This window comes from Aquarana catesbeiana, linkage group LG04 (genome assembly GCF_042186555.1).
Source record: "Aquarana catesbeiana isolate 2022-GZ linkage group LG04, ASM4218655v1, whole genome shotgun sequence".
Taxonomy (NCBI): Eukaryota; Metazoa; Chordata; class Amphibia; order Anura; family Ranidae; genus Aquarana; species Aquarana catesbeiana.
Genome location: NC_133327.1, coordinates 33,558,031 through 33,777,426, shown reverse-complemented (window position 1 = coordinate 33,777,426; position 219,396 = coordinate 33,558,031). Strand labels below are relative to the sequence as shown.

At 44.9% G+C, this 219,396-nt stretch overlaps 1 protein-coding gene and 1 long non-coding RNA gene across 3 annotated transcripts; one reads left to right on the top strand and one right to left on the bottom strand.

Moving 5' to 3' along the window:
- The first annotated feature begins 25,251 nt into the window (after nucleotides 1–25,251).
- On the top strand, nucleotides 25,252–47,644 carry LOC141139142 (uncharacterized). Its single transcript, XR_012243723.1, has 4 exons — nucleotides 25,252–25,381; nucleotides 38,082–38,211; nucleotides 42,517–42,703; nucleotides 47,235–47,644. It is a non-coding gene; the product is annotated as an uncharacterized lncRNA (long non-coding RNA).
- On the bottom strand, nucleotides 44,632–173,699 carry KIF3C (kinesin family member 3C). Of its 2 annotated transcripts, none has more exons than XM_073624980.1 (8): nucleotides 171,716–173,699; nucleotides 67,305–67,412; nucleotides 65,271–65,393; nucleotides 62,727–62,845; nucleotides 62,521–62,637; nucleotides 61,722–61,833; nucleotides 51,015–51,190; nucleotides 44,632–48,772 (listed from the first exon to the last, which is right to left on the bottom strand). In XM_073624980.1, exons 1-8 carry the CDS (start codon nucleotides 173,126–173,128, stop codon nucleotides 48,679–48,681), a joined length of 2,262 nt encoding a protein of 753 aa, XP_073481081.1. In that variant the 5' UTR covers nucleotides 173,129–173,699; the 3' UTR covers nucleotides 44,632–48,678. The 2 variants fall into 2 exon arrangements, with proteins under 2 accessions (XP_073481081.1, XP_073481082.1); XM_073624981.1 differs by having other exon boundaries at nucleotides 67,305–67,406; nucleotides 171,716–173,694.
- Nucleotides 173,700–219,396: the final 45,697 nt, after the last annotated feature.

Below are 219,396 nucleotides of genomic sequence, written 5' to 3'. Positions count from 1 at the left end.
CTTTTCTGGCACTTTTTGTATTTTTTGCTACTAAATGACTTAGAAACCACAAACATATTATATATATATATATATATATATATATATATATATATATATACAGTGATATATTTAAAAAAATATATATAATGCTATATAAAAAAAATTATATAATGTTATATATAAATAAATAAATTCATTTATATATATATATATATATATATATATATATATATATATATATATATATATATATATTTAGCAGAGACCCTAGAGAATAAAATAGCGATCTTTGCAAATTTTTTTATGTCACACGGTATTTGTGCAGTGATTTTGCAAACGCAATTTAAAAAAAAAAAATCCACTTTAATGAATAAAAAAACAAAACACAATTGGCACCCAATTTTTTTTGTATACTATGAAAGATGATGTTACGCTGAGTACGTAGATACCTAACATGTCACACTTTAACCACTTGCCTACCAGGCCAGTTCTGACACTTCTCTCCTACATGTAAAAATCATCATTTTTTTTGCTAGAAAATTACACAGAACCCCCAAACATTATATATATTGTTTTAGCAGAGACCCTAGAGAATAAAATGGCGGTCGTTGCAACTTTTTTTAATCTCGCACGATATTTGCGCAGCAATTTTTCAAATGCGTTTTTTTTTGGGAGGGGGGGGGGTGAAGAAACAGTTTCATGCATTAAAATAAAAAACAAAACGGTAAAATTAACCCAATTTTTTGGCATAATGTGAAAGATGATGTTACGCCGAGTAAATAGATACCTAACATGTCACCCTTCAAAATTGCACACGCTCATGGAATGGCGTCAAACTTCGGTAATTAAAAATCCCCATAGGCGACGCTTGAAATTTTTTTACAGTTTACATGTTTTGAGTTACAGAGGAGGTCTAGGGCTAGAATTATTGCGCTCGCTCTAACGTTCCCAACGACACCTCACATGTGTGGTTTGAACACCGTTTACATATGTGGGCACGACTTACGTATGCGTTCACTTCTGCGAAAGAGCACGCGGGGACAGGGGCGCTTTAAATTTATTTATTTTTTATTATTAATTTTACTTTTTTTTTTTAGTTTGATGCTTTCTTTTTACATATTTTTTTTTTTTTTTTTTTGCTGACTTTTATTCCTATTACAAGGAATGTAATAGGAATATGGCATGATCGGTCCTCTTTACAGTGAGATCTAAGGTCAATAGGACCCCACATCTCACCTCTAGGCTGGGAAGCCTGAAATTAAAAAAAAAAAAAAACATCTCGGCTTCCCAGCCAAGACATTCTTTCAAATGTAGAGGCCTGGCGTGACGTCATAACATCGCGCCCGCCCTCCAAACGATCATAGAGATTTCAGGGACCATCATCTGGCCCGCCGAAAATCTCTATGGTCATCATCCGGCACCGGTCGGTTCCTTCGGTTCATCGATCGCAATTGCTATGATTGTTCTTATGGTGAAGGGAATCGCCAGCTGTAAAAGAAGATATCTGATTGATGCCTGTAACTTCAGGCATCATTCAGATATCACCGCTCAAAGTCCACGACGTCATGTGATGTTGGGAGGGTGGGAAGCGGTTAACCACTTAAAGTCCGCCCCACGTACATGTACTGCGGCAGGGCGGCCCTTAAGCGCATAATCATGTACCTGTACGTACCATGGTTGTTGTCGGCTCTGGGCCGCGCGCCGCGCTCACACTGTGCTTGGACACAGCGGGAACCAATCAGAAGGTACAAAGGACACCGGCCACCCGCGATCGTTTAGAGGTGAGACAGAACGGTGGTCCGCCTATGTAAACAAGGCAGACCGCCGTTCGGTGAGGGAGGAAAGTGGAGATCTTGTGTTTCTGCTAAGCAGAAACACAGATCTCTGTTTTCCTCCAGTGTCAGCATTCCTCCCCACACAGGTAAAAAAGCACTCCCTAGGGACGCACTTAACCCTATGATCGCCCCTGATGTCAACCCCTTCCCTACCAGTGTCATTAGTACAGTGACAGTGCTTTTTTTTTTAGCACTGATCACTGTATTGGTGTCACTGGTCCCCTAAAATGTCACTTAGTGTGAGATTTGTCCGCCACAATGTCGCAGTCCCACTATAAGTCACTGATCGCCGCCATTACTAGTAAAAACATTACAAAAAATAAAAAGTTCATAAAAATATCCCATAGTTTGTAGACGCTATAACTTTTGCGCAAACCAATTAATGTACGCTTATTGGAATTTTTTTTCTACCAAAAATATGTAGAAGAATACATATTGGCTTAAATTGATGAAGAAATTTATTTTTTTTGCATTTTTATTGGGAATGTTTTATAGCAGAAAGTAAAAAAAATATATATATTTCTTTTCAAAATTGTCGGTCTTTTTTGTTTATAGCGCAAAAAATAAAAACCGCAGAGGTGATCAAATACACCAAAAGAAAGCTCTATTTGTGGGGAAAAAAGGACACACATTTTGTTTGGGTACAGCGTCGCACAACCGCGCAATTGTCAGTCAAATAACGCAGTGCCGTATTGCAAAAAATGGCCTGGTCAGGAAGGGGGTAAAACCTTCCAGAGCTGAAGTGGTTAAAAATGAAAACATAATATATACCCATTTTTTTGTAAAATGTAAAAAGATGATATTACACCAAGTAAATGGATACCCAACATGTCACCCTTTAAAATTACGCACCCTCGTGGAATTGTGACAAACTATAATACTTAAAAATCTCCTTAGGCGATGCTTTAAAATTTTTACAGGTTACCAGTTTAGCGTTACAGATGTAGCGCTAGAATTATTGCTCTCGCTCTAACATTCACGACGAATTATGTACAGTATGCGCTTGATTCTGCGTGTGAGCACGGAGGGATGGAGGTGCTTTTTTTTTTTTTTTTTTTTACCTTTTTTTTATTTTTTACACTATCCCTTTTAATTCATTTTTTTTTATCACTTTTATTCCTATTACAAGGAATGTAAACATCCTAATAGAAATAAGTATAGTGATAGAAATAAGGATGACAGGTCCTCTTTATCCTTTATGGAGAGATCTCTCGTCTTAATCTTTAAAAGCAAACGATCAAAATAAAAAAAAATGTAATCTTTTTGCTAAAAAAAAAAAAAATACTACCACCCTGGACCAGAAGTGATGTAATGATGTCGCTACGGTCCTCCAAGGCCATAGGGGTGATCAAAGAGGATCTAGCCTTTGATCGCGTGTGGGAGCAGTCGGTCACATCGTCTGATCATTTCTCCGGCAAACTGGCAGACACGGTAAGCCCGAGAGACAGTGGCGGGGGGGAGGGTGTCTCCTCCCGCCGCTTCTGAAAGCGATCCAGCAGCTCATTAGCTGCTGGACCGTATTCACGAAAAAGGCAGCCACTGGCTGTAAAAAAACAATACTGGGGGTTATGGGAGATATCTTCAGCCATAACCGGGGGCGTTGCTAGGTCTACAAAAGATCTGGGGCTAGAGCCCATAGCAGCGAAGTAAAGAAAGTCATACGCTTGGGTGGGCATACACTTACATCAGGGTCACCAGAGAGCCCCCCCTTACATCAAGGTCCCAAGAGAGATGCCTCCACTTACATCAGGGTCCCCAGAGAGTCTCCCCTTACATTAGAGTTCCCAGAGAGCCTCAGGCTTGCATCAGGGTCCCCAGAGAGCCCCCCTTACATCAGGGTCCCCAGAGAGCCCCCCTTACATCAGAGAGCCTCAGCCTTGCATCAGGGTCCCCAGAGAGCCCCCCTTACATCAGAGTCCCCAGAGAGCCTCCGCCTTGCATCAGGGTCCCCAGAGAGCCCCCCTTACATCAGAGTCCCCAGAGAGCCTTCGCCTTGCATCAGGGTCCCCAGAGAGCCTCCCCTTACATCAGGGTCCCCAGAGAGCCCCCCCACTTACTTCAGGGCCCCTAGAAAGCCGCTCCTTACATCAGGGTCACCAGAGAGAGGGCGGGCAGTGAGAGATGGTGTAATCTCTCTGCTCTCTCGTCTGCCTGGCTCTCCCGTGCTGCCTGTCCAGTCTCCGGCTCTCCAGTGCTGCCCACCGCACTACTGCTGAGAGGCCACGGCACGGTAGTGGGCCGGGGCCCTGTGGTTGGAGACCCCTGGGACTCGGGGCTATGGGCCCCAGATTCGGGGCTATAGCCCCAAAAGCCACCCCCTAGCGACGCCACTGGCCATAACCCCGGTAAACGACTTCAAAGCCGCAACGTATATATATATGTATTGCAGTCTTGATGTGTATAAGAATGAATGAGTGAGCCCTGGACCAACATGTCCTCAGTAAAAGTGGAACTAAAGGCAAATGTTTTTCTTCATTTTGGATTGAAGTACGGGTTATAACATACCCTATATAAAGTTGTTTTTTTTTCTTTGCCATTTTTATCCCCATTGGGGAGATTTCCCTTCACTTCCCGTCCCAAAGCCAAATCAGGAAGTGAAAAGAAATTTATCCAAAGTGAGGGAATCACCGAACTAGTGTCCAATATTGAAAGATTTCCTCTCTATTCCTGTCCTGGTGACAACATGAAATTTGTGTTTTTTCCTTCACTTTCACTTAGTCACCAGGACAAATAAAGAGAGGATTCAAAAAAACCTGACAGAGGTTCTGATCCCCCTCCACTCCATCCATAAGGCAGGGAAAGTTATCCATGGCAGAAGTAAACGATCAGCAGCTGGGCATAGAGCCAGTTCACACCAGAATACAGTTTGGAAACGGTGTGTTTCCTGCACCGCAGGTAAACGCGATGCCCTTGCGGTCTGCATGCCGACACCAATGTATTGTTAACGGCACCCAAAATGCAGATTGCTAATGCAGTGCTAACGCAGTGCGTTTACAGGCATCAAATCGCATGTTACCATAGTACAATGCTATTTGGTGTGGTGTGTTTTTTAAAAGTAGTGCGAGCATTACTTTTCCTGCACCAACCCAGTGAAAATACGCCCTTAACCACTTGCCTACGGGGCACTTTTACCCTCTGCTTGCCCAGACCAATTTTCAGCTTTCAGCGCTTTCGCACTTTGAATGATAATTGTGCAGGAATGCAACACTGTACCCATATGACATTTTTTTATCATTTTTCTCACACAGCTAGAGCTTTCTTTTGGTGGTATTTATTTATTATTTATTTAATCACCACTGGGTTTTTATTCTTTGCTAAACAAACAAACAAAAAAAAACGTTTTTCATAGTTTCTGTTATAAAATTTTGCAAGCAGGTCATTCTTCTCCTTCACTGATGGGCAATGATAGGCGGCACTGATGAGGCTGTACTGATAGGCTGCACTGATATGCAGCACTTATGAGCTGCACTGATATGCAACACTGATGGGCATTGATAGGCTGCATCGATGGGCACTGATGAGGCGGCACTGAAAAGCGGAACTGATAGGCGATACTGATGGGGACTAATAGGCGGCACTGATGGGCACTGATGAGGTGGCACTGATAGGCGAAACTGGTGGGCACTGTTGGGGCTGCACTGATAATCAGGACACTATTAGTTCTCTGATTATCAGTGTAAAACAAAAATGATCTGGCGCTGGTAGGGAACCAATTCAAGCATTAAGATAAAAGTCCAAACATGTAAAATATTGTCCTTTATTATGGCTTCTTATTGGATGGCCAGACAAGTCCACAGCTTCAGGGTTAGCCATGTATAGGGGAGTGAAAGCTGCCTCCAGTACATGCACAGAACAGGCGCCTACGTCCTCATGTATTATCTTTACCATCTTATGTACAGGACACCATCGATCTGCTGAGGACCTTGAATGGCATTTATGTGCCTATCAATGCATGGTTGGTTGCGGTTGATGTGGAGGCCCTCTACAACTCCATCCCCCAAGATCAGGTGTTTGGGGTTGTGGAGGGGTTAATTTCCCAAAGGAACACATTGGCAGAGCCATATAATCAGTTTGTCTTTGATCTGCTTAACTTTCTCCTGACCCATAATCTGTTTATTTTTCAAAGCTCCCACTACCTCCAGGAACAAGGAGTCGCTATGGGGACAAAATGTGCCCCCTCATATGCGAACCTCTACCTCTGGGGGGTTGGGAGCAAAGCATCTTCTTTGATGAGTCAATACAGGTCTATATTGATAAAATCTTAATATGGAAAAGATATATAGATGATATCTTTATGGTGTGGACTGGCACTAGGGAGAATTAGACGTATTTCTAGGGCATCTGGAACATAACGATTATATTCTTAAGTTCACTTTGAATTGCCATCAGCAGGTCATTGACTTCCTTGATGTTAGTATTTTCATCAATGGAGATCAAAGCCTGGGCTCTACACTGTTAAGAAAAGAATCATCTGGCAATACCCTTCTCCATGCAACTAGTTCACATCCCATTCCACTAGTACATAGTATTCCTTATAGTCAGTATTTACGGGTCAGGAGGAACTGTACCGGACAAGAGAACTTTGAGAGGGAAGCTAAAGCTCTCCAAGTATGCCTTTCTGATAGAGGCTATAGTAAGTCCTGCCTCAAGAAGGCGTATCATCGTGTCAAATCACTAAACAGGGATGGATTCATTCATGCTAAAAACAAAAAATCTCAATCTACTACCAGTACTAGATTGGTTACCAACTATTTGGGACAACATTCTAAGATTCAATACATTATGCACAGATATTGGCATCTACTCCCTGCTGATGTGATGGTCTCAAAATATATCAATCTATATCCCGAAATTACATTTCGCAGGTCCCGATCTTTAAAAGATCAGCTAGTATATAGCCACCATGTAAGTAAAACCCCTTGGAAAAGTGGCAAATTGGGCACTGCTCCTTGTGGTAGATGCAACTACTGTACATTTGTTAACTTTCTTCGCCAACTGTCAGACAATTGGCATTATCTATATAATGCAATGTGATTGTGGCGCCTACTATGTAGGAAAGACAAGAGACCCTTCTTCCATTGGATCAGGGACCATGTGTCTCTGATGGAAACCCCTATCAGTAGACACATTGGATTACATCATGGATTCAATCTGTCTAAAGTCAATTTTTTGATCATATTCCCCCACATTATAGAGGTGGAGATATAGATAAAAAGCTATTACAAAGTGAGGCCAGATGAATTCATCAGTTGTCAGTTACAAAATATCCAAGCCTAAATGAAGCTATTAGCTTTAAGCCAGTTTTATAATGATTTATTCTTTCAAAAATCTTCCTCTTTCTCTGATACCTCTTCTGGCTTTTTTTTGTGCCGTTCCTCTTTAGGTATCATTGCTAGTCATGATATTTTTAGCAATATGTATTATTTGTGTTTCTAATCAGTATGGCTTGGTCTCTCACTGATGGTTATTTATGTGTGAGTCATATTTGTTATCATATTGGTGTGCTTTCTTGCCATCTATCCTTTTTGCAGTATTTGAGGGTATTTGAGGGAGCATTCTGTCCGCTTATCTGGGGATCGTACGTTGTTTCACGTTTTGCCCTTCCCGCACTTGGTGGGTACCATTGACCACCTTTTGCCCTGGCCCCCTCCTTTCCTCCCTTGTCCTCTTGGCAGGAAGGAATTTGACCATCTTTCTCTCCTTTCCCTGTCCTTCATCCATCTTTGGGCGGTCATGGTTTTCCCTTGTTTCCTGGGTGCCCACATTAGTTGGTACCTTGCCCTAGGGTTGGTGGAGGTTGTGTTAACTTTTTCCCCAATCTTTCGTTTGCTGGACCGGGGCTGACCAGTGCATTGTCCCCCTAACCTATCCACTAGGTCAGGATTTGTCCTTAGTTGTGGATGCCTGTCTTTGTTTACAGAGTTTCCAAGATGGTGGCTTGGGACTCGGCGCGCACGCATCTGATGTCACGGCCCTGTGACGCTTGCACATGCGCAGTGGTCCTGTTGGCGACCACGATCTCCCGGAGACATCAGACGCTGGCGGATCGGGGTGAGGCAATTTAAACAGGCCTGTTGGTGGAATCACCACAGCACCTGTTTGGAGCAGGGGGACGCTGTCAATGCATCCTTGTGGGCCTGCTGGTAAGTGATCTTTAAAGTGTAAGTAAACCCCCCTTTTGTTTTCAGCCAAGGAAGCTTCTTTGCCTCTGTTTAATCTACAACTTCCATGATGCTGCACATGTAATCAGTTATAACACCAGTCATTGGATGGTTGGACAGTTTGGTTGAGAGCACAACCAATGGGAGTGTTACATTGCCGGCACATGCCGGAAATTAAACTGTGTTATGGATGGGTTTACGTCCGCTTTAAAGTGGAGTTCCACCCACTTTTACAACTCTTCAGCATCCCTCACTAAACTGTGCACTGTAAACGAATTGGATATTTTTTTATTTTTTTTCTCAGCACCTACTGTATATCTGCTGTATTCATTTTTCACTTCCTCCTCCCTGGCTGTGGCTCATCGCATCATTTCCTGTTTGCAATGCCTTCTGGGAAGGGGCGGCAACATCCTCTGACACTGCCGTTGCTATGGAAACCTGACCTGAAACCTATTACACTGCTTGTGCTGCACTGAGCATGTGTGAGATCTGCAAGGATGAGATCCAGGAAGAAATACAGTCTGGCTTCAGATGCCCACACTTAAGATGGCCACGGCCTGCTGTAAATTTATAAAATAACAAACTACTGCTATAAACTAACAAAACAGACCTTAGTTTACAGACTAACTTTACTAGAATACATTAAGCTTGTGTATTATAGGGATATTTTTATTTAAAAAGTATAATTTCAGCCGGAACACCACTTTAAGTCTCCCTATATATATGGAGAGTTACTCACTAGCCATCTATCTACTTAGGTTTTTTTAAATGTAGTTTGGAGTTTCTCCCATTACATCTATATTATATATACACCTTGTTCTTTAGATGGGGTTTTTTTCCGCTTGTGAGCCTGAACTAATCTTGGGCTGCATTGCTTGGAGTTGTATGTCCCTTCCTTACCTGGAAGCTTGATGCTGGGAACATATTTCTTCATTCTATATCTACGTGATAATGCTACAACCCCCGTTTGGGCATTTACCCGGATATTGTCTTAAAGTAACCCAAGGCCCTTTTCCCTTAACTTTCTCTCTCCCCCCTCCCGTTTCCCTGCTCTATCTGTTGTCATCCATTCTGGGTTTTTCCTGCAACCCTTTGGGAGTGATTGACTCTCGTTGCTGCATTGTTATATTTTTTTCTGGTGCTCAACCTCTGATCTCCATTTCTGAATTTGATGCTCCCTTCTCTGCTCTCATTACTTGAACAACAGGATTCCTATAAATTTGTTTATCATACACATGATAGGAGAGTTTATTGTAACTGCACACATCCCTCTGTGAGACCTACAAGTCATAGACTATTGAGCAGGGTGTTATAGGCCCTGTTGATTGTTTTACTGTTTAAATACTTTGTTGTCATGCATACTTGTCTATTACTATCTGTAATAAATTGCTGTATTTGTTGATATCTCCTTTTTTGTATTTCTTTGTAGCCAACATATGCCTTACAGCTCCTGAAGAAGCAATATAGCGAAACATGTAGCGCAAACAGGCATCTATATAGCTTTATAGCTTCATATGTATTATATTGTTCTCTATTGTGTTGTGACAATTTTATATGTGTTTTTTTCTATCCTTGAGAGTCAACATTGTTTACTCTTTTTAATATTGGAATGAATAAAATATTGAAATTTTTAGTTAAAAAATGTTATGTGTATATTTGTGGCATCATTAAAATCCCCCTTTCCAGTTCTTCTTTATAAACTCTTCATGGACAACATGTTTACTGCTGCCTAATGTACCCACTTTCAGATGCCACTGTAACCAGATAATCTATGATACTTACGTAACCTGTCAGTGGTATTAAAGTTAAAGGGGTTGTAAACCTTCGTGTTTTTTCACCTTAATGCATCCTATGCATTAAGGTGAAAAAACACCTGGCAGTGACCGGCCCCCTAGCCCCCCTGTTTTACTTACCTGAGCCCTGGAACTTGACCCGACGGGGATGTGCTGTCTCTCTGCTAGAGGGTTCTCGGCTCTTGATTGGATAGATTTATAGCAGCGCAGCTATTGGCTCCCGCTGCTGTCAATCAAATACAATGACATGTCATACATTCGGCGGACTGGACTCGGGAGCGCGCCCGCAAGGTAACCCCGTCAGGAGAGCGCTTCTCCTAGGGGGTTAACTAATGTGGGGGAGAGCCGCGAAAGCCACCGGGGGACCCCAAAAGATGGTGTTCAGGGCCACTCCGTGCAAAACGAGCTGCACAGTGGAGGTAAGTGTGATATGTTTGTTATTTAGAAAAAAAAAATGAATCCTTACAATCACTTTAAGGCTACTCAGTGAAGAGCAGACAACCGTTTCAAAAACATTTTTTCATGTTTTTATTTCTGTCTGTGACATTATTTCACATACTGTCCCTGTGATACCCAGCAGGAAAGCACAGACAGCAATAAAAAAACATCAGCAAACCCACACAAAGAGCTTCTAGAATGATCCATCAATGAACAAGAAGTCATGCAGGCCATCAAGCTGCTGAACAATAGACCCGAGCCTGATGGCCTCCAAATGTTGTATCACAAAAAATCTGCTGAACTTCTCATCCTTCTCTTAGTCAAATTATTTATTTGTCTACTGAAACATCAAACCTTCTGACAGGAAACCCTCACTGCCATAATCACTAGGATGCCCAAGCCTAAGGCAGATAATACAGCCTGGTCCATTTACTGCCTGATATCATCAGGTGGCATATATCAAACACCTTGATGAAATTAAACATCAGAGGTCCTTCAATCACATCAGAGTTTCCCTTCACGTCAGAGGCCCCCCCATCACATTAGAAGTCCTCCCATTACGTCAGAGGCCCTCCTCCATGTCAGAGTGCCCCCTTCACATCAGAGCATTTCCCTTCACATCATGGTCTCTTCTTCAATTCAGAGGCCCCCATCATATCAGAGGACTCTCGTCACATCAGAGGCCCTCATTCATGTCAGATTCCCCCTTCACATCCGAGACCACCCCATCACACCAGAGGTCCTCCCATTACGTCAGAGGCCCTCCCACATTTGAGAGAGTGCCCCTTTCACATCAGACCACGCCCTTAACATCAGGGTCTCTTCTTCAATTCAGAGGCCCCATCACATCAGAGGTTTCTCATCACATCAGAGGCCCTTATTCATGTCAGAGTCCCCCCTTCACATCAGAGGTCCTCCCATTACGTTAGAGGCCATCCTTAATGTCAGAGTTCCCCCTTCGTATCATGGTCTCTTCTTCAAGTCAGAAACCCCCATCACATCAGAGGCCCTCTTCATGTCAGAAGCCCTCATCATATCAGAGTACCCACGTGACAGGGTCCACCTATCACATTACCTGGATTACCTGGATGTTGGTGTCTCTGCCCCACTCTTGTCCTTTTGCTAGAACACTGTCCCTCCTGCTGAGGCCAAACCCTCCACCATATTGTGCCCTCTCCATGCCGGAGGCCTCCATACAACATTCCCGGCCATTGACCTTCATATTCCAAGGATGGCATGTCCAAAAAAAATAAGTAGAATTGCTGCCCTGTACTGATGAAATTCAGGGAATGGCATAATGGCCACATCACATTGACATACATTCCAGAGTCACTTGCCATTACATAATCAATCACATTTAGTGGATGGTCTGCAGTAGTCACATGTGAAAGCATATGCAGCACTTTAAGCAGCCATCTCCTCTTGACAGTCTCTCCTTCCACTTGGGGTCATTAGTATTCACAGGACTGTGATCTCTATAGACACCTCCTCCATAGGTACACCCCTCTCGGGACCCTCCAGGGGAATAGCCTCACTCAGGGAACTCTTGGCCTGGCCTAAAGGGCCTTTTGCAATCTGCCCTAGCCCCCACCTCCATAAGGGTCAAAAAAACCTACATGCAGCTCTCCTGGGTGCAGGTCTACTCTTCCCTAGCCTCCAGCCCTGTACAGGGCCTCCACATGCTGGTTACATCTGTGCTGGTATCGGGTGCTTGGCTCCCATGTTCCAAGTGTGCTAGGGCTCTTTCCGTTCTGACTTATAACTGGGCACTGAGCCACCCATAACATCACTACAGGAGGGATCTAACTAAAAGGGGCCTAGCACCTCATGACACCATCTGCTGTAACCAGACACTATTCTGCCATAGAGCCACCTAGTGGCAAACTAGCTAGCTGCACCGGCCTACATGCTAGCACAAGTGACTGAAATACACTGACATTAGAGGAATAGATCTCGCAGTCCACCAACATAAACTTAGCTTATTTATGGTCAATGTCCTACTATATATAATGACACCGCACATCTCTACAACCAATCTACCCCATACTTTAGATCTTTTTGAACAAATCTCAGGCCTAGAATTGAACAGTGCTAAATCCAAAGCCCTAAAAGCTGAACTCCAGGTATGATCTTAGTAGCATATTTACATTGGATCAGCTTGGACCAATGTAAGTATGTATATCTCATACCTGAGGGAGCACTGTGGAAGCTGGAAATCATTGTAGTAGTTGGTGCTGAATTTGAATTTATTCTTCTCCTCAGTCTTCACGTGTGAATCGGGGGGCTTCAGTAACCAAAACTGCAGTGTTTATTCTCATGACACAACACAGGAAGCACCTCCATGGTTAACAGAGGACGAATTAAAATTAGACTTGAGAAACTTAACATTAATAAATCACCGGGACCAGATGGCTTGCATCCGAGGGTACTTAGGGAACTCAGTCAAGTGATTGCCAGACTGTTGTTCCTAATTTTTACAGATAGTCTACTGACTGGAATGGTACCATCTGATTGGAGAAAAGCCAATGTAGCACCAATATTTAAAAAGGGCCCAAAATACATCCCTGGGAATTACAGACCAGTTAGTCTAACATCAATAGTATGTAAACTCTTGGAGGGGATGATAAGGGACTATATACAAGATTTTAGTAATAAGAACGGTATCATTAGCAGTAATCAGCATGGATTCATGAAGAATCGTTCATGCCAAACCAATCTATTAACCTTCTATGAGGAGGTGAGTTGCCATCTAGATAAAGGAAGGCCCGTAGACGTGGTGTATCTGGATTTTGCAAAAGCATTTGACACAGTTCCCCATAAACGTTTACTGTACAAGATAAGGTCCGTTGGCATGGACCATAGGGCGAGTACATGGATTGAAAACTGGCTACAAGGGCGAGTTCAGAGGGTGGTGATAAATGGGGAGTACTCAGAATGGTCAGGGGTGGGTAGTGGGGTCCCCCAGGGTTCTGTGCTGGGACCAATCCTATTTAATTTGTTCATAAACGATCTGGAGGATGGGGTAAACAGTTCAATCTCTGTATTTGCAGATGATACTAAGCTAAGCAGGGCAATAACTTCTCCGCAGGATGTGGAAACCTTGCAAAAAGACCTGAACAAATTAATGGGGTGGGCAACTACATGGCAAATGAGGTTCAATGTAGAAAAATGTAAAATAATGCATTTGGGTGGCAAAAATATGAATGCAATCTATACACTGGGGGGAGAACCTCTGGGGGAATCTAGGATGGAAAAGGACCTGGGGGTCCTAGTAGATGATAGGCTCAGCAATGGCATGCAATGCCAAGCTGCTGCTAACAAAGCAAACAGAATATTGGCATGCATTAAAAGGGGGATCAACTCCAGAGATAAAAACGATAATTCTCCCGCTCTACAAGACTCTGGTCCGGCCGCACCTGGAGTATGCGGTCCAGTTCTGGGCACCAGTCCTCAGGAAGGATGTACTGGAAATGGAGCGGGTACAAAGAAGGGCAGCAAAGCTAATAAAGGGTCTGGAGGATCTTAGTTATGAGGAAAGGTTGCGAGCACTGAACTTATTCTCTCTGGAGAAGAGACGCTTGAGAGGGGATATGATTTCAATTTACAAATACCGTACTGGTGACCCCACAATAGGGATAAAACATTTTCGCAGAAGAGAGTTTAACAAGACTCGTGGCCACTCATTAAAATTAGAAGAAAAGAGGTTTAACCTTAAACTACGTAGAGGGTTCTTTACTGTAAGAGTGGCAAGGATGTGGAATTCCCTTCCACAGGCGGTGGTCTCAGCGGGGAGCATTGATATCTTCAAGAAACTATTAGATAAGCACCTGAATGACCACAACATACAGGGATATACAATGTAATACTGACACATAATCACACACATAGGTTGGACTTGATGGACTTGTGTTTTTTTCAACCTCACCTACTATGTAACTATGTAACTAAGTAATCTCCACAATCTTCCAGGTCCTGTGCCCTGCATACTGACCACAGGGTGTGCTCACTGGGCACTGCCACCATTCACAGAATGCCTCATATTTTTTTCCATTTCCATTCTGATTGGATGAGGTGGAGATTGTGATGTCACCACCGCCTCTCCTCTCAATCTGATCCAGTGGCTTCAATACTTTCTGAGTCTCAGACCTGGAACCAGTGACCCTAAAGCTTTGGTGTCAGAGGATTGGCATGACAGGCAGCTAGCATTTCCAAGAGGTGGGCAGTAGTTTTATTCAAGGAAAAGCCTGTACTGCAAAATATACACTCACCGGACACTTTATTAGGTACACCTTGCTAGTACCAGGGTGGACCCCCTTTTGCCTTCAGAACTGCCTTAATTCTTCGGGACATAGATTCAACAAGGTGCTTCCTCAGAGATTTTTGGTCTATATGGACATGAAAGCATCACATAGTTGCTGCAGATTTGTCGGCTGCACATCCTTCATGCAAATCTCTTGTTCCACTACATCCCAAAGGTGCTCTATTGAGATCTGATGACTGTGGAGGCCATTGGAGTACAGTGACCTCATTGTCATGTTCAAGAAACCAGTGGTGAAATGATTGGAGCTTTATTACATGGTGCATTATCCTGCTGGAAGTCGCCATCAGAAGATGGGTACACTGTGGTTATAAAGGGATGGACATGGTCAACAACAATACTAGGCCGTGGGGTTTAACCACGTAAGGACCAAGCTTCTTTCTGAGATTTGGTGTTTACAAGTTAAAAAACCTTTTTTTTTTTTGCTAGAAAATTACTTAGAAAAAAAATATATAATGTTTGGGGGTTCTAACACCCTAAAGAATAAAATGGCAGTCGTTGCAATACTTTCTACCACACCGTATTTGCGCAGCGGTCTTACAAGTGCACTTTTTTTGGAACAAATACACTTTTTTGAATTAAAAAATAAAGACAACAGTAAAGTTAGCCCAATTTTTTTTATATTGTGAAAGATAATGTTACGCCGACTAAATTGATACCCAACATGTCGCACTTCAAAATTGCGCCCGCTCGTGGAATGGCGATAAACTTTTACCCTTAAAAATCTCCATAGGTGACATTTAAAAAATTCTACAGGTTGCATGTTTTGAGCTACAGAGGAGGGCTAGAATTATTGCTCTCGCTCTAATAATCGTGGCGATACCTCACATGTGTGGTTTGAACACCGTTTTCATATGCGGGCTCTACTCACGTAAGTGTTCGCTTCTGCACGCGAGCACGGTGGGACGGGCCGCGTTTAAAATTTTTTAGTTTTTTTCTTATTTATTTTACCTTTTATTTTTTATTTTTAAACTTTTATTTTTTTTTTTAAATTGTGTCACTTTTATTCCTATTACAAGGAATGTAAACATCCCTGGTAATAGAAAAAAAGCATGACAGGACCTCTTAAATGTGAGATCTGGGGTCAGAAAGACCTCACATATCATATTTACACTAAAATGCAATAAAAAAAAAAAATGTAATAAAAAAATGCCTTTAATAGCTATGGGCAGAAGTGACGTTTTGACGTCGCTTCCGCCCTGCGATGATATGGAGACGGGTGGGAGCCATCTTCCCCTCACTCGTCTCCACACCTAACAAGAGAGCAGACCTGATTGCAGCAGAGGGCACCGAAGCACAACGGGAAGAGGGGGGGGCCCTCTCCCGCCGCCGAAAAAAGTGATCTCGAGGCGAATCTGCCACAGAGACCACTTTTATCTGAAAGCGGACCGCCCGCTGAAGAAGAGGATACCGGGGTTATGGCAGCTAGCTGCTACCATAACAACGATAATGCTCTGCAAAATACCGATGTATAGCGATGGCAGGCGGTCCGTAAGTGGTTAAATGAAGCTCAGTTAGGCCCCATTCACACCTGAGCATTTTGTAGCTTGAAGCCTGAAGCTACAAAACGCTGGAGGGGAAAAATTCAATTATTCTCTATGGAGATGGTTCACATCTCCACTACAAAACGCCTGAAGCTAGAAGCTACAAAACGCCTGAAGCTCAAACAAGTTCTGGAACCTTTTTTTTAGGCAGATTTGGGCATTTTTCTGCTTTTTATATTGGTGACCTTTTGCCCTGCACAAAATCGCGGTTATTTGAATTACTGAGTGGTTATTTGAGTTACTGTTGCCTTTCTATCATCTCAAACCAGTCTGCCCATTCTCCTCTGACCTCAACTGCCACTCACTGGACATTTTCTCTTTTTCGGACCATTGTCTGTAAACCTGAGAGATGGTTGTGCATGAAAATCCCAGTAGATCAGCAGTTTTTTGAAATACTCAGACCAGCCCGTCTGGCACCAACAAAGATGCCACGTTCAAAGTCACTTAAATCCCCTTTCTTCCCCAGTCTGATGCTCAGTTTGAATTTCAGCAAGTCGTCTTCACCACTTCTGGATGCCTAAATGCATAGAGTTGCTGCCATGTGATTGGCTGATTAGCAACTTGTGTTACTAAGCAATTGAACAGGTGTACCTAATAAAGTGTCCGGTCAGTGTATAGGCTTCCATTGCTAAATGTTTTTTTGAAATACAGTGGAACCTTGGTTTACGGGTATGAACGTTTTGAAAGACGAGCAACTTTTTTTTTTTTTAAATTCTGACTCGGTTTGCGAGTGTTGTCTCACAAAATGAGCAGAATTCAAGCCGATGGAGTGTGCAGTACCACATTTGGCCAGAGGTGCGGGGGGCGCCGGGGACACTCAGAAAGGTTCGGAGCCGTTTGGAAATACTCAAAATCACTCGGAAACACTAGGAAATACTCAGTTCCCGAGTGTTTCCGAGCCTTTCCGAGTTCAGCTGAGCTGTCCCCAAGTATTTCCGAGGCTCTCCGGCGCCCCCCCACCTCTGGTCGCATGCGGTATTGCATGTAATAGAAGTTAATGAGGAACGAATTATCTTTGTTTCCATTGACGTCTATGGGGAAACTCGCTTTGATATGCAAGTGCTTTGGATTACAAGCATTCTCCTGGAACGGATTATGCTCATAATCTAAGGTTTCACTGTACTAGTTCTATGGCTATTATGCTGGTCCAACAATTTCAAAGTTCTTAGAATTCAATATTCATATTAGGATTTATCCCTTACTTCACTGTCTGTGTGCTTCTTCCTGGTCACCGACAAAAAGTAGACTAAAGATGGCCAGGCAGCTGTCTTTTATTAGGAGAAAGTCAGCACAATGGCAGCCCCACATATTTCAACATTTTCTTATAGTGAAATGTTTACCTGCAATGCCCAGCTCTGTCCAGGAGGTGGCGGTGTAACATTAGCACTGCAATCCACTCTGAAGGACTCCCATTTGTTCAGCTGTCACTGAGGACAAAATATTTATGTTCCTTTGTGTCTGTGACCTTTAAATAAGAACTTGGAGACGCAGAGTACCGTTGATATTAAATTACCAAGTATTTGATTTTTTTTCCTTCGTATTTTATTTACAGAGCTGATGGTATGCCTTCTTGCAGGAGTTCAGTGTAGAGGTAACAATGACACAGGCAAACGTTATTTATTATTATTATTATTATTATTTCAGGTACTTATATAGCGCTGTCAATTTACGCAGCACTTTACATATATATTACACATTTACATCACTCCCTACCCTCAAGGAGCTTACAATCTAAGGTCCCTAACTCACATTCATACATACTAGGGACAATTTAGACAGTTACTTATAATATTGATGAATTCAACGCCCACAGTTCATCTTGATTTCATGGCGTTTGTTTTTGCACTATATGTATTCTCAGTATCTGTGATGGTTCCCATTTCTCCAGGTCATGGTATATCTAGCAGTAGTTAGTCACATTCATCTGGACTTGTTCTGTAATAATGTTGAAGATGTTTCCTTGCTGCTTTGTAACCACTTCTTCATTCCTAATGAGTGATAGGAAGATACTTCCAAAATTATATTCAAAACCTTAAAAGAGATGTATGTTTTTTTTTTTCTTTTCTTTTCAAGACTCATACTTACCTAGGTGGATGCAGCATTGGTCCGATGCTGCATCTGTCCCCCGGGGCCTCTAACATTGAGAACTGAGCGATCAAACACTGCAGATTGCTCAGTTCTCACAGCTTCACGAGCAGAGAGCTGGTGACTACCAGCTCTCTGCTCTGCCCCCCCACACTCACTGGAGCGCTGAGCTGTGGAGGGAGCGAGAGTGGCCGACTCAGGCTCTGTGATGTCAGGCGACAGCAGGCTTCAGCCTGCTGTCTGTTGAAATCGGGTCACAGGAGTGCAGAACGAACTGCACTCCTGTGATGCACAGGAGAAGTACAGCTAAACGAGCTTTGGCTGTACTTCTCCTTTTATCCAACCATCATAGAATGCGTCAAGGAAGATGCTGATTGTCTAAGAACAAGATGGAGGATGTGAAGGTTCTGGAGACACCCTCTTCTAGTTACATAATCCTATCATACAGAACAGAGGAGTTAACTTGGAGGAGAAAGGATGATAGCAGAACACCCCAAAGTAATATGGACTCTTGGGTTAAGAACCTTTCAAACACAGAGCTTACTCAGCCAAAGAAGGAAATCTAAGGCTCACCACACATGTTACAATCTGACCATACAGTCTTTGTTCAATCAAAACTTTAGATTTACCAAATCTTTGTAAAATGAGCTCCTTCCAGTGGTGTCGCTAGGGGTGGCTTCTGGGGCTAAAGCCCCTAATCTGGGGCCCATAGCTCCTAGTCTCTCACCAGGTGCAGCGGTGCTGTCGGGGCCGGACTGGCCTACCGGGATACTGGGAATTTTCCCGGTAGGCCGCCTGCCCTCAGTGCCCTGGCTCGGAGTTTGCCCCTGAGTAAAAATAAAGGCCAGCCAGCACCGGCGGCAGCTGCATTTTCCAATGGGATTCCTTCTCTTTGATCTGGCTGGCGTGGCGCCGCCCACTGAACTTTTGCCTGCAGGCTGCGGAGTGATATGCAGCAGCAGGAGAACAGGAGAACACCCGTGGTGCTGGATTTGTCCTTGCGTCTGGCCGGCATGGCACGCCACCCACTAGTCTGGTGCCTGGCCTGCAGAGTCACTCTATTCCTGAGAGAAGCAGGAGAACAGAAGAATGGCCGTGGCTGTGGCAGAAGAATTAATGTGCTACTGGAATATGGATATATTCACTCATTCATTCTCTCCCCCTCCCTCTCTCTCTCTCTCTCTCTCTCTCTCTCTCTCTCCCTCTCCCTCTCCCCCTCCCCCTCCCCCTCCCCCTCCTTCATAATCTAACCAATCCATTTGTATCAAATCAGGCAGGTCCTTGCACTACAGAAAGAAGAATGTACAAATGGATTGTGACATATGTGGAGAGCTTTAGCCAAAGGACTGAATTCGCTGTGGCACCCCATGTCCTTGTGGTGGATATCATCTCAGCTACAAAATCTTCCATCCATAACCACCACATATCAGTAGAAAGGGGTATACGACTCTGTCTAAGGGTCTCGGTGGTCCGGTCCAATGTCAAAGCACATCCAACTTGACCCTGCTAAAGAGGATGCTCTTACATCAAGGGATCCAAGCTTTACCACCCTGCCAGCGGAAACAGGGTGATGCACCGTGGTCATGAATATATACAATTACCATTCTTATGAGGCCACTCGTCTCAGTGCTGCCAACACTTTTGAGTCCCTAAAGTGGGACCCCACTAGCTCAGGGGAACCTTCTTTATGTATCTTATGCAGCGTACACAGGGTCAGACTTTCTATCGGACTGGTCCGACGGACCGAGTCCGGCGGACAATCCGATCGTGTGTGGGCTTCATCGGACCTTCAGCGGGCTTTTCCAGTCGAAAATCTGACGGACTTTAGATTTGGAACATGCTTTAAATCTTTACATCATAACTCCGCCGAAACCAAGGAATCCGCTCGTCTGTATGCTAGTCCGACGGACAAAAACCAACGCTAGGGCAGCTATTGGCTACTGGCTATAAACTTCCTTATTCTAGTCCGGTGTACGTCATCGTCGGACTTTGGTGTGATCGTGTGTAGGCAAGTCCGTTCGTTAAAAAGTCAGTCGGAAGTCCGTCAAAAGTCAGTTGAAAGTCTATCGGACCAGTCCGGTCAAAAAGTCTGCCCAAGTGTACGCGGCTTTAGATAACCTCATGCTTAGAGTTTAGGTTGAGACTCACAACGTAGGTTGTTGATGTGAACTGTACTAAAACTGCAGCTGCACCACAATGAATGCATAGATGAGAACTAGGGCATTTAAAATAATAGTATAGAATTTTGCATGCGCTCTTTGGGTGTAGTTTAAACAGAGAAACATTGCTCACCGATGTATAGTATATAGCCTAATATTTGTGGACTCCTGACCATCACACCTACTGTATATAACCAAAGGTATATACCATACCTCCCAAATTTTTTAGATGGGAACAAGGGACACCTATTAGCAAAAGTATGTACGCATAAGACACACCCCATGACATGCCCCCTTAAAGGAGAATTATACAAAAAAAAAGATTAGTAAAAACTCACAAGTACTTTTTTTAACCACTACTATTTCTTTATATTGGCTTTTTACATTTACAAATGCAGCAATTTAGAAATTGGATGAAAAGTTTATTACTGGGAAACACTATTTGAAAGATAAAAATTGCATTTTGTATCCAACTATATAGATCAGACCAAAATGAGGGACAATGAGGAGGAAAGAGGGACAGAGGAACTTTGTTCCAAATCAGGCACAGTCCTTCGAAATCAGGGACAGTTGGGAGCTATGATATAGACACCCAACCAAAGGGTTCATGCTACAGCATACAAGGACATTTTAGATAACTGAGTACAGTTTGGAGAACGGCCATTTCTGTTCCAGGATGTGCACAAAGTCAGCTCCATAAAGACATGGTTTGATGAGTTTGGGGTGGAAGAACTCGAGTGTCCTGCATAGAACCCTGACCTCAACCTTACTGAACACCTTTGCGATGAACTAGAACACTGATTGTGAGCCACCTCTTCTTATCCAACATCAGTATCTGACCTCACAGATAATCTTTTGGCTGAGAGGGGAATATATTCCCCCAGACACATTCCAAAATCTTGTTGAATGCCTCCTCAGATAAGTAGAGGCAGCAATAGGCACAAAGGTGGGAGGGGGGGGTGGGGTGGTGGTGAACAAATCCATGTTAATGCCCATGGTTTATGAATGGGATGTCCAACAGTCTCATAAAGGTGGGATGGTCAGCTCGCCACAACTTTTGGCTATAAAGTAGATTTAAAAAAAAAACAAACAACAACAACATGGACATTCAGAGTTTAAGGCCCCTTTCACATCAGCGGACCTGTCTGTTTTTCAGGCAGACTTGATCTAACCACCCATTGTTCTCTATGGGGCGGCGGATGTCCCGCAGGCATCCGACTTGGGCTGCTAAAAACACACGGATGGGGATACGCTCGCCATCTGTCTGGCAGATTGGATGACAATCGGATGGAAATGGACATGCAGTCCATTTCCATCCAACCACCCCATAGAGAGCAGTGGGCTGTTTCCGTGTCCGCTCTTCATAACAGCGTGGACACAGACCTGTCATCCACATGCTTAGCGGGGATCAGCGGAGAGATCCCCCCACTGAGCAGGAGGGTCCATTTGGATGGATTTCACCCTGTGTGAAAGGAGCCTTAAGGACTGACTATGAGAGTAGAAGATAACCTACTGATGAAATCATAGCACCTGGAAAATTTGGGTGCTGTTTGTGTGTTGAAATACTCTAAATTGGATTTCAATTTGTACAGTATCTTGTTATGTGAAGGTTTGTTTTGACTTTAATTATCTTTAACGTATTTCAAGGATGTGAGCCACCCTTTGAAGTTCCCACATTTCATGTATCATTTATATAGTTGTGGAGTTATATTGAAAAGAACTGAATCTTTTTTCTGGGTTGGAATTGTGGTTTGTCGAGTGCTGTTTGATTGGGGGTGGTTACAATGTTTCATTCATCTATTCTGATGACATGTTTCCTTTTATGTGTATATTTAAATTGACCTGTGTTCATGTTCGTTTACCTTGAACTTGAAGGGTGGGGATGCTCAAAACTGTCTTTATCTATGATTTTATGTACATTCAGAATTTAGCAGAATAAATACTGATTTTGCAATAAAAAAAAGTAGTGCAATGTTTTGTAGCATTTATATTAATGTAGAACTAAAGGTAATTTAAAAAAAAAAATTTGAATAGAGCAAGGGAGTGTTATAACCCCTGTCAGAGTTTTTTTGCCATCTGTATCCCCACTGTGTCTTCACTTCCTGTCCTATAGCCAAACAGGAAGTGAGAGGAAATCCCTGCAAATTAAGGGAATTCCTTGGGCACCCCCCAGATCACCAGAACTGATGTCCCCATTTCCCCTCTATTACATCTCTGGGAACAACCCAAAATTTTGGATTTTCTTTTACGTTCACTTTCAATGACATGCACTGGTTACCCCCATACTTAAAAAACCCTCACTAGACCCCACCTGTTTGAATAATCTAAGCCCCATCTCCCTGCTCCTGTTTGCCTCCATACTCATCGAAATGCCTCGTCCATGACCGAATGAGTCGCTACCTCACTGACAACAACCTTCTCGACCCCCTGCAGTCCAGTGTTCGCCCACAACATTCCACTGAAACTGCCCTACTAAAACTCACCAATGACCTACTAACTACTAAAACCAATGGCCATTAGTCCATACTCATACTCTTGGACCTCTCTGCTGCCTTTGACACAGTTGACCACCTGCTCCTCCTCAGCAAACTCCACTCCCTTGGCCTCTGTGATTCTGCTTTATCCTGGTTCTCCTCATACCTATCTCAGCGCACTTTTAGTGTAACTTACAACTCCATCTCCTCCACTCCTCTTTCTCTTTCTGTTGGGGTACTCCAAGGCTCTGTCCTTGGGCCCCTCCTATTCTCTCTCTATACCTCTTCCTTTGGCCAACTGATAACATCCCATGGCTTCCAATACCACCCCTATGCCGACGACAACCAGATCTACATCTCCACTCCTCAACTCACCCCCTCGATCACCTCACGGATCACAAACTTACTGAATGACATATCGGTATGGATGTCACACCACTTTCCCAAACTCAATCTTTCCAAAACTGAACTTGTTATATTTCCTCCTTTCCGCCCCCCCCCCCCCCCATGACTTTACTAATAAGATCAAAAGCACAACCATTGGTCCCTCCACTCATGCCAGGGTGCTGGGTGTAATCCTTGACTCTGACCTCTCCTTCAGCCCCCACATCCAATCACTGGCTAAATCCTGCCACCTTAACCTCCGCAACATCTCCAGAATTCGCCCCTTCCTGACTAAAAACACCACAAAGCAACTTATTCACTGCTTGGCTATTTCCCGCCTCGACTACTGCAACTCTCTTCTCACTGGCGTACCCTTACACAGGCTATCCCCCCTTCAGTCTTATTATGAATGCTGCTGCGAGACTAATACACCTTACTAACTGATCTGCGACTGCTGCTCCTTTCTGCCAATCCCTTCACTGGCTTCCCCTACCCCACAGTTTAAAATTCAAAATACTAACCACCACATACAAGGCCATCAACAACATCACCCCCAGCTACATCACCAACCTCATCTGCAGATATTGCCCAAATCGTCCCCTCCGCTCCTCCCAGGACCTCCTGCTCTCTAACTCCCTTGTTACCCCCTCCCATGCTCACCTCCAGGACTTCTCCAGAGCCTCTCCCATCCTCTGGAAATCCCTGTCCCCATATGTTTGATCAGCCCCTACCCTGTCCACCTTTAGGAGATCCCTGAAAATCCATTTATTGACGGAAGCTTATCCCACACCCACCTAAGAACTGTACCCAAGCCGCCCCCATGAAATCATCCCCCACAGCTATTACCTTTTGTACTACCACCACCCCCTCCCTTTAGAATGTAAGCTCTACCAGCAGGGCCCTCCTGTCCCTTCTGTATTGAACTGTATCATGATTTTGCTGTCCCCCCTCTACATTGTAAAGCGATGCGTAAACTGTTGGCGCTATATAAATTGTGTATTATAATAATAATAGTGGTAAATAGGAAAAATAGAGTGGGTGAATCTCCTTAAGGGGGGGGGGGGGGCAAACAGCAATAAAAACTTACAAGTGTTCTAATCCCTCTGCACTCTATCCAAAGCTAAAAAGACTTTTTGCCTTTAGTTATGCTTTAAAAGAGAAGTATGGCCAACACTTTTTTGGCCACACTTCTCTTCTGGGTCTCAGTAGTGCACTTAACTTTGCTCTCCTGTGACTCAGAATCAGTCAACAGGAGGCTAAAGCACGTTGTTGGCTGATGTTCCCCAGCCACTCCAGGCTCTGAAAGAATCCCAACCACTGGGTGAGACTTCCTGTCTCCAACATGGGAGCTATCCCCAAACTGAGAGCCCTGAGATATCCTCAGGCTTGAGTATGTACTCACACTGGCTGCAGGCATTCGGTAAGATCCAGACACAGGATTGAAGGTTCCTTCCCACCCAAGACCCTTTGGAACCTTCAAGCTCCAGAACCCAATCCAGGTTTACAGGTACCAGAGAACAATAAGAACACAGCTTTCTGTGCTCAGAAACAAGCCTTAATGCAAACCCTTTGTCATTTTCCCCTACATTTTTAGTGTCAGTGTCTTGCACTCTCACAATATATGTTGGAGATCAAGGCTCACTCATATTCTGGAAAAAAACTATACATGGATATTGTTAAGCACTGATTGACAGGATTGTGGTTGGTGTATATGTGTCACCCTACATTTCGCACATAGACATGAGGTGCTCCAGGGTTGATGACTGATGTCGGTAAAACAATCTTTTTTGTTTTCTCAATCGAATAAATCCTGTCTGGGTTCTGGAGGCCGGAGGCTTTGTGTCACATACCTAAAGGGAGACTGAAATGACGAGGTCGGCCTCTCTTGTATCTCCAGCCCATGTCCCGCAGAGAGTGAAACAGAAAGAGCCGAAGGACAGGAGGCACATGAGTGCCTGCAGATGGCAACCCGGAAACCTGTAGCAGGAAGTCACAGCTGATTGCAGGACTGTAGTTGTAGAGCAGGAAGCCGCAACTGGTTGCTGAACTGTGACTGCAGAGCAGGAAGTCGCAGCTGGTCGCTGAACTGTAGTTGAAGACACTCGGGTAGTTGTGCTGAGCCGAGCAGGGCACCAGAGCAAGGTCACAGGAATAGCCGGGTTCATCAACAGGCGAGCAGCAGGGTACCGGAATATCAGGCAGATACAGGTCAGATGGGAAGCCGGGTTCATCAACAGGCGAGCAGCAGGGTACCGGAACATCAGGCAGATACAGGTCAGATGGGAAGCCGGGTTCATCAACAGGCGGGCAGCAGGGTACCGGAACATCAGGCAGAGACAGGTCAGATGGGAAGCCAAGTTCGTCAACAGGCGGGCAGCAGGTTACCGGAACATCAGGCAGAGACAGGTCAGATGGGAGGCCGGGTTCGTCAACAGGCGGGTAGCAGGGTACCAGAACATCAGGCAGAGACAGGTCAGATGGGAGGCCGGGTTCGTCAACAGGCGGGCAGCAGGGTACCGGAACATCAGGCAGAGACAGGTCAGATGGGAGGCCGGGTTCGTCAACAGGCGGGCAGCAGGGTACCGGAACATCAGGCAGAGACAGGTCAGATGGGAGGCCGGGTTCGTCAACAGGCGGGTAGCAGGGTACCAGAACATCAGGCAGAGACAGGTCAGATGGGAGGCCGGGTTCGTCAACAGGCGGGCAGCAGGGTACCGGAACATCAGGCAGAGACAGGTCAGATGGGAGGCCGGGTTCGTCAACAGGCGGGCAGCAGGGTACCAGAACATCAGGCAGAGACAGGTCAGATGGGAAGCTGGGTTCGTCAACAGACGGGCAGCAGGGTACCAGAACATCGGGCAGAGACAGGTCAGATGGGAAGCCGGGTTCGTCAACAGACGGGCAGCAGAGTACCAGAACATCGGGCAGAGACGGGTCAGATGGGAAGCCGGGATCAGGAACCAGAGATCAGATATAGCAGAGTTCAGAGCAAGGTCAACAGGAGCCAAGGTCAGCAACGGAAATCACACAGACAAACGCAGGTTTCAGGATAACAGGAACACACCTGAAGACCAGTCAGCACAGATCAGTTGCTGGGGCCCCCTTTAAGTAGGCCATCTGGTACCAACTGGCGCTAGGTGCGCGCTCTTGGGTGTGTACGCCTTGCGACGCGCATGCGCAAAAGCGCGCACAGTCATTTGTAGTCGCCCGTACGTGCACCAGGCAATTTCCACTGGTTTGCCTACACTCTGTAAAGCTTTGGATGGGATAAAGCTTCTTTTCCTAGGTCCACATCTTATCTGATTGCCATACCTCATTATTAGTCTCAGCTGTCCACAGGCCTTTATATACTGTATGAGCTGACTGATGCTCAGGGTTCTCTAATGCCGCGTACACACAGTCAGACTTTTCGGCTACAAAAGTCCGACAGCTCGTCCGACAGACTTTCGATGGACATTTGGCGGACTTTTGGCGGACTTGCGGCAGACTTTCTAATGAACGGACTTGCCTACATACGATCACACAAAAGTCCGACGGATTCGTACGTGATGACATACACCGGACTAAAATAAGGAAGTTGATAACCAGTAGCCAATAGCTGCCCTAGCGTTGTTTTTTGTCTGTCGGACTAGCATACAGACGAGCGGATTTCTGGGTCCGGCGTAGTTACGACGTAAAGATTTGAAGCATGTTTCAAATCTAAAGTCCGTCAGATTTGCGACTGGAAAAGTCCGCTGAAGGTCCAGTGAAGCCCACACACGATCGGATTGTCTGCCGGCTTTAGTCCGTCGGCGTCCGTCGGACTTTTGTAGACGAAAAGTCCGACCGTGTGTACGCGGCATTACTCCTGCTGCTGGGTGAAAAGGCTGACTTCTGACAGAACACTAAAAAGGTAAAAGTGCTGCCTGTTTGTTTTGGGGAACCCATTAGTGGACACCCTGCTAGTTAGACCTGAGTTTAGTTAGTTGCTCAGATAAGAAAATGTTTACATTTGTTTTATTAAGGCTATGGACTTGCTAGGCAAATCCTTCCTACATTGAAACTTTGTTTGTTCGCTGCTCTGCTGAACAAAATGCAGGACAAACCTCCTTGGACTATTTCTGGGTGTCCTCGTCTCATGCATGGTTTACCGCTGCTAATACTAGTTGAGCCTGTCCCTTTTACAATACATATATACATTACCAAAAGTATTGGGACACCTACCTTCACAAGAACATGAACTTTAATAGCATCTCAGTCTCAGTCCGTAGGGTTCAATATGGATTTGGCCCACCCTTTGGAGCTATAACAGCTTCAACTTATCTGGGAAGGTTGTCCACAAGGTTTAGGAATGTGTCTATGGGAATGTTTGACCATTCTTCCAGAAGCGCATTTGTGAGGTCAGGCACTGATGTTGGACGAGAATTCTTGGCTTGCAGTCTCCGCTCTAATTCATCCCAAAGGTGTTCTATCAAGTTGAGGTCAGGACTCTGTGCAGGCCAGTTAAGTTCCTCCACCCAAACTCGCTCATCCGTGTCTTTATGGACCTTGCTTTGTACACTGGTCCAAATCATTTGATTGAGGGGGGGGCTATGGTTTGGGGTTGTTTTTCAGGGGTTGGGTTTGGTCCCTTAGTTCCAGTAAAGGGAACTCTTAAGGCGCCAGCATACCAAGACATTTTGGACAATTTCATGCTCCCAACTTTGGGGGAACAGTTTGGGGATGGACCCTTCCTGTTCCAACATGACTGCGCACCAGTGCACAAACATGGTCCATAAAGACATGGTTGAGCGAGTTTGGGGTGGAGGAACTTGACTGGCCTGCACCTCAACCCGATAGAACACCTTTGGAATGAATTAGAGCGGAGCCTTCCCAGAAGAGTTGAAGCTATTAAAGCTGCAATGGGTGGGCCAATTCAGTATTGAACACTACGGACTAAGACTGGGATGCCAATAAAGTTCACGTGCGTGTAAAGGCAGGTGTTACAATACTTTTGGTAATATAGTGTGTGTGTGTGTATATGTATGTATTTGTGTGTGCGTATATATATATATATTAAAAAAAAAATCTTGTTGTGGGGCAGCACAGTGGCTTACCGGCTAGCACTTCTGCCTTGCAGCATTGGGGTCCTTGGTTTGAATGCTGTCCACGCCTCTATCTGCACAGAGTTTGCATAATTGCCCTGTGCCTCTGTGGGTTTCCTTCGGGTACTTTGGTTTGCCCCCACACTCCAGAGACATGCTGGTAGATTAACTGACCCTTGTATGTGTGTGCTCTCAAGGACTATAAGCTCCTTGGGGGCAGGGACTGATGTGAATGTACAGTATGTACAGATTCCCTAATTGCACTCTCTATTTTGGATGTGATCTTCCAAGCAATACAAAGGCTTATAAATTCCCAACGCTTTCCAACACCAGGGCATGGCTGACATGTACAGCCAGCTATACAAGTAAATGGCTGTACACGGCTGTAGTCACGTAAACAACGCATGTGCGTACAATGTATTTTCTGAATGTGAAACCTTTGTGGTTTACACAACTACAGACACATACAGTCATTTACGTGTATAGCAGGCTGCACATGTCAGCTGCAGCTTCCTGGGATGGGAAAGCAACAGGAATTATATGCGAAGCATAAATGACTATGACTAAGCCCCGGAAATGGGGTGAAATGCGTCAGTAGGCTTGGCTAGGGAGGAGCCAAGGATAAGGCCATTTTCCACCTTTATTATGGGAGTGTGGTGTCCCAACATTAAATCAAAGCATAGAAAATAGGTGCAAACATCTGTATGCATGAGGTTTAGGACCTCGTTCAGACACGAAGCAGCCCTTGCTGACCTGAAAAGTGATCCCCGGTGGATTGCTTTTCACAGGCAGCTTCTGCAATATGTTGCCTCCTCACTTGTTTACATGTGCGGTGCTCTCTGAGGAGCAATCTTCGTTTGCATCCTGACCGATTCAAGGGAAGAGGACCACTCTGCATTCACCCCGCAACTGCATGCCTTGCATGTGACTGAGGTGCCCTAGTGTGGGGGTTTGGGTGTCAAAGCAGGTGATACTATTCTCCCCTCACCTGCTTTGACCCCCTGATCCGTGCACCAGGGCGCCACAAACGTGTGTAATGCACGCAGTTGCGAGGTGCATGCAGAGTGGCCCTCTTTACTTGAATCGGTCACGTTCAGAGGGAGCTGCGGCTGCCTCAAGCTTGGGGGGGGATATAATTATTGTTGCAGCCGTGAATTAAAGCATCATGGCCGTGGCATGTGTACACTCCCAGCTGCTGCCTCTGCAGCTACAGTAAAGGGGGTAGCGATTGGGGATTGTAAAAGTATGCCTCAACTGTGGGGTTTTACCACCCCCCAAAACCACATGTACACTAGCCTCTGACATCCGAACCACTGCACTGCAATCACGTACATTGCATGCAGATGCAGGGTGGTTGCGGCGCAGCAGGGCGGTTGCGGTGCAGCAGGGAGGTTGCTTCATAGCAGGGCGGTTGCGGTGCAGCAGGGAGGTTGCTTCACAGCAGGGTGGTTGTGGCACAGCAGGGAGGTTGCTTCACAGCCAGGTGGTTGCGGCGCAGCAGGGCGGTTGCTTCACAGCAGTGCGATTGCCGCGCAGCAGGGCGGTTGCTTCACAGCCAGGCGGTTGCGGCGCAGCAGGGCGGTTGCTTCACAGCAGGACGGTTGCGGCGCAGCAGGGCGGTTGCTTCAAAGGAGTGCGGCTGTGGCACAGCAGGGTGGTTGCTTCACAGCAGGGTGGTTGCGGTGCAGCAGGGCAGTTGCTTCACAGCAGGGCAGTTGCGGCGCAGTAGGGAGGTTGCTTCACAGCAGGGCGGTTGCGGCGAAGCAGGGCAGTTGCGGTGCAGCAGGGGGGTTGCGGCGCAGCAGGGGGGTTGCGGCGCAGCAGGGCGGTTGCTTCACAGCAGGGCGGTTGTGGCGCAGCAGGGAGGTTGCTTCACAGTCAGGTGGTTGCAGCGCAGCAGGGCGGTTGCTTCACAGCAGTGCGATTGCGGCGCAGCAGGGCGGTTGCTTCACAGCCAGGCGGTTGCGGCGCAGCAGGGTGGTTGCTTCACAGCAGGGCAGTTGCGGCGCAGCAGGGCAGTTGCTTCACAGCAGTGCAGCTGCGGCACAGCAGGGCGGTTGCTTCACAGCAGGGTGGTTGCGGTGCAGCAGGGCAGTTGCTTCACAGCAGGGCGGTTGCTCTTGAAAGGCTTATGTTCAGCAACAATACTACCTGCAGAATGCGACACGGGGGATTCACTTTTGCTGAACTATTGTGGCCACGGCATAAAAACAGCCCTGAGTACCTGCATGTCCTTAGGGCGTAGGTGGGTTTTTACCTCCACTGGGCCGCCTGCCTTTAATGTGTGTTTTTTTTATCCTCTTTAAACCTGAAAGTTTCATTTTTTTTGCGATTTCTAAATTTACAAAAAAAATATTACTATCAAAAGACATCTTTTGCGTAATCCCCTTGAGGAAAACAATGAAATTGGAGTGCAGGGGCCCTTTAATCTCACCTAGAAGGAAAGATGAGAATAACACGGAATCGCCAAGCAGCAAATCCCCCGTGTATCGCATCGAAGGATGCAGAACGCCCTCAGTTACTGTTGCCATGGAGACCGCATCCCTGGAAAGACACTTGTTGTATTGGCTGCTATGCCTTTAGGAGGGTGGAGGCGGAGGAGTTTAATCATGATTGACGAGCGGCTCATTACCCAGAATCCATTGAGGGGGGGTTAATGAAGAACTAGATTGTCAGACAAAAGATCTTTCCTTTTTCTTTTTAATTCCTGGTGAAATTTTGTATCTTTTTAATCTGACTCCTACCCTGACCTTCCCGGCTGCTTTGTAGGTCAGGACGGGATTATCTCAGATTCCAGCAATCTCCGCTGCCAAGTTCTTCAATAATTTAGATGGCGGTACAGGATGGGATGATTGGAGATTCGCCAGATCTCAGGATGGATCTGATCCGGGAGCGTACATGGAGACGTTCGACCTCTCGACGTTCACTCCAAACTTGACCCGTACCGCCGCCTCGCAATCTGCTTTTTTCAAACTCACACGTAGCTGCGACTCGAGCCAAAGAGTTTGTACAATCTGTTGGAGGAGGAGAAGGGGGAATGCGTCCCAAATATGCAAAATAGCCCATTGCAATCTGTGCCTGACAATACCACACATGTACAGATGTCCCCGGGGACCAGGAAAATACTGAGCTTAGGGGAACATTCAAAAAAAAATTGCAATAATGAGCAATTTTTGTTTTACAGTTATTTTACAGATGTGTATAGCGGGAGGAAAAGGTGCAAAGGAAAGATATTGTTCGCTGAAATCTTGTTTCAGGTACAGCATGTGGTCAGCCAAGACATTGAGACAGATCAACAGAGATTGGCGGTTGTTGAGGAATGTGAATTGTCACATAACCTCTTATTTTGGCACATCAAATGTCTAATGTCAAATTAACTATTCGTCTACCAAGCTACCTTTATAAACGGCATGGTAGAGAAATGGTTAAGTCAAGCTCCATAGGCATGTGCACAGGGTGTGCCGGGAGTGCCAGGGCACACCCTAATCACCCCATGCGCATTAGCATTATTGCTCTGTGCGGTGCCAGGAAATGGTTAAGTCAAGCTCCATAGGCGTGTGCACAGGGTGTTCCGGGAGTGCCAGGGCACACCCTAATCACCCCATGCGCATTAGCATTATTGCTCTGTGCGGTGCCAGGAAGACCTCCGTCCTACCGGCTCTGTCACTGTGCCAGTAGGTAGATCAATGTGCCAGGGTCACATACTGTATATGTAGACACACACACATGTGTGTTTGAGCCTTAGGGTTCACACCCTAATGCAATAGGCTGTGCACACCTATGTCAAGCTCACAATTGCTGCTGCAGCCGTGAGCTTGTAATGGTTTTAACCAGTTCCCACCCGGCCTACAGCAAAATGGCCGCTGGGTGGGACTTATCCGGGTGGACATCATATGACTTTCTCCCAGATCAAACCCTGGAGTTGTGGAGTGGAGTGATCTGTCACCGGGTGTGTCCATTAGACACAGCCAATGACTGCTCAGTGTACCAGCCCGCTGTGACCAATCACGTGACAATTGTAAACAATGGATGGCTTCCTTTCATGCCATCCATTGTATACAATTGTGTTGCTAGCTGTGATTGGTCACAGTGATCACATCGTACAGACAGTGATTAGTCACAGTGATCACATCGTACAGACAGTGATTAGTCACAGCGATCACATCGTACAGACAGTGATTAGTCACAGCGATCACATCGTACAGACAGTGATTAGTCACAGCGATCACATCGTACAGACAGTGATTAGTCACAGCGATCACATCGTACAGACAGTGATTAGTCACAGCGATCACATCGTACAGACAGTGATTAGTCACAGCGATCACATCGTACAGACAGGGCCAATCACAGCCCATCTGCATAGCTCCCAACTGTCCCTCATTTCGAGGGACTGTCCCTGATTTGAAACAAAGTCCCTCTGCCCCTCTTTCCTCCTCATTTATCCCTCATTTTGGTCTGACCTTTACACACTTGCCAGCCACTTTAATAGGTACACCTTGCTAGTAGCGGGTTGGACCCCCTTTTTGCCTTCATTGTGGCATTGTGGCATAGTTACAACAAGGTGTTGGAAACATTCCTCAGAGATTTTGGTCCATATTGACATGATAGCATCACGCAGTTTCTGCAGATTTGCCAGCTGCACATCCATGATGCAATTCTCCCGTTCCACCACATCCCAAAGGAGCTCTATTGGATGAGATCTGGTGACTGTGGAGGCCATTGGAGTACAGTGACCTCATTGTCATGTTCAGGAAACCAGAAGTGAGATGATTTGAGCTTTGTGACATGGTACATGATCCTGCTGGAAGGAGCCATCGGTATAAAGGAATAGTAGTGGTAAACAAAGAAGCATTCGGGTGCTTAACTAATAATATTTTTTGTATAATTCTCCTTTAAGGGGGCGTGGCGGGGGGTGTCCTATGCCTACTTACTTTTGCTAATAGGTGTCCCTCGTTTCCATCTCAAAAAGTTGGGAGGTATGCATCTGTACCATGTGATTAGGTGTGGCCAGGGGCGTTGCTAGGTCTACAAAAAATCTGGGGCTAGGGCCCATAGTATCATAGTAGTCATAGTCATAGTCATAGGCTTGGGCGGGCATACACATGTATATATACGTGTGTGTGTATATATCCCCAGAGAGCCCCCCACTTACATCAGGGTCCCCAGAGAGCCCCCCCTTACATCCGGGTCCCCAGAGAGACCCCCCCTTACATCAGGGTCCCCAGAGAGCCTCCTCCTTACATCAGAGTCTCCAGAGAGCCTCCCCCTTGCATCAGGGTCCCCAGAGAGCCCCCCACTTACATCAGGGTTTCCAGAGGGTCCCCAGAGTGCCTCTCCCTTAAAATCAGGGTCCCCAGAGAGCCCCCCACTTACATCAGGGTCCCCAGAGAGCCTCCCCTCCCCTTGGGGACCCCTGCAGAGGCTCGGGGCTATGGGCCCCAGATTCGGGGCTATAGCCCCAAAAGCCACCCCCTAGCAACGCCACTGGTTGTGGCCAATCACAGCCAATTACATCAAAACATACTGAATGAATCACTTTCATTCAGTAAAAATGGTTGCTTATACCAGTGAAAGTCACATATAAACAATGGTATAAACAATCATAATGTATTAAAAAAAAAATCCTGATCACTTCCCCGGAGTAGTGTTGGTATGGTCACAGTGTGTTAAAAACAAATCTTAAAAAAAAAAAAAAGAAAAAAAATGTAAAAAAAGATATTATTATTATTTTTCTTTTTTTTTTTTTTACATACTATCAACCAGTCAGTGGCCCTGATCACCGCCATATGATAAAGCTGTACTGCACTGGTGACAATATGTAAAAAAGAAAGTGAACATTTTTTTTTTTTCTTATTTCTGTAGTTTCCAAAACAACTCTCTGTGCCTCTTCCTAAATACCTTGGACTGTCTACTTTCAAAATAGGGTAATTTGGGGGTATTTACTGTCCTGGTGTTTTTCCCGTCAGTACATTGGGATTGATGAATTTTCAGATTTACAGTATAGATACCATAGTTTGTGGACTCTATAACTTTCCTACAGACTAAATAATATACACTGATTTGGGTTCTTTTCAACCAAACAAATGTATTAAAATTCATTTTGGCCTAAATTTCTGAAGAATGATTATTTATTCGCAAAATAACTCTCTGGTGTAAAGGGGGACTCTGCTGTAGGGGGGTTTCTGCTCACCAAACATCTCACTTACATCAGAGTTCCCAGCTTTCCCTCTTAAATTAGGGCTCCCGAAGCCCCCCTTCCATCAGAGTCCACAGGGCACCCCTTACATCTGACTCTCCCTTACCTTAGTACACTCACTCGCTTGGAGGCAGGAGAGAGAAGGGAGGGAGTGGGGAGACGTCAGTCACAGACATTGGATGGTGAGCTCACTCACCCGAGGATAGAGGCTCAGGCATTGACACCTTTCATCCACGATGTATCAGCCAGTTGCTGAGCTTCAAGCTTCCAGCCCACACATCCCTTTCCTGAGGCACAGAACGCCGGGGATCAGAGTGTGGGTGGGCAGACAGAGGGATAGGGGCGGGAGGAGGAGGAGCAGATCAAGCTCTCTCTCCTGTCCGTGTAGGGGGCCCATGTGCACACCTATGCACTCAGCGGTTGCGGTACTTGGTTACTTGGGGAACCACAATTCATTCTGAATATGGTGTCCAGGTTTCAGGTGGTCTGAAACTCGGACACAGGATTCAAAACCAAGACTGTCTGGGTGAATTCCGGACGGGTGGCAAACCTACATCAGCCACACTTGCACTTGGTTTCTGGGCCCCAGCCAGGGCCGTCTTTAAGGTAGGGCAAAAGGGGCAGCTGCCCTGGGCCCTGTCATTGTTGTGGGGCCCAAAGCAGCTGCCTCATACTTGCCAAGTATCCCAGTTTAAATTCCCTTGTCCCGTGCTGTGTCCTGATATCTCTGTGTGAAGTGCTGCTACTAATGCTGCCCAGCTCTGCCCTATTGTTCTGTGCAGATGACCCACCTACAGACCCTGTGCTTACATGTACATAACCGGCATTCATATGTAAATAGCTGCATCCAGCAGCATAGATGTGTACATAAAGGCGGCATTCATATGTATATCATGCCCCCTGCAGTGAGGAGATGATGTGCTGTAACCTCTAGCAACCAATCAGTGAGCACTATTACTGTACAGTAATCTCTAACAACCAGTCATGCAGAAATCATGTGCTGTAACATCTAGCAACTAATCAGTGAGTCGTAATGTGTGCTGTAACCTCTAGCAACCAGTCAGTAAGTGGTAATGATACACTGTAACCTCTGGCAACCAATCGCAATCGCTGCCTGATCTGATACAGTAAATTGATTTTAAGTCTAGCTGCTATTTATTGTATGTCTCAGAGCAGGTGGAGAGTGAAATTGCATGGGGGGGGGCCCAAGAAAACATTTGCCCAGGGCCCAATCAATATTAAAGATGGCCCTGGCTCCAGGGAGCCCGGGGCCGTGGTAAACAGCATCCATGGTGAAAGCAGGAGGAACTCGGAGAGGCATCTGTTCCCCGATCCCCCTAAGACTAATGACCCCGGAAGCGACGTGTATTACATCACTTCCGGGGTCACATCTTTCATTCTTCAGTCCAGGATGCAGCTGTTCCAGCTTGATGTGCCTAAATAGCTGCATTGGAGGGCAGGGGACATTCGTTCATTTGTGACCGAAGTGGCAAGAAAATTTGAAGGAGCAGGACAGAAACTTTTTCTTGAACGAACACATTTTTAACAGTGTATGTGATTTTAATTTCGGAAAGTCTATAAGTTCCAAAATTGAATGGAAAAAAGAAACTTTCTAATGACATTTGTCAAGACATCGAATGTACTGAGAATTTTTGTACGAATGTTCATTTGAAAATCTTCTAGCGTGTAGCCGGCTTTAGCGTGATGTCTGGGGGACATGTGACCTCTCACCATGGAGATGCGCGGTAGAGAAATCCTAATTTCCTGGCTCCTAGCAATGAATCAGCACGGCATTAGCACAGCGCAGCACTTATTTGTATTTGGCACACCAATGGTCTTTGTCCTATAAAAAGAAGACATTGTTCCTTGCTGATCTGGATGGCTTTTAGTGGATCTCAGATTCTGGGGATGGAAAGAAGCCGTCTTGGAGTGCGGAATAGTTACAGCTATAAATACAAATATCTGAACATTGGTGGCCGGCAAAGAGAGCAATCCAGACACTTAGCTGAACAAGAGATAGGACGGCTACACTACAGATATCAGTGGTGGGAGAGCGTGGGGGAGCCGTGATAGAAAGTCACTGACCGCATTTGTTGGCTGCCGTTTGACAGTGATGTCATTCTGTCAGATTGTCTTTTTAAAGTGGACCTATACCAGATATGTTTTTTTTATGTATGCTAAGTAATGTGTAAGAGGTCTATTCATTCCACTAACACCAACAATGGGGCACTATTCCTCCCACTGATCCCAATGCAATTCCTTCCAACGACACCAATGATGGGGCACTATTCCTCCTGCGGACACCAATGATGAGGCACTATTCTTCCTACTGATACCAATGATGGGGCACTATTCCTCCCACTGACACCAATAATGGGGCACTATGCCTCCTACCGCCATCAGTGATGAGGCGCTATTCCCCCCACCAACACCAATGATGTGGAAAGATGTGCCGCTATTCCTCCCACCGAAACCAATGATGGGGCACTATTCCTCCAACTGACACAAATGATGGGACATTATTCCTCCCACCGACACCAACGACGGGGCACAATTCCTCCCACCGACACCGACGGGGCACAATTCCTCCCACCGACACAAACGACGGGGCACAATTCCTCCCACCGACACAAACGACGGGGCACAATTCCTCCCACCGACACCAATGACGGGGCACAATTCCTCCCACCGACACCAATGACGGGGCACAATTCCTCCCACCGACACCAATGACGGGGCACAATTCCTCCCACCGACACCAATGACGGGGCACAATTCCTCCCACCGATACCGACGGGGCACAATTCCTCCCACCGACACAAACGACGGGGCACAATTCCTCCCACCGACACCAACAACGGGGCACAATTCCTCCCACCGACACCAATAACGGGCACTATTCCTCCCGCTGACACCAATGATGGGGCACTATTCTTCCTACTGACAGCAACAATGGGGCACTATTTCTCCCACTGACACCAAAAATGGGGTACTATTCCTCCCACTGACACCAATGATGGGACCCTATTCCCTCCACCGACACCAATGATGTGGAATGATGTGGCACTATTCCTCCCGCCGACACCAATGATGGGGCACTATTGCTCATACTGACACCTATGATAGGGCATTATTCCTTTCACTGGCACCAACGATGGGGCGCAATTCCTCCCACCGACACCAATGATGGGGTGCTATTCCTCCCACTGACATCAATGATGGGGCACTATTCCTTTCACTGATACCAATAATGGGGCACTATTCCTTCCACTGACACCAATGATGGGGTGCTATTCCTCCCACTGATACCAAATATGGGGCACTATTCCTCCCACTGATACCAATGATGGGGCGCATATCCTCTCACCGACACCAATGATGAGGCACTATTCCTCCCATGGACACCAATGATGGGGCACTATTCCTCCCACGGACACCAATGATAAGGCACTATTCCTCCTATTGACACTATCCACTATCAGCCATAACGCCAGTATTTTCTTTTTTCAGCCAATGGCTGACTTTCTCATGACAGCAGTCCGAACGGCTCATTAGCTGCTGGATCGCTTTCAGAAGCGACAGGAGGGGACGCATCCTCTCCTCCCACCGCTCGCTGCTAATTCTCAGGCTTACTGTTTTTTACCAGCGCTCCAGAGAAACAATCCGATGGTGCAGCCGGCTGGTCACAGAGGCAGACAGAGACCAGATCACCTCTAATCGCCTCTACGGCCTTGGAGGGTCGGAGCGACATCATGACATCACTTCCAGTCTAGTAAGTAAGTAAACAATGGATTTTTAAATTTATTTTTAAAGCAAAAGATCAATTTTCGTTTTCTCAATCTTTTGCTTTTAAGCCTTAGGCATACTGGACACTATAAAAACACCAGTAGCGTTATCTGTAGAAAGCTGTAGAATTCGTTTTTCAGCTTTTTTTGTGTTTTTTTTTTAGCTGCTTTTTTTTTAGCAAAACTATACTCTCACAGAGGCTTATGGCTCAAAAACGCTGATAAATGCAGAATAGCCGCGTTTTTTCAGCGGTTTTCAGCATTGTTAAGCTTTTATGAGAGTTGGAGCGGTTTTACAGCTGAAAAACTCCACTTAACTGCTTTTTTTCCAGGCAGAAAACGCCCCTGCCAAAAAATGCTAATAACAGCCTATGTGTGCATGGACACATAGGATAACATGCTGGGGAGTTTACTGGCTGTAGAAAAAAACACCTGAAGCCAAACACAGCAGCTGTAAAAATGTCCAGTGTGCATGAGGCCTTAATGTAAAGAAGAGATTTGAGGTCTTTTTGACCCCAGACCTCTCCATAAAAAGGACCTGTTATCCTCAATTCTAATACAAGGGATGTTTACATTCCTTGTAATCAGAATAAAAGTGATCAATAAAAATAAAAAAAATAAAGGGACAGTGTAAAAATAAATAAGAAAAAAAACTTTTAAGCCCCCCTTCCCTCTGAGCTCGCGCACAGAAGTGAACACATACATAAGTCGCGCCCGCATATGTAAACGGTGTTCACACCACACATGTGAGGTATCGCCATGAACGTTAGAGCGAGAGCAATAATTCTAGCACTAGACCTCCTCTGTAACTCTAAACAGGTAACCTGTAAATAGCATTGCCTATGGAAATTTTTAAGTACCGTATTTTGTCGTCATTCCACGAGTGTGCACAATTTTAAAATTGTGACAGGTTAGGTATCTATTTATTTGGCGTAACATCATCTTTCATATTTTACAAAAAAATTGGGATATATATATTGTGTTTTGGTTTTTTTAATTCATTATAGTGTATTTTTTCCCCAAAAAAATGTGTTTGAAAAACCTCTGCGCAAATACCGTGTGACATAAAAAATTGCAACACTTGCCATTTTATTCCCTAGGGGTTCTGCTAAAAAAATATATATATAATATAATGTTTGGGGGTTAGCCAGCTAGATCCTGAGGAAATTCTTTACTGGTGTGTGCATGAGGCCTTTTACTGACCTTCATTTTTAAAAGACTGTTTTAAAAAACGTTCTTAGATAAATTATTTTATGAGACCGTGTTGACGCATAAGGCAAGCTTCCACTGGCACACGTACAAACCAGTCCTTTATTAGCCCCATTCAGTGATCCTTGAAAAGGGGTCACTGTTGGAGTTCCCAAAAGACATAAAACACCAGTAGTTGTGCCGTTTCGGTTCCCCTGGAGTGCCATCAACACAACACCCAATTGGCTTTGAATCAGTGGCATGATTTGCCATGTGGCGGGCTGATGATGCCATGGGCGGCACAGTGGTGTAGTGGTTAGCACTTTCACCTAAGCAGTAAGAAGGGTTCCTGGTTTGAATCCCAACCACGACACTACCTGCCTGGAGTTTGCATGTTCTCCCTGTGACTGTGTGGGTTTCCTCCGGGTACTCCGGTTTCCTCCCACACTCCAAAGACATGCTGGTAGGTTAATTGGATCCTGTCTAAATTGTCCCTAGTATGTATGAATGTGAGTTAGGGACCTTAGATTGTAAGCTCCTTGAGGGTAGGGACTGATGTGAATGTACATGTAAAGCGCTGCGTAAATTGACGGTGCTATATAAGTAAATAAAATAAATAAATTAAGCTTGATAACAACCAATGCATGATGCTGATCCAGTGCAGGTGGCATTAAGGGCCATCCCCAGCATTCAGGAGAGGACAGAAGCCCATCTCTATCAGATCTGCTCCATCTAATCAAAGTGCTTTGATGAGAAGAGGGGGGCTCTGATGTGATGAGGGTACTCTGATGTTATAGTAGGCTCTTGTGTATATGGAGACCTCTGAGGTGAAAGGGGATATCTGACATGGAGAGGGGACTCTCTGTTTTGAAGAGGTGGCACTGATGTAATGAGGAGACCTCTGATGTGAAGGGGGGGGTGCTTCTTATGTGATAGGAAGACTTTGTTGTGATGGGCACTTCTGATGTTACAGGAGATCCTTTGATATGAAAGGGGGCTTCTGATGTGATGAGGAGACTGAAGTGATGGGGAGACTCTAATGTGATAGGGGTGCTTCTTATGTGATAGGAAGACTTTGTTGTGATGGGGACTTCTGATGTTATAGGAGATCCTTTGATATGAAAGGGGGCTTCTGATGTGATGAGGAGACTGAAGAGATGGGGAGACTCTAATGTGATAGGGGTGCTTCTTATGTGATAGGAAGACTTTGTTTTGATGGGGACTTCTGATGTTATAGGAGATCCTTTGATATGAAAGGGGGCTTCTGATGTGATGAGGAGACTGATGTGATGGGGAGACTCTAATGTGATAGGGGTACCTCTGATGTGATGGGGGACCTCTGATGTGATGGGGGGATCTCTGATGTAATAGGTGATCTCTGATATGATAGGGGGGTCAGCTGATGTGATTTGGAAGACCTTGATGTGATGGGAGGACCTCTGATGTGTTGGGATCCTCTGATGTGATGGAAGAACCTCTCATATGAAAGGGGGCTTCTGATGTGATGATGAGACTGTGATGTGATGGGGGGACCTCTGATGTGATGGGGGGACCTCTGATGTGATGGGGGGACCTCTGATGTGATGGGAGGACCTCTGATGTGATGGGGGAACCTCTGATGTAATGGTGGGACCTCTGATGTGATGGGGACCTCTAATGTTATGGAAGAACCTCTGATATGAAGGGGGGCTTCTGATGTGATGGAAGAACCTCTGATATGAAAGGGGGCTTCTGATGTGATAGGGGAAACTCTGATGTGATATGGAAACCTCTGATGTGATGGGAGGACATCTGATGTGATGGGGGAACCTCTGATGTGATGGTGGGACCTCTGATGTGATGGGGGGATCTCTTATGTGATAGGGGGACCTCTGATAGGATGAGGGATGTCCAATGTGATGGGGGCTCTCTGATGTGATAGGGGAACCTCTGATGTGATGGGACCACTTTTATGTTATGGGAGAACCTTTGATATGAAGGGGGGCTTCTGATGTGATGGAAGAACCTCTCATATGAAAAGGGGCTTTTGATGTGATGACGAGACTGTGATGTAATGGGGGGACCTCTGATGTGATGGGGAAACTCTGATGTAATGGGGAGACTCTGATGTGATGGGAGGACTTCTGATGTGATGGGAGGACTTCTGATGTGATAGATGGATCTCTGATGTAATGGGGGGATCTTTGAGTGATAGATGGATCTCTGATGTAATGGGGGGATCTTTGAGGTGATGGGCAGATCTCTAATGTGATGGGTGGATCTTTAATGTGATGGAGGATCTGATATGATGGGGGAACTCTGATGTGATAGGAAGACCTCTGATGTGATAGGAAGACCTCTGATATGATAGGAAGACCTCTGATGTGATAGGAAGACTTCTGATGTGATGGGAAGACCTCTGATGTGATGGGAGTACCTCTGGTGTGATGGGAGGACCTCTGATGTGATAGGAGGACATAAGTAACTTTTATTTATGTTGTTTTACATTTTAATGTGGGATTTCTTGAGATTTTGCAAACTTTTAAAGGAAGCTGCAACTGAAAAAAAGTAGAAAAACACTGAGACTTAGACCATCACCATCATCACCCATATTTGAAATCTCATCTTTGGGTAGTCTAGCTGTATATACAAAAAGCTTTAGAGGTTTCACAATGCACATACGTCTTGCTGTTGTGTTTGTTATGTGAAGGAGCAGAGACATTCTCATGAGAAAAATCACACACAGCACCAGGAGTGAGGACAATCATCTTCTATTAATAGGATAGAAATAAGACCGTTCTGTATTTAGTGGAATGCTTGCTTTAATAACAGCTCTTTATAACCTCCATCACACAGTCACTAAGCATTATATACAGATTTACCCAACATGAAAAGACTTGTCTCATTCAGACACATATACAGAAAAGTGCCCAGACAATGACAGGAGTGAAGAGTTTGAACGTTGCATCGAACCACTTTGTATTCATTAAACCTCATTGCCAGCTCATTTTGGCCATTTCAGGCTCAGATAAGATACGGAAAGTATACTGCATAGGGAGTACTGTATATTGTGCATAGAAAATGTTTTTGTTTTTTCCCATGATGCTTAATATATTTACTTATGTCCAGATCCAAGATCTAGAACTCCAAGAAAACCTTTGAGCAAGTTACTGAACTGCTGTTTTGTAGAAGAATGAATTTTGCTAAGTTGGTTTGTGAAGATAAGAAGAAAGAGAGAGGTCTTACCACAATGGTTATCATCCCTGCTACAAGTCTGTCCCACAGCTCCAACTAAAAGGAACATGCTCCATCTCAGGTCACTAAATAGACTTTACACAATCACTATTGTTATTCCAGATATCTCCATGCGGTTAAATGGGTTGTAAGGGTAAAATCTAAATACACTCTTAGGAAGGTCAACGTTGGAATTTACATATTGCAGCCTGATTTTTGCTGTGATCACACAGCTCTCCACACTTGTCAATCACTGGCCTCATATCCTGCTAGCCTTGCTGCCGCAGTGATATGGAGCAAACACAAGAACAAATGGGGCTCTGGATTCGGTTTTTCTAAGGGTCACTAAAATAGTCACTGAGCTCACTGGCTCCGGTTCGGCAGCACTCCACAAGACGAGACCACCTCCGGAGAAAGGGAAAGGACCAGGAGTTGAGAATCCACACACATACCATCCAATTTCACCAAACAAACGTCTAAGAGTCTAAGGTAATTTGTTGATAAAATTGATTCATGGCAGAATAGAACCAATGCGTTTTGGGTGTCAAAAACACTCCGCCTTCATCAGGGCTTAAGAATTCTGACTGTGCTTAACCACTTCACACCCGGCTAATGTACATATATGGCCGGGCGGGTGCTCTCTAGTTCCGGGAGGATGTCCAAAGACGTTCTGCAGCTCATGCACCTCGTGCACGCCCTCCTGTGACCGCTGTGTCTGGGGATACTCCATATTCCCATCGCACATGTTCCTGAAGAGTGCTCTAGAGTTTTGGGTGCTGTAGCAACCACCAGCTGGAGACTGGATCAGAAAGCCTCAATGAAGATATTTGCCAGCACACCACAGATCACCAAGTTGAGTCGAAGTGTTTTTTTATTGAAGCATGATCACATCACAATAAAGACAGTGCAACCTTTCAGAGCCACGCAGGACCCCTTCGTCAGGTATGTGATGCGATCATGCTTCAATAAAAACCGCTTGGACTCAACTTGATGATCCGTGGTGTGCTGGCAAATATCTTAATTGTCACTGTGTCTGGTGGACACAGCGTGTCACGGTGCTCGATACCAGGCTACTGAGCTTGGCACAGGTACCATCTGATCGCTGTGACCAATCACATGATAACAAGTAAACACAATTGTCATGAATGGCTTTCATTCATGTCACTTACCATTGTGATCTCTGTGAACAGTCACAGTGAACACATGGTACAGGGCCACTCACAGCAGCCCTGTACCACATGATAGCTGCAGTCAATCACAGCAATCACAATAGTAAATTTGTGACAGTTAAAGATTGATTTTTACAGTGATCATCACTTTACAAGCAATCACAATGTAAAAAAAAATCCAGATCACCTTTTCAGAGTAGTACAGTGTCACTATTGTGCTGACAGTATGTAAAAAATTTTTTAAAAAATTGTAAAAAAAAAAAAAATGATATATACAGTATATATATATATACCAGTCAGTGTCCCTAATCACTGCCACCCCCTCAGTGTACTCAAGTAAGCAGATACTAACTAAAACTGTGATTTACTGCTTGGAAAGTTTAGGGAGGGCAGTGTTGGTAAATGCAGCAAAATTCTTAAGCCCTGATAAAGACATAGGGGGTTATTTACTAAAAGCAAATCCACTTTGCACTACAAGTGCAAACTACAAGTGCAAAGTGCACTTGAAATTGCACTGAAAGTGCACTTGGAAGTGCAGTTGCTGTAGATCCGAGGGGGACATGCAAGGAAAATAAAAAACAGCATTTTAGCTTGCACGTGATTGGATGATAAAATCAGCAGAGCTTCCCCTCATTTCAGATCTACCCCTCAGATTTACAAGCGACTGAACTTCCGAGTGCACTTTCAGTGCAATTTCAAGTGCACTTTGCACTTGTAGTTTGCACTTGTAGTGCAAAGTGGATTTGCCTTTAGTAAATAACCCCCTATGCCTTTATCAGGGCTTAAGAATTCTGCTGCATTTACCAACACTACCCTCCTTAAACTTTCCTTCCTCCTTTAAAATTTGCCTTTCGTAAATACCCCCCATAGTGTGTTTGGCTCCCAAAAACGCATTGGCTCTATTCTGCTATCGGTTTGATCAATTAATTACCTTGGACATGTGTTTGGTGTTCTCATTGCAATTATTTAGGGAGAGAGAAGGGGAAGCTACAGAAAAGCTGTTCTAGGATTTTTTTTTGATTTGCGTTTATCTCTTCTTTAGTGCACTTTAGCAAAATGCATTAAAAAATCCATTAGTGAAACCCATTAAATCTTTCTGTTTCTGCCAGGGCTCCTGTTTGCTTCCTGTTCACTCCTGGCATTACACTGACACTGACAGTCTCAGATAGGATCACAAATTAAAATGATATTCCCCCTATAATGATAGTTTTAATGAAAGACTGTGCTTTGCCCATGAAGGCAAATTCCCCACTCTACCCCAGCAACACAAACTTTTCAGTTGCGCTGTTCATCCACCAGGAGCAAATATAACATCCGATATAAATATGTGTTGTAGTGACAGGCCCAGTGCTGTCACATGGGTTTGGGTAGTCTTCAGATCAGTGTAATCTTGGACTAAAGCAGCACAGAGCCCTTGCTTACAGCAGCTTAACAGAGTGGTGGGGGTGCAAAGAAATGGGTAGGGGGGCATTAAAGCGATTCTGTTATGTTTGTTATGTTTAAAAATCCAGGTGAATGGCCCTGCAATAGAAGTTCTTTTAATAATTACCTCTTGATTGGTCAGTGTCTCCTACCTTCTCTCTGTCCCAGTGCCACAGCCTCTGTAAAACTCTTTGGCATTCAATACTTCCGGGATTCTTGTCCTTGTGCCGTGGTTCCATCCCCTAACTTAGCCATTCTCAACCAGGGTTACCTGGAAACTCAGAGTTCCTCCAGAGGTTGCTAAGGGTTCCTTGAGATGTGGAAGATTGACCTTTCATTTGATGGTGCCTGCAAAGATGCAAGACCATTGCCACTTGGCAAAACCAGTAGAATGACTCAAATTATTATTTTAGTTGTGACACTTTGACCACCACTGCAGGAGTTACATTCTTTCATTTGGCAACTTATGTAAGTGGCATTTTTGCCTTTGGCCAGCAATGCATTGTTTTTGGCAAGGGTTCCCCAAGACCTTAAAATAATTGTTGGCGTTCCTCTGGGGTAAAAAGGTTGAGAAAGGCCGCTCTGACTCCTATGTCACTACAGCCTAAGCAGTGACATAGGGAAAGATGGATGGGGCCACGGTGCATGGGGCGGACACAGGCATCTGACATTTCAAAAAGTGTCTAATACCAAAGTCTTTATAAACCAAAAATAAATATCAAACCACTGCTAAATGGACTATCACAGAGAATCCAACATAAACACCAAATTTTCTTTATCAATAATATAATATATCAAAGAAATAAATGGCTCCACGCCATGCCTAATCCTGAGAGTTGAATAAGCACAGAATTCTTGTAGGAAATGTGTCAACCATCTGTACTTGTCATTGTCCTGTGTGTGTCACTTTTGGGATAGTGCAATAAACAAACTCAGGACTAGGCATGGTGTGCAGTCATTTCTTTCTTTGATATCAGCTCCATGGAAGCGACCTGGGGCTAGCACCCATGTCTGGAGCCAAATCAGCCTAATCATCTCACCTGGAGTAGCGTCTCTCTTGTCTCCTTGCCAATAATGTAATATAATTTGGTAATTTAGTGTTTATATTAGATTTTCTGTAGTAGTTCATTTAGCGGTGACTTTACACTTTTTGTTTTTAGTTAATATAGTTTTCAGTCAGTTAAGACAGCATGTAGGCAGGTGCAGTCTGTGTTCCCCACTGTAGGTGGCGCTCAACCGAAGCGGCAATGCAGAAGGGGAAGGTCGTTTTTTGCGGTCACAGGGAGACGGCTGTTCAATTTGACACTAGCACTCCATGTGACATTAGCAGCCATCTTGGGTCAGGTAGTGTCTATTTAAGACTCTGGCTCCCGGGTTTGATGCGCTTTATGCGAGTGTAAGGACAGGTTCCTCCCCGTCTGACAGGGACAATGCTTAGAGGTAGAGAAAGGTTACAGAGGAGTAGGGACAGTGCAGGGACTATGTATACCTTGCTTCAGGAAGCCTCCCCTTTGGGTGTGGACCAGCCAGGCCGCATTCTGCTCATCACTGCAGAAGCTATTGGCATCTCTCAAGCCTACAGACCACTCTTACAGTTTGTATGTGGCTCTGGACAGACATATCTACCCACCGAGCCTAGTTTACCTTTCTACAATATACTGCTCTTGCCTATCTTGGATTCCATATGTTTACTGCATGCCACACCACATTGTACCTTGCTCACAACCGGAGTATTAAATAATAAAAAAAAGTGGGAGGTTTGTAGGCCCTTCCAGATATTCTTGACTGTGCCAAAGAGTTTTACGGAGGCTCTAGCTCTGGGATGGAGGGACGTTAGGAGACACAGGCAGCTGGGGACGTGGTTATAAAAGCTCTATCATTGTAGGACCTTTCATTTGGATTTTTGCTCTGCATGGGCAAAGCACAGGTATGCTTCAGGTATTGACATAAGGAGTATCTACGCTAGTTTGTAGCGTTTTTTTTTTTTTGTATGCTTTTAATGGTTATTTGTATGTACATTAGGATTGGAAACAGAGATGGACAGCTGGCTTCTCCAACAATTGTACAACTACAAGCATCAACCTTGGAAGGCTCAACGCAGTACTGCCTGTAATTCTCACAACAGCTAGCCAGCCACAAGTTGGCCAAGTCAGCAAGGTTTGTGACTGCATAGAACGACTCAACATTATTGCACAACATGTTATTTCCATTTCCATGAGCCCACAAAATACAATTTGTGGTGTGTCTGTAGCACGCTGATGATTTGGGAAGAGAGATCCATACATCCCCACAACTTTCTGCTTTTGTATAGTGGTTATGCCAGAAAATTTACATAAAAAGAAACTTCACTTTCAAGTAGTAAAAGAAAATAAAAGTTGTTTTCAGCTTTAAATGTGCATACAGCTCTTATATTCCATGCCATATTGAAGACCAATCTATAGATTTAATGTTGTATGCCACGTGGATGTTGGCGTTCTCTGTCCCTTCATAAAAAGTGCATCCTCTGCCTATTTGCTGAGATCTGGTATATCCAAGTCCTTAGTAGTTAAATATCCCGTATGATCCTTCATTTTTGTTAAAGTTATTCTTCACTTTTCAACCAATGAGAGATGATTACCTCTCAAAAGTCTCTATCCTGCCTCACTTTCCACCCTTCCAGTTGTGTCTGGACCACATCAGAAGAAGCAAGCCAAAACACCCATCTAACAACAGATTCAGGTACCACCTTTAGATCTCATTAGTGATTCATGTCAAAGGATTGATGGCATCCAACTTTCCATGAACAGTCTACTAACATTACTCTCCCATGTAACACAGATATTATCTTGTGACCTTGTTGTACTCCCTTTTTTAGAAGTGGTGTATGATGAAGCTGGGAAGCCTTTGGGTTAAGGCACTGGCGTTTGAAGCATAAGCTTTGAAGTCTTAGAAATTCAAGCCAGGATTAAATTGTGCCTCATATGCTGAAATACAGTGTTGAAGAAGTGAGCAGAACCCCCCCCCCCCAGTCCTCGTGGGATATATAGACATCGCTGAGCTTCTAAAAAAAACTTGGCTGCTGGATTTACGAAGACAGCACATGCTGAACCTTCTGCCAGCTGGAGCAATAGACAGAAAACACCTAGATCACTTTCAGGTAAGTAGCCAATTCTCAGCTTCCAAACAGATTTGTCTAGAAACAAACTTTTAGGTCCACCAGGATCTACTTCCCAAGCACCTGTAGTGAGCCAAGAGGTGCTGAAGATCGACAGCATGGACTTTCCACAGGAGTAATAAATAAATAAATATGTAAATTCCATAAATACAAAGTCTTGACTTCTTTTACGGCTGAGGTCTCATCTCCAGGCAGATCGAAGCTGAGCAACGATAGTGGTGGGAACCCCGCTATCTGCTCCTCATCAGTTGGAAGCAAAGCCTGGCTTTAGGGGTTAATGTGCATGGGTAGATAGATCTAGGGTGGTTAGTGTCACTCATGGGTAGGGGAAAGCTGACGCCTTTGGCTGCTTGAAGACAAAGAGATGTGAGTGGTTGAAGATGGAAGAGCCTTGGGCTGCTGACACCTGGGAACACAAAAACATGGTTGTTATCAGTGGTAGCATCAGAATACCATGCCTTAAGATATCTGTGACCTTTTTTTTTTTTAGCTTAAAAAGCACAACTTTACTGAAAAAATCCAGTACATGGTGATGGATGTTGTAGAAATTTTCACTCCCTAGGATGTCCTGTCCTCTTCCTGCAGCTCAACTTTTGGCGCTGCAGGGGTTAACAGCTTTGGGTCCTCTATGAAGCTGCTGTAAAAAAATTCCCAATGAGGAACTGCCCCTTCCTCCTCCATTGATATATATTCTTTCATTGTTTTCACTGCCTGTAACATGATATCTGTATGGGGCAGAGTCTAAGGAGTCACCCGATTCTCTCCCCCATTCACAGATCCTGTTTCAGGTAGTGAAATCAATGAGAGAACTTTTCTCAATGGGGAGGAGGAAGGAGGGGGTGGGTCCTCGCTGGGAACAATATCACAGCAGCCCCGAAGATAATAATCCCAGCAGCACCATACATTCAGAGGCAGGAAGAGGACGGGGCATCCCTGCAGTGAAGACTTTTACAGGATCCATCTAGTGCAATGATTTTAGACATTGTTCATTACAGGTAAGTTAACTCATTAAAGAAATAGAGATTTTTTTAAAAACTTTTTTAGGGCTAAACTTCAATTTTAAGTCAATGAGTGTAAATGGTACATGCATTAGGCTCTGGTGTAAAGTAGCCAAGTTTAATGCTCAAATGAACCTTCAGTTAAAGTCAGGTGAATACATTCCAGGTGCATCAAAATGAATGCCAGAGCCTGGGTAGAAAAGCCAGCATGCTGCAGACAAGGACCTTTATGGGCCGTACACAAAATAGGATTTTCCGACAACAAATGTTGGATGTGAGGCTCCATAGAACATTTGTTGTCGGAATTTCTGCCAACAAATGTTTAAGAGCAGGTTCTCAAATTTTCCGACAACAAGACTTGTTGTCGTAAATCCTGATCGTGTGTACACAATTCCGACCCACAAAAGTCCACGCATACTTGGAATTGGGTGGCACAGTGGTGTAGTGGGTAACACTCTCGCCTAGCAGTAAGAAGGGTCACTGGTTCAAATCCCGACCACGACACTACCTGCCTGGAGTTTGCATGTTCTCCCTGTGCCTGCGTGGTTTTCCTCCGGGTACTCCGGTTTCCTCCCACACTCCAAAGACATGCTGGTAGGTTAATTGGATCCTGTCTAAATTGTCCCTAGTATGTATGAATGTGAGTTAGGGACCTTAGATTGTAAGCTCCTTGAGGGTAGGGACTGATGTGAATGTACAATGTATATGTAAAGCGCTGCATAAATTGACAGCGCTATATAAGTACCTGAAATAAATAAATCAAGCAGAAGAGCCGCACTGGCTATTGAACTTCATTTTTCTCGGCTCGTCGTACGTCTTGTACGTCACCGCGTTCTTGCCGATCTGAATTTCCGACAAGATTTGTGTGACCGTGTGTATGCAAGACAAGTTTGAGCCAACATCCTTCGGAATAAAAATCCACGGTTTTGTTGTTGGAAAATCCTATCATGTGTACATAGCTTTAATCTCTCTGTAGAAGCAGTGGTCTCTTTGCCGAGGTCCCCAGCTGAGTCATATCTATAGTTCTGCAATCGTCAAATCCCTTGTTGATTGAAAAGCTTAGTGGTCTCAAAACTTCACCAAATTAACGTTTAATTGTGGGTGCATATATATTTTGGTTTGTAAAAAGACGAGCCTCAAGTGGTTTTCATGATATAAATTATAAGATGAAACAATCAGCGCTACAAGTGAAAAATATTGTGATGTTTAAATAAGGTAACCTAATAATAAACGTGCACAGCTGCTAAACATTCCAAGTGGTGCACCACACTAATTTCAAAATAGATAGTAAATAAATAAATGTAGCACTATGTGTAAAAATATATATAAATATAAAGTGCAAATCTCTAAAATAAATAAATCCTACATATAAGTGAATAGTCCATAAAATGAAAAAATGAAGAGTCCATAAAATCACTGTGGTGGAATTGTGTGGATACACTGATCACAAGAACAGTTTTTCATGTTTCATTTCTTCATTTTTTTTCATTTCATGGACTATTCATTTATATGTAGGATTTATTTATTTTAGAGATTTGCACTTTATATTTATATATATTTTTACACATAGCGCTAGTTATTTATTTACTATCGCTGAAAATAACACTTTACTAGAGAAGGGGCATATGAGAGAGCCAAATGATTGCTTACCATGACCTGGATTTTCGAACACGTGCAGCGGCCGGGCGCTCCAGAAGGCTGTCCAGACGAGTCAGTCTCTCGAGGTGCAGAGCTCGGGGGTCCTGCTCAGCCCGCTCCTTAGTGAAGTCCATTTCAAACACAGTCGGAGGTGTCAGGTCCAGCTCCAAGAACATGATATTTTCCGCCTTGGAATAGAACCATAAAAATGGTTACAAGAACGTAAAAAAGCACGCTTAAAGTGTAACTCCAATTTTGTGAAGAAATAAAATATTCTCTTCTGGGTGATCTATGTCAATTGCAGGGATTGGAACAAACTTTGTTGCAGAGTCCTACCTGTAATTCTGAAAAAATAGCTGTTTGTCAGTCTGTGAGAATGTGCTCAGTGAATCTGTATGGGAGTAGTTTTGTAATTATCAATCAGCTGCTGTATCTGCAGGGCTCTAATGATAAAAGTGACAGGGTCTGCATCCCTTTAGACATGATTTCCATTTGGGAGTATCTTACCAAAAATGCCAATTTTGTTGCAGGGGATGCCAAAAATCTGACTTGTATCTCAGAGTAGACTTCTGGGACAATCAGTGAGTCAATCACACAAGCAGGAAATGACATACCTGGGGAGCGTTCTGTATACCATCTCTGTACAGAACAACTCCAGGTAGCCATATTGCATTACATTTTACAGAAAATTACAGAGCTACAGATTGAAAAGGAAAGCTAATATTTGTTAACATTCAATCACAATATGACTTGTGTTGCAATTTGTATACGCTATATTATTCTTTTTTATTTGCTAATTTTTTACCCCACGCAAGTGGAGTTAATCTTTAAGGGCTCATGCAAAGTGGGCATTTAGCTCCGGTACGCCTCATACTGGGGCTAAATGTGAAAGGCCTTTTTTTTTATCTAGAAGGTATGATTTGGGCAACATATTGCCCTAAACATTGGTATCACTTGGTCCACCGTCCAGCTGCAGCAGCTTGCAGCCTCTCATAGAGTTTTTTAGGCTGCTGGCTGGATGGTGCATCTCTGCCTTCCACCCGTACCTAAACACCAAAGCGTCATGCATAGGGTTTCCACCTGTCCGGGACTCAGCTGGACAGTTCGGGTTTTGAATCATGTGTCCGGGTTTCAGACCACCTGAAACCCGGACACATTATTCAGACCGGACTCTGGCTTCCCAGCAGGGTTGCTGTCTGCAGTTGTCTAAGCCAAGAGTGTAATGTGTTCTCAGTGTTCCCCCTTAAATGAGGGTTCCCAGAGCACCCCTTAGGTCAGAGTCCCCAGAGTTCTCCCTTACATCAGTCTGCAGAGTCCCCCCCTTACGATGTAAAGAAACTCAGCAAGTTCAGATGTAAAAGGGGAACTCTGTGGACTCTGATGTAAGAGGGGACTCTTGTGATTAACTTCATATGATTATAAATGTTAATTAATCAGAAAATATATGGACTGCATAGTATATGCTGTAAAAAAAAAAAAAAATTGCTGTGCGCCACTAAAGTATCCGGGTTTGACTTGAAGAAAAGGTGGCAACCCTAGTCATACATCAGGACTGAATGTCCAGTGTGCTTGGGGCCTAAAATGTATCTAAACCCAAAATCTATTTTAGTATGTGCATCATGCCTTACTGTATATAGTTTTCTTAAGGAGGAACCCCCCCCCATACCTATATTTCACCACCCCCTCCATGACATGGCTCAGTGCCATAGAGTACCCCACAGACTCCTGAGACCTGTCACATGTCCCAGGAGGCTGTGGGCACTGTACACATCATTATCACCTACGCGAGGAATGGAGGAGTATGGGGAAGGGGTGCCCCCCTGTCCAAAAAAAATCTAATTCTGTTAAGGGGGGGGGGGGCAAGGGGTGACTGATATAAATGTAGCACTTCCCCCCCAGGAGCCGCTGGTGAATGAAATATCTCCCACCCTGCACAGCCAGACACACAGAATTTTCCATATCACGCTGGAGTCAAGAATCAGTCCTTGCAGTTTTGTTTTTGTATTTTATTAGGGGAACTGAAGTTGAATAGGGTTGAGGGTATTATGAGATGCCCACTTGATCAAATAGCAGAACTCTTCAGGGACACAAACTATATACAGTGCCCTGAAATGCCGCGGACACACGATCGGACTTCTCGTCAGAAAAAGATATGACGGCTTTTCCGACGGGATTCCGCTCAAGTTTGCCTTGCATACACACAGTCACGTAAAAGTTTGCTGAAATTACGACCGCCAAGAACGCGGTGACATACAACACTACGACGAGCCGAGAAAATGAAGTTCAGTGCATGAGTCGAATTGTTTCCGAGCATGCGTAGGAATTTTGCACGTCGGAATTGCCACAGACGATCGCATTTTCGGATAGGAACTTTTCCCGAGCGAAAAATTGAGAGCATGCTCTCAATCTTTTGGTGGCTGGAATTCCGCCAGCAAAAGATTGATGGAGCATACACACGTTTTTTTTTTTCCCGACGAAAAACTCTCATCGGTCTTTTGCGGGCCGAAATTCTGATCGCGGCAAAACAGGATTCATACCCCTTGAAATTTTCCACATTTTGCCATATTACAACCAAAAACGTAAATGTGTTTTATTCGGATTTTATGTGATAGACCAACACAAAGTGGCACATAATTGTGAAGTGGATAGAAAATGATAAATGGTTTTCAACATTTATTACAAATAAATATGTGAAAAGTGTGGGGTGCATTTGTATTCAGCCCCCCTGAGTCAATACTTTGTAGAACCTCCTTTCTCTGCAATTACAGCTGCAAGTCTTTTTGGGGATGTCTTTACCAGTTTTGCACATCTAGAGAGTGACATTTTTGCCCATTCTTCTTTGTAAAATAGCTCAAGTTCTGTCAGATTGGATGGAGAGCGTCTGTGAACAGCAATTTTTAAGTCTTGCCACAGATTCTCAATTGGATTTAGGTCTGGACTTTGACTGGGTCATTCTAACACATGAATATGCTTTGATCTAAACCATTCCATTGTAGCTCTGGCTGTATGTTTAGGGTCGTTGTCCTGCTGGAAGGTGAACCTCCTCCACAGTCTCAAGTCTTTTGCAGATTCTAATGCCCTGTACACATGATAGGATTTCCCGACAACAAAATCGTGGAATTTTTCCGAAGGATGTTGGCTCAACCTTGTCTTGCATACACACGGTCACACAAATGTTGTCGGAAAATCCAACAACAAATGTTCTATGGAGCATACACACGGTCGGACTTTCCGACAACAAGCTAACATCCAACATTTGTTGTCGGAAAATCCGACCGTGTGTACAGGGCATTGAAGGTATTCTCCTAAGAATGCCCTGTATTTGGCTCCATCCATCTTTCCATCAACTCTGACCAGCTTCCCTGTCCTTGCTGAAGAAAAGCATCCCCACAACATGATGTTGCCACCACCACGTTTCACGGTGGGGACAGTATGTTCAGGGTGATGTGCAGTGTTAGTTTTCCACCACACATAGCGTTTTGCTTTTAGGCCAAAAAGTTCAATTTTGGTCTCATCTGACCAGAGCACCTTCTTCCACGTGTTTGCTGTGTCCCCCACATAGCTTCTCGCAAACTGCCAATGGGACTTCTTATGGCTTTCTTTCAACAATGGCTTTATTCTTGCACCTTCCATAAAGGCCAAATTTGTGGAGAGCACAACTAATAGTTGTCCTGTGGACAGATTCTCCCACCTGAGCTGTGGATCTCTGCAACTCCTCCAGAGTTACCATGGGCCTCTTGGCTGCTTCTCTGATTAATGATCTCCTTGACCGGCCTGTCAGTTTAGGTGGACGGCCATGTCTTGGTGGGTTCACAGTTGTGCCATACTCTTTTCATTTTCAGATGATGGATTGAACAGTGCTCAATGAGATGTTTATAGCTTGGGATATTTTTTTTAACCTAACTCTGCTTTAAATGGCTCCACAACTTTGTCCCTGATCTGTCTGATGTGTTTCTTGGCCTTCATGATGTTGTCTGTTCACTAAAGTTCTCTAACAAACATCTGAGGGCTTCACAGAACAGCTGTATTTATACTGAGATTAAATTACACACAAGAGGACTCTATTTACTAATTAGGTGACTTCTGAAGGCAATTGGTTCCACTAGATTTTAGTTAGGGGGCTGAATACAAATGCACGCCACACTTTCCACATATTTATTTGCAAAAAAAATTGAAAATCATTTATCACTTTCCTTTCACTTCACAATTATGTGCCACTTTGTGTTTGTCTATCACATAAAATCCCAGTAAAATACAGGGGTATGAATACTTTTAAGGCACTGTACAGACTGCATATACACTTACCCTCTACCTCCAGCACAATCTTGCTTGCATAACAACTCCCAGGACCAGCTGGCACTGTATGGTTAATCCAACAAAGGCTCAGTTAGATCTGTAGCAAATGCCCTTTGCAGGCAGGAACTGCGAGCCCCTTTGGAAGTGTAGCAAAAAGTACCTACTCCTGTGGCTATTGATCCCAGCACCACCTCCTCAGGCCCTGCCAGCCTACCTGGCTGCAGCTGCCCTTTTCATTTGCCATGCTGGCTAAACCTCGACAGTCCCCCCAGACTGACTCTGCTTCCATCCCAGACTGCTTGCACCCAGTCCCTTCAGGCATGACTCTCAGTCCTCTGGCTGTAACACTCACCAGCCCTCTTGGCTGTCTTCCTCACTGGAGATTTTCCTGGCAATGTTCTCCTGCTGTCCTCAACTTCTGCTCTGCTGCCTCCTGATACGGACACTTCTGTGTGTCGTGAAGAAGGTCCCTTCCGTACCCGAACCCAGGGGGTCACCTGCCCAGACTAGAGGGTCACCGACAGGCTAACACTCAATCTCCAGCTTCCACCCGCACTCCCCTCCCCCAGCTGGGATGACCCAGAGTATTTGAGGGGGCCTGCCCATTGCCAACCCCTCTGTTGGGGATTGGTCAGGGCCCTCAGAATACTCCAGGCAGCTCCTCCTCACCTCCACTCTAGGGTTGCCACTTTTTCTTCAAGCCAAACCCGCACACTTTAGCAGCGCACAGCAATTTATTGATTTTTTTTAAGTATAGGTTATAGAATCATAACAGACCTGGGACACTTTTGGGTGCTCCAAAGAGAATAGTAATGTGGCGTGCGTAGTGCCCCCTCACCCTCCTGTCAAGCCCTGTTCGAGCCACATTCCTGTCTGGATATTGTGTCTGGGTTTCAGGGGGACTGAAACTGGACACATGATTCAAAACCCGAACTGTCCGGGTGGTGGCAACCCTTCTCCACTCCCATCCTTCTAGAATCTACCGGTTTCTAGAAGTGGGGGGGGGGTCTCAGAGATGCTGCCTGTGAGTCATACCAGCCTCCCTGAGTCTCTTAAACATCTTTAGGATCATGTCCCAAGTCTCTGACCATCTCCTGTACCATGGCCGCAGCCTCTGACATCTTGACATCTCCTGTACTATGCCTGCAGCCTCTGACCATCTCCCAGGCATGTACTGGCCATTGGGACTACAGGGAGTTTCCCGGTGGGCTGATGGCTCTGTGGGCCGGTTTCAGTGGCAGCCTGTCAAAGTAATGGCTTTCTTGGTTCGCCCTTAACTTCACGCAGTGATGTGAGAAAGATGAGAAAAATACAGATGAGAATAAGTGAAATAATAAAAGAGGTTAGTGAGGACTCCTTAAGTTATGCCTCTTATGTTTTTTTGCACAATTGCGTATAGTTTATATACTGTTTTTGTGCTTGTTTGCACAACTAAAGTGGGCTGGTCTGGATGAATTCCAGGGCCAAATTTTTATCCCAGTCCAGCCCTGCCATCTCCTGTACTATGCCCACAGCCTCTAACCATCTCTTGTACCATGTCCGCAACCTCTGACCTTCTCTTGTCTTTTATCATGTCTACAGTCTCTGAGGGAGTCTGGAGAGGAGTCAAGAATGGGAGCACCGCCGGGATGGGGATCATGGGAGAAGTCAGACATGTGTGGACTGTGGAGAGGAGACTATAGGAAAACCAGAGCCACCAAGCTGGAGCCAACTGACTGATCCCTGCAAGGTGCACCTGAGAGGAGGTCAGTGACAGCACCGCCAGGCCAGTCTGAGGGGGGGGGGGTCACTGATGTAAGGGGGGAGTGAATACAGTAATGTAAGGGGGCACTGATATAAAGGTTTCCCCCCTATATCATTAACCCACGCCCCCCCCCTTACCTTAGTGTATTCTTTCTGCGGAAGGTGGTCTCTGGTCACCAGAGTCCCCCCCCCACATTACCCAGAGTCCCAGGTGTCCCCCTTGATGATTGCTCCACTTTTACTACTTTTAACTGCAATTTACTGTTTTATATTTATATCTATTGCTTTCATATCTTATCTATATATAATACGCTCTTCAGATGTGCTTTAAAATGCATGGTTTTCCCTTTTCATGAACAAGAAAATAATGACGTTATGATGGTTATGATGTTGGGCTGGTATAATAATGCTATGGGGCTGGTATGAAATTATTTCCAGGGCTGGATTTTATTCCCAGTCCGGCCCTGGTTGTCAGCCAGCCATGTGTGCTCCATCAGTTGGCCCTTTGGATGCGGAAAGGCAGCCAAACAGAAGGAGTACACGTGGCTGGCTGACAACACTTCTAATAGTCAGCCTGAATCAGGTAGTCCTGTTAATGGCACTGGTTAGAAACTTTTCAACACATACACAAATAAACTAACTTGCTTGGGGAAATTGTATATGGTGAGACATGATGCCAAACATACAGAAAAATAGATTTTGTGCTTACATACACTTAAAAAAAAATCTAGAATTTGCAATTTAGGTTGTCATTGCTAGGCAACAAAAAGCAAAATGTGCCCATAACCTCTTCTAGTGAAAATTCCTCCTCTACGCCCCCGCCAGGCTCCTGAAGCAGGGTACATTCAAAGCTCAGACTGAATTCTTTCTGCATTGCAGGCACCTTAATGAACTATTCAGAAGTGTTTATATAGCATTATGAGATGCAGGGTAAGGGGGTGTATCAGTTCTTTCCTGGGCAAAAGTTGATATTTTAATAATAAGGGTACATTGGTTTCAGGGGTGCTAGGTGTGCAAAGGAGACAATTTCAGAAGCCAATGGCATGCCAACACCTCAAAGGGCATTTGTTGCCATTTTATTAAGCTGAACCATCTAGATCAGGGATATGCAATTAGCGGACCTCCAGCTGTTGCAGAACTACAAGTCCCATGAGGCATAGCAAGACTCTGACAGCCACAAGCATGACACCCAGAGGCAGAGGCATGATGGGACTTGTAGTTTTGCAACAGCTGGAGGTCCGCTAATTTCATATCCCTGATCTAGATCATGCACATTATTCTACATATTCTAAACAAGCAGTAAAATCACTTTTAAATAAACCATTCCTGACCTCTATATCTGTAAGCATCGTGAAGAATTTAAATTTTCAAAGTCCACAACAAGCATAGCTATGGAAATCTTCCCACTTTCCCTATTTCTATCTGCCAGAATCCTGGCCCTCTGTCCCACCAATGATGTGTCGTAGGGCAATGTCTCGGGATTACAACATCAACCCTAGTTGAGTTACTTCACATGCACAGTAACTCAAAATGGAATTATTTGCAGGGTTCGGAGGGTGCGAGTGGTTGGTCCCTCCATATTTAATGGCAGGGCTTGGGTGCAGTCAACCTGTAAAGTGTAAATGATAGTTGCCTCTGTATAATTAGAGACGGGACCAACCCATACAGTGGCTGTGATCTGTGTGCAGGGCCGGCCCTACCATGGGTCCCGCTGGGTCCATTGGACCCAGGTGGCACTTTGAGAGGGGTGACAAATTGACACTCACAGTGATTTATTTATAGCAGACTTCTTTGTCATCTGCAGACTGCAGGCCTCAAAATTTCCACTCGCCTGCTCACATTTGGCGAGTGGAAATAGGCTGAGTGCGAGCATGGAGCCTGCACCAGATCAGGTGTACAGCTTTCCCCCACCTGGCCCAGCAGACGTGGCAGGTCTGTTCCTTCCATAAAATTGCAGCACTCCCCCTCCCCTATCTTACACAAGTTGGGAAGCACGGCAGGTCCAGACAAAGAGCGGGACTTTTCAAGTTAAGAAGCAGGTGATTGCTGGGACTGCCCAGCTGTCTAGTAACCAATCAATCACCTGTCTTTCACATGAAAAGTCCTGCCCTCTGTCCGGACCTGCCATGCTTCTGTCTTGTGTAAATAAGGTAGGGTAGGGGGAATGCTGTGATCTTATGGAAGGGGCAATCTGTAATATCAATGGAGAACTGTGATGGGGGGTCTGTGATGAGGGGAATCTGTGATGGGGGGATCTGTGATAGGGGGGTAGGGGGGATCTGTGAACGGGGGCTCTGTGATGAAGAGGAGTCTGTGATGGGGGGTGGATCTATGAAGGAGAGGAGTCTGTGATGGGGGGGATCTGTGATAAGGGGAGTCTGTGATGGGGGGGATCTGTGATAAGGGGAGTCTGTGATGAGGGGGGATCTGTGATAGGATGGTCTGTGATGAGGGGAGTCTGTGATATGGAGTTTGTGATTTGGAATTAAACATAATGGTATGTCATATCATTCTGTATATAGACAAGGTGCTGTTGCATGTAAATCTGACTTCCTGATACATTTAATTTTAGTTGTAATTATCATGATATACAGGGCTTTTTTCTCAGACAATAGGTGCAGGAACTCCCCCTTTTTGAGTCACCCCTTTTCTCCGTCCCTACCCACCTCCGAGCACCGTCCCTTGGTTCCATCCCCTACCCACCTCCCAGTACTGCCCCTTTTAGACAATACAGAACCAAGTATCATTTTGTGTTGCTAAGTAATTTGTATGGAATTTGGTAATGATATCAAGAAAAGCAGTAAAATGGATCCCCTGCAGCCAACAACAATAGATCCCCCTAACAGCAATGGAGCAACCCACAACAAAATTCCCCCCCAGCATCAATATACTCCTGGCAGCATCAACAGATCTCCGCAAAGCCAGCATTAATAGACTCACCGGCAGCCATCAACAATAGACCCCTCCCCCCAACAGTAGATGTCTTTCAGCAACAACTGACCCCCCAGCAACCTAAGACCCACCCCCAGCAGCAATAGGTCCCCCACCAGCAACAATAGACCTCCTTAGCAAAAATAGACCCTCCCTGCAAAAATATATGCCCTCCAGCTAGAATAGATCCCCCAGCAGTGAGCATCAATACCCTGCAGCACACCCCAGCACCCCTTACCATTACAGAAAGTCAGTCCAGGAGGTGCCGGAACTGCATTCCCCTGTGTTCCCGCTGAAAAAAAGCCCTGATGATATAAAATAATGGCTGTGGGGGCCTTTTGGTGGGCAGCATTTCATTCTTGAACCCAGGTAGTGCAATGTCTTGGGGCCAGCCCTGCCTGGGCGTTCCCAATCAAGCAGTGGGCGTACAAAAGACGACAAAAAGGAAGGAGGGTGTACCAGCCTAGTACATTGCCAATGGAACCATTTATTAAAATGTAAAACTCAGACAATTATACTCACAAAACCAAAGGATTGTAAGGCACATAACTTGAACCTAAAGGCAACTCAATTTGTAGTTCTAGAAAGGCACAAATGACACCCAATGCAGAGCAGACACTGATAAGTTTAGATATTAATCCCTCTTCCTCAGAGCTACCTGTCTGCCATTAACTACATGATTATATAGTGCTAGTGGTCTGGACTCAGATAACCCCACCCTCAAGCACAAGAGGAGGGAGGTGAGTATAATTTTCGGTGTTTTACATTTTAATAAATTGTACCGTTGGTAATGCACTAGGCCGATGGCCCTCCTTCCTTTTTGTTGTCCAGTGTTTGGTATCTCCATGTCCAATGAGAGTACAGAGCTTGGAGGCTACCTGGTGACCTGTGGAAAAGCCAAATTTACGAGTTGTGTTCCCCAGCTGCTTACCACTGTGATTTGTTGCACTTGTGAGCAGAGAAGTTATCTTAGTATATTCAGTAAAGCAGACCATGGGCAGGGTTAACAGAGCCCCAAGAACAGGGACCATAATATTGGTGAGTATGTAGCAGTTGTTAGACATGACTGAAACTCAACTCTAGAGTCCTTGTTGTGATCTTTAAAGATCTTTTAGAATAGTGTAATTTCATATTAAAAGTATGCAGAAAGATCAGGACCAATATGCAAATAATTAATTGTCCATAGTCTGCGCAAAGGCTTTGTTCCACTGCAGGTCACTTTTCAAAGACTGTTAACAAACACTAAAAGAGAAGGTCTGCCTCGATTATAGTTCATGCATTTTATGGCACCAACACCTAAAGTTCTAAGCATCCCAATTCCCTTTAATATTGGGCAACCAGGTTTTATTCTGGTCACTGTATAGTCTACCCCCTCTCAATTGCCTATTAACCCCTTCAGACACTGTAGCCAATACAGAGGTGGGAAGAACAGGAAGGAGTGGACTAAATAGCTTCTGCAAAGAAACCCGTTTCCATCTTGTAATACAGCTCCCAGTTTTTAAGGAGTACAAGGCTCACTACAGAACTAACCATACGTACATTAGGCAGTGTCTTTAATATCGCTGAGGCTAATTTGTTTTAGGTGTCAGGTTTGTTATAGGTGTCACTCCCATTTTGTGTCCCAAAAACAAGAAGATTGAGATGGTTGGGGTGTATGATGGACTAGATCACAAAATAAAAGTTTAATTCATTCAGCTGATTAAAACCCTTAGGTGCCCCTGGAATTTAATATTAATATTAATTACTCACCCGGTACCTTGGGTGGTAGCCCATCACCATGGCAACCCTGGCATACTGACTTATAGGCCTCTTGTAACCAACAGCCGAGGACGGGCGCCTCTTCATTGTACTGCCACCGGCGCTAGATCAAAGGCAAAATGATAACATGATTTAATTATAGAGAGTAGATTGGGACACATTCATAGCAATGCAATTTGCTGTGCATTTTGTCGCTCAGCAAACCTTGCTGAAAATGAAGCATGTAACTCCCAACGGCATGGTTCACAAATGCTTCTGCACAACAGTGTATTTAAAAATGATATTTTTTTTCTTTTCTATGCATTGCCTGTCATTAAAAATACAATGGTTTTGCAAATTAAACTGGGGGCTGGCCTGGATAAACTGTCTGCTGGGATAAGCAATACTTCTCTCCTCTGAAGATTAGGGCTTTGTGTCCTGCCTCCTCATTCTTTGGCTGGAGGTTCCCTTTGAGTGCAGGAAACTAAGAGCGTCCATGCATATGTTCAAAAGTCTAGACTTGACCCTAGAAGATGGGGTGCTCCAAATCTGCAAGATTCAACACTTCATAGTAGTGTGAAAGACTAGCCTACCCCCATCTTCCTCTTGTTATTGACCCATCCCTGTTGTTGAAGTGCAAAAAATGTAACCCAACTGTGCTGTCACCTTCCTTGGTCCATGGATTGCAAGACTGAACAGAATAATGGATATTTTGTATTTCAACTGTGTATTTAGCTTTTTGGCTAACACAGTCCACATTAAAAGCCTACTTTTCCAAAACCATTTCTGGAGAAAGCTGTGATTGACTCACTTTCCAGGTGGTACAAGCGGCTGGAACTTCCACTGGTCCTCCTCAGCATCGTAGTACAGGCGGTTCATGATCTTATTCTTCTCTTCCGGAGGAATAAAGTTTTCGATGATCAAATACCTGCATGAAACATAATAAGAGGAACCAAACATTCAATCTGGTGTTCTCAGGACCTTTTCTCAGAACAAGAAATATGGTCTGACACTCACTTGTATTTCAGCTCTCGGGTCTGCTCATTTTGTGCTTGCTCGAGATCTTGTCTCACCCGTACGTATTCATCATGTTGGTCTTGGATCTCTCCCTTCACTGCCTGCAGTTTGGCATAAAGCTGAAAGCAGAATAAGAGCCTTAAAGTGATTCTGTCACTATTTTTAAAGCCTGAAAAGCAAGTCCTCTGCAAAGAAAGCAATTCATACTTTCCTGTCACATTGCCCACTCCACCAAACTCCTCTGGGTTGAAGAATGAGGCTTGGTCAGAGATCTTCAGCATCCAGCACACTTCTAGGTGTGTCAGTTGCTTGGTCAGCCACTGCGCATTGTTATTTCTTCCAGTGGACTGTACGTCACTACAGGGTCCTGTTGTAACGTAGAGGCTTGTAGGCAGGTGGAGTCTGTATTCTCCACTGCAGGTGGCGCTTGACTGCAGCCTCAATGCAGATGGAGGAGGAAATCAAGAGGAACCTGGTTCCTCTATGATTTGCTTGGTCACATGGAGGCAGCTATTCGATTGGATGCTGGCACCCCATGTGACTCTGCTGGCCATCTTGGGTCAGGCAGAGTCTAATAAGGACTCCAGCTCTCGGGCTTGGCACTCTTTTTGCTAGTGGTTAGAGCAAGGAAAGGATCTCTGTCTGACAGGGAAAGTACTAAGAAATAGGGAAAGGTTCCAAAGGAATAGAGACAGTGCAGGACCTACGTCTACCTCTCAGGAACACTCTCTTTTGGGTGTGGACCGGCCAGGCCGCATTCCGCTCCTCATGGCAGCTGCTGTTGGCATCTTCCTAACTGCATATTACTGGTCCACCGCTGTCTCTGTTGTAAGTGGCTCTAGTCAGGTGTGCTCCTGTTTGGACCTGTTGTTTTGCAGAACTTTTCTACAATATATTGTTATTGCCAAACGTGGGCCCAGTGTGTTTACTGTCTGCTGCATAGCACTGCACCTACTCACAGGCTGGTGGAAGAAACCACATAGCGCAGAGGAGGAAGCCATAATCCAACACACTCGAAAATGTGCAGAATGGTAAAGGTCTTTGCGCAAGCTTCATCCTTCAACCCAGAAGAGTTTGGTGGCATGGCTGGTGGGACAGGTACTGTAAGTATTATTTGCTTTCTTTGCAGAGAGTATCAGGCACACTCCTGGGAGTGTTGACAGATGATTCCCCACTCTGCACTCTATGATTTCATCTGTCAGCCCCTACATCACTACAGGAACCTGTAGGGACATATGGACCACCAGAAGGAACCACAATGCGCAGCAGCTGATCCGCCATCTGACATAACTAGAAGCGTGCGGGATGCTGAAGATCTCTGACCAAGCTTCATTTTTGCAACCCAGAGGAGATTCCTAGTGTGGGTTTTAGGACATGTAAATATTATCTGCCTGCTTTGTAGGAAGGCTAGCTTTTCAGGTTTTAAAAATGCAATAGTGCCACTTAAAAGGATAAAATGTACTTTCATTTTATAAACGGCATGCCCCTACAATAGTCACTCAATAAATTGCTATAATTTATGTAAAAACTTGTAGATTTTTAAAGGGATTGATCAGCTTTTTAGCTGTACCATGTTGATGTAGTCAAGGCTCATGCATTAGTAAGAATAGATGACCAAACTCTGCTTGAAAAGAAGAAGGTACTGAATATATATCAGGCAAGCCATTTTTTTTAATTGCTATTCTGATTCAGACCTCATTACCCTGTTTGCTCACACCTTTTACCTGTTGCTGCAGCACCAAATTAGGTAAAGGCTATGCTGATGCACACACACAATACGGTCAACAGAACCCTTTCATGGCCAGAGGGCATTGGTGCCTGGATGCCCACATCAATTTCAATTGTGAGTATGCAAAAACAAGGGGCCTGCAAGATTTGTTTACAACATTTGATAGCGGATATGGTGAACATAACATTGACTGGTTCTTGATCATTGGTAGAGACTGGGAGCTACATATGTGAAGAGAGGTGCACTCCAATCTATAAAATAGAACACATATTTACGTTTTCTGATCATGGGACATCATGTTCAGGAACGTTAATCTACAGATTGCGGTCTTTAACCAGTTAAATAACACTTACTCTTTCAAAATGTGGTTAGCATTCTGCCTAGTAGCACTAAAGCCATTGGTTTGAATCCCAACCACGGCACTTCCTGCCTGGAGTTTGCATGTTCTGCCTGCACCTGTGTGGGTTTCCTCCCACACTCCGAAGACATGTTGGTAAATTAATTGGCTCCTGTCTAAATTGGCTCTAGCATGTGTATGAATGTGAGTTAGGGACCCTTAGATTGTAAACTCCTGGAGGGCAGGGACTGATGTGAATGTACAATATATAAGATGTTGTGTAAATTGACAGCGCTATATAAGTACCAATAATAAATAAAATATATAAGTACCTGTAATAAAGTGGGGACACTTTTTGGATCTTGAAGGTTAGTTTTGCATTAAAGATAAGTATGTGTCGACAAAATAGGACATTTATTGTTGTAATGAACAGCGGTGTGCTGTATACGATAATCCAGGAAGAAAGTATGGTCCCCACCTTTTTCAGCTTCTTGGTCTTCATTTCAACCTCTTGTTGCAGAGATGTATACGTTCCTCTTAGTTCCACCGTTTCCTCATCGCGCAGCATCATCTGTTGCAGAATCTCGCGCTCTCGCCTTTTCTGTAAACAAGAATGTGTATAGTGATTTTCTGAGTATATTTTTCTCAGCAGGTGCATTTCTAGGCATTTTTTTTATGTACCGTTCATCTCAATGGACGTTGCGCCAAAGCTGTAGCATGCAACTACAAGCAAGTTCTCCAAAGCCCTTCCCACTTTCCCCAGACCACGCCAATTAAAAAATGCTCAGATGACAGCAGATGCTCTTATTCTGGCAATTCAGCAAGATTAGATAAAAATGGTTTGTCTATGGGGCACCTGTGGATACCACTTGCTGAGTCTCACCTGATTAATCGGTGATCAGAGGGGCCAGAAAACCTTGTCTGATCACTGCTGTGTTCTTGTGATAATCCGGTAACCATGTTTCACCGCATGTGACCATATATATATATATATATATATATATATATATATGGAAGTGCTAGCCAGAAAAAAATCTTGAGTCTTTGTCTATTGAGAACTTTATACCATTGCTTTCTGAGAGCTCTGGTAACATTTTATACCACTATGTAGGCTGAGGTCAGTCGAATAAATAGTGCCCCAACTCTTGATGTCAGTGGCAAAAATTATGCATCATAATTGGTGTCCGTGGGAGGAATAGTGCCCCATCATTGGTGTCAGTTGGAGGAATAGTGTCCCATCACTGGTGTTAGTGGGAGGAATAGTGTCCCATCATTGGTGTCAGTTGGAGGAATAGTGTCCTATCATTGGTGTTAGTGGGAGGAATAGTGTCCCATCATTGGTGTCAGTGGGAGGAATAGTGCCCCATCATTGGTGTCAGTTGGAGGAATAGTGTCCCATCATTGGTGTCAGTTGGAGGAATTGTGCCTCATCACTGGTGTTAGTGGGAGGAATAGTGCCCCATCATTAGTGTCAGTGGGAGAAATTGTGCCCCATCATTGGTGTCAGCAGGAGGAATAGTGTCCCAACATTGGTGTCAGTGGGAGAAATAGTTTCCCAACATTGGGGTCAGTGGGAGAAATAGTGACCCACTGTTGGTGTCAGTGGCAGGAATTATGCCCCATTTGTTGGCAGAATAGTGACCCAAGTGCCAAATAAAGGCAAGCAAAGGACCACCTCCGCGAATCCCCCCCTCCCGGCCACAGTTTGGAGACCACTTCTCTAAACAGAAGATGTACTTCTATAGAAGGCATCAATAAAGCTCCTTTAGGAGCCCCAAAGCCCAAGGAACATACTGATAGCTTGGCCCATTCTCTTCCCATTTCCTGTACCTCACTAATGATCAGTGAGAATGTCCCTCTTATAAGTGGACCAAAAGTGAGACACGGAAAGATCAGGTCCAAGCACAAATTCAAGAACTGAAGCTGCCTTGTGCACATTGGAGCCCCTGGGCTTCAGGGCATAAAGGAAGTTCTTTGAAACATCTTGCCATTAGTGTAGGCACCTTTAGGTACTTGATATACATGTGTGCCTATATTTTAAACTTGCACATAGATTCAATTTAAACCTAGATAATGTCTTAGATTTGGTGATGACACCTCCTTGCTAGATTTCTAAGGTCTACACAACCATTTTAAGGAGTTTCGATTCTCTCTGATAATATTTTTATATTAAGGGAAAGGTAACAGGAGAAATGAAGGCATCCCAATGTGGGCAAGGGTATCCAAAAGGAACCATGGCAAGGAGATGTCACTAATGGACATAACAAGTGACATGAGAAGCAAATGGGTTCTTAAGTCCAATCAACTCTGGCTGAAACTCAAATGTTACTTCTGGATAAACCAACTCTTTACACTACCAGCTATAACAGCAATGATTCTGTATAAAACTGCAAGAGTGGAGTTTAAAAACCCACCCTTCTTCAGGGTAAAGCAATCACAGAATCATGTAATGAGAATCAGGGGTCAGGATTCCATGCACAATGTATAAGAGGGGAACCTGCTTTTCACCTACCTGCTCAGCGATCTCCTGGCGCTTTATCTCCAGCATCTTCTGTTGCTCATTGGTGTGGTCAATGATGTTCTTCCCTCCAACCAAAAGCTTGCTCTCCATCGCCTGTGTCTCAACAAGAAGTACAGAAGAGTCAGCTGTCTTCATGATAACACAGCTACCTATACTAGGAAGTGCTAAAGATTTACAGATACAATTTTAGGCAAGACACCAGCAATAAAAACACTGCAAGTATGCATTTATATCCACTTGACCTCCGGAAGATTTACCCCCCTTCATGAACAGGCCATTTTTTGCTATACAGCACTGCGCTACTTTAACTGACAATTGCGCCTTCATGCAACGCTATACATAAATGAAATTTGTGTCAATTTTTTCCCACAAATAGTTTTCTTTTGGTGGTATTTGATCACCACTGGATTTTTTATTTTTTGTGCTATAAAACAAAAAAAAAACCTGTCAATTTAAAAAAAATTAAAAAACATTTTCTTTACTGCTACAAAACATATTCAGTACAAAATCTGATGGTCCACAAGATCCGTACACCCACACTTGAAGTCCCACCACTGCGCCAGGAACACACTAAATTAAAGAAGCTGCCACTTTAAATTGAAACAAAATGTATAAAACATTTACTATGTAGATTAAAGTAAATAGTAGCGTTAATAAGTAAAATCATAAAGACACCCAGTGAACAGTGTAATGCCCTGTACACACGGTCGGACATTGATCGGACATTCCGACAACAAAATCCTAGGATTTTTTCCGACGGATGTTGGCTCAAACTTGTCTTGCATACACACGGTCACACAAAAGTTGTCGGAAAATCCGATCGTTCTAAACGCGGTCACGTAAAACACGTATGTCGGGATTATAAACGGGGCAGTGGCCAATAGCTTTCATCTCTTTATTTATTCTGAGTATGCGTGGCACTTTGTCCGTCGGATTTGTGTACACACGATCGGAATTTCCGACAACGGATTTTGTTGTCGGAAAATTTTATATCCTGCTCTCAAACTTTGTGTGTCGGAAAATCCGATGGAAAATGTGTGATGGAGCCCACACACGGTCGGAATTTCCGACAACAAGGTCCTATCACACATTTTCCATCGGAAAATCCGACCGTGTGTACGGGGCATTAGAAATTGCCAAAATGATAATACATAAAGTATACTATTGTGAACATAGTCGGTAACTAAACAGTCCATGAATAAAACATGATGTCTTAAGTGATAAACATGTAAACTTGAAAATCTTCCACCACACCGCGTGCACTTGGTGATTCCACTTCCCTCTAGATATGCACTCACCAGATGAAAGTGCCTTGCATTCTCATGCTCAGCAAATAAGCATCAACCCTCACAGGGTTAAATCATCCAGCGATATCCAATCATGAAACCAGATGACATAGACTCTCCACATATAATAAAACAAAGTGCAGTAACATTATGATAAATATATTATATTAAAAAAGCTTCAAACAATGCGCTCACATGAACCAGGTAAGTAAGATCAATCCCAAGAGGAAGTCGTGACAACGAAATGCGTCAGAACGTGGCTTGCTATGTTTCATGCTACACGGGAAGTGACGCTCCGAGGTTTACGATCACAGTCCACACATGCGGGGTCTGCTGTGACCATACCACGCCAGTTCTTGCTGTTGCAGTGAATTTACACATGCTTTTACTTACCTGGTTCATGTGAGTGCAATGTTTGAAGCTTCTTTAATATAATAAATTTAACATAATGTTACTGCACTATCGAAGCACTTTGTTTTATTATATGTGGAGAGTCTATGGCGTCTGGTTTCATGATTGGATATCGCTGGATGATTTAACCCTGTGAGGGTTGATGCTTATTTGCCGAGCATGAGAATGCAAGGCACTTTCATCTGGTGAGTGCATATCTAGAGGGGAGTGGAATCACCAAGTGAACGCAGTGTGGTGGAAGGTTTTCAAGATTGCATGTTTATCAATTAAGACATCGTGTCTGATTCATGGACTGTTTAGTTAAGGACTACAATAGTCCGTAACTAAATGTATTATCAGTTTGGCAATTACTGAAACTTGCCACTGGGTGTTTTTCTGATTTTAATTATTAGGCCTCTTTCACACGGACGATCCGTATGTCCGTTTTTCATCCTTCCGTTTTCGGATGAAAAACGGACATACATTCATCCCTATGGAGCGTCGGATGTCAGCGGTGACATGTCCGCTGACATCCGACCCCGCTCCGATCCGAAAAGTGTAACGGAGGAAAAACCTACTTTTCCATCCGTTATCGGATCGGGTGACGACGGACACTACGGTCCGTCATCACCCGATCCCCCATAGGGGAGAGCGGCGCTCTGACAGGTCCGCCGCTGCACAGCGTGCAGCGATGCACCTGTCATCTTCCTGCTCAGCGGGGATCGGCGGAGCGATCCCCGCTGAGCCAGCGGATGTTCACGGGGTGGATCATCACTGATCCGCCCCGTGTGAAAGAGGCCTAAGTGCTACTATTTATTTTTTTTCACATAGTAAATGCTTTGTATAAAACATATTCAATAAAAAAAATTAAAAAAATCTAATTTCTTCATAAATCTAGGCCAATGTGTATTCTGCTACATATTTTTGGTAAAAGAAATACCAATAAGCGTATATTGATTTTTTTTTTTTTTTGCAACCGCGATATAGCACCTACAAACTATCGTATACACTGGAATTTCTTTATTTATTTTTATACTAGTAATGGCGGCGATCAGCGACTTATAGCGGGACTGTGATGTTGCGGCGGGCAATCTGACACTTTTGACACTGTGTGGAAACCAGTGACACTAATACAGTGATCAGGGCTAAAAATATGCACTGTCACTGTACTAATGACACTGGCTGGGAAGAGGTTAAACATCTTGGGTGATAAAAAGGTTAACCAGTGTTTATGTGTACACAGTGTGGTGCTTTTACTAAGGGACGTGCTGCATTTTATTCCCTGCTTAGCGGGGAAACAAAATCCAGCACATGTGATGTGAAAAAACAAGTTGCGCTGACCCTAAAAAAGTGAATGGATAAAAAGCTGCTAGCACACAAACAAACCAAGTTTCATAAAGTGTAAACAAAATAAGTGCAGCGCTAGAGAGTAGATAGATCAAATATAAGATGAGTGAAAAAAAAAAAACCTTATATAGTCAAATATTAATCAATATATAACCACTATTAGGTGTGAGTGAAAGTCCAGAAACCATTAAAAAGAAATAGAAAATGTCCAATAGCACTGTATTGAGCTTCACGGACTGCAATCAGGAACTGAAGTCAGTACATAGAGGGAGTCTTCTCAGACAGTTAGGGTGTAAGAACCCATGATGTTAACTGGAGACTGGAAAGCACATCAATCATGGACAGCACGGCAAAACATCTGGAGTAAAATACTCTTACCGGAACACGTGGGACGTACCAGCCATATAGCTGTGCGTCTATCTGGGCTTGTGGAGGTGACCTCCCGTGCACACTCTCCAAGGGTGACCTCCCATGCACTCTCTCCAAGGGTCCACCCCTCGATCGTGATCCTCAGTCGGCCGGATTGTCTTCAGGGTCCCGATAACCGTTAGCCAAACGGTAGATGGTGGAAGTGGATGGCCCCCTCACACGTTCTCTGGTTCCAGATGGGTTCGAAGGGACCAGTTAAAATAAAACCATGGAGAAAAAAGAAAAAACAAAGGGGCTCCACATGGCGCAGGTCAAAAAATAAGGGATTTATTGGATAAAAACCTTACAGAATAAAAGTGATCACAAAATAAAATAAAATAAGAGGCAATGTGGAAAGCTGAACGCCCTACGCGTTTCGACTAAAAAGCCTTCAACTGGGGCATAGAACAGCCTCTCCACACTGCCCAAATATATATAGACTATACACAGCATTGTAAAATCATTGGGTCCGCCCCCATCATGGCGGGACCGGAAATGCAGGGTTGAATGGTGTGGATGTCACAAAACTGAGTATTAGTGTAATTGGTGAAATAATAATCCCATATGAGCACACACACTGCATTGGGTTATGTATATAAACCCATATTTAGGGTGAAAACAGGGTAGAAATGTGTGTAAAAGATCAAAGACATCGAGACACCGTGTCGGCTTGCGTTCCAAGCCTCACTATGGCTAGAGGGACCTGCGTTCCAGAAGTCACTGGTGTGTGACCGGAAAGGGAAACGGTCAGCGCATTCGGCACCGCTGACGTTTCTCTCAGTCATCGATAGGGGCGTGTAATCCCAGAAGGGAGTGAGGGGGAGATGCACGCCAGCGGCCAATAGGCCGCCGACACCTCATCAGCTTCCTCCTAAGGGGCGTGCACTCCACAAATACAGGAGGGCAGACGGCCGCTCAGCAGCCAGTCACGTCGGCAATCCCGGACAGGGAGGCCAATCACTGGCGAACTCAGTAGATAGACCACTCCCACTCCTGTCAGTGAGATACTGGTCTATAGAACGCCGTGCGCACGATGTAGGTTATGCTGGACAACACTACACGGAGAGCGCTGTCATAGCAGCGCTATATACCGCATAGGGGTCACCCAGATAAAGTGCCCCCTTTATCTGGGTGACCCCAAAAAAGGAGGGGGGGGGGGAAGGGGGGGCCCTGAAATCCTAGAATGAGTGGATAAGATATCAGATAAATCTGGTGACAATAAACCAGGGAGACCTCAACCCCAGGTAGAGACTACTAAGGGAGAGGCTGACCCACAGAAAATGGGAGACACTATGATCCCCATCTAAAGGAAGGAAGCATATAGAACAGTGAACAGAAAAATAGTAATGAGACAATGAACAATAAAAAATGTAAAATATGTAAACCCAAATAACACTCATAACTAAAAAAATGGGAAATGGACAGTAACCAATCCAAGAGCCGAAGCATAGTAAGCAGGGACAGAAAAACTGTGTAAGGGTGTGTCACAGCTACAGAACTCAGGTGTCACTCACGCACGGTTAATGAAACTGTTGATGTCCCATTCAACATTCATACCATATGGGGTATGGCACCCGAGCTCATAGATCCAGTACGTTTCGAGACGCGACACACCCCTAACCCGAGACTCACCCCTCCAGTGAGGGACAAATTTGTCAATAATGATAAAGGAAGTGCCTGTAGGGTCCCTATTGTGACTTTCCAAATAGTGGCGGGGAACGCTATGCTTAATGCAGCCCTTCTTAATTTTAGCGATATGTTCGTTAACTCTGATCGTGAAGGTCCTAGTGGTGCGTCCGACATACTGTTTACCACATGGACATGTAATAAGGTAAACAATATGTCGGGTGGCACATGTGGTAAAATGTCTGATAGTATACTCTCTAGAGGTTACCATAGAATGGAAAGTTGTTGTTTTGCGTCTCCCACTTATATTATGTAGACACACATTGCACTTTCTACACGGGAAAAAACCTTTACAGTCTTGGAAAAAGGAAATGGAACGGGGGGGATCAATAACATTGGGGGCAATCTTCCCTTGAACTGAACACGCACCACGAAAAATTATACCAGCCCGTTCGGGTAGGACGGGACCTAGAATACGGTCATTCTTCAGAACCCTCCAGTGTCTATCTATAATCCTTTTGACTTCTCTATGTTGGGTAGAGAAAGCAGTGAAAAATGACCATTTATGAGGGTTGTCACCCTGTGTTTTAGGACGGTCTATCAAAAGTGAATTTCTATCCACATCCCCGACTTCCTTAATGATGTTATCAAGGTCAGATGGTCTGTATCCCTTTTCCAGAAATCTTTTTTTGAGAGTTTGGCACTGTGACCGAAAGTCCTCAGTGTTGCTACAATTACGTCGCAACCTGAGGAACTGTCCTTTAGGGACAGATTTCAGCCACTGCTGATGGTGGCAACTGTCCACCGGGATATACCCGTTGCGGTCTGTGGGCTTAAAAAACGTTTTAAGTACCAATTGTCTGTTCACCACAGACACTTCCAGATCAAGGAAATGTATAGTCTCAGGGCTGGCCTCAAAACACAAAGAGATGTTTCTATCATTGGTGTTGAGATAGTCCATATACTCTTCAAGTGACCTAAGGTCACCCTTCCATAGGAGGAGGATGTCGTCTATATACCTAGCCCACAGAACCAACTGTGGTGGTCTGCCGGCATAGACGACATCCTCCTCCCACAGGGCCATGAAAAGGTTGGCCAGACTCGGGGCGTATTTGGCCCCCATGGCAACACCCTTGGTCTGAGAGTAATAGGTTCCCTGAAACCAAAAATAGTTATGTTCCGTAGCGAACTTAAGGAGTTCCATAACATAATTTCTGTGGATCAGGGGAAGGTCAGAGTCCCTAGAAAGGAACAAATTTACAGCCGCCAGTCCCTGGTCCAATGGGATGGACGTATACAGTGCGGAAACATCCGCAGTGGCTAAAAGAAGGCCATCCTGGTATTCAACCTGTTCTAGAAGGTTAATCGCAGCCCTAGTGTCCTTTAAATAGGAAGGCATCTGTTTGACCAGGGGCTGAAGATAGAAATCAATATACCTCCCGATTCGTGAAGTAACCGAATCTATCCCACTTACGATGGGGCGACCGGGAGGATTGGTGGGATTCTTATGCACTTTCGGGAGGTAATAAATGACCGGTATCCGGGGTGCTGCTGGTACCAAGAAATCTCTCTCTTTTTGGTTAAGTATGTTGAGTGAGAAACCCTCATCTAAAAGGGCCGTGAGTGCCCGTTTATAGTCCTTCGTAGGGTCCTTAGGGAGGATGTTATAAGTAGTACGGTCATCTAATAAGCGTTTCATTTCGGCAATATAGTCGGCCTTATCCAAGACCACTATACCACCGCCCTTATCCGCCGGGCGGATAACTAGATTGTTCCTATCGCAGAGAGAATTAATACCTGCCTTAATGGCTGGATCTTGATATATGTGTTTGGCAGGGATTTTTTCCAAATCGTGTAACACCAGTTCTTTAAAGACATTGACAGAATGAGACGTGTTATTTGGGGGGTTGAAAAGTGATGGGTTAGAGAGACCCGAGTGTCTAATATCACTTGGTCCCCTAATCCTAGAATTGTTAACAGGTTGGGACAAAAAATGTCTTTGTATATTCAACTTGCGGACGTATTTATGTACATCCACGAACATGGAGAATTTATTTAGTTTTTTGGGGGGAACAAATTTCAGTCCCTTATCCAAGATATATTTTTCATGATCAGAAAGACTGACCTTACTCAAATTATATATACCGGCACCTAGTGTAGCCTTTTTCTCTTTCCTCCATTGTAATCGCCAACCTCCTCTACATCCTCTCTTGGTCTTGGGCTTCGAGGGGGGTGGTTGTACCCTGGTTTGTGAAAACCCGGAGTATGGGAAGGGCCAGGATGGTTGGGATGATAAGCCACTCTGTTGTAGTCACCATTCCCATTGTCATTGTAATAAGTGTAATCATGATGTGTATCTCGAGGTTGTTCATCTCGGAGAGCGGAAAAACGGTTACTCACGTGGACAGGGGTACCATAGCCATAACCATCCATAGGATGGTCAGTTCTGGTATTGTATTTTGGATCGTATTGACCTTGATGGGAGCCCCTGCCCCTGCCCCTGATTGATGTGCTTTCCAGTCTCCAGTTAACATCATGGGTTCTTACACCCTAACTGTCTGAGAAGACTCCCTCTATGTACTGACTTCAGTTCCTGATTGCAGTCCGTGAAGCTCAATACAGTGCTATTGGACATTTTCTATTTCTTTTTAATGGTTTCTGGACTTTCACTCACACCTAATAGTGGTTATATATTGATTAATATTTGACTATATAAGGTTTTTTTTTTTCACTCATCTTATATTTGATCTATCTACTCTCTAGCGCTGCACTTATTTTGTTTACACTTTATGAAACTTGGTTTGTTTGTGTGCTAGCAGCTTTTTATCCATTCACTTTTTTAGGGTCAGCGCAACTTGTTTTTTCACATCACATTTTACCTTTGACCACTTAGCGGTTGCAGCGATCCACATTTTTTCATACTACTTCATTATGGATGTGTTTGAATATAGGACCAACAGGTCTATTAACACAGAGGGTGTTTTTGTACTCAATAACACTGATACTGAAATGGGTGGACTGTTTTTAAGGCTTAAAAATTTAATGACCACTGAACTCCATTTACAGTGGGATACTGCTTTCCTAGAGCAGTATATTAAAGAAAAAATGGTCCCGAGAGGTCTACGGTGGGATGTATCTCCACAACAGGGAGATTCCGATTTAGATCCGTGGTTCCGTTACTTTAATGAAGCTGGTATCAAGCTGATCGGCTTCTTGGTGGAGAGGAAGCGTAGTAGACTGGCTGCATTGGATTTGGAAATTAGAGATCTTAAGGATAAGCTCCTCCCATCCAATGGATTGCCCGAATACACCTCCCACTCCACCAACCTTAGAAATTTCTTAGAGAAGGAGGAGAAGGACCAACGGAACAAAAAACAAAAAAAGTACAACCGGGATGTTTCTGACTATAAAAACGGTTTGGTTTTTGGATGGCAGAAAAAGATAGCGCAGGGAGCTGACCCTGGGTCTACTAGCATCCCCGCTGACAATGTCGAACCAACTACTTACCATCCAGATAGAAGGTTAACCTATGATCCACCCCATAGGCCTAATAGATCAACCGAACCAAGGCCCAACCTCCCTACCCTCAGACCTGTACCACAGGTGTATCAGCCCCCCGGTGATTCGAATCATGGGAGATACCCCTCCGGTCCCGGGGGTTATACTTCAGTGCCGTACCGCGGTAGGCACCCCTCGGGTCGGAGAGGTAAACAATTCAATGGTAGAGGTGGGGCCAACGGAGGACACAGGGGCAGGGGCTCCCATCAAGGTCAATACGATCCAAAATACAATACCAGAACTGACCATCCTATGGATGGTTATGGCTATGGTACCCCTGTCCACGTGAGTAACCGTTTTTCCGCTCTCCGAGATGAACAACCTCGAGATACACATCATGATTACACTTATTACAATGACAATGGGAATGGTGACTACAACAGAGTGGCTTATCATCCCAACCATCCTGGCCCTTCCCATACTCCGGGTTTTCACAAACCAGGGTACAACCACCCCCCTCGAAGCCCAAGACCAAGAGAGGATGTAGAGGAGGTTGGCGATTACAATGGAGGAAAGAGAAAAAGGCTACACTAGGTGCCGGTATATATAATTTGAGTAAGGTCAGTCTTTCTGATCATGAAAAATATATCTTGGATAAGGGACTGAAATTTGTTCCCCCCAAAAAACTAAATAAATTCTCCATGTTCGTGGATGTACATAAATACGTCCGCAAGTTGAATATACAAAGACATTTTTTGTCCCAACCTGTTAACAATTCTAGGATTAGGGGACCAAGTGATATTAGACACTCGGGTCTCTCTAACCCATCACTTTTCAACCCCCCAAATAACACGTCTCATTCTGTCAATGTCTTTAAAGAACTGGTGTTACACGATTTGGAAAAAATCCCTGCCAAACACATATATCAAGATCCAGCCATTAAGGCAGGTATTAATTCTCTCTGCGATAGGAACAATCTAGTTATCCGCCCGGCGGATAAGGGCGGTGGTATAGTGGTCTTGGATAAGGCCGACTATATTGCCGAAATGAAACGCTTATTAGATGACCGTACTACTTATAACATCCTCCCTAAGGACCCTACGAAGGACTATAAACGGGCACTCACGGCCCTTTTAGATGAGGGTTTCTCACTCAACATACTTAACCAAAAAGAGAGAGATTTCTTGGTACCAGCAGCACCCCGGATACCGGTCATTTATTACCTCCCGAAAGTGCATAAGAATCCCACCAATCCTCCCGGTCGCCCCATCGTAAGTGGGATAGATTCGGTTACTTCACGAATCGGGAGGTATATCGATTTCTATCTTCAGCCCCTGGTCAAACAGATGCCTTCCTATTTAAAGGACACTAGGGCTGCGATTAACCTTCTAGAACAGGTTGAATACCAGGATGGCCTTCTTTTAGCCACTGCGGATGTTTCCGCACTGTATACGTCCATCCCATTGGACCAGGGACTGGCGGCTGTAAATTTGTTCCTTTCTAGGGACTCTGACCTTCCCCTGATCCACAGAAATTATGTTATGGAACTCCTTAAGTTCGCTACGGAACATAACTATTTTTGGTTTCAGGGAACCTATTACTCTCAGACCAAGGGTGTTGCCATGGGGGCCAAATACGCCCCGAGTCTGGCCAACCTTTTCATGGCCCTGTGGGAGGAGGATGTCGTCTATGCCGGCAGACCACCACAGTTGGTTCTGTGGGCTAGGTATATAGACGACATCCTCCTCCTATGGAAGGGTGACCTTAGGTCACTTGAAGAGTATATGGACTATCTCAACACCAATGATAGAAACATCTCTTTGTGTTTTGAGGCCAGCCCTGAGACTATACATTTCCTTGATCTGGAAGTGTCTGTGGTGAACAGACAATTGGTACTTAAAACGTTTTTTAAGCCCACAGACCGCAACGGGTATATCCCGGTGGACAGTTGCCACCATCAGCAGTGGCTGAAATCTGTCCCTAAAGGACAGTTCCTCAGGTTGCGACGTAATTGTAGCAACACTGAGGACTTTCGGTCACAGTGCCAAACTCTCAAAAAAAGATTTCTGGAAAAGGGATACAGACCATCTGACCTTGATAACATCATTAAGGAAGTCGGGGATGTGGATAGAAATTCACTTTTGATAGACCGTCCTAAAACACAGGGTGACAACCCTCATAAATGGTCATTTTTCACTGCTTTCTCTACCCAACATAGAGAAGTCAAAAGGATTATAGATAGACACTGGAGGGTTCTGAAGAATGACCGTATTCTAGGTCCCGTCCTACCCGAACGGGCTGGTATAATTTTTCGTGGTGCGTGTTCAGTTCAAGGGAAGATTGCCCCCAATGTTATTGATCCCCCCCGTTCCATTTCCTTTTTCCAAGACTGTAAAGGTTTTTTCCCGTGTAGAAAGTGCAATGTGTGTCTACATAATATAAGTGGGAGACGCAAAACAACAACTTTCCATTCTATGGTAACCTCTAGAGAGTATACTATCAGACATTTTACCACATGTGCCACCCGACATATTGTTTACCTTATTACATGTCCATGTGGTAAACAGTATGTCGGACGCACCACTAGGACCTTCACGATCAGAGTTAACGAACATATCGCTAAAATTAAGAAGGGCTGCATTAAGCATAGCGTTCCCCGCCACTATTTGGAAAGTCACAATAGGGACCCTACAGGCACTTCCTTTATCATTATTGACAAATTTGTCCCTCACTGGAGGGGTGAGTCTCGGGTTAGGGGTGTGTCGCGTCTCGAAACGTACTGGATCTATGAGCTCGGGTGCCATACCCCATATGGTATGAATGTTGAATGGGACATCAACAGTTTCATTAACCGTGCGTGAGTGACACCTGAGTTCTGTAGCTGTGACACACCCTTACACAGTTTTTCTGTCCCTGCTTACTATGCTTCGGCTCTTGGATTGGTTACTGTCCATTTCCCATTTTTTTAGTTATGAGTGTTATTTGGGTTTACATATTTTACATTTTTTATTGTTCATTGTCTCATTACTATTTTTCTGTTCACTGTTCTATATGCTTCCTTCCTTTAGATGGGGATCATAGTGTCTCCCATTTTCTGTGGGTCAGCCTCTCCCTTAGTAGTCTCTACCTGGGGTTGAGGTCTCCCTGGTTTATTGTCACCAGATTTATCTGATATCTTATCCACTCATTCTAGGATTTCAGGGCCCCCCCTTCCCCCCCCCCCTCCTTTTTTGGGGTCACCCAGATAAAGGGGGCACTTTCAGGTCCAGGGGCTTGTATCTGCAGTACCATGTTTGAGTTGTAGGGATAAGAGTTGCCCAGATGCACTGCAGATTGGGTCTAATTTCCCCCCCCTCCCTACTCCTTCTTATCTGTCTATTATACCGTGTCCACCCTGTGAAATATCACTCATTGTATGTTTTCACAGGTGGGATATTCCATTACCAATACGGCGGCATCACTATGCGGTATATAGCGCTGCTATGACAGCGCTCTCCGTTTAGTGTTGTCCAGCATAACCTACATCGTGCGCACGGCGTTCTATAGACCAGTATCTCACTGACAGGAGTGGGAGTGGTCTATCTACTGAGTTCGCCAGTGATTGGCCTCCCTGTCCGGGATTGCCGACGTGACTGGCTGCTGAGCGGCCGTCTGCCCTCCTGTATTTGTGGAGTGCACGCCCCTTAGGAGGAAGCTGATGAGGTGTCGGCGGCCTATTGGCCGCTGGCGTGCATCTCCCCCTCACTCCCTTCTGGGATTACACGCCCCTATCGATGACTGAGAGAAACGTCAGCGGTGCCGAATGCGCTGACCGTTTCCCTTTCCGGTCACACACCAGTGACTTCTGGAACGCAGGTCCCTCTAGCCATAGTGAGGCTTGGAACGCAAGCCGACACGGTGTCTCGATGTCTTTGATCTTTTACACACATTTCTACCCTGTTTTCACCCTAAATATGGGTTTATATACATAACCCAATGCAGTGTGTGTGCTCATATGGGATTATTACTTCACCAATTACACTAATACTCAGTTTTGTGACATCCACACCATTCAACCCTGCATTTCCGGTCCCGCCATGATGGGGGCGGACCCAATGATTTTACAATGCTGTGTATAGTCTATATATATTTGGGCAGTGTGGAGAGGCTGTTCTATGCCCCAGTTGAAGGCTTTTTAGTCGAAACGCGTAGGGCGTTCAGCTTTCCACATTGCCTCTTATTTTATTTTATTTTGTGATCACTTTTATTCTGTAAGGTTTTTATCCAATAAATCCCTTATTTTTTGACCTGCGCCATGTGGAGCCCCTTTGTTTTTTCTTTTTTCTCCATGGTTTTATTTTAACTGGTCCCTTCGAACCCATCTGGAACCAGAGAACGTGTGAGGGGGCCATCCACTTCCACCATCTACCGTTTGGCTAACGGTTATCGGGACCCTGAAGACAATCCGGCCGACTGAGGATCACGATCGAGGGGTGGACCCTTGGAGAGAGTGCATGGGAGGTCACCCTTGGAGAGTGTGCACGGGAGGTCACCTCCACAAGCCCAGATAGACGCACAGCTATATGGCTGGTACGTCCCACGTGTTCCGGTAAGAGTATTTTACTCCAGATGTTTTGCCGTGCTGTCCATGATTGATGTGCTTTCCAGTCTCCAGTTAACATCATGGGTTCTTACACCCTAACTGTCTGAGAAGACTCCCTCTATGTACTGACTTCAGTTCCTGATTGCAGTCCGTGAAGCTCAATACAGTGCTATTGGACATTTTCTATTTCTTTTTAATGGTTTCTGGACTTTCACTCACACCTAATAGTGGTTATATATTGATTAATATTTGACTATATAAGGTTTTTTTTTTCACTCATCTTATATTTGATCTATCTACTCTCTAGCGCTGCACTTATTTTGTTTACACATAAAATCCAGCACATCCCTGCTAACAAGACAGAGCTCTGCATTGTTTACATATGCAAAGCTCCGTCCTGTGCCTCTCCTCGCTGATCAGCGGGTACCAGCGGACATCTATTGGCCGGCACCTGCTGATCAGCTTCTGCTGTGACTAATCACAGTAGAAGCAGTGCACGTGCGCCCCCTATGTGGGAGGCGAGAAATATATATATATATATATATATATATATATATATATATATGTGTATGTGTGTGTGTGTGATTTTGCACAGAACGGCCACCCTGTAGCACTGAATTTAGTATAGGATGGTCGACAAGTGGTTAAATTTATATATATTTATTTTTCAGTGATTTACCTTAATTTTTTTAAGTTGGTGATAGGGTTCTTTAAGCTAGCCAGAGACAATCCACGAGTTCAAAATTTTGCAAAGAATTATTTTTTTCCTTATGAGATTCCAGCCATTCCACAGTGAAGAATATGCAGAGATGGCTGACTGCCACATAATTTAATCATAAATTACACAGCTTCCATTAAACTGTCAAATCAACAAACTGCAGTAACATCTCACTTAAAGGGTAACTCCAGTTTTGTGGGAAAAAAAATAGCAAATTAAAAAAAATAATATAGTGTGTACAATTGCCACACAAGTCTTATTGTAATTGAATGTTATTAAAAATTATTTTTCCTTTTCAATCTGCAGCTCTTTCTATATATGCAAAGCAACATGGCTACATAGAGTTGTTCTGTACACAGAATGTGTACTGACCACTCCCCAGAAACATCATTTCCTGCTTGTGTTATTGGCTCACCGATTTTCCCAGAAGTCTGCCTGAGATAAAAGTCAGATTTTTAGGCATCCCCTGCAACAAAAATGTCATTTTTGGTGGGATATTTCCAATAGGAACACGTCTAAAGGGATGCAGGCCCAGCAGATTATCTCATTAGTGCCCTGCAGCTGCACACCTGACAGTTAATTATGAAACCACTCCCATTAGACCCACTCAGCCCAGAGACACAGACAAACACAGAGGGATTTCTTCAGAATAACAAAAGGTAGGAATCAGGAACAAAGTTTGTTATAATCTTTACAATATACATAGATCACCCAGGGGGGAATGTTTTTTTCTCAACAAAAGTGGAGTTACGCTTTAAGTATATATAAGAGTTAACATCATCTTTTATGATGCAGTACAGTATTATCGTTGTGAAGCTGGGATCAAGAACACAGAGACATGACCTCAAACGAGCAAGAGGAAGGTTCAAGAATAATCTTTTTTTACTGAAAAAGTAGTTGATGCTTGGACCAGACTTCCAGCAGAGGTAGTGAGTCAACAGTGATTGAATTTAAACATGTTTGGAATAAATATGGGTCAGGCTGGACCAGTTTTACCAGTGCTCTGAAAGGTTGAACAGAACAGAAGTTTTATTCTAGAACATTTCAGAACTTTCATCAAACAGATTGATGAATATATTATCTCCTTGAAGTTGTACTGCTTGGATGACTGTAGTACTGGTTCTAATCAAAGCAGACCACAGAGCCCAGCGATAAATGTATTGGGAGCCAGGTTAGCAATAATTCACATTGCATCTTTCTGTCTCCTGGGTTATCTCAACCCAGGGGAAATCTCACAATCTTCTCCTCTTTATGCCTGCAAGAATAACAGGGTCTGCATGCAACGTGGACCCTGCTGTGTCTTACCATTCATAATTTATGACCTCATAATGGAGAAAGCAAGCTGTAAGAGGGTTCATGTGTGTCCAGAGCACGCTAGCTCAGCTGACGCTGCAGGAATATGTAGCCCTGTCTGCCGGGGTGTTGGCAAAAAGCAGAATAAAAACGTAAAACTGAATTGTTTCAAAACAACCCCAAGAATCTGAAGTATCTGGTGCCAAAAAACAATCACAAGCTTCCCTTAAATTGTATGCCAAGCCAAATCTTTTTTATTTTCGTTTTGGATTTAGCATGAGGAACAATTATAACTCCTGTCTGGGTTTCACTGCATTCCAGGCTAAACGTTTTTGATAACGTTTATATATGTGCAATGCATGGCAACCCCATTGACCGGGCCAACATGTCAATATCCACAATGTATAGCCAGCGGTGCCTGTACCACTGATTACACACTATTGATGGTATGGCTCACTAACTGCTAAAACCAATTACTCAATATAGTTAGTCAGGTTGAAAAAAGACACAAGTCCATCTAGTTCAACCATAAAAAAAAAATAAAAATAAAAAATATCATACAATCCCATATACCCAATCCTATACCCACTCCGTACTCCTACTACTAAATCTTTCTGCTACCTTTGACACAGTTGACCTTCTCAAAAAACTCCACTCCCTTGGCCTCCAAGACTCTACCAACTCTACCTCCTTGGCTCTTTCCTTAGGAGTCCCCCAAGACTCTGGCCTTGGACCCCTTCTCGTCTCTATCCACACCTCTTTCCTTGGTCAGTTGATAAGCTGACATGGCTGCCAATATCATCTCCAAGCTGGAAACATCCGAATCCATCTCTGTACTCCTCAGTTCACCCGTTCAGTCCCCTCTTGCATCACTAATACACTAATTGACATGCTGTAAGATGTAGGAAGAGATTGCCCGGCCACCGCATACCTTGCCCGGCCTGAGTGGTTAGCAGGTAAAAGCAGCCTCAACTCGACCCCAACATGTTTCGCCCCGCGTAGGGCTTGGCTTGGATGAAACAAACTAAGGCTGCTTTTACTTGCTAACCACTCGGGCCGGGCAAGGTGTGCAGCAGCCGGGCTATCTCTTCCTACTTCCTCAACTTTGGGTCTGGATGAACCTTTTCTGAGCCTGCACCCTCACAAGTCAGCGGTATCCAATTCATCGGGCCTTGTTAGCCTTGTGAGCGGGAGCCACTAAGCATTTATCATGGGTCACACCAATTTACATATCAGTATGTAAGATGTCACACCACTTCCTCAAACTCAATATTTCCCATACTGAGCTCATAATATTTCCTCCCCTAACTTTTCCAGGCAAGATCAATAGCACAATAGCACAACTATCTTTCCCTCCCCTTATGCCAGGGTAGTAAGAGTAATCCCAGACTCTGATCTCTCCTTTCAGCCCCACATCCAATCACTGTCCAAATCTTGCTGCCTTAACCTTTGTAACATCTCCAAAATATGTCTCTTCTTAAAGTGTCACTAAACCTACATCATAAAAAACGATCAATAAATGGTGTATTACATGCTGTTCATACTCCCTCAGTCACTGTGGGATTTATTTTCTGTAGTCTGCAAAAAATCAGATTGATCCTGCTGCTTTCTATCACCCCCTTCTGTCCATTTCCCCAATTCAGCTAGAGATTTTGCAGCTGTGGTGGCAATTCTGCACATGCTCAGTTTTCATTGAGTTTCTATGTTGCGCATTTCCTCCCTATCACATCTGACCAGCCCATGTGGCAATAGAGTCACACATGTGGGTGTATACACAGTGGTAAATTCCAGCCGACTCCCTCCCACCTCCTCCTTAAACCCCACTAACCAGCTAAACCCAATAGGGGTGGGATATTGCATGAAGATTGATGGAGGCTTCACCTCCCGCATATTCTAAGACACAGGCTGGAGGGGAGTGACACAGCTTGTGACTGGCAGAAATCCTCCCACGCCATGTTATTGCCAAAAAATAATAAAGATTTTATTTAAAATATATATTTGTATGACAACTTAAAACAGTTTATCAGTGTTCACCACCCCTCCCTGCCAATCCCACTAATGACTTACAATAGCCCAAAAAGATTCAAAATACTAATACCAATCAAACAATGCCATCTACAACTCTGCTCCAAGCTACATCACCAACCTCATCTCTTAGTATCACCCAAAGCATCCTCTTCACTCCTCCCAAGACCTCCTTCTCTTTAGCTTCCTCATCACCTCCTCCAATGCTCATCTCCGGGACATCTCCAGAGCCTCTCCCATCCTCTGGAACTTCCTACCTCAACCTATAAGAATATCTCCTTGTAGCACCCTTTTAGTTAAGCAACTACTGTTGAGGCAAGTTTTGTTTCTTGCTCCCCTTTAGCAGAGGTGCAGTGTTCAATTACTTTTGGCTGTTCTGGGTTCTGCTGGTTGCAGGCTCTGCTGCATGACCCCTGGATTCTGGAAGGTTCCAGATTTTAGTGGGTGGAGGGGGCAGAAACATTCTGCATATTTATGCAGCCTCAGCCAATCCTTGGCAGAAAGAATGGCCAGTAGGGGGCTGAGGTGTGTATAAATATGCTGGGTCCCGGAACAGCAGGCTCCTGGTCCTGGATCGACTTCAGTACAACCAGTCTGCCAACGCATGGATCAAAATTGGGCCGGTTGCTGCTGCACCGGTTGAATTTCGGTCTATCTATGGCCACCTTCAAACCCTAAATTTGATATAACTCTTAAAGCAAACCCACACGCAATAAAAACTTTGGCACCAACATACAAATCATCCTCTGAGCTTCTGAAGTGGAACACGACTTGTACTTTTCATTCTCACGCAATGCTGAAAATCCTGTGCAGATGGTTTTTGTTTCGGTGAAATTGTCGGACAAGGAAGAAGAGAGGAGAACAGAGGGTTGAGGGTTGAGTGTGATGTCACAGAAGGGTAAGAGGGGAAGCACTCAGGCAGTAATAAAGTAATCCTGACACCACAATGAAGGAGATGAGGAAAGCTCTGGGGAGGTAAATTCATCTCAACTCCATTTTCTTGGTTTATAGTGCTGATATATTACACAGAACACACAGAACCAATGACATGAGAACCAGAAGAACTACATTACATTTTGCTGCTACAGCAATCACACACATTATGGATGACTAGGTTAGATGATGTCACTCCTGTGCACGTGCATGGAAATCACGATCGCGGCACGGTGCTCTGAATTGATGGCACACTCAGTGTGTCTCAATGCAGAGCGCGTTGTGCGTGCGCCAGGGGCATCACCGGCTGCTGCAACTGTCAATATCCGCCAAATGCCGTAAGTTTAGGAGATACAGTATTCACTGTACCTACAGGTAAGCCTTATAGTAAACTTACCATTGGGTACAAGTTAAAAAGTGTAGATTACTACTGCCTTCATGTTACCCCAATGCACCTTGCCAACCAATGTGTTTTGTAGCTCACCCCAGTGTATGGTAACAAACTACTATGTACTATGGTGAGATGCCTTACAAAAAAAAAAATCTTCATGCAGCCCACATGTTAACCGCTTCCGGACCACCTACCGTATATATCTTGAGGCAGGGCGGCCCGACTGCGTGAAATCACGTACCTGCACGAGGGCTGGGGAGTGCTTTCTAACTGTGGAGGGGGAATGCTGTGACTGGAGGAAAACAGAGATCTGTGTTTCTGCTTAGCAGAAACACAAGATCTCCATTTTTCTCCCTCACAGAACGGCGGTCTGCCTTGTTTACATAGGCAGACCGCCGTTCTGCCTCCCTGTGAATGATCGTGGCCACTGGCGACCCGTTCCCGCTGTGATTGGACACACTGGGAGCCAATCAGTGGGTCTGGCGGTCGCGATGGCCGCCAGCCACCCGCAATTGTTCACAGAACAGGCAGAATGGCAGTCTGCATATGTACACAAGGCAGACCACCGTTCTGTGAGGGAGGAAAATGGAGATCTTGTGTTTCTGCTGAGCAGAAACACAGGTCTCTGTTTTCCTCCAGTCACAGCATTCCCCCCACAGTTATAAGCACAATAAACAAGTGGCTGAAGAGCTGGTGTAGTAAGGAGGGGTTTGGGTTCCTGGAGGACTGGGCCGACTTCTCAGTCGGTAACCGGTACTATAGAAGGGACGGACTGCACCTAAATGAGGAGGGTGCAGATCTGCTGGGAATGAAGATGGCCAAAAAGTTAGAGGGGTTTTTAAACTAGGCGATGGGGAGGAGGGTCCAGAGACAGTGATAGCCAGCGCGGAAGATATTCCAGAGGGTAGTATTGGGGGCATTAGTGGTAGGTTAACCAAAGCACAAAAACACAAGGTGAGTATAGTAGCAAGTCCAAGTTGCAATCTTGAAACACCCAATACGAGGACAATATGCGACCGGTCTAAACTATGTGGCATGTTCACCAATGCCAGGAGCCTGGCGGACAAGATGGGTGAACTAGAGATACTGTTGTACAAGGAGGATTTGGATTTTGTGGGAATTTCAGAGACCTGGTTCAACAGCTCTCATGATTGGCTGGCAAACATTCAAGGGTATACCCTATACCGCAAGGATAGAGAGGGTAAAAAAGGGGGAGGGGTATGCCTATATATCAAGAATAATGTACAAGTGAATGTGAGAGATGACATCACTGAGGGGGCTAGGGAGGAAGTGGAGACGGATCTCCTATCACAAATTGGATTAGCAGCAAGGATGGGAAGTGTTATCATAATGGGGGATTTTAATTATCCAGACATAGACTGGGCGGAGGGAACCGCGCATTCATTTAAGGCTCGCCAGTTCCTTAGTGTCTTGCAGGACAATTTTATGGGTCAGATGGTAGACGCACCAACTAGAAATAAAACATTACTAGATCTACTGATTACCAACAATACAGACCTGATAACAGATGTGGAAATACGGGGCAATTTAGGTAACAGCGATCACAGGTCAATTAGTTTCAGTATAAATCACACAAATAGGAGACATGAAGGGAACACAAAGACACTGAATTTCAAAAGAGCCAACTTCCCTAAACTACAAACCTTGCTAAAAGGCATAAATTGGGATAAAATATTAGGAACAAAGAATACGGAGGAGAGATGGGTTTGCTTTAAGAGCATATTAAATAAGGGCATTAGCCAATGTATTCCATTGGGTAATAAATTTAAAAGAGCGAACAAACATCCTGGATGGCTTAACTCCAATGTAAAAATGCATATAAAAGCAAAGGAGAAGGCCTTCAAAAAATACAAGGTTGAGGGATCATCCACAGCATTCAGAATTTATAAAGAATGCAATAAGAAATGTAAGGGTGCAATTAGGATGGCTAAGATAGAACATGAAAGACACATAGCGGAGGAGAGCAAAAAAAATCCCAAGAAATTCTTTAAGTATGTAAACAGTAAAAAAGGGAGGACAGACCATATTGGCCCCATAAAGAATGAGGAAGGACATCTGGTTACAAAGGATGGGGAGATGGCAAAGGTATTGAATTTATTCTTCTCCTCAGTCTTCACGAGTGAATCGGGGGGCTTCAGTAACCAAAACTGCAGTGTTTATCCTCATGACACAACACAGGAAGCACCTACATGGTTAACAGAGGACGGAATTAAAATTAGACTTGAGAAACTTAACATTAATAAATCACCGGGACCAGATGGCTTGCATCCGAGGGTACTTAGGGAACTCAGTCAGGTGATTGCCAGACCGTTGTTCCTAATTTTTACAGACAGTCTATTGACTGAAATGGTACCAGCTGATTGGAGAAAAGCCAATGTAGCACCAATATTTAAAAAGGGCCCAAAAAACATCCCTGGGAATTACAGACCAGTTAGCCTAACATCAATAGTATGTAAACTCTTGGAGGGGATGATAAGGGACTATATACAAGATTTTAATAATAAGAATGATATCATTAGCAGTAATCAGCATGGATTCATGAAGAATCGTTCTTGCCAAACCAATCTATTAACCTTCTATGAGGAGGTGAGTTGCCATCTAGATAAAGGAAGGCCCGTAGACGTGGTGTATCTGGATTTTGCAAAAGCATTTGACACAGTTCCCCATAAACGTTTACTGTACAAAATAAGGTGCGTTGGCATGGACCATAGGGTGAGTACATGGATTGAAAACTGGCTACAAGGGCGTGTTCAGAGGGTGGTGATAAATGGGGAGTACTCAGAATGGTCAGGGGTGGGTAGTGGGGTTCCCCAGGGTTCTGTGCTGGGACCAATCCTATTTAATTTGTTCATAAATGACCTGGAGGATGGAAAAAACAGTTCAATCTCTGTATTTGCAGACGATACTAGGCTAAGCAGGGCAATAACTTCTCCTCAGGATGTGGAAATCTTGCAAAAAGACCTGAACAAATTAATGGGGTGGGCGACTACATGGCAAATGAGGTTCAATGTAGAAAAATGTAAAATAATGCATTTGGGTGGCAAAAATATGAATGCAATCTATACACTGGGGGGAGAACCTCTGGGGGAATCTAGGATGGAAAAGGACCTTGGGGTCCTAGTAGATGATAGGCTCAGCAATGGCATGCAATGCCAAGCTGCTGCTAATAAAGCAAACAGAATATTGGCATGCATTAAAAGGGGGATCAACTGCAGGGATAAAACGATAATTCTCCCGCTCTACAAGACTCTGGTCCGCCCGCACCTGGAGTATGCTGTCCAGTTCTGGGCACCAGTCCTCAGGAGGGACGTACTGGAAATGGAGCGAGTACAAAGAAGGGCAACAAAGCTAATAAAGGGTCTGGAGGATCTTAGTTATGAGTAGGGATGAGCCGAACACCCCCCTGTTTAGTTCGCACCAGAACATGCGAACAGGAAAAAAGTTCGTTCGAACACACGAACACCGTTAAAGTCTATGGGACACGAACATGAATAATCAAAAGTGCTAATTTTAAAGGCTAATATGCAAGTTATTCTCATAAAAAGTGTTTGGGGACCTGGGTCCTGCCCCAGGGGACATGGATCAATGCAAAAAAAAGTTTTAAAAACGGCCGTTTTTTCAGGAGCAGTGATTTTAATAATGCTTAAAGTCAAACAATAAAAGTGTAATATCCCTTTAAATTTCGTACCTGGGGGATGTCTATAGTATGCCTGTAAAGGGGCGCATGTTTCCTGTGTTTAGAACAGTCTGACAGCAAAATGACATTTTGAAGGAAAAAACTCATTTAAAACTACCCGTGGCTATTGCATTGCCGACAATACACATAGAAGTTCATTGATAAAAACGGCATGGGAATTCCCCAAAGGGGAACCCCGAACCAAAATTAAAAAAAAAAAAATGACGTGGGAGTCCCCCTAAATTCCATACCAGGCCCTTCAGGTCTGGTATGGATATTAAGGGGAACCCCGGCCAAAATTAAAAAAAAAAAATGACGTGGGGTTCCCCCTAAATTCCATACCAGACCCTTCAGGTCTGGTATGGATTTTAAGGGGAACCCCGCGCCAAAAAAAAAAACGGCGTGGGGTCCCCCCAAAAATCCATACCAGACCCTTATCCGAGCACGCAACCTGGCAGGCCGCAGGAAAAGAGGGGGGGACGAGAGTGCGGCCCCCCCCCCTCCTGAACCGTACCAGGCCACATGCCCTCAACATTGGGAGGGTGCTTTGGGGTAGCCCCCCAAAACACCTTGTCCCCATGTTGATGAGGACAAGGGCCTCATCCCCACAACCCTGGCCGGTGGTTGTGAGGGTCTGCGGGCGGGGGGCTTATCGGAATCTGGAAGCCCCCTTTAACAAGGGGACCCCCAGATCCCGGCCCCCCCCTGTGTGAAATGGTAAGGGGGTACAAAAGTACCCCTACCATTTCACTAAAAAACTGTCAAAAATGTTAAAAATGACAAGAGACAGTTTTTGACAATTCCTTTATTTAAATACTTCTTCTTTCTTCTATCTTCCTTCATCTTCTGGTTCTTCTGGTTCTTCTGGCTCTTCTGGTCCTTCCTCCGGCGTTCTCGTCCAGCATCTCCTCCGCGGCGTCTTCTATCTTCTTCTCCTCGGGCCGCTCCGCACCCATGGCATGGGGGGAGGCTCCCGCTCTTCTCTTCTTTTTCATCTTCTTCTCTTCTTCTTTTCTTCTCTTCTTCATTTTCTTCTCCGGGCCGCTCCTCACACATGCTAGCATGGCGGGAGGCTCCCGCTGTGTGACGGCGTCTCCTCGTCTGACAGTTCTTAAATAATGGGGGGCGGGGCCACCCGGTGACCCCGCCCCCCTCTGACGCACGGGACATGACGGGACTTCCCTGTGGCATTCCCCGTGACGTCACAGGGAAGTCCCGTCAAGTCACCTGAATGACTGCAATATACAGGGATATGTAATGTAATACTGACACATAATCACACACATAGGTTGGACTTGATGGACTTGTGTCTTTTTTCAACCTCACCTACTATGTAACTATGTAACCCTTTGATCGCCCCTGATGTTAACCCCTTCCCTGCCAGTGTCATTTATACCATGACAGTGCATTTTTTTTTAGAACTGATCACTGTATTGGTGTCACTAGTCCACAAAAAGTGCCACTTAGTGTCAGATCTGTCCGCTGCAATGTCGCAGTCCCACTAAAAATCGCTGATCGCCGCTATTACTAATAAAAACAATAAAGAAAAATAGAAAGTCCATAAACCTATCCCATAGTTTGTAGACACTATAACTTTTGCGCAAACCAATCAATATACACTTATTGGGATTTTTTTTTACCAAAAATATGTAGCAGAATACATATTAACCAAAATTGATGAAGAAATTCGATTTTTTATTTTTTTTTATTGGATATGTTTTATAGCAGAAAGTAAAAAATATTGTTTTTTTTTTTTTTCAAAAGTGTCTGGTTTTTTTTTTTGTTTATAGCGCAAAAAATAAAACCAGCAGAGGTGATCAAATACCACTAAGAAAGCTCTATTTGTGGGAAAAAAAGGACATCAATTTTATTTGGGTACAGCGGCGCACGACCGCTCAATTGTCAGTTAAAGTAACGCAGTGCCGTATCGCAAAAAATGGCCTGGTCAGGAAGGGGGTAAAACCTTCCGGGGCTGAAGTGGTTAAAGTACGGCATAACATTTTTCGTTCATAGTGTGAACCCAAAAACAGTGGCAGACGATCAGAGGGAGAACATGCACTCTCAATGCATAAAGAGTCTCCGGTAAAGTTCAAACTCAAGTCCCAAAGCTTCAATACAAGAGTGCTAACCACCTGACAAACAGACTGTTAAAGGTCAGTGCTTTCAAAAATAAGCTACACTATATGGCTAAAAGTTTATGTAGCCTCCTTGCCCTAAACAGGGGCTACTATGTCAATTTAGTCTTTTGGCTGGGCTGTAGTTAGCGCACACAAATTGTATTGTTTTTCACCTGGTTTTTCCCTAAGCTTAAGTTGGCTTGTGATTCTCACTGTCGCCAGTAGATATCACTGGTCATAGTATGAGATTTCACAGACAAAACTAAGTTATGAATATTTATATTTTCTTCATCCAAACCCGTAGGAGGTTTGTGCCCCTGGTGCATGCTGGGGGAGGATATATATATATATATATATATATATATATATATATATATATATATATATATATATATATATATATATATATATATATATTTGGGACAGGCCATGTTCTCTTGCTTTCCCTTGGCCGAGGCCTAGGAAGGTGCAGTTGGATGGATTTGGGGCCCAACATGTGTTGAAGTGGTCCTGAAGATGTCCTGCCTGTTCTGGAGGAAGCTGTGCCAAGGAGGAGACTAGGGTTGCCACCTTTTCTTCAAGTCAAACCCGAACACTTTAGAGGCGCACAGATTTTTTTTCTTATAGTATAAACTATATATATATATATTTTGCAGTTAACCACTTGCCACCCACCATATAGCAAAATGACGGCGGCAAAGCGGTTGTGATATCCTGACCGGACGTCATATGACGTGCCCAGGATAACATAGCCGGCGCGCGCCCGCAGGGGGCATGCAGCGCGGCGATCGGAGGAGCGGTGTGTCATTCTGACACACCGCACCTCCGATCGTGATATGAAGCCTCTGACAGAGGCTTCTTACCACGTGATTAGCTTTGACCAATCACAGCTGATCATCACGTGAACCACGAAGTATCGGTAAATAGCTTTCCTCGGTTCACGCTGACAGGGAGAGACAAACGGCGGCTCTCCCTGTCGGGGGGGGGGGGGGGGTCTGTGCTAAATATCAGCACAGCCCCCATCAAAAGGTGCCCATCAGCTGCCAATCAGTGCCCAACACCTGTCAGCCTGTCCCCATAATAAAATGCCTGTCAGTGCCCATAACGGTGCCAATCAGTGCACACAACAGTGTCAATCAGTTCCCAAAAAAGTGCCAGTCAGTGCCCCATCAGTAGTGCCTGTCAGTGCCCCATCGAAGTGCCAATCAGTGCCACTGAGTAATGCCTGTCAGTAGCTCCTCATCAGTGCTGCCTATGCAGTGTCACCTATCAGTGCCCATCAATGCCACCTATCAGTGCCCATCAGTGCCACCTATCAGTGCCCATCAGTGCCACCTATCAGTGCCCATCAGTGCCACCTATCAGTGCCCATCAGGTTTTTTTTCGTTTGTTTTTTCGTTTATAGAGCAAAAATGTAAAAAACGCAGAGGTGATCAAATACCACCAAAAGAAAGCTCTATTTGTGAGAAGAAAATTATAAAAATTTAGTTTGGGTACAGTGTTGCATGACCGCGCAATTGTCATTCAAAGTGCGACAGCGCTGAAAGCTAAAAATTGTCCTGGGCAGGAAGGGGGGGGGGGGGTGCCTGCTATGGAAGTGGTTAAATAACATTTCTAACCATATGAAGTTAATCACAAGAGTCTCCTTTTACATTAGAGTCCACAGAGTTCCCCTTTTACATCTGAATCCGCAGAGTTCCCCTTTTACATCTGAGTCTAGAGTTCCCCTTTTACATCTGAACCCGCAGAGTTCCCCTTTTACATCAGAATCCACAGAGTTCCCCTTTTATATATGAATCCACAGAGTTCCCCTTTTACATCTAAATCCGCAGAGTTCCCCTTTTACATCTGAATCTACAGAGTTCCCCTTTTACATCTGAACCCGCAGAGTTCCCCTTTTACATTGGAATCCACAGAGTTCCCCTTTTACATCTGAACCCGCAGAGTTCCCCTTTTACATTGGAATCCACAGAGTTCCCCTTTTACATTGGAATCCACAGAGTTCCCCTTTTACATCTGAATCCACAGAGTTCCCCTTTTACATCTGAATCCGCAGAGTACCCCTTTTACATCGGAATCCACAGAGTTCCCCTTTTACATATGAATCCACAGAGTTCCCCTTTTACATCTGAATCCACAGAGTTCCCCTTTTACATATGAATCCACAGAGTTCCCCTTTTACATCTGAATCCGCAGAGTACCCCTTTTACATCTGAATCTGCAGAGTTCCCCTTTTACATCTGAACCCGCAGAGTTCCCCTTTTACATTGGAATCCACAGAGTTCCCCTTTTACATTGGAATCCACAGAGTTCCCCTTTTACATATGAATCCACAGAGTTCCCCTTTTACATATGAATCCACAGAGTTCCCCTTTTACATCTGAATCCGCAGAGTACCCCTTTTACATCGGAATCCACAGAGTTCCCCTTTTACATTGGAATCCACAGAGTTCCCCTTTTACATATGAATCCACAGAGTTCCCCTTTTACATCTGAATCCGCAGAGTACCCCTTTTACATCGGAATCCACAAAGTTCCCCTTTTACATATGAATCCACAGAGTTCCCCTTTTACATCTGAATCCACAGAGTTCCCCTTTTACATATGAATCCACAGAGTTCCCCTTTTACATCTGAATCCGCAGAGTACCCCTTTTACATCTGAATCTACAGAGTTCCCCTTTTACATCTGAATCCGCAGAGTACCCCTTTTACATCTGAATCTACAGAGTTCCCCTTTTACATCTGAATCTACAGAGTTCCCCTTTTACATCTGAACCCGCAGAGTTCCCCTTTTACATTGGAATCCACAGAGTTCCCCTTTTACATTGGAATCCACAGAGTTCCCCTTTTACATATGAATCCACAGAGTTCCCCTTTTACATCTGAATCCGCAGAGTACCCCTTTTACATCGGAATCCACAGAGTTCCCTTACACTGTAAGGCGGGACTCTGCAGACTCTGATGTAAGGGAGAACTCTGGCGACTCTAACATAAGGGATGCTCTGGGATCCCTTTAAGGGGGAACACTGAGAGCTCTGATGTAAGGGGGAACACTGTGGCCTCTGGTGTAAAGGGGAACTGTGATATAAGGGGTACTCTGAGAACCCTGTATTACCTTAGTGTACTCACTCAGAGGCAGGAGAGAGAAGGGGGGAGACTTCAGTCACAGACAGGGATGGATGGTGAGCTCACTCACCCCTTGGCAGTCAGCATCTCTCATCCAGATGTCTCTGAGGCTGCTGGACTTCAAATTTCCGGCCCCCCACTTTCCTTTTCTGAGGCACAGTGCCGGGGATTGGAGTGTGGGCAGACACAGAGGGGTAGGGGCGGGAGGAAGAGGAGCAGATCGAGCCCTCTCTCCTCTCCCATCTGTATGTGGGGGAATGTTAGTGCTGGTTTTGGGCATTGTGAAAGAGAGTGTAACAGACACTCTCAACTGGAGCCAGCAACACTGCTGGAAGGTCACAGTCCAGTCTGAATAATGTGTCCGGGTTTCAGGCAGTTTGAAACCCGGACACATGATATGAATTCCACACAGGTGGCAACATTAGAGGAGACCCAGGGGAGGCCCCTTGCCGGAGAGAGCCAGGAAGAAGGCTGGTCTCTCAGAAGGGCCTGGTGACTCGCTTAGAGGATGCACTGAAATTTGGAAACATGCTTACAGTGTCGCCAGATCCACTTAAAGGTTCTGACACTGTGAAACAGGACACTGATCTGGATCTAAAGCGTCTGTAAGTGATCTGCTATGGTATCTGGGACCCCTAACCCTCACCTCCTTATCCATTCTACAATAGAACTTTAACCACTTGGTGACCGCCCGCTGTCGGCTGTTTGATGAGGAATATCGTTGTTATGGCAGCAGATTTGCCATAACCAGTTGCCAAAACCTTGGTATCCTCTTGTTTAGTGGGCAGTCGGCTTTCAGATAAAAGTGTTCTCTGCGGTGGATTCACCGCGAGATCACTTTTATCGGTGGCGGAAGAGAGGCGCCCCCCCTCCCGCCGCGATCCAGTGGTCTCTGCCGACTACTGGACCCGGCGGAGACGGCCACGTCGCTCCCCCTGTTTGGCTGGCTGCCGAGTGAGGGGAAGATGGCCCCCACTCTGCTCCATAGCATTGACTCGAGGAAGCGACGACAAACGTCTTAAGAGAGACATTTATTTATTTATTTTTTTCAAATGACATTTTTTTTTTATTGCATTTTAGTGTAAATATGAGATCGGATGTTTACATTCCTCGTAATAGGAATAAAATTGACCCAATTTTTTTTTTTTTAGGACAGTGTCAAAATAAAAAATAAAAAGTAAAATAAATAAGAAAAAAAAAATTATTAAAGCACCCTGTCCCGCCGAGCTCGCATGCAGAAGCGAATGCATACGTGAGTAGCGTCCGCATATGAAAATGGTGTTCAAACCACACATGTGAGGTATCGCCGTGATCGTTAGAGCGAGAGCAATAATTCTAGCCCTAGACCTCCTCTGTAGCTCAAAACTAGTAACCTTTAGAAATTTTTTAATCGTCGCCTATTGAGAATTTTAAGGTTAAAAGTTTGTCATTGTGACAGGAGTCACTTTGGGTGGGGGGGGTTTGTGGAACTCAGCTTACCTTGGAGAGCTCTGGAGACTCCATTTCCAGCTCCCCTGGCCCCTCTTATGTGTAAATCATCCTGCATCCATTAGGGGCACAGGGTGACTGAGAACCCCACTATGATCTGTGCTATTTAGACACACTGTACAGCCACACTGGAATGTTGTATATATGTATATATTGTGTGTTGTCTCATGCTGTTGTGGACTCTTTGCTGTGATCGTTTGGGGTGGGGTTGTATTCCAATGTTCTATTGTGTCTGTCTGCCATGGATATTATGGGATGTGTATGTAGATTAACTGTGAGATTGGTGGGGGCGAATTCCTCCAACAGCTCTCCCTGCTGATAAGGCTGTTTGAATACACCTGACCTGTGTGTCTATTGTGATTGGACAGTTTACCCCCCCGAATCCAAGGGTGAGGGGAGTGTCTCTGAGTTGTATATCTGTGGTAACATGTGCTTGAATAAAGGAGTTTGATGTTTTTCACCCTACACTGTGTTAAGGCTGGTGACTGGGTGAGCTAAGGGGTCTTGGATACTGCTGGTTCTGGACAGAGGAAGCAGTAAATAGACCTATTGAGGACAAGGGTTTGTCACAGTCGCCATTCCATGAGCGGGTGCAATTTTGAAGCGTGACATGTTGGGTATCAATTTATTCAGCGGTGCGCTTGTAAGACTGCTGCGCAAATACTGTACAGTGTGACAGAAAGTATTGCAACGACTGCCATTTTATTCTCTAGGGTGTTAGAAAAAATATATATGTAATGTTTGGGGGTTCTAAGTCATTTTCTAGCAAAAAAAAACAAACTGATTTTAACTTGTAAACACAGAGTCTGAAAAATAGGCCCGGTCCTTAAGTGGTTAAAATGACAAAAGTGACTGGCGCCCAATATCCTTTCTCAGTCCCCCCATTTTAACCATGCACTCAGCCCTGGGGTGAAATGCTAGCCCGCCCTTGGGGATGCTGTCCTGCCTTTGGGGTGCTATATTAATGGACACTTAGCCATCACACCCACACGATATGGCAACAGGTATGTGTACACCAGTGAAGGGTACTGGATCATGCTACACCATACAAAGACATTTTAGACAAATGTATGGTTCCCACCTCGTGGTAACATTTTGGAGAAGATCTTTTTTCTGTTCCAGCATGACTGTACACTTGTGTACAGAGCCAGCTCCATAAAGACATGGTCTGATGTGGAGGAACTCAAGTGTCCTGACTAGGGTTGCCACCTCATCCCTTTACAACCGAACACATATGAATTACACAGGTTCTCTGGCTGATTAAGGTGGTAATTAAACTCACTTGGTGCATTATCTGCATTAAATTAGCCTCAGAACTTGTGTAATTCATGTGTGTTCGGGTTTAAAGGGATGAGGTGGCAACCCTAGTCTTGACCTCAACCCTACTGAACATCTTTGGGTTGAATGACTTGTGGAATTGGGATGAAATGCTTTTTATCGTATTTGCATTTCCCTACGGATCGAAAGTTGTTCAGATTGCAAATTACCAAATGTATGGCCAATGACAGCACATCATAGGAAACACAAAGGGGGGAACTTATCATTTCTATATTCACCGAAGTAAGTCCATAATTCATTATTTAGTCATACACTTGGTGGTGGGGGGCGCAGGATCTTATCAGGACGTTCTTTCTCAAACAGATAATGGATGCGCTGTCTGTGTCTCCAGCACTCCAACCATCCCAGGCCCAGCGGAACAGATAGGATGAACTGTCTGGCACCATGCCAGAGACTAATGGACTTGCCGCTGACAATGACAAAGGTCAACAGCGTCACATTCACTTGATCCATACCGGGGTCATTACAGCATCATTTATTCTGTCTGTTTTATATATTCTCAGTCATTTGTAACGCTATATTTCTGCGATTAGTCAGTCGCTACATTAAACACATGCTGTTACTAATAAAAATATAATAAATACAATGATAAGATGTATACATAGAGGTCACGTTACCATTTGTTTTTTTAAATTTATGTTGAAAAAAAAAAATTGACATGCTGGTCTATTTGCCATAAAGATCTCATCTTGTGATAGCACACAGTGTCGGCTTGGCTCCCAACCCATTGTTCTTGGAACATAATCTTATTCCATGGCTGGTTACGGCACGAATAAGACCAACCTATCCCCCGATCATCCTGGATCTCAGTGAATGGTCCCACTCTGAGGTGTCATTGACTTGGATAGTAAGAAATTGGGGGGGATGCACAGCAAAAGCCAGAGGAAAACAGCAGAGACAATGGGTGCAAAATTTCTTGGAGGATTTTTTTATGATGTAGGTCACCAGATATTTTCTTAACCCTCTCCAATTGCTCTGACATGCAGAATGTGATAACAAATGTACACAATCAATCTGTACACAAATACCATCTTAGATTTAGACAGGAACCAATTAACCTTCCAGCATGTCTTCGGAATGGAGAAGGAAACTCCACAAAGAGAGGGGTCATGGAGGAACATAAAAGCAAGATGAAGAAAGAAGAGTAGGAGGGCATATAAGGAAAGCCAAAGGAAGATGGAGAGGCCATAGGGATGAATTGGAAAATCCAGAAGACAGAAGAGGCAAGGAGAGTATATTAAAAAGACAAAAGAGGCATTAGGGTGTATAAGAAACAACAGATTGGTCTTGGGGAAATACTGATTGTGCAGCTCACTGACATCCTTTCCATTTACAGTCTCCTGGATGGGCTCTGGTTCTTCTGCGCACCTTCTTCTTTCAACTTTCTATTCACTTTTATCAAAAGTTTGTCCACTGTTGGTATGAATAATAGTGCAACAAAAGAAACACTTTCATTTCAGCAGCATACTCTGCTCCTCCTATCAGCAGTGACTTAGCAGCTCAGCTACCCCAAGTCCCCCCTCCCAGAAGTGATTTGGCTGCCTACCAGCCTTTTTACCTGTGTAGCACCCTCCTAGAATTGGTTGCTAAATAGGTTCAGGTAAATGTTGTATTTTTTGGCTCCTCTGTACACGTTGGAGCAGTGTGTGATTATTTTCGGCTGTTCTGAGTTTTACTGGTTGCAGGCTCAACTACCTCTCTCTGCCTTTTAGTAGAGTCTAGAATGTAGTAGGTTGAAAGAGGAATATTTAATATTCCTTAATATTTATGCAGTCTTAACCTATTCCTGGGGGAGGGGGTGCCCAGTAGGTGGCTGAGGGGGGCATAAGCAGTTTGGATGGCTAAAGTTGCAGCTCATCAAGGTCCCAGATCAGTGAAAACTGGGGGGGAGGGGGCTGTAGTCTGTAGGGGCTCGTTAAGGTACAAACAGTTGGAGCCAAATCAAGGGGGTACACTGAGGATCTGGCCTGGAGATGCATAGGAGAAGTGTCTGGCCAATATTGGACGGCGCTATCTGAGTATCTGGGGACATTGTGAGTTGAGGCCTGGGAGTAGGATCCTAGTGGCTGGCTGCTGTTTTAACCCCTTGAGTTCCTGCTTCAGTTTTGCTGAATGGGGGCAGCCCTTGCTTGGAGTCCCAGGATTGCTTGTGTTTTTAGTCTCTGCCAAGGAGGAGATTACCCTGAAGAGAGTAGACAGGACATAGGGTGTCCTCTGGTTACTTTGTGCACTAAATTCAGAGTGTCCCAAAGCTTCCCTACACCCCAACCAAGTTTAACCAGCATTAACCACTTCATACCCGTGCTTATAGCTGAAAGACGGCTACAGCATGGCTCTCTCATTCTGGGAAGGCATCCATAGATGTCCCCCCAGAACCACGTCCCTGGTGTGCCACCTGGGGCACGCATCCGATTGGCTCTGTGATTGTGGTAATCACAGTGGCCTTTTACCATGTGAACAGCTATGTCCAATCACAGCTGATCACATGTAAACAAGCTTGCCGGCTATCAGCATTCCTTTCCTCACGTGCTGTCACAGTGTGAGGAGAGGGGAGACAGTAACTAGCAAATGTGACAGGGGACATTTACACAGATAATCAGGGCACTGATCATCAGTGCAGCCCCATCGATGCTAATCAGTGCCCATCAGTGCTGCTTATTAGTGCCCATCAGTGCCGCCTATCAGTGCCCATCAGTGCCGCCTATCAGTGCCTCCTCATGAGTGCTTCTTCATCAGTGCCTATCAGTGTCCATCAGAGCCGCCTATCAGTGCCCATCAGTGCCGCCTATCAGTGCCCATCAGTGCCGCCTATCAGAGCTCATTAGTGATGCATATCAGTGCCTCCTCATCAGTGCCCATCCATGTCGCCTCATCAGTGCAGCCTATCAGTGCTCATTAGTGCCACTGATCAGTGTCCATCAGTGCCGCCTATCAGTGCCCATCAGTACAGCCTATCAGTTCCCATCAGTGCTGCCTATCAGTGTCTATTAGTGCAGCCTATCAGTGCCCATTAGTGCCACCAATCAGTGTCCATCAGTGCCGCCTATCAGTGCCCATTAGTGCTGCCTATTAGTGCCCATCAGTGCCATATATCAGTGCCTCCTCATAAGTGCCTCCTCATCAGCGCCTATTAGTGCTGTCAATCAGTCTATCTATCTATCTATCTATCTATCTATCTATCTATCTATCTATCTATCTATCTATCTATCTATCTATCTATCTATCTATCTATCTATCTATCTATCTATCTATATGTATCTATATATATAGATATATAGATCTATATATATATATAGATAGATATATATAAATATATATATCTATCTATATATATAGATATATATCTATATATCTATATATATATATATACAAATATATATATAGATATATATCTATATATATAGATATATATAGATATATATATAGATATATATAGATATAGATATATATCTATATATATAGATATATATATCTATATATATGTATATTAATATATACATAGATATATATACATACAGTATTTCACAAAAGTGAGTACACCCCTCACATTTTTCTAAATGTTTTATTCTATCTTTTCATGTGACAACACTGAAGAAATGACACTTTTCTACAATGTAAAGTAGTGAGTGTACAGCTTGTATAACAGTGTAAATTTGCTGTCCCCTCAAAATAACTCAACACACAGCCATTGATGTCTAAACCGCCGGCAACAAAAGTGAGTACACCCCTAAGTGAAAATGTCCAAATTGGGCCCGAAGTGTCAATATTTTGTGTGCCCATCGGTGCTGCCTATCAGTGCCCATCAGTGCCGCCTATCAGTTCCCATCAGTGCCTCCTCATTAGTACCCAGCAGTGCCCCCTATCAGTGCCCATTAGTGCTGCCGATCAGTGCAGCCTATCAGTGCACATTAGTGATGCATATCAGTGCAGCCTCATCAGTGCCTCCTCATCAATGCCCATCGGTGTCGCCTCATCAGTGCCCATCAGTGCTGCCTATCAGTGCAACACATCAGTGAAGGAGAAAAATGACTTATTTGCAAAATTTTATAACAGAAACTAATATTTTTGAGTTATTTTATTTCAGGTACTTATATAGTGCCGTCAACTTACGCAGCGCTTTATATATACATTGTACATACACATCAGTCCCTACCCTCAAGGAGCTTAGGTCCCTAACTCACTTTCATACATACACATAGTACCGGTAGGGCCAATTTAGACAGGATCCAATTAACCTACCAGCATGTCTTTGCAGAGTGGGAGGAAACCGGAATACCCGGAGGAAACCCACACAGGCACAGGGAGAACATGCAAACTCCAAGAAAAACTTTTTTTTCCCCAAAATGTTTGGTCTATTTTTTTTGCTTGTTTAGCAAAAGATAAAAAACCCAGTGGTGATTATCTGTGTGAAAAAACAAAAAATGATAAAAATGTCATATGGGTACAGTGTTGGATGACCGCACAATTGTCATTCAAAATGCGACAACGCTGAAAGCTGAAAATTGGCCTGGCAGGAAGGGGGTAAAAGTGTCCTGCAGGCAAGTGGTGAAAGCATAAAAAGATAAGCCTTGCCTGGTGACTGAGTGGTGAGCGTGTCCAAGGGTTGTGTGCCTGTCCGCCTGTACACCCGAGAAGAGATCCTGGGTCTAAACAGCAGGACCTGTCAGGGGGTCTGTGCTACGCCTGTAATGGGTGTACTCACATTGGCACTTTTAAAGCCTCATTTTGGGAAAGAACTGTTATTTTTTTACCATTTTATTGTGAACTAAAATTTCAGTAGAGAGGGGCCTGTACAACTGTGCAAGACTGGAGGGAAAGTCGGAGTTCAGATTTAAATTCCGGCAGAGCTGCGTTACTCTCTCCACCTAAATATTTAGACATCACCCCATTTATACTGCGAAGTGAAAAGGTTTGTTTTAGAAGTATATGAAAAGTTTGGAGCCCTCGGAGGATTGGTCTGAGCTGTTCCCGTTCATACATTCCAGACTGTTCCTGCTCAGTGTCTTCCACCAATCCCAAAATCACCGCTGATCCCCTCCGCCTGTGTTACCGGGCCAGGAGAGAACCACAGAGCCACTTATCACGCCGCAGAGGTCTGGAATGATGAGGCTGGGGAGGACGGTGCTGAGACAGCTACACACAGACACAATGAGATCCTTCTTATTAAAGGGTCAGACCACTCATTGTTCCATCTGGTGGGTGGGGATCACCGGACTTTTATAGGGTTTGGGGAGTCCAGGGCTTAGTTCCTAATCTCACACCTCCAAATAATAAATGAAAAATTCCCCTTGCAATGGCCAAGGCAGGTGTGCAGACTCAGGAACTCATATCTCACCAATACTGTCCCCGAGAGATAAGAGGAAGGGCTCTTGCCAAATTTTGGTGGAGGTAAAGTAAAGCAGATGTAAACCCTTTACTAAATAAGAGTTATCCGAAGCATGGAGTATCATAAACAATTGCCATTTTATTATTTTTTTAAATTTTTGTTTTCTTCTTTCTTTTATGTATTTCTGTGTTGCTGATCTCTTGCGGCCTCTTTGCAGCTACTTCCTATCTACATGCACTCCATTGATGGTTGCATTGCATTTATCAGGGCAGGTTTCCTTGTGACGACAACATGCCTGTGTAATGAGAGTTGAAACAGCCACTTGTAGCCCCCAATTAGAAGCCTGTGTGACAGGGTGACAATGCAAATGTACCTTTGGGAGACAGAAGAAGAGTATAGTCACCCATGAACAAGGACCTTCAAGGCAAGATCACTCGGTATTATTTTAACCAGCTCAGGACCGCCCTATAGCAGATGCTACAGGGTGGCCGCTCTGTGCAGAATCACGTCTATCTATCTACCTATCTATCTATCTAGATATATGTATCTATATATATATATAGATCTATATATATATAGATCTATATACCGTATTTATCGGCGTATAACACGCGCCGGCGTATAACACGCACCCCAATTTAGGAGGGAATTTTAAGGAAAAAAAACTTTTAGGAGGGAAGTTGAAGGGAAAAAAACTTACATTTAAATGCCCATCAATGCAGCCTTCTCAGTGCAGCCTTGCCCCAGTGCAGCCATGTCAGTGCAGCCTTGTCAGTGCAGCCTTCCCCAGTGCAGCCTTGTCAGTGCAGCCTTGTCAGTGCAGCCATGTCAGTGCAGCCTTCCCCAGTGCAGACTTCCCCAGTGCAGCCATGTCAGTGCAGACTTCCCCAGTGCGGCCATGTCAGTGCAGACTTCCCCAGTGCAGCCTTGTCAGTGCAGTCTTCCCCAGTGCAGCTTTGTCAGTGCAGTCTTCCCCAGTGCAGCTTTGTCAGTGCAGTCTTCCCCAGTGCAGCCTTGCCCCATTGCAGCCGTCGATCCCCTGTCCCTGCCATATTGGGCTTCAAAATCGCCGACCGCGATTTGAAAATGGCGCCGCCGGCGCCGAAATACACAGAGCCGGTCCTCGGCTCTTTCCGGTGGCTCTCGTTCATTTTCGGCTCCACTCGTAGTCCCGAGCGGAGCTATCCGAACCTAGCCGAGTAGGTTCGGATAGCTCCGCTCGGGACTACGAGTGGAGCCGAAAATGAACGAGAGCCACCGGAAAGAGCCGAGGACCGGCTCTGTGTATTTCGGCGCCGGCGGCGCCATTTTCAAATCGCGGTCGGCGATTTTGAAGTTTTGACACCACGGGATCGCAGGGGTTCGGCGTATAACACGCACCTGCGACTTTCCCCTGATTTTAAGGGGAAAAAAGTGCGTGTTATACGCCGATAAATACGGTATATATATCTATATATATATAGATATATATAAATATATATCTATATATATATATATATAGATATATATCTATATATCTATATATATATACAAATATATATATAGATATATATCTATATCTATATATATAGATATATATCTATATATATATATATCTATATATATGTATATTAATATATACATAGATATATATACATACAGTATTTCACAAAAGTGAGTACACCCCTCACATTTTTCTAAATGTTTTATTCTATCTTTTCATGTGACAACACTGAAGAAATGACACTTTGCTACAATGTAAAGTAGTGAGTGTACCGCTTGTATAACAGTGTAAATTTGCTGTCCCCTCAAAATAACTCAACACACAGCCATTAATGTCATAACCGCCGGCAACAAAAGTGAGTACACCCCTAAGTGAAAATGTCCAAATTGGGCCCGAAGTGTCAATATTTTGTGTGGCCACCATTATTTTCCAGCACTGCCTTAACCCTCTTGGGCATGGAGGTCACCAGAGCTTCACAGGTTAACACTGGAGTCCTCTTCCATTCCTCCATGATGATATCACAGAGCTGGTGGATGTTAAAGACCTTGTGCTCCTCCACCTTCCGTTTGAGGATGCCCCACAGATGCTCAATAGGGTTTAGATCTGGAGACATGCTTGGCCAGTCCATCACCTTTACCCTCAGATTCTTTAGCAAGGCAGTGGATGTCTTGGAGGTGTGTTTGGGGTCGTTATCATGTTGGAATACTGCCCTGTGGCCCAGTCTTCAAAGGGAGGGGATCATGCTCTGCTTCAGTATGTCACAATACATGTTAGCATTCTCAATCCAATAGAGTACCTTTGGGATGTGGCGGAGTGCGAGATTTGCATCATGGATGTGCAGCCAACAAATCTGCAGTAACTGCGTAATGCTATCATGTCAACATTGACCAAAATCTCTGAGGAATGTTTCCAACCCCTTGTTGAATCTATGCCATGAAGCATTAAGGCAGTTCTGAAGGCAAAAGGGGGTCCAACCTGGTACTAGCAAGGTGTACCTCAGAAAGTGGCCGGTGAGTGTATATAAATGGCTCTTAATGTTTCTGGGATGGAATACGTGGCTCACTAATGGACTTTAATTATGGCCTTGAGCGGCTCTGCGGCGTCTGCGGACAACCATACACTATGCAGGACATAAAGCAGGACGCTGGGGACATTCGTCATCCTGATAATTTGAAACTCATATATCAGACTGCTATGAGTCAGAGATACGGGCGCTGTGATTTATCCTCCTTCGTGACACACCGATCTGTGATCTCATTGTGCTGAACGCAATCCACTCACTTATCGGATTAGTCTAATTCACTTATGCCTGGCCCTGCAGCTCCCTGACCCTTTCCTGGACACAATAAGTCTAGAAGATTAAAGTGTATAAGTCTGCAGAATCTTTAGAGGGGTCAGAAGTCCATACCTTCCCTATATATATTATATATATATATATATATATATATATATATATATATATATATATATATATATATACACAGTATATGGTATATCACACAACCGGCCATGTATTGGCCTATGGAGAGCGGCCAGGGCCCCCAAGTGTGTCCTGACGAAGCAAAATAGCGAAACGCGTTGACGCACAGGGGCTCACTGCTGTCTATTTGGTGTCAACTCTCTTGTTTACACTAGACATTTACCAATTATCATATGTTTATTGTATGTTTTTAAACCTTTTCTACTTGACCTGTTTGATATGATTCATTGTGAATAAAAATATATTTTTGTACTATACCATTAGTCCATCTTGCCTGTAAAGTCCGAATCAGGGCCTTGTGACTCTTTATCCTTTCCCTTCTCCAATTCAGTTATACACGGATGTGGCTTTAGGAATGTTATTCCAATTTTTGGCCATGCAATGTGGTCACCTCTGGCACTGGCTTATCAGGCCGAATACAAGATTGATTAACCAGTTCCCGCCCTGCCTATAGCAAAATGACGGCTGGGAGTGATTTGTGTCGCTCCTGGTGGATGTCACATGACGGACACTGTCAATGACTGATTAGTGTACCATGTGACCTCTGTGACCAATCACAGCCGGTCATATGACAGTTCTAAACAATGGATGGCTTCCTTTCATGTCATCCATTGTACACAATTGTGTTGCTAGCTGTGATTGCTCACCGTTCTGTCTCTGCATAGAACAATTGCATAGGACATCGAGTGAGCCCCACCCACTGATTGGCTCCCTCTGCTGGCCAGTGGGCATGCGCGCGCCCACAAACTAGAGTTCCCGAGCCGACGTACAATGACGGCGATTAACGGGAACGAGCCGACCTGCCACAGTACAATGATGGCAGCTGGTCGGCAAGTGGTTAAGGGGGACCCCACGCAGTTTTTTTTTTTACCGACAATTTTTTGTTTATTATTCAGCTGTCAGCGGGGAAGCCCATTGTCTTCTTGGCCCCGCTCCTTAAAGGGGTTGTAAACCCTTTTTTTTTATAACAAACATATCATACTTACCTCCACTCTGCAGTTCGTTTTCCACAGTGTGGCCCCGATCCTCCTCTTCTGGGGTCCACCAACAGCACTTGCGGCTCTTCCTCGCATCGGTAAATCCCCTAGGAGAAGCACTGTCCCTGGGGGTTACCTTGCGGGCGCGCTCCCGAGTCCAGCATTTGCGTCCGACACAGAATGCCGGACTCGGCCCCGCCCCCCAGTGCCTGCGTCATTGGATTTGATTGGCAGCAGCGTTGCTATCAATCTATCCAATCAAGAGTTGAGATCCCCAGGCAGAGAAGTGCAGCGCGTTTCCGCCAAGGGAACCAATGGGCTTAGGTGAGTAAAACGGGGGGCTGGGGGGCTGGTCACTAGAAGTTTTTTCACCTTAATGCATAGGATGCATTAAGGTGAAAAAACACGAGGATTTACAAAAATGTTTAGCCCTGTACCCAACCAATATACTGTTTTATTTAATTTTTTAAAATAAAGTTTTTATGACACAGATATACTTACCTTAGCACGTGGCCCTGTGTTCTCCCATGTTTTGTAATGGAAAGAAAGAAAATCATCAGAAAATAATAGCTAAAGAGAAAAGGGGAAGAAGGAGTTAATTAGGGCTGATTAAGGCTGGTCATACACCAGAAGAATTTTATTAGAAAACATTTCCTTGAAGAACGTTCATTTTGATATCCAAATTGTTAGTGGGGTCAAATCGATGTTCGTTTTCAACTGCAGTGACAAGAATATTTAAAGGAGCAGGGTGGAATTTTTCTCCCAAACAAATTTTGAACCTTGAATGTGGGTTTACCCCCTTTATTGACCAAGCTCAATTTTTGGTAAAAAAAAAAAAAAAAAATCCCAATATGCGTATATTGATTGGTTTCCGCAGAAGTTATAGTGCCTACAAACTATGGCATATACAGCATCACGTCTATATACAGTATCTCACAAAAGTGAGTGCACCCCTCATATTTTTGTAAATATTTTATTCTATCTTTTCATGTGACAACACTGAAGAAATGACACTTTTCTACAATGTAAAGTAGTGAGTGTACCGCTTGTATAACAGTGTCAATTTGCTGTACCCTCAAAATAACTCAACACACAGCCATTAATGTCTAAACCGCTGGCAACAAAAGTGAGTACACCCCTAAGCAAAAATGTCCAAAAAGGGGCCCAAAGTGTCTATATTCTGTGTGGCCACCATTATTTTCCAGCACTGCCTTAACCCTCTTGGGCATGGAGTTCACCAGAGCTTCACTGGTTGCCACTGGAGTCCTCTTCCACTCCTCCATGACAACATCACGGAGCTGGTGGATGTTAGAGACCTTCTGCTCCTCCACCTTCCGTTTGAGGATGCCCCACAGATACTCAATAGGGTTTAGGTCTGGAGACATGCTTGGCCAGTCCATCACCTTTACCCTCAGCTTCTTTAGCAAGGCAGTGGTCATTTTGGAGGTGTGTTTGGGGTCATTATCATGTTGGAATACTGCCCTACGGCCCAGTCTCTGAAGGGAGGGGATCATGCTCTGCTTCAGTATGTCACAGTACATGTTGGTATTCATGGTTCCCTCAATGAACTGTAGCTCCCCAGTGCCGGCAGCACTCATGCAGCCCCAGACCATGACACTCCCACCACCATGCTTGACTGTAGGCAACATACACTTATCTTTGTACTCCTCACCTGGTTGCTACCACACATGCTTGACACCATCTGAACCAAATAAGTTTATCTTGATCTCATCAGACCACAGGACATGGTTCCAGTAATCCATGTCCTTAGTCTGCTTGTCTTCAGCAAACTGTTTGCAGGCTTTCTTGTGCATCATCTTTAGAAGAGGCTTCCTTCTGGGATGACAGCCATGCAGACCAATTTGATGCAGCGTGCGGCGTATGGTCTGAGCACTGACAGGCTGACCCGCCACCTCTTCAACCTCTGCAGCAATGCTGGCAGCACTCATACGTCTATTTTCCAAAGACAACCTCTGGATATGACGCTGAGCATGTGCACTCAACTTCTTTGGTCGACCATGGCGAGGCCTGTTCTGAGTGGAACCTGTGCTGTTAAACTGCTGTATGGTCTTGGCCACTGTGCTGCAGCTCAGTTTCAGGGTCTTAGCAATCTTCTTATAGCCTAGGCCATCTTTATGTAGAGCAACAATTCTTTTTTTCAGATCCTCAGAGAGATCTTTGCCATGAGGTGCCATGTTGAACTTCCAGTGGCCAGTATGAGAGAGTGAGAGCGATAACACCAAATTTAACACACCTGTTCCCCATTCACACCTGAGACCTTGTAACACTAACGAGTCACATGACACCGGGGAGGGAAAATGGCTAATTGGGCCCAATTTGGACATTTTCACTTAGGGGTGTACTCACTTTTGTTGCCAGTGGTTTAGACATTAATGGCTGTGTGTTGAGTTATTTTGAGGGGACAGCAAATTTACACTGTTATACAAGCTGTACACTCACTACTTTACATTGTAACAAAGTGTCATTTCTTCAGTGTTGTCACATGAAAAGATAAAATATAAAACATATATATAATATAAAATATTTACAAAAATATGAGGGGTGTACTCACTTTTTGTGAGATACTGTATATAGATGTGATGCTGCACAGAAGGGTCGCTCTGTAGCAGTATTGTATATCTGCTATAGAGTGGTCCTTAACTGGTTACGTGATGTCATATGCAGATCAAAGGTTACACCTTTGAAATAGTAAATACAATGTAACAATACACTGTTACATTGTATTTATATTACATTGTATTTACTCAATGACACTTGAGTAAACTATCAGCAAGTGTCAATATACACAGGGCTGGTTACATTTTGACAGTCAATCCTGCTGTGTAATATAAAGCAATTGCCAGCTGTCAATTTGACAGCCGGTATTAGCCCATAATAGTGGCGAGGGGAGCTACGGAAGGGGGAGAGTTGCTGGACGTAAGACATGCATGCTAAAAAATCTGTTGATGTTTATTAGGAAATATCTCTAATGATCGTAACCCTAATGTGGTTAATTCTTTATTATCCATGTTACTAAGATCATGCCCTTTACTTAAAGGGATAGTTCACCTTTACCACAAAACTGCCTATGCAGATAAGGGGAGTCTGTAGATAAAAGCAAACTGTGTAGCTCTGACTAAAGATGAATAAAGCCCTTGCTATAGATGTAGGCAATTTACATGCCTTATGAAGCCTGACTGGATTACTCCCAGAACATTGCTAAGTACTGCCAGGATGTTGCTAAGTGAGGCCTAGTCCTCACTGTTCACCTCCACCATCACAGCTCTCAAATACTGTGTTCAGAGATACAGCATCAGGGGAGAGATAGAGCTTACTCCTGTGATGGTGAAGGTGAGCAGTGATGACTAGGCCTCAGCAATGTCCTGGGAGTATTCTAGTCAGGCTTCATAATGTATGTAAATGGCCTACACCTATAGCAAGGGTATTATTCATCTTTAGTCAGAGATGCACAGTTTGTTTTAATCTACAAACATCCCTTACCTGCATAGGCAGTTTTTTTGCGTAAAGGTGAACTATCATTTTAAATACTTTGTGCTCTTTCTCATTAACTGAGGGTGGGCTTTTGTTGTCCTTTTTAAATAAACCATTCAACAGTGGCTACTACTTGTGTGGGGGGGCTGGCAGGGCATGCTGGTAGTTGTAGTTATCCAGCTTCAAATGCCCATACTAGAAGTTTCCTCAATCTTGGGGGAAGTGTCAGATTTTATTTCTCAAGGTACAGATTCTGTGCTGCGCCGTCAGCTGGAAAAAGAGGCCATCTCAGTGATTTTATCTGCTGCAGCAGAAATAACGCAATTTATTCCAGATGTTTACGGCAGATTGTTCAGATGAAACAGTGACATTTCAGCACGGCGGCGCGGGGCCAGGATCCTCTCCTTTCCCCAGAGGGCCGGCGGCCATCTTATCACCTACTAAAAATAGCACAGCTCAGTGCTCCTCCATGACAGCTGTGATAGCCGGAATCTTCCCTCTTCATTTCTACGGGGACAGATATAGGAAAAGCGCTCGGACATGGAGAAGAGAGTTTAGTTGTATAATGACGTATGGAATACACGGAATTGATTACAGGAAAAGGAAGACATGTAACATATTTTTATTAGGGTGACAGATCAACGATCACTGTAGGCAAGACACACTTGTCTTTGTACTCCTCACCTGGTTGCCGCCACACACGCTTGATACTATCTGAACTAAATAAGTTTATCTTGGTCTCATCAGACCACAGGACATGGTTCCAGTAATCCATGTCCTTAGTCTGCTTGTGTTCAGCAAATTGCAGGCTTCCTTGTGCATCATCTTTAGAAGAGGCTTCCTTCTGGGATGATAGCCATGCAGACCAATTTGATGCAGTGTGTGGCGTATGGTCTGAGCACTGACAGGCTGACCCCCAACCCCTTCAACCTCTGCAGCAATGCTGACAGCACTCGTATTTCTATTTTCCAAAGACAACCTCTGGATATGAAGATGAGCACGTGCACTCAACTTCTTTGGTCGACCATGCTGCAGCTCAGTTTCAGGGTCTTGGCAATCTTCTTATAGCCTAGGCCATCTTTATGTAGAGCAACAATTCTTTTTTTTCAGATCCTCAGAGAGTTCTTTGCCATGAGGTGCCATGTTGAACTTCCAATGACCAGTATGAGAGAGTGAGCACGATAACACCACATTTAACACACCTGCTCCCCATTCATACCTGAGACCTTGTAACACTAATGAGTCACGTGACACTGGGGAGGAAAAAAGGCTAATTGGGCCTAATTTGGACATTTTCACTTAGGGGTGTACTCACTTTTGTTGCCAGTGGTTTAGACATTAATGGCTGTGTGTTGAGTTATTTTGAGGGGACAGCAAATTGACACTGTTCTACAAGCTGTACACTCACTACTTTACATTGTAGCAAAGTGTAATTTCTTCAGTGTTGTCACATGAAAAGATATAATAAAATATTTACAAAAATATGAGGGGTGTACTCACTTTTGTGAGATACTCTGTGTATACCAACCGCTCACCTGTGATGCTCCACTTTATCATCAGCAATCTCAATTGGGTTGCTTTGCATTAGAAGAAGCCCTCTTCTTGAGGACAGGCTTGGGCCTTGGGGAAGGCTCCTCCTAAGGTTCCTTTGGAGGAAACCTGGGTGAGAAAGGCTGGTTTAGACCTTCTTTTTGACCTGACAATCTGAAGAGTGTGTTGGGAATGTTTTTTAGGTTGGTGCTTGCCATTATATAGATGTGCCAACCGCTCACCTGTGATGCACCACTCAGCCATCAGCAATCTCTATTGGGTTGCTTTGTATTAGAAGAAGCCCTCTTCTTGAGGACAGGCTTGGGAAAGGCTCCTCTGGAGGAACTCTTTGAAACCCTGGTTGAGGAAGGCTGGTTCAGACCTTCCTTTTGACCTGACAATCTAGAGAGTGTGCTGGCTGAGGATATTTCTTGGTATCAATCGCTGCTTGTCATGATATAATTGTGCCAACCACTCACCTGCTATGCTCCACTTCATCATCAGCAATCTCCATTGGATTGCTTTGCATTAGAAGAAGCCCAAGCCCTATTGAGGCTTGGAAAAAGGCTCCTCTAAAGGAACCTCTAGAGTCTAGAGGGACCCTATGGAACCCTGTTTGAGAAAGGCTAGTTTAGACCTTGTTTTGACCTGTCTTTTTGTATCGTTCAGTGCTCACCACCCACCTGTGAAGCTCTACTTCATCATCAGCAATCTTCATTGGATTGTTTTGCATTAGAAGTCCTCTTGAGGACAGGCTTAGGAAAAGCTCCTCTAAAGGCTCCTCTGGAGGAACCCTGGTTGAGAAAGGCCGGTTTAGACCTTCTTTTTGACCTGACAATCTGGAGAGTGTGCTGGGGATGTTTTTTGGTATTGTTCGGTGCTTGCCGTTCTGTAAGTGCACCAACCGCTCATCTGCAATTCTTCACTTCATCATGAGCAATACACATTGGGTTGCTTTGCATTAGAAGAAGCCCTCTTCTTAAGGACAGGCTTGGGAAAGGCTTCTCTATGCAGTTTAAGCCTCTGGCAGAATTTTGTTTCCCGATTCTAGGTCAGTGAGCAATGATCATTCATCGTTAGTTTTGCCACAAATGAGCATTTTTTTCCCTTTAAATTCTGCAAAATGTAAACAGACTATTCCCAGCGGTCCTTTATAGGACTCAGGCGACAGGCCCTCTTAATTGTCTCAGTTATTAAGCCCTTTGTTCATGGTGATCTGACACTAAATAAGGTCACGTGTACGTAAAAGGATGATTGTTAATCCGTCACTCGGTCCCTGACATCCTCCCCTCCTTTCCAGTGCTCAGGGTGCTAATGTAAGCCGCTTCCCATAACAAATGGATCATGTTGGGAAGAATGGTGCCCCGGGTTGGGGTCATTGATGATATCATAGAAGATGCAGATAAAAAGCCATCAACCACATTCATCCCCTTCCTTGCCTTTGTCTGCAGAGTGCAGTCACCGAGGCAAGGACGGGTTGTCATGGCAACAAGATGGGTTCAGGCTGAGCGACAGAGCCTGAGCCACGCGCAGCTGCCGGGGCCCATAGGATAGTAATCTATAATGCGATCACGGCCTGAGAGATGACTGCATCTCCGGTATGACTCTATTCATAGAGGGCAGGATGCTGGATAAATGAGTATTGCTGTTGCCCTGCCTTCAATTTTCTTTATTTCTGTATAGGTTTCTTCCCGCAATCTGATTGGTTAATCAATGACTGGCTTTCAATGACAAGCTGAATAAAAGAAATATTCAATGATAATATAGCTAAATTATAAGCTATATATACACCAATTAGCCAGAACTTTATGACCACCAATAGTAAAAGTGAATAACATTGATTATCTTGTTACAATGGCATCTGAAAGTCGATAGGATATAATAGGCAGCAAGTAACCATGTTGTCTCTGAAGTTGATGCGTTGAAAGCAGAAAAAAATTGTCATCGCTGTTTGTTGTGTATAGGGCTGTGTAGCCACAGACCAGTCCGGGTGTCCATGCAGACCCGTGTCCACAGCCAAAAGTACCTACAATGAGCATATGGCATCAGAACTGGACCACAGAGCAATGGAAGAAGGTGGCCTGGTCTGACGAATCACGTTTTCTTTTACATCATGTGGATGGCCGGGTGTGTGTGTGTCACTTACCTGGGGAAGAGATGGCACCAGAATGCAGTATGGAAATAAGACAAGCCGGCAGAGGCAGTGTGATACTTTTGGCAATGTTCTGCTGGGAAAACTTGGGTCCTGCCATTCATGTGGATGCTACTTGACATGGACGACCTACCTAAACATGGTTGGTGACCAAGTACACCCCTTCATGGAAATAATATTCCCTGATGGAAATGGTCTCTTTCAGGAGGATAATGTGCCCTGCTACACTGCAAAAATGGTTCAAGAATGATATGAGGAACACAATGATTTCAAGGTGTCAGCTTGCCCTTCATATTCTTTAGATCGAGACTCTGTGGGATGTGCTGGAAAAACAAGTCAGATCCATGGAGGCCCCACAACTTACAGGACTTAAAGGATCTGCTACTGAAGGCTGGGTGCCAGATACCACAGCATACCTACCGAGGTCTAGTGGGGTACATGCCGCAATAGGCCTGAGCTGTTTTGGCAGCAAAAGGGGGGCCTACATAATATTAAGTGGGTGGTCATAAAGTTATGGTTGATCGGTGTATTGTATATTTAGTTATTTTTTAACATTTTTTTAATTACAAGTATTATTATTTGTGCTCCTGTTGCAGAACTTTCCTCACTTCCTGCCTGGTAAAAAAGTTGTCACCGGAACCAGTGTTGAGACAAGTCCATCCAGTACCCACAGCAAAGGTACCAAACTGGGTCCCCCTGGTCCACACTCTGTTGTAGATGCCAAACAGCCCTCCTTTCCCACCCTGGTGCATGTCCAACCTTCTTCTGCAGCTGTCACTGTGCTTGTCTCAGCATCGCTGCGCAGCTCCAGATCCACCAATCGGGTTTTACGCCTTCTATCCCCTTTATATTATACTTTACCCCTAAAATTGTCCTAGGAATTATTTCTTCCCGCATCCAACCCATAACAACTCCTCAATTGCTTTGACAATGCTAAAGTTATTTCATCCTGCCAATGAAGCTTATTTGAAGTTGAGAGAGTGTGAGAGAAATAAAAACAAAGAAAGTGAGAAAAAGAGAGAAATGTAGAGAAAGAGAGAGAAGAATAAAAATAAAAAAGAGAGAGAAAAAAAGTGAGAAAAAAAGAGAGAAATGTAGAGAAAGCGAGAAAAATAAATACCGTATTTATCGGCATATAACACACACAGGCGTATAACACGCACATTCATTTTAAGAGTGAAGTTTCAGGAAAAAAAACTTAAATTTTAAATAAGGAACTTTGAATCAAAATAAGGGTCAGTGCCCATCTGCAGCCTCACCATTGCCATCAATGCAGCCTGATCAATGCCCATCTGCAGCCTCACAAGTACCATCAATAGAGCCTTATTAGTCCACATCAGTGCAGCCTCACCATTGCCATCAATGCAGCAGCCCCGCCATTGCCATCAATGCAGCAGCCCCGCCATTGCCATCAATGCAGCAGCCCCGCCATTGCCATCAATGCAGCAGCCCCGCCATTGCCATCAATGCAGCAGCCTCGCCATTGCCATCAATGCAGCAGCCTCGCCATTGCCATCAATGCAGCAGCCTCGCCATTGCCATCAATGCAGCAGCCTCGCCATTGCCATCAATGCAGCAGCCTCGCCATTGCCATCAATGCAGCAGCCTCGCCATTGCCATCTATTGACTTCCTATTACAGAGGCCGCCAAGTAAACAGGAGATTCTCACTGTATGTAATCTGAGGGCACTCGTCCCGCTCCCCCCCCCCCCCCGCGTTGCCTCCGAGGCAGCTGAAACTGTAGTATTGGCGTATAACACGCACACGCTATTTGCACCCGATTTTCATGGTGAAAAAGTGAGTGTTATACGCCAATAAATACAGTATATTAAAGAGCGAGAAAAAAGTGAGAGAAATATAGAGAAAGAGTAAGAGAAATAAAAATAAAAAAAGAGAGAAAAAAGTGAGAAAAAGAGAGAAATGCAGAGAAAGCATGAAAGAGTGAGAAAAATAAAAAAGAGTGAGGAAAAAATGAGAAGAAGAGAAATGTAGAGAGAAAAATAAAAATAAAAAAAGAGAGAAAAAAAGTGAGAAAAAGAGAAATGTAGAGAAAGAAAGAGAGAAATAAAAATAAAAAAAGAGAGGAAAAAAAAGTGAGAAAAAGAGAAATGTAGAGAAAGAGAGAGAGAGAGAGAGAAATAAAAATAAAAAAGAGAGGAAAAAAAGTGAGAAAAAGAGAAATGTAGAGAAATAAAAAAGAGAGAAAAAAGTGAGATAAAGAGAGAGAGAGCGAGAGAATGAAAGAGAGGAAAGGAAAGAGAAAGAAAGAATGGAAGAAAAAGAGTTCAAGACAAAAAGGGAGAGAGAAAATGAGAGGGAAGGAAGGAAGGAAGGAAGGAAGGAAGGAAGGAAGGAAGGAAGGAAGGAAGGAAGGAAGGAAGGAAGGAAGGAAGGAAGGAAGGAAGGAAGGAAGGTTCAAAACATACAAGGAGAGAGAACATGAGAGGGAGAGGGAGAAAAAGGAAAGGGAAAGGGAAGGAAAGGTTTAAGACAGAACAGAAAGTGAGACAGAAAGGGAAAGGGAAAGGGAAAGGGAAAGGGAAAGGGAAGAGAGAGAGAGAGAGAGAGAGAGAGAGAGAGAGAGAGAGAGAGAGAGAAAAGACAAGAAGGGAGAGAGCAAGAGAGAGTGAAAAGGTGAGAATGAAAGAGAGAGAAAACAATAAAGAGAAAAAAAAGGAAGAAAGAGAGTTCAAGACAAAAAGGGAGAGAGAAAATGAGTGAGTGAGAAAAAGAGGCAGGGAAGGGAAGGAAGGGAGATCAAGACACAAAGGGGAAGACAAGAAAAGAATAGAAAAAAAAGAAAGAAAGAAAGAAAGAAAGAAAGACAGAAAGAATGAAAAGGCAAAAATGAAAGAGAGAGAAAAGGAGAAAGAGAAAGAAAAGAAGAAAAAAAAAGAGTTTAAAGACAAAAAGGGAAGAAGAAAATGAGAGTGAGCGAGATAAAGAGTGAGAGAAGGAAGGAAGGAAGGAAGGAAGGAAGGAAGGAAGGAAGGAAGGAAGGAAGGAAGTTCAAGACTCAGGAGAGAGAGAGAGAAAGAACTTTTACTTATTTCGTATAATGCAGATTAAAAAAAAAGGGGGGGGGGGGGGCAGCCAAAAACCCCAGGTAGTTTGAAAGACCAGAAAGTATAGTGGGAGAAAAAAATAACACCCCATCAGACTGACTCTATATATGACACATTATTTTTGGGTGGTCTGACGCTATTAATATTGGGAGGATAAAGATTGAAATTGGCTGTTGAGTGCCAGTGATTGGCAATGATCCCTATTAGAAGGACCCCTAAAGTCTCTCCATTGAAGCCTGTATATGTCTTCTCTCTGTATTGTCTCCAGCACGCTGTATATGACCAGAGCTTTGTCTATGGAAAGAATGCAGGATGAGTGTAATTCTAATGAATGTAGATCTCTATCCGGAGGATGACTGTGTATACAGAGAATATGCACACTGCTCAGTCCCGTGTATTCTCTTCACGCTGACATCACAGACTTAGCAGAATACAGGCTCAGTTTCCCTGAATGTCTATTCTCCACAAAGGTTTAGGTGGCATCCCATCACCTTAGGTGCAGCTATAGAACCCTTCATCTGGGGGCCCCACTGAGATAATCCTAAATGTGGAACATTAGCCACCAGTTCTCTGCCAATTGTTAGACGCCGTATTTGGCATTAGAGATGTCCAATACACAAGGTGTATTTAAAACACATTTACATAGCAGTTCATCCAGGGGAAGTGGATGTACATTCATTCTGTGCAAATAGGTAAAAAGATAAATTATATCAGGCTATTTCCTGTGCTGCCTGAATGTTCTTCATTGATTTAAAACTGAAAATACAGCATTTGGCCATTAGATGATGCTAAGAATCATAAACTGAAAATACTGCATTTGGCCAATAGATGGAGTTAAGTATCATAGGAATCTCCTATGATACTTAGCACCATCTAGTGGCCAAATGCTGTATTTCCTTTCTAAATCAATGAAAAAACATTCAACCAGCACAAGCAATAGCCAAACAGCAGCACAAGAAATAGCATTTCTATTCTAAATATACATTTTTTTTTTTTTTTTGCCCCATTCGCAGAGAATGTATATACATGCACTTTCACTGGGTGAATTGCTATGCAAATGTTTTATACAAATACACCTCAAAGTGTATGTAAACCCAAGAACAAAAATGTCATATATTGAATCTTACCAATCTATATTTTTTTTTAGATCATTGAATGTCAGTATTTTTCCATCATGTGGAAGTTTCCTGAAATGTCACACTGCCCTGTAGGACACAACATCACCCTGTGTAATCCGCGGCTTGTAATTAGTCACTTCAGATCTCTGAAGCTCTAGAAAGTTTCTGCTGGCACAGATAAAAGTTTTAATGAAGAGGTGGCATCCTGCCCAACAAAGACATGCCAGGTTTACAAAATACGTTCCTGGGGAAGTGTCTCTACATGGATGCGGCAGGGAGGCCCAATGTCTGATGGGATCACTGCAGTTCTACTGAATTCCCAAAGAATAATTTAAAGTGACTGTATAATGGAGGTTAAGACTCCTCTTTATAGAGGTTCTCTAGGAAAGCATTTAAAGAGACTCTGTCACCAGACCATTCATTTTAATACCAATCTTCCCATAAGCTTATATCTCCATTTAAAGCTGAACTCAATCCTTACCTTCAGTAGGTTGTACCAGCTCCTCTCTTGTACTGAAATGTATTTGTACTGAAAAGGCTCCTATAGTGAAACTTTATTGGTCCTATGTCAAAAGGGCGTGGGGTCACCCAGTGACGTCACCAGATGGCCCCACCCCTTTGTTTACTTTAGCATCGGGGAAAACCGGTAATGTCATTAGGTGCCGGCAAGCCAAGGGGCGGCGGGTTTCTTTTTGCCTTGTGGGTCAGTGGCCATCATTCATCGTGATTGACGTGGACCTACATTGCTGGACGATGTGATTGACGATGGATCTACGCGGGGGGGGGACTTTTCTTTTTTGGGTTACTGACTTGTCAAAAACCGTGTTGTGTGTTTATTTACACTAGTCTTTTTTTTTTGTGAATGAGTAGGGGTACTATGTACCCCATATTAATTCACTTAGGGGGGCCAGAACCCTCTGCACCCTGCTCTACACCCTTCTTAGCAAACTTTGCAATGGAAAACAGGGATTTTTAGTTCACACATATTGCAATACATGTTTAAGCTGGCCAACTGCGTCAAAGTAATCCCTCGTATGGCCAGTCCTACTCTGCTTTGCCCGATTCCAATAAGTCATCCCCCGCACCCCCACAACCACCGGGCCAGGGTTGTGGGGAAGAGGCCCTTGTCCTCATCAACATGTCGACAAGGTGCTTTGCTGGTGGGGGGTCGGGATTTAGCCATGTATATGAAAAAAACCCCCAACAGGATTAGTAGATCAACTTCAGTACAGCCAACCTGCCCATAGATGACATTTGAATCTATCACCGGCTTAAATGTCCCTGGTCTGCCCATTTATTCATTGGATTAAAATTTTTTTTATTTTATTTTTTTCATGGAAGCTCAGCATCACATATGGATGTTACAGTGAATTCAAATACAGCCTGCCTAGGAATCCCCACTCCTTCAGATTGATATCCAAACATTTGATATTTACAAGAGCCCAGCCCACTACTTGCATCAGGGCTCTTCAGACAAGTGCTATGATGTTTTCAGGAAGATATGTACAGCACCCTCCCACCAACCACGATCTGCCGGCATTCCATAAAGAAGCACTGGGACCCAGTGATGACATCACTGTGTCTAAAATAAGGTATGTAATGAAAAAGAAAAGGTGTTATAAACAAGTATTTATTGAAAATCTTGATGCTCAAGGAAAGTAGGAACCAGGGAAGTAAACATGTAAGCAGATTAAGCTTCAAACTCTCTTGACTCTTTCAGGACCAGCTGGCTGACCTATGATCTCATTTCCATCCTTACCAATTCAGCTTTTCGACTCTCGGTGCCCCCCCCCCCCTCCATATTGGGGGCCCTGGGGCAGATGCCCTTGTTTCTCTCTTTTTATTAAAACATCCTCGTCTATCCATGGCGGTGATGCGCACAGCAGGCCGCACGCTTCAGCATGGAGGATAGCGTGCCTGTGTAATGAAAGCTCAGATGATATACACACACCAGCTGCAAAAGCTATGCACAGAGGGAAATCCTTAAAGAAAAAAAATGCAGCTGTGCGATTGTTAAAGCTACAGGAAGAGCGATATCCACGCAGATCCTGCATTTCACACAGTGAGAGGACGCTGCTAGGGTGAGGAGCACAGAGGGAATGGACAATATATTGTACCCCAGGGAACAGAGGGAGGGTTATATCTCTGCACCATGCACAGAGATGAATGGGTTCTGCCAAGGGGATAACTTGTTTAAGATGCCAATACATCTCATTACCAGCATGGTGCTGAAAGCCACTCTTTACCTTAAAGCTGAACTCCAGCCAGGAGGAATAAAGTAACATAATTATATATATAAAATATATAATTATAATACCAGAGGAGCACAATAATCCTCCAACCAGGAGGAATATTAACTAGGTGCTTCCTTACCTTATTCAGAAACACTCTCCACTCTCTATTGCCCCCAAACATGCCCCTTCCACTATTTCAAGATTATCACAGTTTGTGTGACTGGAAAATGCTGTTTTCCTTCCCAAGGAATGAAGTGGTGATCTGCCTAGAGAAGGAAGCAGTGATCGGCCCAGGGTAGGAAGGGGTGATCTACACAGAGAAGGAAGCAGTGATCGGCCCAGGGTAGGAAATGGTGATCTGTCCAGGGAAGGAAGGGGTGATCTACACAGAGAAGGAAGCAGTAATCAGCCCAGGGAAGGAAATGGTGATCTGCCTAGAGAAGGAAGCAGTGATCTGCCCAGAGAAGAAAGCAGTGATCTTCCTAGAGAAAGAAGTGAGTGGTGATCTGCCCACAGAAGGAAGTAGTGATCTGGCTAGGGATAGAAGCAGTGATTGGCCTAGAAAAAGTTGTGGTCATCTCCCCAGAGAAGGAATCAGTGATCTCCCCAGAATAGGAAGCAGAGATCTCCCCAGAGAAGGAAGCAGAGATCTCCCCAGAGAAGGAAGCAGAGATCTCCCCAGAGAAGGAAGTGGTGAACTGCCCAGAGAAGGAAGCAGAGATCTGCTCAGGGAAAGAGGCAGAGATCTGTCCAGAGGAAGAAGCTGGGATCTCCCCAGAGAAGGAAGCTGTGATCTGCCCAGAGAAGGAAGCAGAGATCTGTCCAGAGGAAAAAGCAGTGATTTTTCCCAGAGAAGGGAGCAGTGATCTCCCCAGAGAAGGAAGCAGCGATCTCTCCAGAAAAGAAAACTGTGATCAGCCCAGAGAAGGAAGCGGAGATCTGCTCAGGGAAGGAAGCAAAGATCTGTTCTGAGGAAGAAGCAGTGATCTTCCCAGAGAAGGAAGCACTGACCTTCCCAAAGAAGGAAGCGGTTATTTGCCCAGAGAAGGAAGCGGTGGTATGCCCAGAGAAGAAAGCGGATATGTGCCCAGAGAAGGAAGCAGTTGTCTGCCCAGAGAAGGAAGCAGTTGTCTGCCCAAAGAAGGAAGCAGTTATCTGCCCAGAGAAGGAAGTGGTTATCTGCCAGAGAAGGAAGCAGTTATCTATCCAGAGAAGGAGGAGATTATCTGCCCAGAGAAGGAAGCAGTGGTTTGCCCAGAGAAGGAAGTGGTTATCTGCCAAGAGAAGGAAGTGGTGATCTGCCCAGAGAAGGAAGCGGTGATATGCCAAGAGAAGGAAGCGGTGGTCTGCCCAGAGAAGGAAGTGGTTATCTGCCAAGAGAAGGAAGTGGTGATCTGCCCAGAGAAGGAAGCGGTGGTCTGCCCAGAGAAGGAAGCGGTGGTCTGCCCAGAGAAGGAAGCGGTGGTCTGCCCAGAGAAGGAAGTGGTGATATGCCCAGAAAAGGAAGCAGTTATCTGCTCAGAGAAGGAAGCAGTTATCTGCCCAGAGAAGGAAGCAGTTATCTGCCCAGAGAAGGAAGCAGTTATCTGCCCAGAGAAGGAAGCGGTTATCTGCCCAGAGAAAGAAGCAGTTATCTGCCCAGAGAAGGAAGCAGTTATCTGCCCAGAGAAGGAAGCAGTTATCTGCCCAGAGAAGGAAGTGGTGATATGTCCAGAGAAGGAAGCAGTTATCTGCTCAGAGAAGGAAGCAGTTATCTGCCCAGAGAAGGAAGCGGTGGTCTGCCCAGAGAAGGAAGTGGTTATCTGCCCAGAGAAGGAGGTGGTTATCTGCCCAGAGAAGGAGGTGGTTATCTGCCCAGAGAAGGAGGTGGTTATCTGCCAAGAGAAGGAAGTGGTGATCTGCCCAGAGAAGGAAGCGGTGGTCTGCCCAGAGAAGGAAGTGATGATATGCCAAGAGAAGGAAGTGGTGACCTGCCCAGAGAAGGAAGTGGTTATCTGCCAAGAGAAGGAAGTGGTGATCTGCCCAGAGAAGGAAGCGGTGGTCTGCCCAGAGAAGGAAGCGGTGATATGCCCAGAGAAGGAAGCGGTGATATGCCCAGAAAAGGAAGCAGTTATCTGCTCAGAGAAGGAAGCAGTTATCTGCCCAGAGAAGGAAGCAGTTATCTGCCCAGAGAAGGAAGCAGTTATCTGCCCAGAGAAGGAAGCAGTTATCTGCCCAGAGAAGGAAGTGGTTATCTGCCCAGAGAAGGAAGCAGTTATCTGCCCAGAGAAGGAAGCAGTTATCTGCCCAGAGAAGGAATCGGTTATCTGCCCAGAGAAGGAAGTGGTTATCTGCCCAGAGAAGGAAGCAGTTATCTGCCCAGAGAAGGAAGCAGTTATCTGCCCAGAGAAGGAAGCAGTTATCTGCCCAGAGAAGGAAGCAGTTATCTGCCCAGAGAAGGAAGCAGTTATCTGCCCAGAGAAGGAAGCGGTTATCTGCCCAGAGAAGGAAGCAGTTATCTGCCCAGAGAAGGAAGCGGTTATCTGCCCAGAGAAGGAAGTGGTGATATGTCCAGAGAAGGAAGCAGTTATCTGCTCAGAGAAGGAAGCAGTTATCTGCCCAGAGAAGGAAGCGGTGGTCTGCCCAGAGAAGGAGGTGGTTATCTGCCCAGAGAAGGAGGTGGTTATCTGCCCAGAGAAGGAAGCTGTGATCTTCATAGAAACAGAAGTAGTGATCTGCCCAGAGATGGAAGCAGTTTTAGTTTAGCAAATAAAGAGTAGTACAATTTGGGGTTTACATACACTTTAAATTGAAAGGAATTGCATTGCTCTCGATATACATGATATATTTTACAAAGGTGACATCACTTCTCTCCAGATATATGTATTTACAGGACTAACAGTACTGATCTACCGACCCCTTATACCTCACATCATTCTCCTCATGTCAGCTAGACTGATATCACCATTTCCCAAAGGTTTCCACACACTTTCAAATTAAAGGCATAATATTGCTCCCCATGTATTCTATAATAGTGACATGACTTCCCTCCAGATATAAGAGTGATACCACCATTTTCCAACATGAGTGATGTCTTTACTGAACTAAAGGTTCACCAATATCAGATATTACTGGAATAATGGTACAATGATATTTTAGAAGATTTACATCAATACTGTACAGCAGGGTTTCTCAGTCATGGTTCCAGAGATTGCTAGGGGTTCCTCTCAGATAAGTTCCCATTGACACCCATAGGTTTTTGCGTAGCCTATTGTATTAGGGTGTGCACCCCGAAGCTCAAACACACGTGCCTTTCTCTGCAGCCTCAGCTGCACTGGACTGTGAATGAATGGGAAGAACTCTGTGCTGGGTGGCTTCCTGTTTATTCACAAACTGAAGCATAGTAAACGCAGTTCACAATGCTTCACAAGTGTAAGGAGCATTCTTCCTACTGACCATCACACATATAGTAATGTTGAGCAGGGGTTCCCTAAGATCAGAAGGTATTTTCAAGTGTTCCTCTGTGTTGAAAAGGTGGAGAAAGTCTGCTCTACAGTGACGAGAATGCATGATCTAATGAGAACCTCCAGGGCCAGGGATAGCTGACATCCTTCTGTATGTAGTGGGTTGTGAGGCATGGTGGGTGTATAGTTGTTAAAGGTAATGGGTGCCAGACACTTCTTGGATGCAAAAGAAAGTTTATTTCTCTTTTTTTTGGGGGGGGGGGGAGAGGGTTAGGGCCAGGACACCCTTAGGTAGTTGCAAGGTTGATTGTCAGACTCCGAGACTTCAATTGGAGGACAGCCATGCAGGGAAAGACATCCAGCAAGACGCCACATCTGCATGTGTAGAAATGCTGTCTCCTATGGCAACAGTCTTTAATGGTTCCAAACACAAGGCTTAACAGTTCCTTCACTTTCACTACAATCACTCCTTGTAGTTCTTCAGCCCACTGAGTTCCCAGTCTCTCACTAGACCCACTGATTCACTGACACTGAATCCCTTGAGCTCCTCCAATCTTCACGGTGGTATCTTCCTCACAAGCGTCACCCCCGCTTCTCTGCTAGGTCTCTAGTTTGGCACTCAAGATACCTCTCAAGCTTCACCTCACTGGCCTACTCGGTCCCTGGCTTGACACACAAGGCTGCTCTGCAAGCTTGGTTGGTGAGAATGCTGCTCCGGTACTTGCTTCAGTTACTTACTGTGGTCCCTGGTAATTAGGCGGATAGTCCCTTACTGGCGACAGCTTCCCCTCTACCTCCAACCACGACAGGTTCTCCGGCTGGTAGAAGCGTCACTTCTGTTTGGACTGCAAGCCACAGTCCCAACCCTGCGCTGCTCTCTTGCTTCTAGATAGGCCCTCAGAAAGCCTAGCAGCCAGATGTGCCCGGGATAGGCCCCATCTCCGGCCTTGCAACCCGGGCAATACAACACACGTCCACCCAGACAGCCGTCCAGGTGGCACAGAACACCTGACCTCACCTGAATATATTGGCTCTCCCAGCAGGCCAAGGGATTCAAGAAAACCCCTGCTCAATGGCTGAGATACCCCATATACCCATAACCTGACCTTTTGTTGCCCTTCTTGTATCTAGTACCACCAAGTACCCGACAACTTTGTGGTAGAAGAGAAAAGTGCAACGAGGCCAAACGTAGGGAGAAATTAATAGATCTCTAGCAATCAACCAGGATAATTACTCCTGGCAAGTAAATTTGTGAGGCACAACCCTCCCTAAACTCCAGGGTGCTACACAGGATTTAACATTTTATACTACATACCCAAATATTTGAGGACCCTTGACCATTACACCTACTATATGGCCAGAATTAAGTGAACTTCCCTCAAAATGATTGAGTTTAAGTGTCTCCAGTGAAGGGTACTGTTAATACTACAGCATACAAAGACATTTTTGATGATTGCCCTCTTCCAACCTTGTGGTAACAATTTGGGGAAGACCCTCTATTATTCCAATGTAGGGACTGGATGTATCTCGGCAGCTGTGTTTTTTCTTCTTTCAGAGGATCAGTGGGCATTGTGCTTGACTGGGGCTACATTGCTGGATGGAATGAATGGTGGTGGATGTACATATGGGAACTTTTTTTTTTATTAAAGGACAAAAAGTATGTTTGTGTGTTTTTTTTTTTACTATTTACATTTAATTTGTGAATGAGTATGTACCCCATATTCATTTACATGAGGAGGGTGGGGGGGCAATATTACTGTTATATTACTGTTAAACAAGGCTTCCAGATTCTAAGAAGCCCCCTGCCTTCAGACTCCCACTACCACCAGGCCAGGGTTGTGGGGAAGAGGCCCTTGTTCTCATCAAAATGGGGACAAGGTGCTCTGCTGGGGTTGACCCCCATGTTCAGGGCACGTGGTCTGGTATGGTGGAAGATGGGGGCGGGGAGCAACTCCTGTGTTCAGAATGTAGCAGTACAGCCACTTGGCACGGGACCCAGAATAGAGTTGCCCCCTCATCATCCCTTTAAACCCGAACACACATGAATTACACAGGTTCTAAGGCTAATTTAATGCAGATCAGGCACCAAGTGAGTTTAATTACCACCTTAATCAGCCACAGAACCTGAGTAATTCATATGTGTTTGCTTTTAAAGGGATGAAGTGGCAACCCTAGCCCAGAAGCAACTGGAGATCACTGTAGCAGCAGCATGTACTACAGTTAGAGTTGCCACCTCATCCCTTTAAACCCAAACACATATTAATTACACAGGTTCTGTGGCTGATTAAGGTGGTAATTAAACTCACTTGTTGCCTCATCTGCATTTAATTGGCCTCAGAACCTGACCCCAAAAAACAAATTTCTCAAATCTACACTTACTTCATGATGCCTGCAGCTACCGCCACCTCCCACCACCTCCCACCAGCTGAAATCTCGTTGGAAGTCTGACCTGGGCGCTGTGTTTGACGAGGACTGGGAGGAGGCTCTCGCTAACTGTAAAGCCATATTTCCTAAGCTCTCTGACCGCCTCACCCACCTATACATTTTTCATAGATCGTACCTGAGGCCCTACCGCATCTCTAAATATAGACCTGGACATAACCCTAACTGCCCCAGCTGTAGCCACCCCAACGCCTCTTTCTACCATCTACTCTGGATATGTCCTTCCATACAGGGGTTCTGGACCCAGGTGGTTCGGTTCCTCCATGACGCATGGGCTCCCCACTGTCCCTTTGCCCTCGTCAATGTGTGTTGGGGCTCCTCTCACTCTCTGAAGGCCAGAAATACCTGAATATATTTTTGCAGGAAACACTATTCCTTGCCAGATTGCAGATCGCCAAGACGTGGATGAGGGGGTCCCCTCCCACACTACAACAATGGATCAGAGCAGTTAATAACACCCTCCCTTATAAAAAAACTACTTTATATCCACAGGGGTTGCCCCAACAAATACCATAAAATATGGGATAGATGGCTGGAGGACTCCTCCACTTGCGACGCAGAAGAATAGACACGCTCCTCTCAGGCAATCCCACGGGCCCCCTACGGGACCCACTGCCTTCCCCCATATTTGCCTCGCACTATTATGCTACCTAGGAGACTGTATTATGCAAATAATTTTACCGCTATATGTCATGCCGTTATGTATGTCAATTGGATTGATTCGCTCTACCCGTATGTTCATATATTTCTTTTATGCTCAATAAACGCTGTTTTGATTTAAAAAAATATAGCCTCAGAACCTGTGTAATTCATATGTGTTCGGATTTAAAGGAATGAGGTGGCAACCCTAACTACAGTTATTTCCAGCTTCTAGAGGGATCCCACAGGTATGGCACAAGCTAGGCCAATGTAACCATGTTAAACAATGCCATACCTAGAATTCATCTTTGAGGACTTTTGGGTGAACCTGCTGCTGTCTTTAAAAACCATTAACAGATGGAAGCTGTCATGGTTAAAATAATACCACTATTATGCATGATGTTCATCTCCTGAACAGCCAAAGCTTGGTCCGAACTTGTTTTTGGACCGAACCCCAAGCTCATCCTGATCTGGGAGTTACCACAGCTTAACCGGCCACTTTACATGGGGAAGTGCATGCTTCATCTGTCTATACTTCATGGTAATGGATGATATACTTCAGGTATCATGAAGATATGGCATATGCCAATTGATGCATGGATAGGGTTGCCACCTCATCCCTTTAAACCCCAACACATATTAATTACGCAGGTTCTGAGGCTAATTTAATTCACTAAGACACCAAGTGAGTTTAATTACCACCTTAATGAGCTACACAACCTGTGTAATAAATACAGTCAGGTCCATAAATATTGGGACATCGACACAATTCTAATCTTTTTGGCTCTATACACCACCACGATGGATTTGAAATGAAACGACCAAGATGTGCTTTAACTGCAGACTTTCAGCTTTAATTTGAGGGTATTTACATCCAAATCAGGTAAACAGTGTAGGAATTACAACAGTTTGTATATGTGCCTCCCACTTTTTAAGGGCCCAAAAGTAATGGGACAATTGGCTGCTCAGCTGTTCCATGGCCAGGTGTGTGTTATTCCCTCATTATCCCATTTACAAGGAGCAGACAAAAGGTCCAGAGTTCATTTCAAGTGTGCTAATTGCATTTGGAATCTGTTGCTGTCAACTCTCAATATGAGATCCAAAGAGCTGTCACTATCAGTGAAGCAAGACATCATTAGGCTGAAAAAACAAAACAAACCCATCAGAGAGATAGCAAAAACATTAGGTGTGGCCAAACTGCTTGGAACATCCTTAAGAAGAAAGAATGCAACGGTGAGCTCAGCAACACCAAAAGACCCGGAGGACCACGGAAAACAACTATGGTGGATGACAAAGAATTCTTTCCTTGGTGAAGAAAACACCCTTCACAACAGTTGGCCAGATCAAGAAGGTAGGTGTATGTGTGTCAAAGTCAACAATCAAGAGCAGACTTCACCAGAGTGAATACAGAGGGTTCACCACAAGATGTAAACCATTGGTGAGCCTCAAAAACAGGAAGGCCAGATTAGAGTTTGCCAAACAACATCTAAAAAAGCCTTCACAGTTCTGGAACAACATCCTATGAACAGATGAGACCAAGATCAACTTGTACCAGAGTGATGGGAAGAGAAGAGTATGGAGAAGGAAAGGAACTGCTCATGATCCAAAGCATACCACCTCATCAGTGAAGCATGGTGGTGGTAGTGTCATGGCGTGGGCATGTATGGCTGCCAATGGAACTGGTTCTCTTGTATTTATTGATGATGTGACTGCTGACAAAAGCAGCAGGATGAATTCTGAAGTGTTTTGGGCAATATTATCTGCTCATATTCAGCAAAATGCTTCAGAACTCATTGGACAGCTCTTCACAGTGCAGATGGACAATGACCCGAAGCATACTACGAAAGCAACCAGAGAGTTTTTTAAGGGAAAGAAGTGGAATGTTATGCAATGGCCAAGTCAATCACCTGACTTGAATCTGATTGAGCATGCATTTCACTTGCTGAAGACAAAACTGAAGAGAAAATGCCACAAGAACAAGCAGGAACTGAAGACAGTTGCAGTAGAGATCTGGCAGAGGGATGAAACCCAGCGTCTGGTGATGTCTATGCGTTCCAGACTTCAGACTGTAATTGACTGCAAAGGATTTGCAACCAAGTATTAAAAAGTGAAAGTTTGATGGATGATTGTTAATCTGTCCCATTACTTTTGGTCCCTTAAAAACTGGGAGGCACATATACAAACTGTTGTAATTCCTACACCGTTCACCTGATTCGGATGTAAATACCCTCAAATTAAAGCTGAAAGTCTGCAGTTAAAGTACATCTTGTTCGTTTCATTTCAAATCCATTGTGGTGGTGTAAAAGATTAGAATTGTGTCGATGTCCCAATATTTATGGACCTGACTGTATGTGTTCAGTTTTAAAGGGATGAGGTGGCAACCCTATGCATGGACTTTCTGACCTCAGGTCACCAATGTGGAGAATCACTAAAAGTGGAAAGTGCAAGATCTGGTGCAGCTCTGCATAGAAACCAATCAGCTTCCAGGTTTTATTGTCAATGCTTAATTGAACAAGCTGAAATTAGAAGCTGATTGGTTACCATGCACAGCTGCTCCAGTTTTAGTAAATCTGCCCCCAACCGTGGGAAGATATCTGCTTGCGTGCTCTGCAATATGGCAATGTACTAAAAATCGGGGTGGAAAGAAAAGGAGGTTTGGTTTTGCGCAGAACTCTTCTTTAGCCTGTGAAATGTATTCTCCTATACAGGACTTCTTCTGGGTAATGAATGTTGATAATCAGAGCGCCGTAGTGGTGCCTGGTGAGAGCGTGAGAGCCCGTTCCCGGATGTAGCCATGGGAAATGATTAAAGACAAGCGGTGGCATCAGATCACAGGATTTTCCGCTTTCACTCCTCTGCTTTCCTTTGTTGGCAGTTCTACCATTTCCAGGAAAATATTCATTAGCCTCTGACCCCCACCATTATCACAGCCCGACTTTTCTATGGCGGCATGAAATATTCCATTGTTTATATTTCTGCCATGAAAACCCAGATATACCCGCACAGCGTCATCCTGACCTACTTCTATCATCTGGAATAGGGATCTCCAGGGGAGAGCTTATATCTGTAGAGGCTCTTCTTATTCTAGGATCCGTTATTTCATCACAGTGTGTGCATACTGTGCAAACTGACCCCAATTTTTATTTTTTTTTTTAAATGAATGCTCAGTGAAAATTGAATATGGTTTAATTTGGCTTAAATCTGAAGTGTAATCTGCTCATATTTTGCCTTCCCTGCTTCACTCCAACAGTTTAATGAAATCTTTAAATAAAATCTGTTTTTATTACATATCTTCTTTTGGCATCGCTGGATCTCTATGCTTCTATAGGCAAGGCAGCTAGATCATGGCTGGTGGGAGGGGCAGCTGTCTTTACCCTGTTTCCCCGAAAATAAGACCTAGCGTGATGGCTGCAATATAAGCCCTAGTTAAAGTCCCTGTAGGTCTTATTTTCTGGGAAACAGGGTAGGGCTTATTTGGGGGGTAGGGCTTATATTGCAGCCATCACCGACAATCACGCTAGGTCTTATTTTTTCGGGGAAACAGGGTAGCTTCCTGAAAACATCACAGCACCCTGCCTCAGTACTCCTCCCGCCCTGATGCAAAGAGTGGGCTGAAGATATGCAAAAATCTAATGCCCTAAGGCTTAGTTCATGCTGGCATTAATAGCAGGTGTTTGACAGGTATTAAAAACACCCCTCAAACGCCTATGCGCAAGATATAATAGACAGCACATTGTGCTTTTCACACTAAGCGTTAGCGTTGCGTTGCTTCAAAATTGAAGCCTCGTGCCGAGTCAGGAGGCGTTTGAAGCCTTTCAACGCGTCCCATTCAAGTCTATGGAAACGCTCTGGCAGGCGGTTTCGGCACGTTAAAATTAGTCACATTCCATCGTGGAGCAGTTTTAATGCTCATCAAACGCTATGAAAACGCTCATAGGGTGTTTAGGGAGCGTTTAACGCTTGTAAAACGCCCCATTTTAAAGCTCATTGATGCCTGTCTGACGCCCATACTAATGCTATAGGAACGTTTGTTGAGCGTCAGTAATTTAGTCAAGTGTGAACAAGCCCTAACTGAGTCTGGAGGAGTGGGGGTTCCTAGGCAGACTGAATTGGCATGCAGACCACCCAGTGATACTCAGCCTCCATGATTGAAAGACCTGAAATGCAGTTAAGAAAATAAGAAGGCCAGTGACAGTCAGGCTGGGAGGAAAGGGCTAGATGATGCTGGATAACCTCCAGCCAGGAAATGAAGCGGGCTATGTCTGACGTGCTGAAGCTTCTAATGCAAAGTGTGAGAAGCTCACAGTGTGCAGTGAAATCAGAGTAAGAAACTTCAGTACAAAAGAGGAGCCTGTACAACTGTGCAAGACTGAAGGCTGGAGTTCAGCTTTACCAGACTACCTTCTGACTTGTATCTTCATCTTAGAATTCTTTTTTTATTTCTGTATCCCCCTTGGGGTTATTACCTTTCACCTTCTGTTGACACCCATCAGATCAGACATATAAAGAGGTTTTCTATCATTTCCTGCTCTGAGTGTGGAAAGAGTTAAGCTGCCAAGTCAGCAGGTGACTATACTGTCTGGACAGACTTTGTCTGTGGTTTGACAGTGCTATGGTGTGAGGATAGGCAGAAAACACACATAATTCACATTAAGGCAGAGTGCGGGGCTCCGGGGTGTTTATTGTGAGCGGAGAAAACTATGTTTACAGCTTTCTCCAGGTCTGAATCTTGAAGGCTTCAAAGTTTCTTGGTTGGAATGATGCCTTCAATCCTGTGTCCAAGTCTTTCTGGAGACCTGCAGGGCGTGTGTGCGCGCGTGTCTGTCCAGGTCTTTCTGAAGACCTGCAGGGTGTATGTCTGTGCCCAGGTCTTTCTGGATACCTTTAGGGTGTGTGCCCAGAGGTCTTTCTGAAAACCTGCAGGGTGTGTCTGTGCCCAGGTTTTTCTGGAGAGCCATAGGGTGTGTGTCCAAGGTCTTTCTGGAGACATGCTGGGTGGGTGTCTGTGCCCAGGTCTTTCTGGAGACCTGCAGGGTGTGTGTGTGTGTGTCCAGGTCTTTCTGAGACCTATAGTGTATGTGTGTGTGTGTGTGTGTGTGTGTGTCCAGATTTTTCTGGAGACCTGCAGGGTGTGTGTGTCCAGGTCTTTCTGGAGACCTATAGTGTGTGTGTGTGTGTGTGTGTGTCCAGGTCTTTCTGGAGACCTGCAGGGTGTGTGTGCGTGTCCAGGTTTTTCTGGAGACCTGCAGGTTGTGTGCATGTGCCCAGGTCTTTATGGAGACCTTTAGGGTGTGTGCCCAGAGATCTTTCTGGAAACCTGCAGGGTGTGTGTGTCCAGGTCTTCCTGAAGACCTGCAGGGTGTGTGTGTGTGTCCAGGTCTTTCTGGAGACCTGCAGGGTGTATGTCTGTGCCCAGGTCTTTCTGGATACCTTTAGGGTGTGTGCCCAGAGGTCTTTCTGGAAACCTGCAGGGTGTGTCTGTGCGCAGGTTTTTCTGGAGAGCCATAGGGTGTGTGTCCAAGGTCTTTCTGGAGACATGCTGGGTGGGTGTCTGTGCCTAGGTCTTTCTGGAGACCTGCAGGGTGTGTGTGTGTCCAGGTCTTTCTGGAGACCTATAGTGTGTGTATGTGTGTGTCCAGGTCTTTCTATAGACGTATAGTGTGTGTGTCCAGGTCTTTCTGGAGACCTATAGTGTGTGTGTCCAGGTCTTTCTGGAGACCTGCAGGGTGTGTGTGTCCAGGTCTTCCTGGAGACCTGCAGGGTGTGTGTGTCCAGGTCTTCCTGGAGACCTGCAGCGTGTGTGTGTCCAGGTCTTCCTGGAGACCTGCAGCGTGTGTGTGTCCAGGTCTTCCTGGAGACCTGCAGCGTGTGTGCGCGTGTCCAGGTCTTTCTGGAGACCTGCAGGGTGTGTGCATGTGCCCAGGTCTTTATGGAGACCTTTAGGGTGTGTGCCCAGAGATCTTCCTGGAAACCTGCAGGGTGTGTGTGTGTCCAGGTCTTCCTGAAGACCTGCAGGGTGTGTGTGTCCAGGTATTCCTGGAGACCTGCAGGGTGGGTGTGTGTGTCCAGGTCTTTCTATAGACCTATAGTGTGTGTGTGTCCAGGTCTTTCTATAGACCTATAGTGTGTGTGTCCAGGTCTTTCTATAGACCTATAGTGTGTGTGTGTGTGCCCAGTGCCCCCCCCTCACATCAGGTGTCCCCAGTGCCCCCCCCTCACATCAGGTGTCCCCGGCGGAGCTCCCCCTCACATCAGGTGTCCCCAGTGCCCCCCCCTCACATCAGGTGTCCCCAGTGCCCCCCCCTCACATCAGGTGTCCCCGGCGGAGCTCCCCCTCACATCAGGTGTCCCCAGTGCCCCCCCCTCACATCAGGTGTCCCCGGCGGAGCTCCCCCTCACATCAGGTGTCCCCAGTGCCCCCCCCCTCACATCAGGTGTCCCCAGTGCCCCCCCCACTCACATCAGGTGTCCCCAGTGCCCCCTCCTCACATCAGGTGTCCCCAGTGCCCCCCCACTCACATCAGGTGTCCCCAGTGCCCCCCCCCCACTCACATCAGGTGTCCCCAGTGCCCCCCCCACTCACATCAGGTGTCCCCAGTGCCCCCCCCCCACACTCACCTCAGGTGTCCCCCCACCTAGAACCCCCGCCCCTTTCCATATCAGACTGGCAGCGGGGCGGGGGGTAGGCGGGGCGAGGCGGAGCGGGGCGGGCCGAGGCAGAGCGGGGCAGGGGGTGGGCGGCGACGCAGAAGCTTCGTCTAGCCCCCCCCCAGCCGTCTTCCTGAACTTCCACAAAATGGCGGCCGGCGGAGACAATGTCTCCGCCGGGCCGCGACCTCTAGCGGCGGCGGCGGCGGATTAAAAAACGGGAACCGGATTTTTCGGGACATTTCCCGGGACACCACAAATCCGGGAATGAAGTCCAAGTCTCGGGAATGTCCCGGGAAATCCGGGACAGTTGGCAGCTATGGCATGTGTGTGTCCAGGTGTACACACTTGTTATAAGCCAGGAGATGGCCATATCTCAGGGCCTCTGTGTGGAGATAGGTGCTCCAGCCAAGAGAGGTGATCCACTGAGGAGACGGGACTCCATGTTGGAGAGCTTCCTTACCCACAGGGCTGAGAGAGTTGAGATAGCTGAGCAAGTCTGCAGGACTGAGAGCTGAGGCAACTAGGATGTCCAGGGGACTAGAGGGATTTTGTAAGTTTCAGAAGAGTGAGGAAGCTGATGGGAGTAGGAGAATCTTATCTAGAGGTCAGGAGTGGGCCTGTGCAGCAAGGTGTTGCACCTAAGGCTGAGTAAGCCTGAAGAGCCCGTGGTCTGAGAGACCAGAGACGAGAGCAGCAGTGCTGCTGAAGGGAGCCAGGTGACTTAGTATTTTTCATTACCTGTTTGCTTCTAACGTTTGTGAAGCAGAAAACCCCTGTGCGGGAAAATACTGACACAAGAGGCTTTGTCTTCTTTAGGTTTGATTAATAAAAGTGAGTTGGCAAGCCCTTTTAAGAACCCACAAAGTTCTGACTGGCACGACTCATTAAAGACGCTCACCACCAGCTTAAAGTTGTTAACCTCAGCCATGAAATATGAACAAAGCATATCCCTCTATAGTGTGTACTTGTCTCAAGCCAGAGACATTTGTCATTTCTGTCTGCTGCTTTATTCCTCTGCTATCAGCATGAATCACTTCTGACAAGTTTTCCTGACACCAAATAAAAAAAAGGTGACAGGGGAGGGAGTTCCAGCACACAGCCTGTGATTGACAGCCTTAGCTGTGTTGTGTGTCATATTTCTACAGCAGAGAATCATAACCCCCTCCATATAAAATGACAATAAGGCCCTATTTTACCTGTGTATAGCGGTAGCGCATGCTCCTGCTTGTTTTTTTGAGCATTTTCACGCTTTAACGTGCGCCGTGCCTAGGGCCTAAACGTGACAAATGTCTCAAAGTAGCTCCAGAACCTTTTGGATTGTGGAGTGTCAGGTGCTTCTTCAGTGCGCTGTTTTGGGGTGTTTGTAGCGATTTTTGTTGTGTGGCAAAATGCACATCTACTACCTGCGCTTGGAGTGCTAATAACAATGAAGTGCGACCCGCAATTGCAGCGCTTTTCGGAAACGTGCGGCAAAATGCACGTTTCTGTTATTTTTGTTGCGCTTTAGGGAATGCGCAGGTGTGAGCGCAACCATAGTGTTATGCTGAGTGTGCGGTTCATGCTGCGGCAGAGAAGTCCGGCTCTGTGTTATACATTCAGGATAATCACATCCCGTCTGAGAAAACATCCCGCCAGCTGCTGACAGCACTCAGATACAGGACACGAGCTCAGGAAACCGAGGGGGGGCTGCTGAAGTGTGTGCGGATGTATGGAAGTCGCGTGTCCCCTCCACCACCGTCCCCTTCCCTCTGTGCAGCACTGCACTGCACTGCCATTGTATTGCCATTCACACAATGCACTGCCGCTCTCTCCTTTATACTGCTCCCGCCACTGTGCAATCATCACCGGGATGGCGTATCTATCTATACCTTCTGTATACACAATGATGACTTTTATTACATCCGCATACAAAAGAAAATCCAAGAAAAAAATGACATCTGTTGAAGTCTGTCCCTAGCATTACAGTAATGGTAAACTATCCGTTTTAAGCACTTTCAGCAGCTGATTGTCGCGTGATTTCCAGAAAGACGCAACAAAGCGCACAGAAAAAAAACGCGATTTGGAAGTACGTTGCAAACGCGTATCGTGCTCGCAGTGCTATTAAATATTGATGGCACCCCAAGCACAGGTAGCAGGTGCACGTTTGCCATATAATTTTGTCACACGGGCACAAAACGCGCAGTGGAGAAAAACGCGCTTCAAAAAAAAACAGTCTGGATTTTTTTTTGGTATGATAGAATTTGAAATTTTAGCAGGCCTTTTAATGAGCATGCAGGTTGTATGACGCATTGTACTGGACAATGCATGGAATGAGCGTGGTGCGGCGGTCGGCGGTGGAGACAGCTAACAATGGCGTGTTGTCTAACGTCTTAATGACTTCATTGTCCTGTCACTTGGGTTATGGGCGGCCTCTGCCTACACTTCACTGTGACCCCCATCTCTGATCCGCTCACTACACTGACACCCCGCACAACTGTCACATGGGAGAGGGGGGCACAGCACATCATTGTCTTTTCCCAAAGATAAACCCTGGGGGGGCTCATATACCCCACATCACATAGAAAATGCATGCTTGTCAATGTGCGTTTCCTTTAGATTGTAAGCTCCATGAGCAGGGCTCTCCTATTCCTATTGTATTGTATTGTCTCCCCTCTACATTGTAAAGCGCTGTGCAAACTGTTGGGGCCATATCAATCCTGCATAATAAAAATATTGCATTTCGCTGCGTTTTTTCTTCTTTTTTTGCTGTGCTTTGTTGCGTTTTACTCCACATTGAATTGTGTTTTTCTTTTGTATGTTTTTTGTTAACTATCATAAAAAAAATAGCATTTTTTTTCCATTAACTACTGTTTTCACCATTTTTTTTTTTTTTGTCCTTTGTTGCATCTCTATTTCTGCGAATCTCCTGTCGCCTCTTTGCAGCCACTCCCTGTCTACGTGCATTTGGCCGGATGGCATTTCTCAGGGCCGATTCCCCGATGGTGACAATAGAAGACCACACAAGCCTAACGTGTGCTGAAACAGATTGCTTGTAGTCGCCACCAGAAACTCGGCGGACAACGCAGGAACACAGTTGCGATTTAGGGACAGATCCTGCCCCACCTTAGCATCTCTTTAAGGGTCAATCCAGTGTGTTTTACTGCAGCTGTAAAATGCAGATCAACAGAAGGACATCTAAAGAACAATTATTTACAATGTGTCCTATTTATACCATAACGTTGTCCGCAGGCGACTAAAATGAACAGAAATGTACATGCGTTTTAGCGCAAGTCAGTGTAAATTGGCCCTTAATGGGTCTTTACACGCAGGATATTTGCACACCAAATTACCCTATAACCCAAACCAAGATATTACCCTGTAAAAACAGAAGCATCATCATCACTGTGCTGCACACTGCCTATGCAGAGCTGTGGGAGGGGCCCAGCAGGCTCCACCCACTACAGGCTGCCTACAGAAAACTACAGGAGGGGGCGGAGACCAGACCAGTCACCCTGCACAAGGAGAGAGCAGGGCTGTGGGAGGGGTCCAGCAGGCTCCACCCACTAAAAGCCACCAGCAGAAAACAGGACAGGGCAAAGGCAAGACCAGTAACCCTGCACAAGGAGAGAGCAGGGCTGTGGGAGGGGCCCAGCAGGCTCCACCCACTATAAGCCACCAGCAGAAAATGACAGGAGGGGGCGGAGGCAAGACCAGTAACCCGGTGTTTCGTCACAGATGGGGACCTACAGGAAGGGGTGGAGACAAGACCAGTCACCCTGCACAAGGAGAGATAGCAGGGCTGTGGGAGGGACACAGTAGGCTTCACCCACTGCTGCAGACTGCCTGCAGAGAACTACAGGAGGGGGCGGAGACAAGACCAGTCACCCTGCACATGCAGAGAGAACAGAGCTGTGGGAGGGGTCTAGCAGGCCACACCCACTACAGGCTGCCTGCAGGAATCTACAGGAGGGGCAGAGACAAGACCAGTCATCCTGCACATGCAGAGCTGTGGGAGGGGCCCAGCAGGCCACACCCACTATAGGCTGCCTGCAGAGAACTACAGGAGGGGGCGGAGACAAGACCAGTCACCCTGCACAAAGAGAGAGAGCAGAGCTGCAGGAGGGGCCTAGCAGGCCACACCCACTACAGGCTGCCTGCTAAGAACTACAGGAGGGGGCGGAGACAAGACCAGTCACCCTGCACAAAGAGAGAGAGCAGAGCTGCGGGAGGGGCCTAGCAGGCCACACCCACTACAGGCTGCCTGCAGAGAACTACAGGAGGGGGCGGAGACCAGTCCAGCCATCCTGCACATGCAGAGAGAGCAGAGCTGTGGGAGGGGTCTAGCAGGCCACACCCACTACAGGCTGTCTGCAGGAAACTACAGGAGGGGGCGGAGACAAGACCAGTCATCCTGCACATGCAGAGAGAGCAGAGCTGTGGGAGGGGCCCAGCAGGCCACACCCACTATAGGTTGCCTGCTAAGAACTACAGGAGGGGGCGGAGACAAGACCAGCCATCCTGCACATGCAGAGAGCGCAGATTTAGATTTACCAAAACGATGTAAAATGAGGACCTTCCTAATCCATCCAATCATGCCATATCCCATCAGGCAGGCCCTTGTACTACATAGTTGTTGGAAGATGTAAAGTAGAACATACAATCAGATTGTAATGTGTATGGTGAGCCTTCCATTGCATCTGAGTATTTTTTTTTTACAACAATAAAGAACAGAGAGCATTGAGGAGAAGGGTAGAAAACGAAGGGCGGTGAGAATTTGGTGATGGTTCCTCTCTCAGGGACCGGCCTGATCTTCTTATTGAATAATATTGATCCGTACACATTGAGTTCCATGTACTCCCAGCACCCTTCCCCCACCCGCCATTCTATATTACTGCACAATGGAGGGACTTTATGACACATCCATGACTGCGGAGTCATCTCCCATTTTCTCCAGGAATTAGAGAGGAACAAATTGATCTGCAAATCCCATTCAAGCGTGACAATTGGAGAAAATCTGATTTACATACATCAGAGGACAACCATATAAAGGGGAACTCCAACCTTCCCTTGTGTCTTGTACGGCTGTACCGCCTCCTCTCCTAGACTGACATGTCTTACTCTGATTTCCCTGCACACTGTGAGCTCATAGTGTGCATTAGAAGAGGCAAGACTGCCAGCATCATTTAACTCTTTCCTCCCAAACCTGTTTGTCCCTGGCCCACTCTATTCATTCATTAGATTTGAGTTCAATCATCATATGTAAGAATTCCCTATCTAGAAATATCCTGCTCCTCCAGACTAACATCCACCTATCTAAGCATCTTGATATTTGCATAACTCCTCCCAAGAGCCAGCCCACCGCATGCATCTGGGCTGAGGGCTACAGAAGCAGGGTGCTGGGATGGAAGACGTGTACAGCACTCTGCTGGCCCCTCCAACCAGCCATGATCTGCCCGCATTACATAGAGAAGCACAGAGACCCAGTGATGATGTCACTGGATCTAAAATAAGGTATATAATGAGAACAGCAAGGTTTTATTTAATAAGTTCATTAGCATGTTTAAAAGGTGGGAAGGAGGAATGAAGGGAAGCTAAAATATAAGCAGATAAAACTTCAGCTTTAACTGCTTCCAGACCAACCACCACACATTTGTTGTCTAATTTCTGTCCCTTAATGTGATCTGCAAATAATCAGCTTTTGCCATGAAATCCTCTAATTTTTATTGACTGATCCTGAAAATAAAGCCACTGTAGCTTCACCCACAAATACTAACGCACAGCAATCATGTGACAAGAGACTGCAGCCCCACCCACAAACACTAACACTGAGCAGTCATGTGACAAGAGACTGCAGCCCCACCCACAAACACTAACACTGAGCAGTCATGTGACAAGAGACTGCAGCCCCACCCACAAACACTAACACTGAGCAGTCATGTGACAAGAGACTGCAGCCCCACCCACAAACACTAAGCAGTCATGTGACAAGAGATTGCAGCCCCACCCACAAATACTAACACCGAGCAGTCATGTGACAAGAGATTGCAGCCCCACCCACAAATACTAACACCGAGCAGTCATGTGACAAGTGACTGCAGCCCCACCCACAAATACTTACACGCAGCAGTCATGTGACAAGAGATTGCAGCCCCACCCACAAATACTAACACCGAGATGTCATGTGACAAGAGACTGCAGACCCACCCACAAATACTAACAGGGAGCAGTCATGTGACAAGAGACTGCAGCCCCACCCACAAATACTAACAAAAAGAAGTCATAACAAGGGACTGCAGCCCCACCCTCAGTGTGTCCAAACATTATTATCACCTGTGCATTGGCACCATCCACAGGCAGCATAACTCTTCAATAAGACACAAAAGCTGAATCCAACACAATTCTACTTCAGATAATTCCAGCACAGAGGTTGTTTTTCCAGTGACACTGACTGAGGGAACATGGGAGAAACAGGGAATGTCCAGCATGGACTGAACTAACTAGTACCAAACAGGAAGGGAAGTACAGAGAGAGATACTAAATCACAAGTAATTAGGTTGTAGTGAACTTAAGCCACCACTAGATGTCAGCTTACATCAAAACAATATTAACCCCTTCACTCCTGCGCAATAACCGAAAGTTAAAAAAAAAATTACTTAGAACCACCAAACATCTTAGAAGCGCACTTTTTGAAAAAAAAAAAAGAACAGTAAAGTTAACTCAATTTTTTTTTTCATATTGTGAAAGATAATGTTATGCCGAGTCAATTGATACCCAACATGTCACACTTCAAAATTGCGCCCGCTCGTGGAATGGCGACAAACTTTTACCCTTAAAAATCTCCATAGGCGATGTTTAACAATTTCTACAGGTTACCAGTTTTGAGTTACAGAGGAGGTCTAGGGCTAGGATTATTGCTCTCGCTCTAAGGCCCCTTTCACACGTGCGGACCGTATGTCCGTATTTCATCCATCATGGGATAGCGGGTGCCCATATCATCCGTCCCCGCGATGGTCCAATTCTGCAGACGGAGGAAAATCCTATTTTTCTATCCGTCTGCAGAGCGGATCAGATGAACATGAACAGATGGTCCGAGTTCATCCGATCCCCCCATAGGGGAGAGCGGAGATCTGACAGGGCTGTCCCTGCACAGTGTGCGGGTCCCGCCCTGTCATCTGCCGGCTCAGCGGGGATCAACGGAGTTGTCACCTATCAGTGCCTATCAGTGCCACCTTTCAGTGCAACCACAGTGCCCTTCAGTACCACCTATCAGAGCCCATCAGTACCACCTAACAGTGCAAAACAGTGCCACTTCATCAGTGCCCATAAGTTCCGCCTCACCAATGCCTATCAGTGCCCATCAGTGCAGCGTCATCTGTGAAGTAGAAAAATTACCTGTTTGCAAGATTTTAAAACAAACAATGAAAAATGTTTTGTTTTGTTTTTTTACATTTTTTTGTTTTGTCTTTTTTTGTTTTCTTAGCAAAAAAACAAAAAAACAAAAACAGTGTTGAATAAATACCACCAAAAAAAGCTTTGTGAAAAAAAAAAAAAAAATAATGATAAAAATATCATATGGATACAGTGTTGTATGACCGCGCAATTGTCATTTAACCACTTCAGCCCCGGAAGATTCGGCTGCTGAATGACCGGGGCCATTTTTTGCGATTCGGCACTGCGTCGCTTTAACTGACAATTGCGCAGTCGTGCGCCCAAACAAAATTGACATCCTTTTTTTTCCCCCACAAATAGAGCTTTCTTTTGGTGGTATTTGATCACCTCTGCGGTTTTTATTTTTTGCGCTATAAACAAAAAAAAAAGAGCGACAATTTTGAAAAAAAAACAATATTTTGTACTTTTTGCTGTAATAAATATCCTCTTTTTAAAAAAAAAAGCGAATTTTTTCCTCAGTTTAGGCTGATATGTATTCTTCTACATATTTTTGGTAAAAAAAAAAAAATCGCAATAAGCGTATATTGATTGGTTTGCGCAAAAGTTATAGCGTCTACAAAATAGGGGATAGATTTATAGCATTTTTATTATTTTTTTTTTACTAGTAATGGTGGCGATGATCTGCCATTTTTATCAGGACTGCGACTTTACGGCGGACACATCAGACACTTTTGACACATTTTTGGGACCATTGTCATTTATACAGCGATCAGTGCTATAAAAATGCACTGATTACTGTAAAAAATGTCACTGGCAGGGAAGGGGTTAACACTAGGGGACGATCAAGGGGTTAACTGTGTTCCCTGTGTGTGTTTCCAACTGTAGGGGGAGGGGACTGATTAGAGGAAGTGACGGATCGCGGTTCCTAGCTATTAGGAACTCACGATCTGTCACTCCTCTCAGAACAGAACAGGGATTTGTGTGTTTACACATACACTTCCGTGTTCTGCCTCTCGTGCCCGCGAACACTCGTGGCCGGCGGTCAACGCGACCCCCGCAGTGCAGCGGGCACGCGCCTGCTATCCCGATCCCAGGAGCCAACGTTTAGCTACGACGGCTTGCGGGATCCTGCCGACCTGCCGCGGTAAAATGACGGCGGCTGGTCGGCAAGCGGTTAAAGTGTGACAGCGCTGAAAATTGGCCTGGGCAGGAAGGGGGTGAAAGTGCCTAGTAGGCAAGTGGTTAATCTGATACAGTTGAATACAAACACAGAAGAATCAATACTGTAGGTGGAACAGAATACGCTTATTGAACAAATCTAACACTTTCAATGGTGGATTTAAGCCCCAATTAAACGTTCTGTTTAAATCAGCGAAACGCGTTCCAGTTTAAATCAGCGAAACGCGTTCCAGTTTAAATCAGCGAAACGCGTTCCAATGATGTTTTTCCAGTCTTTTGAAGTGTAAGAAGACAATGACTTTCCTGAACCCTGTCTCTGGCAATAACTAACTCTGACAGAAGGATCATGGGAGAAGTGGGGAGGATCTAGCTAGGACTAAACTAACAAGTACTAAACAGAAGGGGAGGACAGAGGAATATACCAAAATCAAATTAGCAAACAAGTTGTAGTGGCCTAAAACCTCCACTAGATGTCAGCGTACTACTCAACAATAATCGCCTATTGCAGTTCAATACAGGACAGAAAAAAATGACATGAATGTGGGGTAGAACATGGGACAAGAGGCTGCAGTGCTGCACAGAAGCAGCGTGAGATACCTGCACAACTGTAAATCATTATAATAAAATTTAAAAAAAAAGAGAATTAAAATAAAACTAGTTGACCTCAGCTCAACTTTAATAGACACATCCTTTAAACCATGTGTGCCTGTAATTTTCGATGATGAAAGAATTAGTCTAATATGCAGCGTCTGATTTTTTTATTTTTTTTGCTGTTCGTGAAGCACAAACCATAACAGAAGTATTCCACATCTGGCAAAAAGACACAAAACGCAGCAATTTCATTCCGCCAAGCACAGCCCGAGAGAAGAGGTTCATTTTTCACGCCACATGTATACTGCTGAGATAGCTGGGAGGAATTCACATCAGGGAGACCTTCCAGCTCCGGACCGTGGAGCCAGCGCCTGGAGCCGGGACAAGCCTATTTTCTCTTGGCAAAACATCAGTTGCTTCCGAAAAATTGATGAGCAGTCTGGCGTAATCTGGACACCATATATTAATCAGATGAGTTTACCGACAATAAAAAAAAAAAAAAAAAAAAAAAAAAAAGAAGATTGATGGTGGCTTGACTTAAAATAAGATAGGAATGATTGCTAAAGCCAAAAGCGTTTGCCAGATAGGACAACGGCTGGGACCGCGACAGAACGGCTACAGATGGAGCAACAAGAGCCAGGAGACGTGAGATGCAAGGGCCTCACATTGGAGACACGGCCTGCCAGATCCAGATGGTATAGTCCAGCCTTTCTCAACCTTTCAACGCAGAGGAACCCTTGAAATAACTTTCCGGTCTCAGGGAACCCCTGCTAAAAAATGATTATATCTACAACTCATGATACATCAGTGTAATGGTCAGTGGGAAGAATGCTCCTTACATTTGTCATTAGGGAGAATTACCCCCTTAGAGATAGCTAAAAAGATCAATGATGTCAATGGGAACTTATCTGAGCAGCAGGAATTGCTCAAGGAACCCCCAGCAACCTCTGGAGGAACCCAAGTTGAGAAAAAATGGTATCCGTAAGGCTCCATGCACGCCGAGCGTGTAGCTTGGGGCTCTGGTGTTTAAATGTGGTCGGAGGTCACAGGTGTCCCATTCAGTCCAGCTGTAGAAAGCTGCTGTGGCTGGACGGGCCTGGATGGTGCACCTAGCTGTACGAACGTTTGGAGCAGGACAAATGCCCAGAACGCAAAAAGTCTGCATTCTAGACATATGTCCTAGACATATGTCCCAGGACGCCTTCTCCCCTAAACCCTCATACAGTTAGGTTCACCATTCAGCCCTGTCCAGCTATCTGTCTCTCATAGAGTTTGACAGGCTGTTGGCAGTGAGGCTGGACAGGACACCATAGACCAGTCATGGCGAACCTTGGCACCCCAGATGTTTTGGAACTACATTTCCCATGATGTTCATACACTCTGCAGTGTAGTTGCGCATCATGGGAAATGTAGTTCCAAAAACATGTGGGGTGCCAAGGTTCGCCATCACTGCCATAGACCCTTGGAAGACGTCCTATAGGACAAAACGTGTAGGGGGAGCTAAGCAGTGACATCATGCCTGCCCAGAGTACATGCTGCTTTCTTCTAATAAATTGTGTTAGGAATGTACTTCACTATAGGCATTCTCCTTGCTCTTCTCTCTGTGTGTGAGTGACAGTGCCTGTTATATGTGTATATCTATCCAGTGGGGGTCCGAGCAGTGGTACTTGGAAGTATAGAGGGCTACGCCATTTTCACAATCTGGGACTGAGTGCTGTTACCATCTATCCATTTGGGATTTGTCCCTTAAGCACTGTTAGACGTCTCTATGCCTGAGGTCTAAACTTTTGGTAAACGATTATGTGTTTTCATGGTGGCTTATGAAGAAATAATTTAGCTCAAGGTGGACTTTATACATTTTGATCTTATACATTTGGGATCATATATAGTGTTTCCATGGCATGTTAACATTTGACTGATTCGTCCATTTGATTTAACCACTGGCCCTCCAGAAGATTTACCCCCCTTCATTACCAGGCCATCTCTTTTGCTTTTTGGCACTGCGTTACTTTAACTGACAATTGCACAGCGATGCAACACTGTACTCAATCAAAATTTTTATAATTTCTTTCCCACAAATAGAGCTTTCTTTTGGTGGTATTTGACCACCACTGTTTTTTTTTTTTTTTTTTGCACCCTAAAAACAAAAAATATGAAAAAATGCTGAAAAAATTATTTTTTTTTACTTTCTGCTATAAAACATACCCAATAAAAAAAAATTATAAAATCAAATTTCTTCATATATTTAGGTCAACATGTATTCTGCAGCATGGGGCTTTTTTTCTCAGAGATGTGTGCAGGAACTCCCCTTTTCCGAGTCACCCCTTGTCTCCGCCCCCTACCCACCTCCTAGTACCGCCTCTTTTAGAGAATACAGAACCAAGTAACAGTTGTCGTTCTAAGCACTTTGTATGGAATTTGTTAATGATAACAAGAAAAGCACTAAAAAAGATCCCCTACAGCCACCAACAATAGACCCTCCAGCAACTATAGATCCCCCTAGCAACAATGGACCACTTGCAACTAAATAACCCCCCCCCCCCCCCAGCAAAAATAGACCCCGGGCATCAACAACAAATCTCCCCACAGCCAGCATCAATAGATCCTCCAGCAGCCAGCAATAATACACCCATCCCTCAACAGCAAATTACTCCCAGCAACCTAAAACGTACCCCCCCCCGCAACATTAGACCCCCCACCAGAAACAATAGCTCTCCCCAGCAACATTAGACCCCCCTGCAACAATAGATCCCCCTAGTGACAATAGATCCCTCAATGGCCAGCATGAATAGACCCTCAAGCACCCCTTGCCATTACATACAGTGCCTTGACCTGACCTGTCTGGTGTGTTCCTTGGCCTTCATGATGCTGTTTGTTCACTAAGGTTCTCTAACAAACCTCCGAGGGCTCCACAGAACAGCTGTATTTCAAATGAGATTAAATCACACACACAGGTGGACTCTATTTACTAATTAGGTCACTTCTGAAAGCAATTGGTTCCACTAGATTTTAGTTATCAGAGTAAAGGGGGCTGAATACTAATGCACACCAGACTTTTCACATATTTATTTATTTTCCTTCCACTTTACAATTATGTGCCACTTTGTGTTGGTCTATTACAAAAAATCCCAATAAATACATTTACATTTTCTGTTGTAACATGACAAAATTTGAAAAAATTTCAAGGGGTGTGAATACTTTTTCAAGGCACTGTACATTCAGAGCTGAAGGTACCGGAACTGCGTTCCCCTCGTTCCCCCTGAAAAAAAGCCCTGCTACATATTTTTGGTAAAAAAAAAATTCCTATAGGCGTATATTGATTGGTTTCCACAAAAGTTGTAGCGTCTACAAACTATGGCATATACAGTATACTGTAATTTTTATTTATTTTTTAATACTAGTAATGGCAACGATCATCGACTTACAGTGGGGCTGCGATAGTATGGCAGACAATCTGACACTAACTGACACTTTTAACACTTTGTGGGAACCAGTGACACTAATACTTAGATCAGTGCTACAAATATGCACTATCACTGTACTAATGACACTGGCTGGAAAGGGGTTAACACCTAGGGGTGATCAAAGGGTTTAATGTGTGCCTAGCCAGTGTTTTTGTGTGTACACTGAGTACTGCTTTTACTAAGATGTGCTGGTTTGTATTCCCTGCTTTGCAGGGAAACAAAAACCAGCACTACCCCGCTGACAGGACAGAGCTCTGTATTGTTTACATTAACAGAGCTCTGTCCTTTCTTCCCCCGCCCCTCGGGTGCTGACAGTCATCCATTGGACAGCACTCATTGATTGGCTTGTGCTGTGACTAATCACAGCACAGCCGGCATGCCGGTGTCACGCGTGCGCACACCCTCTACCCGCAAACGCAGTATTACGTATACAGTATATATATGTGATTCTGAGCAGAGCGGCTGCCCTGTAGCAGTAAAGCTACATGGGCTGGTTGGCAAGTGGTTAAAGTGACTGCGCAAAACAATTTCGTTTATTTCTCATAGTTTGACAGGCTGTTGGCAGCAGGGCTGGACAGGACGCCTGTGTCCTCTGGGGCTAAGTGCCCAGTGTGCATAGGGCCTAAAGCTTGCCATACACACAGTAGGGTTCCATATGAAAATGTTTGTTTTCTGCACATTCGTTTGCTTTTCCAATGGTTAGTGGGGTCAAACCATAGTGACGAAAGCATTTGAAGGAGCAGGTTAGGAAATTTTCCTCAAATAACTGTACATGTGGTTTTCAGTTCAGAAAAATTGTACATATTGTGATGAAACCTGTTTAACACATATGGGCAGTGGCGTCGCTAGGGGGTGGCTTTTTGGGCTATAGCCCCGAATCTGGGGCCCATAGCCCTGAGTCTCTGCGGGGGTTCCCAAGGGGAGGGGAGGGTCTCTGGGGACCCTGATGCAAGGGGGGCTTTCTAGGGACCCTGATTTAAGGGGGGCTCTCTGGGGACCCTGATGCAAGGGGGAGGCTCTCTGGGGACCCTAATGTAAGGGGGGGCTCTCTGGGGACCCTGATGTAAGGGGGGGTTCTCTGGGGACCCTGATGTAAGGGGGGGCTCTCTGGGGACCCTGATGTAAGGGGGGGCTCTCTGGGGACCCTGATGTAAGGGGGGGCTCTCTGGGGACCCTGATGTAAGTTGGGGCTCTCTGGGGACCCTGATGTAATTTGGGGCTCTCTGGAGACCCTGATGTAAGTTGGGGCTCTCTGGGGAGCCTGATGTAAGATGGGGCTCTCTGGGGACCCTGATGTAAGGGGGGGGGCTCTCTGGGGACCCTGATGTAAGGGGGGGGGGCTCTCTGGGGACCCTGATGTAAGGGGGGGGCTCTCTGGGGACCCTGATGTAAGGAGAGGGCTCTCTGGGGACCCTGATGTAAGGGGGGGGCTCTCTGGGGACCCTGATGTAAGGGGGGGGCTCTCTGGGGACCCTGATGTAAGGGGGGCTCTCTGGGGACCCTAATGTAATGGGGGGCTCTCTGGGGCCATTGATGTAAGTTGGGGCTCTCTGGGGACCCTGATGTAATGGGGGGGCTCTCTGGGGCCATTGATGTAAGGGGAGGCTCTCTGGGGATCCTGATGTAAGTTGGGTCTCTCTGGAGACCCTGATGTAAGTTGGAGCTCTCTGGAGACCCTGATGTAAGTTGGAGCTCTCTGGGGAGCCTGATGTAAGTTGGGGCTCTCTGGGGAGCCTGATGTAAGTTGGGGCTCTCTGGGGAGCCTGATGTAAGTTGGGGCTCTCTGGGGATATATACACACACACACACGTATATTACTGTATATACATGTGTATGCCCGCCCAAGCATAAGAGATTCCATTCAAAATGCAGATCTGGATGCAATTTTAAAAGCTTTCAAATGAACTTAATTGACTCAATGATGACAAGAAAGTTCTAAGAATGTTCTGACAAGAATTTGTAAGATTACTCATACAAAATTCTACTAGTGTATGACCAGCTTAACGTTTACACTGTGGCCCAGTGGTGGTCACCACTCATTATTATTATTATAGCTTGAGAGGTAGATTAGGTGACACTATGATATCCAGAACCTCATCCCTGTTAAATTGGAATTAGCAGCAGCAGGTTGTTTGGGATTATAGCAGTGTTCACAGTAAAGAAATATACATCATTTATATAAAAGTAAAAATGTTATTACATAAAACAGCAACAAAATGATGGGTTCAATAAAATCTATTGGCAGAGCATAATACAAATCATATTAATAATCACTGGTATCCATATATAAAAGGTGATCAATACTTGGTGTTGTATCCCAACATGTTTCGCCCACATTGGCTTCTTCAGGGATTTCTACGGACCACCAGTTTCCATATAGCTCAAAGAGATCAGAGGAAGTCACCAGGTGGGTCCACAGGAATAAAGAGGGGAGACACTGTGCGAAAACAGCGGACATTAAGGGGCGAGGAAAGCTCTGCTATAAACATGGGTCAGTGCAGGGGCGCCAGCATATAACTGCGATCACATAATATGTAACATTATCACATATTGACCACTCTTGCTAAGCGGAACAGAATCACAGTGGTCGCCCCTGCATCCCATACATGATATTATGACAGTGCTGCACCTTGTCATAGTGTCAGAAGGGTTAGATGGTTTTCAGATGTGCAAGCTGAGGGGCTTTAGGATGTCTGTTCCGAGTGGAGAAAACAGGTTTTGCAGTCTTCTCCAGGATCGGCAACTCTCTGATTGGGTTCTGGATTCCAGAGGCTTTGTGGAAACTTAGGAGGGATAAAGCCTCTAAACCTGGATTAAGGTTTTGCAAACAACCAGCACACTGATTGTGCAGGTGTGCGCAGGACATTTATTAGAGACGTGACTATGTTTTAGGGCTCTACCTTGGCAGACAGAGGAGGTCCCAGCCCAGGAGTCGAGAAGGCTCCACCCAGTGCAGCAGGAAGTTGCTAGCTGTGCACATTGAGTTTCCTGTCGCATCATGGCAGCATACACTTTGGGTTGTGACTCCGCCCCCACAACCTGATAGGACTACATAGCTATAAATTGTAGAGGTGGCCCCTGCCCAGTATTCTCTTATTTTTCCTCACCTGAAGGACTGAACATATCAGAAGCACCCCCTTACCGAATTCGCCCCAGCCAGGTTCTAGCCTCTCCTGGGTGGAAGCCCTTACCTGTACAGCCTCTAAACGAGCTAGATGGAAGGAACCCCGCTCTGGTGATCTCGGGGGTATGTTGCGGCTCCAGTATAAGCCTTAAACAGGCTTAGTTGTTGTGCAGCGGTCTCCATGTCACTGTGTTTCACTTTTGTTTGTTTCTCCTCCTTTGCTGGGCTCTGTGGTCCCTCTGTGCCTCCCTTCAGGCTTCCTGGGCGTCTCGGCGCTTCCGCGCATGCGCGGTGCGCACCCTCAGGGCGTCCTTTCGATTTTGCCAGTTTCCAAGATGGCGCCGGGCGCCTCGCGCCGCTACTGCGCATGCGCGAGCGGGTCGTGACCTCGGCGGCCATGGCGGCAATTTTAAAGCCCTGTTTGTCTTTTCTGAGCTCTCCTTGCTTCCTGGAAGACTTCTGACTGCTGTATTTTGACTTGCTGCATCCCTAAAGTATCCCCTCTCTGGGTAAGTGTCTAATACTTATGCACTGTCTTTTTGGGGCCTGTTTGCATGCTCTTACCTTCCTATACCCTTCTCAGGTGCTCACCTTCCTCTCCTATGGAGGCCGCTGCCCCAGCAGATCACCACCAGCCTAATAGGTAAGGGGGGGGGATTCCAGTGGTAAGTAGAGAAGATTGAAAAAGAGAGCAGGACCGTATTAACGCTACCTAATTGGTCAGCCCTGTCAGGTCCGCAAGATCATCCAAGTCAGGGCGAAGAGAGTCTTCGCACAGGAGAAGCCGCTCCGGCCATAGACGCAGCCGCTCACGCGGAAGAAGTCGCTCAGGCCACAAGGGGAGTCGTAGACGGAGTCGATCCCATTCAAGACATAGCCGTTCTTACCACAGAAGATCCCCTGCACGAGGACACCAATCCTCTGCGCATCCTTCCCGCCCAGCCGGGAACGCTTGCTGGGTATGCGGGGCCACGGCCCTCCCAGACAAACTAGCCTGCCGCAAGTGCATGGATGAAGCCACCAGGGAGAAAGAGCCGGATTCCATAGAACCCACTGGAGTCTCTACTCCCCAGGTCTCAACTCCTGATGTAGAGTTTACGGCCTATAGCACCTCACCCACCATTCCCAGTGCATCAAGGGATCAAGAACTCCCGTCGGATGGTGAGGAGCTGGAAGCTTCAGCTGGCTTTGATTTTGCGCTCATAGAACCGTTCATCAGATTGGTTAAGGAAGCGATTAACTGGGAGGAGCTTGAGGAGACACAGCCAAAACAGAGAAAGTATTTCCCAAACCTCAAGAAGGTCCCGGAGGCCTTCCCATTCATCGACGAATTAGATGAACTGATTAAGGAGGAGTGGCAGAATCCTGAAAAGAAGTTTAGTCTGTCCAACAGGCTTACCAAACTGTACCCACTCAAGGAACCCAAAGTATCCCCTTTACTTTCTCCTCCAGTAGTGGATGCATCTTTGATGCGTCTAGCCAGGCATGTGACGCTCCCCATTGAAGATGCAGTAACGTTCAGGGACGTGCTTGACAGGAAGGTGGATACAGACCTTAAGAGAGCTTACCTGTTTGCAGGAGGTGCCTGCAGGCCAGCGGTGGCATTAGCGGCGGTTGGGAAAGCTATCTCCAGCTGGTCCTCAGCTACAGCGAGACTCGTCACTGAGGGCGCAGATCAAGAGCAGATCACTAAGGCCTTACAAGAACTGAGCCTTGTGGGAGAATTTGTGGCGGAAGCTTCCGTAGATACTATCAGATCCACATCAAGGTCCATGTTAGCTTCTGTAATGGCCAGAAGGGCACTGTGGCTCGAACCTTGGTCGGCTGACCCCGCCTCGAAATCTAACTGGTGCAGGATTCCGTATGACGTACCATCGGGCAGAAGGCCGAAACAACAAAGGCCACCTCCCTTTAAACGTAATCTTCCGGAGAGATACAGGGATGCAAAATCCTATAGACCCGGGAAGGAACACAGAAGGAGCTGGAAGAACCCCCAGACGTCCTTCCTCAAATTCCAGAAACCCAAGACCCCTGCCTCCAATGACCAGAAGTCCTTTTGAAGGTTCGCCCGCCCAACCAGCGGTAGTGGGTGCCAGACTCACAAAGTTCAAGTTGGTCTGGGCGGGAATGATAAAGGACCCATGGACGGTGTCCACCATTCATTTCGGACACAGGTGGGCATTCAGAGGTCGTCCTCCAAGAGACCAATTTTGCTCAACCAGACTTCCTCCTTCTCAACAGAAAAGACTATCCTTAGTCCAGTATATTCAGGAGTTGCTCCAAAAACAAGCAATAGTGGAGGTACCACTATCTCAAAGAGGCAAGGGTTTCTATTCCCCACTCTTCTTAGTGAAAAAGAAATCAGGGGACCTTCGTCCAGTCTTGGATCTAAAAAACCTCAACCGGTCGATACAGATAGAAACATTCAAGATGGAAAGCCTTCAATCAATCCTCCAAGCAATAAACTTGGGAGATTGGATGCTGTCAATCGACCTCCAGGACGCATATTTGCATATCCCTATCCATTCCGAGTTCCAAAAGTTTCTCCGGTTTACCCTAAACCATCGGCACTTCCAATTCCGAAGCCTCCCGTTCGGGATCTCTACCGCACCCAGGACGTTTACAAAGGTCCTATTACCTGTAATAGCCCACCTGAGAGAAAGGGGGCTGAGGGTCCATCATTATCTGGACGACATCCTACTTCTCTCAGACAGCCAGGATTCTCTCGTCCTTCACAGGGAAATCCTCGTCTCCACGTTACAGTCCCTAGGGTGGCTGATAAATTGGAAGAAGAGCAGCATCCATCCCACACAGAGAATGGTCTTTCTGGGAGCCGAACTGGACACGAGGGAGAACACAGTGGAACTTCCGGGGGAAAAAATCCCTCCTCTAATTCAAAAGGTGAAAAGGGCAATCTCTGCTACAATGCTCCCGGCCAGGACATGTCTCAGTATCCTGGGCTCCCTAGCTTCCACCATTCCAATGGTCCAATGGGCACAATGGAATTCGAGACCTCTCCAGATCTCCTTCCTGCGTCATTGGAAGGGCACATCAATGTCCCAACCAATCTTCATCTCTCAGGAGGTAAAGCAATCATTGAAGTGGTGGGTACGACCTCACAACTTGGGAAGATGCAGGCATATAATCACTCCCTATCAAGAAATCGTGACCTCAGATGCCAGTCTACAGGGATGGGGAGCTTACTATCAGGACCTTGCGGCTCAGGGTCGTTGGCCTTTCAGGGCACAGGATACAGTGTCGAATGTTCTGGAGATGAGAGCAGCATTCCAGGCTCTCCTGGCCTTCAGTTTTCACTTGAGGGGGAAGCACGTCCTCCTGAGGATGGACAACAAGGTGGCTGTTGCCTACGTCAACAGGCAGGGGGGCACCAGAAGCAGGTCCATGTTGCAGGAGGTCCGTCCTGTTCTGGAATGGGCGCAGCTGAATCTACTGGACCTAAGGGCGGTTTATGTTCCGGGAGTCCAGAACACCTTAGCCGACTCGCTGAGCAGGAATTTCTCCTCCAACAACGAATGGTCTCTGAGTCCACAAGCCTATGCTCTCATATCCCGGACCTGGGGCTCTCCAGAGATAGACCTAGCAGCAACTCCGGAGAACACAAAATGCCAGAGATTCCTATCAAGGGTACCGTTTCCTTCGGCAGAGGGGATGGACTGCCTCCAACACCCCTGGAACTTTCACCTGGGGTACATTTTTCCCCCGACGCCTCTCATAGCGAGATTCCTCCTGAGGCTCAAGAAGTCAACAGCATTGGTGGTAGCAGTGATCCCTTTCTGGCCGAGGAGGCCATGGTTTACTACCCTCATGCAGTTGAACACGGCAGAGCCTCTGCCTCTCCCATTGACGACAGACCTACTCTCCCAGGGACATCTTCTTCACCCGAACCCGGGGAAGCTACACTTGATGGCCTGGAGGCTGAAAGGGCTAGGTACTTAGAGCAGGGCTGTTCCCAGAAGGTGGTGGATACCTTACTCCAGGCCAGAAGGTCTACTACCAACATCACGTACAGAAGAGTTTGGGAAAAATTTGTCTCCTTCTCTCAGCAGCAAGGTTGGGACTCGTCCTCCCCGTCGGTGTCTCAGATCTTGGAATTCCTTCAGCTAGGCCTAGAAAAAGGCCTTAGGTCAAGCACCCTGAAGGTCCAGGTATCGGCCCTGTCCGCCTTGACAGGAGTTAAATGGGCGCAAGAGCCTCTGGTGATTCAGTTTCAGAGGGCCTGTCTAAAGCAGAGGCCCCCTAGGAAACCGTCATTCCCGGTCTGGGATCTCTCAATCGTTCTGGAGGCATTATCCAAGGAACCCTTTTTTCCAACACAGAGCATATCCCTCTGGGATCTAACGCTGAAAGTTTCATTTTTAATAGCCATAACATCGGCGAAGCGAGTGTCAGAGATGCAAGCTCTAATGGTTAGAGAACCATATTTGGTTGTTCTTCCAGACAGGCTAGTCCTAAGACCTTCGGATCGATTCATCCCCAAGGTATCCTCATCTTTCCATTTTAACCAGGAGATTAATCTTCCAGCACTCAGCACGGATCAGGGAGATCCCCATCCATTAGATGTTAAAGGTACCATCATGGAGTATCTCTCGGCAACAAAATCTATCAGAAAGTCGGAGAGCCTCCTAATTATCCCACATGGTTTCAGGAGAGGTCAAGCGGCATCCTCACGCACCATTGCTTCATGGCTAGTAAAGACCATCAAGAGATCTTACTCACTGAGTAACCATCAAGTACCTGAGGGCTTAAGGGCACATTCCACCAGGGCAGTGGCAACCTCCTGGGCGGCATATTGTAGAGTCTCGGCGGAGACGATTTGCAGAGCGGCTACCTGGTCCTCCAGGAACACCTTTATGTCTCATTACAAGGTGGATTCCGCCTGCTTATCCACGGTGGATTTCGGAAGATCCGTTATCCAGGCCAATTCCTCTATTCTTTGTTAAATAAACTTAGTTTGAATTCCCACCCAGTCTTTGCGAGTTACTCCCCAAAGTGTATGCTGCCATGATGCGACAGGAAAACGGAAAATTGTATACTCACCTTTCCGTAATTTTCCTTTCCTGTCGTATCTTCATGGCAGCATACAATCTCCCACCCGTCTAAGGTGATATATATACGGAGAATACTGGGCAGGGGCCACCTCTACAATTTATAGCTATGTAGTCCTATCAGGTTGTGGGGGCGGAGTCACAACCCAAAGTGTATGCTGCCATGAAGATACGACAGGAAAGGAAAATTACGGAAAGGTGAGTATACAATTTTCCGTTTTTTGCGAGAAGACTGTCTGGAGGAGACAGACCAGGGCCTGAGGACTGAGGCCAGAGCCACGGTGCTGCAAGTGTAAGCCAGGAGGCTGATGAGCATTTGTTTTGTGGTGGAAAAATGTTGAAAAACACCTGTGAGGAAAACCCAGGTGTTGAACGTAAACTTTGTTTTAATAGACATGGGCAAGAAAAGCCCTAAAAAAAAAAGATTTACGCAAGTGGCTGCATCCCTAATGTTCTACCATTCGAAGCTGGCTCCTACAATACCTACAGAAAATTTATAGACAGTACAGTTACAACACAATGCAAGACAAGAGGGTTAGGAGGGCCATGCTTGTGGGAGCTTACAATCTAAAAGGGTGGGTCATGTGATACACAAAGGTAATAACTGAGTGGGCATGAGTTGATGGGAGCAGGTACAGTAGAAGTAAATTTTTAAGGTAGTGGCAGGATAGGCTTCCCTAAAGAGATGAGTTTTCATAGATCTACTAAAGGTGAACAGAGTGGGAGATAGGCGGACATATTGGGGTAGGGAGTTCCAGATAAAAGGATTGCCTCTGGAGAAGTCCTGGAGGTAATGAAAAAGTGGAGAGGAGGAGTTGATTGATATTTTGAGATGAGCTTGGTGATGTATCTTGGGGTAAACTTGTGGATGGCTTTGTATGATGTTGTTTTTTTTAATTGTATATGTTGGGTGAACAGAAGTCAGTGGAAGGGCTTATAGAAAGGGATGGAGGACATAAGGTCGTTGAGTCTGGCATCGGCATTCAGGTTAGACTTGTGGGCAGGGCCAAATCGCCCAGTGCACACGGGGCCTTTCGCTCTCTTTGCTGTGTACAGGTGCCTCCTGGTTCCACAATGCTTATACCTGTTCAGGATGCGACATTTTGAAGGAGACACCACATTGTAGTCTCCCGTTCCACCAGTCCAGCTAGAGTCCGCCGCCTATCTCCCAGTGAAAGAGCGGGTCCCACTGGGAACCGGTGCAGACACCATGCACGTGCGTAATAAACTCTTTCTCTTCTGTACCATACGGCTAGGTCCCTAGGGTCTCCACCTCATGGGCCCAGTTCCTGGGTGCTGGGGCACCAACTGCTTGGGAGGTAGAACATGAACTGCTCCTCTAACTATACATGAGACCCACTCTCCTGCTGTCTGGCTGTCATATCATCCTTCTCTTGCACTTGTTTCCCATAGCAACAACATGTCACTACTTCACTCCTTGTGTGCATCACAGCCCTGTTCTTCTATACACCATTACCACCATGAACCCCTTTTAGTAACTTCAGACCAGGCATGACAACATTTAAAAAGCTTTACTGGAATAATGCGAGATAACAGTTCAACATAAAGTGCAGTTCTCCATTGAGGTCAGGGATGAGCAGAGCCCCTCCAGGTTGGTGGTGTGCTGGAGGATGGGGTTACATAGCAATAGTCAGCCTGTCCTTCCACCCACGTGGCTGGAACTCATTGAGCACAGCTCCTTCCTGATTTATATGCACAGGTTAGGGGAGGCAGAACCCAGGAGCAGCCCGCTGAGTGAAAAGACCGGGTAATAAATTAACCCTTTCCCTCCCTGCTGAACAGCAATTAACTAGCACTTTACAACCTGCTTACAGACTGAAGGGTTGATAGCCTATGTAGGGGTAAGCCAACTAGAATGAGTTGCAATAGCTAAAGCTAGAGATAACAAAAGAGTGGTGCCATTGGTTAAGAAGGGGCGTATTTTGGAGGTGTTACAGAGGTGAAGGTAGCAAGATTTGGACAGTGATTGGATGTGAGGCTAAAATGAGAGATCAGAGTGGCAGGATTATACCTAGCACCCTGGCATGAAGGGAGAAAAGCATACGTAGCAATAACGCTCAGTGGAGCTGCTGGTTTAAAGTGGGCTGTTACCGTCACCTTCGTTACCTTAATTTCACCAGAACCGGGTCTAGGGTCCCGTTGAGTTTAGTACCAGACAATGTAGGCACTGGACACTTGAGTATCTTTTCCAATGCTTTAATAAATGTAATTGAAGGAAGTAGCAGGAAAGAGATAGAAGAAGAGTTGCAGGGAAGTTCAAATACCTTTTCTTAGTGTAGTATTAGGAATTGGAATCTTGTAGATGAATGTACTCTCTTTAAACGTGTTGAATCTTTGCCCGCCTGGATAGGTTTTTCTCACTAAGCTAGCAGCCTGTATGCAGCACGAACAAAAGTCTCTGCCACAGACTTGATTGGAATAGAAACCCGTACGATCCTCTGCCACAGGATGTAATGGTTTATGATGGATAGCAAACACAGCACTAGAACCTTTAAGCCGACCCGGCAGTACAATGCGGTAGGATTACTTTAGGATACGTCCTCCAACCAAGTCACCAGGCCCCTCTCCAGACCAGCACTCTGCATGATCCTTCCATGACGGGTCCTCCACTGGGATCTTCTCAGTTGTCCAGCTTCTTCCCGTAGGACAGATAGCCCAGGACCATTCCCTTGCCGCTGTGCTAGGCCCCAGACAGGCTTCTGGGCCCACCTACACGCTGCAGCAACGTGGGCCTCCCAGTCGGAGGACCACGCGGTAGTACTCCTAACACATACCTGTCGGCCAGGAGGGCCAGCAGGTGGAACGAAAACGAACCCCAGAACATGGCGTCTGTCCCATAAATACCCTCTCCCAGAATGCAACTCGGAGGACCACCTCCACCGAGTTATCTCTGGGACAGAGGAGCATTCATACGCTTCAACGTGTTGCCTTTCCAACACTGACCCATGGCGACATCGACACCCACAGGCACAGTGTGAAACTTCAGCCAAGCTGGAACAGAGGCAAATCTGACTATGTATGAACAGATAACCCACTAAATTTACCTGTAAGCAGTAGATTGAAAATCTACCAGCGCTACACATAGTTTGTGCTATTGACCTTGATGGAAAAGTTGTGGCTTCAAATATGGCCACCAAAGGGCCAACACATAATATTCAATAGATGTGATGCTAAAGAAAGCTATCAGAGACTGCAGACCTGAAACAGGAGCTGGTTAGAGCCTACAGATGATCTACAGGGAATGGTCAGAGTCTTCAAACGTTCTGTTGGGAGTCTGGGGATGTGCTTCAGAAGACAGTCATAGGCTGAAAACATCTCAGGGCCCCTTTAAAAATTACTTGTGCCACATTTAATAGCAAGTGGTATCCATTATATAAGATCCATGGAAGGAAAAAAAAAGCGAAAAAAGATGGACAGGAAATATAAACATAAGATAATGTGAAGGCGTAAACCAAGCTCACTAGAAGTCATTGTAAAAAAGAATTTCTTTACTGGCCTGAGCAAGCCCCTAGGTAAGGAAAACACAGACTATTGTCTGCAGGGGCCCTGAAGGTTGCCTAATAAGTGCCAAAGGGCCACAGGTTTGGCACCAGGGCCGTACCCATACATTATAGTTTAAAGAGACCCTGTCAGTCTCGTAAAATAAAAATCCTACCTGAAACTTCCTCCAATAGAAGAGCTATAATCACCACCTCTCAGTGTCTCCTACCTTCTCAGCGTTCCAGCGCTGCAGCCTCTGTAAGGCTCATAAGAATTCAACACGTCTTGATTGTCTGATGTCCCCTGGAAAACTGTGGTTCCGTTCTCCCACCCCTACACTGCTATGCCCTTTAGGCGTGGGCATCGGAGGAAAGAACCATTGCATAACAGCGGACCAGGCAACCGAGACGTCCTGAAGTGTTAAATGTTTAAGAGTCTTATGGAGCTTGCAGCACCAAAATGATGGGAAAGTGGGAAACACAGACCACCAGAGAGGTAAGTATAATAGATTTTCTGTTGCAGCTAAGGCTCTATTCACACTAATGCGTTTTTTGATGCATTTTGCATTTTTCAGAAATGCATGGGAATTTTTTAACATGGGTTCCTATGGAACATGTTCACATCAATGCATTTTTGTGTCTCTGCGTTTTTGAAAAGGATCGGGGACTTTTTTTATATGCAAAATGCAGCGTTTTGCATGTAATAGAATATTGAATTCTATTACCCGCCCGCATCCAAAAACGCAAGTACCGTGTTTTTACCGCGTTTTGCTTTTTTTTTTTCTTTCTTTTTTCTTACACTGTACACAGTATAAAAAAAACCTGTCAAAATAATAGAAAAAAAAACGCAAAACGCGGCAAAAACGCATGTTGAAAAACGCGGCAAGCACCGCAAAAAGCACTATAGAAACGCTCAAAAGCAACATGCATAGGTGTGAATCGAGCCTAACAGGGCCTCTTTGGAAACACATTCACAACTCCTTGTTTGCGTTATCATTCACATTGGTGCGTGCTGCTGACATGTGTTGTGCATGTGTGGTTGCCTGTTCATTTCTACTCCTGTAGGAGCCACTGTCATTTTAAATGGTTCTTTCCCAAGATTAGTGCAGAGACAGGAGGTCACACAGCAGCAATTCAGTCACTCCGGCTCAAGTGAATAATCAAGGGCAGCGGTACCCAAACTGACACCAACGATGGAACACTATTCCTCCAAGTGACACCAACGATGGAACACTATTCCTTCAAGTGACACCAACAATGGAGCACTGTTCCTCCCAATTACATCAGCAATGGGGCACTATTCCTCCTAATGACACCAACGATGGGGAACTATTCCTTCAATACCAATGACAGGACACTAATCCCGGTCCTACTGACAAGCTAATGCCCTGTACACACGATAGGATATTCCGACAACAAAACCGTGGATTTTTTTCCGACGGATGTTGGCTCAAACTTGTCTTGCATACACACGGTCACACAAATGTTGTCGGAAATTCCGAACAACAAGAACGCGGGGATGTACAACACATACGACGAGCGGAGAAAAATTAAGTTCTATAGCCAGTGCGGCTCTTCTGCTTGATTCCGAGCATGCGTGGAACTTTGTGCGTCAGAATTGTGTGCACACGATCTGAAAATTTGAGATCCAGATCTCAAATTTTGTTTGTTGGAAATTCCTACGGAAAATGTCCGATGGAGCCTACACAGGGTCGGAATTTCCGACAAGCTCCCATCGAACATTTGTTGTCGGAAAATCCTATCGTGTGTACAGGGCATATGTCTTTTTTTTTTTATTTTGTACTCCCACTGACCACCAAGTCAGAGGCATGGTTTACTCCCACTGATCCTGGGGTATTTTCTACTCTCGGGGGACCACAGTACAGCCACCCTAATATCTGAAGGACAATAATCTGGCCCTTTGTTTGGAAAGCTTGAAGACCCCTGGTCTAGGGGATGTCTTTTTGTAATTTATTGCTGAATAAACTTGGAGAGGGTGTAGGGTGATATGGGATAATCCAGAACACTGAATAATAACAGGAGGCCACTTCAGTAGGTTAAGCCTCCCTGGACAGTCTTTATGCAGGAAGGAGCAAAGGAAGATGGCCAGAACTTGTCCTTGTAAAAGCTTTTTCAGTTAGAGCTTTCACTGGCACCTCCACCCAAAGGAAAACAGCACATAGTCACTAGGACCCTGAACTCAGGTCATTACTCACAATGTCACAGGATCACTGGATGCCTCCTTCCAGTATCTACTGGACACTCTTCAATGAGGAAGAGGCTACTCAATACCACAGAACAGATAGACCCTTTCCAACCAGCCAAGTGGAATCCCTCCAACAGGAAGACCCTGCTGTTCTAAAGCTCCATGTAATTCCTTCACATCAGAAGCCCTCCATCACATTAGAGCCCCCTCCATTCTTCACATCAGAAGCCCCCTATCTCATCAGGGTGCCCCCTTCATACTTCACAGAAGCTTGCCATTACGCATCAGAGTAGACATTACATAAGGTCCCAATCTGACATCATGGTCTCCACCAGATTCCCTGCCCCTTACATCAGGGTCCTCGTCAAAGTTTCCTATTACATCATGGTCCCCATCAGAGTCCCCCCTAACATCAGGGTCCCGATCTGAGTCCCACCTTACATTAGGGTCCTCATCAGAGTCCCACTTTACATCAGGGTCAGGTCCCCTTCCAAGTCCCACCTTACATCAGGGTCCTCATCAAAGTCCCCCCCTTACATCAGGATCCCAATCAGAGTTCCATATATTGACACCAAACTGATGCATGTGAAGTATGGTTGCCACCTCATCCCTTTAAAACTGAACACATATTAATTACACAGGTTCTGTGGGTGATTGAGGTGGTAATTAAACTCACTTGGTGCCTTATCTGCATTAAATTAGCCTCAGAACCTGTGTAATTCATATGTGTTCAGGTTTAAAGGGATGAGGTGAAAACCCTAAAAACCCTAATGTGAAGCCATTATAACAAAGGGAGGTGGGGGAGGATGGTATGAAGGCAAATACAAGGACAGTACAGTGGGGGAGTGTTTGTATCATTGGTATCATTGTACTCTGTGAATGTATGATAAGTATTGTTAAAGGAGATGGCTGCCATCCCAGAATATACAGCTGCTTATGAATAGTCATCGTATGTCACCGAGACTAGAGTGCCAGATAAGACGGATATCCCCACCCAAGGTGCTAATGAAATTCCTGCAAAGCCCAGACATACAGGGGTTAAATAATAGAGCTGCAATAATGCTGCTCCCATCTGACAGTTACAAAACGCCTGGGTGTGAATGGAGCCTAAAGGGTTAACAAACGCCGGTCACGGTTTATGCCCTAAACTGATTCTGCAGTACGACCGGCCCGGCCACACCAGGACGGAGATGTGCAAATCCTTCTGGGCAATAAAGGGTTAAACACAAACCTGTGATAGCAAAGCCCCAGCCGGGCAAAAATAAACCTTAGACCTTTTTAGGCTCCATTCACACTTTGCGTTTCATGAATGCGCGAAAAAAACGCACTAGAATCGCATGTTTTGCCGCGCACTTCGGAAACGCTTTCAGTGCAATTAATGAATTCATTGTTACTGTCACCCCAAACGTGGTTAGAGGGTAAAAGAATGCGAGGTTCCACGTGCTCTGAAGCTTCTTTGGCGCATTTGTCAAGTGTATGTGTGACGTGCGTAAGTGTGTGAAAAACGCACACAAAAAAAAAAGTGAGCTGCTGCGTGAAGATAGAAATGCGGCCTCACAACTTTTACCTGGGCCTGACAATACAGGAGTAAAACCCTAATATGTGATCGTACATCCCTGGCCCAGAAATAAAGGGTTAAAGAACGCCCGATGTTGTTGCACACTGACAATAAGGAGTTAGCTCCCGTTCACACCGGTGCGACTTCTCATGCAATTTGACAGTTCCAAATCACATGACAAGTCGCACCCCATGGCCGGCAATGGAACCGTTCATATTGCCGCGGCTCATGTCGCAGTGATTATGAAAAAGGTTCCTGCATGACTTTTTACCGATTTTGTTGCGACTTTCATAGACTTCTGTTAAATTAAGTCGCAAGCCGCAACAAAATCGGCAGAGCAAATCGCACTGATGTGCGGCTTTGAGATCGTGCTGAAGTAGCGCGATTTCAAAGCCGCACCAGTGTGAACCAGAGCTTAGTGCTTGTGATAGTCCAGATCTGTTCTGACATTGAAGGGTTAACCTTAGACCTGTTAAGGCTTCTTTCAGACAGGTGGCAATGCTTACCGACCTCTGAAAAGTGAAGCAGTGGATCGCTTTTCAGAGGGCGGCATAGCAGCAGCTGAAAGGCGTTGAGGACACCCCCTGACGGCTCCTGATGCCTGTTTTTTTTATCATTATTTATTTTTTTAAATTGCTGAACAGCACTACTGGAATTTTGGCTGGTTCCTGATCAGGGATGAGCTCAGACATGTTTGGATCCTCCTGAACCCACCTCAGCTATCCCGCCAGAAAGCTGTCACTGTGCCCTGTCAATCACAAGTGTTCTTCGTCCTGCAGCTGTATGCACGTATGCCCGCCCCTAGTGCGGAGTGACAGCTTCCTGGTGGGATAGCTCAGGTGTGTTTGAACAAGAATCATAACTAGTTTTGCCACCTCATTCCTTTAAACCCGGACACATATGAATTACACAGGTTCTGAGGCTGATTAAGGTGATAATTAAACTCACTCAGTGCCTTATCTGCATTAAATTAGCCTCAGAACCTGTGTAATTCATATGTGTTCGGGTTTAAAGGGATGAGGTGGCAACTCTAATCCAAACACACCTGAGCTCATCCCTATTCCTAATGAGGCAGCCAGAATTTGCCCAGTGGGTGGTGCTGTCACCAACCCTCCCAACCAACATCTTTTAATTGAAAAATTGAAGGAGCTGGTGGGAAATTGTCAGCCAAACAGTTGCTGCATCCAATCAGAAGCAGCTGCTGTTTGGGTATTCTGTTGCTTGCACTGACTGTCAGAATACAATAGCTGGCACCACTGCACATTTGTCCATCCACCTTGTATAACATGGATGGAGGAATTTGTTGGATAGTTTACGTATAGCCCCAAGGCTGAATAGAAAAAAAAAAAAAAAAAAAACTCTTATGCCCTGTACACACGATAGGAATTTCCGACAACAAAATCCATGTTTTTTTTCCGACGGATGTTGGCTCAAACTTGTCTTGCATACACACGGTCACACAAATCTTGTCGGAAATTCTGAAAGTCAAGAACGCGGTGATGTACAACACGTACGACGAGCTGAGAAAAACGAAGTTTAGTAGCCAGTGCGGCTCTTCTGCTTGATTCCGAGCATGCGTGGAACTTTGTGCGTCGGAATTGTGTACACACAATCGGAATTTACGTCAACGGATTTTGTTGTTGGAAAATTTGAGATCCAGAGCTCAAATTTTGTGTGTCGGAAATTCCCATGGAAAATGTCTGATGGAGCCTACACACGGTCGGAATTTCCGACAACAAGCTCACATCGAACATTTTCTGTCGGAAAATCCTATCGCGTGTACGGGGCATTAGTGTATGCAATGCTTTTGCATCTCAATCCTTGTGGGAATCCATCTTGAGAAGAAAGGGTTAAACACAGGGCTGAAACAGAATCCTCCCGAAAGTCACAACATGCGTGGGGCAGTTTAGCAGAATGGACAATCGGGGGCATTAATAATTCAAAGCTGGCTGCAGGCTACAAGGACCCCCTACACATTCTGTTCTAGTGCTGTCAGTCTGTACAACCTCTATAACAGGGTTTCTCAACCAGGGTTCCGTGGAATCCTAGGGTTCCTCCAAAGGTTTCTAGGGATTCCTTGACCATTTTTTTTGGCCTTTTTAAATAAGTTCCCACTGACACCAATTATATTTTTTACCTATCTGAAAGGGGGGAATTCTTCCCAATGACCACAACAGTAAGGAGCACTCTTCCCAATGACCATCACACTAATGTATCATGAATTGTAGCTATATTAATTTTTAGTGGGGGTTCCCTGAGACTGGAAAGTTATTTCAAGGGTTCCTCCATGTTGAAAAGGTTGAGAAAGTCTGCTCTATAGATTTATACGATTTCATTCTATACAACGGTACCAAGTCAAAGTCTATGGTACCCCAAACAATGTGCTCTTATGTGCTCCCTTGTGATCTGTTAGATACACCAGTCAATAAGTTTGATAAGTGCATAGAATGACTTGCTGATCCTGCCAGAAATCCAGGGAGCTGATAACTTGGTGTGCTCTCTGCGATTTTCTCTCAATGATACCAGAAAGTGTGTTGGGACTACATTTAAGCAGGTTGGGTTTAATGCTGCCCCAGTCAGGAGGGTTAGTGGTAATTTGCTTCCCGGGTCTTTCTTGGCGGGCTTTTGTGGGTCCGACTCATCAATCCTGTGCTATATAAAAAGGGACAGGGGTCCAGTCCAGAGAGAGAACTTGAGATGTTGTTAAGAGGGGGAAGCGCATGGACATGTTGCTGTTACTGGAGTCTACTCCTGAAGCTGGAGCACCTATGGCTAAATAGGCTTTTATAGAGTACGGGACCACTGAGACCTACAAATCACCTGAAGACACCAGATCTGGAGCTCTGCCTTAATGGACTCTATCCTGCGCAGGTATGCTGGGGCAGTTACCAAGCCTGAGGTAGGGTTTAGGGATGTTAGGAAGAGACTTTGAACTTTGTTATGTATGCAGTAAATTTTCAGTAAAGTTTCCAAAACTTTTTCTGTGCCTGGTCTGAAGTTATTGAAGGGGTGTAATGCAAGTAACCAACACACATAGTTCACAGTTTGGTCAGTTAAACACATTGGGGTATGGAGACAGCAGTATAGCAGTTAATATAGTGTAATGATACAAGTGGTTACCAAGGGTAACAAAGTTTCCTCCAGCATCCTTCTGTAAGTGTGTATATGTGACATGTGGAATAGCCTCTTGCAGGAGAAGTTGTTGTCATGCACAACAAGACTCTATAAAACCTTTGGACCGTTTTGGTCCGTGGTCCATTACTGAGCTCTCATCCCTTGAACCATTCATTGGCACATGGGCACCTGGATGCTTCCTGACAGGGTTATAAGATTCTCTATCTCCAATTGACTTTTAACCCACTTCTATTTCTGTCTAAAAAAAAAAACCCTGAAGAAGACTCTATGAGTTGAAACGCACCTAGGGGTGACTATTGGACCTTGGTGCCCCGATGACAGATCTAGATTTATATATGTCAGGTTTTTTCACACATCAAATGTCAGAAATTGGTTTCAGACCCTCTGAGCCATCGTCTATACCCTTAATAAGGGTTATTCCAAGAGCTTTATTATGAACTTTCCCCGAAATCTCCTGGCAGATTTTATGTTATGGCGGTTATGGTTACTGGTGCCTACAAAGTCCCCTCCATAGTACTTTTTTTCTACATTTCAATATTAGGGATTGGCACCTGTGAGCATTGCTAGGCACAAGCGCTATACATAAAGTTGTCAGGACTCTCTCTGTGCATGACCCGTCTCCCATAGTAACGGAACAAATCTGCACCGCAGAGGTCCCCAACCTGTACACAGGTATGGAGGAGGAAGAGTTAAGTGAGTGTGCGCATGGAGCCCGTTCTAGGCGCACAGCGGCGCCCTTATTCCGTAACTGGGATGGAAGTAGTGGAGGAACGCTGGATAGGTGGAGAGGGCAAGGGCTCAACGGGTCCTACCTAATTCCATCACCGTGACCGTGGTGGTGTAGATTACATCAAGAAAGGTAACTAGAGTTCAGTCATCCGTTTAAGCAAAGGTACCCCATGTTTAAGGCAGTGACCCTGTTCAAGGTGCCTAGTGTAGGCCAGAAGAACCCACCCTGGGGTAGGCCTCCTATGTGACTCACACTTGGCGTCCAACGAGAAGGGGACATGGAGAAAATGTTAACCATTCAACTCCCTACCCCCCACATACAGAATACCTCCACCTATGTGTAGCAAAGTCCTGGGGCCCCTGAAACCTAATGGTGACCTCCAGAGTGAGGGACAGCTGACATCCTTCTGTGTAGAGTGGGTTGCAAGGCACGGTGGGTGTAATGCAAGATGAAATGGTGGGCGCCAGACACTTTTTGAACGCAAAGAGATTTATTGTCTCTTGAACAGAACTGTGGGAGAGAGGGTTAGGGCCAGGACACCCTTAAGTAGATGCAATGACAATTGGCAGACTCAGAGACTTCTATAGGAAAACAGTTATACAGATGAAGGCCTCCAGCCAGACACCGCTTCTGTATAGGAAGGACCGCTGTCTCCTATGGCAACAATCTTGTAGCTGTTACTAACGGTAATTATATTTAACTATTGGTAACACAGACAGTTCTCCACTCACTCCACAATCACTCACTGTGGATCTTCACTCAATGAACTCCCTGTCTTTCACTAGACTTCGGATCCAATCACCACTGGATCCCTGGAGCTCTTCCTCTTGTAGCACTCAGTATCTTCCTCAAGCGTCACCCCCGCTTCCCTGCTGGGTCCCTGGCTTGGCACTCACTGATACTCTTCAAGCGTCACCCCTGCTGACCCACTAGGTCCCTGGCTTGGCACCCACTGATGGACCGCAAGCGTCACCTCTGCTGTCCCACTGGGTCCCTGGCTTAGCACTTGCTGAAGTTTTCACACTTCTTCATCGTCCCCGGTTGGTGAAAAGACTGCTCAGGTACTTGCTTCAGCTTACTCACAGTGGTCTCTAGTAACAAGGTGGATGGTCCCTTAGTGGTGACAGCTTCCCCTTCTACTTCCAAAATCAGCTGGTTCCCCATCCGGCTGAACCGCTACTTCTGGTTGGACTACAAGCCAGTACTCCCAACCCTATGCTACTCTCCTGCTTCTGGATAGGCCCTACCAGACAGCCGTCCAGGTGGCACAGAACCCCGATCACCTGACTCCACCCAAATAAATAGGCTCTCCTAGCAGGTCAAGGGACTTAGAAACCTCTGCCAATTGGCTGAGACACCCCATTCATTCATAATCTGTCCTTGCTATGCCCTGGCCTTGTCTTATCCAATGTCACCAGCTACCATGCCACCTAGTGACAGAAGAGAGAAGTGCAGCAATTCCAGAATTAGGGGGAAATCAATTGATCTCCTGACAATTGGCCAAGGCAATTATCGCCTGGGAAATAAATTTGATAGCAACCCTGCCTAAACATCAGGGTGCTACATATGTTAAAGCAGAACTTCACTCAAAAAGTGAGGTCCAGTTTTTGTTTTTTGGGGGGAGGGGGGGGAGTACCAAGTACAATTTTTTTTGTCGATACCCACTCCCACTTCCTCAGTCTTCACCTAGGTGAGGGTGACGTTGCTCGTCATGCCCCCTTCCCCACCTGGGGCACATCACACATCCCAGGAGGCTGCAGGACCAGTTTCCCTACATTGCACAATCTTGTGCAACCTGCGTAGAGGGAGCAAGCTATGATTCATCAGGAAGTCACATCCGGCTCCCAAATCCAAGATAGCGGCCCCGGGAGCCGCAGCAGTGAGCAGAATCCGCTGCGGTAAGACAGCACTGGAATTTATGGTCTGGTAAGTACCTGGTTTCTAAAAATCAGTAGCAACAGTATTTGTAGCTGCTGATTCTTATTTACAGGGTTAGTTCACCTTTACCACAAAACTGCCTATGAAGATAAGGGGCGTCTGTAGATAAAAACAAGCTGTATATCTCTGACTAAAGCTGAATAAAGCCCTTTCTATAGGTGTAGGCCATTTACATACTTCATGAAGCCTGACTGGAATACTCCCAGGACGTTGCTAAGTGAGGCCTAGTCATCACTGCCCACCTCAACCATCACAGGAGTGAGCAATCAAATGCTGAACTCAGAGCTACCGCATCAGGGGGGAGAGAAAGAGTATGTGAGGGGGTTTGAAACAGCTCACTCCTGTGATGGTGGAGGTGAGCAGTGATGACTAGGCCTCACTTAGCAATGTCCTGGGAGTACTTAGCAACGTCCTGGGAGTATTCCAGTCAGGCTTCATAAGGTATGTAAATGGTCTTCTACACCTATATCAAGGGTATTATTCATCTTTAGTCAGAGCTGCACAGTTTGTTTTAATTTACAAACATCCTTTACCGGTGTTCTGTCGAAGTGCCCGCTATCGAGAAGTGCCCGGGACTGTGCGGCTGTCCGGATTTTCTCATTTGCACACTGCCCGGGACGAACGGCCATGCGCCATGAATGCGCCGTACGGAACAGCACAACAGCTGATTTCACGATCAGCTGTCGTGCAGGTGGGACGGCGCCTGCGCACAATAGCCAACAGAAGAGATTTTTCTGTCAGATTGTGCCCCGCGATCCCGTGGCGAGTTCATGTCGGTGAGGGACGGATTTGTACATGCTGTGGGCGGATTTATAAATGATGGGCAGTTGGGGGTGGAAATTTTTAAAGATGGCCAGTGCTGCAAAACAAAACTTTTTTGTGCTATTCTTCCTGAGCGCTAGCGGGGCGTGTTAAGCCAACTGATGGGCGGGTTTTCAGGGTGTATTTAGCTAGCTAACACAAGCCATTTGCATTTCCTGAGTACAGTTCTATTATGCTTGTGTATGTATATATATATATATATATATATATATATATATATATATATATACTTCTATATATAAATTGTATATAAATACGCCCTGCAAACCCACCCATCAACATAAAAAAACCCACCCATCACTTGGCTAAACACGCCCCGCAAGCGTCCAGGAAGAATAGCATAAAAAGTTTTGTTTTGCAGCACTGGCCATCTTGAAAAATTCCGCCCCCAACTGCCCATCATTTATAAATCTGCCCACAACATGTACAAATCCGCCCCTCACCGATATGAACTCGCCACGGGAGCGCGGGGCACAATCTGACAGAAAAATTTCTTCTGTCGGCTATTGTGCGCAGGCGCCGTCTCGCCGTCACAACAGCTGATTGTAAAATCAGCTGTTGTGCTGTTCCATAAGGCACATGCGCCGTTCGTCCCGGGCACTTCTTGATAGCTGGCACTTCTCGACAGAACCGATATAAACGCGCCGTGGGAGAGCGGAGCACAATCTGACAGAAAAATTTCTGCTGTCGGGTATTGTGCACATAGCTATGATTAAGCGCCATTAATGGTGCGAAACGCGTCAGTTATCATCTGGAGCTGTGTCTCTGTTTGATGTATGGATTAAGCCTTATTTATTAAATGCATTATTTTAGAGTGCGGCCGTCCATTTTCTGCCATTTGGCTATTGTGCACAGGCGCCGTCTCCCCGTCACATCAGCTAAAATCACTGCTCGATAGCGGGCACTTCTCGACAGAACAATCTTTTTTTTTTTTATAAAGGTGAACTCTCCTTTTAAACTTGGTGAAGTTCCTCTCTAACCACTCTAGCTCTGGAAGGTTTACCCTCCTTCATGACCAGGCCATTTTTTGTGATACGGCATTGCGTTACTTTAACTGACAATTGCGCGGTCGTGCGATACTGTACCCAAATAAAATTGATGTCCTTTTTTCCCATAAATAGAGCTTTCTTTTGGTGGTATTTGATCATCTCTGCGGTTTTTATTTTTTGCGCTATAAACAAAAAAAGAGCGACAATTTTGAAAAAAAAAAAAAAAAAACAATATTTTTTACTTTTTGCTATAATAAATGTCCAAAAAAAAAAAAAAATTCTTCCTCAGTTTAGGCCGATATGTATTTTTCTACATATTTTTGGTAAAAAAAAAATCGCAATAAGCGATTTGTTTGCGCAAAAGTTATAGCGTTTACAAAATAGGGGCTAGATTTATGGCATTTCTAATTTTTTTTTTACTGGTAATGGCGGTGATCTGAGATTTTTAGCGGGGCTGCGACATAGCGGTGGACAAATCGGACACTTTTGACACTTTTTTAGGACCAGTGACATTTATACAGCGATCGGTGCTATAAAAATGCACTGAATACTGTATAAATGTCTTTGGCAGGGAAGGGGTTAACACTAGGGGGCGATCAAGGGGTTAACTGTTCCCTAAGGAGTAGTTTCGAACTGTGGCGGGATGGGATTGACTGGAGGAGGAGAGAGATCGCTGTTCCTGATCACTAAAAACAGCAGATCTGTCTCTCCTCCCCTGTCAGAACGGGGATCTGTTTGTTTACATTGACAGCTCCCCACTCTGGCTCTCTTTCCCGCAATCATGGGTGGCTTGCGGACATCACGGCTGGCAGACATCGCAGCCGCCGGCCACGCACGTCACTTCCCCCCCCCCGGCGTGCAGCAGGCATGCAACTGTTATAGCTCATTAAAGGGCGTACAGCTACAGCGATTTGCGAGAACGTGCCGACCTGCTGCCATATAATGACGGCGGCTGGTCGGCAAGTGGTAAAGAGTCATGTGAAGCTTCTCGCCCAAAAAGGAGCAGGAGCTTCATTTGGGCGACAAACGCACATAGGGCAGCGCATTGAAGTGAACAGGTTGTCCTATGAGTGACAAGCAAAATTGCGTGTAAATCGCCCACCCAAAATCTAAGCTGGAAAAGCGATTTCCCTTTACTCAAAGTGTGAATGGGGGGGGCCTTAGCGCTACTTAAAGCCAGCTAGCAGCTTGTTTAAAATGACAGTCAGCACTCCCATTAAGATCTATGTAAACCCTAACAATGAACTATTCTTGATTGGTCTTCTTTAGTATGTTAACTATACCATTGAAAACATTTTGTTATATTTGTTCGATAATGCAAAAAAAAAAGTGCTTGTAGATCCCAGTACTGCCAAGTACAGTGCTATCCCAAGCATTATTATCAGTTCTGCAAAGTTCATCTGTTCAAACTGTAAACTACAGAACACCTCCCCCCCATGTGATGGAGAAGAGGAGAGGGGAGGCGATCTGTAGCTCTTATGGTTCGTTCTTACATGCAGCAGCCTTTCCCACCCAATCCACAGTGAGTCAGGTGATAAGTCACCTCCTCGCCGCCCTTTTCAGCCTTTTAATGCCTTCCGGGTTGCCTTCTGGGTTCGGGGGGCTCCGGCTGTATGAATGGCTGGGGCCGCAATGACGTCACTCAAGCGCATGTGGAGCATGGAGCTCTGAAGGTACGGCACGGGTGATGTCATAAAAGGCTTACCTGTATAATAATCTATATATAAAGCTTACCTGTAGGTACAGAAAATATCTCCTAAACTTGCACTGTTTAGGAGATATTTCCAGTACCTAGAGGTAAGTCTTTTTATAGGCTTACCTCTAGGTACAAGATTAAAAGTGGAGTTTACTACCACTTTAAGGGCCTGCGTCTATGGGCCTTTATCGATGGTATTGGTTTGACATCAGCTGGGAATGCTTCTGAGATCTTTCAGAATTCATTGACAGGTGCAAAAAAGGTGACGCTGACCTCCTTCTGATCGTAGGTTTTACATTTCCATAGAACTGTATAGCAATGCAAATCGCCCGTCTAATGTGAACCAAAGCCTATGGACCCTAATGCAGCCACTATATCTAAGGACTAGTAAGTGTCAATATATTACATTTTTGAAGTTGGCTTTGAAGGCTTCAACAAAGCTATTTTGAGACTTGCTGTAAGTTTCCAGATACTTTGTGAAAGCTTTCTTTACAGTTTGGTCTTTCTACTGTATGTGCAAGGCCTAAAACCATGGTGGGACTTATCGTCTCTCAGCCATGGTGGGACTTATCGTTTCTCAGCCATGGTGGGACTTATCGTTTCTCAGCCATGGTGGGACTTATCGTCTCTCAGCCATGGTGGGACTTATCGTCTCTCAGCCATCTGAACAACTAACACCATGCCACACAAATATATAGTATAACGCAGTATTATTTGTGTCTATATTGAAAAAGAATTACCTTGAATTTCACCGCCAGCATCTCTGTTGCTTTCTGCTCCTTTGTTAAATCTTCCATCATCTTCTCCTTCTCTTCAATCAGCTTCATCTTTTCTTCCTCCAACAAGCTGTGGTCCTCCTGGATAGCTGCTTTCTCCTGCTGCAACCTCTCAGCTTGTTCCTTCAAGTAGCTCCCTACATTCTTCTCTATGAGGTTGTCGTCATTCTCCTCCTCAGCCTCCGTATCCGGAATAGTCTCCCCATCCACCGACTTTTTCCTGCGACTGTTCCGCCGGCGCTTTTTGCTGAGCATCCCCCTTTTTTCAAGCTGGGCCTTCAGCCTGGCAATCTCTTCCTGGAATTCCCTCAGCAGAGTGTCCTTGGGGTCCTCATTAATTTTTGGCTTGTTTTTGATGTTCTTAGCCCTGTTGGCAAACCTGAGAGTGGACAAGGTTTCGTCATAGTGGTGGGAGACTGGGCCCAGTGTGGCCACCATGATGGTTTTAGCATTGCCACCTAGAGAGTCCTGTAAAAGACGGGTTAGTTTGGAGTCTCTATAGGGAATGTGGGTGCTGCGCCCATCCACCAGCGCTGATATCACGTTACCCAATGCTGATAAAGAGAGGTTGATTTTTGAAGCTTCCTTGGGCCTATCTCCATTCATTCCTGTTTTGCTTTGTCTTTCGCTGCCAGCCAAGTCCACCAGGTTGAGTTTCCCAACTCGGATATGTTCCTGTCCATCCACACCCAGTTCACTGCACTCTATAGTGATAACAAAGATGGTGTGGGACCTGGAACTGTGCTCATTCATGTTTGTGGAGGCCACCGACCGAGCCTGGTTACCTAAATTCATAACGTGTTCTATCTCCTTCACATTCTTGGTCACAAAAGAAGACAGGTCCTTAATATATACTCCGCTTTCAGGATTCTCCTTGAGTTCTAACTTCTTGTTCTGGTCTTTACATAAGAGGTCTCGGATTTCCTCCTGATAGATCTCCAGGTAAGACGCCCTCACCAAGTATTGCTGGTTTTGGGATCTGGAGATATGGGTGAAAATGTGATCAAAAGAATTCGGAATCACCCCTTTTTTATCTGACTCGGCCCAGCAACCCTGCATGGTGTAGGTCTTGCCGGTGCCGGTCTGTCCGTAGGCGAATATGGTACCATTGAACCCTTGCAAGACAGAATCGATGAGGGGCCTGACCGTCTCATCGTATAAGTCTGTCTGCTTGGAATTGGCATCGTACACAGCATCAAAAGTAAACGTCTTTGGCAGTTCCCCAGGGTTCGCCCTTGGACTCCGAATGGTCACCTGCCCCAGTTTGACATCCATAGCCACTATCCTGTCGTAGCCAGCCGCTTCTTCTTTCCTGTTGATTGGGCGGCATCTTACCACCACCTTCAGGGCTTCGCTGTTCTTGGTTTTACTGCACATCTTGCTCCCCTCCCCTTCTGCGTCTCCTCTGTTGTGATATTGTTTATTCCGAGGAGGGCACCTAGGAACACAGAACGGTCCCCTCAGACGCTGACATTCACCCGTCTATCCACAATACGTTCCTCCTCACCCTCTCCCACCACAGCTGGATCCAACGCCTTCAGTAATCTCTTGGTAGCATCTCACCGTCAACAGCAGAGCATCCATTGGAGCATCGTTCCTCCAGATGCGGATTTCAGGTGTCAGGATGAAGCTGGTTCCAGCCTTTGAGGAGATGTCCTGGCGCGATGGTGTCAGTTGCAGATTTGGGTGGCTAATCCTCTTTGATGTTCATGAGAGGCAGCTGGAAACGCCTAGTCTCTTCTGGGGCTGTGGATGCTCATTCATTGCTCTGCGGCCGCTGTCTGTGGGAGAATGACAGGGGAAAACAGGGGCTGAGGATGGGGCGGGGTCTGGGAATGATGCTGTGGACAGAGGAGACGAAGAGGAGGAGGAGGAGGAGGAGGAGGAGGAGGAGGAGGGGGAGATGCCTGCACTGGCTGACACAGGCACTCAGATAACACAACACACTAAGCTGCAGCAGTTTTCTCTATCAGAGGCAACCCAACAGGAGGATGACCTCAGCCCCAAGGGAGGCCTGATCTTATCCTGCTCTGGAATTCTGGGGGCTGTAGTTCCCAAGCTGATAAGATCCCTAATGCCGGTGGCTCATTATACACGTCCTGCCTCTGAGCCACAGATTACGACCAACGATAAGTCAAACATCAAGGGATATGTCCGATAAAAGGAAGCAAAAATAAAAACATCGGAGCAACCAACCACAGCTCAGCGCAAGGGCACCTAGAAAACAATTGTTATCTATGTGTCCTTCTTCTACGAACGCTGCCAAAGGGTGGGATGCAGTGCAACGCTTTTATTTTTACGCACCTCGCCGCATGCCACTGCAGAGAGTTGAATGAAGTGTAATTCATGTGACATTTTGGTAAAGTTTAAGGGCCGGTTCACACCATAGAAACGCAGTCCGGATGCGATCTGGTTGCATTTATGCATGCACATTTTTTTATGATGTGTTTTTGATGCTTTCCAATGCATTTTTCACCTTAAATAGGGACATGTGCGTTTTTGATGCGTTTTACAGCGTTCCAGTACTGTCCAGTGCAGGAAAAATGCAGCGTGTTCTACTTTTTTTTTCTGAAACTGGAAAGCCCAGGAACTGACGGCACTGGTGTGAACTATGCCATTGGAAACCATATGGCCTACTTTCCACGCGTTTATGATGCAGAAAAAAAAAACGCACTGGACTGCATGTGATGTGAACTGGTCCTAAGGCTCCATTCACCCCAGTGTGTTTTTATTCATGCTTTTTGCAGAAACGCAGGACCGTTTTTTTTGTTCATGGTTCCCTATGGAACACGTTTACATCAATGCATTTTTGTGCCTCTGCGTTTTTGGAAAGGGTCAGGGACTTTTTTTTTTAAAGCAAAACAGTGCTTTTTTTTTTTGCTTTTTTGGTTCAATAGACTTTAATGGAGACGCTGCAAAAAAGCATGTAGTGCGTCTTTGCATTATTTATTTATTATTTATTTATTTATTATTATTTATCTGCCCAGCAACAAATTGGCCAAATAAAAAGAAAAAGCATCAAAAATGCAAAACGCATCTAAAACGCATGTCCAAAAATGCAGAAAGCACAGCAAAAAGCACTGCAGAAATGCTCAAAAACAACATGCATAGCTGTGAATGGAGAACAAACGCACTCCAGATCCGTTCCAGAAATGTTTCTGCATGTGTGTTTTTGATGCGTTTCTGGATGCATTCCAGAAGATTTTCTGCTTCTTTTTTCCTGTTTTCTTTTTCACTGTACTGGGGTCCGGTGCGTTTTTGATGCGTTACAGTGCATTCCGGTGAGTTTAATGCGTTACAGTGCATTTCGGTGAGTTTTTGATGTGTTACAGTGTATTCCGGTGAGTTTTTGATGCGTTTTATTGCGCTCCATTACAGTCCGGTGCAGGGAAAATGCAGCATGTTTAGGCCAGTTCACACCACATGCAGTCTAGTGCGTTTTTTCGGTATCAAAAACACATGGAAAGTAGGTTATATGGTTTCCAATGGCATAGTTCACACCAGTGCTTGCAGTTCCAGTTTCAGAAAAAAAAAAAGTAGAACATGCTGCATTTTTCCTGTACTGGACTGTACTGGAACGGGGTAAAACACATCAAAAACGCACTGGAATGCACAGGAATGCATCAAAAATACACCGGACTTAAGTACAGTGAAAAAAAAAACAGGAAAAAAAAAAATAAAATGCATCTGGAATGCATCCAGAAACGCATCGAAAACGCACCAGAACACGCCAAAAACATGTTAAAAAACTGCATGCAGAAACGCATCCGGAACAGATCTGGAGTGCGTTTTTGTGGTGAGAACCGGCCCTTCTACTTTTCTTTCCGGAACCGGAAAGCACTGGAACTGACTGCACTGGTGTGAACGATGCCATTGGAAACCATATAACCTACTTTCCATGCGTTTCTGATGCAGAAAAAAAAAAAAATGCACTTGATTGCATGTGGTGTGAACCGGCCCTAAGGCTCCATTCACCCTAATGGGTTTTTTCATGCTTTTTGCGGAAACGCAGGATATTTTTTTAACATTGGTTCCTATGGAACACATTCACATCAATTCACATCACATTTTGCGCCTCTGCGTTTTTGGAAAGGGTCAGGGACTTTTTTTTTTAAAGCAAAACAGTTCTTGTTTTTGGTTCAATAGACTTCAACGAAGAAGCTGCAGAAAAGCATGTAGTGTGTTTTTACCTGGATTTTGCCGCGGTCTGCTTTTTTGCGTTTTTTAAACCGCCCAACAACAAATTTGCCAAAATAAAAGCACAAAAAATGCAAAACCCAGCAAAATCGCAGTAAAAAAAACAAACACAAAAGCACTGCAGAAACGCTCAAAAGCAGCATGCATAGATGTGAATCGAGCCTTAGACTCCATTTACACCTGAGCAAGCCGAATCGCCGCAATTCTGCCCGATTCTGCCCAATTCGAAATCGTGGCAAATTACGGTGCAATTGCCAGCACTGTCACAAGGTATCTCATCCTGCGATCCCAGCAAATCACAATGCGCGATGCTTAAAAGAAGCTCCTGCTCCTTTTTGAGCAACAAGCGGCGCGAGTTGCGATTTGCCACGATTGCAGCATTATTGGGGGTGCCATTAAGAAGTAATGGTATCGCACAAGCATCCAACGATTTGCCGCGATTTAGGATCGCAGGCAGAATCGCAGGGATTCCACCCGCGATTCAAATCGCTCAGGTGTGAACGCAGCCTAAGGGCTGGTTTCACACCACAAAAACGCACTCCAGATCCGTTCCGGATGCATTTCTGCATGTGTATTTTTGGCGCGTTCTGGTGTGTATTTGATGCGTATCCAGATGCATTCCAGATTCTTTTTTTCTTCTTTTTCTTCACTGTACTGGGGTCCGGTGCATTTTTGATGCGTTCCAGTGCATTCCGATACGTGTTTGATGCATTTTACTGCGTTCCAGTACAGTCCAGTGCAGGAAAAGTGCAGCATGTTCGAGCCACACGCCGTCCAGTGTGCTTTTTTTTTTCTGCATCAAAAACGCATGGAAAGTAGGTTTTATGGTTTCCAATGGCATAGTTCACACCACACCCTCATTTTGCTGCAGAGGCAGCGGCTGGGGGGGGGGGTAATTCAAGCAAAGAATTGCAAGATACGAATAGGGCCGCGCTGCAACCGCCCCACAACCACACGCAAGCATACAGCGTGGGCGTCCGGTATTTAGGGGGTCCAAACAAGCGGCGAGGAGGCAATACGACGCCTCCTATCCACCTAGTAAAAGCGCACTGAAGATCGATCCAAACGCGAATCGCTCTTCAGAATCAAAGCAAGAGTAAAAAGCCCTCAAGCTGCAAAGGCGGCAGATGGAGGTGTACACACACTGCGGCTGCTATGCTTTACTTTGAGGTTGCGGCAAGCTATAAACACCCTATCAAGTTTGGAGGGCACGACCCCCCCGCAACCCACTCAACTGAATGGGGCCTTACAGCAACACTGTGTATTGCAGCACGGTGGTGTTGGGTTTTAAGGGGTTAAAAAAGGCGGGGAGGAGGCAACATAATACCTATCAAATAAAATAACGATTCACCGCCGGTCGCTTTTCAGAGGATGACGCTAGTGTAAATAAGCCCAAAGGGTCAACGGATCATTTAGGTCTAGGCGGGGGGACAAGTAAAGCATTTTTTACCTAACCTGGCCCTTAAAGGGGTTTAAGATGCTAGGAGGCGGGGGGGTTTATGATCCTGTGACCGATGTGATTGGCTTTCACGATGGTCACATGATCAGAAAGCACCCGATCGCAAGAAGTAATTGGGAGCTTTCTGTTAGCCGTCGGTAACTGTGCGCTCTCTGCACAGCTGTTTTTTTTTTTTTTGCAACATTGCGCTGTCGGTGTCAACAGGTTAATAATGCTCAAAAAGGTGCGCAATCTTCTATAGAAAGTATCACCAATCATAAACATTGTATCAAATTGCAGCTACCAATCAGAAAACAAGAAAAAACAAATAAACACTTTCTTGTTTTCTGATCGGTGGTCACAATTTGATACAATGTTTATAATTACTGATCATTGTTAAAGAGGATTGAACACCTTTTGTGTATTATTTAGATTTTTCCTGTATCTGGAGTTAGTGAGTGCTGCATTCTCTTAGTACACTAAGCACATTAGATTATAATTAATATTTATACCATTTTTTTTTGTTGTATTTTGGTTTTGTGTCCTGAAACTATATATATATATATTTTTATTTTTATTTTTTTATTTTTTTTATATCTTTATATTTGCATGTTTATATATACTTAAACCATTTTTACTTGCCTGATCCTCTGCTCCTGCCGGCTTCTCCATAACACCGGTCTCCGCAGCCTCTTCTCCCTTGCACTCTGGTGGTCGGACACTTTTGATGTCATCAAGGCCAATGCAGGGAGTGTAGCCCTACGGTGGATGCGAGGAAACCAAAGGACAATCTACTGCTGGGGCATAGGGGAGCACTGTTTGCTGGGGAATGGAGGATCAAGTAATACTGCCCTTACTGTCCCCTAAACTAAACGAGCATTTAACCCTTGTACTGCGAGCACAGCCCCACTACAAGGCAGGTACCGCTGCCAGGGCCGTCTTAATAGCGTCATGGGCCCCTGGGCAAAGTAATGCACTGAGACCCCCAACAGCCTGCCCAAATTTACACACCTACTCTCAAAATTGAAAGTATAAATAGTTGATAAAACATATATTCATTAGTACTTTCCATAAAATCGATTTTAACAATAAGAAAACATGCCAAAAATCAAAGACTGATCAACACAAAGGACACAGTACAGGGGAGGTCAAGAGGGCACAATACTGGGAACAGGAGGGCACAGTACAGGGGGATCAGGAGGGCACAGTACTGGGAGCAGGAGGGCACAATACTGGGAGCAGGAGGGCACAATACTGGGAACAGGAGGGCACAGAACAGGGGGATCAGGAGGGCACAATACTGGGAACAGGAGGGCACAGTACAGGGGGATCAGGAGGGCACAATACTGGGAACAGGAGGGCACAGTACAGGGGGATCAGGAGAGCACAATACTGGGAACAGGAGGGCACAGTACAGGGGGATCAGGAGGGCACAATACTGGGAACAGGAGGGTAAAGTACAGGGGGATCAGGAGGGCACAGTACAGGGGGATCAGGAGGGCAAAATACTGGGAGCAGGAGGGCACAATACTGGGAACAGGAGGGCACAGTACAGGGGGATCAGGAGGGCACAGTACAGGGGGATCAGGAGGGCACAGTACTGGGAACAGGAGGGTAAAGTACAGGGGGATCAGGAGGGCACAGTACAGGGGGATCAGGAGGGCACAATACTGGGAGCAGGAGGGCACAATACTGGGAACAGGAGGGCACAGTACAGGGGGATCAGGAGGGCACAGTACTGGGAACAGGAGGGTAAAGTACAGGGGGATCAGGAGGGCACAGTACTGGGAGCAGGAGGGCACAATACTGGGATCGGGAGGGCACAGTACAGGGGGATCAGGAGGGCACAGTACAGGGGGATCAGGAGGGCACAATACTGGGAGCAGGAGGGCACAATACTGGGATCAGGAGGGCACAGTACAGGGGGATCAGGAGGGCACAGTATTGGGAACAGGAGGGTAAAGTACAGGGGGATCAGGAGGGCACAATACTGGGAACAGGAGGGTAAAGTACAGGGGGATCAGGAGGGCACAATACTGGGAACAGGAGGGTAAAGTACAGGGGGATCAGGAGGGCACAGTACAGGGGGATCAGGAGGGCACAGTACATGGGGATCAGGAGGGCACAGTACAGGGAGATCAGGAGGGCACAATACTGGGAACAGGAGGGCACAGTACAGGGGGATCAGGAGGGCACAATACTGGGATCAGGAGGGCACAGTAACGGGGGATCAGGAGGGCGCAGTACTGGGAGCAGGAGGGCACAATACTGGGAGCGGGAGGGCACAGTACAGGGGGATCAGGAGGGGACAATACTGGGAGCAGGAGGGCACAATACTGGGAGCAGGAGGGCACAATACTGGGAATAGGAAGGCACAGTACAGGGGGATCAGGAGGGCACAATACTGGGAACAGGAGGGCACAGAACAGGGGGATCAGGAGGGCACAATACTGGGAACAGGAGGTCACAGTACAGGGGGATCAGGAGGGCACAATACTGGGAACAGGAGGGCACAGTACAGGGGGATCAGGAGATCACAATACTGGGAACAGGAGGGCACAGTACAGGGGGATCAGGAGGGCACAATACTAGGAACAGGAGGGTAAAGTACAGGGGGATCAGAAGGGCACAGTACAGGGGGATCAGGAGGGCACAATACTGGGAGCAGGAGGGCACAATACTGGGAACAGGAGGGCACAGTACAGGGGGATCAGGAGGGCACAGTACTGGGAACAGGAGCGTAAAGTACAGGGGGATCAGGAGGGCACAGTACAGGGGGATCAGGAGGGCACCATACTGGGAGCAGGAGGGCACAATACTGGGAACAGGAGGGCACAGTACAGGGGGATCAGGAGGGCACAGTACAGGGGGATCAGGAGGGCACAGTACTGGGAGCAGGAGGGCACAATACTGGGAACAGGAGGGCACAGTACAGGGGGATCAGGAGGGCACAGTACTGGGAACAGGAGGGTAAAGTACAGGGGGATCAGGAGGGCACAGTACTGGGAGCAGGAGGGCACAATACTGGGATCGGGAGGGCACAGTACAGGGGGATCAGGAGGGCACAGTACAGGGGGATCAGGAGGGCACAATACTGGGAGCAGGAGGGCACAATACTGGGATCAGGAGGACACAGTACAGGGGGATCAGGAGGGCACAGTACTGGGAACAGGAGGGTAAAGTACAGGGGGATCAGGAGGGCACAATACTGGGAACAGGAGGGTAAAGTACAGGGGGATCAGGAGGGCACAGTACAGGGGGATCAGGAGGGCACAGTACATGGGGATCAGGAGGGCACAGTACAGGGAGATCAGGAGGGCACAATACTGGGAACAGGAGGGCACAGTACAGGGGGATCAGGAGGGCACAATACTGGGATCAGGAGGGCACAGTAACGGGGGATCAGGAGGGCGCAGTACTGGGAGCAGGAGGGCACAATACTGGGAGCAGGAGGGCACAGTACAGGGGGATCAGGAGGGCACAATACTGGGAGCAGGAGGGCACAATACTGGGAGCAGGAGGGCACAATACTGGGAACAGGAAGGCACAGTACAGGGGGATCAGGAGGGCACAATACTTGGAACAGGAGGGCACAGAACAGGGGGATCAGGAGGGCACAATACTGGGAACAGGAGGGCACAGTACAGGGGGATCAGGAGGGCACAATACTGGGAACAGGAGGGCACAGTACAGGGGGATCAGGAGAGCACAATACTGGGAACAGGAGGGCACAGTACAGGGGGATCAGGAGGGCACAATACTGGGAACAGGAGGGTAAAGTACAGGGGGATCAGAAGGGCACAGTACAGGGGGATCAGGAGGGCACAGTACAGGGGGATCAGGAGGGCACAGTACAGGGGGATCAGGAGGGCACAATACTGGGAGCAGGAGGGCACAGTACAGGGGGATCAGGAGGGCACAGTACTGGGAACAGGAGGGTAAAGTACAGGGGGATCAGGAGGGCACAGTACAGGGGGATCAGGAGGACATAATACTGGGAGCAGGAGGGCACATTACTGGGAACAGGAGGGCAGAGTACAGGGGGATCAGGAGGGCACAGTACAGGGGGATCAGGAGGGCACAGTACTGGGACCAGGAGGGCACAATACTGGGAGCAGGAGGGCACAATACTGGGAACAGGAGGGCACAGTACAGGGGGATCAGGAGGGCACAGTACTGGGAACAGGAGGGTAAAGTACAGGGGGATCAGGAGGGCACAGTACAGGGGGATCAGGAGGGCACAGTACTGGGAGCAGGAGGGCACAATACTGGGATCAGGAGGGCACAATACTGGGAACAGGAGGGCACAGTACAGGGGGATCAGGAGGGCACAATACTGGGATCAGGAGGGCACAGTAACGGGGGATCAGGAGGGCGCAGTACTGGGAGCAGGAGGGCACAATACTGGGAGCAGGAGGGCACAGTACAGGGGGATCAGGAGGGCACAATACTGGGAGCAGGAGGGCACAATACTGGGAGCAGGAGGGCACAATACTGGGAACAGGAAGGCACAGTACAGGGGGATCAGGAGGGCACAATACTTGGAACAGGAGGGCACAGAACAGGGGGATCAGGAGGGCACAATACTGGGAACAGGAGGGCACAGTACAGGGGGATCAGGAGGGCACAATACTGGGAACAGGAGGGCACAGTACAGGGGGATCAGGAGAGCACAATACTGGGAACAGGAGGGCACAGTACAGGGGGATCAGGAGGGCACAATACTGGGAACAGGAGGGTAAAGTACAGGGGGATCAGAAGGGCACAGTACAGGGGGATCAGGAGGGCACAGTACAGGGGGATCAGGAGGGCACAGTACAGGGGGATCAGGAGGGCACAATACTGGGAGCAGGAGGGCACAGTACAGGGGGATCAGGAGGGCACAGTACTGGGAACAGGAGGGTAAAGTACAGGGGGATCAGGAGGGCACAGTACAGGGGGATCAGGAGGACATAATACTGGGAGCAGGAGGGCACATTACTGGGAACAGGAGGGCAGAGTACAGGGGGATCAGGAGGGCACAGTACAGGGGGATCAGGAGGGCACAGTACTGGGACCAGGAGGGCACAATACTGGGAGCAGGAGGGCACAATACTGGGAACAGGAGGGCACAGTACAGGGGGATCAGGAGGGCACAGTACTGGGAACAGGAGGGTAAAGTACAGGGGGATCAGGAGGGCACAGTACAGGGGGATCAGGAGGGCACAGTACTGGGAGCAGGAGGGCACAATACTGGGATCGGGAGGGCACAGTACAGGGGGATCAGGAGGGCACAGTACAGGGGGATCAGGAGGGCACAATACTGGGAGCAGGAGGGCACAATACTGGGATCAGGAGGGCACAGTACAGGGGGATCAGGAGGGCACAGTACTGGGAACAGGAGGGTAAAGTACAGGGGGATCAGGAGGGCACAGTACAGGGGGATCAGGAGGGCACAGTACATGGGGATCAGGAGGGCACAGTACAGGGAGATCAGGAAGGCACAATACTGGGAACAGGAGGGCACAGTACAGGGGGATCAGGAGGGCACAATACTGGGATCAGGAGGGCACAGTAACGGGGGATCAGGAGGGCACAATACTGGGATCAGGAGGGCACAATACTGGGAACAGGAGGGCACAGTACAGGGGGATCAGGAGGGCACAATACTGGGATCAGAAGGGCACAGTACAGGGGGATCAGGAGGGCACAGTAAAGGGGGATCAGGAGGGCACAATACTGGGAACAGGAGGGCACAGTACAGGTTCTGGGATGCTTCCTGGGACATAGCCATACCGGGACAGTTTAGTAAAATGCATGACTGTCCCGGAAAATCCTGGACAGCTGGCAAGTTTTGTGTAATGAAAGATTATCATGGAGTCCCCGTGCACCTGGGGCCCCTGAGCAGTGCCCAGGGGTGCCCATGCATTAAGACAGCCCTGACCGCTGCCAAATGCGACCTATTCGAGTGGATGGGACTTCGCCACAACCCTGTGTGTTTGGTGCAGTTGGTTGGCATTTTGAAGGTCAAAGCAGGCGGTGATGAGATGACACATTGGGGGTTGATTTACTAAACCTGGAGAGTGCAAATTCTGGTGCAGCTCTGCATAGAAACCAATCAGCTTCCAGGATTTTTGTCAAAGCTTAATTGAACAAGCTGAAGTTAGAAGATGATTGGCTACCATGCACAGCTACACCATATTCTGAGTGCTCCAGTTTTAGTAAATCGCCTCCATTGCGTTGTTAGGGAACTGGAAAATGTTTCATCATTTTCAGAAACATTTAGTATTTATTTTTCTGTTTTCTCCTCCTGCTGCCTCCTGGGACGTGTGAAATGGACATGCCAGGAAGCAGTGTTATCGTTAGAAATTCTGTATATAGCCCTACAGAACAGACAGTGTACAGTCCACATAGGCTTTGCATCTTAACTGCAGACAGGAAACTAGAAACCTTATTCAGGGAAAAGACGTAAAGCATACCATAGATGCAGGTACAAACTTATAAACACTGCCATCTACTGGTTGAAGAATATAGCTCTACTAAATACTGATGTACATTAGTTGTTGCACAAGACACAATTCTATATTGTAACAGTTACACTGAGGGACGCGTGCCCACCACTTGCACAGGCATGTTGCTGCTGTCTGCCAGGTATTTAGGAACTGGCAGAAGCCAACAGGGTGCATGCACATGTGTGGGGAGGATTCCTGCACACAGATGTCGTGGGTCTCTATAAAATCCCAAATACCAGAAGCCTGTAACGTGTGCATATTTGTGGGAATCCCCTTTGTGGGCGCCAACATGCCCAGGTTCCAAATATCTGGCAGAGACCTGCGCCACAACTGGTCATGTGTGGGGTATTTGAAGAGGAGCATTCATTTCACAGTACACGGCAAAACATATATTTTCATTTATATGTTACCATAACACAAGAGTTTGTTGGAGGCCTAAAGGAAAATAGAAATGTAAATGGCCCCTACAGGAGGATGAGCTGTATGGTATAGCTGCTGTTCCACACATTTCCAGCAGAGGGAGCGCCATTAGAGAGATTCCCCTCACTTCCATTCCCATTGACCCCAAAGAAAGTGAGGTTGAATCCCACCAATGAGGTCACAGACAGCAATAAATTCCTAGTAGAGGCTCCAACACTTCCATAGTGGATTTACTATTTTTATTTAACTACTTCAATACAGGGCACTTACACCCCCTTCCTGCCCAGGCCATTTTTCAGTTTTCAGCGCTGTCACACTTTGAATGACAATTGCGCGGTCATGCTACACTGTAACCATGTGAAATTTTTATCATTTTCTTCACACAAATAGAGCTTTCTTTTGGTGGTATTTAATCACTTCTGGGTTTTTTACTTTTTCATTAAAAAAATAAAAAAAATACTGAAAATTAAAAAAAAAATAAAATAAAAGTTTTTCTTAGTTTCTGTCAGTAACTTTTGTAAATAAGTAATTATTCTCATTCACTGATGGGCGCTGATGAGGTGGCATTGATGGGCACTGATGAGGCGACACTTATGGGCACTGATGAGGAGGCACGAATATCCCGCACTTATGGGCACTGATAGGTGGCACAGATATGTGGCACTGATGGGCGGCACTGGTGGGCACTGATGGGTGGCACTGGTGGGCACTGGTGGGTGGCACTGATCGGCACATATAGGTGGCACTGGTGGGCACAGATAGATGACATGGATAGGGGGCACTGATAGGTGGCACTGATGGGCACTGATGAGCATTGATGGGTGGCATTGATGGGCAGCAGTGATAGGTATTGATGGGCAGCAGTGGTGGGCAGCAGTGATTGCCAGCACTGACTGATATCACTAAAGGGTACTGATTGCTTACAATTGTGGGCACTGTTTGCTGGCACTGGTGGGCACTCGCTGCTGGTACTGGTGGGCACTCACTGCTGGCACTGTGGGCACTTTATTGTAATCAGTGGCCTGATTACATGCCTAGATGTCCTCTGTAGGGAGATGCCACTGATCGGCTCTCCTCTCCTCATACTCTGTCAGTGTGAGGCGAAGAGAGCCGATTACCGGCATCTCGGTGTTTACATGTGAGCAGCTGTGATTGGACACAGCCGATCACATGGTTAAAAAGCCACAGCCACGGCTCTTTACAGAGATGGGGGTTGCACCATGTCCCCGGGGGAGCGCGAGAGAGCGGTCGTTCTGGGACTCTGTCATATGACGTCCACCCAGAACAAGAGCTGCACTGCCCCGCTGTCATTTGACGGTGGGCAGGGTGGCAAGTGGTTGAAGGCCTGTACATACTATCAGAAAATCGTACAAAAAATACAGCGTTCAAATCGATCGTATGATAATCTGATCGTTAGTACACAGCTTTCGAGAGCCTATGAGGACAGGTCGTGCAAAATTACCCGAAGGGACAACCACGGAAATTTTTCTCGTATGGTACCAGGTCTTCATTTAATCAGTACAGTATTCGTCCGAAAAAACAATACAAATACAATAAACAATACAAATACAATACTGTATACATTACATCAATTTTTATTCTGTCATACGAGAATTTTAGTAACCTCTTAATTTTCGATATAAGACTAGCACGCAAAAAAACAAACCGTACGATAATTCGTCCGATAATCTAATGGTGTGTCCCAGGCTTTACATTAAACAGTGCCACATGGGCAAGCCCTCCCAGACCCATTGATCACATTTTCATATAAAGAGGTCCTGTCACTGCCGTACATTGGAAGAAACCAAGGTGGCAAGGTGTCCTTAAAAAAAGTCAAGCTGTGTTTAGTTTTTGGGGTTAAATAGCTGCAAAATATATATGTTTAGGACCGAAGATTACTTAAAACCCCCAAAATATTAATATTTTCTGAGAGTAAAGACCCTGGAGAATAAAATGGTGGCAGTTTCAATTTTTCATGTCAAGCAATATAAGAGCAATGATCAAGCGGAAACTTAATCCACAGGGTGATTTTAGTGCACATAAACACAATAGATTACCCAATTTTTTTGGTAAAATACAAAACATGTGGTTTGGCTGAGCAAATAGAAATAGATACCTAACATGTTCCTAGATTGTAAGCTCTAACGAGCAGGGCCCTCTGATTCCTCCTGTATTGAATTGTATTGTACTTGTACTGTCTGCCCTAATGTTGTAAAGCGCTGCGTAAACTGTTGGCGCTATATAAATCCTGTATAATAATAATAACATGTCAAGCCCTAAGGCTCGGTTCACACTAGATGTGGCGAATTCACAGCGAATTTCGCTGCAAATTTACACCGTATCTAAATCGCAAACCTGTTCATGCAAACTGATTGAGGAGTGTATGTTAAGTTAACAGCACCCCACGATCAGTTTGCAAAACGCAGCACGATTTGCAGAATCGGATGGCATGGGTGTGAACACACAATGCGATCCAATTCTGGTGCGGACCAAAAAAAAAAAAAAAAAAAAGGGTCCTGCTTGAGTTTGTTCCGAATGTGATGCAAGTTCAGTTTGTATGGGTGAAATTCGCATCGCACAGCCATCGCGTGTGATCTGCACAGCAATGCAGTGCAAATCACATGCGATGTCTGGCATCGCAATAGTGTGAACCAGCCCTAAAACTGCGCATACCTGTGAAATGGTGACGAACTTTGCTACTTTTATTTTTTTTTGCACTAAACTTTATTCATTATCACATAGGGTACCAAAAAAAATAATGGCATTTGACGGTGGCAACAAAAGGGTCAATGGGTAAGTAAAACAAAATTGGGATTTTTGTACTCGCTGTAAATTCATTTTTCTTGGAGTTCTATTGAGGGACACAAGAAGCCATGTACAGTATACTGTATGTGAGATCCGTTACCCATCATATCAGCACAAGACCCACTGTGCCAGAATACAATATACTAATAATAATAATATAAAATATACAGTATACATACATACACTGTATACAATTATATATATATATATATATATATATATATATATATATATATATATGTATAAAATACAATTTTATATAGTGTATATATATATTTTTTATATATTATTATTATTATAAAAAGTTATACAGTGTGTATATACTGTGTGTGTGTGTGTGTGTATATATATATATATAGAGTATACTTTATATTATTTTTTATATATAATATTATTATATATATATAAATATAAATTATATATATATATATATATATATATATATATATATATATATATATATATATATATATATATATATATAAACAATTTTATACAGTGTATATATACTGTATACTTTATATTCTTTTCTATATACTATTATTATATAAAAATGTATATATATATATATATATATATATATATATATATATATATATATATATATATATATATATATATATATATATATATATATATATTATAATAAAAATATATTTGTATGTGTGTGTGTGTGTGTGTGTGTATATAAACACACAAGTATATTTATATTATAGCCTAATACCTAATTATAATATAAATAAATATAAAGAAACATTCCAGCCTGTTTACTGACAGTTATTAGTGATATAGAAGAGAAGGCAGAGGCTGCCCCCTGCCTGCCACACTGCAGATTACACTCATTACTAATACTCATCGGCAGGAGCATATTTGACATCTATTATTATTATTATTATTTTTATCACTAATATACGCTTTAACAATGTCATTTCAAATGTCATTTTCATTCTATGAAAATCTGCCGCTCTAATTAAAATAGTCCTTGGCAATGCCGCCATGAAGGTCCTTTTTTTTCAGGTGCTTCCTGTTATAGGGTGACAACGCTCTGTCCCTTTTTCCTAATTGTGTTTTTTGTTGTTGTCACCTCCCTGTCACATGCTCTCCCAATGCAGACTACAATACAAGTGTCAGTGCTAACACACATCCACTGTTGTCACCATCAAGAAATGTCCTGAGAAATGTCATAGAGCCATCACTGGAGTATATATAGGCAGGATGTGGCTGCAAAGAGACCTCAGGAGATCAGCAGCACTGAGCAAGGGATGAAAGAAGGGGAAAATACTTTTTTTTTTTTTTTTTTTTTTTTTTTTTTAAGGGCAATTGTTTATGCTACACAGTGCTTTAGCAAAATACAGTAAATGTAATTCAGGTGGCATTTACATCTACTTTAACCCCTTGTTACCCGCCAACCCTTTAAGTGCTTTGGAATGCCGGGAGGTGGGTCAGGGGTTATGGCCACGTGACTGCCGTGATTGGCTGTCACATGATCAGAAAACTCTTGATCGCAAGTAGTGATCGGAAGGTTTCCGTTTAGCCACTGGTCACTATTCCAGGAGCGCGCTCTCAGCACAACTCTATTGGCGCTATTGCACGCAGCCGCTCAGCTCCAAGGCCCAGCCGCCAAGAGACCACGTATTTGTGTGTGCTCGGCGCCAACAGATTAACCACTTCAGCTCTCATACTTGGACACCCCTTATGGACCACAGCTACTTTTACATTTCCACTATGGGCCCATTTACTTGGCGATAACTTGTTATTATTTGCGATAACAAAGTCATTTTTTTCTGGGACTATCTAGGCTTTCTTTTGACAATACTGTCTTGCAAAAAATATTTGTATTTTCTATATAATCTATAGACGAAAAATCTTTTTATTTATTTATTTATTTTTTCCACACATGTTAAAATCTGAATTTCTTTGCTAGAAAATGACATAGAACCCCCCAAACATTATATATTTTCTAAAAGCAGAGGCCCTGGAGAATAAAATAGTGCCTGTTGCAATTTTTAATGTCCTCCCACCAGCCACGAGCTTCCTGCATTGCACAGAGAAGCACAGGGGCCCAGTGATGACATTGCTGGGTGTACAATTAGGCATGTAATGAAAACATACAGGTTTTAAAAATGCAATTGGCATGTTGATGGGGGAGGGGGGGCAGAGAGGACAAAATATTAGCAGATTCAAACTCAGCATTAAATAACACTTACTGGTCTTGTACCTCCCTCAGACTGTGAATAGAAAGTGAAAGGAGAAGCAGTTGGCTGATGGCTCATCTCTCTGTCCCTCTGCTCTCTCCTCCTGTCAGCATTCTCCTTGTTAGCACATAAGCACTGTGCTATAACTAATTGGCTTCTTGTGTACATTTTCCTTCTTTCAGTCTGAGCTCTCCTGTACAGGGACTGCAAGAGGCTGATACCAATTCATATGTATTTACTTACACTGCTTGTATTAAAAAAATACATGTAATGATGTATTAATGTTTGCAAAGCTGCATTAACGTGTGTCATTTATATCTGCCTGGAGATCACCTTTAAGTTATGGTCTAGCCTAAGGGTCTGCAAACTTTCTAATTAAAGGGCCAGTTTACTGTCCTTCAAAATTTAGGGGGCCGGACTGTGGCAGTGAGAATAGAAAATGTACTGGGAGTAAACAATGCCCCATTATTGGTATCAGTGGGCGTTATAGTGCCCCATCATTGGTATCGGTGGGAGGAATAGTGCTCCATCATTGGTATCACTTGGAGGAATAGTGCCCCATCATTGGTATCAGTGGGAGGAATAGTGCCCCATCATTGGTGTCTGTGGGAGGAATAGTGCCCCATCATCGGTATCAGTGGGAGGAATAGTGCCCCATCATTGGTGTCTGTGGGAGGAATAGTGCCCCATCATTGGTATCAGTGGGAGGAATAGTGCCCCATCATTGGTGTCAGTGGGAGGAATAGTGCCCCATCATTGGTATCAGTGGGAGGAATAGTGCCCCATCATTGGTATCAGTGGGAGGAATAGTGCCCCATCATTGGTGTCTGTGGGAGGGATAGTGCCCCATCATTGGTGTCTGTGGGAGGAATAGTGCCACATTATTGGTATCAGTGGGAGGAATAGTGCCCCATCATTGGTATCAGTGGGAGGAATAGTACCCTATCATTGGTATCATTGGGAGGAATAGTGCCCCACCATTAGTGTCTGTGGGAGGGATAGTGCCCCATCATTGGTGTCTGTGGGAGGAATAGTGCCCTATCATTGGCGTCAGTGGGAGGAATAGTGCCCCATCATTGGTGTCTGTGGGGGGAATAGTGCCCCATCATTGGCATCAGTGGAAGGAATAGTGCCCCATCATTGGAATCAGTGGGAGGAATAGTGCCCCATCATTGGTGTCAGTGGGAGGAATAGTGCCCCATCATTGGTGTCAGTAGAAGAAATAACGTTCCATCATTGATGTTAGTGGGAAGAATTGTGCCCCATTATTTATATCAGTGGGAAGAATAGTGCCCCATCATCGATGTCTGTGGGAGGAATCGTGCCCCATCATTGGCGTTATATAGAAGAATAGTGCCCCATCATTGGTGTCTGTGGGAGGAATAATGCCCCATCATTGACGTCAGTGGGGGGGAATAGTGCCCCATCATTGGTGTCTGTGGGAGGAATAGTGCCCCATCATTGGTGTCTGTGGGAGGAACAGTGCCCCATCATTGGCGTCAATGGGAGGAATAGTGCCCCATCATTGGTGTCTGTGGGAGGAATAGTGCCCCATCATTGGAGTCAGTGGGAGGAATAGTGCCCCATCATTGGTAACAGTGGGAGGAATAGTGCCCCATCATTGGCGTCAGTAGGAGGAATAGTGCCACATCATTGGTGTCAGTGGGAGGCATAGTGCCCCATCATTGGTGTCGGTGAAAAGAATAGTGCCCCATCATTGTTGTCAGTAGGAAGAATAGTGCCCCATTATTGATATTGGCGGGAGGAATAGTGCCCCATCATTGATGTCTGTGGGAGGAATCGTGCCCCATCATTGGCGTTATATAGAAGAATAGTGCCCCATCATTGGTGTCAGTGGGAAGAATAGTGCCCCATCATTGGTGTCTGTGGGAGGAATAATGCCCCATCATTGGCGTCAGTGGGGGGGAATAGTGCCCCATCATTGGTGTCTGTGGGAGGAATAGTGCCCCATCATTGGTGTCTGTGGGAGGAACAGTGCCCCATCATTGGTGTCAGTGGGAGGAATAGTGCCCCATCATTGGCGTCAATGGGAGGAATAGTGCCCCATCATTGGTGTCAGTGGGAAGAATAGTGCCCCATAATTGGTGTCAGTAGGAAGAATAGTGCCCCATTATTGATATCAGTGGGAGGAATAGTGCCCCATCATTGGCGTCTGTGGGAGGAATATTGCCCCATCATTGGCGTCCGTGGGAGGAATATTGCCCCATCATTGGTGTCAGTGGGAGGAATAGTGCCCCATCATTGGTGTCCGTGGGAGGAATAGTGCCCCATCATTGGTGTCCGTGGGAGGAATAGTGCCCCATCATTGATGTCAATTTGGGAGGAATAATGGCACAAAAATACCAATCTATGTATGAAAGCAATCATAGACACTTTTCTGGAAGATCAAATTGTGCATGTGAAGGTGCTCCCTCTGCTGGAAATGTGTGGAATGGTCAGCTATTTCAAACAGCTTATCTTCTTTAACCATTTACTGTCCAGGGCAATTTTAAAATCAGCATTTTAGACTGAAAATGACTTAAAAACCCCCAAAACATGATATGTTTTCTGAAAGCAGAGGCCCTGTAAAATACAATGGTGGCTGTTTCAATGTGTTATGTTACACAATATCTGTGCAGCCATTTATCAAATACAAATTTTCAGGAAAAATACAATAAAGTGAATTTTAGTGCACACAAACACAATATTATACCCACTTTTTTTGATAATATATAAACATATAAACATATAACATAATATATAAACAAATGATGTTGTGTTGAGTAAATAGATACTAAACAGGTCAAGTCTCAAAATTGCATGCACCCAAGAAATGGTGACAGACTGCAATATCTAATGTAGCCAAGTCCCGGGGGCCCCTGAAGTTTTCCCACTTTTTCACCGTCTCCGGCCAGCGAGAAGTCTGCTCTGGTACTGGCCTCAGCGTACTCATAGTGGTCTTCGGTAACAAGGTGGATGGTCCCTTAGTGGCGACAGCTTTCCTTCTACCTCTGACCACGACTGGTTCTCCGGACGGTGGAACAGTTACTTCTGGTTGGACTTCAAGCCGCAGTCCCAACCCTACGCTGCTCTCCTCCTTCTGGATAGGCCCTCAGAAAGCCTAGCAGCCAGATGTCCCGGGATAGACCTCAGGCTATGGCCAACAGCCCGGGGCATTACAAAACACGTCCACCCAGACAGCCATCCAGGTGGCACCGAACCCCGATCACCTGACCTCACCCAAATAAAGAAGCTCCTGCTCCTTTTTTGGGTGACAAGCTTCACGCGACGCAATTTGCCGTGATTGCCACTCAATAAATCGTGCGACAATCACGGCAAAACCACACTGTGTTTTAGGTGTCATTATACATAATGGCACCTGAGCCTGCATTGTGCGATTATAGAGCGTTTTGAGATCCCAGAAGAAGCCTGTTACGGGGAAACGCGTTGGGTGGAGTTAGGAGTTGTGACGTCACCATGTTCCGGACCTGCTGGTGCATCCTGCGGTCGGATTATCTTTTCACTGCTGCACTGGATTTTTAAACCTGTACGTGCAATATTTTTTAGTTTTTAATAATGAGTGGGGACAAATTGCGTGATGAGCCTTCTTCTCTTTTATATATGAATTATGTGCCACCGCCCGAGTGAAAGGGAGAGCTGACCTGTGGTTTCTAGTGAGTCCTGATATGCATGTGTGGAGGCTGGGATGCTGACCATCGAGCATAGGATCCATCCGGACCATTACTGCTGTGATAACGAGATTGGCTGTTTAAAGGGTACTTCTTAATCTTATGCTTATTATGATCTCCTATAATTTAGAGATCATTATCATCTGGTAAGAGGATAATACTTCTTAGAGCACTGGTAGAGCACAGAAGCACTTGATGAATGTTGAGATCTCAGCACTGGGATCAGCGCATTCATTTATTTTTCAGAAATGTAAAACTTGTTTTCTATTTTATAATTTTCCAATATTTATTCTTTGACATATTTGCACATATGTAGTTGGATTTATTGTATGTATGATTAACTATTGTGTACACATTTGTTTGAATAATTGTTAACGAGACACTTGTTTTTGGATTAAGTTCCTATTTGCGCTCCTCCACCTTCCATTTGAGGATGCCCCACAGATGCTCAATAAGGTTCACTGTAGGTCTGGGGATATGCTTGGCCAGTCCATCACCTTTACCCTCAGCTTCTTTAGCAAGGCAGTGGTCATCTTGGAGGTGTGTTTGGGGTCATTATCATGTTGGAATACTGCCCTGCGGCCCAGTCTCTGAAGGGAGGGGATCATGCTCGACTTCAGTATGTGACAGTACATGTTGGCATTCATGGTTCCCTCAATGAACTGTAGCTCCCCAGTGCCGGCAGCACTCATGCAGCCCCAGACCATGACACTCCCACCACCATGCTTGACTGTAGGCAAGACACACTTGTCTTTGTACTCCTCACCTGGTTGCTGCCACACACGCTTATCACCATCTGAACCAAATAAGTTTATCTTGGTCTCATCAGACCACAGGACATGGTTCCAGTAATCCATGTCCTTAGTCTGCTTGTCTTCATTAAACTGTTTACGGGTTTTCGAGTGCATCATCTTTAGAAGAGGCTTCCTTCTGGGATGACAGCCATGCAGACCAATTTGATGCAGTGTGTGGCGTATGGTCTGAGCACTGACAGGCTGACTCCCCACCCCTTCAACCTCTGCAGTAATGCTGGCAGCACTCATACGTCTATTTCCCAAAGACAACCTCTGGATATGACGCTGAGCATGTGCACTTAACTTCTTTGGTCGACCATGGCGAGGCCTGTTCTGAGTGGAACCTGTCCTGTCAAACCGCAGTATGGTCTTGACCACCATGCTGCAGCTCAGTTTCAGGGCCTTGGCAATCTTCTTATAGCCTAGGCCATCTTTATGTAGAGCAATAATTCTTTTTTTTCAGAGAATTCTTTGCCATGAGGTGCCATGTGGAACTTCCAGTCACCTGTATGAGAGAGTGAGAGCGATAACACCAAATTTAACACACTTGCTCCCCATTCACACCTGAGACCTTGTAACACTAACGAGTCACATGACACCGGGGAGGGAAAAAGGCTAATTGGGCCCGATTTGGGCATTTTCACTTAGGGGTGTACTCACTTTTGTTGCCAGCGGTTTAGACATTAATGGCTGTGTATTGAGTTATTTTGAGGGGACAGCAAATTTACACTGTTATACAAGCTTTACACTCACTACTTTATATTGTAGCAAAGTGTCATTTCTTCAGTGTTGTTACATGAAAAGGTATAATAATATATTTACAAAAATCTGAGGGGTGTACTCACTTTTGTAAGATACTGTGTGTGTGTATATATATATATATATATATATATATATATATATATATATATATATATAGTATGTACACGGAAACCATCGGACCCGCTTACTGTCATTCGCATGTTAAAATTTATTGTTTTTGGTGATATTCTACTATATTTTCATCCACACTTCTATTACGCCATGAGATTCCTCCAGGCCTTGCTTGGCGTGGGTGAAACCCTGGAGCACGAAACTTACCCCACCAATGGCACTTTTTTTAGGTTTATCTCTGTTTTATGTCTCCCTTATTATGAGGTGTTCATGATCTGTAATATTTAATATTTATTTAAAGTACAGCATATTATGTTTTTATCAGTCATCTATTGACCGTAGTATTTATTTGTTGCTCTGATTGATGACCCACTCCCTTTGTTCGTGTACCAATGTGAACTGGACTTAGGGATCCAGTTCACCCCTCATAAGTTGAAAAACTTGTTTTCTGGCCCACAAGTCCTCTATTGCAAACCAGTACCAAGAGGTGCGATACAAAATACTCTCAAGATCAGAGGTGGTCAGTCCATTAGGGGCGCCCAGACGCCGCCACCTCTCTCCTTGCCACCCCCTATATGGTAATGGAAAGATTCATGCATAGCATGAATCTATCCATGGCCGCCGCTGCCGCCCCTTTTCATGCGTCCGGCCCCTTTCGGGTCACCGGGTGCATGAATTACATCGGCCCGTTTTTTTAAGCACCTGATTAGAGCCATAGGCTCTAATAGGCTTCAAAATAGGGTGGGCTCGGGACGCTGAGGATGCGTCTGTAGCCCACCCAGGTGTGTTGCAACAGTGAATGAATATTCGCTATTGCAACGCTGTCCTCCTCCTGGCCAATCGGGAAGTGGGACTGATACCCGTCACCCGATTGGCTGAAAGGACAGGCGATCCTATTGGATGCCTTGGAGGAGGGGAGGAGACTGAAATAAATGGCTTAATATTGTATAAAAAGCCTTCAATAATGATGATTTCTCGTGAGACGAATTTTGGAATTATATCTGCTTGAGTCAGCTTAAATCAAACTGTGTGTTTTATTATACACACATAAACTTGGAAAATACTTACAAAAATAGTACATTCATATTCAGAATTAGTGTTGTTTCATATATGCAAAAAATGTTCAAATATAGTTCATTTGTTTAAAAAATCTGAAAAAAAGTTCTTAAAGTCATTAGACCATGTGCTTCCCTTTGTATTAGCTCTTCAAAAATGGCTGATTAACTTCTTGTGTCCTGGAAGAAATTCTGTATGCATAGAATAGCTGTGTGTCTTGAATAGGTGTATGTAGCTTGAAACAGGAGATGTATACAAGAGACAGAAAGCTGTTCTCCTTCTGTATATATGAACTCAGTCTTTCAAATTGGCGCCCAAACACAAATCCCTCCCATACACTCCCCTTTCTCCTCCTTCCTAAGAGTGGGGGCTAACAGAGAGCAACATCTGGTCTTATTTTAACAAACCTTCTAAACATGAAACAAGATATATGTGTGAGAAAGACAATCAGACTATACATCAGACCATTTAAAACATAAACGCGTATATCAAACAGAGTATCGGTTACATAGGAAGATTTTCAACCCATACATATATTATTTACAAAATCCATCAAATTCTAACAGGGTCTTGACCTGCATTCTGAGTCAATGAGTCGCCATCTGAATGTCACTAGCTCAAAGTCTTATCATTCACACAATTATGGAGAATGCATATTCTTTTTAATAAAGCCAATTAAAATTTAGATATTAAGAATATAACATTCCCCTCTGAAATATGAATAACAATCATATTTTATCCATATATAGCATACATGTCCCATTCATTCTGACTTTGATCCAATAACTCCAAATGTATTTCCATCACCAACCGAGTTTGCAATACCAAAACCCATTTTTCTCTTAAGCTTATTTTGCAATAAATCATCTCCTTTCTTGAGTTCATTTCTAATTCGATAATATAATTTTTTCATTCTAAACATCAAACATAACTGGAATATAATGAATAACATAATAATAATAAAAAGAATAACTATAGGATGTGATAAAATATTTCCTGCTGCTGAGGTTATTGAAGTTTTTCCCCAAATTGATACACTATTACTGAATTTTTCCACCAATTACTTCCTGAAAATTCTGACCATTGATGAGATATCTCTTGCAAATTACCTTGTTCATGTTTAAACAATATTTCTGCATTCTGAAGTTCCTTAGCCAAAGCTATCAATAAACCTTTTATCCTTATGAATTACATTTGCCCATTCTTCCCAAGGAAATTCATCTATCTGAGATATATTATATTGTGTGGGAAGAGCACTTATATTTTTCATAAGCATACTTGTTAAATTTGTTCTAAACCCATTGATACTTATTTCTACAATGTCTTCTTCTGTACAATACAAGCCTTGATTTAGGTTTTCTGTATTTGTACAAGAAGAGAAAAAAGTTTTAACCCTTTCTGTATCTGACATGATCTGGAAGCAAACCTTCTTTTTATCTACACAAGTAATTAATTCAGAAATTGTTTCAACTTTTTCTATTCTTGCTGAACATAATGTATGATTACGATAACAAGAATGAAAAATACTTTTATCTTGATTAGGTAAATAGATAACTTTAGACTGAAATTGTAAACATGATGACAAATCTAATTGTTCTAATTCAGAATTTTTATTGTTAAATACAAAATCTGTATACTGTAATTTATAATACAATAATTGTGTATTGCTGACGGGTAATCCCAAGACAGTGATTGGAACCAAAATTTGTTCTTGTCCTGCTATTGGAATCATAGAAGAACTATAACAAACATCCTGTTTACATCCTATCCATTTATTTACCCATAAATCTGTATGATTTATAGCATATACATATTCTTTGGGTAAATTCTGTAAAATGCCAAGAGGGGTTATTCCACTCTGAAATGCTTGTGCAATTATTTTAAAATTAGTGGAATATTCAGTCTGGATCTCTAAACATGCTCTGGCAATATGAGAATGTTGTTCACTTAACATTAAATCAAGAGTAATATTTTGAAGATGTAAAATAGATGGACCCATTATATTAGCTGTTTTAATAACCATATTTTCTAAAATTTCATTTAAATTCCTCTGTATTTTAATCCCGTTACTACCCACTAAACCAGCTGTCTCAAGATCAGACTTTAAAGTATTAATGTCCATACTATTAGTAATACTCCCAATTGTGCCAATCCCTCCTAAAATACCTTCAACAATACCACGCTTATTTCTGTTATGATTTCTACTATTAATTCCAAACCATCTTTCAATACCCAATTCCATATTAAACAAATGTCCTTGACATTGTGGAAACCTTGTAGAAATTTTCCATTCTGAAACATTAAAGTTCCACAATATAATGACAAACTTTCCCTCTCTCAAAAGAGTTCTGGATTGGAAATGGTTAATCTGAAAAAGGATTTGCTGAGACACTTTTCTTACCAACACATGGAGTTTTCCTAGGAGACCTTACAACAACACTTCCATTCACACATTTTTCATTGGATAATTTACTATTGATATGCAACATTCATATATACCAGTATCATTCAAAGATACTCTCATTTGTTGATAAACAAATGTATTATTGATCCAGTTCACACTACCATAAATTCCTTTATGAATTATCATAGTAGAACTGTGAAGAAAACATCCCAAAATTTCATCGTTCCTTTTCCAAGTTACCAATGAATCTTGAGGTACATATATTTTTGTTTTACATATTAAATGCAAACTATCATTATCTTCAAAAATGTTCAAAGATTGTTACCTTTTACAAATACTGACCAAAAACTCCTTCCCAATATATTACATTCAAAAGTTCCGGTTCTGTTGTTTAACCTATAAGATCCCAGCATTTTAACAAAATTTGTTTTGGATTCTATTTTAACGTTTACCTCAACATTATTTCTACGAATGAAATATAATTCCATACAGCAATCATATCCCTGTCCTACAAATACATATCCATACAATTCTTCAGCTGTATTGTTATCAACGTATCTAGAATTATATTCTGTCATTTGTATTAAGATCAATATCTTTATCACTCTTGTCCTCTGTATTAATATCAATGTCTTTATCACTTTTGTCATCTATAGTGATATCAGTGTCTAGATCTCTTTGTCTCTGAATAATGTAATGACTTTGTTGGTGTAATTCTTCAATCCTGTTAACCTCTGCATAGCTGGAACAGTTTGTGATATATTTTACCACAGATAAAATTGTCACTAGGGAAAAGATGAATCCTGTGATGATGATAAATCTTCTCTCTTTAACACTTTCTTTTGTTGAACTGACATCTTTTCTTCATTTTTTGGAATCCATGATTCCTCCAGGTTAATGAAATATAATTCATTCCTAGGAAAAATAAAAGCAGCATAATTTATCTCAGAATATTACATTTGTTATACCCACATTTTTATTTATCCATGCTTTTTCACTAAATTGAGAAATCCTTGAACTAATACCATTGTCCCTTGAACATCCAAGATGTCAAATGGACCTTCCCAATTACTTTGCCATGGTCCACTTCTCCTGAAACTTTAGTGACATGTATCTCACCATCTCTGGGTGTGACATTACACATGGCAACTCTTTGATCACCATATTTCTTTCTGTATAAACTTATGCTAACATCATCTAATTTTTTATTTAAATAAATCTTTCCGTTCTTAATTATCAATCTTGATAAACCGTTTATCTTGAATAAAAGATAATTTTGGTTTTAATAATAAAATAACAAAATGTTACAAGAATCAGATATGTGTGTGTCAATGTAACAGCAATTCTCATACTGTGTATGTGTCTTGTGTATACTGGAGTGAATGTCTATTGCAGCATCTGCTGGAATACATGTCTGCCAAAAAACTCTGTTACAGGCATTCTACTCCTAAAAAAACAAACCCCCTCCTTTTCTTATTCAGAAAGGTTCTTTTTTGTCTTGTAGTCCCACAGATGCAGGCTCTCAATCCCCCTCCTTTTTAAAAAGGTGGGTGTCACTTTACTCTCAAATTCCTAAGGGTGGGGCTACGTGAGTAACCATTTAACTTATACAATACAAGTTTCTTTAAACTTCTAAAACAAATACTACATATCAGTATATATACAAATTGTCTCTTAATAATCTCCTAAACAAGGAATATTGTAAAATAAAGAAATTATGATCTTTTAACTCAAACTAAAAAATGTGTGGAAGGACTATTTTTCATACAAGTAACTGCTTGTAACACAATTCTGTTCAAATTGTCCTGTATCATCTATAACCAAAACACTGTTGTGCAAAAGGAGCACAAAATACTAAAAAGATAAATCATTTTCTGAATGACATTCAATACCTTTTAAATAGCATCCTAGTATCCCTTCTCAAATCACAAGCATTGCAGTACAATACACTTCAGAGGGACACTAACAATCCTTGCTGTGTACTGCCAACCAAACGTTCATTGTGAAACACAAGTGACAAAGTAAATTCTTCCTGTCATTACCGGTAATTCAAATGAAGAATACTTTGTAACTGAAAAAACTGTACCTGCAAACTGTGAATGATATGATACATGAAATCTCTGTCCTATTCCCAAGATTTTACACATTACCTGCATGATTTTACCTATAAATGGAATCCTCTGTCACTACTGAGGTTTGCTAGTATACCCCAAACTAGAAAAACATGATCAATCAACATCCTAGCAATAATTAAAATATCTTTGTACACAGATTAGACAAGATTTAATTACTCTGTCTGTCTTTTCCAATTTGTCCCAATAAAATTTCTCTTTAAGAATTTCAAGCAATTTTTGCTTACCAATGTGATCTAAACTGTCATAGTTAAATTTAGTGAATTCCACCTGTAGGTGTTGTGGTACATTAAAATATAGAAAATCTGTCTAAGTCATGATATTAGATCCAGTTTTCATAAACCAAAATATAGATCTTATATCACCCGATGAGGACACAAAAGATTGATTCACCTTTTAATTCTCTGAAAATGAAGGAAAATCTTATATTTGTTTTTTCCACAACATAATTTTGACCATTTTCAGGTTAAAATCACTAATTCTCCATGCAAATCTGCATCCTTTCCTAATTGAGTACAAAGCTGTTAATTACCCCCTTTCAGGTGAACTAAACCTCTCAATGTTCCATCTGAACAAAAAATAAAAAATGAAAATCATAATAATCATAACTGGGAAAAATTAATAAAAAATTAATAATCCAAAGGATTATCCTTAAAAATACTAAAAATTTATCAAATAAAAACCAAATCTCTGAACCTCAAATCATAACCTTATTAGCCATAGCAAAGAAACAATAACCAGAAAATCCTTACCATCCATGCAGTTCATTTAAGGACTGCTAACATTGTTTTTCACAGTGTTATATGGTATATAATGATACCTTTCCTGTCTTAATGGACTATTTGTAGTTTGCAATCTTTGCATTTGGGTCTTAAAAGGGAAATTAGTTTGATTATTATGGCCTCTATACCTCAAATTACTACACCAACGCACAGAATACACTTCATAGCGCCTTGGCATCGTTTTCGGATAATACAACCTCTTTTGTATATCATTATTATTAGCCATCACACAAAACCTAGCTATGTGACCCTCTCTTTTGCAAACTAAACATTTAAGAGTTGTTTTTTTTGCATATACCTTTCTTTGATTATATGGTGATGAAAATTTACATTTCTGTTGAATATTACTATTATTCAAATCAACAGACTTCACGCTTTCATTGTCTGAGGAAATATTAACCTCCTCAAATGACTCCACTGAGTCAAATCCAGAATCAACATCGTTATCCCTCGCCTCTGACTTTGTCACGTGTTCATAAGCTAAACACTGAGCATGTGCAGAAGACTGAGCTTGCAATAATTGCGTTTTAAGCAATCTTATAACATTCTCTTGTTCAATTTCTTTCTGAGTTAAAAAAGTAATACAACTTTCTTTTTCTTTAACCACTTACCAACCGGGCCATAGCCGAATGACGGCTGCAGGGCGGTTGGATAACTCTGGGAGGACGTACTATGACGTCCTCCCAGAATTCCCCTCTCGCGCGCCCCCTGGGGCGCGCACCCGAACACATCCGTGACCGCCGGGTCCAGAGGACCCGGCGCATCACGGATCCCGATAAATGGCCGCTGATCGCGGCCGTTTACCATGTGATCGCACCGTCAAATGACGGCGCGATCACATGTAAACAGACCGGCGTCATCTGATGACGCAGGTTCCTCTCCTCCCCTCCTGTGTACGGATCGGTACACAGTGAGCGGGGAGGGGGATGGATGGATGTCTGCAGCGCTGTGGGCTGTATGTGTAGTGCCCACAGCGCTGCACAGAGACATCCAGCCATCCATCCATCCATGCTCAGCCATCCCTCACTACTATGCAATGCTGTGCAATACTCTGCAATACCCCCACAATACTCTGCAATGCTGTGCAATACTCTGCAATGTTGTGCAATACTCTGCAATACCCCCACAATACTCTGCAATGCTGTGCAATACTCTGCAATGCCCCCACAATACTCTGCAATGCTGTGCAATACTCTGCAATACCCCCACAATACTCTGCAATACCCCCACAATACTCTGCAATGCTGTGCAATACTCTGCAATGCCCCCCACAATACTCTGCAATGCTGTGCAATACTCTGCAATTCCCCCACAATACTCTGCAATGCCCCCACAATACTCTGCAATGCCCGCACAATACTCTGCAATGCCCCCACAATACTCTGCAATGCTGTGCAATACTCTGCAATGCTGTGCAATACTCTGCAATGCTGTGCAATACTCTGCAATGCCCCCACAATACTCTGCAATGCTGTGCAATACTCTGCAATGCCCCCACAATACTCTGCAATGCCCCCGCCATACTCTGCCATGCCCCCGCCATACTCTGCCATGCCCCCGCCATACTCTGCCATACCCCGCCATACTCCGCCATACCCCGCCATACTCCGCCATACCCCGCCATACTCCGCCATACCCCGCCATACTCCGCCATACCCCGCCATACTCCACAATACCCTGCCATACCCCGCCATACTCCGCAATACCCCGCCATACTCTGCAATACCCCGCCATACCCTGCCATGCTGAGCCATGCTCAGCTGTACTCGCCCTCTGTATGTGGCCAGGCTGTGGAAGTCTCACACATGTGGTATCGCCGTACTCAGGAGGAGCAGGAGAATCTATTTTGGGGTGTCATTTTTGGTATGTACATGTTATGTGGTAGAAATATTGTATAAATGGACAACTTTGTGTTAAAAAAAAAAAGCGTTTTAACCACTTCCCGCCCGCCGGCCGTCATACAACGTCCTTGATTTTGTGCGGAGATATCTGAATGATGGTTGCAGCTACAGGCATCATTCAGATATCAGCTTTTTCAGCCGGCGATTCCCTACACCATGAGAACGATCATAGCAGCTGTTCCACTGCTTGATCGTTCTTATGGGAGGTGAGAGGGGATGTCCCCCCCTCCTGCGCTTCTACCGACTCACCGCTACGATCGAAGCCAGGATCGTTTTATTTTTTTTTTAATTTCAGGCTTCCCAGCCTAGAGGTGAGATGTGGGGTCTTATTGACCCCACATCTCACTGTAAAGAGGACCTGTCATGCCATATTCCTATTACAAGGATGTTTATATTCCTTGTAATAGGAATAAAAGTGGTCACATTTTTTTTTTTTTGGGAAAAAAGCATCAAACTAAAATAAATAAAGTAAAATGAACAATAAAAAAAAAAAAAATTTTTTAAAGCGCCCCTGTCCCTGTGTGCTCGCATGCAGAAGCGAACGCATACGTAAGTCCCGCCCACATATGAAAACGGTGTTCAAACCACACATGTGAGGTATCGCTGCGATCGGTAGAGCGAGAGCAATAATTTTGGCCCTAGACCTCCTCTGTAACTCAAAACATGTAACCAGTAAAAAATGTTAAAGCGTCACCTATGGGGAATTTTGAGTAGCAAAGTTTGGCGCCATTCCACAAGCGCGTGCAATTTTGAAAGGTGACATGTTGGGTGTCTATTTACTCGGCATAACTTCATCTTTCACATTATGCAAAAACATTAGGCTAACTTTACTGCTTTGGTTTTTGTAAAGCACAAAACAGTTTTTTTTCCAAAAAAAACGCGTTAAAAAAATTGCTGCGCAAATACCGTGCGAGATAAAAAGTTGCAATGACCGCCATTGTATTCTCTAGGGTCTTTGCTAAAAAAACATATATAATGTTTTGGGGTTCTATGTGATTTTCTAGCTAATAAATGATGATTTTTACATGTAGGAGAGAAATGTCAGAATTGGCCTGGGTGCTCCAGAACGCCTGAAGGTGCTCCCCTGCATGTTGGGCCTCTGTATGTGGCCACGCTGTGTAAAAGTCTCACACATGTGGTATCGCCGTACTCAGGAGTAATAGCAGAATGTGTTTTGGGGTGTAATTTGTGGTATGCATATGCGGTGTGTGAGAAATAACCTGCTAATATGACAATTTTGTGGGGAAAAAAAAAAGTAAAAAAAAAACCTTGATTTTGCAAAGAATTGTGGGAAAAAATGACAACTTCAAAAAACTCACCATGCATCTTTCTAAATACCTTGGAATGTCTTCTTTCCAAAAAGGGGTCATTTGGGTTTTTTTTTAACTTTTCTGGAATGTTAGGGTCTCAAGAAATTAGATAGGCCGTCAGTACTTCAGGTGTGATCAATTTTCAGATATTCGCACCATAGCTTTTGGACTCTATAACTTTCATAAAGACCAAATAATATCCACCGATTTGGGTTAATTTTACCAAAGATATGTAGCGGTATAAATTTTGGCCAAAATATATGAAGAAAAATTACTAATTTGCAAAATATTATAACAGAAATGAAGAAAAATTTATTTTTTTACAGATTTTTCGGTCTTTTTTCTTTTACGGCGCAAAAAATAAAGAACCCAGCGGTGATTAAATACCACCAAAAGAAAGCTCCATTTATGTGAAAAAAAGGACAAAAATTTCATATAGATACAGTGTTGCATGACTGAGTAATTGTCATTCAAAATGTGAGAGCACCAAAAGCTGAAAATTGGTCTGGTTAGGAAGGGGGTTTAAGTGCCCAGTTGTCAAATGGTTAAACGATTCCAATAATGCATTCATTTTATGTTCCAATGCATCCTTTTCAATCATTAATTGTTCAATATGTAAATTCTCCTGTGTTTGTGCAATTTCTGTTACACTTTGCCTTTGTTTTCCTGGCATATAAAAAACCATTGCATTGAAAACCGTAACTAATTTCATCACATTACTTAATTTCTTCTTAGATTTAGCTAATGAAAATATATTCTTCTCAATTTCTTTATTTGCCTGTAGGCATTGATTATACATTGATTGCCATAACTTAGTGTCTGAAATATAACTGGCTAAACCTTCAAATTCTAAATTACTTTCTTCAGCTATAACATTTATAAATTCCATATTTTGGTACTCACCGAATATAATTGGACTCTAATTAAACCGTCTGTCAAGACTTCTGTATCCAAAATCCTCTATTCTTCACACAATCATCAAAAACATCAATCGAACGATTCTAGGTTCTTTCAATAATTGCAAAGTTAATTCTGTTCCTCACTTGTCCCCTCTGATCAATGGAATAAGTGGCAAAAACTTATGACGATTGAAACTGGCTGGCATTCGCCAATGAAATAAATGGCTTAATATTGTATAAAAAGCCTTCAATAATGATGATTTCTCGTGAGACGAATTTTGGAATTATATCTGCTTGAGTCAGCTTAAATCAAACCGTGTGTTTTATTATACACACATAAACTTGGAAAATACTTACAAAAATAGTACATTCATATTCAGAATTAGTGTTGTTTCATATATGCAAAAAATGTTCAAATATAGTTCATTTGTTTCAAAAATCTGAAAAAAAGTTCTTAAAGTCATTAGACCATGTGCTTCCCTTTGTATTATCTCTTCAAAGATGGCTGATTAACTTCTTGTGTCCTGGAAGAAATTCTGTATGCATAGAATAGCTGTGTGTCTTGAATAGGTGTATGTAGCTTGAAGCAGGAGATGTATACAAGAGACAGAAAGCTGTTCTCCTTCTGAATATATGAACTCAGTCTTTCAAATTGGCGCCCAAACACAAATCCCTCCCATACACTCCCCTTTCTCCTCCTTCCTAAGAGTGGGGGCTAACAGAGAGCAACATCTGGTCTTATTTTAACAAACCTTCTAAACATGAAACAAGATATATGTGTGAGAAAGACGTTCAGACTATACATCAGACCATTTAAAACATAAACGCATATATCAAACAGAGTATCGGTTACATAGGAAGATTTTCAACCCATACATATATTATTTACAAAATCCATCAAATTCTAACAGGGTCTTGACCTGCATTCTGAGTCAATGAGTCGCCATCTGAATGTCACTAGCTTAAAGTCTTATCATTCACACAATTATGGAGAATGCATATTCTTTTTAATAAAGCCAATTAAAATTTAGCTATTAAGAATATAACAGAGACGCACAGCGGAAGCGAGGAGGGGAAGAGCCGCCCGGTCTCCGCCGATGCCTGAATGCCCGGTCCCCGCTGATGCTACATGGATGCCTGGTCTACTCTGCCCCCCCAAACAAAAAGCCGCCACTGCTCAAAATGGTACCGAGTTCCTTATGTGCGCCACAAAATTGATGGCAGCATTCCAGATACTTGCTAGCACTGCAACCAAACGGTAGGCACAATGTAACCTATTTTTTGGCATTGTCCCAGATTGCGGCCCTTTTGGGAGGAAGTGCCGACCACTATCAAACATTTGACAGTGGTTGACCCCAGTGGAAATCCCGGCACGTCTCCTTCACCTGACGGACAGACCCACGCAGAAGTACAAACAATCGCACACGATCCATCTCGTTAATGCAGATAAGGCCTGCATTTCTTCATTTTGGAGGCAGACACAGCCATTGCCTAGGGTCTTGTGGCATTCCAAAATCAATGACATCCTCCGCATGGAGGAATTGACTGCCATCCTAAACAACACAGATGAAACTTTTAGGAAGAGGTAGAGGCCCTGCAAGCCCTATCCCAATCCGAGTCGACCACCGGTCATGCCACCTGATAGGCACCTCCCAGATTGTGGACCTTAAGCAGTGTTTGACCCATGGAGAATGACCCCCTTTTTTTCTTACCTCCTTTCACCTTCTTCCTTTTTTTGTGCTTATTCCCTTTCTTTGCCCCAACCTCCTAATTATCTGTTAGCCTGTCTAATCTGCAATCTCAAACTGGCTAATCCCTTTTCCTTTTTATTTTTGATTATGACCAAGCCCTATACCACCCTTTTAGAACTTACGTGTTGTCAGTACAACTGGATCAGAGATATTTTAGCCTCTATTAGGATTCTACATTACGTCTATCAATATTTGTTATTGTTGAGTTCATAACTACTACAAGACCAGTTACGGCTCCTAGTCTTAGTCAAGTTATGGTGTGCACTTGATTTTGGGCATGCTAGATCAGCGTAATCGTACATTGTCTCCAGATCGGCAGCTGAAGTCGTGTGCTATGGTTTTCATTATTATTCTTAATCTGCTTTGATTGGCTTTTGTTCTTTTTTCAATATATTCAACTTATGCAACTGTGTTAATATGGTCGTATGTGCTGTGTTTTTAGCATAATATATGCAATATGCAAAGTCAAAATAAAGTAAGCATAGCCACAAAGGGATAGAAAGTGTGTTTTTTTTTCCCAGGATTTCCATCCCGGGACTGGGATGGAATTATATTATATTATATTATAGTACATATATATTATATTATATATTACATTTTTGTTTTTTGGTTTGAATACGCATTAATAACAAAATCTGCAAATATAGACTTCAATATGGTTCACCAGGAAGGGTTTACTGAATTTCAAGGATGATAAACAAAACTGTGAATTGAACATGGCCTGTTCTGTCATTACTGGTTATAACCAAGGATTTGGCATATCTTTAGGTTGGACAGACGCTCATTGCAGTAGGAGCCAACCCAACACCTACCACACTAAGTGGTCTCCCTAGGGCCGGGGTAGGCAACCTCAGCCCTCCAGCTGTGGTGAAACTACAAGTCCCATGAGACATTGCAAGACCCTGACAATCACATGTATGACTCCTAGAGTCAGAGGTAGGATGGGATTTGTAGGCCCTAGGGCCTCCTGTCATTTTTTTCTTGGAGGCGTTGTTTCACGCTGTTAGTACTGGAGGCATTTTTATATTTTAATAATTACATCCTTTATTACACCTCACGCACAAGCTTCATCTCTTTCTAAGTATTTTTGAAGTAGTGACAGGACTTAGAGTCTACAAGAAATAAAACATGCAAATGATTATATAACATAACAATGGACACAGAAATATTGTCAGTAAATACAGAGCGTATAGACTCATATAATTTACGTTGCAAACAAGGGTGACACTGAGTCCCATAAGGTCTTCATATTGCGGCAAACATGTAAATGCAATATGCTTTAGGAAGACTTTCAGGTTTGGAACATCGTATCTCTCAATCAGTTTCATCTATATGTTGACATTTTCTAACATGCTTTTTTTTTTGCTGATACCTTCTGCTGGCCACCACTACTATTTAACCAGTTGGCCTGACCGTCCCCTATGGACGGGCCACCACTGTTTAAAGGGGTGCTTGGAGGTTGCTGGTGAAAGAACAAGGGTCAGTAAAGCACATGTGGGGTATGAAGCAAAACCTCTACTAAAGGTCCACTCAGCAAGACAAGCAGGAGAAGTAATGCAGCTGCTATGGGTAGTCAAGAACTAGTGCAATACACATTGCAGCCAGTCGTGAAGTGTGTTACCTTGTATGGGTGCACGGTATCTCTAATGACAACTAGACATGAGATGCACATGAGGTAACTGAGAACGAGGCATGAGGTGCAAGCCTCGACACCATATTGCTGTAAGTGTCACAACAGTAAGTAATGTACATCGAGACACACCACTGATTAATTATGCTTATTGATGATAAAATCTATACATATATGCAATGACCTGAATATATGGACACCCCAGAAGATGTCTTAGCAGACGAAGCGCGTCGAATCCAAACTCTATCCAGGTCATTGCTTTTTACATATCGTTTTTCTGTTGGATTTTATGACTTTTAATTAATTCTTTCTTTTTACAGAGGCCTATAGCCTTGCAGCATGGCAAGGGAGTGAAGGAGTTAACAAGTGCATGTATGAGGTCTGCCCTAAGTGTATGGCGAGACTCCATTCTGTCACTGGGAGTGAGGTGACAGAGGTACACTGGACTGGTGAAAAGGGCAAGGGTTCAGTGTGTCCCTCCTAAATGTAACATACAATATCCCACAAAAGTGAGAACACCCCTCACATTTTTGTAAATATTTTATTCTATCTTTTCATGTGACAACACTGAAGAAATGATACTTTGCTACAATGTAAAGTAGTGAGTGTACAGCTTGTATAACAGTGTAAATTTGCTGTCCCCTCAAAATAACTCAACACACAGCCATTAATGTCTAAACCGCTGGCAACAAAAGTGAGTACACCCCTAAGTGAAAATGTCCAAATTGGGCCAAAAGTGTCAATATTTTATGAGGCTACCATTATTTTCCAGCACTGCCTTAACCCTCTTGGGCATGGAGTTCACCAGATCTTCACAGGTTGCAACTGGAGTCCTCTTCCACTCCTTCATGATGACATCACGAAGCTGGTGGATGTTAGAGACCCTGCGCTCCTCCACCTTCTGTTTGAGGATTCCCCACAGATGCTCAATAGGGTTTAGGTCTGGAGACATGCTTGGCCAGTCCATCACCTTTTACCGCCAGCTTCTTTAGCAAGGCAGTGGTCATCTTGGAGGTGTGTTTGGGATCGATTCTATGTTGGAATACTACCCTGCGGCCCAGTCTCCAAAGAGAGGATCATGCTCTGCTTCAGTATGTCACAGTACATGTTGGCATTCATGGTTCCCTCAATGAACTGTAGCTCCCCAGTGCTGGCAGCACTCATGCAGCCCCAGACCATGACACTCCCACCACCATGCTTGACTGTAGGCAAGACACACTTGTCTTTGTACTCCTCACCTGGTTGCCGCCACACACGCTTGACACCATCTGAACCAAATAATTATCTTGGTCTCATCAGACAACAGGACATGGTTCCAGTAATCCATGTCCTTAGTCTGCTTGTCTTTAGCAAACTGTTTGCAGGCTTTCTTGTGCATCATCTTTAGAAGAGGCTTCCTTCTGGGATGACAGCCATGCAGACCAATTTGATGCAGTGTGCTGCGTATGGTCTGAGCACTGACAGGCTGACCCCCCCACCCCTTCAACCTCTGCAGCAATGCTGGCAGCACTCATACATCTATTTGCCAAAGACAACCTCTGGATATGACGCTGAGCACGTGCACTCAACTTCTTTGGTCGACCATGGCGAGGCCTGTTCTGAGTGGAACCTGTCCTGTTAAACTGCTGTATGGTCTTGGCCACCTTGCTGCAGCTCAGTTTCAGGGTCCTGGTAATCTTCTTACAGCCTAGGCCATCTTTATGTAAAGCAACAATTCTTTTTTTTAGATTCTCAGAGAGTTCTTTGCCATGAGGTGCCATGTTAAACTTCCAGTCCCCACCTGGTCCTGAGCATTGATGAGCACGCTTCGTGTGAAAGGTACTCCCATATGCAGAACGAATGTCCCCACCAACACATGGTTTCCAAGGCTTCTTAAATATAGGCATCATGTTGATGAGTTTCACTGTCAGTTTCTCCATTGAGAAGGTCCAATGGATCCATTTTTCACTTCAATCCATGAAAGTGAGTCCTATAACCAGGCTTTTGTGGTTTGTTTTGTAGCTGTTAGGATGTGCGCCTTTAATTTGAATTGGTATTTCATAAGACCATCTGGTTTAAGGTTGAGTAGTGTCTCATCTGGTAGCATGGGTATAATTAAGCTTTGACAAAAAAAAAAACCCAAAAAAACTGGAAGCTGATTGGTGTTTATGCAGAGCGGCACCAGATTTTTCACACTCCAGTTTTAGTAAATCAACCCCACAGTGTCAGACCTCATGAGGTTATGAGTAGGCGCTAGCCACAGCGCAAAATGCATCAACTTTTACTGTACCCTGCAATGTCTGTGATGTCTTTTGCATGAAGGATCAATAAAGGTGAAGTGTTGCAGCAAATTCTGGATTTCTTTTGATTGTGTATCTGCAGACAAGCTGTGCTAACACCTTCCCCATAAACCCCGGGTATGCTGTGTATGGATGGCTAATGTGCTCACCTGGAGTGACTTTCTCTTCAGTAGTCAACCCCACAGTGTCCTGTCTGACTGAACAAAATGTGCTAAAAAAAAGGTGAGACTAATAAGTACTAGCTGTTCAAGTCTTTGTATTTACTTTCTAAAGCTTGACCATTCTGGGCACATGATATGGTGTTGATCCAGGTCTGATTCCACTGTTCCTGTGTAATAGTGATATCTAAGTCAGATGCACATTTTTGCATGTCATCATGCTAGGGAGGCGAAAAGCTCATCTTGAGTAGAGAGTTATACAAGATGATCAAACCTGGAGAATGGGAGTCATTTCCACATTTAGGTTCGAAAGGGGTCAAGGTAATTCCCGCTGTGGAAGGGTGGGGCATGGGTGTGTTACAAAATGTTTCATGTGTAAATGGCAGGAAAATTCCATACTTTCTTTTTTATTAGGTTATTATTAGATTGTGAGGTTTCCAAGTACTTTAAAAATCCATGTAAAGTTGTGGGCACATGATCAGGAGGGCTTTTTCATCTTTCTGTACTGCTGGGCGGATTGACAAGTTACCCACATACTGTATCAAATGTAGCTCTACTCCTAAAGGAGCCGCAGGAATTACTTGTCCAGATCTTCCCAACTTCAGTCCCTCACTTCAGTCCCTCATCCAGGCACACATCAGACTCATTCACTCTTTCTCTAAAAACCAGTCTAGGGGATGTTGTTTTTATTTTTGGAGAACTTGGATAGGGATGAAGGAAGTGGTGGGATACTCCAAGATAAGAACTATGAACAACTGAGGACTTAATATTCCTTTTAGCTTAAGTAGTAGTAGTAGTAGAACCAGTAGAGCAAAGTCCCTTTAAAGCGGAGTTCCACCCAAAAATGGAACTTCCACTTTAAGTGATGGTGACCCCCTGACATGCCACATTTGGGAGGGGGGGGGGGGGAGTGGATACCCAGTTTTTATGGGCACCCAGCTCCCACTTCCTCCCCGGGCTCCGCTGCGCCAGATGGAGGTTTACCTCTCCCCCCTCCCTCCCTGCAATCTTCTGGGACATGTCACAGGTCCTAGAAGATTGCCTGACCAAGATAGAAGATAGATAAAACTTGCATTTTATATACATCTATATAGATCAGACCAAAATTAGGAACAAATGAGAAGGAATGAGGGACAGAGGGACATTGCTCCAAATCTGGGACAGTTGGGAGCTATGGGGGAGGGTGAAGCCAAAGGTGGGACTGAGGCGTAAAGGGCTTTCATTGGATTACTGGAGGGTACATACAAGAGAAGTGAAGATCGATGATTGTTGGAGCATCAGGAGAACGGAACTTTGCTGCTGAAAAGTGTCCTGGAGAGCTGGGTAGCATCCACTTCCAGTGGACATTGCAGAGAATCTGGTGGCTCAACTGGAAAGGCATTTGTGCCTAAAATTGCATAACAGCTTGAAGAGTATGGATTGCTAGTCTCAGCTTGAAGGTACTCATCTCAGTATTGACTGGTACTAGTGGAAACCTGGAGTTTTTTTGGTCACTTTTTGGGTATCATATGCACCATGGGTGCTCAACCTGTGGCCCTCCAGCTGTTGCGAAACTACAATTCCCATCATGCCTCTGCCTTTGGAAGGCATGCTTGTACCTCTCAGACTTGCAATGCCTCATGGGACTTGTAGCTCCGCAACAGCTGGTGGGTCACAGGTTGAGTACCCATGATATACACTCTCCCCCGGAGTTTATTGTGCCTAATAAAATCTTTTAACTTTCTGATGTGACTGGCGCCCAATGCATTTCTCCACATAAAGTCAAGGATTCTACCCCAGCCCACTGAGCCACCTGGGGAGTAAAGGGTGCTACACTAGCAAGTTCAGGGGTACATTGCAAAATAATTAATACTGTAACTGCTTAGGTGAAGGAAAAATATTGCAAGTAATAATTTATAATGATTGATCGTTCTGTGCTTTAACCTGCAATCCTTAAAGTTAGTTATAGAGTCTGTATCAGGGAGCTCATTCACGTTCAGCAGAAGCTAATTTCTGTTCAGAAAATGCTAATTCTTATGCACATGTAGGGTTGCCACCTTTTCTTCAAGCCAAACCCGAACACTTTAGCGGCACAGGGCCCATTTTTTTTCCATAGTATACACTATAGAATTATAAAAGACCTAGGACACCTTTGGGTGCCCCAAGGAGAGTAGTAACTATGCGGTGAGCCGTGTGTGTGGCCAAACTGCTCCTGCTGACATCATCCCGACCCCCCAGTGATACCGAACCTGCCCCCAGACAGACGCCCGCAGCTTCCGGACGGCAACAGATTTGTGTGACAATCTCGATTATTTGGGCAGCCAAACTGAAACCCGGACGCATAATTCAAAACCCGGACTGTTCGGATGAATCCTGGACAGGTGGCAACCCTATGCGCATGTGCAGAATCACCAGCACAGACCAAGACAAGCAAGAACTGGAATGTGCAGGCACATGCATGTACATGTAGGCGTGCACACACATCCTCAGATTCTGGCGCCCAGCAGCCTATTTAAACTGAGAGTCTGCCTGGCTTCAGTGCTGGATGGTCTTCAGCTTTGGTTTTTGTGTTCCTGATTCTAGTCCATGTCTGCTAACCTTGTTCTTGACCAGGCTATGTCTGACAACTCTCTCGGATCACCCATGTCTGTTATACCTGCTTCTCGTTTATGCTACCGACCCAGCTTGGATTTAAGACTTTGTCTCTGCTTCCTATTTGGGACCCCACTGCCAGAACGATACCGACTTCTGCCTGTCCCCGACCTTGAACCTGATCCTGATTCTGCACCTGTCTGCCTGGCTCCCGCTGAACAAGACTTGTGACCGGACTCCTCACCACCACTGGAAGGACTTCTGTGTCTCCAAGCTACAGCTTACTCCTACAGTTTCCAGGCACCTGTGCCCTTCCACTGCCCTAGCAGTTCCTGTCTCCACTACCAGGGGTGCTTGGACAGAAATTGTGCAAGAGGCCATCCTCATCATCTCGGTCTCCACAGTCAGATACGTAACAGTCTGGGTATAGAAGAATTCAATCCTTTCTGTTTCTGGAACTTGGTGAATAATTGCGCGTGCGCATTTTTAATGTAGGGCATTTCAGCAGGAACCCCCGTCTCTCTGCAGATTCCCAGTCTCCCACAAAACCCACTGGCTGTCTTAGACACATTCCTGGGCTGCTTTGTTCTATGTGGTGTACACAACACTTCTAGAACACATTGGGTTGATTGTCTAAAAGCAAATAAACTGTGCATGGCCAGGGCCTAGGCCCCTCAGTGGGGACACTGCAGAACTGTAACCGCTAATGCCTGAAACACAGGCCCTGAGCCACATCCATGGGAAAGCAACATTGACCACTTGCTGACTGCAATACGTATATATACGTTGCAGTCTGCAAGTGGTTTACCGAGATTATGGCTGAAGCTATCAGCCATAACCCCGGTACCATTTTTATTTCCAGCAGGCTTTCTCAGGAAAAAGGCCTGAGCAGCCCATGAGCTGCTGGAACAATTTTCGCCTGAGAAATAATCTGGCGGTGTGTCCGGCTGCTCCTATAGGCAATTAAAGTGTTAACACTCTTTGATCGACTCTTTGGCCTTGGAGGACCGGAGCAATGTCATGACGTCAATTCCGGTCCATGCTGGAAGAAAATACATTTTTTTTTAAAGTGAAAGATCAACCTTTTTTTTTTTTTTTTTTTGCTGCTCTTTAGCTTTTAAAGGTAAAGAGATTTGGGGTCTTTTTGACCTCAGATATCTCCATAAAGAGGTCCTGTCATCCTTATTTCTATTACAAGGGATGTTTATATTCCTTGTAATAGTAATAAAAGTGATCAAAAAAATATATATATATTAAAGAGCAGAAAAAGGGGGGATGATTAATGCGCTACCCAAAAAAATTCTATATATAAGTGAGCTGCTACAAACATGTGACAAAAATGTAAACTGGAATTGAGAACGAAAATTGTAGCGCTAATAAACTCTTATATCAATAGTCTCTGTGCACATGAACATAATGTCCCAAATGATGACGTGTTGTGAAAACAACAAAAACAGTCCACAGAGAGTATGTCTGATCCGTGTGGCAGTTCCTTCAGCTTCTCAACAGTCAGCTCAGGTATCAACAAGATAAACGAATAGATGGAATACGCTTACCGAATACGTTGGATTCTACTGCCATAAGCATAGAATCAAAGAGGCTTTGTGCCACCAAGGGCAAAGATGTGAAGTGATGGAGGCAAAGGTAGAGCCTCTGCCTGACCTGGACGTCCCTCTCGGTCCACCGGAACAGGAAACAGGATCCAAACAGTTCCCAAAGGAGAGTGATTCACCAGGGCATGTGGATAGAAGAGAGATGCTTCCACATAGTGTGACTCGAGTAGTTTTATTGTTATGGGGTATAAAAACAGGGCGTTTTTATACCCCATACACTGCTTTTTATTTCGTGATCACGCTTTGTTTTATGTATTGTGGTTTTTTTTAACAATAAAACTACTCGAGTCACACTATGTGGAAGCATCTCTCTTCTATCCACATGCCCTGGTGAATCACTCTCCTTTGGGAACTGTTTGGATCCTGTTTCCTGTTCCGGTGGACCGAGAGGGACGTCCAGGTCGGGCAGAGGCTCTACCTTTGCCTCCATCACTTCACATCTTTGCCCTTGGTGGCACAAAGCCTCTTTGATTCTATGCTTATGGCAGTAGAATCCAACGTATTCGGTAAGCGTATTCCATCTATTCGTTTATCTTGTTGATACCTGAGCTGACTGTTGAGAAGCTGAAGGAACTGCCACACGGATCAGACATACTCTCTGTGGACTGTTTTTGTTGTTTTCACAACACGTCATCATTTGGGACATTATGTTCATGTGCACAGAGACTATTGATATAAGAGTTTATTAGCGCTACAATTTTCGTTCTCAATTCCAATATATATTAAAGAGACAGTGTAAAAATAAAAAGTAAAATAAATAATAAAAAAAAAAATGTGAAGTACCCCCATCCCTCTGTGCTCACGCGCAGAAACAAACGCATACGTTAGTCGCACATGCATATGTAAACAGTATTCGAACCACATACGAGGTATCACCGTGAGCGTTAGAGCGAAAGCAATAATTCTAGCACTAGAGCTCTTCTGTGCAGAGCGAACATGGACACAGTCCCGCTATCATCTATGGGGAAGTCGGATGGAAATGGACCGCCATCCGTCTGTTTTTTGCCGGCAGGATCGGATGGCAGCGGGTATCAGGCCAAGTTCACACTGGTGCGACACGACAGCCATCCTACTTTGGATCCGACTTTGCCCTGCGACTTGAAGCCGACATACGTCCGACTTTCAATGAACAGGGATCCGACTTGGATCCCCGCCAATACCAGGCACTGTGTTTGGTATGAATCTTGAGGGCGAACTCCACGCCAAATTTAAAAAAAAAACAGCATGGATTCCCCCTCCAAGAGCATACCAGGCCCTTGGGTCTGGTATAGATTTTAAGGGGAACCCCCATGCTGAAAAAATGGTATGGGGTCCCCCCAAAATCCATACCAGACCCTTATCCGAGCATGCAGCCAGGCCGGTCAGGAAAAGGGGTGGGGGCGAGCAAGCGCCCCCCCTCCTGAACCATACCAGGCCGCATGTACTCAACATGGGAGGGTGGGTGCTTTGGAAAAGAGTGTCAATAAAAAAAAAAACACACTAGACCGTTTTTTAAAGTAATTTATTAGGCAGCCCTGAGGATCTCCTCCAACTTCTCTGCTCTCTCTGGCCTCTTCTAGCGCTCTCTGGCCTCTTCTCCCGGTCTCTGTTTTTTCTCCCGGTCTCTGGTTCTTCTCCCTGTCTCTGGTTCTTCTCCCGGTCTCTGGTTCTATCTTCTGCTCTTTTACCCGCTCTTTTGCTAGTGTTGGCCAGGTCTTCTCCATCGTCTTCTTCCCTCCGGTCTTCTTCCGATGTTGACACGATGCTCTCTCCCGCTGTAATGCCGTGTGCATGGTGCGCAACGACTTATATAGGTGTGGGGCAGTGACCCCGCTCTTATGACGTCACCACACCATCATGCCCCGGTGTGAACCTGGCCTCAGCGGACATCCGTCATAGAGGAGGCTGGAGGATCCAATCAAATCCACCTAAAAAAACTGACAGGCGTGTAAGCAGCTGTGTGCAGGGCAGCCTAGCTGGCTGCAGGAGGTAGTGGGTTAACAAGTGTATATTCTCACTTCCAGCCGCTTTGATATGTTTATTATGTGTACATAGGTTCAGAGCTGTTTGGCCTCTATATTGTCTCCAGCACCATTTTGGAGAAGCCTGTGTCCTGATAGGACAAGCAAATCTCGAGAGATTTGGTCGGCCATTTTTGGGTGGATATCTTTTATATAGGAAAGCTCAGCCACGTGTAGTTGAGTTCACGTGTGTACACAGACAGGGTGAGTGAACCTGCTTGTCAGGGAGAGTTAGGAGAAGTTAGAGAGAGTGTTCCGGCCTGTGAGGGATAGCTCAGGGTTCCTCCAGAGTCCTGTATCAACAATCCTGTTCGGATGAAAGACTCCCCATTGCGGATAATAAATCCGGTGTCCTCCCTGTGAGGGAGGGACAAGTGTATCAGATGCCTATATCCATCTGCTGAAGGAATACCACTGTTACCGGGTAACGTGCGTGAATATCAGCCTCTACAGATACGCATTGTGTGCTTGGGTTTATACTGTGTCAGTCAGTGAGAAGTGACTATAGTGCTGACGAATACAACTACCGCTTATATCAGAATTGACTGTGCTGTGTATCTATGCTTCCATGTCTGGAGTGAAACTACTTCCATTACTGCTGTAAATACTCTTTCCAGCACCATCTCTCCGGTAATAAATGTTGCCTGGTTATAAAGTCAGTACGTGTGATTCCCTCTGTGAAGCCGCTACACCCTACACCCGCTTACAGGTGGACCTGATTGGACAGCCCGTGTGAAAGGGGCATAACTCTCTGTTGTTCCGTGGCTGTTACCAGTGGCGTCGCAAGGGTGGTGCGGGCCGCCAGAGGGGTGACACCCGTGGGTAGCGGTACCACTAACACCAGCCACTGCCCTGATGATCTGTGCCTCGTGGCTGTGTCCCTCAGCGGAGCGGGCCAAAGCTGTTTACATCCACAGAGGAGGAGGAGCCCGAGCTCGAGAGACACACACCGCTGTGTGTATCTGTCCACGCTGTTCTGAGGTCTGTAAACTTTGCTAAATGTAGAAGACGGACATGTGCAGGGGGGCGTCTATAATGATGGGGGGTCTATACTGATGGTGGGGTCCATACTGATGAGGGGTCTGCACTGAAGGGGGTGTGTCTGTACTGCTGGGGGGTCTGCCTGCACTGGGGGGGTGTCTGTACTGATGGGGGGTCTGCACTGAGGGGGGGTGTGTGTACTGATGGGGGGGGTCTGCACTGAGGGGGGTGTCTGTACTGCTGGGGGTGTCTGCACTGAGGGGGTGTCTGTACTGATGGGGGGGTCTGCACTACAGCAAATATATTCACTTATGGCACAGGTGGCTGGGACACAGAGGTCCAGAAGCTTTACATTACATTTACATTATAATGAGAGGCTAATCAGAAAATTTAACAATAGCACCTTGCAAAGTGCTCATAAAATGCAAGTGCTGTATGGAAGCAAAAACACCCACCCCCTGCAGCTCATACACAGTAACGTATGCAGTCCAATGAAAACTCCCACGTCAGGCGGGAACAGATATCTACTGACCTTCATTGATTATTCCAGGTACACAACTCCTTATCTGATGAAACACAAGAATGAAACATTAGAGAAACTCCAATGCCGCATACACACGATTGGAATTTTGGTCGGAAAAAGATATGATGGCTTTTCCGACGGGATTCAAGCTTGCCTTGCATACACACGGTCACACAAAAGTTCACTGAACTTTCGACCGTCAAGAACGCGGTGACGTACAAAACTACAGCCGAGAAAATGAAGTTCAATGCTTCCGAGCATGCATCGAATTGTTTCCACGCATGCGTAGGAATTTTGCGTGCCGGAATTGCTACAGACGATCGCATTTTCGCATAGGAACTTTTTCTGACCGAAAAATTGAGAACATGCTCTCGATCTTTTGCTGGCTGGAATTCAGCCAGCAAAAGTCCGATGGAGCGTACACACGGCCGCATTTTCCGACCAAAAGCTCTCATCGGTCTTTTGCTGGCCGAATTTCCAAACGTGTGTACGCGGCACAAGTGTTTGTTGCCACGTATAGCAACAAATTCCAATGCAAACCAGGAATAATATGCACTGACAATGGAGGAGAATACATAAGCAAAGAAGTGGCCTCATACCTGAAGAGACATAGAATAGTACACCAGACAACCACACCATACATTCCTGAACAAAACGGTGTAGCAGAAAGTAAAAAACGCACTCTTATAGAAATGGTCAGATGATCCTTGCAGAAGTCAGAACAAGAGGTGGAACTCACATAGCCTAAATCAA

Bases quoted from the DNA above. Each gene is read 5' to 3' on its own strand.
- KIF3C (XM_073624980.1), bottom strand. From the start codon at position 173,128: ATGTGCAGTAAAACCAAGAACAGCGAAGCCCTGAAGGTGGTGGTAAGA. The intron at 62,846-65,270 runs GTGGGGACCATA...TTCTGCTTTCAG, and splicing joins AGACCAAGAAGCTGAAAAAG to CTTTATGCCAAACTGCAGGC. The intron at 62,638-62,726 runs GTGAGTGTCAGA...TGTTTCATGCAG, and splicing joins ACCCGAGAGCTGAAATACAA to GTATTTGATCATCGAAAACT.